General features: G+C 35.9%; 2 protein-coding genes across 2 annotated transcripts; one reads left to right on the top strand and one right to left on the bottom strand.

Moving 5' to 3' along the window:
- Positions 1 to 68,520: 68,520 nt before the first annotated feature.
- LOC131066475 (calcium-dependent lipid-binding protein) lies at positions 68,521 to 223,268 on the bottom strand. Its single transcript, XM_058001244.2, has 11 exons — positions 222,537 to 223,268; positions 173,446 to 173,547; positions 172,697 to 172,747; positions 169,097 to 169,217; positions 163,988 to 164,106; positions 163,778 to 163,876; positions 116,423 to 116,503; positions 116,187 to 116,272; positions 89,996 to 90,221; positions 89,470 to 89,634; positions 68,521 to 69,099 (listed from the first exon to the last, which is right to left on the bottom strand). The coding sequence occupies exons 1-11, from the start codon at positions 222,639 to 222,641 to the stop codon at positions 68,788 to 68,790; spliced, it is 1,467 nt and encodes a 488-aa protein (XP_057857227.1). The 5' UTR covers positions 222,642 to 223,268; the 3' UTR covers positions 68,521 to 68,787.
- On the top strand, positions 194,675 to 198,322 carry LOC131855762 (uncharacterized). Its single transcript, XM_059213828.1, has 6 exons — positions 194,675 to 195,864; positions 195,991 to 196,223; positions 196,324 to 196,476; positions 196,569 to 196,969; positions 197,083 to 197,491; positions 197,591 to 198,322. The coding sequence occupies exons 1-6, from the start codon at positions 195,095 to 195,097 to the stop codon at positions 198,187 to 198,189; spliced, it is 2,565 nt and encodes an 854-aa protein (XP_059069811.1). The 5' UTR covers positions 194,675 to 195,094; the 3' UTR covers positions 198,190 to 198,322.
- Positions 223,269 to 288,358: the final 65,090 nt, after the last annotated feature.

Consider the following 288,358-nt stretch of genomic DNA (forward strand, 5'->3'; position numbering starts at 1 on the left):
TTAGATCAGCTTTTCTAATCCATTGTTTTGAGAATTTTTGCTTAACCTCTTCAACTTTTTCTTTACCTTTCAAGCTAGAAATTTTGTTGTCTGTCGGTGATCCTTTACTTCTACAGAATGTTTCAATATGCCCAACCTTGTTACATGCATAACAAGTCACATTATTCTTCTGAATAGCTTTCCCATAAACTATGCTGACGTGTGTTATGCATTGATTAGATAAATGTCCAAATCTTCCACAAACATAACATCTCACATTCATTCTGCAATTTTCAGAGTTGTGACCAACTTTGTTGCATTTTGAACATTGACCGGTGGGTGTGTTGATATTTTGATAATTTCTAGATCTAAATTCATTTTCTCTATGACCATACTTATTACAGTTAAATCATTTTCCATTGAATTTATAAGCATTAGGTTGCCTTACCGGTTTGTTGTGATCCTGTGTGTTTGTAGTACCAAAGCTTTCACCAACTTCAAAGCCAATTCCAGAAGTGTCACCTTTAGGTTTTTGATTCTTCTGCAAGCTACCAAGTTCCTCTGAGCTTTTCTTGAATTTTTGTTTATGTTGATTTGCAGTTTCTAGTTCTCTGTCTAAGACTTCTTTCTGCCTCATCATTTCATTGGAGTCATTCTGAGTGTGCATCAGATCTGTCTTCAATAAATCATTTCCATAGCTAAGTCTTGTGTTCTCATTTGCTGCATCACTTAGTCTTCTAGTCAATTCTTCTTCATTCTTCTTCCTATCTTCAATTTCTTTACAAAATCTCATAGTCATATCTTGCATCTCATTCTTTGTTCTCATGTTCTCCAGTTTCAGCTTGCTTATCATATTATTAAGTGATTCCTTTTCATCATTCTCATTTTGCATCTTTTCACAAAGTTCTCTTCTCTTATTTCTTGCAATAGTAAGATTCTCTTGAAGTGCTTGAATGATATCCTGAGCTGCTTTTAGATCATCTTCTAGTTTGATATTTTTCAATTTCTCTGTATCATAATCTGAAAGAGCTACTTCAAGTTGCTTCATCAGATTTTCCATCTTTACCGGTGTCAAGATCTTCCTCAAGTTGTTAGGCTTCTAAAAATAGAGGACCAAGCTCTGATACCAATTGTTAGGATTCCCACAAATACTAAGAGGGGGGGTGAATCAGTATCTAACCAGTGATTTGAATTTCTTAACTTAAAACATGTAGAACATATTATAATAGTATACTGGTATGAAAGAAATAATGCAATAAACAGAATTAAGAACATCCACATGAAAAACACACCATGACACAAGGATTCAATGAGGAAACCCAATGTGGGAAAAACCTCAGTGGGATTTGTGACCCACAATATTCACTTACTGGCCAATAAGAGAATATTACTTACAAGAGGGGCCTGCACATGCAAGAAGGCCAATTGCCTAGAGCTCACTGCTCAATGGGAAGTCTCACTAACTTACAATGTGGATTATACAAATCCAATATCTTGTATTGCTTTACAATAGCATCTATAATACCAGATCCAGTACCAGTTTCTGCTCTGTTCTTTACATAAAACCTTTAACCTATATTTTGCATAATAAGTCTGCCTAATATCTTCCTTTTTCTCCTTCTTCGCTTACAAAATGTCTACAATGATCTCTCTTATATATAAGAGTCATTTTACAACTTGCCAAGTCGGCTTACAAAGTTTTAAAATAATAAACAAAATATAATATATCAAAAATCATGTCAGCCTCTATGTCGGTATGCTTCCTTTCTATGTGCCAGTGCTGGTGGTCTGAGTGTCGGTGTAGAGTGTGATCTGTTGATACTGGTGAACTATCTTGCCGATGTAATGCCTTGACGGTGCCATAGGATTGTAAGGTTGCCATCAATGACAAAACCTTCAATCACATACAATGTCTCATTGGAGTGTGCATATGCCAACAATTCCATCTTTCCAGCATATACTTTACAAATTGAAGTTGTTTCATAAACAAGAACATTGATGTCCCAAATGTCAACTTCCCCTTAATCCACCATTTAGAAATCAACTCTTGTAAAGAAGAGTCCCACAACCACATTAATTGAAACTTGAAAGAGGATTTTTTGAGGGTCTAAAGAGGATAGCTAAAAGTTTGATCGACCAATGATTTGAAGCTTTCCAATCAAGAATCTCTTATCTAGTAGTCCACCTATCTCCAACCTAGTAACTAGAGACAAGAAACCTATCAAGCCTCTTAGAGATAGCATCAATACCAATCCATCTATTATTTTAGGTGAACATATCATTAGATAGATTTATATTCACCAAATTCAAATAATCTATATTATCTCTCAAGATTCTTCTCAAGATAGATTAATCTCGCCAAATTCTAAACTTGAAATATCCAAAGACAATAAAGATCTATTAGAAATAAACCATAACAGAACAACCTTGCATGAATCTCAAAGGCAATTCAAACAACTAAAGTTTCTAGAAACCCCAAAGCACTGACATTGGCTTCCATCTCAAATATTAGAGGCCAAGCATAGCGTAAATACCACTAACATCTTAGTTTTTGAGATGAAAATAATACTAGAGAATGAAATCGGATTAAATCTTGAATAGACTTTTATTCTGTGGATTCTGTTCATATCCCTTACATTCCGTGAAAAAATAATTACTTTTGGGATGGGGAGAAATGAGATTCAATGGTTTTTACAAAACTATATTCCATCAAGGTCTCACCAATTAGTTTCACTTTTCCTTGATCCTTCTTCCTTACCACCTTAGGAGTCTTCTCTAGAGCACTCTTTTTTAGAAATTTTTCTTGAAACTCTAATACAAGTGTGACTACTTTGCCTTTACCAATATCTTGAGAATCCTTCTCAAGTTTATTCACTAAACTAGCTACCCCTAGAGCATCTATCACCTTTGTGCATGCACTTGTATCGACCTCACTTGAAGTCAGCAAGGGAACATCCAAGTTTCCTTCCTAGGGGGCAATAGGGAGACTTCTATCATTTTCACTAGATAAATATTTCATACTATGTGGTTCCTATCCCATGGGCATCCCAAAAAGAGCCTCATCAAACCAATCTAACTCCTCTATAACATCAAATATGTTAAAAAATTTATCATTTGGCATATCCTTCAAAATTATCTTTTGCCCTCTTCTCTTATTTTTAGCCTTGACCTGGATAAAACCCTTTATATCTTCCCCCATGGGAGCTTTCCCTTTGTCCTGCTTGGGAGGTTATCAAGTCAATGCTTGACTAGAATATCTTGTAGGATTATATTTGGGACACATCCTCTACAAATAACCATACTCATGACATATTCACCATCGAAAGGGGAGGATTTCATAATCAATTTGTTGAATCCAAAAGATAGATCTTGGCCAAATTTCCACCAAATATGGAAAAGTCTTGCTCAAATAAATTTCAATACAAACACGAGCATAAGTGATTACCTTTTTTTTTCATGGTTTGTTGTGAAAATCCCATTGGCTTGTCATCTTCTGAATTCTAATGGAAACCATGGGAGTCACACTCACACTAGAACTCTATAAGGTAGCTCCTATATAGGGTTGAATCCCACATGCCATGGTGTAATAAAAAGGCCAACATGGTTATACAAATAAGGCTTGCCATCACAAGCCTTATTTCTATTTTAAATGCTCAAAAAGATCACTAAGAAATAGTTGTTCATAGCCAACATCACCTCCATTTCACCCTCTAAGTTACACATGTAGTGAGCCCAAGATTCCAAAAAGGGGAGCGAGAATCCCCATAAACATTCAAATTAGAGCATGATTAGTGAGATGGTTGACATATTCCTCTATGGTGTCTAGTTGAATAACAAGCACGGGCCTATGTTCACTCCTTGCTAAACAATAATTCACCTATGTAGGTCAAAAATCCCCATTCTAAGAGAAATTCCTCAAAGCCTAGTTTGTTCAACCAAAAAGAATAATTTTCATTCATATTTGGAGACAAAAAACCACCCAACATAGCTTGTTTGAGCGGGAATATTTGTCTCAGTGAAGAGCCTTCATGCAAAGTAATGCAAGGCCTCTCAAAATAAAAGTCAAATGCAAACACATCTCTGCACAAACCCTAGCCAGAAAAAAGAACCTATACTTGCATGCACAAGAAAAGTGCTCTTCCAGCAAAGAAGCCTTCTCAAAAAGTTAACACCCAAATAACAAAATTCAATCACTTAACCCCAAGCTATCAAATATCTAAACTAATCTAGATGTTGCAACCACTACATGCAAAAAAGACAACCCCAATCTCTCCAAACAAAATGCACCCCACTATGAACTAGGAAACACTCCCCACACCCCATCCAAGGCATGCTCAGAAATTAAAAAATGTAGCTAAGGTTGTTGGCCTTGCCCTACATTATGCATGCAAACTTTACACCCATACATCCTCCACATGTCCTATTAGTCTCTTCAACAAAAAAAAATTATTTTAGAATCTATTTAATAGTCTTCAATAGTGATAAATATAATTTATATAGAATTCGACAAACAATTGTGATAAATGTAATTCATATGCAATTTGATAGAGTGAAATATGGAAGATTAGGTAGTGTTAAAGAAAAAATATTGAATTCCTTCAAATTACACATGAAAAGAGAAGGGACACCAAGGACATATATGTGGATGAATGTGAAAATATTTCAGTATCCTTCAATTTTTTCTTAACCCCATGCATGAAGTTATTTTTCATACCCCATTCATGATGATGACATGGCTTGTCTAATACTAATGGATCTAGGATGACTAAGAGGAGAACTTCTATTACAATATTATCTCAATCAAACTTCTCATCTCATTTTCTTGTGTTTATAATAATATAATATAATAAAAAATTAACCATAATATATAATAACATAGTAATGTAATATAATATTTAAATAATAGCTAACTCTAATTGAACCTAAGTAAATCACAATCCTTACCAAACCTTAATAGTAATTTTAAACGTCATGCTAATCCTAATCTTCATCAAAGAACAAAACATTAGCCCTATCTCTCTATTATATATAGAGTTGTGTGTAAGTGCACCAATATGAGGGACCAAAAATACGCCACTTTATTTTTTGGCCCCCATTTGAGCATATCATGCTAGCCAAATATGGCATTTGTGATTAGGTTTGGAATTACCAAGCCTTAGGCTTCATCAATTCAAACCAAAATGCCAGCGCGCTTTGAAATAATTGTTACAAAAAAGTGAAAAGTTACCCTCATTTTCTATGTTTTCTCTTGTGGTCTATGTTTTTTTTTCCTTAGACCTACTCTTGCGATCAAAGGATGTCCATTTTTCTCCTATGAACCATGATTGAGAGAGAATATAAGAGAGTGGGGAGGAATAGAGAGATGGGAGTAAGGATAGAGGGAAGAGAGAGAGGGAGAGGGGAAGTAAGGGAGGGAGAGACCTAGATAGGAGAGGGAAGGAGATGAGGAGAGAAAAAAGAACAAAGAGAAAGAGAGAGGTGTAAGAAGGAATGGAGGGAGAGGTAGATATGAAGAAAGTGAGAGGCCTAGGGAAGGATAAAGAGAGGTGAAGGGAGAGAGAGAGAAGAGAATGAGAGAGTTCATGAAGGGAGAGTGGTAAGGGGGGGGGAAGAGAGGTGGAGAGGGAGGGATAAAAATAGAGAGGTGAGAGAGAGAGAGGTGACAGACCTAGATGGGGAGAAAGGGATGAGATAGATAGAGGGGGATAGAGAGAGGCGGGTAATGACACATGGATGGAGAGGTAGAGAGGTGGAGAGGGAGGGAAGAAAAAACCTAGAGGGAAGATGTTGGTATATAGCAACTGATCATGCAAGTATTGTATACTCATAATGTATCCTCACTCAGATTCGAGGTTGGGCTAGGCCTGGAGCGAGGATTTAGGGGTGCAGGCCCAAGGAAAAAAATTTCCCTTTTTTTGTAAAAAACCAAAATTTTAAAAAAAACCTTAAAAAGGTCGACTTTGCATGTTTCCCTAAAAATTGCATGTTATAAGCGGCTAGAATGAAAAGGGAATTGTATTGATTGTTAGTCCCAACCAATGCTGAGAGGGGAGAGGTGAATCAACACTTTATCAAATTTTCACAATTAAACCTTTTAACTCTAATCTGCACTTAATTAATATTCATCAATATACTTAATTACTACAGATAAATATGCATGCATGAAAAGATATACGGTGACACCAAGATTTATCTCGTGGAAACCCAAATGAGAGAAAACCATGGTGTGAGTAGGAACTCACAAAATTTGTACTCTTCTGGAGTATGCCTGGTGAGGAGCCATCCCTGTTAGGAGATTACACAGACATTGTTAGGTGCCACCCAGTTAAGGGATTTTGATTAAGACCTGTTAGTGCCTTTACCCTGTTAAAGGTGGCCTGATTAAAGGACTTAAGAACATTATTTAAGATGTCACCCGGTTAAGGGATTTTACAAAGGGACCTGTTAAAGTCCACCTAGTTAAGGGATTTAAGTTGCAATGGTTAGAAAGCAACAAAAGGATGATCTTTTGAATTATCTACTAATAGCTTGATCAAATCACAATGAGGATCATACTCTATCCACATCGATTGTGTTTTCTCTGCACAACACCAATTTTCTGCTTGGACCTTTGGCTCTGCATTCTGTTGGTCCTCTCTCCCTCAGCTCTGCACTCAATCGATCCTTTGTCCCTAGGATCGGCTCTCAACCGGTCTACCTCATACACTCTTTGCTCTGCTAAATCTTTTTAGAACTTCCTCTCACTCTACTCTTCACTTCAGATCGCCTTCTAAAGGATCTGCTTTTTGCAAGTTGTATGATCAAGGATTTTTGAATGAACTCAAAAAATACTTTATACATTTTTTGTTGTCACCTTCAAGTGTTTCCTTAATCAAAGAAATCACAAATTTCAGAATATTTCAAATTCAAAATATCCTACTCTTTCTCTACGCGCCCTACAACAATTTTGCCAACTGTTCAACTAATTTTGTCACCGCATCCCCCAAAAATAGTGACTTTTGGGTCGAGTTCAGTCATTTAAGTGTGAACCAAAAAATCCGCAAGTAATCATGGCTTGACTGCATGATAACTGAAGTTGACTTCACTAGGCTTTAGTTTGGCATAGATACAAGCTCACCAACTCAACTTTTGCCACCACAACTGAATAATTGATCACCACTCTGAGATTTATGGTGATCACCTATCTTCCTTCTGCCTTACCAATGTACCGGTATACCACTGCACTCTATATTACCAATTCATCCTTTGATTGTTGGTTTGTTGTGCTAGCATCAAGTCTCTTTCCCTATTTTCTAATTAGGTTCTAGTTTTCTTACAACCTCAACTCTTCTTGCCTGAGTCACCTTTTGTGACTTCATCATCATCAAAATGACCAATCTTCTTGAGTGACAAACCGGTTGGCTTAGTTTGTCTTCCCTTGAGCTGATTGAACTTTGGTCATATGTTTCTAATGTTGTTTCCATGTGTTTGCAAGTCATCACTTTTTCTACTAAAATAAACCACTCCATTGATACCACTTCATCGGTCAGTGTTAGACATCAATGAAAAATCTTAGCTCATATATTGGTTTTCTCAATTGATTGGTTTTGTCAATGCCAAAAATATCCCCCTTTAGCATTGATGGCAACACTTCAGAATCTGTCTTATCATTTGCATGTACTTCATTTTTGTATCGGTCATTACTTTTGCTCTGAGTAATTAATATCTCCCCCTAACACTGGTAATTCTCTGTTTCAGCAACTTCAACTCAATCACTACTTACCAATGCTCAAACACTATAATCATATCTCCCCCTTTGACAACAATGCCAAAGATTCATTTCAGTACACTTACAATACTGCTCCCCCTAACCGGAGTAGTCCACACTTATCAATCTAGTCTTAGAAATTTATTTTTTATTTTTTGGGGGGAAATCATACCAGATTGATATAGAGTCCTTTTTGCTTACTTTACTATAGGTAGGGGCATCACCCCAACTTACCTCTGAGATATTCAAAGGTATCCTTTTGTAGTGGCTTGGTGAAGATATCAACCACCTGCTCTTTTGTTGGTATATACTCCAACATTACTTCCTTTTCTTGAACTTGTTCCCTTAGATAGTGATATTTGATAGCTATATTCTTTGTCTTGGAATGCATCACCAGATTCTTGGATATGTCGATGGCTCTGGTGTTGTCACAATTAATCACTACCGGTCCAATCACCTTTTCTTGGATACCTTCCAACAATTGCTTGATCCAAACTATCTATGTGCAGTTGATTGCAGCAGCTATATACTCAGCCTCAGTTGTGGATTGAGATATGCAATTTTTTTCTTGCTTGTCCAAGATACAATCCTATCTCCAAGAAAGAATGCACCTCCACTAGTTCTCTTTTTGTCATCAATGTTACCTATCCAATCTGAATCAGTGAAGACACTCAAGCTGAAGTCTCCCTTGTGTGGATACCAGAGACCATACTCATCAGTCCCCTTGAGGTATCTAAATATTCTCTTGATTGTCACCATGTGAATCTCTTTCAGATTTGAAGAAAATCTGGCAACCAAGCCAATAGCTTGTGTTATATCTGGTCTACTGTGTACTGCATACTACAACTTATTGATCATGGACCGGTAAAGTGTCTCATCCACTTCGAGAGCCTCATCATATTTAGAGAGCTTGCAACCTATAACCATTGGAGTTCCAACAGGTTTGCAATCTTTCATTCCAAAAGTTTTCAGAATATCCCTTATGTACTTGGTATGACTAATGAAGATGTCATTCTTTAGCTATGAGACTTGCAGGCCAATAAAAAAATTTATCTCACCAATCATCAACATCTCAAATTATTGCTTCATTTGTTTTGCAAAACCTCTGCTCATCTCATCATCTCCTCCAAAGATGATGTCATCTACAAAGATCTCAGCAATTAGATGTTTTCTTTCAACTCCAGTCTTTAGATACAAGTTATTATTATCACTGGTTCTTTTGAACCCTATGCTTAGTAGATATGAGTACAACCTCTCATACCAAGCTCTTGGTGCTTGTTTTAGCCCATATAGAGCCTTCTACAACCTTCATATCATATTTCTTCCATCTTCATATGCGAACCCTTCTGGTTGCTCTATGTATATTTCTTCCTCGATCACACCATTTAAGAATGTCGATTTAACATCCATTTGGTAAACTTTGAAATTTTTGTAAGTAGCATACGCCAGCAAAATTTTGACCCCTTCCAGCCTAGCCACCGGTGCGTAGGTTTCTCCATAGTCCAAACCATCTTCCTGAGCATAGCCCTTGCACACTAATCTTGCTTTGTTTCTTATCACTTTACCAATTTCATCCATTTTGTTTCTAAACACCCATTTAGTGCCTATCACATTTTGGTTTTTAGGTCTGGGCACTAGAGTCCACGTTTCATTTATCTCAATCTGCTTGAGTTCTTCTTCCATGGCTTTGATCCAATCATCATCTTTTAGAACCTCCTTTGTTGTTTTGGGCTCAATTATGTAGAGCATACAAGAATTCTCTCTTGCTCTTCTTCTGGTTAGTACTCCTGCATCTTTGTCACCAATGATACTTTCTGCAGAGTGATTGTTTCTGACATACTTTGCTAATACCAGTTCATTTCTTGGAGCTTCTTCTACCAGTTGAGCAGGTTCTATTTCACAAGATTCTTCATTTGCCACTTCAATAGGATCCTCTTTAGCAGGTTCCACTGGTGCAGTGTACTCGAACCCTTTATAGTCCTCTGGTTCACTCTTGCTATCATGTTCATTTTTCTCAGAGTACTCATCTACTCTAACATTTGCACTCTCTACAATCTTGTTGGTCCTTTTGTTCAAACACTGGTATGAGTTACTCTTTGTGGAGTAACCTAAGAAGGTTCCTTCATCACTCTTGGGATCAAATTTTCCAGAGTACTCATTCATCTTGATATAACACCTGCTTCCAAATACTTTGAAATAATAGACATTGGGTGAGTATCCACAGCATAATTCATAGGGATTTTTATTTGTCCCTTTATTTACCTGTATCCGGTTCAAGGTGTACAATAGTTCTCATTGCTTCTCTCTAGAAAATATGTGGAATATCCTTTTGTATCATCAGAGTCCTTGCACAATCAATAAGATTTTTGTTTCTTCTTTCAGCAACCCCTTTCTATTGGTGTATTCTGGGTGCAGACATTTGTCTCATAATCCCATGTTCTTCACAGTAATTTATGAACTCTTGAGAGGTGAACTCTCCTCCTCTATCTAATCTTAGACATTTTATATTCTTACCGGTTCCTCTCTCTACTCAAGCCTTAAAGAATTTAAACATGTGAAAGGCTTCATATTTTTCCTTCAAGAATATAGCCCACGTCATTCTTGAGAAGTCATCCAAAACAACATAAAATATTTGTCACCATAGAAACTCTTGGCTCTCATAGAACCGCACAGATCTGTATGAACTAAGTCCAGCACATTTTCAGATGAAAAAGATTTGTTGTTGAAACTAAACCCGGTCAACTTTCTTAGTTGACACTCTTTACACATAGCATTTTCAAGTTTCACTATATTAGGCATACCTCTAATAGACTTCATTTTACCGACTTTTGCTATGCTATCAAAGTTAACATGACATAGTCATTTGTGCCACAACCAACTATCTTCTACCTTTTCCATTAGACAACTACCTATAGTGGTGTCTAGGTGAAACGGATTGCCTCTAGAATGTTTACCGGTAGCAATCAGACTTCCTGATTTGTCATTTATTTTGCATATTCCTTTATTGAATTCTAATCAGTAACCCTTATTGTTAAGTTGTGCAACACTTACCAAACTATATTTCAGCCCTTCTACCCAATAGACATCTTCACACTTTGTTTATCATTTAGGGCTATAGATCCCTTACCTTTTACTGCATAAGGAGCATCATTTCTAACTCTCACAGTTCCTCCATTGCAATCCTCCATGTTGAGGAATTTGTTTATGTCACCGATCATGTGGTGAGTGCAACCACTATCAATTACCCCGTCTCCACACCTGTTTGAACTATAAATTAGTGTCATATCACCTTCCTCGGTGTTATCTTCCTTAACTACCACAAATACAATTACATCTCCATCAGATCCTTCTGATTCTTCATCAGTGACTCCTTCTTTAGCAAGATATCACTCCTTATTTCTCTTGTCCTTGTAACTTCTGAAATTATCCTTCATGTCTATCATTGTCATGACATCTTGAAGCAATATGACCTATCTTATTATAGGAGAAGCACTTTAAGGGTAATTTACCTTTATACTTTCCTTTTCCTATTAGCAATGTTCTTGCCAATAGAGCTTCAATTTCATCTTGTTCCTATTCTTCAGATAACATATTGTCACTTTCATGAGAATGATCGGTTCTTGTAGTAAACTACTTATGGTTTCTTTTATTCTCCTTGTTGGTGCATGCATCATGGAGGCTTTGAAAGCAGCATCAATCTTTGGTACACTATTGTCATAGTTGCTCATTTCAGAGGCAGTCAATTTACCAATCGGTGAGTCAAGTGATACATTAACTATTCCCAAGGATCTAAGTTCTTGGATAGCAGATACCCTTATGGAATATTGTGGTAGCAAGGTTCTCAGGATTCTTCTAACCACATCATCCTCTTCAACCTTTCCTCCAACACTTTTAATGGAGTTTACTACATCATTTATTATTTTTCTATATTGCTCTATATTTTATCATTCCTGCATCCTCATCTCATCATATTTTCCTCTCAAGTTGTCTACTTTAGCTTTTTGAACATGAGGATCTCCTCCATAAACTGTCTTCAGCTTATTCCATATATGAAAAGTTGTTTTCAAATCTTGAACCTCAGCATATTCATTATCAGAAAGGGTGCTAACCATCAGAACCATAGTAGCAGTATTGTCTTGCCTTTGCTTGATTTGATCTAGAGTAAGAATCCCTGAAGGTTCATTGTACTCTGTGATTACATGATTCCAGTAATTTTCTCCTAGGGATCTTAGATAAACCTTCATTCTTCAACACCATAATGTGTAATTCTCCTTAGAGAACTTAGGACCCTCCTTTCGCATCATCTTTGATATTTCCTTAAGTTGTTTAAGCTTCTTCTGAATCTAAGGACCTGATGCTCTAATACGAATTGTTAGTCCTAACCGGTGCTGAGAGGGGAGGGGTGAATCAGCACTTTATCAAATTTTCACAATTAAACCTTTTAACTCTAATCTGCACTTAGTTAATATTCAGCAATATACTTAATTACCGCAAAAGAATATACATGCATGAAAAGATATACAGTGACACCAAGATTTATCACGTGGAAACCCTAATGGGAGAAAGCACAGTGTGAGTAGGAACTCACAAAATTTATACTCTTCTGGAGTACACCCGATGAGGAGCCATCCATGTTAGGAGATTACATAGACACTGTTAGGTGCCACCCGGTTAAGGGATTTTGATTAAGACCTATTAGTTCCTTTACGATGTTAAAGGTAGCCGGATTAAAGGGCTTAAGAACATCAATTAAGATGTCACTCGGTTAAGGTATTTTACAAAGGAAACTATTAAAGTCCACCCAGTTAAGGGATTTAAGTTGTAATGGTTAGAAAGAAACAAAAGGATGATTTGTTGAATTAGCTAGTGATAGCTTGATCAGATCACAATGAGGATCATACTCTATCCACATCGGTTGTGTCAGCTCTACACAACTCCAATTTTCTGCTTATACCTTCGGCTCTGCACTCTATCGGTCCTATGTCCTTCAAATCTACACTTTGTCAGTCCTATGTCTCTCAACTCTGCACTCAGACAGTCCTATGTCCCTTGGCTTTGCACTCAACTAATCCTTTGTCCCTTGACTTTGCACTCAGCCAGTCTACCTCATACACTCTCTACTCCTCTAAATCTTTTTAGCACTTCCTCTCACTCTACTCTTCACTTTGGATCACCTTCTAAAGGATCTGCTTTTTGCAGATTTTACGATCAGGAATTTTTGAATGAACTCAAAAATACTTTATACTTTTTTTGTCGTCACCTTCAGGTGTTTTCTCAATCAAAGAAATCACATATTTCAGAAGATTTCAAATTCAAAATCTCTCACTCTTTCTTTGCACACCCTGCAATAATTATGCCAACTGTTCAACTAATTCTGCCACTGCATCCCCCCAAAATAGTGACTTCTAGGTTGAGTTCAGTCATTTAAGTGTGAACCAGAAAATTCACAAGTAATCATGGCTTGACTGCATGATAACTGAAGTTGACTTCATCAACTTTTAGTTTTGTATAGACGGAAGCTAACCAACTCACCTCTTGCCACCGCAACTGAATAATTGATCACCACTCCAAGATTTATGGTGATCACCTATCTTGCTTCTACCTTACCAGTGTACCGATATACCACTGCACTCTATATTACCGGTTCATCCTTTGATTGCTAGTTTGTTGTGCTAGCATCAAGTCTCTTTCCCTATTTTCCAATGAGGTTCTGATTTGCATACAACCTCAAGTATTCTTTCCTCAGTCACCTTTTGTGACTTCATCATCATCAGAATGACCGATCTTCTTGAGTGACAGACTGGTTGGCTTAGTTTGTCTTCCCTTGAGTTGATTGACCTTTGTTCATTTGTTTCTAATGTTGTTTCCATGTGTTTGCAAGTCATCACCTTTGCTACTGAAATACACCACTCCACTGATACCACTTCACCGGTCAGTGTTAGACATCAATGGCAAATCTTAGCTCATATACCGGTTCTCTAGATTGACCAGTCTTGTTAATGCCAACATTTATGTTGTACTATTTTATTGGATAAAAATAAAAGATTGGATGGTTGTGTTTTATGGATGTAGCCCATCTTGGGTGAACAACGTTAAATCTTTATGTTGTGTATTTTTCTTCATCTTTGTGTGTTTGAATCTGCATATAATTATTAATTTTTATATGCTGTGAATCTGCCTAAACCCTAATAGGAGAGAGAAAGGGTGGGAGGGAAAGGTGAGGACCTAGACAATAGAGAGAGAGAGAGAGAGAGAGAGATAATAAGAGAGAGTGGGAGAGGGAAAGAGAGAGATAGGGGTAAGGAGGTAAGGGGAGATAGAGAGGGAGATGGGAAGAAAGGGAGGGAGAGACCTAGAGAAGAGAGGGGCGGAGAAGAGGAGAGATAAAAGAACAAAGAGAGAGAGAGAGAGAGAGAGAGAGAGAGAGGAGTAAGAAGTGATAAAGGGATAGATAGACATGGAAGGAGTGAGAGACCTAGGGAAGGAAGAGATAGAGAGGCAAGGGGAGAGGGAGGAAGAGAGGGAGGAAGATAACTATAAAGGGGACATATAGAGAGGTGAGAAACATAGAGGGAGATAGAGAGGTGAGAGACCTAGATGGAGAGAGAGGGGTGAGATAGATAGAGGGGGTAGAGAGATATGGATAATGAGACATAGATGGATAGGTAGATAGGTGGAGAGAAAGGATGGGATCAAAATTTGATGACCTATACAATCGAGAGAGAATAAGAGAGAGTGGGGGAGGGAGAGATAGATAGGGGTAAGGAAGGAGGGGCAGCTAGAGAGGGAGAATGAAAGAAAGGGAAGGAGAGACCTAGAGAGGGGATGGACGAAGAAGAGGAGAGACAAAAGAACAAAGAGAGAGAGAAGTAAGAAAGTATGAAGAGAGAGGTAAACATGGAGGGAGTAAGATATCTAGGGATGGAGATAGAGATCTAAGAGGAGATAGAGAGAGAGAAGAGAATGAGAAAGTTCATAAAGGGAGAGTGGTAATTCAGAAGGGATAGAGAGGTAGAGAGGAAGGGAGAGAACTAGAGAGGGGAAAGATAGAGATGTGAGAGACCTAGCAGGGGAAAGAGAGGTGAGAAACCTAGAGAGAGAGAGAGAGAGAGAGAGAGAGAGAGTGTGTGTGTGTGAGAGAGAGAGAGAGAGAGTGAGTGAGAGAGAGAGAGACAGGGGCAGAGATGTGGGTAAGGAGACATATATGGAGAGGTAGAGAGGTGGAGAGGGATGGAGAAACTTAGAGAGTGTGAGAGGTAAATGTGACAACATAGACAATGGAGAGAGAATAAGAGTGATAGAGAGAGAGAGAGAGAGATTGTGTGCGTGGGAGGGAGAGAGATGGGGTTAAGGAGGGAGGGGGTATAGAGAGGGGGAAGGGAAGAATGGAAGAGATACCTAGAAAGGGGAGGGAGGGAGAAGATATAAGAAAAATAAAAAAGAGAGAGGAGTAAGAAGGGATGCAAAGAGAGATAGACATGGAGGGAGTGAGAGACCTAGGGAAGGAGGAGACAGAGAGGTTACGGGGAAACAGAGTAGAATCAAAGTGTTCATAAATAGAGAGGGGTAAGGGAGAGGGGGAGGGGGAGAGATAGAGAGGGATGGAGAGAACTAGAGAGGGTATAGATAGAGTAGTGAGAGACCAAGAAGGGAGAGAGAAAGGTGATGGACCTAGATGGAGTGAGGTAGAGGTGAGATAGATAGAGGGGGATAGAGAAAGGTGGGTAATGGGACTTGGATGAAGAGGTAGAGAGTTAGAGATAGAGAGAGGGGGTAGAGAGAGGGTGGAAGAGAATGACTAAAACAATGGAGAGAGAGAGAGAGAGAGGAAGATGATAAGAAAGGGAGGGAGAGAGGGAGAGAGGAGAAATAAAATAAGAGAGAGAGAGAGAGACACACACACACACACACACACACACAGAGCCAGAGACAGAGAGGAGTAAAAAGGGATGGAGGCAATGAGAGACCTAGGGAAGGAAGAGATATTGAGCTTAGGGGAGAGAGATAAGTGAATTAGAGAGTTCATAGAAGGAGAGGGGTACTGGGGAGGGAGAGAGAGGTGGAGAGGGAGAGAAAAAATTAGAGAGGGAATAGATAGAGAGGTGAGATACCTAGAGGGGAGATGGATAATGAGACATGGATGGAGATTTAGAGAGGTTGAGAGAGAAGGAAGAGAGAGTGAGAGGTTAGGAGGGATATGTGGTAACCTATATAGTGGAGAGATATAATAAGAGAGATTGGGGATGGAGAGAGAGATGAGGGTAAATAGGGAGGGGGAGATAGAGAGGACAAGACAAATATATGGAGGGAGAGACCTAGAGAGGATATAGAGATGTGAGAGAGAAGAAAAAGAAAGAGAGGGGGAGAGAGGGATGTATCAACATGCGAAATACCCCCAACCTTCTGTATTGCAAAACCTATACCATCAATATTGTACACTAAACTCTAAACCCTATACTCTCAACCTTGTATCCTACACCCTATTTACTAAATCATATACCCTTAAACCTATACCATAAAGTGAAGGGAGAGGTGACGACATAGAGAGGGGAGGAAAGGATAAGAGGAGAGACAAAAGAACAATGAGAAAAATTAACTAGGGTGATAGGTTTCAAACCCCATATAGAGAGCTAATGAGTTAAAACATGTTAATTCATTAGTTGAGGAAGAGCACCAAAAAGCTAAGAACATAAATTAATAAGTCTCCATTTCCTCTGATTTGTATAAGGCACAACCCCCCTCATTAATTTTAGTGGGGAGACCTTCTCTACATACAAATTATCAAACGATCAAATTTGTTCATGATGAACATCAATGAGGAGGACATCCATTGCTCTGAAAATGTCCATAACCCGGTCACATAAGCTCTGACCCAATTCAACCTTATGAGCAGCAATTACAAAAAGCAACTCTATCTTGTCTCGACCATGAAGGAACCTTGTATGAGTCAAGAAAACACAACAAAAAACTAGAAGTTTTTATTAAATCCTTACGTCTCAAAAGAACACTGACCAAAGCTTCACCTTTGTGTAGGTCATAACCTTGGATGGTAGAAATGAAGGCATGACCATGATAAAAATTAGTAGGCACATAATCTATAGCTAATTGCACAAAAAAACCATAATAATGTAACAAATCCATTCCATTAGATTAAAACATGCGAGCAACCTAAGTTGGGTATAGAAGTATTGAAAAGGTATCAATAATTCTAACCCCAACAATGCAATGGATTGCCCTTTCAATTATTGGACATGCTAACATAAAATACTGCAAAGCATGAACTAGGAAAATTCACCATTCTTATGATACTTAGCAAGGGTAATGATGGTATGATGAAAGAATAAGTATCTGGTAGAATACTGAGAGGGGGGGGTGAATCGGTATATTGAAAAACTGATACAAAGTTCCCAAACTCAAATTCAATCACACAAAGTAAACATTTCTCAATCAAGATCGATATTAATAAGAATACTTGACATCAACTAGTTTAACTATTATGACAACTTAACAGTAAACAACTTTAATCTTGTAAACATCAGCAATGCTTAATTATAACTCAACATGTTCATCTCTCAATGCTTCTAGTTATCATGCCTTATTACAAGTTAACCAAATCAACAAATAAGATCATAACAACGAAAATATTCACCATTTGACACAAATGTTTATATGTGGAAAACCCAAATAGGTAAAAACCATGGTGAGATGAGACTCACAAGGATAGCTATTTGAACTCTTTTAAAGTTCACCCTGTTAGGAGGCAAGCTTGTTAAAGCTTTACAATAAGTCCTGTTAAGAACTAATTCCGGTTAGGAATCACCCGATTAAGGGATTTACAAATATGCCTTGATGAAAAGCATAATACCCTATTAGGAGTAACTTCACTAGAGAATTTAAGAATCCAAGCTAATAGACCACCTTGTTAGAGGATTTAATGAGTAACCAAGCTTGTTAGAGCTTACCTAGTTAAGGGATTTCACTTATGCTGTAATTGTTAGAAAACAACAGGTTTTCTTGATCTGTCTGAGTAGCACTTCATTTGCTTGATCAAATCCTTCTAAGCTTCAATCTGCCTTCACTCAAAGTGTAGATCCATTCACTGGTTAGGCAACTACACACTCAATAGGTTTCTATCAATCTTGCCAACAACCTTTACAAACAACTTCATCAACCTTAAATACAAATCAATGGTCGATAACACAACAAAAACCTAATTCTCATCATCGAGATTACAAACAATTCGGTACAATCTTGATCATTAGAAATCATGACAATCTCTTCACATTCTTCAAGAAAATTCCAACTGCTCCATGATCACCGCTTCATCGGACTTTGTAACTCATCACGCATTGTGCATTAGATGCAATCCACTTTGCTCCTTCCCTAGACAAAAACAAATGCACCAAAACAATTTGGACTTATCCTCATACAATGATCACATGTGTCTCCATCATTACTGCTCATCAGATAATAAACCAACAAACTTGATCGGTTAAGGTTTAACAACTGATAGGGTTTACCTGTTACATTGTATAGAAAGGTTTAACCCTTTACACCAGTTTATCGGTTCAACTTACAAACTTTAAATATCGGTTTACAACATCTTCCACAAAGCTCTTCTTACCAGTTACTAGACAATATCAAAAACAACAATATCAGCAATAACACATGAATAACATTACCAGTTCAATTGACATCAATGACAACATATCATTAATGCAATGTCTATGCAAAATGCCAAAAATCTCCCCCTTTGGCATTGATGGCAATACAAATATCAACACCTCTAATTGCTACTCAGATTGGAATAGGAATCCTAGTTTACATTACCAAGTATTCACATTGCTTTGTTTGTCTTCATCCTGTCATTGGTTCACCTAATTAGACACATAATTCTTCTCCTTAATCACATAATTTTTCTCCCCCTTTGACAGCAATGCCAAAGTGAAATTAAAAAAAAATGTAATTTTTCTCTCACTGTGCATCAACATCATTCTGCAACTTGATGCTCCCCCTGTGGAATACATCCACTTCTTCATCAATCCATGCAAAATTCTGCAAGCGGTTCAGGGACTAATGTAATCAGCATCATGCTCAACTAACTTCATGAAGAGGGACAACCCCCAATTGACTTCTAAGATACTAAAAATTGGTCTTAAGCAGAGGTTTGGTAAAGATATCTACAAGCTGCTCCTTGGTAAAAACATGCTCCAAGACAACATCTTTACTTTGAATTGTTTCCCTCTAGAAGTGATATTTCAATTCAATGTGCTTAGTCCTTGTGTGCAAAACGGGATTTTTTTAAATAATTATTGCACTTGTATTATCACACAAAATCTTTATTGATTCTGAGATTTCCATCTTCAAACCTTCCAAAATGTGCCTCATCCACATAGCTTGTGTGCAATTCATATAAGTTGCTACATACTCAACTTCAACTATAGATTGTGAAGTACAACTCTGCTTTTTACTACTCCATGAGACTAGCCTTCCTCCTAGAAAGAATGCTCCACTGGTAGTACTCTTCTGGTCATCAATATTTCCTGCCCAATCAGCATCTGTGTATGCCTTCAAATCAAAATTTCCTCCATATGGATACCATGACCCATAGTCAACAGTACCTTTCAGATATCTAAAAATTCTCTTGGTTGCCATCAGATGAGCCTCTTTTGGATTCTTCTAAAATCTAGCAACAATACCAACTGCATGGGCAATATCTGGTCGACTGTGAATAACATAGTATAATTTTCCAATCATTGACCTATATTCCTTTTCATCTACAGACTTAGATGCATCTTCTTTGGACAATTTACAACCTGTAACCATTGGGGTTCCAACTGGTTTACAATCACTCATATCGAAAGTCTTCAAAACCTCTTTCACATACTTAGATTGAGTAATAAAAATACCATTCTTCATCTACTGTATATGTAAGCCTATGAAAAATTTTATTTCCCCTACTAATGACATCTCAAATTCATTCTTCATTTCATCTGCAAAAAAATTACTCATGTCATTATTACCTCCAAATATAATGTCATCAACAAATACTTCATTGACCAGTATTTCATCTCCTTCATACTTGAGATAAATGTTGTTGTCGTCACTGGTTCTAGCAAATCCTATCTTCATCAGATGAGTATGAAGTTTCTCATACCATGCTATGGGTGCCTGTTTTAATCCATACAAAGCTTTACGCAATTTGCATACCATGTCTTCCTTATTTGTCAATGCATAACCATCAGGCTGCTCTATATAAACCTCTTCTTCTAGTATCCCATTCAAGAATGTAGACTTAACATCCATCTCGTATACCTTGAACTTCTTATGAGCTGAAAATGCAAGTAATGTTCGGACACCTTCCAGTCTTACTATTGGTGCAAAAGTTTCTCCATAATCTTCTCCTTCTTCTTGTGCATAACCTTTGCATACTAATCTTGCCTTGTTGCGAACTACAACACCATCTTCATTTAAATTGTTTCTGAACACCTATTTAGTACCTATAACATTCTTGTTTACCGGTCGGGGTACCAGGGTCCAAGTGTTGTTCTTCTCAATTTGATCCAACTCCTCCTCCATAGCTTTTACCTAATGATCATCACCAAATGCCTCCTTAGCACTTTTGGGTTCAAAGATGGAGATCATGCAAGAGTTATCTCTTATTCTCCTTCTAGTTAGTACATCGGCATCCTTATCTCCAATTATCTGTTCAGGACTGTGATTCAGTCTCACATACCTAGGAATAACATGATCATTCTCTTCAGGTTTAGCTTCTTCATTATCATCTTCTTCTAAATTTATTTGTTCTGGTTGAACAAGTACATCAGGATTTGCTTTACTAGTTTCTGATTTAACAGTTTCGGGTTCCAAAAGCAAAATGCAAGGATCTCCATCCTTCTTCTCGGAACTGATTCCATCTGAAACTTTAGGACATTCATCTACACGAACATCATCACTCTCAACAATTTTCTGTGTCTGGTTGTTGAAGCATTTATAGGCCTTACTCTTGGTGGAATGGCCAAGAAATATGCCTTCATCACTCTTAGCTTCAAACTTGCTTATGTAATCACCTCTTTTAATAAAACATTTGCTTCCAAATATCTTAAAATAGCTAACATTAGGTGATCTCCCATACCAGTATTCATATGGGGTCTTGTTCTTACCTCTTTTCACCAGAACTTAGTTCATTGTGTAGACAAATGTACTTACAGCTTCTTTCCAAAATGTTTTTCTACACCTCCTTGTATCAACATAGTCCTAGCAGCTTCAACCACTGACCGGTTGTTTCTCTTTGCTATACCATTCTATTGTGGTGTCCTTGGTGCAAAAAGTTGACGCTTGATACCATTATCATCACAACACTTAGTGAGTTCCACAGAAGTGAATTCACCTTCTTGATCTATTCTTAGACATTTTATCTTTTTGCCACTCTCTTTCTCAGCTAAGGCTCTCAATGCCTTGAATTTACCAAAAGCTTTGTTCTTATCCTTCAAGAATGTGACCCACATCATCCTTGAACAATCATCAGTGAAGATCATGAAATATTTGTCACCTTGAATGCTTCTTGTTCTTATTGGTCCACATAGATCTGAATGAACCAAATCTAACAAGTGCTTTGTTGAGAAGGACTTGCTCTTGAAAGTTGAAGAAGTCATCTTTCCTATCTGACATTCTTTACAAAGAGCATTAACCAGTTTGTCTAGTTGAGACAGCCCTCTTACTGTCTTAGACTTGCTTACTTTAACAATATTGTCAAAGTTTATATGTCAAAATCTCATTTGCCAAAGCCAGCTATCATCTAATTTTTCAATCAAACAGTTGCTAACTTTAGGATTGAGATGAAATAGATTACCTCTAGTTTGTTTCTCTGTTGCAATCAATTCACCTTTTTTGTCAAAGATTTTGCACATTCCATTTCTAAACTTCAGTGGGTATCCTCTATCATTAAGTTGTGCCACACTTAAAAGATTGTGCTTTAGGCCTTCAACCCAATAGACATCGCCAGCACTGCTCTTTCCATTAAGAGAAATAACTCCCTTACCTTTAACCATACAAGGTGAGTCATTGCCAAATCTAACAGCACCGTCATCAAATTTCTTCAGGGAAAGAAATTTGCTCCGATCACCGGTCATGTAATATGAACAACCACTATCAATGATCCAATCATCAGAGTTATTCATTTTGGATACTAGTGCCTTCTGATCTGATATTTCTTCCTTAATAGCTACAAACACAATATCTTCACTAGCATTATCATCAGATTCTTTATTAGTAATACCATTGTCAATAGCTACAAGACAATCTCTCTTTCCTTTACCCTTATACTTCTTAAATTTGTCTCTCTTGTATTCATTTTCACCATTAGGTCAATTAGCTGCTATATGACCAATCTTGTTGCATGCAAAACATTTGAAAGGTAACTTACCTCTATATTCACCAGTGCCTCTAGGCAGTCATTTTGCCAACAATGCTTCAAGTTCCATTAGGTTGTCTTCAACTTCAGCATCTCTGTTGGATCTAGATTCATAGCTATGGTCAGTATCTCTACTTCTTCTCACATATGGGTTAGAGATAGGAGCTCTAAATGCAGATTATGATTTCTATACACTACCATCATAGCCATTTAGTTCAAAAGTAGTAAGTTTGCCAATAATAGAGTCAAGAATTACCTTTGTCTTGTCAATGTATTTTAGCTCCTGAATAACTTCAACTCGGATAGCATAGATCGGTAGCAGGGTGATTACTGTGGCATCTTACACTTTCCCTCTTGCACTCTTTATCTCACCAACTATCTCTTTAATCCTTTGACCATATTGCTGGATATTCTCACCTTCAGACATTCTCATGTCATCAAACTTTCCTCTTAAACTCTCCTCTTTGGCAATCTTAACATGTTCATCACCGCTATAAATCTTTTCAAGTTTTTGTCACACTTCATGTGCAGTTTCAAGACCATGAACATCTACATATTCAGCATCAAACAGAGAACTGATAATAGCCTCTAATGCTTGGTGATTTTCTTCTTGTTCTTTCTTCTGATCATCAATCAGGATTCCAGTAGGTGTAATATACTTAGTTCCTATATGATCCCAATACTGACTACCAAGACTCTTAATATAAATCTTCATTCTGTCAATCCATATTCTATAGTTATCCTTGTTGAACTTCGGACCTTCTTTCTTCATCATGATCTACAAGATCTTTTCCTCAAGTTGTTAGGCTTTTAGATTAAGAGGACCTGAGATGCTCTGATACCAATTGATGGTATGATAAAAGAATAAGTATACAGTAGAATACTGAGGGGGGGGTGAATCATTATATTGAAAAACTGATACAAAGTTCCCAAACGCAAATTCAATCACACAAAGTAAACATATCTCAATCAAGATCAATATTCATAAGAATACTTGACATCAACCGGTTTAACTGTTATGACAACTTAACAGTAAACAACTTTAATCTTGTAAACATCAGCAATGCTTAATCATAACTCAACATATTCATCTATAAATGCTTCTAGTTACCATGCCTTATCGAAAGTTAACCAAATCAACAAATAAGATCATAACCACAAAAGCATTCACCATTTGACACAAATGTTTATACGTGGAAAACCAAAATAGGTAAAAACCACAGTGAGATGAGACTCACAAGGATAGCTATCTGAACTCTTCTGAAGTTCGCATTGTTAGGAGCCAAGCCTGTTAAAGCTTTACAATAAGTCATGTTAAGAACTAATTCCGGTTAGGAATCACTCGGTTAAGGGATTTACAAATATGCCTTGATGAAAAGCGCAATACCCTGTTAGGAGTAATCTCACTAGAGGATTTAAGAATCCAAGCTAATGGACCACCTTGTTAGAGGATTTAATGAGTAACCAAGCTTGTTAGAGCTTACCCGGTTAAGGGATTTCACTTATGCTGTAATTGTTAGAAAACAACAGGTTTTCTTGATCTGTCTGAGTAGCACTTCATTTGCTTGATCAGATCCTTCTAAGCTTTAATCAGCCTTCACTCAAAGTGTAGATCTATTCACTGGTTAGGCAACTACACACTCAATAGGTTTCTATCAATCTTGCCTACAACCTTTACAAATAACTTCATCGACCTTAAATACAAAACAATTAGGTTGATAACACAACAAAAACCTAATTCTCATCATCAACATTACAAACAAGTCGGTACAATCTTGATCGTTAGAAATCATGACAATCTCTTCACATTCTTCAAGAAAATTCCAACCGCTCCATGATCACCGCTTCATCGAACTTTGTAACTCATCACGCATTGTGCATTAGATGCAATCCACTTTGCTCCTTCCCTAGACAAAAACAAATGCGCCAAAACAATTTGAGCTTGTCCTCATATAATGATCACATGTGTCTCCATCATTACCGCTCATTAGATAATAAACCAACAAACTTGATCGGTTAGGGTTTAACAACTGATAGGGTTTACCGGTTACATTGTATAGAAAGGTTTAACCCTTTACACCGGTTTACTGATTCAACTTACAAACTTTAAATACCGGTTTACAACATCTTCCACAAAGCTCTTCTTATCGGTTACTAGCCAATATCAAAAACAACAATATCAGCAATAACATGAATACCATTACCAGTTCAATTCACATCAATGACAACATATCATTAATGTAGTCTCTATGCAAAAATGCCAACAAGTAATTGGCAGCAAAATGCACTTGTTGATGGTTGAGATATTTGAAGTTGCAAACACGCAGCTCAAGCAACTGGAAACCCTAAAAATACAAATGTGTAATGCAAAGAAAACACCTAAATTCTTACTTTAATAGCAAGAAGGCAAGGGGTCATGAGGTGAAGTCAAAGGACACCAAAAATGGTAAGTATAATAAAAAGATATGCCTAAATCATACAAAAGCACTAATAGCATTGTTAGCAAAGGGAAATATAAAACAATGTGACCTAGTTGCCATAATCACAAGGATGGCAATAGGTAATAATGACAATCTCTGCCAGATCTTTTACATTTCCCATAAAAATAAATGATGCTAAAAGCAATTCTTGGCATATGCAATTTAAACCCTATAAGTTGAATGGGCAAAACAATTGAAACCAAATCGATAAGGGGATTGATAGGTCAACCCATGGTCACAAAGTAGGACAAGCTAGTTTAAATAAAAATTAAAAATTAAAAATTGTTTTACAAATGTTTAATGCTTATCTCATTATAGAGGTAAAAATTATAATAATAAATGATTTACAAATACATAATTTTTATCCATCATAAAAAATAAATAATAATAATAATAATAATAATTGCTATAGTTAAAATAGAATTGTTTGGCAATCCAATCATTATCTTTATAAAAAGTCAATTCATAAGTTAATTATTTAATTGATTTGACTAATAAGAATAATAATTATTAATATCATTATTTCAAAAACAATTATAATTATCAATAAATTATTTGATATTTATATAAGTTGAATAATATTATATAATATGTTAAAATTAATATTTATATTCAATATATTATAATATAATTGCACCTTGGAGTGCAATAGATACGTCAAAGAGGTTTGATAGGTCAATGAAAACAAAATTGGTCTATTTTTTTAAATTTTTTTGCCATACATTTATGTATTACATGAGGTCTATGTTATATTTGAAAGTGGCGAAAGCAAAATGACGAGTAACATGGCAAGAAGCTATAGATAGTATTTTGGTTGGTTGTGTAGATTGGATGGATGTTGTATATGGGGAAGAAGCGAAGGTAGCACGAATGTTACCCACTGTTATGAAGTGTTCGACAATCGAGTGATGAAAGTAGAGACAAGTATATATTTTTCTTGCAAATACAAGCTATTGGTAGCGGAACATCAAGAGCGCGCGAGTGGATTGGTCATTCTTACCAACCAAAAACATTTTGTTTTATAATTTGTTTTCTCAATTTTATTTTGATTTGACAATCTCATGTCTCTCAGCTTTGCAGAGGCTTCGCCATAGCTCTTTAACCTCAGTGCCTAAACCTCTCAAATTTTTGCCTAAGCCATTGGTTTTGGGGTCATGAATTATCCAATTGAATAACTGGATGGCTTAAATCACATACACTAATCTTTGATTTATAAACTTAAAAGTGTTAAACACTCGAAATTGACTGACATGCTCTAAACTTAATATGTTGCTTCTAGTGTGTGATTATTGATAACTTCGATAAACAAATAATCAAGGCCGTCTCTAGTATGGCAAAGAAACCTGCAAAATGTGGTCTCATGGATCTACATCATTTTGGAATATGCACAAAATAAATATATGAAAAATACCTTGACAAGTTTAAGAAATTTACATTGGCAGGTGTAAAACCAAACTCTACAACCTTTATGAATTCTTGGAAGCGGATTTTTATCAGATGTTATAATTGAAACTACGTGAGCAGACGTATACGAAAGGAGGAAGCCTGCAGACAAGACACTCGAACTGTTTGACAGAATTCCTCAAAGAGATGATGTGCTGGATTGATTGTCGGATATGTATTAAATGCAACTTTTGTAAGGGCTTTAACAGATAACTGATGCAAAGCTTAATGTCACAGAGTTTGCCAACCCCCGCACTGTCTATGAGGAAAGCTTTAGAACAAAGGATAATGATGATTGGAAGTCATGGGGACAAGTGATGGTGATGACAACAAACAAGGCCATCTTTAGATCTTCTTCAAATCGATTCAGCTTCCTTTTGAAATGAAGTGAAACATTTTTAAAAATAGAGGAAGTGAGGAGTAACTAAAATGATATATACAATTGAAGAGAAGAGCATTCAGGGAGGGCTTTATAAAATCAATTGGAAAGAAGCATCGACTCTCCATCAGAGAAATCAGAACAAGGTGTGTATTATTACAATGAGGGGGTTGCATAGAAGCAACCCGAGAGAGGCAAAGAGAATTGGAGAGCTCAAATAGAAGGGAATTCGGCTTGTGAATAGACAGAGGGTCTTTGAGAGAAGAGGCATAATCAATAAAGAGACAGCAGCATGAGTGAAGAGGAGGGCATAGCATGAGAAAAAGCAATGTAAGAGGGAAGTGTGACCATTTAGAGAAGAACAAAGAGGAAGAAAGAAAGGCCAATGAAAAGGCTATGGAAAGTTGCAGATCTTAAGATAATAAAATTGTGCTCTTGTTTTCAGTCTGATAGTAGAGTGTCTCTATTTTTCAATGTGTTTTTTTTTGTGTTTGACAGTAGGAGGGATCTTTTTCTCTTGCATCAAGTTGCAATGGAGGTGTTCCTGCGGTCTGGGTTGGGAGAGGAGACGAGTGTCTCATGCGTCCTCTTCAACGAGAGGGGGAGGCATTGCACATATGACAGAAAATAATCAAATTATAGATTAGATAGTACACATCGCACAAAATAGAGGTGATTGACATAGGCCCGAGGCAATATATACGACAAGAAAATTGTCCCCAAGACAGAAAAGCAACGACAAAAAAACGACGAGGAGAAATAGTCTAAAAAATAGGAAAGCGATGATCGCTTAACAACTTCACACTTGATCCGTACAGACAGCCACAAAATGCTTTTAATCATCTTGCATTGGATATTGATTTTTACAAACGGTTTGTGCATCTCAAATAAGGAAACGTCTTCGATATAATTAGATTGTTCTATTTTATGAACATGGGTTGATCTGTCAATCCCCTTGTCGATTTGGTTTCAATTGTTTTGACCGCCAGTGTATAAGGTCTAAAAGCAATTCTTGGCACATGCAATTTAAACACTATAAGGTGACGGAAAAATAATTGAAACCAAATCAGCAAGGGGATTGATAGGTCAACCCATGGTCGCAAAGTAAGACAAGCTAGTGAATTAAAGACATAACCACCCATAACAGCTAGATGGGGGGAGTCGTAATGTCAAGGATCTAGAACAAATATAGTTGCTAGCTATAATTATCAAAGATAGTGGTGGAATAATTTTATCGTTTTTAATGAGCCACATCTATCAAGAGAAAATTTAACAAACAAGGGAACACAAGAAATTTGGAAAATAATCACAACGGTTATCACAAAAAATGATTTAAAGATGAACCATGCCCACCTTTGAAAGAACCGATAGGAATTGTTCTCTGCTAAACAAATATTAAATTCAAATGTGAGATACTCAAAAAAAGTTGTAAAGTGCCAAACCAAGTATTAACCTATATTAGAAAAGGCATGGGAAGGGATGAGAAAAAAACTTACACAGAACACAAAAGGTTAGAAAAAAACCCCTAGCTGAATTGTTGGTCCTTTTTGACAGCATGAACCATCTTATTTGGAAAGTCGGAAGACTTTTTATCAAAATGCCTAATATTCTCCTTCATTTCACATGCAATATTAACTAGTGAATCTACAACAGCATTTACCTTCATATAACAATGTTGAAAACATATTTGAGTAAAGTTGTTAAGAATGTCTCAAGCTTGGTTCAGGATATAAATGATACACCTATTAGTTGTATTTTTGTTCAAACAAGAGTTGATTGTATTTAGTGAATCTCCTTCCATAATTAGATTTTGAAACCCTCATTCTTTCCTAATTTGAGGCCAACCAAAAGTCCACGTGCCTTTGCTACATTAGTAGTACCCTAAGGGATCTTGATGAAAATTCCCTTTAAAACCCCGCCAACACTATTTTGTATCACACCACTAAAAACAAACATCATATGGTTACCTTTACAGGCCCCATCAAAATTTAATTTTATAAATTCCTTCGACGGTAGAATCCAAATGATTTTACTTTTGTCAACTTTTTGTTTAGACAATATAGTGCACCAGTATTAGGAACAAAAAGGTTACACCAACCTTTTAAAGTTGTAGCATTCTAGTTAGAGAAGGAACTCAAAGACTTTATTTTCTTAAAAATGTCTTCCATAACACCTTTGAAGATTGCAGAATCAAGTTTATCCAAGAAGGCATCACTTGATAGGAATCATCTTCTAAATATCCTCCTATTCCTTTCCCACTATAAGTTCCAAAATGTCATCGCACGTGAGATTAGCCAAAGAGAGGAAAAAAGTGAATCCTTATATAAAATTGGCGAACCAAAAAAGTGATCAAATAGTGATTTGTTCAAAGGTGAAGCCCATTTTAGCTTTCACTATAACCACATCCAAACTTCTTAGGGAAACGAACAGTTGAGCAATAGGTGGTGAGTTGGTTCTTCTTCCTGACCATAGTGAACACAATAAAAAGGTTGAGAAATACCTAATCGAGATAACTTGCAACTAGTCAATTTTTCATTCTATAATGCAAGACAAGCAAAATCATCAACTTTTTGGTAAGATTGCATTGTTCCAATAGAGCTTGTAAGGCTAGTTTCCCAAGTTTATTTGTATAGATGATAAAGATAGGTAGCCTAGTTTGATTGAATGTTGCCTAGATTTTGAAGGGACCTAGAAAATAGTCTCCTCAACATTTGTGAAATATACATGTTGTTACAAAAGCAAGTGGTCTAACAGGTATTTTTGATGGCTAGGAAAGTCAAGATGGGAGAAATCTTTCCATTTCAAGTTTTAAACATAATTATTGTCATCCTTAATGACATAATCCTTCACTTTAGATCCTCAGAGATATTTTAGGAAGGCATTAGCTTCCACAAGCTCATCAATGTTTGCAAGAGGGGGATATCCATTCCACGAATCCTCCAAAAAGAGGGCATTTTCTCCATTATTAATATTCCATTATAGAAAAGAGATGATAACGTTTATGTTGTCTATAATAAAATAATGTGTTTTGGAACCCTCTAGAGGATTTGCGATAGTAAAGATTCTCTCTAGGTCATCTAAATCAAGATATTTTACCTTCATGATTTTACTAGAGATTTAGAATTAGGTTTTGCAAAAATGTTCCATGCCAATTTGGCTCCAAGTGCCAAGTTCCTTGCTTCTAAATTATGAATACTTGCACCACCAAAGATATTATCTTAACAAAGTTTATACCATGAGACTAGAAGGATTTTCCTCTAGTTATCTATATTTCCCTTCCAAAGGAAGGATCGGATTGCCTTCACTACTTCATTTTGATTACCTTTGGGATTTTTTAAAACAAAAAGCATATAATTCAAAATAGTAGATAGAACGGATTTTATCATCATGATTCTACTAGCAAAGGATAGCTTTCTACCCTTCCATGAGGCAACTCTATTTTGAATAGATTTGAGAATTTTCAACCAAAATGAGGATCTATGAGAACCCACAAAGAAGGGAATACCTAGATAGGTGTTAGGTAAAGAGTCTAACTTGAATTGCAAAATTGATAAAATTTTGGAACAAGTTGAAGGTTCAACATTCTAAAAGAAAATTATTGACTTACCTTGGTAATAACTTGTCCAGAAATTTCACAATAAGAGTGAATGAAATAACATATGTCCTTTGCCTCATTGACTGAAGGGTTTCTAGATTAAAAAGTATCATAAGCAAAAAAGAGAATGTGTGCAAGTAAATCAGTCCTATTCTATTACATTTATGATTAATATGGTAAAAGCTTATTGCTCTGTTGAGAGCTTCTTCCATCAAGATGAACATAAATGGAGAGAGAGGATCTCCTTGTCTCGCCCCCTGCAAAGAAAAGAAGAAACCAGTAAGAAAGCCATTAATCAAAACTAAGAATTTTGCAAAAGAGATAAAAGGATCCACATGCATTGTTTTACTACAAAGCCCATTTTAATTATAATTTTTTGAAGAAATTTCCTTGATTTACTTTATCATGCGCTTTCATCATGTCTAACTTAATGATCATGGAAATAATTTTATCATATGGATTAAGTGTTTGAATCTCATGAGAAACAATTGATCCTTAAAAAGTTTCTCTTCTCGGAACAAAACCCCCTTGTTCATCTAAAACGAGATTTGGTATAAGCTGGGCCAAACAAAAAGTAATGGATTTAGAGGATCTTATACACAGTGTTGTATAGTGAAATCAAACGAAAATCAGAGAAAGAGGCAGGTTGTTCTTCCTTGGGATGAGGACAATATGTGTAGTAATAAGGTCCCTTAGCTAGTGTTATTTGGCACTAGAGTTATGTCAATACATTTTTATTTGGTGCTAGCATTTTGAAAATGCATTTTCATTTTGTGCATTTTCATTTGGCACTAGAAATTTTATCTACATTGGGAAATTCCAACCCTTTGGGATGGATTTTCCTTTGGCATCCAATGGTGACCATTTCATGCCAAAAATGTGTTTTCTAAAAAGGTAAAAAAAAATCACACATTTTTTGTCGTGCTCTCCATCAAGTTTGCACATGTTTCAATATGAATTTTAAAAAATACTGGACGATGATGTTAATCCATCTCTTATCTATCCAACCATGTAATTTTTTCACGTTTTGAATATGTTAAGGTTTTCATCTTTAATATCTTTTGTTAGTGTGTCTATTTTTTGTCAAAAATGAATGTGGTATTTTGGGATTAGTTTGTTACTCATTCATAGAATTTTGAAACAAATTGCATTTTTAAAAACTAGACTCCATTCTACACATATTAATTTTTTTTATTCAGTTAGTTTTCAAAAAAAATAGGGGGGAGCACGCTCAAATTTCTATTTTTTAGGATGAGAACATTTTGAAAATTAATAAAAAATCATGTGTTCATTAAAAATTTAGTCAAAAACCTCGCATAAACTACATGGTGTTAACTAATTTTTTATCGAAGCAATTTTTAAAATTCTAAAAGAAGTTAAAGGGGGTGCACACCAAACGCTATGTTATGTTAATTTTTAACAATGGAACCTATTTGTGTGCTCCCCTTTTTTGAAACCCATAATCTCCACCATTTAAAAAAAAAACATAATAGTTTAGTAGATTCAAAGCACTCTTGTTCTTGTTGCATCTTCAAATTTTGAGCATAACCATCTTCATTTTCTTGTCGAAGACCAAACTTTTACTTATTTATTAATAAAATATAATAATTATTCATATATTAATAACTAATTGCTAATAAAAATATTTTAGTTAGAGTCAAAAAGTGATTGATATAATATAATATAATTTAATAAATAATGAATAATATATTAGACAAATAAGTTTAATACCAATTCAAAAAATTAAATGAAAGGATAAGATGTTGGGAGCTAGTGAGGCCGCACATGCTAGGGCTTCTTAGCCCTAGTTGTGCAATCTCATGTTGTTTTATACTTTGTGGGAAGGATCTAAGGATTTTTTTCTCATTATGCAAGGCGATTGATGTTGGAGGTAGCTCATGTAGGGGAGTTTTTACTATTTTTGTAAATTTGTGTTGAGTTTGGTGAATTTGGAAATATCTCTATGTTGTATGAGAGGGTGTGTGGACCCACCAATAGATGGGCAATACAAGATCTCTAGTTGGGAATGATTTACACAAATGATGTTTAAAACATAATTGAATATAGTAATTGATATATAAATATATGGATTGAGGGAACTATAGTGAAGCAACCAAAGAAAATAGGCACTTCAACATCAACTCGTGAATAGAACTTCAATACAATATTAAAATATAATATTGCAATAAAGAGTTATTGAGGATCAACATTAATATAGGGGTGTGCCAAATATTAGAACCAACCAATAAGAGATGGTTCAATGACAATATCACAAGACAAAAGACTTGAGAGTATATTAAAAACCATTTGATAAAACATGTGAATAAAGTTATGAGAAATATTAATTCATTAGAATAGGAGTAATTGATAAATAGAGAATGACATATATATCAGTAGCAATTAACAAAATACCCATTATCAAGATATTACATTATAATAAAGGAGATTGGTATCAATATCACGAGCAATATATTTCTTAAGAATAACTAAATAAATGAAGGTAATTGAAGATGATTAAATATTCATTAGTAAATTTGAATGATCATGAGAACATTATATCATAGTAATAACAAAAAATTCAAGAATTTATCTAACACAACAATAGTTATATCAATATTATTCTTATTAACATGTTGTTGAGACTATTGATAAGTGAATCAAGATAATGAAAAACAAAGGGGGGGGGGATGTTGTAACCCATTCTTGTAATATATTTGGACCCCTATGTTGAGTTAAGATAATAATTATAATCTAAAGTATCCATCATTAAATAAATAAAGGTAACCTCTAGATAATTAGTATATATATAAACTATAAACTAAGGTATATATTATTTAATTAAAATAAATAAATAAAATGAATGATGAATTTTTTTAGTATCTAGATATTTACTTTACCTGCATCTTTGTGATTGCTACATTCTTTGAGATACATGAACATTTAGGATTCCATCGTGGATGTAATGGTGAAATTTTCATAGTCATTCTATTTACCATTGTAAATGGTGACAACTTTTAGTAAATATCTTGATAGATGTTTTTTATTATTAAAAGCAGCAAATCAAGGGTGTTGAGCCTATAAACAAATGGCCCATAGGAAACATAAAAGAATAGGAAGCAAAACAAGGGTGTTGACTCTAAACAAACTCAGGTCAGACAAGCCATTAATAGTAGGTCACAAGATTGTTATTAAAATCCAAATAGACCATCAACAACACACTAGTAGAAAGCTAGGATAGCAACTCAAGAGTAGGAAGAATAACCCACAACTCGAGGAAGATTTTGGAGGGGGAGAATAATTACCTTTTCACCTACGATAAACAATAGTCTAGGAAATACTATTGTTAGGAACATCATTACATGTGGGGTCAAGGGGAGAAACTGCTTTAGAGGGTCTATGAGCAACTAGAGCAAACTATAGACCACCCATCAAAGGTTGTTGTAAAATAGGAGAAATAGGAATAGAGACCTCAGGGCAAAAGGATTCCATACTATCAGCAATAGGGGGAGTAGGATCCAAGGGGAATGAGATGTTACAATAATACAAGGCACAACCTCATCCCAAGAGGAGGAGGAGTCCAAATAGTCATCAAAATTAGCAGCATCAACAATCAAATTTTCAGCACTAGCATCTTTCCACCAAGTAGCAGCACCTTTACTATGTGATAGAGAACATTCTAAAGCTAAGTGACCTATTGATAAGCACCTACAATAGAGAAAGGGGAGGCCCTCATAATCAAATGATTGAGTCCATGGCCTATAACTATCCATAAGAACCACATCCCCAGGAATAGGCATAGAGATATCAATGTTGATTAAAATGTGAGCAAAAGTAGAATGACACATGAATGAAACTATATCACCCACCTTCAAGAAGTGGCTAATAGATTTTTCAATGGCCTTGTAACAAGAATGCTCCCGAAAATGAAGAGGAAGATTGGGAAGATGAACCCACAGTAGATTCACATTGAACTGTTCCATAAGAGGGTTAAAAGAAGTTGTCCAGAGTTTGACCAAGAGATAGTTAACTCCCCAAGCCCACAACTTTCCCAACACCAAGTCATGATCATCAGAAGAAGCAAAGGAAGTATTGAAAAAACCCTTAGCACAAGGGAAAAACACAATGTTACTAGCAACCAAAGGCTTCCAGGAATCACTCACCCAATGGTGTAGATCATGGAGAGAAGGCCAAAACCTAACAAATCTACACACCAACCCACAATGTTGGTAGAAAGAAACATTTTCTACCACATCTTGGCCACGAACCACAACAAGGGAGGTATTGGCACAAGGAAGAGGACAATATTTCTCCTTGGGATGATGAGAGATAGCAGATCCAGCCACACAAGCAAAGCTCCACCCACCAGCAATAGAAAAAGGTCCAGGAGGGAGGACCCCAACACATGCAAAATCCCTGACCAAACCACCATCATCAATAATAGGTGCATGAGGAGGATCCGTGGAGCAAGGAAGGCCTATTGAGTAGGCAAGCATTTCCCTATTCAACAGGATAGTCGTTGAGCCAGCAGCAATAAGGGTAGTAGTGACAATAGTGGCAACAACAATTATTGCAATGCCAGAAGCCAAATATCTTGATAGATGTTAACAGTGACAAATATTGCAATTTTTTGAGAAGTTGGGCTCATATATCTATCCTTCCTTCACTTCTATATAGATTTTTTTAATGCTTAGTTCCTATATTAATATCGTATTCACATACCCACATATCACTTTACATTCACTACTACTATTGGATCGTCACACTCATACATGTATTTGTATGCATGGAATCATTATTTTCTTCAATTTTGTTCCTTATTTGTTCTAATATAAGTTTTTGATCATATGGATTTCCTCATGTATTTTCTCTTTATAGAATTCACATGCTTCATTAATATTCAAAACAAAATTTTGAAAGACATCCTTAACTCTAAACAACTATGTGTGTGAGAGAGAGAGATAGAGAGACATGCTCACTTAATTAATATTCAAAACAAACTTTTGAAAGATATCCTTACTTCTAAACAATTTTGTGTGCATGTGTGCACTCTTGATTTACTACTACTATTGGATCATCACACTCATACATGTATTTATATTCTTGCAATCATTATTTTATTTTATTTGGTACATTTGTTCTAATATAAGTTTTTGATCATGTGGATTTCCTCATGTATTTTCTTTTTTTTAGAAGTAACATGTTTACTTCATTAATTTTTAAAACACTTTTAAAACTCATTCATTTTGCATCCTTCAATTATCAATGTTTGTGCGTACATGAGAACTAAAAGTCTTTGTCACCCTTTTTTGTGTGTCCATGAGAACTAAAAGACATCCATTATGCATATTTCAGCTATTTGTGTTTGTGTGTATGTGTACATGAGATGTGTGTGTGTGTGTGTGTGTATGTGTGTGTGTGTGTGCATGTGTGCATGTGGGCATTGTGTGTATGTGTGTGCATGTGTGGTGCATGTGTGTGTGTGTGCCTATGCCTATGTGTGTGTGTGTGTGTGTGGATGTGCATGTGTGTCTGTGTGCATATGCATGTGTGTGAGTGTGCATGTGTGTGTGTGTGAGTGTGCATGTATGTGTGTGTACATGTTTTTGTGTGTGTATGTTTTTGTGTGTGTATGTGCATGTGCATGTGTGTGCGCATGTGCATGTGAGTGTGAATGTGTGTGCGTGTGTGTGTGTGTGTGCACGCGTGTGTCTATGTGTGTGTGTATGTGCATGTGCATGTGCATGTGCATGTGCATGTGCATGTGCATGTGCGTGTGTGTACGTGTGTACCTGTAGAAAGAGAGCAATGTAGAGAAAAAACTAACTACTTGAGGAAAAGGTTTTCAATTCCCCTTATCAACCCCAACCTCTATAGCCCCTAATTATACATATGGGTCATGTGTGCATGTGTGTGTGTGAGAGAGAGTGTGAGTGTGTGCGTGTGCATGTGCGTGTGCGTGTGCATGTGCGTATGCGTGTGCGTGTGTGTGTGCGTGTGCGTGTGCGTGTGCGTGTGTGTGTGCGTGTGTGTGTGTGTGTGCATTTACAAGATACAAGATATCTTAGAAACATCAAAACCAAAACAAAATCGAAACAAAATAAAAACTAAATGGAAATCAAAACCAAAACAAAACCAAAACTAAATGGAAATCAAAACCAAATCCAAACAAAACCGAAACTAAATGGATGTATCAAAACCAAAACCAAAACGAAATATTCATTAAGAATTAGCCATTGACATAGTCAAATTATTATAGATTTGATAACTATTTTCCTATTATTCCATGGCATGACACAATAGGACCAATTATGGACCTATTATGGTATGTCATGGCATAATAGGACATATTATGCCATAGGTATTGGGCCTTTCAATCAATAAACGAAAAAATTTAACCACTTCTAGCAAGCCACCATTCCAATTCCTTAAATTGAACATATGTACCAAAATTATTCTTAATCCTCATTAGGCAATACAAAAGTTACCACTATTAGTATAACCTTAAAAGTAATTAACATTACTCTTCAAATTTTAGAAGTTTAGGCTTAGGTTTATGCCATGTCATGGCATAAAGGTCCTATTATGGTCCTATTATGCCATGTCGTGTTATAAAAGGACCGATTATGGACACATTATGCCATGATGGCATAATATGTTCTATTATGTCATGACATTGCATAATAGGTCCATAGTTGGTCCTATTATATCATATCATGGCATAATAGGACCTATTATGCCATGACGGCATAATAAGTCCTATTATGCCATGATATTGCATAATAGTCCACCTATCATAATAGGACCTATTAAGCCACGACATGACATGATTTTCTCGAATTGCCAACTTCATCATCTAATTCATCTCCAACACTGAAGTGCTAATTTGACATGTTTACTTAGTATGATAGGACAAATTATGGACCTATTATGCCATGTCATGGCATAATAGGGCCTATTATATCATGTCATTGCATAATAGGACCTATTATGCCATGACGGCATAATAAGACCTATTATGCCATGACGGCATAATAAGTCCTATTATGCCATGACATTGCATAATAGGTCCATAGTTGGTCCTATTATATCATGTCATGGCATAATATGACCTATTATGTCATGACGACATAATAGGTCCTATTATGCCATGGCATTGCATAATAGTCCACCTATTATGCCATCATGGCATAACAGGTCCTTAATAGGACCTATTAAGCCATGACATGACATGATTTTCTCGAATTTCCAACTTCATCATCTAATTCATCTCCAACACTGAAGTGCTAATTTGACATGTTTACTTAGTATGATAGGACCAATTATGGACCTATTATGCCATGACGGCATAATAAGTCCTATTATGTCGTGACATTGCATAATAGGTCCATAGTTGGTCCTATTATATCATGTCATGGCATAATAGGACCTATTATGTCATCATGGCATAATAGGCCCTATTATGCCATGACATTGCATAATAGTCCACATAATAGGTCTATAATAGGACCTATTAAGCCATGACATGACATGATTTTCTCAAATTTCCAACTTCGTCATCTAATTCATCTCCAACATTGAAGTACTAATTTGACATGTTTACTTAGTAAATGACAACTTAGAGAGGTTACCATCTAATATATTAGTACTGTTCCAACACAAAGTACTAATCTAACATGTTTACCAGAACTGTGACTTAATTATTTATTATATAGATTACTTTATATATGTTGATCTTATTTTACTTTTTTTACAAGTTCATGTATGAAATATTTTATATTGATCTTAATAGTTGATGCATTTTATAAGAAATGAATGCATTAAATTGAATATATAATAGATTTATGAAGTTTCATTGAAAGTTTTTATTAAGTTTTGTGCGCAAATTTTATATTTATAGATTCAATAGTATGTACATGTATATTTTTTTAAGTCCAATATTATATTATATTTCATGTGTATCTCATTCAATAACGTAGAAATGTTCCTATTTAACATTGCATAATAGTCCATCTATTATGCCATCATGGCATAATTGGTCCATAATAGGACCTATTAAGCCATGACATGACATGATTTTCTTGAATTTCCAACTTCATCATCTAATTCATCTCCAACACTGAAGTACTAATTTGACATGTTTACTTAGTAAATGACAACTTAGAGAGGTTACCATCTAATATATTAGTACTATTCCAACACAAAGTACTAATGTAACATGTTTACCAAAACTGTGACTTAATTATTTATTATATAAATTACTTTATATATGTTGATCTTAATTTACTTTTTTAACAAGTTCATGTATGGGATATTTTATATTGATTTTAATAGTTGATGCATTTTGCAAGAAATAAATGCATTAAATTGAATATTTAATAGATTTATGAAGTTTCATTGAAAGTTTTTATTAAGTTATGTGTGCAAATTTTATATTTAAAGATTCAATAGTATGTACATGTATATTTTTTTTTAGTTCAATATTGTATTATATTCATGTGTATCTCATTCAATAACATAGAAATATTACAATTTATAAATGTTTTTTTAAAAACTAAAATAGATTCTTCTTTGACATAGAGTTGTATATAATTCATGTATATCTTTATATATGCAAGAGCTCTTTGTTATCATGGATGTCTTTGACATAGATGAATTATTAGGTGAAAATCCCCCACCGCAACCCCCTCCTCCTCCACCTCCACCTCCACCTCCACCTCCACCTCCACCTCCACCGCCTAGATTGGATGAAATCCATTTAAGAGAATGAATTAATGAAAATCTACAAGTGATTGAACAAAATATTAATGCTATCCAAAATGAGCCAATCACGCCACCCCATCCTCTAGAATTTGCAAAATCAATGCAAACTGTTGTCGAGTCGGTTAGATCTATTGATTCTCAATTAGATCAATTTCATGGATGACAACAAGAGTTGCGTGACTTTTATGTCGATGGTTTAACTTATAGGCAAATCACTAATCTCAAAATAACCAAAGCTCATTTATGTTCATATTTTACTAACCCAAAAACAAGAGAACCAATGCAACCTAGCCAGAAAAGAATTTCAGTTAGGTGGTGTGAGCAACCAAAAATGGCTAGACACTTTTGAGATAGATGGTGGATGGTTTTTTATTATCCACCACATCGTAATTATGAGGTCCCTTTATATTTTTTGAAGAAATTATACTGTGAGTTTGTAATATACCCAAAACCAAATTATTTTGATATTAAGTCATTCCAGGGTGTTGGTCATGGAATGCCACAACATAGATTAGGGGCACGGAGTAATAATCCCCTACCAGATCCACCCATAGTTCCACTTGTTGGGTACCTGCAAGAAGTTGTGTCCACTTTTTGGCCAAAAAGTGGAAGTTTTTTCCCATTTTTTTCAATTTCATCTTGTTTGACCTAAATATTTAAGGCACTTGAAGAATGAATCTTGGAAAAAATCATTAATGTAAAATGTAGCGCTCGAAGTCTAATTTCCAAATATGTAATTTATTTTAATACCCAAATCTCAAAAATGAAGTTTGAATAGGCATTACTAAAGCCTATAGTTTAAAAGTCACTTTTCAGGACCATACCATGCCCGTGTACGGCAAGCATAATTTGACCTAAATGAAATTGTTTTTATAAATCCATCTGGGAAAAGATCTATAACTCACTCACCTTTGATGAGAATATTTTTTTGTAATTTTTTTCGGCATATTTTATTTTTTGTTAATTTTTTATTGGGCATAATCATTGTTTTGAAAAATTCTTGTGTACGGCAAGCATAATTTGACCAAAACTTGACATTTTTTGGTTTTTTTTTTAAACTGTATATAATTGTCTCTAGTTTGATGCCATATAAAAAAAATTTCAAAAAACATAGAGACAAAAAAGTTATTAGAAAACTAAAAAACCATGTTATTTCGTGTTTATAGACCTCTTTCATTAGTAATTGTTTTAAAAATAAAAATATTGATCCATTTTTTAAAAAAATTACATATTTTGAATCTAGACAGTCTCTACTATAATGGGTTTTCATTGTTTAAAAAAATTCTAAAAATTTGGTGTTCAGATATATTTTTGAAGTCGTTATTTTATATGAAGATTGATTTGGCCTTCAAGTTGTAGGTCAAACCAAGTCCAAGCCAAAGGGTTGACTCTCCAAGCCATTTCCCAAGCCAAAACCGAAGCTACAACCGAACCAAAGTTTGAAATTTTTAGAAACAGGATCTCATTTACGAAACGGGATCTCGTTTCATTTTTTTAAATAATTAGAAACACATTTAGCAAACGCTATCCCGTTTCCCTTTTTTTTAATTTTTTTTAATTTTTTTTTTTTTAAATAAACTATATATACATTTATTTTATTTTTTTTAAAACTATATATACATGAAATATAACATTTAAGTTTAAGTCACATTTCCCTTTGTCATTTTTCTTTCTTATCTTTAAGTTATATTTCATGTATATATTGGCAGGATGTTTGAGAGTGGTTTCAGATCTCTAGGAGTTATAATACAGATTCTAGATTTTAGAAGATCTTAAAAATTGTGATGTAATAGGACCTATAATGTCATAATACAACCTATTATGTCATAATAGGTCCCATTGTGACATAATAGGTCCTAATGTGTCATAATAGGTTCTATTGTGACATAATAGGTCCTATTGTGTCATAATAGGTCTTATTATGACATAATACGACCTATTAAGTCATAATAGGTCCTATTATGTCATAAAACCCCTCAAAAGGACCTATTATGACATTATATCTCTTACTAGGACCTATTATGACTTAAGACCCCTTAGTAGGACCTATTATGACATAATACGATCGATTATCACATAATAGGACCTATTATGTCATAATAGGTCCTATAATGTCATAAGACCCCTTAAGAGGACATGTCATCTCATAATAGGTCCTATTATGTCATAAGACCCCTTAAGAAGACGTATTATGACATTATACCCCTTAGTAGGACCTATTGAAGGCTATTATGTCATAATAGGACTGACTATGACATAATAGGACCTATGATTACATAATAGGTCATATTAATTCATCATAGGTCCTATTATGACATCATAGCTCATATTATGCCATAAAAGCCCTTAAGATGACCTATTATGACTTTATACCCCTTAGTAGGACTTGTTAAGGGGTATTATGTCATAACATGACCTATTGTGACATAACAGGACCTATAATGTCATAATACAACCTATTATGTCATAATAGGTCTCATTGTGACATGTTTTGTGTCATAATAGGTCCTTGTCTATCATAATAGGTCCTATTATGTCATAAGACCCCTTAAAAGGACCTATTATGACATTATACCTCTTACTAGGACCTATTATGGCATAAGACCCCTTAGTATGACCTATTATGACATAATAGGATCGATTATCACATAATAGGACCTATTATGTCATATAGGTCCCATAATGTCATAAGACCCCTTAAGAGAACCTGTCATGTCATAATTGGTCTTATTATGTCATAAGACCCCTTAAGAGGACCTATTATAACATTATGCCTCTTAGTAGGACCTGTTAAAGGGTATTATGTCATAAAAGGACCAATTATGACATAATAGGATCTATGATGATGTAATATGTCCTATTATGTCATTGTTGGTCCTATTATGACATCATAGGTCATATTATGTCATAAAACCCCTTAAGAGGACCTATTATGACTTTATACCCCTTACTAGGACATGTTAAGGGGTATTATGTCATAATAGGACCTATTGCGACATAATAGGACCTATAATGTCATAATATGACCTATTATGTCATAATAGGTCCCATTGTGACATAATAGGTTCTATTATGACATAATACGACTTATTATGTCATAATACGACCTATTATATCATAAGACCCCTTAAGAGGACCTATTATGACATAAGACCCCTTAGTATGACCTATTATGACATATGTAGAGAAAGATAAGCTGGTTGGAAGAGAGAGAGATGGTATGTTTAGAGAGAGTTGAGGGGTATTATGTCATAACAAGACCCTATTGTGACATAATAGGACCTAAAATGTCATAATATGGCCTATTATATAATAATAGGTCCTATTGTGACATAATAGGTCTTGTTATGTCATAATAGGTCCTATTGTGACATAATACGACCTATTATGTCATAATAGGTCCTATTGTGACATAATACGACCTATTATGTCATAATAGGTCCTATTATGTCATAAGACCCCTTAAGAGGACCTATTGTGGCATTATACCTCTTACTAGGACCTATTATGACATAAGACCCCTTAGTAGGACCTATTATGACATAATAGAATCAATTATCACATAATAGGACCTATTATGTCACAATAGGTCCTATTATGTCATAATACCCCTTAAGAGGACCTATTATGATATTATACCTCTTACTAGGACCTATTATGACATAAGACGGGCCTTAGTAGGACCTATTGTGACATAATAGGATTGATTATCACATAATAGGACTTATTATGTCATAATAGGTCCTATAATGTTATAAGACCCCTTAAGAGCACCTGTTGTGTCTTAATAGGTCCTATTATGTCATAAGACCCCTTAAGAGGACCTATCATAACATTATACCCCTTAGTAGGACCTGTTAAAGGGTATTATGTCATAATAGGACTAATAATGACATAATAGGATCTATGATGATGTAATAGGTCCTATTATGTCATCATAGGTCCTATTATGACATCATAGGTCATATTATGTCATAAAACCCCTTAAGAGGACCTATTATGACTTTATACCCCTTAATAGGACTTGTTAAGGGGTATTATGTGATAATAGGACCTATACTGTCATAATATAACCTATTATGTCCTAATAGGTCCCATTGTGACATAATAGGTCCTATTATGACATAATACGACTTGTTATGTCATAACACAACCTATTATGTTATAAGACCCCTTAAGAGGACCTAGTATGACATTATACCTCTTACTAGGACCTATTATGACATAATACCCCTTAGTAGGACCCATTATGACATATGTAGATAAAGATAAGTTGGTTGGGAGAGAGAGATGGTACTTTTAGAGAGAGTTAAGGGGTATTATGTCATAACAGGACCTATAATGTCATAATATGACCTATTATGTCATAACAGGTCACATTGTGACATAATAGGACCTATTGTGACATAATAGGTCCTATTGTGACATAATACGACCTATTATGTCCTATTATGTCATAAAACCCCTTAAGAGGGCCTATTATGACATAAGACCCCTTAGTAGGATCTATTATGACGTAATAATATTGATTATCACATAATAGGACCTATTATGTCATAATAGATCCTATAATGTCATAAGACCCCTTAAGAGGACCTATTATGACATTATACCCCTTAGTAGGACTTGTTAAAGGGTATTATGTCATAATAGGACTAATAATGACATAATAAGATCTATGATGATGTAATAGGTCATATTATGCCATCATAGGTCCTATTATAACATCATAGGCCTCATATTATGTCATAAAACCCCTTTAAGAGGACCTATTATGACTTTATACCCCTTACTAGGACTTTTTAAGGGGTATTATGTCATAATAGGACCTATTGTGACATAATAGGACCTATAATATCATAATGTGACCTATTATGTCATAATAGGTCCCATTGTGACATAATAAGACCTATTATGACATAATAGGACCTATTATGACATAATAGGTCGTATTATGTCATAATAGGACCTATTATGACATAACAATATGACCTATTACGTCATAATAGGTTCTATTATGCCATAAGACCCCTTAAGAGGACCTATTAAGACATTATACCTCTTACTAGGGCCTATTATGGCATAAGACCCCTTAGTAGGACTTATTATGACATATGTAGACAAAGATAAGTTGGTTGGGAGAGAGAGATGGTATTTTAAGAGAGAGGTAGAGATGTATATATAGATAAATATAGATAGGTAGGGGGTAAGGGGAGGTGTATAGAGAGAGTGGAGATAAAGAGTAAAGAGTTAAGGACGTGACAGAGAGGTAGAGACATAGTTTTAGATTTTGGGAGAGAGGGGACAAAGTGAGATAGAAAGGAAAAAAAAGATGAAGAGAAATGTGACTTATATATAAATTTTATATTTCATGTATATATAGCTTGTATTTTTTATTAAAAAAAAAAAATTAAAAAAAAAGAAACGGGATCTCGTTTCTTAGATCTAGGCTCGGGATCCTGTTTCAAATTTTGGCTTGGGATCCCGATGTGAAATGGGATCTTGTTTCGTTTCTCACGTGCTCCGTGAGATTTGTCATTTTTGTCTAAGTGTAAAACTTCCACACTAAGTGGACACAACTTTGTGCACTTACCCTGTTGCTCCATCGATTCCTGTAGATGTGCAAAATACATCATTCATTTAAACATTAGATGCTTTGATTTCCCTCACATGTAACCTGAGTGAGCAAGCTGCTCACATGGCATCCACTCCTCGATGGATGCCACATATGTGTTCAAGCTATCATCAGATGTGTGTAGGTCCTATTGCTGATACGGGATATGCTTCAGTTGTAGCTGAGCATGATGCAACAGATGATAGTATGATGACATCATATATGGATTTTCTTTGCTCTGATGATCATCTTGAGCAGGTATAGATATATGCATGTACATGTCAATCTTTAAATACTTCATTAAATATAGGTATAAATTAAGTGCATGTCTTTTTTTTTATACAATCTACTACTTCATTAAATAAATTTGGTTTATGCAGATAAGGACTACACCAAATGTTAGAGTCAATATTGCATCTACTCCTACACAACTTGGCACACCTTATGGGGTATAGTATCAATTTCTATCTAGACATTGTACTAGCTTTTTAAGTTAATAAGTTATCATCGTATACTATATAAATTTTCATGTTAATACATTGAATGCTTCTTTCTCTAGGCTTCAGGTCATGAGGGACCCTCTACATCACATCAAGAAGAGGGTGTGACAACTGTGACACCATCTATTGTATGTATCTTAGAATTCATAAATTAAATATGAACTCTTACAACATTGTAACTTAACTTGAAATTATTTAATACACATATATATGCTCAATAAATATGATTTCATTAAATGCATGTTTGCAGGTGGACACTACTATCAGGATAGGTTATCCTCATCATTTTTACCAGAGCCAATTTGAATGCACATCGACATCCTTTGAGGTCTTAATATGTAATACTTATTTTGACCTTATTTTGACTCTTAATTTAAGATTTAATTGGACACTTTGAATTTGACCTTGTACAGGACTTAGCTAGCACTACATTTGGCATTGATATTGCACAAGATACTGCTAGAGGAGATGAGCAACCTTATGTACAATATTTTATTATATGATTATTTTAAAATCAAATTATAAATGTTCATTTTTATTTAATAAAAAAATAAACACGTGTATGTGCTCATGTTCATTATATTATGTTTCTTATCTTGTATACAAGATGGCACAACTATCGAGCATATAGTACATGCAGAACAAGTTACTGGAGTTGATGTGCACACACATATGGTAAGTTTGTAACTTAACTTATGAATTTCAACTGTATTTGATAAATTATTATCTTTTAATAGTTAATTTCAAGTATTTTAATATTATTTTTTCCTTGTACAGCATGAGACGGGTGGATTTGGTCCACTTCCCGGGGAGAAGAGACCACGAGATGTTATTGATGATAGCACTTAGATTTTACTGTTTATTTGGCTTTGATATGATGGACATGTACTATTTTATATGATATGTACTTTTTTATGGACTTTACACATTTGTTTACACGTGTAATTATTTTTTAACATTGTATATATTGTCTTGGACGTGCACATACTTTATATATATGGATAGTTGCATAATAGGATTAGATCATATATATTTTGTACATACTCTATATATTTTGTGCACATTAGATATTATGTGGAGTTCATCATGTTACCATATATATATATATATATATATGTGTGTGTGTGTGTGTGTGTGTGTGTGTGTGTGTGTGTGTGTGTGTGTGTGTGTGTGTGTGTGTGTGTGTGTGTGTGTGTGTGTGTGTGTGTGTGTGGATTAGATATTATATGGATTATGTGGACTTGAAATTTTATTTAAATAACTTGTGATTATATAAACTAAAGGTGTACATCATGAACTAACAATGATGATAAGACCAAAGTATCAAAACATATCTTATAATTATAACATATTTTAAACTAAATTAAAAAGTATTAATCATCATAGATACACATAATATATAATTACCATTACAATAATAATGATGATAAGAGAAAAGTTTCAAAACAAATATATTGAATAGAACTTGATCAAAACATAAGTATCTCATTCATAAATTTGACCTATAGTCTCTCGTTTATGTATATTACACAAAGTGTAATCAAGCAGACCTATCTAAAATAAAATAAAAATAGTCTATTTAAATTATAATAATAAGGATTTATATCTCTCAAAATACAACATAAAGTATGTACAAACAATAGTAGTCATTGAGGCCAAGTCTACTCTGAGAAACCTGGAAAAAAAATACATATGATTAGTTTTTATAATGAGGATGCATTGAACTTAAAATACAACATAAAGCATACATCACGACTCTTCAAAGGGATTTGCCTTAAGGGTACAAAATTTTAACTTACTTGTAATTATTCAAAATGAAACATAAAGTATGCACAAATAACTTGGTTTTCATTGATGCCTTCTACTTGTGGTAGACTTGAAACAAAATTACTAGATTAGATTTTATAATTATGATGCATGATTTAAAATGCTATATAAAAAATACATCATGACTTTTAAAATGGAGGTGGATTAAGGGTTCAAATTATAACTTACTTGATATTCATTATGTTATACCATCTGCATCCTCTCTCTTTTTCAAAGCATCTATAATTGTCTCGTGCTCTTCCATGGAGAGATTTCATAATTGTTTATTAGCAGGTCTCCCATGATATCTATCCAATTTTATATTAGTTGCCACTACCAAATGCAAGTAATGTATAATCTTCTTCTCTAATTCATAATCTTCAAATGCGGGAAATCCATTCTTTCTTTTTAGATATTTGTGTAGCTACGAGCCAATGACAACCACAGATCCTGTTGGATAGTCATAACCATCATCATCTACTCGAGGAGTGGTTAGCTTATGTTTTGGCTCTACACATCGAGCCAACCAATACTTTGTCCCCTCTTCATTGTCCTCTGGTGCAACAACAGCATAGACATGTCTTGTGCACAAAACAATTTTATTTTAATATTTAATGAGAAATAAAAACAAAAATATACATTGTAAGATTTCATATATATGTACTATTTAATAAATCAAAACAAATTTCAAAAACAATTTTACCTTGTTGTATAAGATCTGAAATGCGATCATAGTCATTTGATGCAAACATCTGATCCATATCTTCATCGGTTCTTTCATGCGGATCATTTGCATCTATGGGTGTTAATGATCTTTGTTGCCATTGTTCAACCCATTCTTTATTCTCACAAAATTCTCAATCTCTGGAAACACAAAATTGACAAAAGCAAGCAAGCTCCCTTGTGAATGTAATCGATGTGTTTGAATTAGAACTCTTAAACGAATGTCATTTAGCTGATCCAATGATGGTATTACAATCATGTCGAATAGGAATACTATCTTCCTCTACCAACTAAAAGAAACATCAAATTGCAGAGTTCTCAGTTGATCCTTTCAATGACAACTTTGAATTGCACCAATCTACAACTGCACGAGCATCTCTGAATTTCACTGCATCCTCAAATTTCAGTTGTTCTCTAGCAAGAGCTCTTTTTACACAGGCACCAACTCCATCGTGTTCCCCCTTACAATGTCCCACTTCAAAAAAACTCCATAAATGTTGGAAATTGGTTTTCTTTTTGAACTTTGATTAGCCAATAAAACATTCTTGCATTTTTTAATTGTCCAATGTAGTTATCTAACCATATCATATGTTGTTTCATGTAAATTTCTTTTCCTTAAGATTATCATGACATACCTCGAAGCAATGCTAAACAAACTCTGACGAGAGTAATCGATTATCACTAACATAGAAATGATACTTCTTCAAAAAAATTATGTTATCTTTTGTACTGTCATGGTCATGTCTATATATAATGTGCACAAATATGGCCACTTGCACTGAGTTGTAGTATTGTGATTGAGTTTCCTCTTGTGGTTTTAGAGTATAATTTTCTGCAAAATCCACAATTGATACTATTATTCCAACTGGAAATGTGTTCTTGCATATGCAAAATTGTCCATCAAGCCATCGGGCATGTTGGGAATGTTTCACATATTTTGGAGCAATGTGACTTTTAAACTCACTGATAAATGCATTCACACTATTCTATTTTGTAATCAATTCTAAATGTTTCCCCATCTTTCCATCCTTTAGAGGGTATTCTATATTTTAAAATCTCCTAACACCAACCATTTTTTGTCCAAACTCAGATGAAACATGTTCGTGCAAACATTCACCTATCAAAGAATAGTTCCCACATAAATTGCAACTTGGCCATAAATGCATGAACTCGAAAGAAATAATTGCTCATTAGGTGGTTTACAAAATAAACTTGCAATAAAATCTTTTATAATTTCAGGTGGAACATAAACACCACAATCCTGCACAAGATCATTACCATGCAACATACAATGTATATATCGAAAAACATCATAATAGTAACAAAATTGAACATGAGTTTTACAACAAGATATTCTTTGTTTATTGATTTTAACATAACAGAGTTTGTATTTTTCAAATGATCTTTGACTAATTCATAAATTCATTAACACAAATTCATCACTAAATTTTTTAAAGAATTCAGTTTGAGTCATGTCAAGAAGATGTTTTGGATGAGGATCACGAATTTTTGATCCCACCCTTAACTTTAAAACATCTCTAGCATTTGATGAAACTCTAGTATTATCATGCCAAAATTTTACAATTAATTGTTTAGTTTCATCATTTAATTTCATGTCCAACCTTTGAAGTCTACCACTAAAACTCCAACAATGGTTTAGTGGATCAATTTCAATTGTGTCTCTTCTTTTGGCCGCTCTTGACAAGGTTCTACGATATAAGTTTAAATAGCCACTTATATCACTTAACATTTTTTTATTAACAATTGTTTTGTCAACTATAGCAGTTGTTCTAACTCTATGTGCCACATTCTTATCTTTAGATCGACTTGTTTTTCTGATAGAATCGATGGCACTGGCAAAAGCAGATACAAATTGCTTATATGATTCATCTTTTCTTTTTGGTTTTTCATAAATACATATTTTTTTCATGAATTTACGCAATTTTTACATTTTTATTAATTGTAACATTAATTGGCATTAGAATCCTACCTTTTTATTATAGAAAAATTGTTTATATAATCTGTTTGCATGCGTTTTGATTTGTCTCCAAGAAACTAACCCATTAAGATTATCTAGCACATTGCTATCAATAGTAAACAAATTACATTCATTTTCTTTTAGAGAGGGTGGTGTAATATTTTCAATTTTTATTTCTTTTCGTATTGGTGTATGAAATTTATATCCAGCTTCATTTAAATTAGCAATTTGATTGGCATCATAGTCTTGGGGATTTAAAAACATGCCAGGATTCACATCCACATGAACATTTGCATCAACAGTCATACCTGTGTTTGGTTCTACATTTTTTGCATCCATCATGATCTCTTCAATGGTCTCATATACACCGGGCACTAAACTAGATGCTTCAGAAGTGTTATTCAATTGTCGTTGTTGTGATCTTCGATCTTTTTGGCATTTTGCCTCCTCTCTTTGTGCTTGAATTTCGTCCGTTGTCATTGTCTTCCTTTGTTTCTTTTGACGTTGCTTAGAACCCATCTTTACAAACTCCTCTTCAAAAAATAATATTTTTTTACCGAGTTCTTCAGAAATTTGTGTAAAAAATATTTAAAAGTACTGCCAAATGTTGTAAAAAATGTTTGTCAGTACGGATTTCAATGATAGAGTGGTAAATTGATGCAATCTGTCTTTTTTTTACAGTAACGGTTATTTAGGAATGGTCTCCCATTTTGAAAACGGGGAACCATTCTGTGGAATTTGATTCCACAACCCGCCACTTAGCTCAGGATTAGGCCCGAGATAGGCCTGGGATGGGCACACCTAAGACATGGACCTGCAAATTCAAATCTCCATGAATGAAAGCACAAATATGAACTTCTGAAATAGTTTACGTGCCTGTAATTAGAGAATTTTTATACGAAATTAAAACCCATTTCAGATTACACTGTTTAGATTAGAAATATGTAAATTTATTTAATAATTGATTATTTTAACTATTTTTCATTTAATTTATACTAAATCGGGTCCAGAAACTTGAAATATTAACCAATTTTGTTAATTCAATAACTTTTTTATTTTAATGAATTTTGAAAAAAAAATTATGTCATCAATCTACACAAATTTCTTTTCTATTTAAAAATTTAAAAAAATTGTTAAGTTTATGTCAAATTATGTGGGCCGTACATGCCAAATTTTTAAAAAGATAATTACGGTCATTAAAAAATTAATTAAAAAAATATTTAAAAAAAAAATACAGAAAAATATGCTCATCAATATTCAGTGTGTTAAAAACATTTCCCAAAATGGTTTGAGAAAATAATTTTAATTGTGTCAAAAAGTGTGGGTCGTACACATGCATGGTATGGTCCTGAAACAGGCATTTTTAAAACATAGTTTTTAGAACTCCATTCAAAAAGTTATTTTTTATTATGTGGGTATTAAAATAAATTACATATTTGGAAAGTACACTCAGAGGGATATCTTTTATATTCTGACTTTTTCCAAGATTCAATCTCCAAGTGTTTCAAAATTTTAGCTCAAATGAAACAAAATCTGAAAATCAGGGAAAACACTTCCACTTTTTCGCCAAAAAGTGGACTCAACTTCTTGCACTAACCCAGGAATAAGGAGGTTTAATCCACCTCATTTTAATGTAGTCACAAGAAAAGGAGTTCAATCTAACACCTTGCCATGTGTTGCCAAGAAAGGGGTTTGATTAAACTTCCTGTGCTTTTGTGCAAATTTCATTGCACATTTTTGTGTGTAGCCTAAGACTAGGACACAATATCATGATACCACCCTACCATGGTTTCAAGAAGGCTCATTCCTAATAAAATGTATTAGTTTATCGCTATATTTAAAACAAATGATATTTTTTAACCCGATACAACAAATTTAGCAAATGCTCTCATTAGACATACAATGGCTTGCCTTTACTATAAAACTCCAAATCCTTAAAATTGGTTTTGCATGTTGTACCATTATATTTTCTCAAATTCCTTCCCCTTCCTCATTGGATTGACAAGGGCCTTCTAAGCATAAAATATAATTTCTTTTGTAAAAGAACACTCAAAATATACAAATCCCACTCGCAAGCTACCAACTCAAGCATTTAGGAGCACAAGTTACACAAAACTACTAGTACTCAGCTACGATAATTTCCTAGTGACTATAGCAACAAATAGATACAATGAACTAATATGGGAAAATATTCCCTTCATTCTTACCATCAAATCATTTTGGCTCCATGTAGACGTGATCTTTCGAACACCACAAAGCTACATCACATAGTAATGTACCTCTCACTAGGTAATCTTACCTATAATATCAACAATCGTTCATTCACCAAATTTTTAGCAAATAGTTGAGATGGCTACTTACTACTTAGCTCCTTTCGCTGTGAAATTTTCAATAGAAACTACTTTCATAGGGACTTTTTTCTCTCTCAAATTAAAACCTTCTCAACTATAATGATTAGATTATCTCGTAGTTGGACTCCCAACACTTTGTGGCACTTCAAAGATCATCCCATAACCTCTCAACTCAAGCACTCTTGTCCAAGGAATTGTTTTAACAAACAATAGTCCTAACCATCTCATCTAGACATTTTGTAATGCCCGCCAAAATACCCTAGAGAAATATAACCATCTAACATGCAAATAGAATTTTTTCTCTTAAATACTCTAATACATCACACATGAACTCAAATTAACATAAACAATTAATCTAACTTCATTTCATGTTTTTTGGTGTTGTTTGTTCTCAGATGATATTTTTTACTATGTTAAGGGTCAATGCCCTAGTTAACGTTGATTTACTAAGTTAATCAAAAACAAACATATAATCATCTTACAACAAGATCAAGCACATAAGAACATAATTACGCAAGTGTAAATAAACAACATCTCACAAACTATCATTTCCTAGGGTATTCCAACACCATTACTTAACATAACGCAAAGAACGTGAACATGAACATAACTAACATCATAGTATTCCATAACATCTTAATATCTTCATTGATTCTACTTTAATTTCCTAACATTTACTTCTTCCTAAACATAAGAAATCATCCATTTAATTAAACTATCATGTACACATACCAACACAGCCCCAATTACCCTTAATCCTAGAGATTCATTTTAAAAGCGCAAATTCCAAATGTTCCTAACCCCATTCTCTTAACCATTTTATATACCATCATGATTTCTTTACTAATTCATTACCTATAACTTAGCTTGTCCATTTCCCTTAGTAAGATAAATCATACACATCCATCATAATACAAAAGCAAAAACCATTTTAAGAGATGAGAACAATAAGAGAATGATTTCCTTACTAACAAATACCATAATCAATATTATTAAGAGTGATCATCTCATTACATGACATATCCTACAAGAATATCCAATCATCTTCTTACAAGATTACATTATCATTTACATCAAATACATAGTCTTCAATTTACAAATATGACTATCTCAATATACATGATACAATTATGTCTTCTAATCTACTAGTACATAGAATCTGCTCCATGAGTATAACCAAAAGTTGAAGAGATAAAGATTCCACATCCGCACACATGAGAATCCAACAAAGAACATCCCAATGGAAGAAGGCATCAAACCACCCAACCATGTGGAACCAATAAGGAACCACCCCCCGTGCTCTAGAGAATGACACAAGGTCCCACAGACACTCTAAACCTAGGCTGTCACCTGTCAACCAAAGTACATAACATAAAAATAACCACAACAGGAAGACAACTACATAAACCATAATCCATATCACAACACAAGGCTAAGTCAAAGAATAAAACTCGTAGAGGCTATCCAACAAGCAAGGCATAGAGAACAAGGACACGTGTAGTGAAGAGTGTCATCACATGCTATCCTCACATAGAAGGAAGAACTACAGGATCTCCACTTGATTACGGGATCTCCACCCATTACCCTTGATAGTCAAAACCATCTCAACCTATAAGAGAATCAAGGGAGTTTGGTTTACCGTCTCCACGGCCTTCCCAATCTCATCCCAAGTCTCCACTCTAGGGCTATGAGGTGGGGCACCAAAACCAATTTATTATCTTGATTAGTTGAATCCTAATTACCCAACCCATCTAATTAATTATTAAGGTTGTCACTTATTTAATCAAGAAAACCGCTAATGTGTTCCTGGTGATCTAGAATCCAAGCATCCTTACAAGGAACCTCTTGGCAGCATATCTCTTGTGACCCAGGTCATCACATGAAAGCCCACTCCCCCTAACCATGTTCCAAGACCTTGGGGTAAACAACATCGCAAATAACAACAAGGAGGCTCATTCAAATCATATAATAACATCCACATATAAATATTCAAATCTAAAACAATAGACAAAATGCCATAATGTCAAATCACATAATGTAATCAAGAGCCTCATAAGAGATCAATAATCACGAGAAAGGCATGATCCCTCTTTCACAACCATAAAGTAATACAATCATCCACAGCAAGGAAAATCCATCTTGTTGGATCCATAAAAATACTCCAATATCCATCTCAGATCAAATAAGCCATCTCAGGAAATCACAAGGATGCGAAAACAACCTCTAGTACAAAATACAGACTCTGAAAAGGAATGACTCAAATTGTCAAATAGACCATAAAATAGAAATCATGATAGTATACACATTTACAAATTGAGACAGTGCATATACCAAAACCCTCAGCATGTTTACTAATTAGAACAATGCATATGACTAGCAATTTAGTGCATATATACAAAACATTAGTACATATACACACAATTAGCACATCTGCTCAACTTTGCAGTGCATCCACAAATCGGCGCTTTCACTCAGACAAATAGCACAAATGAGTACCATAACAGTGCCTTCACATAACATATTAGTGCATACATATAATCCTATAGTGCATATACTTAGTAACTTAGCGCATATACCCAATCAAGTAGCGCATTTACCACATAGATGGAAAAGACTCAAAAAACGGAAGCAAGATTTACAATCAAGTCCAAAAATACAATAAGTCCATAAGGAAGACACCAAACTCGAAAATACCAAGCACAAATCAAACAGAAAAAAGGTAAAGTTGAACTACATAATGCAATATGAAACACATGAGATAAACAACTTCTTCACGGAGGGCAAATGTACAGATCATTCTAGGGACCTAAACTTCACTTCTGAATAAGCATGATAGAAATACAATCAAGGGAGAAGGTTAAAACAAGAGGAATCCAAAGCAATGGAAACGCCATAATCGCCAAAAGGCAAACACCAATTAATCAATCTAGTATGCCCAACACTGCATAGTCATACAGACTCAAACATTCCTGACAATATATAGAAATAAGGCTCAGGCTCCCAATTAAAAGATAAAACTATTGGAATGCAATAGGCTTAAGATTATCTATTTATATATAAACATTAAACGCACAACAAAACCCAATTTTCCAACCCGACAAGCAAATTTCTACAAACAATCTTTTACAGACAGTCCTTTGGAAAGAAAAATACAAAGGATTGAATCTCTAACCTAGTAAAATAGAACTTATGGACTGAGAAATCCAATGAAGCGCAATCCAAACGCCAAATCCACAATCCAACAACTCCAAGACAAGCTCCAATCTGATTGAAAAAACAAAATCTTCAGACAATGCAAATTTCTCCAACCAGAGAACCCTCGCAAATGCTCAAAAAGCTCTATTTATAAAAATTAAGCCAAAAACTATACAATCTCCCAGCCAATCAAAAATAACCAAAAATATTATTAATCATACCAACCATACCCAAAATTGAGGTAAGAAAAAATAAAATATTAATATCTCCAATCCCAAATCTCACATCCAATAATAAAAGAGGGTAGGTACAACAAATAATAAATCAAATGGGTAAAAGGGAATTAAATAATAAGCATATCCCAATTATTAAATAAACCATGATCTAAATAATATACACCCAATTAAATATAAAGCCATAATAATTAAACAATGAATAAAATCTAATAAATCAAAGGCTCTATAATAATATTGCTCAAATAAACATTAATAATTGATAAGTCTCAATGCTAAAATCATACAATAATAATTATATATCAAAACTATATATTATATCAATTTAATATTAACTAACTATATTAACCAATTAATTATAAATTAATAAATAATCACAACTCCACAAGGCAACCCAACATAGGGTCGAACAACATAACACGTGGCACTAACAAAACAACTCATGCCAAGACACTAAACTGACAAGGTATCAACTTAAGCCTAGAGTGTGTAGAAGGAACTCGTGTCACCTCTGATCAACTTGCCATTGGGATCAAGACACACTCAAACCTGTGAGACCAAGTGGAGTCAATGTCTAGTACCTACAATCTTGTAACCATCAATTTCCATAAGACAACATATACATCACATATATAATAATATAATCAGACAAGCAAAAGAGAATCACAACGTCATATCATGCTCATAGTAAGTGGTATGACACCGTCTCTATCATGAATATAGTAGTAAGACAATCACGACAATCATAACATCAACATATCCAATATAATCATGAAGTGGGGTTAGTACTAACGAGATGACATCATATCATCATAAACAATATAATCCACATGAGAGTAATAAATGTATATTGATTTCCAAATGTAAAGCTATCCATCATAATAGTCTTGGATATAACATCATCCAATAAATCATAATTTATCATGTGTCAATATAAAATGTCTAGCATCAACTATAAGCATCCAAGATATAAGTAAATAAATTCATAAGTACCCATCAAAACATCATCAAGAGTCTAAGCAAGTCTATCGATGCACAAAAAGAAAGATGAATCAGGGAGGGGCACTACAGATTCTCTCCAGAGTGTTTATGCATGATTATCTCTATTTATGAGTCTCTATTAGTTGGATGAAAACTTGGGGGCCTATCCAATAATCAAGGGTTTCCTTTAGGTTCTTCATAATAGCATTCTCCTTATAGATAATCTACAAAAAAAAAAAGTTTTTTTTATTATAGATGTGTGTTCTTCCTCCACATTGATGAAACCTTCCAATGCCTATTCTCAAATTCCCTTTAGCACCTCAAATTTTGGTCACTATGGCTAATGTATTCAAGAGTTATCATTTTGATATGAAGTATTCTAAATGAACCAAGTTCATATGAAAATAACCCAAATCTAGATGCAATTTTGAGAACACACTCTAGTCTAATTACTCCTAGCATAATCTCTTGACATATATATAAAGAACAAAATTGAGGATCTTTAAGGACCATAAAGGTGGTAGTGGTCTATTATTTAAATCCCTCCAAGGTCAACTTTAAGAAAAAAATATCACATCCCTTTGTATAAAGATTGTTTCAAATCTTCTAACCTAATCAATTGTCATTTGACTTAGTGGCCCTTCCCTTTTCACCACAAGGTCAAGTTGTTAAAAATAGATCCACCTAAAATGGGAACCACTCTCTATGGTTTATGCATTGTTTAGATCTCACTTTAATATGAAATTTACCAACTATGTTAGATGACATAAAATTTTACAACACACCAATCATACTAGTCCTAACTTCATCTACTAGTACATTTGTAAACAATGAAATATGAGAATCTTTAAGGACCATATGCTCAATGTTGAACTAATAGTCAAATCCATCCCAAGTCAACTATAAGCACCGAGCCTTACATCCCTCTGCATAAATAAATTTGTGAATCTTCTAATCTAGAGGAAGTGTACTATCAGCCATTATAGATAACTTCGTGCACCCACAAATCATAAATGGTACGTTGGATTTAGATGATTCTTTTTGTTTGTCTCCATATGCAACTTAACTACTTATAGCTATTGTTTGTAGCTCTCAGTAGTAACAACGCACATTTTGAGAAGCAATATGTGCGCAAGGGTCAAAAAGTGGTCATTTCAAAGTGTTGTTTGATACCTACTTAAAGATGCCCCAATAACCGTGCACTACAACCACCTCAAATTTTGCCAATAATTATGTACAAATACCCCAACAATCATGTGCTATTGGTACCAATAAAGCTGCACAACTTCTTGAATTAAAGTCTACAAATTCTATTAGCGGTGCAAATGGGTGGCTATTGGTACATGTGCAATTGATTAATGGACTTTTAGTTATCATTTTTTGGTTTCTTTAATGTTCGTAATTGGGGGGGGTGAGCAAGGAGTGAATGGTAATTGGAACATGGACGATAACTAGTGTTCCTCCCCTATTCAACTTCCACATGAAAGTTGAATGATCCTTCCCTCTTGTAGATTAAACTTCCAAATTACACCCACTACAAAATGGGAACTAATCCATATGCATTTCAAACTTAATTTCAATGGTGCACCCAAAAGGAACCTCAAACAAGAAAAAATATACAATATAATTCTTTGAGATCCTTTAAGAGAGCCAACCCAAATATAAAAACTTATATATAATCAAAAGAAACAAGTATACATAACTCCTGCTTTATATATCGGAATTCAACTTTCAAAGAAACTTTAACACAAGACATTGATAGTAATATTAATAGTGCTACTATTGCCACCAACCCCCCTATTTTTACCATATTGCCACTACTACAAGACCCCTAAGGAGAGACAACTCAACTATATACAAAGTATTTCCATAAAAAAAAACTATACATAGTTTACTCTACATGTTGGAAATCAACTTTCCCAAGGAACACACACCACTTATTGTAATAATACTACTACTAGACCCCTCAAGGGACCCAACTACAAATTATTTATATTAAAAATTATATATCATATTTGACTCTACATGTGGATATTCAACTTTTGAGGCAAATTTGAAGAGAACTCCAACACAAGCCACTCATACTACTTCCACTATTAGAATAACTACCACCACCAATATGGCCACTACCATTGCCATTATTAATATTATTGTTAGTTCTATTATTATTTATTACTAGTATTTTTCCTATTACTATCATTATTGCTACTTTTTCTATCACTACTATTACTATTACTACTGTTATAGTTTTTGTTAGTTTTTTAATATATTCTCTCCTCCTCCCATCATCACCCATTTTTTATGTTTTTCATACCTACATCACATATTTTTCCTACCCCCCATTCCAACCAACCAACCTTCATTGCATTTGCCTATTATTATGTCTTCTTATATCTCCCCCACATCTACTCCACTTAACTCCAAGATAATTCATCACCCCTATCTTACCTCACTTGGCACTTTCTTAACAACCCTTGTCCCACAATTTCATACTCCTCACACATCCAATACTCCTTATGTGGATTTCAAGACATTCACTCATCCCCTCTTCTCCCACATAAGGGGATTACATTTCCTCAAAACATGTTTTATTTCATGAAATTGTCATTAGAAGGTTTAACTACAATGCTATCTCTACACCTAGCTTATTAATATGAACCTCTCACATTTGGATTTGTGAATTGGCTCTTGATCACATGATCAAGGCTCTTGAGTTTTGAGTGGCTACCTATTAGAGAAATTCATAATTTTGAACCCTAACACTATTCTTTAATATATTCTCTCACCTCTTGTCTTCCCAAGGCCTTCTTTTAACATCCTATAAATCTCATTCTCTTGTAATAAATAAATGATCTCCCACATGTGGTAGATATACCATCATTATTTCTTCCTTTAAGTCGCATCTTCCAAATCCTTATCTCAAATCACATATCCAGTCTAGTAAAATGCAAGAACCCCTACTTATTATGTCCTTAATGTTTCAATTTTGGATGTTTGACACTGTGTCAAACACTTTGCAAGAAAGGTTTGATTCCTAATTTCTGAGTTCTTGTTTTTCTTTTTTTTTTTAATCTTGTCTCAATGCAAAATGATGAAGAACATATAGGAATGCAAGTACTAAATATATAAATCATAAAACAAGTTTCTTAATGAAAGATCACTTTATTAGCCTTAGATCAAATCTGATATAGCTTTGATCCAGTTACAAAAACAAACTAATGTCTTCAAATTTCAAGTTTATCACAAATCAAAAGGGTTACACACATACCTAGAAGCAAGGATAGAATGCCAACATCTATTCTCTAAAGATCTTACATAAAGTGTTGACCTTCAAAACCTAACTGAACATTGTCCAACTCTCCCAAAATATGTAAACCCTTGTTCCAAATTTGCCTAAAATATTCCAGCAATGATAAAAATATTATTCCAAATCAAGTTGCCCTAGCTAGAAATGTCATTAGAAATCGTCTTAAACTTCAAAAATGCATAAATCATCAAAATGGGGTTTGAAACACTAGCTTCAACAATCATGAAATTACTTTAGTCCATAAACTCTTCTCAAATCACCCTGAAAATGATGTCAAATGGATGCCATAGATGTACCATGATCAAATCTGCAATTATCTTCAATTCTATCAACACCCAAAATCCTAGTTGATATAGCAATCTTCTTTCAAACCCTAGTTGGTTGAAGCTCCAATAACACCATAAATTTGCAAATATGCTCAATAGTGAATCCTAGATGGATCCACGTCTCAAAGTGGAGTTGGGTTTTCGTCCAATCCACTAATTTCCAAGGGTTTCCATCCTTAGAAATGGTTGTGAACAGTTGAATATGGAGAAATATCAAATATCATAAACCAACACAATAATGCTTGGAGGGGGTAGGGGTCTCTTTATAAAATCTCTCCATGCCACTTTTGGACCCCAAAATCCATTAAATTAATTTTAACTTCTACTTTTTATAATTTCCCCTTCATAAAGTCACTTTATGACTTATTAAAATAAGTCACTTTATTTTTATATTTTATTTTATTCTAAAAAGTGACTAATAATTTATCTCCAAAAAGTGACTATAAAATATTTTATTATTTTATTTAAGTCACTTCATCTAAATTAATTAAAATAAAGTAATCCTTTTGATTTAATTTTTGTGGACAACTTTATAAATAATTAATTATTCTTGTCTGAAAATGGGGACATTATAGTCCTCCCTTCCTGAAGATTGCTTACCCACAAGCAATTGCAAACCTGCATAATGTAAAGTATCATCCAGTGACAAGTATTCTCCAACATGCATATGAAGAATTCCATACAAATCTAAGATTGTGAAGCATGATCACATGTGACCAAACTTTCGTTGCTCCGCTCTAATGTAATCATCACCAAAACAAAGTGTAAAACCACTGACCATTATCCCTATAATGAAGTATACCAATCAAACCAATACTAGGATCCCAAATCATTATACCATCACCCCAACAAAAAATGTAGAGATCAATGTCTATCATCATGCCCTCAATGCAAACTATCCATCTAACTCGAAATGATCTCATAGGGATATAGATTATACCCATCATAGGTGCATAGGAAAATGTATCATCCCATACCAGCCTAGTATTATAAATTAGATCAATATCATACACACTAAAAATCAAACCCAAGATGATGTCAATGGTGTCTCCAAGACCATGTAATGATATAGTATACATCTCATGTTGATTATCAACAATGTAATCATGATCCCACACACTCCAAGACAACCAAGTAGCTAATGCAAGCCATGGCAATTCTGAAGACACTATAACCAGATAATTTGGACAACCACTCATCATTAAAGTATCCATATTATGTGACAAAAGTCCTAACATTAGGTCAGTTGCATACCCATTAAAAGTAGGTGCCTCAATCAAATCTGCATTGTGTGTGTTTTCATCTACACATAAAGACATGTCATTAGTGGTTGATCTACCAAGTGAATGCTCTAGAAAATCATTATTTTCATAATTGGAGTTGTCAACACCAACTGAAATTTCCGAATCATGAAAAGTGGAGTGCTCTTATTTTATTTGATCCATGGAGTTATGTAGATCCTTGAACCTTTGAAGATGAAGTTTGGCTTGGCCAGCCAACCACTTGGCTTTCCTAGCTCTCTCTAACTAATCATCACACATTCTTTGAGACCCCTTTACATCAACTATGCTAAAATATATAAAATCAATCCTTTAACTAGTTGCATCATCAACCAATGTCTCATGACTATCTTCCCAAACTTGCGTTTCCTCTATTGCATCTTCTTCCAAGGTAAGTTTCTCCTCCATAAGTGTTGGTCTATTGAGTGTTTTCTGTTGAAAGTCGCATGTTCTCCTAGTCGCCTTAGCTGTCATAAAACTAATCCATACCTTTACTTCCTTAGTTGTCATGTTCTTTGCTTCCAACCAACTCCATGGTATAATATCCTTGACAAACCAAACATTATCAAATTATAGGATCTTCTTTCTAAGCAATCCCTTAGTCTCTACAATCAACTCTCTAATACAATGAGCCTTATACAATCTTAACAAATGTTCCTCCGATGTCGAAGATCAATCTCACGTCATACCTTTCATGTGGCTGGAAACTATGAACTAACTTTCATGTGCCTTCTCGATGGTTGATCCAAAACATGTAGGCTCAATATTATCTTGTTCCATCATAGTTTGAGTCTTCATTATATTTTCCAGATGACATGCGTTCATCAATTCTATGCCCAAAATTATCATCACAACATGGAATTTTTTATCCATACCTTATTTCGTGTCTACACAATTCTAATTTCTCTCTATGATTGGCTATCACAAGAGACGTATTCATTATATGTTCAGCCTCTATAGTATCTTCCCTTTGTTTTCTTGTACGATCCATGTGGTTGACTTGTTCTTTGATTTTTTGAAGGTGTTGTCTTGCATGGACAGCCAACAACTTAGCCTCCTTAACTCTTCTCATCCACCCATTATACATATCTTGTGTCTTCTTAATATCCTCCACGGTATGTTGTACAAAATCAGAACCTCGATGGCTTGAATCCAAAATATATCCCTCATGTTTAACACACCAAAATTGAGTGCCACCATTGGAAGTCTCCATAACATTATTATTTTCACGTAAGGGTTGCCAACTCATGATTCAGCAAAGGTAAGGCGTTGTTGTTCCAAATCAAAAAATCAGGAGTTGTCTCATACCTTTGTGTTGTGTACTCAACATCTTCGAGTACCTCTTCCTTCCTTGATGCATGTTCTCTATCAAACGTTAGTCCAATATGTCTCCCAATCACATGCCTCAAGGTTAGATTGATTCTTCAAATTATGTCTCTTAATGACATCTTCAACATGCTTTTATTCAATGGTTGGTGCAAAACTTTGTTCACCTGTAGGCTGATTAATGACTCCTTGAAACTCCTCATAAAAACTCTTAGATACTTCACTTATAGTTTCACCAAGTCTTTCATTCTTGTTTTGTAATGTCAAATTGGATTGTCTTCATTGGTGTTGATTAAGCACTCTTTCTATCTGTTGTTGTGTATTCGCAAGGTCTTTTATTATTTTCTCCAAGCTAGGTACATTTTCCCTCGTTGGTGAGACAGAAAGAAAAGTAGGTGACAATCTTCCATCCTTAATTCTAGCCATTGAACTAACATGTAGCTTAAGCAATTGATTTATGCCCTCCAGCTGGCAAGATCAAAGCTCTAATACCACTATAAGAACCCCTGCTTATTCTATCCTTAATGCTTTAGTTTTGGATGTTTGACATTTTGTCTGCAGGCAAGCTCCGATTCCTGATTTCTGAGTTCTTTTGTTTTTCTTTTGAAGTTTGTCTCAATGCCAAATGGTGAAGAACATATAGAAATGCAAGTACTAAAATACATAAATCATAAACAAGTTTCTTAATGAAATCTCACATTATTAACCTCAAATCCGATCTGATATAGATTTGATCCAATTACAATAGCAAACTAATGTCTTCAAATTTGAAGTTTATTTTAAATCAAAATGGTTACACACATACCCAGAAGCAAGGATAGAAGCCCAACTTCTAGGAGAAGGTACGAATGCCTCGAATGGTGACCAAAACAACTGATAACAATAGTAAATGTTCTCTGAAGATTTGATATAAAGCGTTAACCTTCAAACCCTAGTTGAACATTTTCCAACTCTCCCAAATTATCCAAACCCTTGTGCCAAATTCATATAAAATATTCCAGCAATGATAAAAAAATATTATTCCACCAACAATGGCTTCCAAAATTCAGTCCAAATCAAGTTGCCCTAGCTAGAAATGTCATTAGAAATTGTCTTCACCTTCAAAAATACATAAATCATCAAAATGGAGTTTGAAACCCTAGCTTCAACAAGTATTAAATCACTTCAGTCCATAAACTCTTGTCAAAGCACCTTAAAAGTGATGCCATAGATGTGACATCGTCAAATCTACAATTATCTTCAATTTCTATCAACACCCAAAACCCTAGCTGATATAGCAATCTTCTTTCAAACCCTAGTTGAATCTCCAATAACACCATGAATCTGCAAATATGCTCAATGTTGAATCCTAGATTGATCCACCTCTCAAAGTGGAGTTGGGTTTTCATCCAATCCACCAATTTCCAAGGGTTTTCATCCTCAAAAATGGCTGCACAATAATGCTGGGAGGGGGTAGGGGTCTATTTATAAAAACTCTCTGTGCCACTTTTGGACCCCAAAATCCATTAAATTATTTTTAACTTTTGCTTTTTATAATTTCCCCTTCATAAAGTCACTTTATTTTTATATTTTATTTATTCCAAAAAGTGACTTTAATGATTTATCTCCAAAAAAAAAAAGTGACTTTATAATACTTAATTATTTTATTTAAGTTGCTTTTAACTAAATTGATTAAAATAATAAAACCTTTTGTTTAATTTTTGTGGACAATTTAATTAATTTGTTCTTGTCTGAAAAAAGGGGACATTACTCTAAAAATATACAAACAAAAAAAAAAAAAAAGCAAAGCCCAAAGCATGAATTTAAGGAGTTCTTGATTTCAATCCATTTTATGAAAGACCTCTAAAGTGTTGTTGCTTTTGAGAAAAAACTAGTTGTCCAAGTCTATAAAGCATGCAAATCTGATGTCAATTCAATAACAAACAACCTTCAAAGAAGAGCTCAAATGATTGTGATGCTTAATATCCATAGCACAACTTCAACAAGATGGATAAAGATGAAAATACAACATTTCAAAGAGGGCTCTATAAGTACTATATAGTGGTTCAATGATAAACATCAATCGCCATTTTTTGCAAAATATGGTTTTTTGTATTTTTTTTCACTAATCTAGTCATACTTCCAAAATCTATTACCTTGTTGACTTGAGAATCTCCATCGCTTACTCATCTTCCCACCCCTTATCTCCCAACATTCCCTCTTCCGCTCACAATTCATTCGACCTTCCTACCCTCTTTTCAAGCCCCTCTCAAATGCTTTCACCCATCCCCACTCTTATACCTCTTTAGATGTCTTTTGCTATCTTAATTGTTATGGTGATTCCACTACTTCGAAAATTAAGACAATGTTGTCCATCTAAAGGAGATCAATGCTTTGCTATCTTAATTGTTATGGTGATTCCACTACTTCAAAAATTAATACAATGTTGTCCACCTAAAGGAGATCAATGCTTCAAATACCCCTTCCACCCATCCCTAATTTTCTAGGCTCATTACCAATGTTGCTATTAATTTCAATGTTGTTAAACTTGAACTATCCCAATTAGAAGCAAGTCAAAGCCAAACACCATTTGGGACACCACTCTTTCCATGTGAATTAGATAATCCTCCAAACGTAGCATGCCACTTTTCACCTACAACCCTCCCCTAGCAACGTATAGAACTACAACACCTAAAGAATAAGAATATCACAAACACTCATTTAAGAGTTCATCAAACAATCAATTGAAAACAAAATCTCAAAAAATAAATGGTAAACACAAAAAAGGGGTGTCAATTTCTTCTCTTATAAAAATGTGAGTTTTCCCAAACCATAAATCCTTTGTTCCAAGACTTTTTTTGAAAATGGGACAAGTCCCATAGCCATCCCTTGTCCCCATGATTTCCAGGAGCTCCAGGATGCCCTACATCCTAATGACTAGGCCTTTTTTCTCACTTAAACAAAATTCAAAAACAAAAAGAGAAAAAGGAGTGTGTAGGTTCAAAAGGGCCTCGTGCCCACTTATCAAGCACTAAATCTTCCATATACCCAACCCATCCTTCATATGCGCTAACTTTGTTCTGTAACCAAACCAGCAGCTTTTTGAAATTATGTTCTTTTGTCATAATGAAAGCAATAATTTTTGGTTTTGAGTCTCTTTCTATATATTTGGCTCTTGGACTATCGTCCCAAAAAATGCATCCTCTAATCCATGTCTTTAATCTAGAAGTATTCTTCCCGTAGTAACAAAAATCCTTCTCGGAAATAAAATGGCGCACCAAAAGACGAGTATTTTTTTAGTTTTCAGTCTCTTTCTATATATTTGGCTCTTGGACTATCATCCTCTAATCCATATCTTTAATCTAGAAGTATTCTTCCCATAGTAACAAAAATCCTTCTCAGAAATAAAATGGCGCACTAAAAGATGAGCATTTTTCAAAAAAATGGGGCAAGCCACAAAAATTTACATTTAGGGATAAGGTTAGCAGAAAAACCAAAAAAAATTGACACTAAAAATATTGGTCAAATAGAAATTTATCGTGATCTAGACGAGGTGTTGGTCACTTTTTCCAAGTTAGCCTGCAACCCAATTCATGATTACATACATTTTCGCCACTTTATACTTCTATGGTTCATCCTTTAATTTACGTATCATATACACAAATTTGGCGTGAAAATATGGTATTTTTAGAATGAATCAAATCTTTATTTACAAATGGAACATAGTTTTGGAAAAAAATTATGAAAAAAAGCCAATTGGGCACTATAAGCAACTGAAATATTTGCTAGTAGTATCTAAATTTTATAACACTTCACTTTCTTTTCCTTCATGTAAACCTGATGCAGGTTAATTAATGCCCATGGGTTATAGGAACATTCATTTATTCTGTGGATAGTGATAGATGTTGAACTAGAAATACTTAGTTTACAGGCTGCATTTCACTGGATGGATCAAGTAGACTTTACTGTCTCTTATTACACTAAACCATGAAAAAAGATGATCAATTTGCACTTCACGTGCAACAGGATATGAGCAAGGTTACCAGGAGACGGGGTACTTGGAGACTCCAGAGACTAGTATCGGTACTGGTATGACTAATTTTCAAAAGTAGGAGATGGGGTACTTGGAGATGCCAAATTTTTTTTAATATAATTTAAAAAATTTCCAAAACTTATCATGACACAAAAATTTTAAAACAAGAACAGTGGTAAAGTTTAACATTAACTTTAAAATTGAACAAAAATTAAAATTAAATTGTTTAAATTGCTGATACCATAGCCAGTCTAAATTGTTTAGTGAAAGTAAGGTAATATAGATGTTGAGAACACTCAATATTGTCGGCTAAATAGTAAAGGCAATTTCTCTTTAGACTATTACAATGATAAGAAATCATAAGAAATCAGTCCTCCCAAAAAGTCTACACTAGATTTGATCACTATAACTTTGCATGGATTTTTGTCATCCCGGGAAACAATTTCCTTATTACTCATTTCCCTACGACTTTGCTTTGCTGCAAGCTTATCTTGTTTATTTGTTTTATTTTTTTTGCCTTTTTACTGCATTTTGCCCTAAGTTTTCTAGGAAACGTCAATTTTTGGTTGGGAGACTTCGGAGGTGACAGGAGACAGCAGCCAAAAGCACCTTATGCATCAAGAAGTTTCCGGAGATGTCTCCGGTACTGGAGATGCATCTCCAGGGGTAGGTGACGGGTCTCCTGGTAACTATGGATACAAGTCTATGACACTGCACTTTCAAAGCTTGAGAAGATATATGAGATGTCTAAACCATTCAATAATCTCTAGGGCTCAAATCTGTCCCAACTGATTCCTAAACTCTTGTCACAAGTTTTTAGCACCTATCTTCTCATCACTGTTGGAAAAAGAATACAACTTCATATTTGTCTGAGCATTATTTAGAACTTTCCACCCACTGCATCACGTTAGTTCATAACAGTGATGTTCGAGCCTTGAGTTTGATTCTATAACAATCGTATTTCTAAGGCTAGAATTTCCAAAATATGAAGAAGATTTTAAAACCACACTTCAATATTCTATCTAAAACCAGATGCTCAAAAGGCCTTGATCCTGCTGTGTTTTGGTGACTAGTTAGATTTTTGAGACACTTGAGTTTGATTGATCACAAGATAAGTAGAACTCACAGGCCAAAAGGGCCAAAAGAATAACCGATGCCCTTAAAAAAATGTGTTGAAACATAAATGCTTAACTGGAATGCTGTTTATTACCAGTTAACACCTGTATGCATCAAATCAGATAATAATTCAACTGCTACATGAAATTAGACACTAAAAATTTAAAATATTCTTCCTACATATCATTAATCATTTATCCATTCATCACATCACTATTAATAATCAAATAATGATTCTCGATTTGTCTATTTAATAACATAATATCTTATTATTTAATTAATTGTAGACTAAATCCCAATTTCAAATAATTTCTTTTTATCCAATAATTAAATAATATTTTATTATGAGTTAATCATCCACTTATTATTTTTATTGCCATCTCTTTATTTCCATTCAGAAAAATTATTCTTCATTCGCAAATTAACTCTTCTTCATTTCCTTCATTTTAGAAACATAATCTTCTTCCTAAATGAACTCTTCATTTTAGAAACTTCTTCCTTTAGTCAACTCAATCTTCAAACGTAAACTTTATATCCACAATTATCCATCAATTAAATAAAATAATTTGTTATTATCGTTTCATGACTCAAAATGGAAAAATTTTAATTTGTAGTTTACTAAAATCTTTATACAAGTCTATTATATCAAAATCGATCCTCGTTCAAATCAAAGCGTTATGTTCCACAGATCAAACATCACATACTTTCAAAACAAAACATTATTTTTTAGGTTTGCAATGAAATTGGTGAAGTAGGAATTAGCATTTAATTTCCTATATTTGTATCTTTGAGCCTTTTAATTTCTTATTTTCTAATTTCAGTGCTTACATAAACAATCAGCAATATTACTTTAAGCTAAGCTTGAAAGTATTGTTTTAGGCACATTATGCAGACCTCGATATTTCTAATATATCTTATTGGAGAATGAGTGAAAAATTAACACACAGATACAGTTGTTCAAAGGTAAGGCATGATGTACGGAAAATAAGGATGATACAGATTAAAAAATGCTCAATATGATACAGACAAATCTTGTAGCCATTGTCTCAACATAGAAGAAGTAGAATGTTCCAATGGCTGATAAATATTATGCAACTTTCAAAAGATGGGCTAACGAATGCCAACTGGTATATCTGAAGTACTGACACGAGGAATCTTATAAAAACATGTGATGATTGCATAGTTGTTACACTCCATAAGCAACATGATCTGAACCATAAGAAGTCAAAAAGCACTGGATAACCTACATCTTTGTTCCATTTTCCTGTGAAGGCGTACTGTTCTTCTTTGAAGAATTACCAAATTGGGTTGAAACAGTTCTACCCATGAAACGACCAGCCTGAACAATGCCAGTGCCAACAAATCCAACTCCAGATCCAACGAATGAAACTGCTCCCCCAACACCAGTTCCAACTAATGACACTGCTCCATCAATTGCATCTGCTGTGCTGTTAATGAGACCTGCCTCCTTTAGTTTTTTCTTTTGCTCCAATATTAATTTCTCTTCTTCTAATGCTGCCAGCTGCTCCTCTTTGGTATATTCATGATAATGCACCTGCATTATCAAGGAGTCAGAAAAACAATTGACGTGGGTTTGAGAACAAATTTTCAACTGGCTTATATTTGAACCAATGAAAAACCAATTACATCATTACATTCAGAAACAAATGACTTAGCCTTAGATAATTGTGTATAGAGACAATAGTGATTAATAAAACCCATTAGCACGCCATTTTTTAAGACCATAAAGGAATTGAAATTTGAACTCAGAAGTTTAGTATTTTGGAACATTGGTTTGAATTATGAAAGTGAAATCTCAAAAAATATTTTGCGAATTGTCAATGAAACAACAGACAACACAAAGCCGTTCAAATTTAAAGCAGGGATACATACAGAAACATCAATTTAAAAAGCAGATTAAAATTCCAACAACTACAAAACTCCAAAATCCAAACAAAAATGGAACTGATACATAATAATCTATGGAACAACTAAACTCTAGATGTGTACATTCTTTATTTCCAAGTAAGTTAGTAACCATTGTTGCAATTGACACAACTCTTCCCTGCATGTTTCCAAATAAGTAATATGCAGAGGAAGCTGATACAGGTTCCAATTCCCTCATACTCATAAACAAGTAGACACAAGGCTGGTCAGAACCCTATGACTAGGTGAGGTAACTAGGTCCATAAAAATGGTAAGCATAATGATTAGTAAAGCCAATACAAGAGTGAGTTTTAAGAATTGGTGATTATTGTTAAAGATTGGCTGATCCCAAAATTAATTAGAATGATACGCTGCTACATAGCCTATCGGTTCAATCCCTGCCAAAAAGTAGCTATTATACTATATTAGTGATTTCTGTTCACAGAAGCGCATCTCCACTACAAATTAAACTTCACAAATTTTCTGTTCACTGAAGCCTCAAGAAAACTTAGGTACCTATAAGTGCATGAACTCACACACAAGTCATTTAGTAGCCTGTTTGGGAGGGCAATTCATACCGTTCCAAGTTTCCCCACATCAAGTTGTATAAAGACCTCACCATATGATTTCTTACTGGTTAATACTTACCCCTGTCAGGAGACAGACCATTTTTCAAATCCCCATGCTTAGTTTTTTGCAATTTGGAAAGCATATTCACCATATCAATTTTCTTCCATGCCTTGAGTGATTCCTAGCCGTAGCATATAATCAAATTGCTTGAATATGTATGAAAATCACCCAGTACATGGAGATGCCCAAGTGATATCCAAAGCTACAGCTACAAGATCATTAAATTCTGGAAGCAATTAAATTGAAACCGTCGCTAGGATCTAAATCCTGATACATTTGCAATTACACTTCAATGAGATGAGAGAAATTATAAATAAGTCAACAATATAACCACCTTGATTCCCAATCAATCTAAATAAATTCCAAGCTGCAAAATTTTCTCTGAGTAAGATAAATGGAAAAATATTATAATAGAATACTACTTGACACAGTAATATACTAAATGCAATTCCTAATTTCCTATACACAAAAAGAAATCTACGGAAAGCTGTGCTGTTAAACTATACAACAATGAATAGCATACCTGGGCTTTGTTGATGAAAGCACAACAGAACATGGGAAAATCAGACATCGTAACTTATTCAATTTGAGGTTTCCATAAATATTAGAAAATTTTGTTTTATGCAAGTTGTACCACATCCCTCAGCTTAGAAATTTGTTGTACTAAAGAAAAGGTAAACTACTGTGAAGAATGTTGTGATGAGATTTATGAATGAACAAATCAAGCTTCACAGTATGTTTATGCAAACTAGAAACCTCTCATCATGGAGCTCACTACTGATCTTATCACAACACCCTCGATAACATGTCATATTCATTATCCCCTATCTCAACTTGATAATCCAATTTGTTTCCAAAAGTAGACAAGAAATTTTTTAAATTATACTGATAGGACCTTCTGAACCTAAATTGGCACAAAGTTTGATTTGGACCACAGCCCTGCACACCTGCATGGAGTAAAAAGCAAACCTGACATGACATGTACAGAAACTTTTTGTCACCAGAAACCTTTGCCAGTATAAGTTTGCCAAACACGACAGTTTAGTAGAAATTGAGCAGAGGTTTCAATCATAACTTAATAATCATTGAGTACTCACAAGCCAACAAGGATCGGTGAGTCTCGCCAAAAACTTGGTAGGCAAGTATTTGCTAGTTTGATCTCAAGTTTCTTAGAGTAATCACCAGAAACTAGACAATTTACAGGAAAAAAAATTAAATAAACAAATTAATTTCTTTTTCTTTTCTTTTCAATGTGTTTTTATTTGCAGTGGATTTGATGCCATCATGCTAGGAATGCTCTTTGGAGGGATTCCAACAATATGCATCCTGCTTGTTAAGAACACTTTGGTGACTCCTGCTTTCTCTTGCCCAATCTATTTTATAAACATACCATTTTCCCTGGTTCTCATTTTCAGGATGATAGTGATCTGGAGATGTGGATATCCATCACCCATTGTCTCCTCACATGCATCGCTGCTGGGACAATTCTTTTAATAATTTTACCAGCTATGCTTTCAATAAATTCATTTCTCATGTTTTTAAACAGCATTTTGCATACTAGTTAAATTTATACATATTTTTAATTTCCTCATCTTTTGCCTCGTTTTGCATCCCAGAGTCTGAATCAAAATTGTGGTCTGCTAAACCCAGGGTTTGAAACTACAGTTTGGAAGATCTTGAGCATGTGTTTGAAGTGCCTGCAAATCCAGCCATCCTGGAGAGATGCAAGAGGCAAAAATACCTGCTTTCAGAGACTAGAAAGTCTGTTAGGGACAGCCCAAGGCAGATCTTGCACCAATTTGCTTCACATCCAATAGGAATTTGTCAGAAATCTTAATGCTTTTGAAATTCAATTTAACTTTTTTCTGTTAATTACATCATTTTTCTCTTGATATCCTTTTTTTAAGGAAATAGGACAATATTGACTTGAGATCCAATAGTAAGGTATTATTCTGAAAACCAAATATCCTTCTGAAGAATAGCATGTCTGGTTCCTAGCAAGCACAGCTTCCAACCTAAATTTAAAACTTACTGAATGATGACACTTCGATATACCCACTCCAAAGGCCATACTTCAATCCATGCACACAAAAAATAAGCATACTCATTTTTTGGACTAATTAAAATCCATCTCCTTAGATTTAAAAAGGGTTTTGGGAATTTGCCAGCAAACTAAGTATGAGCATTTCATCCAGCATTCCAATTGACTCGTTAGATTTGTCCTTTGCAACAGTAAGCAGAGTCACAAAAGAACCATATGCTGCAGTTAACATGTTTGACATAAGAGATAGTTACAACTTATCTTCAACCATGCAATTAATCATTGCCAACTAGCCAAGTACATAATGTACAACTGGTTTCTGAGATGCAATTTTATCAGAAAGAATTGGGTTTGGAGCTTATATTTAAATGAAAAGCATAGAAATGATAGGTGGATGACATCCTGTTTCACTTGCATTGTATCCTACAAAAAGTAGCTACGAGAACTAACTTAATTGTTGCTTTTTGCACATGAAATTTAATAAGACCTATAGCAGTATTGAATGGAATTCCATCTTGAATACATTAAAATAGTTGGCTTTTGGCTCCTTTTTTCACAAGAATATGGAGAATCTTTTAGAGGCCGTTAAAAGGTTAAGTTTGAAAGGAATTCATGAATCATTAATTTTTGCAAGTACATATTGCAAAAGTTGCCCTTTAGCTCAATATTTGTATCTGATTGGACTAGACACTTTTGTGTTGAAGTAATAGCATCGGTCTGTATTTTACTAAGCCGACTTAGACAACTAAATTGTCTAATTGGCCTAATCGGCCTTAGACAATTTAGTTACACAGATTAGTTTATATTATGCTTGTGATAAAATAATAATTAAAACATCTTGTAAATGAATCAATTAAGATGTGAATCGATTCTATTATAAAACATGTTAACTAATTCATAATTATAAGACGTGTTGATTAAAGCATAACCGATCTGAGGACAGAGGCGTGATGTTTGTTATACCGACCCTTGGATAGATTATTTCCTGAGCAAAGAATACGATCTGCCTTATACGATCTGCTTTAATAAATCAACCCAACGCTGAAGGTGATGGAGTGAATGAATCATATATATCAAACACGTTTTGCCAATCAACACGACTTGTATCATAAGTCGCCTCTTTATTAATCAGCACGTCCTTTTGTTAAGACTTATCATATTTAATTTAACACGACTTTATCATCATTTGTTAACAAGATCGGGTTAATATGAAGTCGGCATATTAGCGGATATAAGCAAATCGGCATAACTAAATTGGCTAAGGCTGATGAAGGCCAATTAAACAATTCAGTCGGTCCTGAAGGATACAGACCAACGCTATTACATTAACACTCCCTCTTAGCTAGGGAGGAATCCTTCTCAATATCTGAGTCACATAGTGACATCCACCATGGCTACTCCCAGAGGGTGAATAAGCACAAGTGCTAAGTCATGAAGCCTTTCACATGACATCCACCATACCTACTCGCAAAGGGTGGATCCACCATACCTACTCGCAGAGGGTGGAACAAGGGCTGATACCTCAAACTTCTCTCATAGAAGAATGCATAACAAGGGCTAATACCTCAAACTTCTCTCACAGAGAAGAATGCTCAACAAAGGCTGATACCTCAAACTTCTCTCACAGAGAAGAATGCATGACAAGGGCTTGCACCTCAAACTTCTCTCACAGAGAATAATGCATTATAACACATATCAAGTAATCACTAATGCTGAGACTCCCTCTCTCGAAAATGCACAAATTTCACTTTCGCAAGAGGCTTGGTGAAAATGTCGGTCGTTTGTTCCTCAATACAAATAAATCTCAACTGAACAGCATTCCTTTGTACCATATCTCTGATATAGTGGTACTGAATCTCTACATGCTTCATTTTGTCATGAAATACTGGATTGACTGAAAGCTTTACATAGATTTGATTATCACAATGTATGATGGTAGGCTCCAATGACTGACCAAACAATCCTGCAAGGAGCTTACGAAGCCACACTGCTTCGCGAGTTGCTACACATGCTGCAATGTATTCTGCCTCTGCAATGCTCAGAGCTACTGAAGACTGCTTCATGCTACACCAGGAAATCATAGCAGATCCCAAGCTGAAGCAACAACCAAAAGTGCTCTTCCGATCAGCAACACTCCCTGCGCAATCAGAATCAGAATATCCTTCAAGAATCAGGTCCATAATGAAAGAGTATTTCAAGCCATATCCAACTGTGCCACACAAGTATCTCAAGATATGCTTGACTGCAACTAGATGTATCTGTCTAGGTTCACTCATGAACTGACTAAGTGCACTCACTGCATAACAAATATCTGGTCTAGTGTTAACTAGATACATCAGGGACCCAATCAATTGCCTATACATAGTAGGGTCCACAAGATTTGAACTAGCTGCAGTTTCCCTTAAATTCTTCAAGTTAGTTTCCATGGGTGTGGACATGGATTTACAATCAATCATTCCAAATCTCTTCAATATGTCGATGGTGTATTTACCTTGACTTAGGATAATCCCATTTGGCCTTTACCACACCTCCAACCCTAGAAAGAAGTGCATAAGTCCTAAGTCCTTCATCTCAAATTCTAAAGTCAACTCCTTCTTACATCTATTAATGAGATGATCTTCTCCGGTAATAAATAGATCATCAACATAAAGTACCAAGATCAACATATCACCATTGAATACTTTGAAGTAAAGGTTTGGATCAGCATCATTTTTGCAGAAAGCCAAACCCACTAAGTATCTATCAATTCTTTCATACCAAGCCCGAGGAGCCTATTTAAGACCATATAGGGCTTTCTTCAATTTACACACATGACTCTTTCCCATGAATCACGAACCCCTCAAGTTGCTCGATGTAGACTTCTTCAATCATGCCATTGAGAAAAGCAGTCTTTACATCCATCTGATGCAACTTCCATCCTTTAGCTGCTGCAATAGCAATGATGGTTCTAATGGAAGTATAGTGAGCAACAGGGGCAAATGTTTCTTCGTAGTCTATTCCTTCTTGTTGAGAGAAACCACGAGCCACAAATCTAGCTTTGTACTTTTCAATGCTGCCATCAGCTGCATGTTTTATTTTGAACAACCACTTGGAAGATACAACAGACTTCCCTTCTGGTCTAGGCACAATATCCCACACATTGTTCTTGAGAATGGATTGATACTCTTCGTCCATTGCATCTTTCCAAACTTGTTGATTTGAAGCTTCTTCTATACTAGACGGTTCAAATTCAATAAGATTACACATTAATGCAACATAACCAGAGAATCTTTGTGGTCTTTTGCTTTCCCTAAATGTGCCTCTAGGAGCAGCAAACTGTTCTGCTTCCTGCATAGTGTTTCGTGCCCAAAGAGGTCTCTTTCGAGACACAACAATATCCCTAGGCCCATCAGTGGGATCCAAGGGTTCAATTGGATCATTGCTTATATCAGATTCTGTAGACTCCCTCTGAACCTCAGGAGTGTGGTCAACATCCATGTCTTGAGGAGTCTCATCATCTATCTCCATGCATGAGCCTTTTGATTTTCTGAATGCAACATCTTCCTCAAATGTGACATCCCTGCTAACCTCTATTTTCTTTTGACCAGGAATGTAAACACGGTAGGCTTTGGAGGTTTCCCTGTAGCCAACAAATATTCCTCTCTTGCCAGAAGGCTCCAACTTGGTTCTCTTGTCCTTGGGAACATGAACATACACAGGACAACCAAATATTCTCAAGTGACTAATATCAGGCTTGATACCTGAGAAGGCTTCTTTAGGAGTCATATTTTGTAATATCCGATGAGGACATCTATTTTGAACATACACTGTTGTTCTAGAGGCTTCTGCCCATAGAAAAATTTGAAGGTCTTGATCATGAATCATAGCTTTTGCAGCTTCAACTATAGATATGTTCTTCCTTTCAGCAACCCCATTTTGTTGAGGGTTGTAAGGAACACAGAACTCCCTCTTGATCCCTACCTCAATACAGAAATCACGAAAGCTATCCGAGGTGTATTCACCTCCATTATCAGACCTTAGAATTTTAATTTTCTTTCCAGTGATATTTTCTACAAGAGCTTTAAACTCTTTGAACCTACCTAGGACTTCATCGAACTCTTTAGACCTTAAGAAATAAATCCAAGTCTTCCTAGAGTAGTCATCTATAAAAGTTACATAATACAAACATCCACTTAGAGATGGAATTGACATTGGACCACATGAATCTGAATGTACAAGATCTAGTATTTCTTTAGACCTACTTTCACTGCTATGGAAAGGACTTTTAATATTTTTACCCATAGCACAACCTTTACAAGTACCATCATTTACATGAATGAGTTTAGGAATACCTTTTACCATCTTCTCCAAAGACGGAAGAGCCTTGAAGTGAAGATGTCCAAGTCTTTTGTGCCAGAGTTCGCTGGAACTTGCAGAATCATGAATAAGTGCTTGAACTGGGAGAGTGGAGAGTTTGTATAAACTCTCATGTCAATTTCCGATCACACGAGCAGTCTTGATGCTGGAGTTCTTAGGCCAAGCAAGAACTCTTCCTTCAGAAAATGCAATTTGATATCCCTTATCCTCCAAGGCTGAAATGGATACTAGGTTCCTCTTGATCCCTGGTACGAACAATACATCACTTAGGTGTAGAGAAACTCCTGATTCAAGTTTTAGAGATGTAGCACCAATTCCTCTTACAGCATAGCGTGCATCATCCCCAATGATGACTTGGAGATGTGACTCTTTCTCCACTAAATCAGAAAGGTACTCCCAATGACCAGTGATATGTCGAGAGGCTCCACTATCAATTAACCATGTATCATTGTCCGTAGGAACATTGCTTGACAATGCTGATATGAAAAGAAAACCATTGGAGTTATCTCCAACCTCCTTCTGAGATGAGACTTCATTGATGTTTTCTCCTTAATGATTAGGTCTTGTTAAACAATCCTTTGCAAAGTGAACAAACTTGTCACATCTAAAACACTGGATGCGAGATAGATCTTTCTTCCTCTTCTTAGAATCAAGTGCAGAATCTGATTTGAAATCTCTATTCCTTTTGAAGTTGCCCTTCTTCCAATACTTTTGTTTCTTAGTAGATTGAGTGGCGAGAACATGTGTATCTTCATTTTTTGAGAACTCTTGACGATTCCTCTGGCAATCAATCTTGATTCTTCTTGAATACAATCTGCACGAAGTCGATCAGCCTTAGGTAATTTTGACCTTCCACTTATGCTTTGAATAAATTGCTCCCATGAATGAGGCAGACCATTCAAGGCTAGAATAACAAGGTCTTTATCTATCACTTGATCCCCAATTGCACATAGTTGATCTCTCAATTCTGAAATTTTCATGAAGTAGGTGATGATTGAATCTCCTTTTGCCATCTTCATCTGGTGGAGTTGTTGTCTCAAGGCAAGAGCCCTACTTACGTTGTTAATCTCATATAAACCCTCCAAGGTCTTGAACATGTCTCTTGCAGTTGTCATCTTGGAGATGAGAGGCACCAAGTGATCCCTTACGGAGTCGATTAATATCTTCTTTGCCTTGATTGCATTCTTCTTGAATTGCAGTTTCTCCTCATGATCTTCTGGTTCGGATAAATCTTTTTCCTCTATGAATTGAAGATCATTCTCTTCAAGTGCAATGAGCACTCTAAACTTCCATGAGGTGAAGTTAGATGCGCCTTCAAGTCTATCTTCGACTTTAAGTTCGTTCACCATTTTCGAGACTTAGAGATACTGCAAAGGAGAGAGAGGAGAGAATACATGGAAGTGATCCCTTACGGAGTCGATTAATATCTTCTTTGCCTTGATTGCATTCTTCTTGAATTGTAGTTTCTCCTCATGATCTTCCGGTTCGGATAAATCTTTTTCCTCTATGAATTGAAGATCACTCTCTTCAAGTGCAATGAGCACTCTAAACTTCCATGAGGTGAAGTTAGATGCGCCTTCAAGTCTATCTTCGACTTTAAGTTCGTTCACCATTTTCGAGACTTAGAGATACTGCACAGGAGAGAGAGGAGAGAATACATGGAAGTTGTTTAGAATCTGATCACGATCTTCTGTCACCGTGGCTCTAATACCATGTTAAATTTAATGATTAGATTAAATAGATAGAAAATTTCACACAAATACACAAAGTATACCCTACGAAAACCTTCCTCTTGAAGGTGAAAAACCCAGCAAAGAAGTTCCTTATTGTTTTATTTATGCACAAGATGTCTTTACAATGAATTTGATTCACCCCTTGAAGCTAGTATCAACTCAGTTCAACATACAATCTGAAGGAAGTAAATTCGATCTGCAATAAGAATAATCTACTTGCAGTCTATGATGTCACTGATGTGTGTCTCAGGGATCTGTGGAAGATAGAGATATCGTAACTCAAAGAAGACCACGATTTGTATGCTGAAGATGATAGATTATTTCCTAAGCAAAGAATATGATCTGCTTTAATAAATCAACCCAACGCTGAAGGTGATGGAGTGAATGAATCATATATATCAAACACGTTTTGCCAATCAACACGACTTGTATCATAAGTCGCCTCTTTATTAATCAGCACGTCCTTTTGTTAAGACTTTATCATATTTAATTTAACACGACTTTATCATCATTTGTTAACAAGATCGGGTTAATATGAAGTCGGCATATTAGCAGATATAAGCAAATCGGCATAACTAAATTGGCTAAGGCTGATAAAGGCCAATTAGACAATTTAGTCGGTCCTAAAGGATACCGACCAACGCTATTACATTAACACTCCCTCTTAGCTAGGGAGGAATCCTTCTCAATATCTGAGTCACATAGTGACATCCACCATGGCTACTCCCAGAGGCTGAATAAGCACAAGTGCTCAATCATGAAGCCTTTCACATGACATCCACCATACCTACTCGCAGAGGGTGGATCCACCATACCTACTCGCAGAGAGAAAACATTGCAACAAGAAGATGCTGCCATGAGGAGTGAATTTTCATCTCATCTATAAATGTGTATCATAGATATAATGTAATCAATAGAATAGAAGACCATGGGCTATGGGATCTAAACAGACAATTGTGTATGACATCAATACATATGTATGGAAATATAGTTCTGAAAAGTTATTTACTTGTAATTATAATACACATCGTGAGAAAATGGATATAGTTTCTATAGATTAGAGATACTTTTATATCATACCATAAACAATTGATTAATCATTAACATTCATTTTGCTAATGATTCAGCCTTCACTCCTGAGCTGATCCAGCAATCAGTATACGAATTCAACGCAAAGCCTTGGTTATTTGTGGGAATTGTATAAAGTGCAAGGTAAATTAGAGAAAAGCAGCAACCAAGAGTTCTTAGTGATCAGTTTGCTTATAATTTGGCCATAATTCCCAAATTTTCTCCGAGCTTCTGGGATTGGGGGGGGTGGTGCCACAGGGACAGCGTTTTATGGACAGAAAAAATGAATTTGGGAACAGCAGTGGGTCAGCTAATAGGATAAAATTAAAAAAATTGATAGTTTAAGTTTAAAAAACAATGCATTTCATAATTATAACAACACGCGTGATAATATGAGTTGTCACTGGATCAGGAAGCTTGTCCAAAGTTTATCAAAGACATAATAAGTTAATAAGCTCAACTCAGAATTATTTGAAGTCGAACTTGTAATGTTCCTATTTTCGATCACTTCAGCATTTTAGTTAACTCTGGAATTCTTGGTGAGCTCCAACCTTGTCAGAAGGAATGTTTGTTGTTGGTAATGAACTCAATTGGTCTTGAGGGCTCCTATGACACTTTCCAAAATAATTTCTGGCTTCTCGTGTGTTCTCCAAGATTCTAGCAGAATGCGTCTATTTATAGTAAGTCACCCGGTCAACCCCGATTTTCATTATTCATCATTGATATCATTCCAGTATGGTCAGATTTCAATTCTAATACTTTTTGGCAGTTTCCGCAACTCGGGTGAATTATTGAGCTTTAATCAGATTCTTTCACTAAGGTTGCTTAATTTTATAAAATATTAAAAAAGTAACATGGTGTAATAACTCGTTGTAAAGGGAATTAAAAGAAATTAATTACTTTTGGGAACAATAAGGTTTATTTAAATTATAAAGTGCTTTTAAATTGTATTTTCTGGAAAGTTCTAGGGAAGGTTCATAAAAGAGGGCTAAGGGGGCTCGTTTAGGTTCATTCAAAAGTTTGATGCTTGTGGGCAAATTTAATCCAATGGCATGCAAACCCCAATGGATACCTGAAGGATGGAAACCTGAGAGACTGAAGCTGAGGACAAAAATCCTCTATCTTCATCAAAGCAGTTCCATATAAGGTATCGACAGTGTGCTGAAGATTTCAAGCGGGGACTAAAACCCTCATTTCGTTGTGCAGATTGAGAGGCAAATCCAGGCAGGGTACACATTAATGCCGAAAATTTGAAGATTTGATATTTGTGTTGATAGATGATGAGTTCTGCAAATTTCTGAGATTATAGTCATTATCAGTCTTAACGCCAGGAGTTTGAGGGTTTTAAGTATGTTTTTGGACTAGGTGAAAGGGAAAACTCAGTGATGGGCAAAAGTTGCAAAATATTGTGTCTTTCTTTGGCCACCATACCCTTGGCAAGCTAGGGGTGACTTAACAAGCAAGCTGTGAATGATTCTACATTTGTTTCAGTACATTTTATTGTATTTGAAGGGTTGCAACAGAGGTGTTTAGCCTTGTAGCAGTCATATGCCTTATCTTAGAACAGTATTGTGATAGTTTCATCTTTTTATTAGCTAGTCGAGTCTCCCAGATGCAGCAAACAGGCATAGGAAGCTAGGGGACTGCCCTGAAAGTGTTCTGAATCTGATCATCATTCAAAATCAGGTTTGTTGTAGATGAAGCGAATCAGGGTTATTTATGAGGACTAAGTTGTTGTTTGTCAATTCTGATCTGTGGTGTTGAGTTGTGGAATGTTTTCTTCAAGCTTGCTGCTATAATGTAACTAATTGTTGAACTTGTTTTCATCAAACTTGTTCAGTCATTAAGCTTACAAATTAAAGGTCGGGGTTTAAACTATTCAATTTTTGTAAGCTGCCTTTTTGAGGAGCAATATATCCATTATCTTTAAGTTTTTCATACAGCAGAATGATATATAAAGTCTGAATGTTATTTGTGAATCAATTCATTGCATCTTTACTGAATGAGAATCAAGCATTGTTAGTATTATATGAAAACTCGCAATCAGCAATACACCAAAGACAAACGAAACTTTATCTTGGCATGCACAAAAACTGTTTGTCATAATGTCCATTGGGAAGAGTGCAAAAAACATTTAGGGGAATCGGAGCAGAACCTACCAACCTGTGGTGTTGAGGGTTTATTGCAGTAGCATGAATCAGATTTTGGTGGTGTTAAGCTTCAAAGAATTGACCTTCATAGTGTTGACTATGGCATCATTAAGAGATGATGAGTTGGTTAAAAAAAAGTTCAATATAGGAGACAAACTAACACCTATCTCAACTAAAGGATTTACTCCTCAGCACTCTAAAGGAAGCAGAGGATTGTTTGAACATGGTGGATCAGTCACCATCTAGGTAATACAAGTAGCCATGATTCCTACAATGATTTCTTAGGGTAAGCAGAGATTGTTGAGAAACAAAGATAATGAGGTGAAATTGGTTTCTACTTCTTGTTTATGCGAAATTTTGAGAATTACAGCTCCTGAAGCTCCATACCAAAATTAGAAAATGAAAGAGATATTTAAACTGTTAGTGGATAGTTTCGAAAGCTTGGATGATGTATCAGGTTCTAATTTTAATAGGAGAGTTACCATACTTGAAACATTGGATACAGAATGGCCCAAGAAACGAAAAATGACATAAAATTCAACCTTTTTTCAACCAAAAAAAACCAAAAAAAAATGCCCCCAGCCTTAACCATACAGCCATACGACTTGACAAGAGGCGTCAGTCACAAAAATAAAAAATTTAAAAAAAATTTAAAAATGTATTCAGTGGCCTTGTCAAATTTACTTGCTGAGAAAATTTTTATTTAAAACTCAAAAAAATTGTATAATATTTAGTGGGGGCCGGTGGGGTCCACAAATCCACCTGTCACTTGTAGGTTTGACCTACGACAACATTTGTCTTCTCGGCCTATGTCAACACGTACGGTGTCAGACTGACCCTAGCCCTATGCCCACTGTGGAATGGTACCATCGTGTCAGTAGATTATTTTTCTAGCATTATGAGGATAGAATACATTATTTGTGCTCATAGAATGTTCACACCATAGTTGAGCCATTGAGAAAATCATTTAATAATGTAAAATGCAGTTATTTTACCGGAATCATGGGTTTGGGTCTCGGTACAGGTTCGGGTTTGGGTTCAGTTCGGGTTCGGCCCTAGGTTTGCCTTGGGTTCAAACCTAATGCCCAAGCCAAATCCTAGACAAAACCAAGTGAACGTGAGCGTTTCCGGCACCGTGGACATCCAAAAAAGGGCCCCACAAGTCAAAAAAAACATTTAACAATTGAAAATGCTCCCCCAACCCTAGTTTTGCCCTACCTTTCCTTCTTTTTGTCATTTCACCTCATTTTTCAATAAAAAACTTGCATTCTCACCATTACTATTCTCCTAGCTGGTTTTGAAGGTTGCTGATTTAGATGCTACAGTTGCACAGCTTGCCCAAGTCTCTATAGATATGTATGTGTGTGTGTATGAAGTTTGAACGTACCCATACCCATACCCAAGGAAAAGAAATTAAGCAGCAAATAAGCAATTGTTTAATAATTGCAGTGGTAATTAATTATTTGCACGAGTAAGTATGTTTGCTCATTTAATATATGTTATAACAGAGAGTTTTGAATGCCTTTATAAACAAGCTTCCTATTCATTATAAGCATGTCATTGAAAAGATTGATCCAGTATTCTGCCATACATTTTCAAGAAGAGAAAAGAGACGAAGGGATGTTTATTCTTATCTGCCCCTTGGACAAGGGAGGTCATGGCTATATATTCAGTTATTAAGATGTTATAATGGAAGCATTTGAGTATCATGCAATATCTTCATGTGTTCTTGTTGTTTGCATTGATATGGTTGTGTGTGTGATCTAAATGATAGGACAAGCATTGGATTTTCAAATCCTTGTGCACTTCAAGTAAGACAGCCCTTAGGGGTTCGCTGCTGTAGGCAGCTGGTATACAAGTTAAGCAATGTGTGACTAGAGAGTTGTAGTGCACAAAGGAAGGAAAGCTAGTAAACAGGTACCATATTCTAAGAGAGATTGTGAAGGGCAAGTGGATATGCAAATCAAGTTCACTTCAAATATCTCTACTACAAGGTACAAGGTTAAACTAATGGCAAAAGAAGTTCTCAAAACAGGGGTATCGCCAAACTAGAGTTTGTCTGAACTGTACTTTCTCTTTTAAAAATAGAGTTTGTGTGAATTATATTTTCTTTTCCAACCATACTATTGAGACTTGGTGAGTCTTGGCAATGACTTGTGGATCCAAGTCTAAGTCAAGCTCAGCAAGTCTGCAGCCTCCATTAACAAATTCCGTGAAGTTTGACAGTAGAAACTAACAAATCTATCAGAACTCACAAGTTTTTGAAACTCGTGAGTCTCATTTATCAAACTTGATCAAATCTTTTAAAAATTAGAAAATCAACTTGCAATTTAAACTAAAAAAACCATTAAAACATTTCTTATATATTTATATATTTTCGATTGCCAAGTTTTGGTGTTAAATCCAAGGCCAAGTCAAAAAATGGCTTGTCAAGTCCAAGTCTCAACACTATGCTTGCAACCAAAATTGGTTGGAAGGTGCAAGAGATGAATATGAAGAGTGCATTTCTCAATGGTGACCTTCTAGAGGATATCTAAATGAAAGAATAACAGGAATTTGTTCATCATAGCGATTTTAAGTTAGTCTCGCTGTTTTGATCGTCATTCTACGGGGTGAAGCAAACTCCCCAAGCATAGTATGAAAGAGATTGATTATCATACAGAGTCAACAAATGCAATCATGATATATATGTTAAGAATGCAAATGTTCCTATCTTGATTGTGGTTCTCTATATTGATTATTTGATCATAGTGGATAGTAATTCTTTGACACAGAATCTTAAATTTAAATTGAAGACATTTGGGATGATGAATCTTGGCTTACTGCACAATTTCCTTGGTATTCAAGATTGCAATTGGATGAGGATAATTTTCATTTCAAAGCCTAAGTATGCACTTGTTTTGTTCAAGAAATTCAACATGGCAATGTACAAATCAGCCTCTACCTCATACCAAAAAAGTATTAAGTCAACAGCTAAATGTTATATACCATGAGTCGATGCTACTTTGTACAGGCAACTTGTGGTAAAGTCTATTATACTTGATTAAATCTTTCCTTTGCAGATAATCTTGCATGCAGATTTATACACAATACTAAGCAGTCATTGGGAGGCAGCCAAGAGGAAATTGAGGTAAATTAAGGGTAATACTCAGATAGGTATCCTGCACTTTATAATTGGTGATAAGTGTTTAGTGGGCAATGCTGATGCACATTAGGTATACTTAATTAGATCTTTCCTTTGCAGATGGTCTCATGCAGATTTAAACAAAAGCACAAAGTAGTCATTGGGAAGAAGCCAAGAAGAGACTGAGGTACATTCAGAGTACTACTCCAGAGTGTGTTAAGTATTTAGTAGGTTATGCTCATTGTCTGCCACTGAGGTAAAAAATAGAGCAGTGAATGCAATACAGGAAGTGGCTTTGGACCATGAATTGTTAGGGAAGCTTAGTATTTCATGCAAATAGTAAGTATTATTTTCTACAAAAATTAGAGCTCTTTTCATGTTGCTCATGATCCAGTTGCGCATTCTATGATGAAGCATATTAAAGTTCATCAGAATTTCAGATTTGTGCAGATTGATGACCAGATTTTAAAAATCTTCACAAAGCTCCTTGTCACGCACATTGTAGGAGCTAATGAATCTTTGGGGAGCTGCTGTGGGGAGGAGGGGTGTTGAGGGAGCCAGAGTCAGAGGGTGGTAAGCCCTTCTTCCTGGAAGGCTTGGTATGTTAATAACACCTTCATTTGGCCCTCTGAGTTGTGTTTTACGAATGTTGTTATAGTGTAAAATCCACTTGAATTACCTATGCATAACTTAAGCATCCATATTCACATTTTGTATTGTGATTCCATTTAGTATATTCTTTTGGTGTCTCTTAAAATCTCGACAAATTTGTGCTCTTTCTCTTGCTTGGGTGTTTATATTTTTTGAACTTTTCCCGTTATGGACCACTATCAGTAATCTCATAAACAAGTGGATTTTTTAATTTTGATTCCAATATGTAAAAGAGAAACAAGTGGATACACAATGAGGCAACCAACTTGTATTTTAAAATATCCTTTTTATATTTTCAATTAGACATACTCAGATAGATAACCAGCTCCAGAAAAATTTGCAATTTCAGAACTTCTCAAATAGATTAACATCTTTAACTCAGAATTACAAATGATATCAATAGTGTTGCAGAAATTTCCATTCAAAGATGCATTTCCAATCTGTTCAGACATTAAAGAAAACTTATTACAAATTGCAAATGACTGTTCACAGACTCAATACATAAGCTAACAGCAATTCCAGATGAATCAATTGAGAATACTTACAGATTCTCGTTCCTATCAAATTGGGTGCTGCCTGCAATCCCACCCCCAGATATCAACTTCACTTCAGAGGTGTTTGATTAGAGACACGGCGCCTTAGAAATGGTGCATCAGCATCTGTATTCAAATTCAGTTTAAACCTATCCATCCATCTCTGTGACAGTTCCGCTTGAGGACCCTTCTCACTGAGTTGCACAGTCCCACAAACTATTCCTTGATGCGCTTAACCTATACTTTCCTACGTCAAGGACAAAAGAACCACGTCCTACTCCAGCTACGGTTTGTCACTTGAATCCAGGTTCGTTCCCCTTATCTCCTTGGGACAGCTCCCGTTCCAATACTCAGGTTTGTGTCTAAGTGATTAATGCTAGGTTATGGCAAAAGGTTCGATAAAGAGTGATCATGCAAGATTGGCGTCCTGCCTGATCCGAACTCCTGTGTTGGCATCCATGGACTCAACTGCATTCGTTTAATGTAAACTGGTGTAAAAATATTCCATGAACTTCCTTGCAACAACACCCGAATATATACAAGTTCCTTCTAATGTCGGTCTAGGGGCATCCTGCCTGATCCGAACTCCTGTGTTGGCATCCATGGACTCAACTGCATTCGTTTAATGTAAACTGGTGTAAAAATATTCCATGAACTTCCTTGCAACAACACCCGAATATATACAAGTTCCTTCTAATGTCGGTCTAGGAATAACCACCCCAATGTCGGCTTGACAGGTAAACGACATAACAAATTATTTAATAATTTTATTTACTTATTTAAAACTTTATTCAATTATTAAAAACAAACACCAGAGAGCAAAAGAGCCGACCCCATTCTTAATCAGGGACATCACAATCCACCCATCCTAGATGTTGCTTGTCCTCGAGCAACTTCAAACTTGGATGTCTATCTTCCACACTTTCCCATGCTGCATCTTCAGTATCCTCATCGAAGATTACCTGTATATAGTGTATTTATCCCTTTCCCAAACACATATGACTAGGTTGCCATGATTCCCTGCATGTCAAAAATAGCTTTTTCCTTCGCAATTCATTCTTAGATACCTCCATTTGGCTTGGCTTAGTAGGTAGTGTGGTCTTCTGGAAAGATTTCTTTGATTGCATAAGAGATTTCTTAGTAGGTAGTGTGCTCTTCTGAAAAGATTTAGTTGATTGATCTCCCTAATAAATTCTTGGGGATTTGTCTCTTCCCTATCACCCATTGCCTTCTTCTTTTCCCTTTGCATGTATCTATGATCCCTGTCATTCATCAATACACAGGCTGGTAGAATGCCAAGCTCTGATACCACCGAAATATCCTCCTTAAATTTTCAATTAGAAATACTGAGATAAATAACCAGTTACGAAAACATTTGCAATTCCAAAACTTCTCAAATAGATTAACATCTTCAACTCAAAATTACAAATGACATTTTTTTGTAGTAATGTTCGCAGGCAGACATTACCATTCAGAGATGTGTTTCCAATCTGTTCAAACTTTAAACAAAACTTATTACAAATTGCAAATGACTGTTCACAGATTTAATACATAAGCTAACAGGAATTCCAGATGAATCAATTGTGAACACTTACAGATTCCCATTCCTATCACATTGGGTGCTGCCTGCAATCCACCCCCAGATATTGACTTTACTTCAGAGGTGTTCAATTATATACACAACGCCTTAGAAATGATGCATCAACATTTGTACTCAAATTCATTCTGAACCTATCTATCAATCTCCATGATAGTTCCACGTGAGGACCCTTCTTGCTGAGTTGGCATAGTCCCATGAACTCTTCCTTGATGCGCTTAACCTATACTACTATGTTGAAGACAAAAGAATTGTGTCCCACTCCAGCTATGGTTTGTCACTTGAAACCAGGTTTGATCTCCTTATCTCCTTATGATGGCTCCAATTCCAATACTTAGGTTTGCATCTAAGTGATTAATGCTAGGTAATGGCAAAAGCTTCGATAAAGATTGATCATGCAAGATTGGCATCCTACCTGATCCGAACTCCTGGGTTGGCATCCAACAACTCAACTGCATTCATTTAATACAAATTGGTGTAAAAATCTTCCATACCCTTCCTTGCAACAACCCCTAAATATATACAAGTTCCCTTGAATGTCGATACAGGAATAACCGCCCCAATGGCAGCTTGATAGGAAAACGACATAACAAATTATTTAATAATTTTATTTATTTGTTTAATACTTTATTGTGATTCATAGTTCCTAGACTCGCCAGGACTCAGCAAGTCCCAAGCCGGGTGACCCTGGGCGAGTCCCAGGGGCCTGGACTTGAAATCGTCCGAGTCTTGGGCGAGTCTTGGTGACTCTAGGAACTCACACTCAGTTCGGACCCAACAAGTCCTTATGTCTGGACTCGGCCAGACTTGAATTTTTTTTTTTAAATCTCAAAAAATGACAAAAAGGGAATTTTTTGATGTTTTGTCCTATAAAAAAAACTCGGGAGCATAGCCCCTAAACCCCCACTTCCGGCCCGTGTGGATCACTGAGGCTATGGATCATGTCTTTAGTGACAACGACCTTGATTGGGTTGACCAAGCAAATAGAGAGGCTAAAGTTGTAGCCATGGCAGAGGAGGAGGTTAGAGCACGAGTAGACACGGGCACAACTAATGTTGGTGAGGGTGCCTTGGAATCATGGGTGGAGACTATGGCTGCCAAATCATCTAGGACCTACCTTAGATGCCTTCGTAGGAGGAATGCAGGCTCCTTTAAGCCATAGACTTGTAGTTATTGCTTTGATATTTGTGTGGAACATTTGATGTCATGGATTTTATATTCCATGAGTTTTGTATACATTTGACAATATTTATATATCTAAGTTTTATATTTGCTACAATTTGCATTTACACTTATGTGATCGATGTATACTTGTGTATGTGATCAAATTAGCTTCTATTTGATGATGTTATTGTGCCTTTAAAGTTTATTAAATAAAAGGGTGCATGAAACAAGTTTTAAATCCTTAAAAATCTCTAAATTTCTTGGGTTTTTCACTTTGTCGAGTCCTGCCGAGTCTTCGCCGAGTTTTTTTGCCAAGTCAAGAGTCCCGAGTTGAGTCACCCTTGCTGAGTCCGTGCCGAGTCCAAGTCTTGTTTCTATGCTTTATTCAATTATTAAAAACAAACACTAGAGAGCAAAAGAGCCGACCCTATTCCTAATCAGGGACATCACATATTTCCTAGGCCTAGAAGTGTTATAACACTCACAAAATATTTCTATATACTTTGAGAATATGTTTCCACAATATTCCAAACAGTAATAAACAAAATCTGTGACAAAAATCATAACTATCCTTTTCTCAATAAACTTTCTTCAATAAATTTTCTATTTGTTTCAAATTCTCTCTTTGTATAGAAAATCCACATGAAGATACCATTGTATCAATCAAGTCCGATATGTATAGAAAACCATCAATCCACTCCTTGGCAAGATCAAAGATAAAGATGTCCCAATGAAATTGCAATCATGGAAAAATGTCACATTTATTAATTTGATAACTTCAAGGTCCTATCTATCAATTCTCCATTCACTAGAAATGGTTTTGGGAAAATACGATAAATATCAACCCTGCTTCAAGCATATGGTACCATCAGATGATTCAGATCCACATTGTCTGCCTATTTATGTCTTTATGCATTAGCAAAAAAAAAAAAAAGAATGGTGCAGCACTGACCTTGATAGTAATTGTTCCTCTATCCTTTTTGTCTTTGATCTTATTAGTGTCAAGAGATGGCAAGAGTTTCAAGTTAACCTCCTTTGACTTCTCAGGTTCCAATTCAAGCAAAGGATATTTAACAATACCTAGGCTCTTATCTTGACCAATATCCTTATCAAGCACCTGCAAAGTCAATTCAAATGTTTCAATAACTGCCTGATGCTTTAACATTATCCTGGATTATTGAAAACAGTTGGCACTCAGTAGTTAAGCTGTCTAGTATCTAACAGATCTAGGTAGCAAGAACTCTAGAGTCTAAGACTTTAAGGCACTGAAAGGCTATAAAACATCACATCTAGCAAATTATTGAGAGAAATTGGCAGTTGTTAGATGTATTCAAGATTCAATAAAACAGTAGAATACAATAATAATGCAATGAAATGATACCGATTTATCAAGTGCAATATCAATTTAGATATATATAGAAAAAATAGAAAAATTGAATGTCTCTATATAACCTGAGAGAGAGAAAGAGAGAGAAAACCTCAAGAATAAGGTATTGAGTCTCTTTGTCTTCAATATCTAGAGCAAAGGTTTCATTCCACTCAGGATTGAGATTGTTATCAATCACTTTTGTCTTCACTTTAAAGAGAATCCGGACATGTAAGATGACATAAGGATCAGATTTTCCAATCATCTCCATGTTTTTCAATGAATTGGCTCTTACTACTGTCACATTAAGCCGGCCTTGTGGTTTAAGCTCAAGTTCACTGCATAATTCCAAAACAAGCCAGACAATCATTTTCAAACTAATAACATTCACAGAAAAAAATTCAACTGCTTTAACTGCAGAAAGTGTTCAAGGACATAACATTAACCACAGTCATTTACAACAAGTGCTAAACCATTATTTTAGTTAAGTGCCCAAAAAAGAAAGTGATGCGAATCACCATATTTTCTAAAACATGGATCTTGGAGCATAAGTTATATTTTAGTAGCAAAGAATTATATTATTTAAAAAGGACATCATGTACATTATTGTATTTCTACTTGCTACATAAAAGCAGTTTGATTCCTACCCTATAGCAGTGTTCCAAGCAAATTTTCAGTTAATTGGGTGCAGTACACAAGTTGCATTGTTAGTTCTATCCTAGTCACTGTGCATGACCATTTTGATTTCCATCCTCACAAAAATATTTTTGAAACTGCTTTCTCCTTGAAACAATTTTCATCCTTTATAGAATGCAACCTGCAATATATATCATTTTAAACTGCTCTAACTGCATTGCCATTTTGACTTTCACTCTTGAAAACTTTCTTAATTTAATCTATCCTTTAAAACTGTAACTGACAAGTTGTGCCATAAATTACCTTCTTTCTTTGTGATTCGGTAGAGGTGTAGATTTACAGTAATGCCTCTGACATGTGGCTAAAAAGTGATTCGAAAATAGAATATCAGATTTCATTCATAAATTGTTCAGTTAGAAACCATAGATGGCTTAGGCATGTCTCCCTACGAAAGAAGCAATTGCAATACAAGTATATGACGGTCTAAAAAGATTGAATCTATCCCTATGCCTAAGGATTGAAAGAAATCTTTTCCACGTCTTTGATGTACAAAGGCAAGTCCTCAGTGTCCATGTCCACATAAAAAAGATAAGGAATACAATATCTTTATTAGCTTTATTAAACAACCATAAAAATTTCTTACGATCTGCAGCTTTAAATAAGCTGGCCATGGAATAACAAACCCACTATTCCTGGAACATATATCAAAACTTGAGAAATAGCAAAACAGATGTAGATGAACAACCTACTTAAATTAGCTTTCATCCAAACAACCAAAGGTAATATATTGTATAATTCATCTAATACCCCCTTAATGACTAAGCCAAAGACAATCCTATGTTATATGTAAATTTCACAGTTTTCTATCTGTAAAGGAGTTTGATTGTCACATCAACAATATGCTCCTTTGTAGGACAATAGTAAAGATGAACATCTTCATTATGAACCAACAGTCAAATGTACCGATAATGAACTTCAATATGCTTTGTTCTCACACGATAAACAAAATCCTTCAGAAACTTGACCACACTTCGAACATTACAAAATAGTGAGGTCAATATTATTTCATTGAGTTGAAGATCAAACAATATCCTCTAAATCCATGATGCCTCACAACCTGTACTGAAAGATGCCTCATATTCTATTTCAATGGAATATAATACAACTATATATTGCAGCTCGCTCTGCAGATAAATTCTTCTGGATCTGATCCAGGTCCTAGAACGGTACCTAATGAAGAGACACACTTGGCAGACCAAGTATGCTATGGTGGAAGTGTAAATATGATTATCATAGGCCAAGAACCATATTAGAGTGTGGATGGCTAGGGATAGAAAAATAACATAAAACGTTAGACACTTAATGAGAATTGTATTGAAAGATTTTATTATGTAATAATAATGTACATGATTGGAGAGGTCGGATATATGGAATGCCCAAGCTGTCTTATTGTCTACACTAAGCTAGCTCAATCACTAACATGTTAGTTCCTTTATTTCTATTTAAAGAATGGTATTATATAGTATTAATTATGAGGAGGGTGAAGCAATGCAAATATTGACTTTATCAATAAGATTCCACTGTGTGGTCTACCGGGAATAGCATTGCCAACATCTATACAAAACAAATGTCAGAATTCAGGATAGACACCATCAAATGTATGTAGTAAGATTTGAGAGGGGTTATTAGAATATTAGACTAATTATATAATAAAAGTGTATGTTTAAACTTGTATGTAACAAGGTTGTTACAAGTCATTAATGACGTTGTTGAACTTCCATTGATGAGGTTGTAAGTTCTAGTTGTTGAGTCTAAAGAATGCGGTACACTCTTTGTGAGAGACGTATTTCTTCTCTCTATTTGCTTTGTTTATACTAACATTGATCTGAAAGCCACTATTTGGCCTTGTGGAGGAAGTTTGGAAGATGTAACGGCCCATTTGCAAAGGTTCAAAAATCTCAAAAATTTAAGTCTCAAAACATGTGGTTGAAAGTCATGAGTTGAAGGTTGTCAGCAAGTCACAAAAGCAGTAGATGATGCAGGAAGGAAGTTGTGGAAAAATCACAAGTTGCATGCTAAAACACTGAATTGTAGTTGTCAATCACTCTCATGGAATTGTCAAACAAAACATGAGCCATAGGTCCCAACTTGCAAAGAAAGATGCAGCTAGGGCACAGGAAAATAGTCAGTTGCGGGGGAAAGGAAAAATTGCAAGCATCTTAAAGAGTCACAAGATCACAAGTACTGTTTGCAGTCACACTCAGGGCATTATGGTAGATGTAAGCATGAATATTTGCAATTGTGGCCTATTTTTATCTAGAACAACTTCAATTTACAGTTTGAACCTTCATTTCCAATTGTGAGTCACAGGCAAGAGGAGGGGCAACACATTGTGTCAAAAATAAGGGTATCCAGATTCCAAACTATCCACATTGTGTGAAAAATAAGGTGTTTGTTTTCTGCTTAAAAACAAGGGCATGCATTCTTCATTGTTTAGTTGGCTCTAATCTGCAACAAAATGTGGTTTTTCAAGGGTCAATTTTAGGACACGCGTTTGCAGTCACCAATATTTGTTCAAATTTTTGTCTTGTAAATTTCTAACATAATCTACAATCTGTGGACAACATCCATTATTGTTTAGCATTCCTTTGTAAAGAACAACAGTTTAAAGTTTTAAACCCAACTTAAGTTTATATGTGTTTGAAAAACATCTACAAAATATTTTGGTTATGTCTGAATCCTAGTGAGTTGAGGTTTTCAAATAATAATTTGAAGGTTTTTGGAGTATGAAAAAATTATAAGGGTTTGTGTTTGCATAGTCTTGGTGTGCAATGCAAAATTTAAGAATCTTATTCTGTCAAAAAAGCAGAAGTTGAATCTTCTTCAAAATCATTGAATATTAGATTCGTACTCAAATTATTTTGGGCACTCAAATTAGGCCTACAACCAACCTAGAAGACTATGACAAATATCCTAGGGAAAACGTGTTATTTCTAAAGTCATTTGTGTCTGATACTTTAATCCCTAAGGTTTGTAATGATACATCTGCAAGTGCATTGTGGAATCCTTTGAAAGATAAGTGCCAAACTTATGAAAAAGACTAGGTCCTATATTAAAAAAATATGTTGTTTTCTTCTAAATTGTATGAGCGTGGATCTTTGTCAAAGCATCTACTAAAACTTAAAGATCTTAGGGGTGGGGCAAATCAATATAACAACAATCTTTTACTTTTCAAAACTTAATTAACCACAATAGCAACACATGCAAGATCTAGCAATTAGAGACACAAGATGACACACGATTTGTGTGGAAATCCTTGAGGAAGAAAACCACGGAAAAATATTTCTTTTCTATTAGAAACCTTTTTTCAATCTTCGTAGGCACCAACCCACAGGAGAGATCAATCCCCTTTAGATGATTTGTAGGCACCAACCCACTAGAGACACCAATCCCCACAACTTAGCACCAACTTATCAAAAGGCACCAATCTCCTTGAATATGAGGCACCAACCTCCAAAAGAATATTGTATTACTTGATCTTCTTTTTGAATCAGGTCTCATTCTCTTTCACAAATCAGCTCAAAACTTCACCAAAATCTGCCTCAAAAACCTCTTTAAAACTGCTCCCATATTAGCAGAAAATGCTCTTGTTATCACAAAAGCTTGCACCCTTGCTAAGCTATCAACTCAGCAACCTTGTGAAACATGGAAACAACCCCGAAGTGTGGGACCTTGCGCGAGGGGGTTGAATCTCCGGAGGAAGCCGGCTTCCTTCTCATTCCGGGTGCAAGTGTTGAACCAACTCAACACTTTGAAACTAAATTCAGCCTATCCTAACAATTTGCAGAGGTAAAGGGAAGAGAGTAATGCTTGAAATAAAGGGAGGTGATGCACCAAGAAGAGATTGTTTCTCTCCCCACCAAAATGACACAAGAAAATCAACTGAAAACACCCAGGAGATGCACAACTTCAGTTGTACGAGTAACCCCAATGCATGTATGAAGGTTAGAATTCACTGAATGCCAAGAGGGGAGAAGGATTCCCACAAGTCACACTCAAAAAAACAGTTAACACAGCATATATGGAGAGAAAAAACCACAAGACATACACCTATGATAGAGGTAAGAAAGTATACACAACATACATAAGTTGAAAGTAGGCAAGAATGGTGATTTCAATTAATCATAAGGCCAATGGCCAAACTTACAGTTGTATAAATACAAGAGAAGTGGGAGAGCATGGAATAGCTCAAGCCACCAGGGAGAAAACCCTTTACAATGAGGCTTAACAGCCTTTATATAGAAAAAATGGTTACAAGGGTGATCATGACCCCTGTATGTCAGTCTAGGAGTACGGGGAAGTGCATGCACTTGACATGTACATGCAAGCAACCTAGCCATACCCACAAAAGGCAAATCTGAGAAGAGTGGATTGACTGACCTTCCAAAGTTAGAGTATGCAGTCATGACACAAGTCACCAAGCATGGCCCCGTACCTCCCTTGATGGAAATCCTGCCAAAAACATTAAATGCACCCTTGTGGCTCCACAAAAGGTGCATAAGTCACCAAAGCTGTCGGAGCATTTAAAGCTTTGAGTGTCGATCACGCCATCCGGAAGTGTTGCAAGTCGAAAGTAGTTTGGAAAACCTCAGAGACCTGGGTCACCATAGTTGGGGAACTTTGGGGACCGGAGTCACCATAGTTGCGGAACTTCGAAGACCGAAGTCACCGTAGTTGGGGAACTTCGAGGACCGGAGTCACCGTAATTGGGGAACTTCGAAGACCGGAGTCACCATAGTTGGGGAACTTTGAAGACCGGAGTCACCGTAGTTGGGTAACTTCGGGGACTGGAGTCACCATAGTTGGGGAACTTCGGGGATCCGGAGTTCCGAGGTTGAAGAACAAGGAACTTGGGAACCTGGGGGTTCCGGAGTTCCGGGGTTGAAGAAAAAGGAACTTGGAAACCTAGGGGTTCCGAAGTTCCAGGCTAGAAGAACAAGGAACTTGGGAACCTGGGGGTTCCGAAGTTCCGGGCTAGAAGGACAAGGAACTTGGGAACCTGGGGGTTCCGGAGTTTCGGGGTAGAAGAACAAGGAACTTGGGAACCTGGGGGTTCCGGAGTTCCGGGGTAGAAGAAGAGAAGACTTAGAAACTTCGGAGACCTAAGTCACCGTAGTTGGGGAAACTTTGAAGACCTGGGTCACCAAAGTTGGGAAGACTTGGGAACCTGGGAACTTCGGGGTTCCGGAGTTCCGAGGCAAGAGAACAAGGGACCAAGGAAGGGAACTTCGGAACCTCAGGGTTCTGTGTTCCGGGAAAGAGAGACGAAGAGAAGGCTTGGGAAAGGAACTTCTGACAAGACAACACTCCATACTTTATGATTCCATCGTCTTCTCCTGGATCAAACTGGGGCAGCGTTGGTCCATGGAACATATCTCTGATCGGTTCTCACTGATGGACCATGGGTGTCATAAAATGACAACAACTCCTTTAGATCTGCTCAAAACACTTCTAGAACTTAGCTCCAAAACATTGTCTATATGGTTGGAGCCTCAAATAAACCATGTCACCCAGCTCAAAACTATGCTCTATACCGAAGATGAAAAACTCTTAATCGGCAATAAATCTTTTGGCCGAAAAAAATTTAAAAATCGGCAATAAATCGGCAAATTTATCAAACATTTGAAAATATATAATCTCTTAAAATATTCTAAAAAAACACACATATATTAAATTTATAGAACATTATAACATATTACTAGTTTCCATCATATATAAATCATAGTTTGAGTCAAATACATACCATATACCAGAAAACAAGTTCAAGTTCTAAATAACTTTGAGTCAAATACATATCGTAGAGTCTAGACCACAAAACAAATACAATGAACAATACAATGTCATAATATGTTCATTATTATAGAGCATATAATGAACAATATTAAGAGGATATATCACAGACTCAATATGCTGATGTCCTTTATGTTGTTGCTGTCAATACGTAAAATATGCACATAATATAATGTATCACAGAGCATATTTTGTATATCCTGTAAGAAATAAAAACCTGACGAAGATCTAATATTCCTTATTTTACATCTAATATACATTTTGTATATTCATAATATGCACGTAATATGGTTCAAGTTCACAACATACAAATGCCATATCTCCTATAGACGGGACTGAATAACCTAAAAATACGAAAAAAAAAATGTGGAAGAAACAAAAACCTGTAAACTACTGAATGGCATCGGGGAGCTCTCAGATGAAGCCGAAATCACGCGTTTTTTTTGCATCGACTTTCGAGGAGCCCTGTCGTGCAGATGAAGCGGAAATTGCACATTCTTTTTTTGCGTGCATTAATCTTTTACCTTTTAGGGTCCGGCCAAAAGTTACCACCATTTTCAAACGCAATGATTTAAATATTAATCGCGATTTTATCGTGATTTATTCTGCTCGGAAGTCACGATTTTGCAAAAAAAATCTTTCGCAATTTTTTTACCAATTAAATCGGCGGGACCTTTGACTCCCGGTAAATCGCAATCAACACGATTTTTCAATGATTTTTTCATCTCTGCTCTATACGACAATAATCGGCATATAGCTTCTGCTGATTATGTGCCTGCTGCAAGTTCTCCTTCATAGATTTCATGATATCTTGACTTTCTTGCAACAATTCTCTTGCCTTAGGCACTCTACTATCCCCAAAGAGAAAATCAATTGAGTTGGGTGCCTAATACCCACACAATGCCATGAATGGTGGCAACCTAATAGACATGTGATAGGTACAATTGTAGCATACTGTCCAAGGTGCAACCATTTTACCCAAGCTCTCTGCTATCTTGAAGCATAATTTTTGAGATACCCTTCTACCCATTTAGATACTATCTCTATCTGTCCATCTGTCTGTGGCTGGTAGCTCATGCTAGGAGTTGTTGATGTGTTTTTTAGGACACCTCGAACACAAAATAAAATACTAAGTATTCTATCCTCTTGAACAAAGAAACCTCATATGCTAATCGATGTGATCAAATGAGACAACTCCAAGGTTTACAATGTGAACAATCGATTTTATGCTTGGATAGACTCAGTATTTTTTATGTGATCTTGCTGGTAATCACAAAGGGACTTACTCTTATGAACACAGATGGAACATGGAACACTTAACTGATTTAGAAAATAGAAGACAAAAGGGAGAAAGGTTGAGGAAATCTAATCTAAACCTAAGGATGTAAGAGATGAATGTTGACTCGATGAAACCAAACCAAGCTTTGCTTCGCCATGAGGAAACAACTACACAAAGATGCTACAATCTCCTAAGGATAAGCGAATGATTTTCATATGACTTATGCACACCAACATCATGAACAATGAGCATAGAGTATTTGAAGTTAAGCTTTTAGATAAGTTTGGTCTAACCACTCACTGCAACTTGCAATCAACAAATTCCTAGTAGTATGAACATTAGGCTTCACCATTCATCAACTATAAAATCTTCCATTCATCTAATACATCTATACTGTGAGAAGTAGACGCCATGCAACATGTAGAAACAACACACATAATCCACCATATCTTCAATGAAAGTAGTATGTTTATTCCATCAAGCCTTGGCAACAATTTCCTTTCCTACTACTCTACTTCTAACTATCAAATGTCTACTACTGCACTATTAACTATTAACTATTAACTATTGATCAACTATTAACCCTTTAAATGAAAGGCAAAGCCTTTTATAGATAAGCCAATTACAATTCAAGGGCCAGGATTGATTACAAATCAGTAGCCAAGATTACATGAAACCCTAATTAGGGTTAGTTACAACTAACTCACTTTGACCAATGAGAAAATTACAATATTGTGGACACATGTCCATTCTTCAAATGCAAACCAACGAAAAATGAGGTTAGGTATGTAGAACAATCTTCGATGCAGTGCAATGTGTCACTTGCTCCTTCACTAGATGAATCAAGTTAATGAACTTGGACAAGTTGACTTGAAGTAACTTGGTTCGTTGGTGATGATTGGATGCCACCTCAACTACTTGCACACTTTGTAGATCATCAAAAAGAAGTCTTCCATCTTGAGCAATATATCTTGATACTCAGCATTTCCAATTGCTCGATTCGATGATGATGGGGCATATTCCCAAATTGTATCACCTTGATCAAGTCACTAGCTTTGATCAACATTTCCAATTGCCTGATTCGATGATGATGGGGCATATTCCCAAATTGTATCACCTTGATCAAGTCACTAGCTTTGATTAAGTCTTCTGAAACTATCTGACTTGATCACACTTGCATTTCCATCTTCTTGACGTTCTGGAATCTACCTCCTTGTGTTGCATTTTAACTTGATCTTTGCTTTGGACTTGAATTGTTTCACTTGATGTAGGGGTATCTCCAATGTTGCAAGGTTCCTCAACCGAGATGACCTCCTTGTACTGACCCTTATTCTTGGATTTCCAAAGGAAATTCAAGATTCTTAGAACATTTCCTCTTTATTAATGTGATATCTTGAACCTTCTCTTTATCATTGCATTGTAAAACAAGCTCACATTGTTGAATCCTTCATGCATTACCAAGTTTGTGTAGTCCCTCTATATTGCAATGTTGATCTCCTCCTTGCATATGTAAGTGTGATCTCTCTTTCACACCTTGAAGCCTCCTCCATGTGATTGAGGTGGTCGTGATCTTTAAGTAAGGCAATGTTGTTTTGTTCATCTTCAATCCCAACCATGTTTGTAGAGCAATCCATGAATGTATGACCTCCGTCTTGAGCTTTGATTTCCCTTGTTATCCCTTGAGACTTCTTGCATCCTCCTTGAATGTCTTGAATTTGATGTTACAAAGCAAACTCACAATGTATTTGTGTGCCTGTTGATGAGCTCTTCCTCTTATCAACCTTCCATCCACCCCAATGTAATCTTGAATGTGCGTCCTTCTTGTGTTGAATATGAAATTTGAATCCTTTGTGTGATTGATCTGCTCCATGCATCCTACCACTGGCCCTAAACCTGAAAAACAAACACACTCAGATTCAAGATACTAAAAAGAAGAAAATGCTTTTCAAATAAATTCCAAATCTGATTTAAATATCTGCCTCCTATCTGCAGGTCTGCTTCTTAAATGTATATGTGTTGATGCTAAAATGAAGACTTGATGCCCTTCTTCGTACATCACTACACAACCCCTCAAATTTGCTTCCAACCCTTTAGGACAGCTGGCATCAATTTCAATTTTTTGGCTTTCAATTTGTTATTTTCTTCTTCAAGTGAGTTGACCTAGGGCTTGCCTACCCCTGAGCGGGTTTAAGGTGGTTAACTGCACAAAGCTCAGCGCATTCAAAGGGTCCCTATGCACAAGCCTTGAGAACTGAATTGAAAATGCCAGTCAGCAAGATATATTTTGATTTGTTTTTCTCCCTTTGTGACCAAGTCGGCTGCCTTAAGATCATTGATTGAGCCCATATAAATTGGAAGCAAGCCTCCACCTTCACCGCTCATACAACACCTGATCACCAATTAAATCTGCTCTGCAAGTGCGAACTAGGGTCTGATTTCCATGTTTCTAGGTCTGACTTTATGATATCCTATTGCCCTGATTTTCTGATTCTAGGCCCTTTTAAGATCTAACTTTAATCTTTCAAAGCCTGCTCCCATCCCTACAGGTTTCATCTTTACATCCTTTAGGTTTGATTTCTGAGTTTTGTCTCTGAAAGGTCTGATCCCTATTGTCTTAGGTCTGATCTTTGATGTTTGCAGGTCTGACCTCTATCCCTAATGCTAATTAGGTCAGATTGTTCATGTCTGAGCTATCTTTGATATGCTTGAAAACTGATTTCCTTATTTAGGTCTGAGCGCATTTGAGATGCTTAAGTGCACAAGATAGGGTGGATCTAAGATACAAGTTTGCAAAAAATAAGTCTTCTCTTGGGTGCAAATTAGCCCTAGGCCTGCACAGCAGGTTTGAGGTGTACCTTTGCACTAACAGCTGAGCACTATGAAGGGTTGCTTTGCACAACATGAGCGGATTTGAGGGTTATGCGTGCACAAAGGAAGTGGGTTTAGAAGCCTCAATAGCACAACTTAACTAGGGTGCATTTAGCTGATGAGAATACGCAAAATACTGAGTACATATTAGAAGTTGATTTGCTCAATAGGATGGGTGCACCTAGGCAGCTTGCATGTACAAGGTTGCATATGGGTGGGTTTAAAGCCTAACCTTGCACAAAACCTTCATGAGCTTGAGTGCATAGGCAACCCTCATTTGCACAAGCGGGTTTAAGTAATGCGGATACACAAACATGAGGAGTGCATTTGAATAGCTAGTGTGCACAAAATGATGAGCACACTTGGAGGGTTACCATGCACAGACAAAGGGGCGCACTTGGATAGGTTTCATGCACAAGCCTAGTGCTAGAGCACATTTGAGAAGTTTGAATGCACAAATCTTCCCTTGGGCAGGATTTGGAGGGTGGTTTGCACAAGTATGTTGATGCTGGAGCACAATTGAAGTGCATCCTTTCACAATGCCAGGCAGGATCCAAGCATGTACATGCACAAGAGCTAGAGTGCATCCAAGAGGGGTGTATGCACAACAAGGTGGAGTGGGCTTGACAAGTATGCATGCACAAAAGAGAAGGATGAGCGGGTTTTAGGAGTTGACATTCACAGTATGAAGTGGTGAGGTGCATAAGTAAGGGCGCACATCAGACCCCCTCTTGCACATATCTTGTGAAGGACCCCTTGTGAGCAGGTTTAAGACCCTATCTTGCACAAATGAGGAGAAAGTTTTTCATAGAGTCCTACACGAAGTAGTGCGAGTAAAAGGGCCCTTGAGTCCACACTTAGCCATTTTTTGAATGATCATCCCAAGGTAGGGTTTGACACTAGTGCACAACTTGCCCCCCTTGACCTTGCACAAATTTATCCATGAAATGAGGGAGTTGACTCTCGACTTATACAAATTTTGAGTTCCCTTGCCTTAACTATCCACCTGGGCCCTGCAAAAGGTGGACTTGAAATTCGTGACCTTAAGATGTTATGCTTACAATTCCTGATGGAATTACAATCAAGCTTACCATTACTCACTTAATATCCATTCCTCACAACATCCTACGCATTGACAACATTGACAACTTTGACATCTTTTGACAACACTTGACAACATTAGCAACTTTTACAACATTGACAACCCTTTTGCAATATGACCTCAATCCTCAATCCTAAACTAACAAAACAAACCCTCTCACAAGCAAAGGTTAGCGACTAGGACTACTTCCAAGCTTGAAGACAACTAAACTAAAACACCTAAGCCAAAAAATAAAAAAGTGGGGGTTCCCATTTGTAATGGGGCGTGTATGTTTGCAACTTAACAGGAATGAGCTCAATCCCACTTAATCTGAAAAGCTCTCGCAAAAGATGCTTAGGAACTTGCTGTCCCTATCACTCACTGTACTCTTGGGCATCCCGTGCAATCTGAAAATCTCCTTGAAGAACAAAGCAGCTACTTGTGTTGCAGTATATGTCGCTGAAAGAGCAAAGAAATGTGCAAATTTGGTCAACCTATCAACCACTACATGTATGCAATCCTTGCCTTTATTACCTTAGGTAGCTTGATGAAGAAGTCCATGGAGATGCATTCCCATTTTTTATTAGGAATGGGTAAGAGATGAAGTAGACCAATTGAATAAGTGGCTCATAATTATTTTGCTGCAAGTGGGACACTGACATTTTTATGTCCTTTCCAAGTGAATCTTTCCCAGATCTGCCTGTAGATCTTGAAGAAACTCGAGTGACCAGCCATGGGTGCATCATGAAACGTCCCCAATATCTTCACCTTAAGCTATGAAGTGAGCACCAAATAAATCCTCTCCTTATAAATGATCAAATCATTACCCACAAAGTACTTGTCATCACGAACTATGTCTTCTATCATTCCCATTGCCAAGTCTTGCTCCTTGGGAAAATGAAGAGTCACTAATTATTTTTCCAAAAATCACTAGCTTAATCCTCCATTTAGGTACCTAAATTGAAAGAATAAAACAAGAATTGAATGCTAAAGGTCACTTGATATATGAACACTTCCCTAGGCATCCATATTAATTTATTTTCAATTTGTTTTCCTTTACAAATTTCCTCTACCATGCCAATGGACTCCTTTAAATTGAGCAATATAATCACGTTAAACAGCCTGTTGCCTTTGATTTTTCAAATGGAAGCCAACTCTTAATAAATGGAGATTTAATCATTAAAACACTTCACAAGATGCTCATGAAGCTCAAACCTACACCAAAAATACAAAACATGAACATACAAAAAGAACATATATTTTTGGTGATGCAAGATTGCTTGTAAGCCTGGATGCTCCTGCATCAAATAAAAATTTATGCAGCCAATAAACAATGAATTTCCCTTTTCAAATAATATGGACAAGGCAGATGGGTATAGCTTATGCTTTCCAAAGAAAACACTAGAATAAGATCAATTAGTCAAATACATAAACCAATCTCTCATTCCCTTCAAAACAATAGATGAATCGTACATCAAACCAAAATCAAATCTTCACAATGACCAAGTTAAATGAAGTGCTATTCTAGCCTACAAAGGAGTATTTATCAACTAATAAAAGTTGTATTCTTCATATGATAGTCCCTTCTCTTTGTTTGGTGTCTCTTACATATCTTTTCCCCTTCAATAGTCATGATTTTTCACATGCCCCTTTACTTTTGATTAAATTAACTTTATATATATATATATATATAAAGCCTATGTCACAAGGTTCAAGTTCCAGTTCATGTTCAACTCCACATATTATGTTTCATTTATTGATGATTATAACTGAAGGACATGGATATATTTCATAAACAGTAAATGTGAAGCTTTTAGTCTATTTAAAGAATTTAAAGCAATGGTTGAGTTGTAGATTGGAAAGAAAATAAAATGTTTGACTACTTATAATGTTGATTATTTGTTTCTCTAATGATTTTGATAGATTCTATAAGATTGTTGCATTCATTGACAAAAAAAAATCCTCCATTTTGTGTATGTATATATATATATATATATATATATATATATATATATATTCTATATTATCATAATCTCATTTCGGAAAGGGGACATTATAGCCAACCTTGCCCAAGATTGTTTGTCCTCAAGCAACTGCAAACTAAGATACTCCCAAAAAACCAAAAAGTCTTCATTTGACTAAGTTTTTCTTGGAGATACCAAAATCCCAAATCACTTTTGGAAATATCATGAATCTCACTAATGATGCAATTTATTGCATTAACGGCCTTTCTATTGCTAAGTCTTGTTGAACAACTTTGCCTTTCTTGTCTTCAAACAATTTTGCTTGATGATTCATATTATTATGAAAATCTTCTTGAGTCATACCCAACTATACAGCATGCTTGGACACTACAACTTCTGACTTTCTCGGAGCCTTTCTTCATAAAAAACCATTAAACTATTCATCTTCTATTGTGCAACTTTAATATCATCACAAGTTGTGGAACTTGAACCAAGTTATGTCTTTGCCTTTATTTCAAAAAGTGGATTATCACAATGGACAAACCTATCTGCATCCATTTCAAAAAGTGGATTATCCGCAACCTAGTAAAAAATTTGAAAATTAGTTCTCTTATCAAATTAGAAATCATTTTCCTGATTACACCATTCATATTGGCCTAACTCTAAACAACTATCTTCTAAATGGTTCATTTTTTGTTCCCAGTTAGTGTCAACATTTCCAAATTGCTTATGATTCATTTTTTATCTAACAATTCCCACATACTCATAACCAATGGTAGTAACTAAACCTTTACTTTAGCATATGGCTCTAATGTGTTTACTTCCTCATATTCCACCTCCTTATTTTCCGATTCTACAACAGATTTCCTCAACTCTTTTTCTAATATCATTGCTTCTGTAATATCCTCAACCAAATATTTATCAATAATTTCAGATCTGAAAATAAACTAACAATATATTCTACAAATAATACTGAAAACTATCTAAACTAGATAGCTAGTCTTGCACTGAAGAGGCCATTTTAAATGAAACCTTAGAGAACGTTATCGAAACTGATTTTTCTGATATGAGCATCATATAATCAGGTCTGAAACTGATTAAAAACATCAGCAACATAAAATCACATCAGCAACATAAAATCTCCCAAACTCCAAAGTATTAAACAAAACCCACAAACTATCACTCCCAAAATTTACCCGAATCACTTAAAACACCACAAATGTCATTGCTTCACTTCCAAATGCAAGATACATAATATATAGTTTGTTACAAACATTATAACAGCAGCATACTGCTGTAATTGCACCCACAAATAACTCACAACAACAACAAACACACAATTATGCTCATTAAACCACTCCAAACAACTCCATTAAGTCCTACAAACTGAAATGAAGAAACTAACAAATCTCCTATCTTCCTTCCGCTCAAATGCAAACTCCGGATGAGAGTGCCCACTGTGAACAAAGGGTTTCCATCCTCTGACCACCTGCTGCTCATGTGTTTTCGTCCACAAGCCTTCTACTCCGACGGGGTTTCATCCATTGAAGAATCTTCCAGCAAATCTGCAAATATGAGAGAAAAAGTGATATCAAGAATCCCTTCAAATGACCAAAATTACAATATATGTATCCTTCCTGCAAGCAATATTTTGGCGCCAAATTCAACTTCCTTCTTGGGAATTCTTGCTAATTTGGTTATGACAATTGCCAAAATTCATCATTGTGTTATCAAAGATTTTCTTGAACTTGTAACAGTGGAAACTTTCTAAAAAGTATCCTGCAACAACTTTCCCAAAATGTCAAAAGTTCCAATTCCCACTCTATGTTTCCAAAAGCTGGCATTGAGTCATCAAAGATTCTCCTCCACTTGTAATGGTGGAAACTTTCTAAAAATTATCCTGTAGTAACTTTCCAAAAATGGCACAAGTTCCAACACTCCAAAGTTTCCAAATATTTAATTTAATATTTGAATGTCCTTTTAATATTGATAAAACATGGACATTCATAAATATTAAATTAATTATTCTCCCAAAGATTGTCCAATTAACACATAAAAGAATAAAATGTGTTAATATTGACCAAGATCTATTTTTAGTAAAAGGGGCCATGACAGCTTCTTTGCTTTGACAATTGTGGCTTGGCACCCAATTCAAGTCCACTCTGAATCCAATCGGCCCAAGGTCCCACACTTTGCCTAAGGGTCCCTCCCAGACAAACCCGAGCGTACCTGCAACAGATTTGGGAAGGAACGATGCCCAGGTGATGTATTTTAACCCTTTTTCAATTTTATTTTTTTTACTTCTAATTTTGACCAAAAAGCATAATTGAACTCTGTTGTGACCTTTTCACACATCGCCCCATTGCTAACGGGGACCCCCTCTTTTCGGGCTTTCTGCATTGTTAGGTTAGGGTTTTGGCTGCTTAGTGGGCAATTTTGTGTTTCCCATGCCCGAGTCTCGGAGTTTTGATCATGCCTAGTGTCGTCTAGGGTTTTGAAGTTATAGGATCAAGTTGCAAACGTTGATATTTTAATGATCATAAATTTTGTCTAAGTGTTGACCTTTTGAGCGTTAACGTGTTTTTAAACACACACATCAGCGATTTTAAAGTGCCAAGGTATTCCCAGACCTTTTGGAGTTGTTTTCTCACTCCTAAGGTATTATTTAAATTAATTTCGCACTTTATCCCGATGATTTCCTAGCATTTCGCTCATTTTTTTTGGAAAATTTGCCTTAAGTCCAGTCTAATTTTGAAGTTTATAAGCAATTTTGAGTGGTTAAAATGCCAAATTCCTAAGGGAAATTCATATTCCAAGGGTATGAAAGTCAAATTTCATGCTAGAGGTGCTTTTCCCTTCATATTCCAAACTACCTACCCTTTTCCCCCACTCAAAATCCACACTACAAATGGGTTTCCCCTGAAATCCATACTAGCTATGATTTTCCACCACTGTTTATCCATGGCTGGATCAATTTTCCCCTAGAAGTGCTAAAATTTGGCTAAGTGTCTAAATTTTTCCAGACTACCATCGATTTTCCACCGGGAGTGCGGACTGGAATGCGGACAATGTTGAGGATGATTCCATGCCTGGATCAATTTTCCACCAGGCTGTTTTGTGACAAGTTAATGCGGATTTTTGTGTAGACTCTCAATCCATACCCAATTCAATTTTCCACTGAGAGCATTTTGATGAGTTTTAAGTCCGGATTTTCATCTAGACTGAGGTCGATTTTCCACCAGGGAGTGGTTTTTGCAAATGAAGTGAATTTGGAGTGTGGATTCCTTGTCTAGACTGCCATCGATTTTCCCTTGGAGTGTTTTATGTGCATTTTGATGAAGTTTTGCATGGATTTTTATCCAAGCTAAGATCGATTTTCCCTTGTGGGGATTATTTTGACATTTTAAATGATTTTTTAATGGGATTTTTTAATCCCAACTAAAGTCGATTTTCCCCTGGAGGCTCAATTTTGACTTAAAATTGAAATATTTAATAAGTGAGCCCCATTTAATTGTTTTTAAATGATGATTAACGATTATTTAAAATTTTAAAAGCAAAATTAAATAACTTGCAATAAGCATTTAATGTTTTGACCTTTTTAGAAGCAAGTTGGTTTTTACCAAACAAGTATATAAGCAAGTGTTTTATCCCACACTGCTTGTGTGGTGAAAGTGAGAGGCAAAAGCAAGTATAAGAGAGGAGTCTCCAGCAATATTTTATTATTAAATCTGCTAGGTGTCTCCATGAAAGGCGATTTTTCAGTGTTCCACGGGGACGCGTCCCCCCCTTTTTTGGGCGCATCCCCCCGTCAAAAACGTGCCGTCGGGACGCGGAGACGTCTCCGCGTCCCCGCATCTCCCAGGGAGACGTGGAGACGTGGAGACGTCTCCTTGGGAGACATCTGGGCGTCTCCCAGAGAGACATGGAGATGCCTCCACGTCTCCTTGGGAGACGTTTGGGCGTCTCCCTGTCCTTTGAGAGACGTGCAGACGTCTCTCCAGGGACGGGGAGACGCCGAGGCGTCTCCTTTCGCCCCCACGTATATGCAATGTTTAAAATTAAATTTTTGTAAAAAGGTGACTTTTTAAGTTTTTTGAGGGTTAAGGGGTAACTCTAATTGGACGTGGGCCAATAGAAAAATAACACCCGATGCCCCTTGACCCCAACTTGGGGGTGCTGCCCCCAAACCCCCATTGAAAAATATAGGGGGAAACCACGCCGATAGAAGTAGGGAAAATCTAAACTCCGAGTCTGATTAGGCTCCATATAACAACACAACTTAGAATTCTTGGTATTTAGATATAGTATTTCAAATTTCCTAGTCAAATTTCTCATACTGTAATACTGTCATACTGTTCATACATCTTTTCAAAACTAGTTTTTCAAGTACTATATGTATATGTATAACTATATCAGCACCACCCCCCCGTCGTCGTCCCCCCGCCGTCCCCAAACTTAGGCCCTTGGTCCCCCCGTCCCGGAGACGCGTCCCCGCGTCCCCCCATCCCCAACGCCCGTGGAACACTGCGATTTTTCTCTCTTATTGGCGAATTTTGCCAAAGTGCTGAAGTGAAGTGTTGGGTTGAGGATTCTTCGCTCCTCCATTTTTTTCCAGCTTGGCAATCCATCCCATTGCTGCCATTGAAGACCATTTCCAGATTTTTCGATTTTCCAAGTTTGGCGATTTTTGGTGTTTGGTGACTTTGGTGATTTTCTCCTCCATTGCTGCTTGCTGTACCAGATCTCCATTGTTAAAAATTCGAGCTACATTGAAGACATTTTCAGAATTTCAAAAATGGCGCCATAGCTGGGAAAGTTCAATTTTTATTTTGCAAGTGTTGGGAGCTTACTTTGGTGAGTTCCATGCATGTTTGATGCCACCTTTGCCTCCCTACTTGTTGTCATTTGCTTCAGATCTGAGTTTGCTTCAGATTTAAACCTCCATTGTTAGCTGTACATTCAATTTTCAGACTCAACTTTTATTGCCCAGCCAGCTGCAACTTTAGCGATTTACATTTGGAGACATTTTGGAGGCATTTTGGAATCATTTTCAGACCATTAGAAGGCTGTCTTAAGGTCTGCAACGTTGTAAATGGTTGTTTGTCCTCAGAAAATTTATCTTTTACCAGCCATAACTATGTTTCCAAAATTAATTATTTTCACCATCAAGACTGATTTTTATCGAGTTTATGCATATTTTGAAGGATTGCAACATGTCTTTTGAAGTTAATTTATTAGTTGCAGGTTGTCTTCAGATTTGTTGACCTCCATTGTTGACTGCGGAAGGTGTCTTTAGACCTACCTTGTGTGAAAACACAACCTTTCACACCTTTCCTTAGTTATCGTTGATCCGATATACTCCCTTGCATTTTAGTTTGCATATTTTCTAAGCATAAGGAGGTATTAATGAATTTTATTGAGGGTTTCCATGCCCTAGTGTTGTCATACTTTGAATCTAATTGTCAAAATCTACCAAGAGTATGGATTATTTTCCTGACTTAATGCTCTAATTAGCTAAAATCTTTAGAAAGTCAGAAATTTTATCAAGAACATTATTTATTTTCCTATGTCTAACTTCAAGCTTCATACAGGTGCGATGTCGAAGTCCGGATTTAAGGAAAGGAAAGAACTACTAAAGATGCTGGAGACTGGAATCTATCCAGAACTCAAGATTTCATCCAGATGGAAGGAGATCACAGATACAAACATGCATTTCCTAGACTTGGACCAGATGCGACAGTGGATGTTCGGAGTCGGAAATCAGGTTCCTTCCCCAACATATGCGAACATTATGAAGTGGTATTTTTCATGCCGCTAGATTTCCACAGTCCATACAGTGCAATGAGCTTATCTTGGAGTGTGCACGATGTTATGATCCGCTCACATGAATGATCAAAATTCCTTCACCACCTCTCAGTGTCTCATCAATCAAAGTGATTGAAGTAACAGAGCAGAACAAGGAGACTCAGCAATGTTCCAACACAGTGATACAACCAAGGAATACTCAGGAGTTACATGCCACAGCGACATCTGCACCTCCAAATGAGAATGATGATCAGTCGGGATCCCCTACTGTCCTTTTGGAAGTTAGTTTGGGAAATGAGGTATACGATTGGACTACGAATAATCCTGATGATGATGATGATGATGATGTTATCTCGGCATTGAGAGGACTTGATCGAGAAATGTGTCTTGATGATGGCATGGAGATGGCCGCTATTCCTAAATGGCTGATGAGAAGTATGGAGAAAAGTAAGAAAATGATAGAGGTACAGCCTATTGACAACATTGATGACTACCTAGCTAGGAGTGCTAAGGAGAAAGAACCCAAGAGAACGGAGATTTTGTCGCACATAGCTAGAGATGAGACAGGAATGTGGATTGTGCAGATTGTTGTTCCTATTGCAGGCGTGACAGCGGACATTGCTACTCCTATGGATTTTCACATCACTTCAGTTGCCCTTGGTCGTACATCCAGAAAGCAAGAATTTCAGAAGGTTGATGAAAACCTCAAGGCAATCGATTCAAGGTTAGACAAAGAGATTGCGGAGAAAGAAAGGTACAGAGAAAAGAATATCAGACTTAGAGAGTATATTGCAGGGATAAGGCGTGAAAATCCCACCCTTATTTCCCCTATTGCGGTTGACCATGGAATACATTCACAGTATGAGGTAGCGAGAGATACACTCTCGGAGGTGGAAAAGTAGATTGAGAATACAAGAAAGCAGGCAGTGAAGAGCACACGATTATACTGAGAGGGGGGGGTGAATCAGTATAATGAAACTTTTCAATTTAATATGATAGAATTAAGTTATCCAAGACAATTATGCACATAAATACAATAATAAAAGAATTTGAGTGGAAACCCAATGAGGGAGAAAACCACTAAAATGAATATTGTATATTGTATATTTCTTTTACAATGTTTGTGAGCACCAACCCACTGGAAGCACCAACTCCCAAATCTGAACTTTGTGAGCACCAACCCACTGGAAGCACCGACTCCCACTTCTGAATTTTGTGAGCACCAACCCACTTCACATATATCTGATTTTCCACCTTTACAATGTTGCTGTACCAACTGATGATGGATTATATTCTTCTCAAATTTCCTTTTTCAAACTGTTACAATGCTGATCATGAATCTGTCACAAAAACTGATTATAAACTCTTATAAATCTAAATGCTTCATAAGTCTGTTAAACTCTGCTTCATAAAGTCTTCACAAATATACTCATAGAATATTCACAAATCTGTACATGGAATCTTCATAAATCTCTTTTATATCTACATATACACATTCGTATATTTTCTTGTGTATGATTGATCTTCACACGCACACTCACACTCATAAAATATATTCTTTTATTTTTATTTCCATACACTCAACACTACTTTCCTTTTCAGATTATTATGTTAGTATTTCTTTATCTCAACATTCACACATACCACATAATATACACATATATTATTCCATTACAAATACTCTCAGTCTGAAAATTATTTCCAGAATTATTTATTCAGCGTACACTTCCACACTTACTGCAGCATACACTCTCCACATAAAGATCTAATTTTATTTTTACATTTCACAATACCCAGCGACACTTGTGTCTGATTATATTTTCTGAATAACACACCTGTACGCAGCACTCTTAACTTACTTTTTATTGCCAAACAAAAGTATTATATATATCTTCATACTTCTATAAAGAAAGATGTCTCCCTTCAAGTAGTTACAACCTTAAATCGCACCACTTCAAAATAGATTACTTTATATAATGGGACATATCTTTTGATCATCAAAGAGACGCGTCTTAAATCAACCCGTGGTGATTAAGAATCAAACCGTTGATGTACTCTTTTCATAAGTCGTGGCATTGACTAATCCACGTATTCTCATAATTACCTTTCCTTTTTCAATCCTAATTGCAGCTTTTTGTCTTTAGAGTAAGACAAATTAAAGTTGCTGACTTGTTTTTTGAATAAGACAAATTTTTTGTCTTATATGTCTTGCCTTTTTCTTTACGAAAGTGACCGCTGGCTATAGTCTTTAAATAAGACAAAAATAATTTTGACTCTTTCTGATTTTTGCCTCTCTCTTTTTTTTTTGTTATATTAATATTACTCCAAGTTTTTGAATAAGACCAATTTTTCCAGCTTTTTGACAAAATTTCTCAGCTTTTTGAATTAGACAAGTTTTGTCTTATGTGCCTTAAATATGGATCGCTGTGCTTTCAACCTTTGATCGCTGTCTTTCAACAATCTAGTATAGGGATTAATTGTCTTCAAAGAACATATACACAGTCATATATATAACCTGGTGTATACTGTCAATTCATTTTGTTCTTATTTACTTTATATTCTCAGTCAATATGCTCTGAACACTGCTGGCTATTTACTATATACATATATTTCTGAGTATCACTATTTTGGCATCAATGACAATATTCCCATCAGGCAGATGATTTGCTTACTAAGTTTGTCATGCATATGATAAGACAATAGGCTCGCATTTAGAATCCAGTATTTGGAGGGAGTTTGGGAAGAGTTTCGGCCTATTGAAGAGAAGACTATTCCATACCTCCAAGCTTTGAAGAAGATTCCTAATTCCACCTTGGTCAATGAGAACATTGTGCACAGTGGAGACAGATACGATTTCCATGGCTGGTATTGTTCATTAGCCGTGAAGAAATCAACTTATGAGAACGCCCAGTGGAGTTGTATGGAGATGGAGGGATTGATTTAGGACATTCAAATGAAGATGATTGAGGAATTACTGGGTGTTGATGTTAGTGATGCTAGTGGTTTACACTTAACCAAATTAAGAGACAAGATGAAGTTTATGTATTTTTGCCAGTTGGACTCTTTGAAGAAGAGTCAGATAGACGACTTGGTCTCTTTGTTGATTCATGTTCATAGTTCGCAGAAGCTCATGCCAAATTGGGAGAACACTTTGGATGCTTGTTCGGATTCACTGGACGTGATTGATTTACAGCAGGATACCTTGCCTAGCATTTCCATGGAGGAGTTAGATTCAGTATTGGCTAGATTCTTGGAGTATGCTAGGAGAGAGAGAGAGATGTAGGGTAGAATCTTCTAGAAGATTCCCTATTTGATGACTAGGTATCTTTTTATTGGGCCATATGTTGGTGGTGCCATTTTTTATGTAAACCCTAATTAGGGCAATTCTAGGGTTTTGTTGGCATGATCTTGGTCATTGATCTTGTATCAATCTTGGCCATCCATTTTGTAAGAGACTCTATATATACCTCCTTGTCTCTCATTTGTAAGGGAGAGTTTTTGTAGAATTGTTGGTATATGCTGCAGCTATTTGGATTATAAATATTTGTTCAATTGTTGGTGATTTTGCTCTTCAAGTGTTGTATTTGCATTCATGGTTCTCAATTCCTCCAAGTTAGATTAGAATTTTAGATTAGAATTTATTTTCATGTATGTTAGATTGAGTGAAAGATTTGTTGAATTCATTTGTGTGGAATCCTTAATCCATACCACTAGCCTCTTGCCGCTGGTAAGTGCGCCTTGTGTGGTCAACTAGAAATTTGAGTAAGCTTAACTTCAACTATTACGCGTCCCTTGACAAGCATCAACTTGGATGGTGTCAACGTTTGATGGTGATAGTCTGAAAATTTTTAAGTATACCTTAGACAATTGCACTAAGCTTGTGTCAATACCTGTTTGTGAGACCTTGCCTAGTTTGATTCCACTAGATCTATTCATCATTTCCTACATTCCTAGGCTTAGAATAGATTTCCTGAACCCTATTCCTTTTGCCCATTTTTTAGTAAGAAGTAAATCCAGAGCCATATTGATAAATCTTAAGTTGTCAGCACACCTACTCTGCATCTTCATGATAATCCAAACATTTGCGTAAGTCCCCAAGTGAACACAGCAATTCACATCGACCATTGAGTTACCCACTCGTCAAGACCTGACATGTAGAAACCTTGGAATCATTTTAGTTGATCTCATTCTTAGCATCTGAGGTGATTTTGTTCAAGAGAGGGTAAATTAACTTGGTATTTTATTCTGAAATGTTATGTGCATAAAAAACACATCAACAAACCCCCAAACCCTAAAATGTGAATTCAAAAGCATTTTAAAGACAAAAGCAAAATAATTTCTATGAAAGCAAAACAAAAATATTCCTCTTATTGTGAATGCAAAATGATGTGCACCATGAATGTCTGTGTGATTTTTGAAAGCCCTTATTTGGGCTTGGTGGCGAGGGGGTGATTTGGGATGCTAGCGGCACATATATATATGCAAAGTCTATACCATTGTAAACACACACACTCAAACGAACTACTTTTGTGATCTGCGAAGCATAATTCAAGGACAGCAAACCATCATTGAGCAGCGAATTATCTTCTATTGCTGGCAAACTGTTCTTAAGGTCAAGCGAACTACCATTGAGGGCAGCGAACCTTACCCTAGGTGCAGCAACTGTTCTTTCTGTCAGCAATCATCATTGGAAGGTCAGAAATCTCCTTATTGAAGACAGCGAACATCATTTGAAGACTGTGAATTATCATTGGTGACAGTGATCTTCATTCTAAGGCTGCAAACTTCATCTCTGAGTCAGCGAACCTACTTGTGACAGCAACCACTCTATTCTCAGAGATAAGTGCATTATTGTGTATGCTGTTCTTCTGTGCATATCTTACTGGTCTTAATTGCTTCAAGTGTTGAAGCATATTGTAATTACCTCTGATTGTTGCATAATAAAGATCTGAGATTAGTTGCTGGGTCTTTCACCTCCAAGAGGGAGGTTTTCCCAGGGTAGTTTGGTGTTCTTTGTGTGCATTGACTTGTCTATCTGTTATTATTATCTAATTTACTAGAGTCTGACCTAAAATTAACAATATGATGTCATGTGTGGTATTTTGAACTTAATTACTGCTGCAAAAAATTTATATGGTTTTGCATGGATAAACCCAAACCACCCCCCCCCCAAAGAAATTGACTAAACCTAACCAAAAGCCCAAACCCATATCTGAACCAGTACCATGACCAGTAACTTAGTTTTCAACAAAACCAAATAACTTAGCCTCGAAGTAGAGCCTTTAAGTTGTTTTAGGTGTTTGGATATCAAGTTGTATTGTAAGATTGTGGAGGCTTCAACAAGATAGTAAGCCTTATAATCAGAAATCTCGAGATAGTGTCATAGGGAATTTATCCCACTCTTCTAGATTTTTCTCACACTAGATTTCTTCAAGTCAATCTTGTTTTGTCCATCAATTTCTTGTCATTTTTGCTCTATACTCTTTATTAGCTTCCATAATGTTGTTTGAATGAAAGAACTTGATTTCTAGCACTCTTAGGACTACCTTATATAAGTTTTACTTTAAAATAGCAAGTTTATCATTCTTTTATTGATTGGAGCAATTAGGGTTTATGTTGATAGATCAAGGTGTGGAATATTCCCCCTAGTTATGAATCAAATAACAAAATCACTAGTCATGTAATGGATATAGTTGGACAGCCTACTTAATATAGCTTTCATTCAAATAACATACTCTATAATTCACCTAATAATCTTAACCAATCATTTGCAGTGAAGTTCATTGTTGGTCAACTTGTTTTATTGATTTTGCAAGTTAGGATGTAAAATATGGTGCAATGTTGCCTCATAAGCATATAATACATATATGTTCTATGAGCATATGATGTCTTATATAGGAAACACGTGTCACATGGTGATAATAACACATATCTAAGTGTTAAAATTGTTTCCCAAGTGATAATATGCAAGGTAAAGCATGCATTATATATATATATGGTTTTTGTGTCTCTTGTATCCCTCAATGATATGTACCCTTCTCAAAAACTTCAGAAACATTACTATACTTATAAAAGGTAATGTCACATGGCATAACATATTTCAGTAGCTATAGAACTTTTTTCATCGTATTTGAGTTGTATTAAAACACATGACATTTGTTAGATCCTCAAAGTCATGTATTCAACAACTTAGGATACCGCATTCAGATTTATTCATTGTTTTTCTCTTTTCCAATAATTTATGATGAACAGACATACATCTTATCCAATTTTACTTGTGGCTTATGCCACATTGGTATTGGAAAGGATTGATCTCTTTCCCCATTTCCATTTATTTACAGTAGAAACTGTCTTCAAAAATTTCAGATTAGGGCATCAAGAATTTGAAATTCACAGTCTATGAACATGTATCGCATAATCATTTAAACTCCAACATTAGATTAAGCTTACTGGACAAATTTTATTAAACCATGGTACCTGAACTGGAATCCCGAATTATTATTTTTTTTTATCTCCCACATTTCGATGTTGTTTTCCAGCTTGAATCTCAATAACATGAAACCAATGTATGTGGACTAAAATAGCCACACTAAAAGTTCAGATTCATTTCCATAAATATATAATTGAAATGGTTTTAGCCTCTAACCAATAAATTATCTTATAGAAAATAAATATGAAGTGTTCTTTTTGTGAAGGAAAATGCATAAAGTGAATCAAAATGCCATTTCGTCTACAATACTTTTCCTTGTTCAGTTACACGAATCGGAAGAAGCACTAAGTTAGCTGACAGGAATTGCAAAACCTGACAAGTAAATCCTACCTTGTATCAACACCTACAACTCCAATTGGAACAACAATTCGGTGAGGCCACTGGAGAGTATCTGAAACAATTGAGTTTACTATGTCCTGTATAGAAAAGCAAATGAATGTTCTTTCAGCTTAAGTCAAAGTATTAAAGTTCTATAGAAACATGATTTGTTTCTTTTGAGTAGACAAAACGGAAAGGGAAACAGATCTATGAAATAACACGATTCAAAGAATTATCAACAAACTTACGTCTATCATGTCTGATAGACCAGGAATAGCTGTTAAGCTCCCTCCAATTGCTTTCAACGTATAGTCAATTTTAGGCTTGGGCTGCAACACAGAAGGAAAATATGCGAATTATAAACTATAATTCTTTAGACAGAAAATAAGCCAAACTGCTTTCAATTTAATTCAGACTATATTATTAATTACATTTATGAATATCAATTTTATCATATGCTTTTAGCCTACAAGGCATTGTGGACTTTTTCACTTCAAGAGAAGTTGAACTCTAAATACGTTGAATCCAGTAGAAGAGATGATCTAGAAAATAAATAAATTTGTTACAAGTAATATATGGTTTCACATAAGAACTCCACCTTTGGCTAATACTTTATTGGAAGATAATAAAGCTTCAAAAAAATTGCCTGGACAAAGGTAAAAATATCATCAATGTCCCAACAAAATATGTACATGGCTACTGTGTACAATTAGCAATTCAGGAATTGCAATTAGTTTGCAAAAAAAAATTTGCAACCAAATCCTTTACCTTGCAAAAGGAATAGGAGTAATGATAGCTTTGCCGAAAGTTGCAATCAGAGACGAATAAGTAAATCTCAATTTTTGAGGAAGGTAATTTTAAAAAAATTGAGCATGTTATCTTAAAGCGTGCATATTGCAATAGATGAAATCTTGAGAGAGTAAACCTTCATCCCGTTCCTCTGAGTAATTGATGACAATGAACCTTGAATAACGTACATTCGAGAGTATGGATAAATTATTAAACCAAGGAAAAGATATAGGAGGTTCTTGAAAATCACATGGACAAATGCAACTGCCTGCCAAACTGTAGAAAATGGGGGGAAATGCAATGCTACTGTTTATAGTATTTAGATGAATCGGCAGAGGTTTACAATTACAAACACATGGACTTTAAGGAAATGTTATTCAATGCAACAAACAGATAAGATAGCCCAAAATTTGAGAGGACTTACAATCTTTTGAAGTAGAATGAAATTCAAATGAACAAAGAAAACACGGATATAGCAGAATTGTGATGCTTCTAGTTCTAATGACAAAAGATATAAGTTTACAATCCGATTAGTGAAGAATAGTTTTACATATCTTGAAAAAGAAAAAAATTGAGGAACCCACATTCCCATTCATTTTAGTAAAAGAAATCAGTGTGTTAAAAGTCAGCAACTCTTTTTGAGTCTCTATAAACGTCTCGTAGACTCAGCTGAGCCTTCCAAAACACGGAAAATCAACTAAAATTTTTTTTTAGAAAGCCAAAAACAATTCTAATGTCATATACTGTTTTCAAATTGTCCATCATAGGCCAACTTTTTTCACCAAGTCCTAGTCTAAATCCCAATGTCATGCCCCTGCCATGACTTCTATATTTCCAGAAAATTGTCTTATCATATAAGACTTCACAATTTTCTGATTGGGCCAAGGCAAAAAGAGAGAATAAACTGACTCCATCCTCTCGATTCAATTCAACCCCAATGCTTAGGATAATATGTGCACAACGATTCCTATACAAGGGCAGATATGATTAATATGTAACTATCTTATTACTGCAGCCAGCGATAGAGTGGTCTTTATAAGATCTGGCGTAGTCATGAGCAGCACTCAAAATAATGTTAATTACAATATGGGTCAGCGATTTCAATGAATCAACAAAGATTATGTTAGTCAAGACAAACCATAGGCAGCACTTCACACTGATAACTAAGGCATGGGTTATTAATGGCCTGATTCATTACAATGAGAAACACAATGACAAGACAAGGGACACAAAGGGAAAAGATACCTCCCTTGTGGAAATTTACACCAGAACAAGAGACACAACCTTTCATGCTATCTTAAGGAATATAAAAGCCAGGTGATTGTGCCAAAAACATTATCAAGGAACAGCATCAAAAGAGATAAGCATTTAATCTGATAAGAGTTTGCAAACTCAGAATAGATATATATTAAACAGCAGCTTACATACTTATAAAATATTGTGGTATGAAGGATGATGCATAGCAATATGATTTGATTTGTTATTGGTCTTTCATTGGATTGAAGTAGGAATGGATGCAGATATTCTGTTGCTTCTAATGTATACACAATTAATCTTAAAGTAGGAATGTATGCACAATTAATGATAATGAAGATTCCTTTAAAGCTTCAGCCAATCTGCCGTCTCATTATGGAGGGGAGATATGTGCATATAAGGAATGCAAGTAGCATAATAGTCCATTCAAGTAGTGGTAACCCCAGGTGAGGCTGGGAGGCTGAATGGCGGGTTTGATTATGTGCTCGTGGGCTTGATGGTAGGCTCAAGGCACCTTGTATGATCTCCCATGGTGCTTCATAATGTGGATAAGTTGTCGGTTAAAGCCTTAAGAGAATCCCACATGAATATCATGAGAGTTATTGTGTTAATTAGACCTCTTTTTAACATTGTTGAATTATATGTTTATTTGTCTGTGATAACTAACCTGGTTGCAGGCTCTAATTCAAGGCATTAATCCATACTTCATTCAGGAATTCTAGGGAAAATTGAGTAAGTCCTAATAGGGGACACTACACCCAACACCACAGAAGAAATTAAATCAACAAGCATAACTTGTATTTCTCCAAAGAACTGGTGTAATTTTTTTATAACATGCCCTTGAGGATAGAAATTTTGAGTTTGGAGGTTTGCTTACAAAAACATCATGAAATATAATTGTGTATTATAATGATTGTGATGTCCATTTATTAGATTTCTATATAAAATATATTGATGATAAGATGCTAGATCGTGTGGGTATTTTTCAATTGACAAAATTATGAGGATGATTTTATATAGTCTTTTTGAATTACACAAGTCCATTAATAGAAGGTGCCATGTCCCCTTTTTATGAAAAGTTAATCAAAGGACCCTTAGCCTACTGTTTTATTCCCCTAAGGGAAACAATTTAATAATTTAATTTAAATTGACCAGAAAATAACTTTTTATTTTCTTCTTAAAAGGTAATTTATGTTTTAGTATTAAAAAGTTGTTTTAAAAAGAGAGGGCCAATAAAGTGTCACCTGGACTAAAGGCCAAAAGTAATGTTATTTAAAATCCCTTTCCGGTCATTTTGAGGAAAAAAATTAAATATTATATTCCTTCAAAGAACCCCTATAAAGGGAGAGGTTTGAGAAAGAAGTATCTATTGTGCTGTAATCGAACCTCCATTTTTAAGATTGAACCCCTCTGTTCATCTTTCTATCTAAAGACAAAAACCCTCTATTTTTCCTTTTGGATTCAACAATGAAAACATTCCTATCCATTCAAGCAATTCTACAAGGATTATCATGTATGTTGAACATTGCAGAAGTATTTCTAGTTCAATCAATTTGCATTGGAGAATATTATTTGCGGCCATTATTTCCAGCCATACCAATCCTGGGCCTACATTACATTTTTAAGGTAAGTTTGGTGTCTTTTGGAGGGACCATATAGTTGCAGCAGCAGTAAGCAGCCATACTTCTTCATAAGGAATCACAGCTTTCTTCAATCTTAAAATGTTATACTCCTTACTGTGAGTCAAACTTACTTAAAATCAGCTTTTCTGAGGATTTACCAGCTTTGTGAGATTTATCAGCTTTTTAGGACAAAATCAACTTTTTTTGGATTCTTTAAATTAGTCGTACATTTCTGAATACTACTGAATAAATTTTTATATTGATGTACTTTTCCAAATCAGCCCATCTTATCCCCTTTCTGCCATAAAGTATAATTTTATCTCCTTGTGGGTCCTGTACCATTGTGGGAGCCTAGGGAATTATTTTTGAAGTCTGAGGTAGCCGTACAACTCCAAGGAAAAGTTAAGAGGCTTTTTTATTAGCTGTACCATTTAGCTGTTTGTGTACTTCAGCAGTTGTACAGTTGCAACTCAGTACTGTGAGTGACTCAGCATTCTTTTTATAAGCAGATTTTGGAGTTAGCTATAGCCTATACTTGCTGCATTATATTATTTTCCTGAGTTTTGCTAGAAATTGAACATTTCTAAATATTCTGTGTGGATGACTGCTAGAAAACAGCGATCTTAGATATAATTTCAGAACTATTGTTAAGAATTCCAACAGTTATAAATCAGAATTTGTGTGCATTTCCGCACTGTCTCATTGTATGGATCTATGCAGTTCTCCAACCAAATAGATATAGATTTGTATTTGTTTTGGAACGTTTGTCACCAAACCCACATTGTGTTTGGATTCTCATCCATCATTAGCTGTGCAGATTGCCACTAGCATGCATATTTAATTTGTATTTCTAGCCACCATATGCTCTCAACCTAGCCATTATGGGATCTCGTTGATTAGAAAGTGTTGGAATTTATGCATTGTTATTGTAAATTTGTCAAGTGTTCCAATATTCTAGTTTAAGACATTATAAAAGCTAGACATTTTCTTCAATCAAAAATAATCCTTCTCTTATTCCCGCACTGATGTGGCTCTAATAAGCCACCTGAATAAGTGCATCACTTGCATTTGATTTCTTGGATCAAGAAGAACTTGATGTGAATGGCAGACATAACTAACACTTATTTGGGAACCCACCCATTACTTAGGGTTACAATGCTTCAAATGAACACGTCATAATCCATTCTATTCATGAAGCATCTAGGTGAGTCTTGGTTTGCATCCTACATTGTTGGTTCATTTGAATATCTATAGTGTATTCCACGTCAACTCATTTGAATTTGAATTTTTGTGAGTTGTGTCCACTTCCACCACAAAATAAAGCACCATCATTATTTTTCCCTTTGAATTATTTGGGACATTTCATCTTTTGAGGCATCAAGAAGAGGGAAGCATAGTCCTTTAAACCCAACAACATAACAAGGGAAAAGGATGTTCAGTTTGGTGTCAATGCATGGAAAGAAAACTTCCGAATGGAACAACTCACTTTTCTCCATCCCAATCGGACAATTTCATTTTTCTTTTTTCCTCTCAGTCCCTTTTGGACTACAACTCCATAAAGGAGAGATTTTTTGTTTCTCAAAGATCACTTGTTTAACAGGTGGAAAAAAATTGTATGCTCCACAATCAAACAACTTCACAATGCTATGTAACATCATCTAATGATGATATGCAGTCAATTATGCATTTGTACTAGTTTGTGTATTTAAATCAATTCTATGCCATTGGTCTAGTTACTTTTATCCTTCTTAGTAGTTGTCAACTTTGATCACAAAGCATTAATATTGACTTATAATAACATAACATGTGGGTTTCTTTCTCTTGCATGCCTGGCAATCTTTGTCACTTTGTTGTCTTTTACATCATCATAACTCACTCATCCATTTTGAAATATTAGGCCTGCCTACCTCAAGATAGGCTATCCAGCATGTCATAATGTTGGCGCTGTCAATTCTGTGATGGGAGAGTGTTCTCAGATAATAATCTGGCCTCTTCCTCCTTGGCATAATTTCTAGCCTATCCAAGCCCTATGTTGACCCTTTTTGACCCCCCTGTGACCCCTATTTTGCAACATAGAGGCATCTGACAATTTCAATAGTGTTTAGCAACTCAGTCATCCAATCAAACAGATATAAAGTATCTCAGGCCTGATATACAGATGGTTTTGCCTGTGTTGTTACTAAACTGAAAAAAAAAGTTCTTAATATTGCTCTAACTACTCCAGGAAGTTCCTTATTCATTGGAAACTGTTTTCCTGACCCTACCTACTCTCTAAGTTTATAAAAACGTCTTGTTTGGGTATTTCTTCCTTTTATGCAGCTGCAGTGAAGCCTTCTCTACATTCCTCTGGATTTGAGCTTTAAATTGAGTGTAGCAAAATTATATTGTTTTATTTGCATTATGATGTGCCTCAAAATTCATCAATGTTTATTCAATGTTGTATAAAAACAGTTAAAAACAAGTCGACAGTGGCCAGCAATTCCATCATCTCTATTGAACAGCATATTTAGTATGTCTTGGTGTTATCTCTACAAATAATTATGATGGATAGAGAGTAACGTTGTTTACTAAGCTAGCAATAGCTTTCAATTCTGCCAGATTGCTGCATCTTGCTACCAAACCTAATAAAGTTTTTATTTTTATACTTAGAATGTCAAGTGAGGGAAAACAAGGCTCTACCCACTATGTAAGTATTGTGGTTGTGTGTAATGTCCCCTTTTGGGATATACCTGATTTTTACCCAAAAATAATAATTCCAATAATATAATTTATTTACAAAGAGTATTCTTTCACTAAATTACATAATAGCAATTGAACTTAAGAAAATAATCAATTAACATCAAACAAATGATCATAACAATTCCTATGCATTTGGATCCATACTACAGCTTTTTCCAACAGCCAATCATCCAAATATTTGATGGGAATGCATGATAGGGTGTCAAGAGATTGTTCTCCACAACTTAAGCCCAAGGGCACGGAACATCCAACTGAGACAATTCAACCCCTTGGCCCACAAGCAAAACAACTTGGGGCTATCTATTTAATTGATGGCATCTCCCTACCATGTTTCCTTGCTAATCCCACATAAGACTGCTTGTAGGAAAATTAATTGATTAAATACTAATTCTAAGATTCTTGATGGATTGGCAATTTTATTAAATAAACAACTTAAAGCTTCCTAACTGATTTAAAAACAAGTAAATAGTAAATACAACCCTGTTGCATATCAATCACTTTTATAAATATTATAGACAGCTGTATTTCCTCTGTATTATATTCAGAATCAGACTTGATGATTCCTCATCCCCTATACTCATATCATATATTTTCACAAATGAACTTACTCATTTCAGGCTGATAATATTAGGTCAGATTCTGCTCTTATTGGGTCAAATGCTTTTTTCCATTCATTTGATGCCCACATTTCTTATTCTTTACTTTCTATATGATCATTCCATAATTCATATCATATATAAACTTACTAATTCAAGGCTGTTAACCATAAGTCAGATTTCTGCCTTTTCTTTTTTATTTTTCTGATCTCCAATCAAATGTCCATTCCATTTGATTTGATCCTTCTTAGATGCCTTCCACAAATGAAGTGTCTCTTATTTTATATCTTTGTTTGTGGGAAAGGTTACATCCTTTCACTATCATCATCTCCTTTTCGAAGGGATGCATCTCGTCCTAACCAATCCCTACCTTTGAGGGCAATTATATAATAGTTGGTGAATATAATTTCCTCAAACTAGTCGATGGCCCTTGCTATAATCCCAGTTGGCCCTTAAAATTATTTAATGCCATTTTAATTTCTTTGGTAGGGGTCAGCCTCTTGCCTTTATATTAGATTGCACTGCCTACGTTTTTAATTTATTTATTAAGGTTGCAATTTAGTTATTCAAGTTGTGATTTCTAGCAGGGGCATGACATCATGTTCCAAGGTCAAAGGGATCAAGTGGAACAGCCACCATCACATGTAAGCCTTGTGAAATGTCATGGCAAGGTACTTACACAAGGGTGAGGGCTCGTTTCCTCCACATACTTGGAAAAGGTGTCAATCATTGTCTAAATGATATAGATCGATATGATGTTGTTAGAGAACAAGAAAGGGCATATGGGAAAGTGTCTAATTCGAGCTCTCACACTTCTATGACAAGGGCAACTATTGCAAATCGAAATCAAAATAGAGAGTTAGATGTGGATGTGTCTGCTAGAGGTGTTCATGTGACAGCAAAAGACATAGTAATAGAATATTCTCCCAAAAGAGACCACACATTGGCAGCTCAAACCCCATTGGAAGATTTTTTGATGTTGCAAGGTCAAGAAGTTGTTGATGTTGGGACTGCATGCTTCTTTTATGCAAATGCAATACATTTAATGTTTCTCCCTCACCTTTCTACGCACGGATGGTACATGCTATCAATAATAGACCAACTAGATATAAATGATCTCAGTATGAAAAGCTTCGCACTACACTAATTGTTAAAGAAAAAAAATTATTAAAGCAACAAATTGCACCAATAAAAAGAGTGTAGTCCATAGAAGGACGTAGTATTGTGATGGATGGGTGGACAGATGCTAGAAATCATCTGCCACTTAATATCATTGAAATGCACACTAGAAATACTGAGAGCGGGGGGGGATCAGTATTTCAGATTTTTTTAACTCTTTAAAAGCACAAAATAACATAAACAAAAATATAGCAATTATCAAGACACAAACACCAAATTTCTCCTGGAAAACCCTTTCGGGTAAAAAACCACGGCAAATCAAATTCTTTCATTAGCTAAATAGGCACCAACCCAGAATACACAAGAGAGCACCAACTCTCCTTGAAACAGAAACTAAAATTTTATATTTTTCAAAACTCTGATCTTTTTTGTGACTTTGTTAATCACCACTATTACAGCACTTCTTTATCACGGCACATCTCAGTCACAGCCTTAGCATAAGTTTTTGTTACTTCAAACCTCAAAATATTCTGCTGAAAAATATCACTCAGCACACCTAACATATGATTTTCCTTTTGTTTTGATCTCAAACCTCTTTATATTTATTAAAAAAAACAGTCGCTGAGTATATTCACTACTTCCCCTTGCTATTTTCTGTAGTGTTAATTCAAGCAATCAGATGTTAATCTAACCAATTAATTATAATCAGACTGTGAATAAACAGTAGTAGTAATAAAACACAAGACACAAGACGCCAATACCCTGGGAAAACCTCCCTCTTGGAGGTGAAAAACCCAGCCTTAAATATGATATGTATTATCTCAATTGTAGGCAATTACAATATAGAAAACTTATCTCAGATTGCTGTCCAAACAGCAAGTTGACAAGGTAATGAAGGATGCAGCCCTAATCAACAGTAGATGACCAAAAAGAGGATCAGCAGCAGATGACAACAATAGGCTGGAGCAGAATTGCAGAAGATCTTGACAACTTGGCCCAACAATATCCTTGACTGAATTCGCACAAGTGAAGAGTTCGCTAAAATATAGGAGAGCAGATTGCATTTGCTAAGAATGTTGTGTAAATGACTTCATCTTCAAGTGGATTATATACCATCCTTTTGGCACTAAACATCCTCAAGTCGACTTGCAAGATAAATAATTAATATTATACATTTTCCCACGTTAGGTATTGGGTCCAGCCCAATAGCCACCACGTTACAATTGAGCCCAGCCCAAAACATAGTTAATTGTTACATTTGGGTCTACCCTATCTACAAGTTACATTCAATATAGGACCACAAGTTACATCGCCCAATTAGGGTCAGACCAAATTGCAAGTTACATTTATAGGGCCTGTCCTATCCACAAGTTACATTATATATAGGTCTTGCCCAAACAAGACATAATTACAAGTTACATGTATTTGGGCCTAGCCCTAAGTTCAATTTACATAATAGATAATACATGTGTATTTTAATTGTTATTGACAACATTAAAATACAATAGATAGGTATCTGAGCTAGCTACTATTTCAACACTCCCTCTTAGCTAGGGAGGATAGCTGCCACTTGTCATGATCCATTCAAGACCTTCACCTTGCATTGCCGGCAACGATGAATGTATAAGCTCCATAGGGTATACTTGCAATAAAACACATAAATATCATTAACTCATTTCATGATGTCCATCTTGCATTGCCCGCAGAGGATAGATCCACCTTGCATTGCCCGCAGAGGGTGGAAGAGGTCTTACACCTCAACCTTCTCCCAGAGAGGGATACACTATCATAATCTTTCATCTTGCACCCAAGCATAGAGTGGAGTTACATAACCATTGTCCTCCATCTTGCACACAAGCATAGAATGAAAACATAGTCCTCCATCTTGCACACTAGCATAGAATGGAATCTAATAAACATAATCCTCCATCTTGCACACAAGCATAGACAAGATCCACCTTACATTGCCCGCAAAGCGTGGAGAGGATCTTTGCTACCATCTTACATTGCCCGCAGAGGATGGTAACAATTACTCTTCTCCCTGAGAAGATTACACTACCACCTTACATTGCCCACAGAGGGTGGTTGATACAACACAATGTATCACTGAGGTTGAGACTCTCTCTCAACCAAGGCGGTGTTCTCCACAGCTCCAAGTCTATCTTTTGAAGTACTCAAGCTTCAAGAAACTTGGTGAGAACATCTGCAACACAGCATTGTCCTGTCATAAAACATTGAATTGTCAAGTATCTCTATACAACCCTGATGATAAATCAAAGCAACATAACAAGAATTTTGAGAAACCACACAGCTTCTCTTGATGCAACACTTGCAACAATGTATTTAGCTTCAACAATACTCAATGCAACTGAGGACTATTCCTATAGATTCAAGAGATCGCAGCGCGTGAACGCTTGAAGTGTTTTCCTTGTCCATAACACTTCTTGACCAATCTGAACCTAAGTAGTCTTTTAATGATGGCAGCTTCAGCCCATAATCAATTGTGTCTTGCAAATATATCAAAATATGGTTAGCTTTGATTAGCTGAAGCACTCACCAATCAACCTGCCTCTATTCAAATGAATTTGCACGATCATAGTTGGTTGCAGACATACTCAACTTCTTCAAGTTAGTTTCCATGTAAGTTTACAATCCATAATTCTATAACAATAGAAAACTTGACTTAGAATAATTTCATTAGATCCTTGCCACACTTCTAACCTAGAAGTAATGCATTTTAGTTTTAGATCTTCCATCTCAATTCTGAGCTAATTCTTTCTTATATCAAATCATGAGACTATCTTTATCAGTCAGAGTTAGATCATCCACATAAGGAATCAGAATTAGCATTTCAAATACTTTAAGGAACAAGTTTTACAAAACCCTAGGCTTATCAAGTACTCTTTCATACCAAGAGTTTTATTGAAGATCATAGGGCTCCCTCTTAATCCTCAATGTCAGACTGATAGCCAAGCATCATAGTATCATAAGTATTCATAAACAAGGATGAGAAATGCCAACTTCACCTTTTATAAATTGGACCCATGGCGCAATAATGATCATGACATATCTTCAAACTTCTTCTAATTGAGTGTGAAGATCCTTATGCCTTATTTTAAAGCTCCCTCTGAAGCCACATCAATCCAAGCTTATGGATTTCTGATGTCAGTATGGCCTTCCCTCGACATGCATCACCTACTATATGAGGTTATATAAAAATGATCTTGGGTGGGGATCACAACATTCATGATAAGTTAGATGCATCCCTTTAACAATATAATCAATGATACATAGAATGTTGAGACAATACTTATGTGACACAAATTAAAGAAGCCAGCGTGTGGCATACAACCTGAAACTTGTACATCACCATACAAGTTATAAAAAAAAACTCAATCAGATCATAGATGAGGGATTACTAATACCTTTTAATAGTGAAGTACCACATGATGGTGACATAGAATGTTTACAAGGAGAGTGAAGTATACTTACCAATGAAGATACTAACCAAGTAATGATAATTAGAGCCTGAAAGAGAACAATACTTCCATGGATCAATAGCAATTAGTAAGCTGCAGTATAATCAAAATAATTCTGATAAAGAATATAAAGGTATTTCAGACCAAACCTCTAGTCATCCAACAACAAACACATCAAAAGAATTAATCTTCTGATCAAGCATAAAACAACAGTCTAATATTATTTTCAGATTTGCCCTTTTTAGCACTCCAAATTCCAACAACTGCTAGTGGTATATGTATATGTGTGTGTGTGTGTGTGTGTGTGTGTGTAATGTCCCCTGATGGGACCCTCTTATATTAAGATATGTGCATAGTGATTACAATATGGGAACACTATTGTCAACTAAGCTTGGTTTGGACTCTGCACAACAGATTAGTCAACATTTCCATTATGCCTTGATAGACTATGTACATATCATAGTTATGTCACAATACAAAGTATCATCTCTATCACTTTTATAACATCTTCTAATCTCGTATCACTTGAGATTCAGAAGCAAAGGTACAACATATATAATGCAAGTTAACTTATAGCATATGCATTATACATACAATGATATAGTATAGTGAAATAATGCACTGTAGTGCCGTATAAATTTTCACAATATGCTGATATACAAAGTAGAATAATCATGCATTTGAATCACTGCAAATCAATAACTCTCAATAGAGTATAATCAAGAATGATATCACTTTCTAATACAACTAAACTCATCTCAAAGAATGCCTACAACAATATGCATATATAATGTTCTTTATTCAAAAACTGTAATAAAACTATCATCCTCTTAAATAAAAGAAGTAATAAAAAATACAAATGCGTCCTTGAATACCTTAACAAATAATACTTCCTTTTCAAATCCGTTTTGAATTTCTTTTAACAAATAAACAATAATAATCATCTTGGAAATTGCTGAACTGAAATAGTGATCATCTTAACAGAATAGAAGAAAACTTGTTACCATAATACAACTTCACCAAAATTGAGCACCAAATCTAAACTAGTGTTATTGAAAAGTAAACATTGATCATATAGCCACAAATCCTTGAATGATCAAACTAAACCATAGGCCGGAGACATCAAACAAGGGTTAAGAATTAAAAAAAAAGTATGCTTTTAAATAACCAGTTGGAACAGGGGTATGCAAAACTATGATAAACATAGATTACAATAATCAAACCCTCAATTCATAATACTGGGGTATACAAAATATAAAAGGGAACTTGAACTAGGGTTTACATGAACAACATTAACCACTATCTATTCCAAACAGTATACTCGAACAAGGGTTTGAATACTAGTCTTAACTTTTAACATAGTAAGTCTTGAGGACAACATACAGGTTTAACTCCATAACAAAGATTATATAACTTTTCTTGCAACAAGCCCTAACAAGGGCTTACAAAAACAAAACTAAATACATTTAACAAAAATTTACTTTAGAGGCGAAAACCAAACTAGGGTTTTACGAACAGTTGCAAATAATCTTTCCTTAATACATAGCTAAACTTGTTTTTCAAAATATAAGTTTAACACAAGCAAAACCACAATAATGCAGAGATAAACAACAACACGCAACTCTACTAACACAATAACCTTTTTCAAGATTATACAAACAACGATAAAGTTTAGGGAAACGAAAACACCTAAAACCACCTCATGTTTCATGTTGTGCTCATACTGTAGGTAACCACCTCCAAACTACCATCATGATGCCACAAGCCCTAGTTGCCCTGCGTGCCCTAGCTCGAGGGCACACAAAGATGAAATAACAAAATGCATGATTAAATCTGATCACTGGTTAGTACGAACCTGGCTCTGATACCATGTTAATTTCTAGCAATCAGATGTTTAACTAACCAATTAATTATAATCAGACTGTGAATAAACAGTAATAGTAATAAAACACAAGACACAAGATGCCAATACCCTGGGAAAACCTCCCTCTTGGAAGTGAAAAACCCAGCCTTAAATATGATATGTATTATCTCAATTGTAGGCAATTACAATATAGCAAACTTATCTCAGATTGTTGTCCAAACAGCAAGTTGACAAGGTAATGAAGGATGCAGCCCTAATCAACAGTAGATGACCAAAAGAGAGGATCAGCAGCAGATGACAACAATAGGCTGGAGCAGAATTGCAAAAGATCTTGACAACTTCGCCCAACAATATCCTTGACTAAATTCGCACAAGTGAAGAGTTCGCTAAAATGTAGGAGAGTAGATTGCATTTGCTAAGAATGACTGTGTAAATGACTTCATCTTCAAGTGGACTATATACCATCCTTTTGGTGCTAAACATCCTCAAGTCGACTTGCAAGATAAATAATTAATATTATACATTTTCCCACGTTAGGTATCGGGTCCAGCCCAATAGCCACCACGTTACAATTGAGCCCAGCCCAAAACATAGTTAATTGTTACATTTGGGTCTACCCTATCTACAAGTTACATTCAGTATAGGACCACAAGTTACATCGCCCAATTAGGGTCAGACCAAATTGCAAGTTACATTTATAGGGCCTGTCCTATCCACAAGTTACATTATATATAGGTCTTGCCCAAACAAGACATAATTACAAGTTACATGTATTTGGGCCCAGCCCTAAGTTCAATTTACATAATAGATAATACATGTGTATTTTAATTGTTATTGACAACATTAAAATACAATAGATAGGTATCCGAGCTAGCTACTACAGTTGGCAGACGTTACAAAAATAAAAGAGACTGTCTTCTGAAGATTACATTGTGCAGCAAATTCCACGACCCTTTTTAAGTTGGACGTTATAAAGACTTATCAAAAAAAAATCGCTAAACCTTTTCAAACTGATTTTCACGTGGCAATAAAGTCTGAAAGAAAACAATTTTGTTGACAAGCAACATAAAATCTGTATGACTCGCGATACCCTTTTTTATTAAATAGTAGCTCAAATACCTGTCGTTATTGACAAGCTGACTATATACTCTTTTCGTTTCCATTAAGGTATCATGCCAACAAGGATATCAATTTTTGACGCATGCCTCTTTAAATTTTTTGAATTACAAACACTATCATCTGCACACATAGCTAGAAATAATAAAACAAACATGGAAATTTGAGAAAGGCATTACCAAGATGCCTCATACACACCCAAAATATGTTCTGAAACTGACGGTCCAAAAATAGGATAAGAATAAATAAATCTGTTCCAACCAAAACCACAAACCATAGAGAAAAAGATAGTAAATGCATATTGAACATGTTACAACCACAACCTTGTATTTACCTCTACAAAAAGATATACGGTACAAAACATTATTTTTATACTTCTCCTTATTTAAAATTGCTGCCATATTCAAAACTAATGCAGCCCATAATAAGAAATTAATTCGATTCCAATGCTAGCATGGCATGAAAATTGACTTGGCATGGGCAATAGATGAAGTAGACAAGTAGGCATCCGACATAGACAAGCAACCAGCTTAAGCTAACAAACAACCAGTTCAACCAGACAGGCAGGTAGCTGAAACACATAGGCAAGCAGCTGAACCTAGCAACCAAGTAACCAGCTAGCTCAACCAAGTAACCAAGCAACTCAACAAACCAACCAACCAACTCAATCTACCACTTTGAGTAATTCTCTAAAATTTATACGACCTTGAATCATCATCCTTTGACATCAATGACAAAATATCCAACAATCTCCCCTTTTGTCATTGATGGCAACTCCAATTGCAACAAGCCTGAAAACAAAACAAAGTTGTGCCCCCTAAATTATTACTCCCCCTTTGACATCAATGACTAATTTCAATCTACAAAACTGAATTGGGGCATAAAATGTGACAATAAACACTTCCCCTGAGTTAAACAATACTTCAATGGTCTAGTGAGATCACTCCCAAATTTTGTCTCAAACATTCAAAAGCATCTCTTGGCAAAGGTTTGGTAAACAAATCGGCAATCTACTCTTTAGTTGAAACATTTTCTAGCTTAACCTCCTAATTAGTAACTTGATCTCTCAAAAAATGATACTAAATAGGACTATGTGTAGTCCTAGAGTCCATAATAAGATTCTTAGAAATATTAATGGCAATTGCGTTATCACAAAAAATAGATATAGTATGATTAAATTCTATCTTAATATCCCTCAGTGTCTGCTTCATCCAAAGAACTTGTGTACAAAAGGACATTGCCGCAAGATATTCCGCTTCAGCTGTAGACAAGGAAGTAGATGCTTGTTTTTTACTCAGCATAGAAAAAAGACAGCCACCTAGCTAGAATGCACCTCCACTTGTTCTCTTCCTATCATCAACTAAACTACCCCAATCAACATCAATATAAGCTGTAAGTGTAAAATGATTACCTTTACGATACCAAAGCCCATAATCCATAGTACCCTTAAGATACTCGAAGATCCTCTTAACTGCAAGAATGTGAACATCCTTAGGAGTAGCCTGAAATCTAGCAACATAGCCAACAGCTTGCATGATGTTAGGTCTAGTGTCTATAACATATAATAAACTCCCTATCATTGACATGTAAAGTGTTTGATCAGCATCTAAAGACTCATCATCTTTACTAAGTTTATATCCTCTCACCATAGGAGTGCTCACTGGATTACAATCCTCCATCTTAAATCTTTTCAACATTTCTCTAATATACTTAGTTTGGGAAATAAAAATACTTTTCTCTAATTGATGAAGTTGTAAGCCAAGGAAGAAAGACAACTCTCCTAACATGGACATTTCAAACTCTTTCTTCATATTGGTAGCAAACACTTTGCACATGTTCTCAAAATCACTTCCAAAAATCAAATCATCAACATAGACTACTACGATCAGCATGTGATTACCTTCTTTCACATATAAGTTGTTGTCCGCTATTCCTCTTCTATATCCTTGTTGTTGTAAATAACGGTCAAGCCCATCATACCAAGCACATGGTGCTTGTTTAAGGCCATAAAGGGCCTTTTTCAGCTTTCAAACATAATTCTAATTTTTTGATAACACAAATCCATCAGGCTGTTCTACATAAACTTCTTTATTCAAATCACCATTCAAAAAGGCAGATTTGACATCCATTTGAAAAACTTTAAAACCTTTAAAAGAAGCAAAGGCTAAGAACATTCTAATTGCTTCTGAATGAGCAACAGGAGCAAAGGTTTCATCAAAATCAATACCTTCTACCTAGGCATAACCTTTACACACAAGCCTTACCTTGGCCATCCTTATTTAACTTGTTTTTGTAGACCCATTTTGCATTTTGTACCAATCACATTCTTATCTTTAGGCCTTGGGACAAGTTCCCAAGTTTCACTCTTTTGAATTTGATCTAGCTCTTCTTTCATAGCAACTACCCAAGACTTGTCTTCTACTGCCTCCTCAAAACTCTTTAATTCAATCATGGACAGCAAAGAGATGCCTTCAACTTCATAATAATTAACATTCCTTCTTGTGGCTCTAGGTCTGTCCTCTTGAAGAATTTGATTGATTGGATGATTCTTTTGAACAAATTTGGAAGAAGTCTTCAGAGAGGTTTTGATTGTTGTCTTGTTTTGATCATGTGATTGAGTGTATCCAGCAGATGTATTTGATGTCCCAAACTGATTATCTGCTGCCTCAACATCGGGATGTGTATCAACTACTTCATTTTGACCAATTTCAATTCATTACTTGCTATCCCAGCTTGCATACAAAAAGAAGGTTGTGGATCGGCACTTTCAGCTTCATCATTCTATAAACTATCATCACAACCTTGCAACTTTTCACAAGTGTAAGAAATCTCATGAACTCTAAAACAATGTTTTCAACAATCTTATGCAATCTCTTGTTTAAACATTTATAAGCTTTTCTTTTGGAAGAATATCCTAAAAAGATACCTTCATTTGCTCTAGGATCAAACTTACCAAGGTTATCTTCATCCCTCTTAATGTAACAAGGGCTACCAAAAACTCTACAATACATAACTGAAGCTGCCTTACCATTCCATGGCTCATATGGTGTCTTGCTATGTTTAGCTCTAATCATCCCTGTGTTTTGAATGTAGACAATTGTATGGACTGCTTCCTTCCAAAAAGAATCACTCACCTTGGACTCATTCATCACACTACATGCCATTTCTTGGACTGATCTATTATTCCTCTCAACGACACCATTTTGTTGAGGTGTTATAGCAGTTGAATACTGTCTTTTAATTCCATGTTTCTCACAAAACTTATGAAGTCGATGGATGTAAATTCTCCTCCATTGTCTAAATGTAGGCATTTGATTTTCAACCAAGGCTTTAAAAGCCTTGAACTTCTCTATAGCCTCTGATTTCTCCTTCAAAAAGGTAACCCAAGTCATACATGAATAATCATCAATCAAGAGCATAAAATATTTCTCACCTTGCATGCTTGTAGTTCTTGTCGAACCACACAAAACAGTGTGTATCAACTCAAGAGGTTTAGTACTTGAATACTCCTTTGATTTGAAGCTTCTTCTTGTTTCTTTGCCTAGTTGGCACTCCTTACACACGGTGTCAAAAGGTTTAGTAAGTTGTGGCATGTCTCTAATAGCTTCCTTTCTGCTGATCTAAATGCGACTATGAAAATTCATGTATCCCAATCTCTTCTGCCATAACCATGTTTCATCAAGCAAACTTAAACAGCATGTTTCACTCTTAACATCATCAAGAACATACAAGTTGTTAGCAGCCCTACTAGCATCAGCAATGTGTACACCACCTTTACTGACTTTACAAAAATCTGAACTGAAAACTAAGCTATGTCCTTGATCACACAACTGACTTACAATCAGAAAATTATGCTTCAGACTTTCTACAAACAAAACATTTTCAACTTTTGTCTTGCCATCATTCAAAATTAATGTACCTTTACCTGCCACCTTTGCTGATGAATTACCTCCAAACCTCACCTTGCCTCCATTAGATTTTTTGAGAGTCAAAAACTTATTCTCATCTCCAGTCATGTATCTGGAGCAATCACTATCAACATACCAAATGTCTTTCTCATTTTGTGCAAGAAGAGCTGTTTGCACAATTAGAGACTCTACTGGAGCTTGTTTCTCCTTCCTCCAAATTTTAAGACTTTGCTTTGCCCATAGAAAAATCTGCCATATCACTTTTGCAATCTTTTGCATTGTGACCAAGGTTATTGCATTTGAAACATACAACATTGTAATTTCTTAATGGAGCAAAATGATTCCTACTTATGACTTTGAAATCGTTTCTTGTAGACACTCTACAGTTTATTGCCTTCTGTCCAAAATAATTACAAGCATAGCAATAACCATAAAAGAAAGAATTGTTAAACCTAATTAGATGTGTTTGCCTTGAGATTGGAGACATCTTGAGAGCATTATGTCTGATTTTGGACATCAAATCTTTTTAACTTCCACCAAAACCTGTCTGTTGTTCCTCTTTTGCAAATTTGGAACATTGACTTTCTTCAAGGCCAACCCCACCTTTATTAGAAGACTGTTTTTGTGAATTTTATGTCATCTAATGACATGGAGCTTTTTTAATTAATACTCTCATGGTTCAGCAATGTAGAAGATTTATCTAACTTTCTGAGAGAAACAATTTCAACTTCAAGTTTCTCACAGCTTTCCTCTTTTAGCTTGATCTTAATTTTTAGTTCTTTTTCAGTCTTCTTTGCTTCATTCTGGATTTTCAAATCAACTAAGAGTTTTTCAGCATCTTCAAGTGCCTAAGATTTCTTTATTTTTTCTTCACTTTCTTCTTGGAGCAGCAGCTTCAAATTCTGATTTTTCTTCTTTAGTTTTTTTATTTCCGCTAAGGCAATTATCAATTCTAGCTCAAAATCAACTCTTTCACCCACGCCCTTAAGAGAGTTCACAACTTCGTCAATTCTCAAAAAGTAAGAAGCCACATTTTCTTCTTTCATCCTCAAACTTTCAAACTGCATTATATGAGTCAGAATTTTAGAATTTTTTACCTTTTCATCTCCTTCATATGCATTTTTGAGTTTATCCCACATGGCTTGAGTAGTGTCCCAATGCATGACCTTCACAAATTATGACTCGGATAAGCCACACAATATTGCATTCATGGCTTTAGCATTGCTCTCAAAAGCTCTCTTTTCATCAGCATTGAATGGAAGATTAGGAGTTGTGTTGTGTAAATAATTATTCATCATGGATATTATTACACCTTACTTTAGTTTACTTAGGATAATGCATTTCATAGTAGTTTGGGTATGAGACACTTGGGTGTTTGTGCCACATTGGGATAGCGTTTGTAGGAGAATTTCCACCTTTTATGGTGTTGATCCTATTACTACTTTATCATATCCACTTATTGTGGAGTGATAATTCCACCTTCGTTGGGTGATCCACCTCATGTGGAATATTTTATTGTTTCTCCTACCTACCACACCTATTTCCTACCTACCCTTGTTTCTTGTTGAGTCACATGTCATGTTTGTGTGCTCACATATCCATATAGCCTTGCCTATATATGCAAGTTCATATTCATTGTATGTAACAACTATTGATCTATTGATCATCTATCTATTGATGAGAATACAGTTTATTCTTGTCCTATATTTTGTCTCTCTATTTTGTACATTTCATTGAGCTCTTGATTTTGGCAAAATCTCACATGGTATCAAAGCCATTAGAGTGTCATTGATTCGTCTTTGAAAGGCATTCTTGCAACGTCAAGAGGCAAATCTGAGGAGCAGCATCTTTTGGAGGCGTCCTAGACCAGATCCAACCTCGCCATTGCGTCCAGGCGGCCATTTCCATAAATTTTGACTATAAAGTCAACCTATTTTGGTGAGAGAAAAAATTTCACCAACTTTGCTATATTTGTACGGATTTCGAAAAAAAAGATTTTAAAAAAAGATTCTTTTTCTGCAAAAAAATATATTTCATTTGACGCAGAAAAAAAATATATATTTAGAAAAAATTCGGATATATTTTTTTTGAAAAAAAAAATTCAAAAAAAAAAATCAAAAAAAAATTATTTTGGGGGGGTCCCGTGACCAACCCCCATCCCGTACTCTGCGAATTTCATTTTCTGCCGTGCTCCCCGTCGTGCTCCCCGTCGTGCTCCCCGCCATCCTCCCGTACTGCTTGTACTGTGCTCCAGCCCGCAAACCCTTGTACCAGCGGCCCTTGTACCACCGCCATAATCTCCGCCTGGCCCGACACCCTCCTCCCGACCCCTCCATCTCAGGCTGCCGTCCATCGTGGAGCTCCCGTTGCGAGTCGTTGCCACTAACTTCACAGAGACGCTACCACTCCCGACCCCCACTGTCCATTGTCGGTCGGCCTCCATGGCTCCTCCCGGCACCGGCACCGCCAACCTCCGTCGCCGACCATCCCGCTCGCCGACCACTGTGCTGGCACCAGGCTCCCTGTCCGCCCCCCGGCCACCGACTGCCGCCATGACTACTTCCGTTCACCGTGGTCCCGCCAACTTTTCTTCCAACGCAGACTTCCAACGACCCCTCCAGTCCTCCCAACCGTGTTCACCTGTCGGGACCCTCTCTGCCACCTCATCCGCCACGTGGACTGCGACAAATCAGCTACACACATCAGCATGCCACCTCAGCTGACATGTCACCATATCGTACGACACCTCTGCAGTTTCGTACTTGCCACGTCATATGTTCGTACAGTACAGACGCCACACAGACGGGGAGGTGACGTTTTTGCGATGGCTAGACAACCGTCAAATTTAGACTCCCAGTTTGTTGACCTCGTCAAATTTTTGGAATTTTTGCAGGCCCCTCTCATTGAGCTTTTTGATTTTGCAATTCAACTTCAAATGGCCATATCTTGCTCATTTTTGCTCCTTTTTTGGTACAATTTTTTTTTAAATGGGCTAGAATTTTGTGTACTTTCTTGTGGTGGAATTGTTTTCTGATTTTGATGGATAGATTTTTCAGAAATCTCAGTTTTTTGGTGACTGTATCTGTCCAATCCTTGTTTCTGCAACTTCCGCAACTCTATTTGGTCTCATATGAACTCCTTTTCAGGTGCCGTTTCTTTTTAAAGTGCATAATTTTTCGTCTACTCTCATAATATACTATCAGTTTGCAGCAATTTTGGGTAGAAATTGTACTTTCAGCATATAGTCTTTTTTGGCCAATTTGGCACTTGTATTGCATAGAGCTATCTTGTTGGTCTTTTGCATTGTAGTTCTCAGCCTATTGGGGCAGTTGTAAAACAAAATCAGAAGTCCACCTTGCCATTGTTTGCAAGTGGCCTATTGTACACGCACTACATATAAAGTGTCAAAACCATCATTTTTGGGGGGGTACTTTCACTGATTGAATTTGGGGGGGTGTCTATTGTGCTTTTGTGCTCTTGTGTTCCTTCCTTCTTGCTGCTATGGGTTCTTCTAAGTTTCCTCTCGACTCCTCATAATTATGCTACTTGGAAAATTGATGCATGGAGTAAACTTATGGAAAAAGTACTAACTCGTTATATTGATGGAACTATTGTTGCTCCCGCTGATCCTAAGGCTGATCATGTTGGTCACTTGGATTGGCTCACTAAAAATATCATGGTAATTGGTACCTTAAGAAAGTATGTATCAAAGGATCTCATTTTTTATATTGAGAAATGTACTCTAATCAAGGATGTTTGGCAAAAGTTTCAAGACTTGTATGGTCAAGTTGATAAGATTAGAGGATATCAGATTGATAGTGATCTCACCATGTTAGATCCTAAGAACTTTGATACTATACAAGATTATGTCACTAAGGCAAAAGAGTTGAGGGCACAACTCAAGGATTGTGGCATTGATAAGAAGGATAATCAATTGATCTTCAATTTGATGGGCAAACTTCCACAAGAATATGCAGCATTTGTTTCCAGTTTCCAAACCCATAGGATGACAATGGGTTCAAGCTACACAATGCCTACATTTCATGCTTTCGCTGACATGTTGATGATGGAACAAACTAAGTTGATAAGCATGGGCATTCTTGAGACTTCTAAGTCTCAAGCATTAGTGGCAAATCAAGGGAACAAAGGAAATCAAGGAAAGGACAACTCAAACAAGAAGAAATGGCAATCAAAGCCTAAAGACAAAGCATCACCTTCTCCACAACAAGGAGATTCATCCTCTTCCAAGAGGGACAATTCACCTAGGAGGGAGAGACCTACTTGTGCCTATTGTAAAAAGTTTGGACATAAGGAGCGTCGTTGCCATTCTAAGAAGATTGATGAGCTCACACACATCTACAAAACGTACAACATTGATTTGCCTAATGCCTACTAGAAGGATGATTCATCAACTTCCACTTCCTCACAATCAAAAGGGAAAGGGCAAGCATTCATGGCTTCTACAAGTGGGAAGACTCACTCTTTTGGGACAACAAAAGGAAAAGCTCTTTGTGCTACTACAAGTCATGATTCAAGGAGATGGCTTCTAGATTCAGGGGCTTCTCATCATATGGCATCTTCGCAGTCTATGTTCTCTACATTTGAGCTTTGTACCATGCCGCAAATTTTGATGGGCAATCATACATACATGGATGTGATTGGGAAAGGAACTATTGCCATTGGGGATAACTCCTTCAATGATGTGTTGTGTGTACCCCATTTGACAAACAATCTCCTTTCCATCTATCAAATCACATATGGGGCAACTAAGAGAATTGTGGAATTCACACCTGAGTCAGTTTTCATTAGAGACTTGCAGACTAAAGCTATCATTGCAACTAGGGTGGTTGATCATGCATCTCGGTTATACTCCTTTTCAAATTTTGTTGATGATAATGATTTCACATATATTGATTCTTCACATGATGATCACAACTTTTGAGAACTTTGGGTACTTGAACTTGGGGATTCTCACATGTGACCCCGTTCTTGAGCCTTGTGTTTCATCTTCTCCTATTGATATCACATCACCTATTGCACCTGATGAAGCGGATAGTGCGACGGTTTTGCCTTCTTGTGATTCAATACAACAGGATATATCTTGTCTTCCAGCTTCAGTTTCATAGGATGAGTACTTGACAGACATTGCAGATTTGTTTGTGGAATCCTACATTGCAGATTTGGGAGACATCATTGATGATATCCATCTTCTCTTTGATGAAGATGATCCTTCTTCGATTGTTGCAAGGGAACACTCTGATCCTCTTGTTCATTCTCTAATATAATCATTCCTTCGAGGTTGATATGATTGTAGATTCTTATGTATATCAGTTGGAAGAGGTCTCTTTATGTTTAGAGGAGACATGTGAGTCTTTGGGACATGTTCTACATTCATCTCCACTAGATCTTGGAGTACCTTTTTCAGCAGTGTGGAGCAGTTTACCACCTTTGGAAGGGGTATCTTTCAGGATCGACATGGGGACACTTGAGCAGTTTTCAGAGACTTCATTCATCATGAGTTTTTTTCATTCATCTTCCCTTCATGAGTGGGGAGACTTTATGGATACACCTTTGGTTTTGTTTCTTCCTAAAGGGAGGAATGTTGTTCGACGTTCGTGGAGCAGTTTCTTCATACATCATCGAGCTTCTATCATTTGTGTTGATTCTACATTGAGGGGGGGCTTCCTAGCTTCTCTTCTTCTCTCATATGGGGGGGGACTTTTTCCTCATATGGGGTTTTGTTCCTCACATGCTTCTATGAGAGTTCTCTTGTATAGATTTCATCTCTCTTTTGTGGGAGGGTTTTTCCCATCGGGTTTTTCTCTCTTTCCCTTCCCCGCTTTATGAGAGATTGCATTGCTTTGCATGCATTTGCATTTGTTCATGGGTACCTAACATGGCCTCGTAGCTAGGACCCATCTTGCATTGCTTAGTTGCATTGTAGACTTAAGTGCATTCCCCTAAGTTGCACTTAACGAGGGGTGTTGGTGTAAATAATTATTCATCGTGGATATTATTACACCTTACTTAAGTTTACTTAGGATAATGCATTCCATAGTAGTTTGGGTATGAGACACTTGGGTGTTTGTGCCACATTGGGATAGTGTGTGTAGGAGAATTTCCACCTTTTATGGTGTTGATCTTATTACTACTTTATCATATCCACTTATTGTGGAGTGATAATTCCACCTTCGGTGGGTGATCCACCTCATGTGGAATATTTTATTGTTTCTCCTACCTACCACACCTATTTCCTACCTACCCTTGTTTCTTATTGAGCCACATGTCATGTTTGTGTGCTCACATATCCATATAGCCTTGCCTATATATGGAAGCTCATATTCATTGTATGTAACAACTATTGATCTTTTGATCATCTATCTATTGATGAGAATACAGTTTATTCTTGTCCTGTATTTTGTCTCTCTATTTTGTACATTTCATTGAGCTCTTGATCTTGGCAAAATCTCACAAGTTGTATAGCCTAACACCACGCTGTTCCAAACATCAAAACCAAGAGACATAAGATAGGCTCGCATTCTAACACACCAAAAAGCATAAGTTAGATCCATCGAATAGGGGAGCTCTGTTTGTAGCAAGTCCTTCAAGAGCATTCATCTTGTGTGCTAACAAGATCAACCTCCAGGCTTTCAACCTCTATTCCTAAAGTAACCTTGCTCTGATACCCATTGAAATGCACACTGGAAATACTAGGCAAGGAGGGGGGTGTGAATCAATATTTTTAATTTTTTAAACTCTTTAAAAGCACAAAATAACATAAACAAAAAGATAGCAATTATCAAGACACAAACACCAAATTTCTTGTGGAAAACCCTTTCGGCTAAAAAATCACAGGACATCAAATTCTTTCATTAACCAAATGGGCACCAACCGAAAATACACAAGTGAGCATCAACTCTCCTTTAAACAAAAACTGTAATTTTATATTTTTCAACACTCTGATCTTTTTCTGACTTTGTTGGTCACCACTATTACAACACTTCTCTACCATGACACATCGCTGTCACAACACATCTCAATCACAGCCTTAGCATAAGTTTTTGTTACTTCAAACCTCAAAATATTCTGCTGAAAAATATTGCTCAACACACCTAACATATGATTTTACTTTTTCTTTTATCTCAACTCTCTCTATTTATTTTTAAAAACCAGTCACTGAGTATATTCACTACTTCCCCTTTCTATTTTCTTTAGTTGGCTGACATTACAAAAATAAAAGAGACTGTCTTTTGAAGATTACATTGTGCAGCAAATTCCACGACCCTTTTTAAGTCAAACATTATAAAGACTTATTAAAAAAAAACATCACTAAGCCTTTTCAAACTGATTTTGACATGGCAATGAAGTCTGAAAGAAAACATTTTTGTTGACTGCCCACATACAATCTGTATGACTCACGATGCCCTTTTTTATCAAACAGCAGCTCAAATACCTGTCGTTTCTGAAAAGTTGACATTATACTCTTTTCGTTTCCATAAGGTATCATGCCAACAAGGATATCATTTTTTATCACATACCTCTTTAAATTTTTTGGATTACAAACACTGACACCCGCACTGTTAATGCATGGTAGCTTATGCAAGATAAGATCTTCCTAACCTTCCTTGTTCTGTTATTTATCTACATGCTTCATGTCTGATTTATATTGCATATGATTATCGGATTGTACAAACATTGCTTATCATTATGCTATCGAGCTAACAACCCGATAGCATATTAATGTCAATTGTTAATTGGCATTAATATGCTATCGGGGTATTAACCCAATAGCATATTAAATGCTATAAGTTATCGGGTTAAACCCGATAGCATATTAATGTCAATTGTTAATTGGCATTAATATGCTATCGGGGTATTAACCCAATAGCATATTAAATGCTATAAGTTATCGAGTTAAATTCGCCGATACATACTTGCTATCGGATGCATAAACATTGGCACCGATTCACATCTGTTATCGGGCTTAATTATATCGAGCATATTTGTTATCGGGTTTAATGAATAGACCGCTTCATTTGGCATTAACATTGGTTAACAAATGCACCGGTTGGATTATATTCATCGTGCACTTTGAATCATCGGTGTTTATATGAACCGATTCATTAAATTGATCAGTCATTATATTATGATATTACAATATGCTATCAGGGGTTTTTGAACCGATAATCAGCATTGTGTTAATGGTATAATTGTAAAGGCACCGATCAATTGGTGTATTGCCTAAAAGGCATGACCGGTCAATACACCAATTGACCGGTTGCCTAAATAATATATATGCCAATTGAATTCATTTGGAGAAGACATAGAAAATAATAAATGATCTCTCTCCTTCAGACCTGCAGATAAAAAAATCAGAATTATTAGACATTGACATAATTCCTCATATCCATATATAGCATTCATAGTTCATAACTTGTTCTTTAATTAAAATTGAAATAACTTTACATGGTATCAGAGCCAAGGTAATCGAACCTAAGGCTATTCAATTTTGATAAAATTCAAGGACTAAGTTACAAACTACATCACATTTCCATAATGGCCAACGCTATCAGATTCGAAGATAGACTCGGAGGTAGCGAAGATTTTTCAGCTTGGAAGTTTAGAATCAAAATGATTTTAAGAGAAAACAAAGTTGATTCATATGGCCAAACTGAAAGTGCACAACCAGAAGATGAAACCGAGAAATCCACATGGATCGAGGGAAATGATAAGGCTATTAAAATAATAGTGGATGGGGTAAAAAATAATATAATGCCCATCATTAGAAAGCAAGAGACGGCTTATAAAATGTTCAAGGCACTTGAAAGGACATTTGAGATATCAAATGCAAGTCGTACTCTGGCATTAAAATGAGAGATCAACCATATCAGTATGAACAAAGGGGAGACAATTAACTCCTACTTCATGAGGATATCAAGCCTAAGAGATGACCTAGCTTCCCTTGGATACGACATCCAAAGCAAAGAGTTAACACTCATTGCTCTAGATGGATTGCCTAGTGGATGGAACACATTCGTCCAAGGCATCTGTGCTAGGTCCAAATATCCTAAGTTTGAAAGACTAAGAGATGACTGTCTACAAGAAGAATCCCGATTGAACAAGGTAGGAATAAAACAGAAGAATATAGATGAAGACTTGCAAGTCCTAGATACAAACATCAATAAAAAGCACAATAAGAAGCAATTCAGGAAAAGAAAAGCTAAACAAGGCAAGAACACTTCTAAGAAAGACCTGTCACATGTTCAATGTTATAGGTGTGACAAATTCGGACACTATGTTACAAACTGTCCGGAGAAAGGGAAGCAAGCCACATTTGCAAAAGTGAGGAAATCTAGAAGAGAAAATGACTCCGAGAACTATGTCCTCTACTCAGCACTTACAAGCCATGCTTCAAACAAATCTAACTCATGGGTGATCGACAGTGGTTCATCCAGACACATCACCGGCTTTAGAGAAATACTAGACTCCATGATAGAGAAAGATGATGAGGAAGTAACCATCGGAGACGATTCTTCACATCCAGTCAGAGGAATTGGAACCTGCACCATCAAACTGAAGACAGGCATGTCATTACGACTTGAAGAAGTACTATATGTTCCAGGCATCAAAAGAAATCTAATCTCCATATCAGCACTAGAAGATCAAGGATACAGAGTGACCTTCATAGAAAACAAGGTGTTGGCTTGGCCAAAGAGATCCTCCATCAAAGACGCTAAGGTCATTGGTCGAAGACAAGGCTATTTGTATGAGCTATGTCCAGAGCCCAATCTAGCATTGATCCATGAAGCAACTAATGCAAATGAAGTATGGCACAGGAGATTAGGTCATCTGAATTATAGAGCTTTGTCAACCATGGGAAACCTTGTCACAGGTCTACCTAAGTTGAAGCAATATCATTCAGAGGCATGCAAAGGGTGTGCCTTAGGTAAAAATACCAAAAATGCATTTCAGAATAGTACTAGGAAAACTAGCAAAGTTTTGGAGTTAATTCATTCTGATGTATGTGGACCTATGTCCGTACCCTCACTAGGGGGATTTTTGTACTATGTAATTTTTGTTGATGACTACTCTAGAAAGACGTGGATCTACTTTCTGAAATGTAAAGAATCAGAAGAGATCCTAAGTAGGTTTAAAGAGTTTAAAACATTAACAGAAAATCTCTCTGAAAACCAAATTAAAACCTTAAGAACTGACAATGGGGGGGAATACACATCAGAACTATTTAAAGACTTTTGTAAAAATTCTGGGATTAAGAGGAAGTTGACAATACCTTATAATCCACAACAAAATGGAGTAGCTGAAAGGAAAAATAGGACCATAGTAGAAGCTGCCAAAGCCATGATACTAGATCAAAATCTAAACTTGAACCTTTGGGCAGAAGCAACTAACACTGCTGTGTACATACAAAATAGATGTCCTCATTCACACCTTGAAGATAAAACTCCTGAGGAAGTCTTTACCAAGACAAAACCAGATATCAGCCATCTTAGGATATTTGGGTGTCCGGTCTATATTCATGTACCTAAAGAGAAAAGACTAAAACTAGAACCCTCTGGAAAAAGGGGAATACTTGTAGGATACAGTGAAACTTCTAAAGCCTACAGAATCTATGTACAAGGGCAGAGAAATATTGAACTCAGTAGGGATGTAATCTTCGAAGAAGATTTAGCCTTCAAAAGGGCCCAAAATACAATAGAACCTGAAATTCATAATCCTACTCCTAACCTAAAAGAAGAACCTACTCCTGAGCTTCAGAGGGAGTATCTTGACGAAACTATAAGTGAAACACAAGACCCACCTATAGATAATCGCAAGAAAAGACCACTATGGGCCACCAAAACTATAGCAGAAGCTCAGAAGTTCGCTGCTCCTTCAGGAACTTTCAGGGAAAACAAGAGGCCTAATAAATTCATCAACTATGTTGCACTTATGAATGATCTCTCTAAAGTTGAACCTAACAATGTTTCAGATGCACTCAAACATCAAGTATGGATAGATGCCATGACTGAAGAATATCAGTCCATTATGAAGAATGATGTTTGGGAGATTGTTCCTAGGCCAACCAGGAAGTCTGTCGTGTCTTCTAAATGGTTGTTTAAAATCAAGCATGTTGCAAATGGCAGTATTGAAAAACACAAGGCCAGATTTGTAGCTAGAGGGTTCTCACAGAAGGAAGGAATAGATTACGAAGAAACATTTGCACCTGTTGCCAGGTACACATCAGTAAGAGCTGTCCTAGCCATTGCAGCAGCAAAGGGGTGGAAGGTACATCAGATGGATGTTAAGACAGCATTCCTAAAAGGCGATATCGTGGAAGAAGTCTACTTAGAGCAACCTGAAGAGTTTGAAATTCATGATGCAAAGTCTCATGTGTGTAGACTCAAGAAAGCTCTTTATGGGCTCAAACAGGCTCCCAGAGTTTGGTATGAAAGAATTGACACCTATCTCTCAAAGCTGGGTTTCTCTAAGAATGATGCAGATCCTAATCTCTACCTCAAAAGAAATAAAGGTGATATGTTAATATTAATTTTATATGTTGATGACTTATTAATTACAGGAGATGATCACCTAATAGATCAATGCAAGAAAGATCTATCCACAGAATTTGATATGAAAGACTTGGGGCTTCTTCATTACTTCCTAGGATTGGAAGTATGGGAGAATTCTGATAATATTGTACTGAACCAAGGGAAGTACACCTTGGACATATTGACAAGATTTGGAATGCTAAACTGCAGACCCATGACCTCTCCTATGGAAACCAACTTCCATAAACTTAAAGAAGCAGCAGCAGAATCAAAACCTACTGACCCCACTCAATACAGGCAGATGATTGGGTCCCTGATGTATCTAGTAAATACAAGGCCAGATATCTGCTATGCTGTTAATGCCTTAAGTCAGTTCATGTGTGAACCTAAGGAGATACACCTGGTTGCAGTAAAGCATATAATGAGATATCTACAAGGTACCCTAAAGCTTGGTCTTAAATATGAAAAGGTTGACATAGATCTACATGGATTTACAGATTCAGATTGGGCTGGCAGTGTGACTGACAGAAAGAGCACTTCAGGGTGCTGCTTCAGTTTAGGGTCAACCATGATATCCTGGATCAGCAGAAAACAATCTTCAGTAGCTCAGAGTTCCACAGAGGCTGAATATATTGCAGCTTCAATGGCTGCCCGAGAAGCAGTATGGCTAAGGAAATTGCTCGTGGGATTATTTGGAGAACCTATGAAACCTACAGTCATTCAGTGTGATAATCAAAGCTGTATAAAACTCTCTGTAAATCCAGTATTTCATGACAGATCCAAACATATTGAGATTCCATATCACTATGTACGAGATATGGTTGACAAGAATGTGATAAAGTTAGAATATGTGTGTAGAGGAGATCAGACTGCGGATATTCTGACCAAACCACTTTCCAGAGTGAAGGTTGATCACTTCAGAAAGGGTTTAGGTATGATAGAAAGGTAATCTGCTTTGTAATCTATACTTACATATATTTAAGATGTTTAAGGTGTAAACTTCTTTTTTGGACTATCTCTTGGCTTCTTACCACCTGTGTTCATATCTAAGAGGTGACGATCTCTCAGATACTGAACACTTGTATGTAGACATCATAAGGTGACGATCTTATGATAGTCAAACCAGTAATCATGTTGGATCACTAGTAAGTCATGGATGTGCCATGACTATGTTGTGATACAACATTTGTACAAATGTTATTGCATTATCACAACTTGGATATGATGAGAACTTAAGCACTTCTCATATGGTTATCCTTGTATTGCGTGTTAGGCAATACTGATATCACGTGTAGGTGATATCTCAACCATTGATCATGTTGGATCTCTGGTAAGTCATGGATGTGCCATGACTATGTTGTGATAAACATTTATAAATGTTATTGCACTTATCACAACTTGGATATGATGAGAAACTAACCTTTCTCATAGACTTATCCTTAAGTATTGCGTGTTAGGCAATACTGATATCATGTGTTAGGTGATATCTTGATGAATCTTACAAATCACATGTTTTGGTGATTTCTCACATGGTCAGGTGATGATTCTCTTACTTTTATCACATGTTAAAATAATACTTTATGTCACATGCTCAAGTGATGTTCTTCTATTTTGTATCATATGTCTTGATGGTACTTCTCATGTATAAATGTTTTTTGCTGAATGACATTATCTTAGTTATGAAAAGGAAATGTGATGCAGGTTGCCTTATCTTCCAAAGCTAAGAGGGAGTGTTAATGCATGGTAGCTTATGCAAGATAAGATCTTCCTAACCTTCCTTGCTCTGTTATTTATCTACATGCTTCATGTTTGATTTATATTGCATATGATTATCGGATTGTACAAACATTGCTTATCATTATGCTATCGAGCTAACAACCCGATAGCATATTAATGTCAATTGTTAATTGGCATTAATATGCTATCGGGGTATTAACCCAATAGCATATTAAATGCTATAAGTTATCGAGTTAAATTCGCCGATACATACTTGCCATCGGATGCATAAACATTGGCACCGATTCACATCTGTTATCGGGCTTAATTATATCGAGCATATTTGTTATCGGGTTTAATGAATAGACCGCTTCATTTGGCATTAACATTGATTAACAAATGCACCGGTTGGATTATATTCATCGTGCACTTTGAATCATCGGTGTTTATATGAACCGATTCATTAAATTGATCAGTCATTATATTATGATATTACAATATGCTATCGGGGGTTTTTGAACCGATAATCAGCATTGTGTTAATGGTATAATTGTAAAGGCACCGATCAATACACCAATTGACCGGTTGCCTAAATAATATATATGCCAATTGAATTCATTTGGAGAAGACATAGAAAATAATAAATGATCTCTCTCCTTCAGACCTGCAGATAAAAAAATCAGAATTATTAGACATTGACATAATTCCTCATATCCATATATAGCATTCATAGTTCATAACTTGTTCTTTAATTAAAATTGAAATAACTTTACACGCACACATAGCCAGAAATTATAAAACGAACATGGAAATTTGAGAAAGGTGTTACCAAGCCACCTCATACACACACAAAATATGTTCTGAAACAGACACTCCAAAAATAGGATAAGAATAAATAAATCTGTTTCAACCAAAACCACAAACTGTCCAAAAAAAGATAGTAAATGCATATTGAACACGTTACAACCGCAGCCTTGTATTTACCTCCACAAAAAGATATACGGCATAAAACTTTATTTTTATACTTCTCCTTATTGAAAATTGCTGCCATATTCAAAACTAATGCAACCCATAATAAGAAATTAATTCGATTCCAATGCTGACATGGCATGTACAGTAGATGAAGTAGACAAGTAGGCAGCTGACATAGACAAGCAACCAGCTTAAGCTAACAGACAACCAGCTCAGCCAGACAGGTAGGTCGTTGAAACACACAAACAAGCAGCTCAAGTAGACAACCAAGCAGCTCAACCAACAAACCAGGCAACTCAACCAAGCACCCAAGCACTTCAACCAGCCAACCAAGCAGCTGAAATACACAACCAACCAGCTCAACCACCTCAAGCAGACAACCAAGCAGCTCAATCTATTACTTAGAGTAATCCTCTAAAATTTATATGACCTTGAATCATCATCCTTTGACATCAATGACAAAATATCGAACAATCATGGTAACATGTAGCAGAGGGCCTTACTTTTTTAAGGCAATAGATTGTTCGAGACAAGAAAAAAATGCAAAGTTCCTTCATAACCAGCTATATGATGGCATTGAGGGGGAGGCATCACATTAGTTCAAGTTGTTAGAAATGTTGTCATTGTTTGTAAAGCAACAGGTATGTTGGTGAAAAAAAACTACATGCATATATTTTGCACACCATATTGTGTGCATTCTTTGAATAATGCACTCAAAGATATTGGCAAGTTCCAACGGATTTCATATCCCATTCTAAAGAGCAGAAAAATACAGATGTTCGTATAAAACCATCACCACACACAAGCATCTATCAGAAAATTGCCAAGGTTTAACTTCTCAAACCTATTGATACATGGTTTGCTTCTTATTTTATTCTTCTTGAGCATCTTTGTGAATTTAAAGGGGCATTGCGTTCCACGGTAGTTAGTGATACACGGGCAGCTTGGAGACAATCCAAATCAAACATTACAGTCGAGGTGAGAGGCATGGTCCTTGATGAACATTTTTGGGCTGATGTTAAATTTGTTGTTAACTTTATTAAGACCATATGTGAGGTAATCGAATTTGTAGATTCAAACAAGCCATGTTTGGAAAAAACTTATGAATAAATAGATTCCATGTGTAAAAGAGTTAAGAAAATAATATATGCAAAAGATCTTTCTCTATATCCTTCGTGTGATGTCCCCTTTTGGGATATACCTGATTTTGCCCAAAAATAACAAATGCAATTTATTTACAAATAGAATTCTATAATATGATTACATCATTGTAATGCCAATTTAGAGAAAATCCTAATTTAGGCCTTATAAACAATATTAATTAGCATCAAAGCATTAATATCAAGAATCTATGGAATCCGATGGAAAAGCTTGATAGGATGCCAAGAGACTATCTTCCTCAACCAAGCCCAAGGGCACGAAATGAACCTCCAATCAATTCAGCACCTTGGCCCACAAGTATGGTAGGACTTCCAGTCTATCCATCTCGGGGTGGCATGCTTGATGAGGGAAGACCGGTACTGCTGCATCTTCCTAAAACACTTCACATCGATTTCAAACATGGTTGCTGATAGAAATTAGATAAATAATTACTTATCCTATATTTCTTGATGTATTGTAATTTAATCATATAAGTAAGACTTAAAAGCTTCCTACCAGATTTATATTGAAATACAATAATTCTAGCATACCAATTATTTCCTTTAAAATTATACCCTGCTGTTGTTAATTTCTAATTCAGGTTTATTTCTGAGATCATCTCCAATTCAAACTCGATTGTTCCATTTTCACTTCCTACCTTGCACAAATAAATTGTCCTCCTTTTTACATCTTCTAGTGGAGGGGATCACATCTCTTCATAAACACTCATTGCCTTTGTAGGAGTTGCACCCTTTCTAAAACAGTGCGAGACACACAATGGATTTCAAAGAATTGATTGATTTATAGAATGAGCAAGACGCTCATAAATAATACAAGAGTATTTACAAGAATAGCAAGTTTCTAATAAGAAACTGCTGAGAAGATCATAGAAGATCTTACTAAAATAGAATATACAATATTGAGCATTACTACTAAAATTAACATTATTTTAATATTCTAATACCCTCCCTTAATGCTCAATCTATTAACTACACCTATAGACCCCCTGAATTTTACAAATTTATCACAACCAAGGGGCTTGGTGAAGATGTCTGCTGGCTGCTCCGAGGTAGGAACATACAACAACTGGATAGATCCGTCTTCAACCAGCTGTCGAATATAGTGACAATAAGTTTCCACATGCTTGGTTCTTTCATGGAAGATTGGATTCTTGGCAAGTTTGAGCACTCCCTGATTATCACAGAACAAGGGAGTTGGACCTGCCTGGGAGACATGCATATCTACAAGCATTCGTCGAAGCCAAACCACCTCACAAGATGCCTTAACTGCTCCCCGATACTCTGCTTCTGTCGAGGAGAGAGCCACCGCCTGCTGCTTCTTACTAGTCCGTGACAGCACCAGATCCCAAACTAAACACATACCCTGTTGTAGATTTACGGTCATCAACCGAACCTGCCCAGTCAGAATCTGTGTAACCACTGAGTGTAGGATCAGAACTCCGAGTGTACAGAAGTCCATAATCAGGAGTGCCACTCACATAACGCAGCACACGCTTCGCTGCTATCCAATGATCAGCCTTGGGAGCTATCATGAAGCGTGAACTGTAGCTCACTGCAAAACTGATGTCAGGTCTAGTGGCAGTAAGATAGATGAGGCTGCCCACTAGTTGCCTGAACAAAGATTCATCCACAACTGGTGAAGATGACTGAGCTGAAAGTTTGAGCCCGGGTTCCATAGGAGTAGAGGCAGGTTTGCAATCCTGCATTCTGAACCTGTCCACAAGACTTCTGGCATACTTGGACTAAGAGAGAAAGATATTGTTCTCAGTCTGCCAGACTTCAACTCCTAAGCAGTAATGTAGAAGTCCCAAATCTGTCATATCAAAGGTGTGGCACAAACCCTGTTTGATCCCAGTGATCAAATGTGTTGAACTACCAATAATGATTAAGTCATCCACATAGACAACCACAAACAGAACATCATTACTAGTATGCTTGATATATAGGTTTGCATCAGATGGACTCCGCTAAAAACCATGATCTGTCAGGTACTTATCAATTTTCATGTACCAAGCCCGAGGAGCTTGTTTCAGACCATAGAGTGCTTTGACTAGTCTACAAACCTTCTGTTCTTGACCAACAACCTTGAATCCTGGGGGTTGCATCATGTAGACTTCTTCCTATAAGTCACCATTCAAAAAAGCACTCTTGACGTCCATCTGATGGACTTTCCAACTGAACTGGGCTGCCAAGGCAAGAACGAGTTGTATGGGTACTCATTTTGGCTGTAGGAGCAAAAGTCTCCTCGTAGTCAATGCCTTCTTTCTGTGAGAACCCACGAGCAACAAGACGAGCCTTATACTTGTCTAGGGTTCCATCAACTTTGTATTTTACTTTGTACACCCATTTGCAGCTAATGGGCTTCTTCCCTGAAGGAAGATTAGAAAGGGCCCAAGTGTGATTCTTCTAAAGACTCTGGAACTCAGCTTCCATAGCCTGTTCCCACTCAGGTATACCTTTAGCCTCTAAATATGTCTGAGGCTCAAAAACACTGTGTATGTTAACCATGAGAGTAAAATTGACTGTATGTTGTTGTTTGCTCTTATTACGGGAGCTTCTACCCTCAATGAGCTCAGTATCCCTGAGATCACCAATGGTCTTGGCCCACCATTTAGGCCGGAGAGTAGAAGTGCTAACATTTGGAGGAGATGGAAGAGGCTCAGGATTAGGAACAGGAGCAGCAGGAGGAGGATTATTCTTCGGAGGGAACTCAAGTAGTGCATCATAGAAAATGGATTTTGCATCATCCCGCCCATCAGGTGAGCCTAATGGAAGAAGAACACTGTGAGACTGATCCTCAGAACACTGCTCAGAAGGAGGGGACTGAAGGAATCGTCTGTCTTCATCAAATACAACATCACGACTGAAGATAAGACGTTCAGTGTCTATATCTATCAGTCTGTAGGCCTTATGGTGATCACTGTATCCTATCATCATGAGTTTCTGACTTTTGGAATCCAACTTGGAGCGCTTAGCATCTGGAATCCAAACATAGGCAACAGAGCCAAAAACCTTCAGGCGGCTGATCTTAGGCTTCTGACCAAACCAAACCTCTTCTGGAGTCTTCCCCTTAACAGCCTGAGTAGGTGAACAGTTAAGGAGGTAGACAGCAATAAACACTGCTTCAGCCCAATACTTATTCGGAACACTCCTGTGTTGTAACATGGAGCGAGCCATCTCAACAATCGTACGATTGCGACGCTCAACAACACTGTTTTGCTGAGTGTAGGGTGTAGTGAACTGGCATTTGATGCCATGGGTATCACAGAAGTTGGAGAATGCAGACGAACAAAATTCCCCCCCGTTATCTGTCCTAAGAGTAACGATGCTACATCCAGACTCTTTTTCAATTAAGAACTTAAACTTCTAAAAGATACTAAATACATCTGATTTGTGTTTAAGAAAGTACACCCACATCTTTCTACTAAAATCATCTACAATAAGCAAAAAGTATTTGCAACTAGTAATAGAAGATGTATTCATAGGACCACAAATATCAGCATGAAGTAATTGAAGTACCTTAGATGCGCGCCAAGACTCTCCATGTGTGAATGAAGTCTGATGTTGTTTGCCAGCTTGACAAGCTCCACATACTCCAAGATGCTGAGTCTGAATATCAAGTAACCCTGAAACAAGTCCCTCCCGAGATAGCTGAGAGAGATACTGAATGTTGAGATCTCCATATCTCTGATGCCACAAAGTGCTTAGAGGGGAAACACAAGCTTCCAGAGCCACTTCAGGAGAATCACCAGTGTCAAGAAGCCTGTATAGGCCATGATCCTCTAGACCAACAGCAACAGTAAGACGAGTCTCCCAATCAATGATGGAACACTTCTGAGCACTGAACACCACATCTAGCTAAGGAGAATTCCTCATAATCTGACTGACAGAGAGCAGATTAAGTTCCATACCAGGAACATAGTACACATTCAGGAAGATGAGATTCCTGCCACTAGACTGTATCTGAACAGTGCCTCTGCCAACAACTGTATACTCCTCACCTCCGCCACATACAACGGAATCACTGAAAGATGAGAAGTTTGTAAACTAGTCATGCCGATGAGAAAAGTGACGTGACGCACCAGAGTCGATGTACCAAGCAGAAGACCTGGCATGATCTGAAGACCTCTTAGCCATAAAGGCATAAAAGGTAGACTCCTTCTGCTCGGAATGTTCAGCAACATGCACCTTCTAGTGTGACCCTCCCTGCTTCTTTTGTTCAGAAGCGAGCCTCTGACGGCAATCTTTCTTCATATGGCCGTACTTGTTACAGTAATTGCACTGCACATTCTTCTTCTTAGCACCATCCTGTGTCTGAGAAGAGCCTTTCTGCTGAAAAGACTGAGAGGACTAAAATTTGCCTTTATCCTTGTGAAAGGATTAGGCTGTAAAGGCATTTTCCGAGGAGACTGACGTAGTACTACTACCAAACTGTTGTTTCCAGCGATCCTGCTGTAGAAGTTTGGTGCACAATTCTGAAAACTTCAGGTCAACATTAGTTGAAGTAATATTGAGGGTCTCAATGAAGTGATCATACGATTTCAGAAGACTTTTCAGAGTGATTACTACCATGTCTTCTTCCTCCATAGTCCGACCAATAGCTTCGAGCTGATTTCGAATGTCCTTAATCCTCGTGAGGTGTTCCTGTAAGGACATGCGTTCGTCCATCATAATGGAGAACAACTGATTCTTCAGAAAGAATGCTCGGCTCTTGTCAGATGTCTCATGCAATTCCTTCAGATGCTTCCAGATGTCGAAAGCTATCTTGCCGGAAGGAATCTGTGGTAATTGATCATCAGTCATAGAGAGTTTGAGAAGCATAACTGCCTCCTGATTGCGTTCATCAAACTTATCTTGATCTGCACCAGGTGTACCAGGACTGAGCTCTTTTCCCAAAACAAGCTAGTCAAGACGCCTATATTCAAAAATGGTCAACATACGCTGTTTCTAGATGTTGTAATTGTTGCCATTAAAGCGTTGACTTCCTTCTGACATTAGATTGGTTAGAGAATCCATTTGCACGTTTCCCAATGCACTGAAAACGAAAAAAAACTGAGAAGAGGCACTGGCACAGAATTCAAAAATTTTGAATCCCACTGCAGAAACAGAGGCAGATGCAGGTACAGACTTCAAAAAATGAAATATGGCTGGCACGAATTTCAAGACAAAATTTCCAACTGACCCAGAAAAATCCGAAGACAACCCAGAAATCCTTGCAAAAAACCCAGAAGGAATCTGCTGTCAGAATCTGGATCTGCTGGCTTGAAAATCAAGGCACAAAAATCGAGGCACCCAAAAATTCTGACGACCCAAATGAGATCTTGAAAAACCCACCAAGAATCTGCAATCAAAAAAAATTCGACTGAATCTGGAGGGTCAAAACCCTAGCCGAAAATGCAGATTTCCATCCAAAAATGGCAGAAAAAAAATCTGCAGGCAGGAAAAAACGCGATCACAAATAAACCCACACGCACAGGCACAGGAAACGAAGTCGCGTGGCCAAGGATGAAAATCGCGATTTTTTACACAGCAAATGCAAGCGCCTGGAAAACGGGCGAACCAAAAATCCGAACACGCTGAAACAAATCCGCGATTTTGTGGAAGAAATTCCCAAAAAAAAATTCGAACAAAAAAAAATCCTTCAATTTTGTTTTTCAAAACAATAGAACAATAAAAAATTCACACTGAATTTTTTGCTTTGAAAAAATTTTGAATTTTTAAGGAACCAAGCTCTGATACCATAAAACAGTGCGAGACACGCAATGGATTTCAAAGAATTGATTGATTTACAGAATGAGCAAAATGCTCATTAATAATACAAGAGTATTTACAAGAATAGCAAGTGTCTAATAAGAAACTGCTGAGAAGGTTGTAGAAGATCTTACTAAAATAGAATATACACTATTGAGCATTAATACTAAAATTAACATTATTTTAATATTCTAATACTTTCAACGTTGAGTGCTGCCCATAATATTTCTTAAATTAATCTTAGTCAACTGTCAACCTCATTCAATTGTTGTTCTCTTAATCTTAGTCAGGCATTATACTAAATTTCTATTTTAACCTAACTTGGATCCTTACATTGAATGGCTATTTAAATCTTGGTTGGACCCTCCACCCAATTGCTAGCACTTCGGTTTATTGTATTGATTAGGGGCTGCTAATCCTAGTTTGGCGGGGGCATGACACTTTGACAGAAGAAAATATAAAGGAAGATGGAATAAAATTAGAACGCCTCTTCATTGTGCTACCTATGCCTTCAATCCTAAATGGTATGATATGCAAGTGACGAATAAGAAGGTTCCATCGGAGGATAAAGAGATAATGAAGGGATTTTGAGCTGCAATAAAAAAGATTTATGGCTGAGGTGAGGATGCTTCAATTATGAGGACTCAATCAAATAATTTTTCACATTGGCATGGTGATTATTCTTCCGTGAAAGCTTTATATGATATGCATGCAAAGAAAGACCCTCTAGAGTGGTGGTGGAACCATGGAAGTGAAACCACTGAATTGCAATCATTTGCAATAAGATTGATCTCACGGGTAGCCAACTTTTCATCTTGTGAGAGAAATTGGAGCACTTATGGTTTTATTCATTCACTAAAGAGGAATTGATTAGGGTATAAAAAAGCAAAGAAACCAATGTACATGCATAGCTCACTTTGCCTTCTCTCTCCTCTAAAGCATGGGTACAAGCAGGGTCCTTTAGCAAAATTGAACCAAATTTCACTTGATGGAGAAGTCGTAGCCTTCATGGATGAAATAGTTGAAGCAGATGGCCTTTAGCAAAATTGAACCAAATGTAACGCCTGCCAAGGAACCCTAGAGGATCTAACCTAACCAACTAAAGAAGAGAATTTTATTTTATTTTTATTAAAACATCTTAATGAGTAATTTAATGCAATGTTCTATCAAAGCTAACATATGAACTTAAATGCACAAGCAAAAAGAAAACTAAATTATCATCTAAGGTTCCTTAACATTGTTACTCAACAACTCAAGAAAGCATGAACCGAAACTATATCTGACATAATTACCAAATTATCCATTCATTAAGAAATGAGCATTAAGGAGCCAGTTAACATATTCTAAAAGATTCATTTCCATTCATTTACAATATGATAAGGTCCCAAATCCTATAATGCATTTGAATAATAAATGACTAACACATATTCTACCCAAACTAAATAATAACATCATTACAACTAACCATCATAATTCCTACAAGATCATTTCACTTAGATTACAACACAATTACATTATTGTTTACATCATCCACCTTATAGGCGTGTCCAAAATTACAAGTACACTTGATATATCTATAACATAATCACACTATAAAGAATGTATGATACTATCTCTGATCCACATAGCAAATTAAATCCAAGAGAAGCATCTTGAATAAGAATCGAAACCAATCCAAGCAACAAACAAGTCCAAAATACCCGATGAAAGAAGGCAACTACCACCCGACCATGTGGGACCCGAAGGCCCAGCCCCCGTGTTAGGAGATAGACATATGGCCCACATTCACAGAAGCAAGGGTTAAAACAGTACATGGTACTACCTACATCCACAGGATAACAACAACAAGCAAGGACTACAAAGATGATCAACAAATAACAAGGACAACTCCAGAGGTCTTACGAACTACAACACAAGGGTAGGACACTAGTGCTCACAAGGGGAGAGTGTCAGCACATAGCTTGATATGGGTTGTCCCAATAGGTCTCCATAGACCCTGTCCCCCATCCTGGGTTATCCTAGTAGTCTCTCCCAACCCTCGACCCCCATACAAGACTCATCTGGAACCAACATACCCTTCGTGAAGACAAAGTAGTTGATCTTGCCATTCCAGGACTTCTCATCCCATCTCGAGCCTAAACAAGCACTCAAGCCATGAGTAGGGCATTATCATTATCTTGATTAATGTGAAATGCTACCCAACCCCTATGTTCATTTATTAAGGTTATCACTTATTAAAACAACTCTCCCAATGGGTTGTCTTGGCCCCCATGGAGAGCCACTCTCCCTTATGACACTATGCCTACTTGTTGTGAGGTATTCACACATCGCCCCATCGCAAATGGGGACCCCCACTTTTTTTTATTTCTAGGGTAGTGTTTGAGTCCTTAGCTATTAGCCTTTGCATCTGAAGAGGTATAGAAGGTCAAAAAGTCAGGAGTCAAGTAAATGGCCTTGTGTGAAATGTGAAGTAAGTTTGTAAAGTCTAGATATCATGAGAGTCAATCATGAGTGAAGAAAGATTGCTAGTTAGGGGGTCACTTCAAGTACTCTTCTTGAGGAGCGAACTCCAATTCATGTGCATCCCTTGTAGAGCGAACTTCTTATACCTCTCCTATAGAGCGAAAATTCATCCTAAGACTACAGCATTGCACGATGTTGAAAGAGAGCAAAGGTGAGTCAAGGCCTTCACTTCAGGAGCATGACCTCAAGAGCATACTTCATTATCATCACTTTTGGAGCGAATTCCATTGAAAAGCCTTAGAGTGATTGAATGAAGATAGTGAGCATGGTTTTGATTTGAGATTACCTCTTCTTGAGAGAAAAGCAAACTTCATGAGCTCCATGAGAGGAGAGAATTTTGCATTCATGAGGAAAATTTGACATGTTTTCATGAATGAAGACCTAAAATACTTAAGGATTGAATTGATATAGCAATGAAGTGATTGAGAGGAAAGTTCGTTTTAGCTTGAAATTCACTTCATGACTTGCACTTTTGGATTGAACTTCACGAATTGACAATTTGGAGCGAACTTTAGGAGTTGGTGATTTGGAGCGAACTTCAGGAGCTGGTGATTTGGAGCGAACTTCATGAGTTTGAAAATTGGAGCGAACTTCATGAGTTTGAAAATTGGAGCGAACTTCATGAGTTTTCAATTTGGAGTAAACTTCATGACTTGACAATTTGGAGCGAACTTCATGACTTGGCAATTTGGAGCGAACTTCCTGAGTTGACAATTTGGAGCGAACTTCATGACTTGGCAATTTGGAGCGAACTTCATGACTTGGCAATTTGGAGTGAACTTCATGAGTTGACAATTTGGAGCGAACTTCATGACTTGCATATTTGGAGCAAAATTCATGATTTGGCAATTTGGAGCGAACTTCATGAGTTGAACATTTGGAGCGAACTTCACCTTCAAGCCTTCACGAGCGAGATTGAAGATAGACGAATGAAAGAAATTTGAGAGCACTTACTTCATATTCAAACACTCAAGAGCAAACTTCATGACTTTTCGATTTGGAGCGAACTTCATGAACAGAACATTTGGAGCGAACTTCATGACTTGAGCATTTGGAGCAAACTTCATGAATGAGCACACACGAGTGAATTTCACTTTCAAGCCTTCATGAGCGAAATTGGGAGTAGAGGAACGAAGAGTACTTGATGGCACTTACCTTGAATGAATTCAATTTGAAATGAACTTCACGAACTTCAATTTGAAATGAGCTTCACGAACAATTTGGAGCAAACCTCATGAGTTGACAAATTGGAGCGAACTTCATGTTTGAGAGATTTGGAGCGAACTTCAAGAGTTTGAAAATTGGAGCGAACTTCATGAGTTGAGAATTGGGAGCGAACTTCATGTTAATGCATAAGGAAACATGAAGTTAATGTAAGTCCCCATCAAACATTGATCACCATTCAAGTTAATGCTTAAGGAAACATGAAGTTAATGCAAGTCTTTGAAATACAATATCTTCCATCAAAGAGCACAATAGGGCTCACTCCCATAAGTAAAACAATGAGATAACACCAAGAGACCGATAAGCCGCCATAGACATCCATAAATCAAGCCCATACAGAAAATCTGAACATGATATCTCTGACAATCAGGACCTACGATCAAAAAACAGTCTCTGGAGCCCCTGAAAGACACTTGGGCCAAAACAACGAAGAGGTGCAAAACCCTGACACCTGTTAGTTTAGATTACTTTTAACATTATTGGTCAAGGGGTTGCTTTTTAAAAAATGACAATAAAGAAACAATTTCAATACCAATTATATTAACATTATAGACTTAATGATTTGGTTTAAATAAAAATATTAAGGGACAATTAAAATAAACATTTTCAAATTATATACATATATATAAAATTATAATTAAAAGAATAATTATTTCTTAGAATTCAAACCCCGAGAAAACAATATACCATTATTACCAAAATCTAATTCCTCAACACCAATTATTATTTCTTAGAATTCAAACCCCGAGAAAACAATATACCATTATTACCAAAATCTAATTCCTCGACACCAATTAAACCTTTTAAAATAAAACTAATAATATTACACACACAAACAGTAAATGATATCAAATACTTAATAGTAGTTTAACTAATATTTAATTATGGATACTGGATCACATAGGTAAACATTAAATAGGTTCTACTCCATAAATTTTCAATCAGACCTACTATTGGTTTAATTCCATTGGGTTAATTTAACACAACTTACAAAACCCTTGATATATAAATAATTATATTTCATTTCTTTAAATTTTCATTCAAGCCATAATAAAGAATTTAACCAAAACACTTTAAATATGAACATAAATAAACTAAATTATTTTATATTAAATCCTCACTCAAAATATAAAAAGGAACTTAGCATAACATCTTATTCACAAATAAATTACTCAAATCCTATTTTCACCCAAGATATATATATATATAGGATTTGAGTAATTCATTTGTCAATAAGATGTTATGCTAATATATATATTCTGGAAATGCTTTCTGGTACTTACACAATTGAATAATGATTCTGTGCATAATCTGGACAATAAGGACATACCACCCAAATATAATTTCCCAGTGAAAATAATAAACAAAAAAAACTAAACCCTAACATCTAATTACAACATCCAGAAACTTTATCATACAGAAATAATAATTGCACAAGATAATCCCTAATATCAATAGCAATAATCAACATTATAATAAAATAACTATGGACGGGAACCCTCATATCCATGCATTCATTTGAGAGAACATTATAATATATTGATATATAACACGGGAACCCTAAAATCTAAATCAACCTCCAGAACTATATGGCATAAAGAAATAATTAGCAGCCAAAGACATTACAAGATAGATATATTTATAACTATTGGGCCGGAAACCCTAAGATCAAAACTTGGCCTCAGAACAATATACCATGACAAAATATTAGCCAAAGCACAGTAATTTATTGGCTGGCGAAATGCTTCACTGCCTGGGTGAGAGGGAGTGTTGGCGGCTGGGCGGGTAGAGGCCTGGTGTGAGGTGTGAGGTGTAGGTGCCTACCATGTAATGTCCCCATTGAGGATTCACCTTGATTTAGTCCTAAAACAATAATTCTAACTTAAAGTGAGAATTGTAATGCATTTATAAATATAATTTCATTAATTTTGAAGACATTTTTCTATAATATTTAATCATAATGCTAAGAATAATTTTGGAAGATAGACTTATCTCGATAACTTCCTCTGATTTGTCCATGGGAGATATACCATGACTGAAACAATGATGTCTGCAGATCTCAAAGTGTTGCTCTTGAATCTGGTTATGATTCCTTACACAAGATGATAGACTTTGATGACTTCGTTCTTTAATTAATATCTCACACAACTTTATTTATTTGCTTCATTGATTCGCATTTATTCTCCTTGAATGGTCTGCCTTTCTATATTTATATCTTCTCCAATGTGCTTAATAAATATGCTAAACTATGCTCCATAAATCTGCTATAATCCTCAACTTATATTTCCTTCACAAATTCTTCTTTTGACATAACTTCTATTATATTTTCTTCCTATTATCTGCCCATGACTTAATAACGCTCTGATCTAACCTGATTGATGGTTCGCTGAGTGCAGATCATATGATAAGTCTGATCTTTTTTTACCGAACTGAAATTGTGTTCTTCTATTGATTGTTGCAGGTCTTAATATTTCTCAAAAAAAGTTCTGAATGCCTCTGGAATGAGTATTGATCCTCCTTCAATACCTTTGGCATGGAGTGGTTGCAACATTTGATTGGAATAGACATATCCCTTCCCTAATCGCACCCTTCCATTACCTATACTAATCAACTTGTTATTTAAATCGCACTCCTTCATAAATATTAGTTATTTGCTGATTATAAGATGAATTGATAACTGTTTGACTAATCAATCAGTATGAAGGATGTGTCTCTTCTCTCCATCACATCCCTTTGAGTGAGTAATTAATCGTTGGTTTTCACTCAAACGATAATCTCCCATTGCCAAGTCATCATGATATTAAGCACTAATAGCACATTATGCTCCTCATCTACGAAATGTCATTGACTTAGTTTGACATCAATCTTTCTTTTTATCTGACCGTAAGAACCTCTAGCATATTAGCACCAAAGGACAAATATGGGTAAAGCCATTGTCCATATTGGAATACTCAATTCCACCTATAGCAATCTCCTTTTTGGTATTCTTCTTTAGTGTGCGGTTAGGCTTGATTTTGAACTTCTCGATACTAGTTGGGTCTCACATAGTAATAAGAGATTATAAGTCTTTCATCTCATTTGTGCGATGCTTGAATACGTATGTATCAAGTCTGAATCATTCTACTATTTCCCATCGACATGTGGCCCTTGCTTTTGGACTTTGACAAATCATCATTTACATGGCTGGTAATATATCTTTATTGCTCTTTGATAATGGTTTATACAAACTTGCCTTGTGTTGAATGGTTCACATAATTCCAAACGGAGGAGCATGCTTGGAAAAGGTCTCGATGAACTCCATTTATATTCGTCAACTTGATTGTCTTTGCTTCAGTAGTCGTTACTAAGTGAATAGACGGTGGATGCTTATAAGTTTCAACTTCAATTAAACTTATTTATTCATATTTAATAATAAATGCTAATAAATATTAATTAAGTAAAAATATTTAATAAAATTCAAATAATTATTATATTAATTAATAATAATTATTTCATTTAGGTTTTATATATATAATGATCAGGAAGGGGACATGACATACTACCTTAGCGTGGAGGCTTCCCCACCCCCACGCAGGTGGGAAGACTCCCCATGTTGTGTGGGAGGAGACCACTATACGTGGTCTCCCCCACGCAGGTAGGAGAGCCCCCACCTTGCATGGGAATGCCCACGCAAAGGTGGAGAGCCCCCACCGGGTGTCAAGATGTAACCGTGGCATAAGTACATAGTGATGTCACATCTAGCCACTACATTTGAATTTTTGAGCAATAATGATGACATATAAATCCCAAATTAGAAGTCCATGGTGTGCCATGCATCTCCTGGACATTAAACTCACTAAGTTTGCATCCATATGTGCCACAATGTCTTTTGGTCCTTAGTAAATTCACTAAGTTTGCATCCATATGTGCTACAACTTCTTGTTGTTCCTAAGTAAACTCACCAATTTTCATCCATATGTGCTACAACTTATTTTAGGTGTTTAAAATACCTCTTCTTCTGATAACTAAAACATCTCATTGAACTTAACTCCCTCTAATATCTCCTTCAATTTACTTCCTTCCTATGCTGTGAGCACAAGTTTGAAATTCTTAAAAGTTCACTAGGTGAAGTTTAATCTACAAATGAAGAAGAGCAAATAATAGACAAGATGAATGAGCATTATCGAGCAAGAAATGAGTGTTCTACAAAGAAGATAAACAATGAATGGTTAAAATGTCAAACCTCAGAAAGAAGAGCAACAACAACAGCAGAAATGCAAGGTATTTCTTCAGCAAGTTGAAAGATCACACGCACTACAGTGAAGACCTGAAGGTCTTTTAACTGCAAATTCAAAAAAGGAACATCACCAATTAAATCAACACATTAAATTTGAATACTAATAACTTTTCATAGTGCTTCAAATTCAAATAAAAACAAAACTAAAATACTTGCCTGTATAGGCAATGAGGCAACAAGTGCCTGAACTCCAAGTATTATACTGGGGTCACCACCCCAACGTAAATCTAAATCCAATATGAGTTGACCTTTCTTCAAGCTTTGGATTCGGATACCTATGTCAATCAGAATTTTAATTTGTTGAATTTAAAGAACAAATAATAAAAAAAATATCAACCAAAAATCTTAACACTAATGGTCACTAGAATTTGTTCAATAAGAAATTGCCAGATAAAAAGTACATTCGTTCTCTCAACATTTTTCATAGCGAGTCCACGATGGGATTCCACAGAATACTAGAATCTAGAAATAACCAGTTTGCAATAATTTTATGATTATTTTTTCCAGAAAAACTAAACATGTTTGTGAAGGCTATTCATATGCACATGCCACTCATTGATGAGTTGCATACAGAACACAAACATAAATTAAAAAATAACAAGTATAATTCTCGTAACTGTAATGAGAATTAACCCTACCAAACAGGAAGAGAAAGCCCAAGATTTTCTATTCAATATTTTGTACTCGAAGATAGGGTACTGAAAATACCAATCAAGGAATCTCCAGCATATAGAACAGAATGAAGCACATTTGTACTACCAATAAGCTAAATTACAGCCTTCTGTGTATATTTAAAAAAGGCAAAACAAATTTGAATGGATACAGAGAAAAAGAAGCTCGGTATGCCAGGCAAGTCCATGCTTGACTTCAAATAAACCTTATCACTTTACATTATTTAAGATGAACACATTTGTGCCAGTTTTAAATGTACTGTACTTCATATTATTTACATACAACCAAGAGGCACCAAGGAGAGATATTGCTTACACACAGAATTAATATAAATTGTGCAGAGAAACAAACAAACACTGCTTTTATGGAGATGTAGAGAATTTGAATGTAAGATGAGAAAAGGAAGTCAGGTACACCTGGAAAGTCCATGCTTGGTTTGACAAAAACCCTAATATTGTCAATTATTTGAGATAAACAAATGTATGCTTATTTCATGTTAAACATAATTTGTATTCTTTACATACAGTTGAGAAACATGGCTTCCCATAGAATTAATAAAGATTATGTGTAGACACAAACAAAACAATACTTTTTATCAGGTGGTGGCAAATGTAACTGATGCTAACCATACTTTCTCGTGGTGTGCTCCTCCAGGTACAGAAAGTCAGCATACCAACAACATAAGTGTAATACAGTTAATATATCAATAGCTGCTCAACATTCTAATCAATAAAATCCTGATTTATTTACTTCTCAAGCTGAAAAAAATCCATATTTGTTACTTCTCAAACTCAAACAAGATAATAAACCCAATTAGCTATCATTCTGAACCTATGCCCAAGAAATAAATGAAAAAGAGTCCACCCCAAATGAGATGCTTAAGTTTCTACCACCATCCATCACAGTGTCTCACTCGTGACTGATATGTACCTATGCTTGCTTGGATCCACACAGAACACTAAGATAGTGGTACAGAACCTACTCAAGAACTGATCTGGTATAGATTGCTGCATATAATATATTATATACCATTTCAGATCCAGTTTATGTGAATTCATGAAATATATTACCTATTGATCGGGACTCTCTGATCCATGAATTCTGATTTGTACCAATGACTCGTTCCAGGAACGAATCAAAAGATAACAGCAATTTACAATTATGAGAAACATTGTTGATGGTGGATAAAGCATCCTTGTTCTTATCATTTATTCAAGATGACTTGCATCAGAAAGAAGATAATTTTATCCTTGTAATTTTTTCTGAAAAGTCATGATTGTTTTCAATTTCATTTTACAATTTTACAATTTTGCAAGTTAACTTATGCAAGCACATTGAAGTAAGCTTCCCACCATTCAACTTTTCTTATCTCCAAAGCTGATTAAATGGCTTTTGAGCTGCATTTATCGTTTTAGGACTAATATTTTTGTTGGTAGAAAACAATAATGATGCACCCAAATTTCATTCCCATCTCAATAACATATATTATTTTGAGGATGAACAAAGCAACGATGAAAATGATCAAGAAGATGCGCAAGAAATTCCAACTTCAATAGCTGTGGAAAAAGAGTATATCATTTGTCCTTTTGGAAGAAAAGTGCCATTAAACAAACCCAAGGGAAGTGCACAATTCATTTTATCCAAGATCCTAAATGGAAAAGGGCCAGAGATTTAAGTGCATGCTATGAAATGATTAAGCCAGTATCACATACTCCTGTGTGAGAGATCATTTTTTCAGTATTAAACCTACTCAGAGCAAGGGAATAAGGCTTTGTCCAAAAATAATTGCAAAAGAATTAACAAAAAAATTAGTTTCAAGTTGCGAAAGCAGAGAGAAACTAATGAGCAACCTATAATTTTGGTTCTAATGGCCAGAAGCAAGGTGCTCTAATTTTCCATTTTTAAATGTCAAACATGTATCCTAAAAGAAAGCACACTTAACACAAAATGATGTTTATCATACTCAATGCACCTAAAGGATACACATGCCCTCGCCATGAAAAGGAAAGACTCATCTCACTAAATAAGGATAGGGAAAAAGGTGCAAGGCCCTTGAACAATTTAAGAACACATGAAAACAATAAGTTATTTGTTGTGTCTAATGAATGGACTTATAAAAAGAGAAAAGCCTTTAATTGATATACTTAACATTTAACATGATTAGAACCAAGTTTGTGGATGACCAGGAATTTTTAGCTATGGAGAAAATTCAGTAGAACATTTTGGCCTTCTATGATTCTTTTAGTGACAAAGGGCATTTCAATATACTACAGAATACAGATGATAATAGAAAATGCAACAAAGGGATTTTGATATGAAGAAAATTCAGTAGAACATTTTGGCCTTCTATGATTCTTTTAGTGACAAAGGACATTTCAATATACTACAGAATACAGATGATAATAGAAAATGCAACAAAGGGATAACAATTCTCTTGTTGTCCATGTCGGTTTCACATTAGACCATAGTTCAAAAACCAGAACTTGGCAACTACTCAGTTGACCCCAAAAACTTCAAAAACTCAGACTCGACAGTAACTCAGGACATTGTTTGAACACTAAAAATTCTTCAAAAACATACATAGTGCTGATATTTGGGAACATATTACTGATTTACTTCATATATAGATCAAAATTAGAGTTCAATACACATCATAGACCAACATTAACTTCAAGCTTCAACAATAAAAAATTACAAATTATGGTTTCAATGTTTATAGTCCTATAAATTCCTTCTAGGACTAAAACTCAAAAAAAAGGTTGGCATTGTCTAAGCGTCCTCAAACTGGATGGTCCTGATGCAGCTTCTTGTTGAGAACAATATCATCCTCAAGAAAAGTGTACTGTGAATGCAATAAACTCCCCACCGATGGCTCACCTTCTTTCACCTCATAGGTTGCCAGTGCCACTTCCGCTTGCCATTTCACTTCTTGCCTCTCCAAATCAGCCATATCATCCTCAATTATCAACAGTCCACATCATCAACACAAAAATTGAAGTGAAGGCACAAACTAAAAAAGTAAAACTGCATTACAATGATAGAGAAGAATTGTAGTTGTTGTGTAAGGATTTATGTTGTTGTGTAACAAGTCTACAGTTGTTGTGCAACAATTCTTAGTCATTGCATAACAAATCTCCAAATGGTGTGGAACGGTTTTCAATTGTCATGTTACAGTTTTTTTGTTGTTCCAAAAGGGTTCTTAGTTGTTCTTCAACAAGTCAGTCACAAAAATGGCTAAAGTTCTCAGTGTGTGGAAGCCATTTGTAGGGATTTCAACAGTGATGGTTTTTGGCTGAAGCTTCTTTTTTTTTCAAAGCGCCCATATTTCAAGGGTTGATGCTCAGACTGTTGTTGATTTTTTTTATTTTTTTTATATATTAGGGAGTGGACACACAATTAACTTCTCAAAAAAACAACAAATAATAAATAAAACACAAACAAAACAGAAATCCATGGCAGCCTAGCACAAAACATTTAGAATGAACGCAAAGGAAAAAAGGCTAGAAATGTGTTACAATTACATACCTTTGAGATGTCACCGAATAAGAACTGAAATGAACACTCAAATGCTACAGTTTTATTATCCACAGCTAGTGTTGGAATTTGGTTAAGGGTTAATGTCTGGGATTGTTCTAGAGCAAAGCTAGAACTTCGAAATCATGGCTTTTTTGCTAGCTCAAAAGCCAACAAAAAATTAACATGCTTGAAATGAATTCAGTCTTGCTGAATAACTACTGAGACTACAAACAGATGGGTCAGCCTTAGCAAGTACAATACAGTATCTGGAAAGATGGCTACCTAATTTTATTAATAGTTTATATTGCTGACTTGTCCAAACCACAAAGCTTATTCCTGAATTGATAACAATGAATATTAGAGATTCAGAAAAAAAATCAGGATTTACAAGGAGCAACAGTAGAGGTCCAACAGAACAAGCATTTGCAGCAAAGGTTTGCCAGAGGGAAGGACATGCTCAAAAGATGTCCCTGGCATCAAGAAATGAAAGGGAGAAAGTAATCAGCTTTTTAGACGATCTTGAATGTAATTTCACTGTACAAAATTTTGTTAGTCCTGAAATCTATGGCTCTTTCAGGGTCTTTGAGTCCTGTTGAAGACCAAGTTTTGTTTTAATTACTATACTCAGTCTAGCTTAGTATGATAAGTGATCCTAATCTATAATACTCCCGTTATTTTATTAGAAACACAAAACGATTCCAAGAGTCCAATAAACATGTGTGCACCTTATGACTTATCTTGCATTCCATCGTTTACATTTTTGTATTATTGTGTATCAAGAAATCAAAATGTAAACTACATTTATATGGAAAGTTGGAACTTAAGACAATTTGAAATATTAATGAGATTAACAAAAAGATACTATTGCAACCGTTTTAATTGCATGCATATGTAACAAGGGTATCCAATATATTGAGTTATTTAATGCTAAAAGGAAGAGGTAATACACAACGTGCTATCGCACACAGATCAGCCATTCATTTGGTGGAGATTCAAATTTTCATCAATGATAATGTACCTACATAAGCAAATATGCATTTTCAGGGAATACCTTTGAAAGTCCTGCTGAAAGCTCACCTTCAATTTTTGGAGCTACATTCCCAAGAAAAAGCTTGTTGAATTTTAATGCTGATATTCCTGGAGGACGATACTGTTCCAAGAGTGGTTCCACAGATTCCCTAATCACCATTTCTGCTGCCTATAATGGAAAAAAATTCAAACAGGAAACCTTTTAAGAGATCAAGCTACATAAGAAAACATAAATGATTTCCATGTGGAAACCTCCTTTATTATAGTTCAAAAGATGATAACATTCATAAATTCTTATATAAACAAAACAGATTAAAATATCAGCAAGATTGCTTGACATGCATAAATTAGCAACCTTACAAGGCTTTTAACAAATGGTTAACAAAGATAACACAATGCTGGGACAAAACTAGAAAACTTGAGAAGACACTCTCATATTGATAACATTATGCTCAATTAATCAAACCTTAATCATCTAACATGTATTGTAAGAGCCACAGGCATATGTGCCCTGTTTGCGATTTACTTTTGATATTATCATTATCATCAATGATGTTTTATATTGTCATTGGATGTTTGATTGAGTATTTTGGATAAATATGACCATATGTATGAACATCTAGCAGTGTTTCAGCTTCCCTGTTTGTACTTTAAAATATTATATGTTAATTATGATTATATTTCTGACTCAGCATTATGGATTATTGATTGCACGTCTTTTATACCTCGACCATGCTAGTTGTAGATGATTTTCAATTAGATGTAATTATCTGATATCAACTTATAGACATAATGATATTATCATGTCGGTTGTTTGTATGTTGTGCTTTGATTATCCTTGCATTATGCAAATACGCCTGACATTTTAACTGAGTGTTCAGGCACAGGGTCCCCAACAGTGATTAATCTGGAGACAATCAGTTTGGATAAATATGTTATGTTTGAATTCCCTATCTCATTCAATTATAAGTTGTGAGATGAGCCCTGTGTAACCTCCTACAAATCCTTGATCCAAATAAAGGTCAATTCTAGACTCCAATTATTTTCAGAAAATCGAGTTTAAACTAGGACTATGGCAAAAAAATCCTGAAATCATTATGTAACTTGCAAAAATTGATATCCTTGTTGTTGTTCTCTAAAGAGTATTGATATCCTTGTTGTTGTGCTCTAAAGAGTATCTTTATATTTTAATATTTGATGAAAAATGGCATTCCCTCATGGTTTATTTGGAAGTGTGTATATTTCTTGAAGTTTTTCGAAAATATGATCTTTGAAATTTAGACCACATTTGTTCATTGTACTTTGGGAGTGAATTGTTCTCCCATGGAATTGAGCTTGTTTGTGACGTAGCAACATGTGTCATTGTTTGTGTCTCATTTTCCATGTCAAGGCCATTTTGTGTATGTTGCACTTTTTGGCTTTTAGGAATGAGATCTAGAGTATTAGTGGAGTGGATTCTCACTACCCACCCAGTTTAAATGGAACCATGGGATGAGGATTGCAAGAGGATAAAACATGGGGACTCAAACATGAATAGGCTGGCAAGAGGATTGTACTAACATGGGGATAATTAGGGTTTAAGCCACATCTAGAACTGAACATCCTATTGAGGGTTTGTGGAACAATCGTGTAGGGTATTATCACGATCCTATCATGGTTGTTGAATGTCATTGAGGATCTTCTATTATATATGAGAGCACACTCATCAACTCCACATGGTCGTAATCTTGTTGTACTAACACCCCACCTTGTAGCCTATTCCTTCTTGTTTCATCCACTCATTCACATCCCATTTATGTTAGTGAATTCCATGTGTGTGCATCTAGTGATGTTTGTAGAGCCTTCATCTATGCTTTAGTTTGTGATCTGCATATGAAATGTGAATGACTTGAGTGATTGTTAACTGTCTTGTTTCGTGCATGTCACTGGACTACCCAGTTAATGGCCTCATAGTTTAGAGGGGTAGGGCTTAAGGTTCCACATGGCTAGGTGGTGTTGATCACCAACGGGATCAGATTCTTGGAGATGTACATTGGAGAGCATGCAAGGCTCTTGTAGCATCTTAATAGTTGTAGCTGTCCATTGTTTGTTTCTTGGAAAAAATTGAAAGCGGAAACTTACGATCCTTGATTTACGTGATAAATTGTATATTATTGAACTTAATTGTATTGACATCAGACCATCCATATTTGGAATGAGATCCATTACATTGTAACAAGTCATCATTGGGATTTACATCTCAGCTTGTGATGATTTATTATGATGCAATAAGTCCTAATTTTAAGATATGTACACATAGTTTGCATTGGAAGTTGAAATGATACTTGTTGCGTATGTCATGTTTTTTATATGATGCAATGATTAAATTAGAATTCGATAGTATGATGTATATTCAGTGCTGTAGATAAAAGTTTCAATTGTTCATGTATGTTTCCTTTCACATTGTTCATAAGGGAACAATTGCTTTTGAATTATAGCATGATTTTGGTTAAAGATGAATTTATGGTTTCCATGGTTTTTAGACATGGCAAATCAAACCATAAGCATATAAGAAATGATTGTTTCAAACTATTTTATAACATTTTTAAAAAAAGAACGCAATGGCATGTTTTCTATTCACCCTTTATGGCTTGCCTTGCCTTAGCAATGCTCCAGTTTTCAGACATTTGTACTCTGTACTTGTTTTATGGTTTGTCACTTAGTTATGTTGTCATTTAAAATAGTCGGCTTGTAGGGGATCCCAACACCTCCTTCAAAGTTGAAAACAGTGTCTCTAGGAGTCCTATCGTCCAAACCAAAGTATTCCAACAATCCAAAATCTCCTATTTGACCAACACCAAGTTCAAGATAGTCAGGGGCGAGTCCATAACTGCCTGGGCAGTTCCAAACTGGCAAAGGGGGCAATTTCATCCAGTAGGGCTGACCCTAAGATATTGGGTAGTTGTCATGAATGTCTATCTTGATTTAATGGTATTTTATGTCCTTTGTCAGTTATTCTTCCTTTTGTGTTGTAAGTCGTGTCTCAAGAGGAAATGGATAGCCTCTTGAAAGACAAGGTCAAGATGATCACTCTCCCTACTGTTTGACTTCCTATTTTTTCATACCTTGTGGTTTGGATGTCATGTCCACATCATTTGTGATCTGTGAATGTGCTTTTGGTTTCTTTTGTGGGATGGAACAATGCTCAAGTTTCCTTGGACTGGTAAATGGAGGTCCATTCTCATTCGTCCTTATCTATTTGTGAGAGATGGGGTTAGTGGTCTTACACCCACTTCACTGTGGTTAGAGGAAAATCTTCCCTCTTGTACAGCCATGCTTCGCTCTCGTATAGTCATCGTTTGTGCATGGACAGCATGCTCTACGAGTGTCATTGTGTTCTGTCATGATATCTCTAGTGTGTAGCTATGCTGCGACACATTTGTTTTATAATGGCATTGCAAAAAAAAATTTGTTCACCCATTTGTTAACTATTAATTTCTACAACAAAAGCTTGGGGAAGTACAAGTTTGCTTAAGCGGAACTAGTAGGAAAAGACATCTGAATGCCTAGAAGTTCTTTGCAATTTACATAAGTTTCTAATCAATCAAAAAATAGCAACTGTGTTGTGATAATTTAGTGGAAAAGAAAAGGTATGCAAGAGAGACTTACATCTGCCACAGAAGGCCACATTTTGCTTAATTGTTTGTTAAGCCACTTTACCTGCAACACCCAATATAAACAATAAAGGTCTTTCTATTGATAGCTAGATAAAAGAAAACATAGGCTAAATAATTAAATCTTGTTCTTGTAGTCAAGTTGAAAAAAAATTATAAATATTTAAATAGGACTATTTATATATAAATGCTAGGCTATTTAACAGCTTAAAGTCAAGATCAGTCGCATTTATCTTCACAAGAGTTGTAAATACAAAGCCATTGTGAAGCACTTCCTAAGATGATGTTTCAAAAAAATCAAATTCATGCAAAATCTTAATAAGGATGAAATAAACAACAGCACAAGTTTTACTCCTGACTGCACAATGATTGCTAGCATGCATAACATGATAAACTCCCTAGAAACACAAATCCAGTATCTAATCAAAAGTTAGATGATGCAATGACCCTCATAAATAAAACACGGCCACTTACATAGAAACTCAAAAACCTATAGATATTGACTTATAAGTTAATCTTGCCAAACAAAATAGAATCTCAACACATATTAGTCACACCAACAGCATAATCAATCAATTTCCAACATGGTAAACTTAAATAAGTCAATCCAGAAGGGAATCAAACTGAAAAGTTTTAGATCATCCAGGCTCCAAATCCAATAAACACTTTCCTGATACACAAACTCAAGGGCATCCAATGCCATTCCTCAAAGTCATGCTAGAACTGCAAGAGTGATAAAGTCACCTGCTCATATAATGGAAATGATATCCACTCTGGATAGTTGTCACCACAAAGTCTTTTCAAATCATCCCTGTTAAGCCCACCAAGAAGTGCAACATCTACAGCCTGTAAAATAATTGAATTAAACTTCTACAAACTAAAATAATTGCATGTAGAAAGGAAAAGAGTAAATACACATTAATCCATTGTTCTAACATAAGCCAATTCCAAAACAGTACTTGCAAAGGTTGCTTAGACATGTTTCATTCACAAGGCACTGCTTAAAAAATCCGTTTTTTAAGGAAATAACATCAACAAATAGTATAAGCTGGTGACTTGAACCATGAAAAACTGTGTTGCTGAATTTGAATCAGCAGAAAGGTTCTCTTAAGTACATTTCTTATTGATTGTAACTTCTTACATTATTGTATTGAAACTAAAATATTAATTGCTGATCATACTCGTCTTGTATTATGTTGTAGATATTCATAACAATTATCCCTACAACATTTTCGTGACAGAAAATAATTCATTGCCAGAAATTTGGACAGTCAAACACTGTTTTAATTTAAAATTTGGTATGTACCATCTAGAACGAAGAGGACAAAACCACCGGCTTGTAAAACCATTCCTATAGAAGGGGAGTGAAAACCAGCATGGAATATGGAATGGAAAAAAAGAGTAGGACAAAATATCATAGTTATAAAATTGGATTTGGCAATTACTTGGCTTAGAGAAAAAGAATAAAACTCAAAACTCCAGAAAATTTTGGCAGATTTATTGAACATTAAAGAAATATACATTTTTTGTAAGATATTCTTCAAAAATACACATTACTGAATTTATGGAGCATGTTACTGATTTCCTGCATGTTACTGATTTCCTTCATATTTAAATCAAAATCAAAGTCCAATACTGTAATGTCCCCTACTAGGAAGCTGCCAATTTCCCTAAATCAACACCCATTACTTAATATTATCATGCCTTAAATTAATTTTAAAACTAGATAATCATATTTATTCATAGTACAATTCACAGTGGCTATATTCAAGCCCCAATTCTTACTTCCTTTCTAATCCTCAACCCTAGATGGGGATTTATTTGTCTAGGGCGCAATGACACCACCTCCATAATTGGGCCCAAGTTTCAGGAACATTTGTCTAGACCACCCTCGGGGCTCACCTAGGACAAGTGTAATGTCCCCATTTTTGCGCCTCCCTAAGCATCATTTATTATCAGAGGTTAGCCTATTATCAGTGGTCCCCGTAGGCTAATGTGGTGATTAGGGGGCCCTTTGAGGGTGATTCAAGATTACTCAGCTGACTCTTTGGGTGTCTATTTCAGTACTCTCCATCTCCATGCATCAGTTTATTTGTATTTTGCCTTCCAGAGGTCTTTCAAGCTCCATTTATAATTTTATACACACTATTTTTAGCAATTCACTTAGACTTTTGGGTCCAAACTTACTATTTATAGTAAGTCACAGGATTAACAGTGGGCATCATGGTTATATCTGGAAAGTTGGTAGAATTGGTTTCATGAATTGGTATTTGGCATTTATCAAGGTGTAATGATTTGATCTAATTTATTAAAGTCTTATCAAGCATCAGCTTTAATAATATTAAATTATATTGACTTTATGTTGTGACGTTATAAGGAGGTCATACTGTTTATTTAAAAAGTCATTTCATAAAATAATGATTCATAAGCCAAAAGTGGGTGCCAACTTTGGAGAATTTAATGACATATCAAAAGTTAATAAATCAAATGATTAAAAAGGCCAGGCGGTGCGTGGGTTTTGGAGAAATATAAAAGCTCATTTGAGAGCTTTATTATTCATTCTTGATTACACATTTTATGAGAAGAGCTGAAACAAGGGTTTGCTGGGTGGTGGAAACCATAGCTTTTTGAGGACAAAACCCCTCAAAGAGAACAGTGTTTGCAGGTGTGAAAGATCACCAAAGAGCAGTCAGTGGATAATCTCATCCAGAGATTATACTTGAGCTTATTGCAGGTATTTGACATTGAGAAGGAGCTGAAAAAGGTATTTTATTTGTAGGCTTACAGCTGCTAGGGTTTGGAGAAACTTGGAAGAGATTTGCAAGCAAAATTTTGATATTTGAGATTTTGTGAGATATTGAAGATTCAACCAAGAGGGTTTCATGACAGAATTATGTCAATCATTTTGATATATTTGATGAGGGATTTGTTGCCGGTTTAAGCTTGCATTGCTGGGGATATTTTGATAATTTGGTGATCAAAACATTTGATAATAATTTTCTGCATAGAGGTGACCAGTTTGAGGAGTTCTTGGAAGCATTTGATGAAGGTTCCAGGTTTATATCAGCTAGGAGATAATTTATTAAGTTATTGGTGATTGGTATTTGTGAAGATTGAAGAGGAAATCAACATTTCAGTCCAAGCGCACCTAGGGTTTGAAGGCATAATCAATATTGAAGATTTGTGAGAGATTTCCCAAATTCTTTCCAATTGTTCATTTGCTGATTTGTAATTATTGGCTATAAGGCTACAGTCGTACCTCTTCCGGCTGAAGCGCACCTTCTACCTTGACAAATTGATCATATGGCATCCTATTGTGTTACTACATCATTCGTATGATCCAGGTAGTTTTTATTTCACTTGGAACCAATATACATTACATTATTGAAGGAAATTTCTTCCTATTGTCATTATATCAGACCTATATCAGATCTGATATCATTGTACCTTCATTGACATTTGAGGAGAAATAAGAAGTTTATTGTATGTTAATTCATTGCTTTGTATTGTATATTTTCTGTTGTTGTTATAGGCACTTGTCTATGCAAACCCAAACTGAAAACAATCATACGACACTCCACACGAGAAAAAAAAATCAGACAAAACAGGGCAGATTTAGTGCAGAACGGGGTGGGATATTTCAACAAGCAATCTCCAAGACGAGAGAGGATTGTAATGTCCTCGGTTTTTAGAAGGTTGACCTACATATTTTAATTAAATAAATTAAATTATATATTAATCATGTGCATGGTTTATTTTTTTATTTTTCTTGGGCCGACTTGAGCAAGGTATGTTTTCTTGGGCCAACCTCTGGGAATTTTATTTGGTGGTGCCTATATATATGAACTATGGGAGACTCTTTTGGATCATCACAAAATTACAAAAAAATGCCTTTGAGCATGTTTTATTTTACCTTGGACGAAATCCTCGGGTGGCTACTTCTAGGTAGGACGATACCCCTACCTATAGCAAGACTATTGATCTGGAGCAGGAGCAATAGAAGTGGAGCAAGGATGGGGTTTGGAGATTCACGCAAGTTATGGACTAAGGCACTAAAGGCATACAACCACGGAGGAGGTTTGGAGCCATTTCAAGGTGCCTAATTGCCGAAATGGTAATTGCTTAATTCAATTATTAAAACGATAGTGTACATATAGGCAATTATAGGACGATGCTTCTAAATGAAACAATCGTAAATAGAAACTAACTAAATGGATTAGACTATCCTAAATGACCATTAAATAATATAATATTACTTTAATACCCTCCCTTAATGGTCATTCTATCAACTACACCAAGTTGCCCCCTAAATTTTATAAACTTGTCTGGGCTCAGAAATTTGGTGAGGATGTCTACAATCTGATCCTCGGAACATACTACAACTAAACAAATCCATCTTCTACAAGTCGTTGAATGAAGTGACAATGAAGCTCAAAATGTTTGGTGCACTTGTGGAAGATTGGATTCTTGGCAAGTTTCAACACCCCTTGATTGTCACTAAATAAGGAAGGACTTGCTTGAGACCTTTGCATGTTAGAAAGCATCCATCGAAGCCAAACTACCTCACGTGTTGCTTTGACAGTTCCCCAATATTCAACTTCAGTCAAGGAAAGAGTTACCGTTGTTGTTTCTCACTAGTCCATGTGACTGCACCAATGCCCAAACTATAGACATACCTAGAAGTAGACTTCCTTTCATCAACAAAACCTACCCAATCTGAGTCCGTAAAACCAATCAGCCAAAGATCTTTGCCTCTGATGTAAAGAATGCCACAGTCATGTGTACCCTTCACATATCTCAATACACGCTTCGTGCAACCCAATGTCCTGCCTGAGGGTTTGTCATGAAGCGAGATATGTAGCCCACAACATAATTAAGATCAGGTCTAGTGGCGGTTAGGTAGATAAGACTGCCAACTAGTTGCCTAAAAGCTAATCTGATTTGGCTGATAGTTTTAGCCCTTTCTCCATAGGTGTAAATGAAAGTTTGCAATCAATCATCCTAATCTTATCCAGCAAACTCCTGGCATACTTGAACTGAGAAATAAAAATACTCCCACTAGTCTACCAAACCTCTAGACCGAGACAGTAAAACAAAAGTCCTAATCTATCATAACAAAAGACTGGCACAAATTCTGTTTGATCTTCTCAATCAAATGTGTCACACTACTAGTAATGATCAGGTCATTAACATAGATGACAGGAAGAAGAATCTCACTAACAATATTTTTGACATTTAAATTGGGATCTGAAGGACTCCTCTGAAAGCTTTGTCCAACCAAATATTGATCAATTTTTATGTACCATGCTCAAGGAGCCTGCTTGAGGCCATAGAGTGCTTTCACCAATCTACATACCTGGTGTTCTTTACTGGCAACCTTGAAGCCTTGAGGTTGTGTCATGTAGACTTCTTACTCTAAATCACCATTGAGGAAGGCACTCTTGATGTCCATTTGATGGACCTTCCAGCGAAACTATGCTACAATGACTAGAACAAGCCGGATGGTGCTCATCTTGGCTATGGGAGAAAATGTCACCTCATAGTCAATGCCCTCTTTCTATGAGAACCCTTTAGCCACCAACCAAGCCTTGTACTTATCAAGAGTTCCATCAGCCTTATACTTGACTTTATAGACCCATTTGCAACCAATGGTTCCCAGGTGGAAGATCTGATAGAACCCATGTTTTATTTTTGAGAAGACTATGATGTTCAGCTTCCATAGCCTTCTTCTCCCATTCAAGATTTCCTTGTGCTTCTAAATAAGTTTGAGGCTCATAAATACTCTGAAGATTTGCCATGAGCGCAAAATTCACTGTGTTCTTTTTGCTCTTCCTCTAGAATATCTCCCCTTAACAAGTTCATCATCACGAACGTAGGAGGATCAGCATGAGCAAGAGTGCCTAGAATAAACTCATCTGGATGCTGATCCAAGTTTTCTTGAGGAAAAGCTGGTTGAACAAGATCCTACCGAGGAGAATGAACAATCTTTGTGTCAAAATCAGTAGAATCACCCCCTTCATGTGGATCTAAGGGAAGTTGAACACCCAAATCATTAGCCTTCAGAGGCTTATTCTTGGAACTGAAAATAGGAGAAGAGAGCCGGATTCCCTCCATCAAATACAACATCTCGAATGAATATGAGAGAATCAGTGTCTACATCAATCAGCCGATAAGCCTTATGATTATCATTGCAGCCCATGAACATCAATTTTTGGCTCTTTGAATCCAATTTTGATCTCTTTGCATCTAGAATCCAAGCATAAGCAGTAGAGCAAAAAAATTTCAAGTGGCTGATTTTGGGCTTCCTCCCAAACAAAGCTTCCTCTAGGGTCATCTTCTTAACACCCTATGTGGGAGACCGGTTCAAAAGGTACACTGCAATATAGACTACTTCACCCCCAAATTTCTTAAGACCATTCCTATGTTCCAGCATAAACGAGGTCATTTCGGTGATTATGTGGTTCCTCCGCTCAACAACACCATTTTGCTGAGGAGTGTAGGGTGTGGTATGCTAGCGCTTAATACTATGTTTTACACAGAAGTTGGAGAAATCAATAGAACATAATTCTCCCCCATTTTGACCTAAGAGTTTTGATGGGACATCTTGACTCTTTTTCAACTAAGGCCTTAAACTTTTGAAATTCAGTACACTTCTGATTTGTTTTTAAGAAAAAACACCCGCATTTTTCTCTTGAAGTCATCAACAAATAACAAAAAATACCTGGAGCCAATGACTGATGTAGTCTTCATCGGTCCACAGACATCTGCATGAAATAGCTGCAAGACCTTGGAGGCTCTCCAAGCATCGCCATCTAAGAAAGGAGTCTGATGTTGTTTTCCTGCCTAGCAAGCTTCACAAACACCATGACTCTAGGACTGAATCTCAAGAAACCCAACAACCAAACCCTCCTGAGCCAACTATGAGAGATAGTGTAGATTCAGGCACCCATACAGCTGATGCCAAAGAGTGTTCATGGATGAACTCTTTGCTGCCATAGCATGACCATGATTCTCAAGGCCAACAACAACTGCAGTGCAAGTCTCAGACAAAGGCGTATAATCTGACTCACTGAGAGAAGATTTAGTTACATGCCTAGAACATGGTATACATTGAGAAATAACAGTTTTCTCCCTCCAAATTGAATCTGAACATTGCCCTTGTTGACAACAATATACTCTTCTCCTCCAAAAATCACAAAATCATTGAAAGCCATGTACTTTGAGAACCAATCCCGTCGATTCGTGAAATGACGAGAAGCTCTAGAGTCAATGTACCAAGCAAATGATCTGACATGACCAACTGGTCTTTTGGCCATAAAAGCATAAGAGGCAGACTCCTTCTACCAAGTATGCTCCGCAACATGGGCCTTCTGCTGAAACCCTCCCTGATTCCATTGCTCAAAAACCAATTGTTTCCTGCAATCCTTCTTCATATGACCAAACTTGTGACAATGATTGCATGTTATATTCTTCTTTGAGTTCTCTGGAGATTTGCCTTGTCCTTTCTACTAGAAGGACTTGCCTTTACCTTAGTCCTTATCCAAGGCTTTGGTAGTGAATGCCTGTTCAATGGAGGATGTGCTAGTGTTGTTGCCAAACTATTGTTTCCATCTATCCTGCTGCAAAAGCTTGTTGTAGAGGGCAAGAAACTTGACATCAACACTAGTGGAACTAATATTGAGTTTCTCAATAAAATACTCGAAGGATCAAGGCAAATTTTTCAGCGTAATCACCACCATGTCTTCTTCCTCCATTTTGCAACCAATAGCTTCCAAGCGATCGCATACATCCTTGATCTTCATAAGATACTTCTGCAAAACGTATTACCATCAATCATTATGGAAAACAGCATGTTCTTCAAAAAGAATGCTCTACTTTTGTCAGACATTTCATGAAGGTCCTTCAAATGTTGCCAGATCTTTGGAGCAGTCCTACTAGATGGGACTTGAGGGAGCTGATCATTAGTGACGGATAATTTTAGGAGGATGACTGCTTCCCGACTGCGCTCATCATATTTATCTTGATCTTTTCAGGGACTAAAGGTCGAGTTGTAGTACCCAAAATGACCTCATCAAGGCACCAATATTCGAAGATACCATGTGTTTGTTTCCATGTGTTATAGTTGCGGCCATTGAACTTCTACCCGCTTTCTAGAATAATGTTCGTCAAAGACACCATCTCGCCAACTATCTAATGCACGAAGAACAAGGTAAAAACTGCAACAACAACAAAAACAGCTGATTTTTGTGGTCAAAATCAATCAAACCCTAGTGCAAACTTCAAGGCATGTCCCAAGGAGCTTGTCAAAGAAAAAAATTTCTACAGAAACGTCAAACCCCATGTGCAAACACCCTAATCGCAGAAAAAAGAACACGAGTTCACTGAAAATTGAGCAAAAAATAAAAACTCGATTCCTGAAACCACACAATTTAAAATTGGCAACCACAATTGCATAGACCACAAACTCTTCACAGCCCGTCACATAGAGAAAGAAGAAGAAACTTCAAGAGCAGAAAGAAAGGTATCCATGTTTGCAATAAAGCGTGACATCCCCTCAAAAAACCAAGATCCATCAAGGTCGAAAACAGACCCAAGGTCAAAGGGAGACCCATCGCAGAGGAAACACTAGATGGAAATCACGTGAAACCTTCCTCGTGTTTTTCAAACACAGAGACCTGCAATCATCTATTGCGAAAAGGCCCGCATAAACCCTTAAATTGTGAACAATTTTTCACAAAAAATCATTCAAAAAAACTAACAAAGCAATCACGCAAAAAAAACACACAAGTTGTGGAAGGAAAAACAAAAACCCTCCATGATTTTGACAAAACAAAAATGCCCACGATTTTCACCACGAAAACCTCCACGATTTTTCGAAATCCTCCTGATTTGAAAAAACGCGATTTTTGTTGTAAAAGATATCAAGAAAAAACTTCCAAAAGAAAATCCTTTCAAGAAAACCACGAATTTATTTTGTAAAGAATTCATCAAAAAAGATTTAGCTAGCTCCGATACCATGAAATGGTAATTGCTTAATTCAATTATAAAAACGATAGTGTACATATAGGCAATTACAGCATGATGTTTCTAAATGAAATAACCGTAAACAGAAACTAAAATAGAAACTAACTAAAAAAACTAAACTATCCTAAATGACCATTAAACAATATAATATTACTTTAATAATTGCCATCTAATCTGCCAGCAGAGCGCCAATCTTTTCTAGATCTGCCAGAAGGGTGCCTAAATGCCAATACAATAACCAGACTTGATCATTTTCATAATCAATATTTGCACAAATCCATTAGTCTGTATCAATTTGCAAGTTTCCTGAGTCAATGTAGATGGAAGATGGAATTTATGTATGTATTTGGTAACTTGTCATTCAGTTCCTTATATGATCTGTGCATATTGTAATGCAAGGACTCTACAATCTTACTGTTTGGCATTGCTGGCATTTAGAGAATCTGTCAGTTATTACAGTTGATCGCTACTTGATTATTTATTTGCATCTGAGAACAAAATGTGCAATCAGTCAATTCCGAGTTGAAAGTCAATAGCAGAATTATATAAAATCAAGATCAGAATTTTCTTGGATTAAGTCCCTTAAGGTGGTAATCCTCATTCAGTTCAGCTTATATTCTGTTGTTAGCTGTGCATATTATTGGTTGTTGATTTACGCACATGAAATATGGGAAATTTGGTTTTGGGTATTTACATCTGGGCATTCTAAATTAGAAATCCTAAGAAGGATATTTCAGGATTACCAATCTACCATGCCTGAAATGACTGGGGAGAGGGAAATGGTATGAAAAGACACATTTATATCAGCCCTCCAAAGTTATATACTTCATCCTCAATAACTGGCCTAACCAAATCCTCATTATCAAAAGGGGAGAAAGCAAATGGGATAACTTCCAGTCCAAGATTAGAAGCATTACAACTAGACAAAAGCACTCAAAAGAAAAGAAGCCTCATTGCAAATCTCAAGATCATCAACAACAATATTCCCATCAACTTTAATAATATTTTATATCCTTAGCCCTTCTGTGTTTGAACAACACGTGAAAAAATTTGTGTTCCTATCGCCCCCCACCAACCATAATATGCTTATTTCTGCCTACAAAGATCTCTTCCTTGGAAACTAAGAAGCGAAAAAAGCCAACAGAGATTTTTCTTTGTAATATCAATATTGATTTATTCCATTGATCTAAACTTCTTTAACTAATTCCCCAAGCTCAACTTTAATAGCATTCTTTCGGAAGAATATATTATTGAATGTCTCCTTATTCAATTTTTTAAGACAAACTTTGACATTTTTTGGCTTTTGAGATTATGAAACATGGCTGACCCTTACACTTCTATCTTCCATCAATCTTTAATCATATTCCTCAATTACAAGTGGAAAAGCCACAGATTCTCGATATACCCCCAGCCTATGATCTGATGCAAGGCGAGGGAGGGGGCCATGATCAGAACCAATGATTGGAAGCGAAGAAAAGCAACTGCTCATGGATAAAACCCAATCTATTGAGACCAAGATTTGTTAAGCTTCACTTGGATGATTAATATTAATAAACATGTTTAATGTGTTATAAACTATATTTGATATTTAATATATTTAAGTTTGATTTTAATTTCAAAATCTATTTAACTTTTATTATTTTAAAATTTAATTAACTTTTAGTATTTTAATTGCAGATTTCTATAATTCAAATTTATTCACACATTTTTTCCTCAATTTCTGGTTGACAAACTTGATCCAAATTTCTTCTTTGCTGAACTCAAACATAAACATGAACCTTGTGACATATACCATAACAAATAACTCAATCAATAGGTTTTTAATCGTCTCAACAATGGATCATTTGGTGTTCATTATCATTTACATCTTTATCAAGTCCTCATATGCTTTTCCAGTAGATCTTTTAGCATCACCAACAATTTTTTCAGTCATATGCATGTATCGCAGTTTTCTGACAAGTTTCCAAGTATTTTTGTTGCAGGGCATCCTTATTTGATTTTCATGTACAATTGTCAAAGGTATATTTTAGCTTTTCCACAATAAAAAGTTGCAAATTTGTCTCATGAAGGGTATGATCGTTGATAAGGTCTAGGATTTAGAACACTAAATTTTACAAGTCTTAAGATTCAAGTCACCAAGGTTCTTTGATGAAGTTGTCAATGGTGGGACATTTGTTTGAAGATTCTTCAAAAGATATATGGTTCAAAGAATTAAGAAGAGTATTTCAATTAGCCATTTTTAGCTAGTCGGAATCCTATATTCGAGGAGGTCCTACTTTTGGGCAAATGTTGGAGAGCCTATTTTTAGGTTGCTTTAGTGAGCTTTTCTCTAAGATTTGTTTAAATTAGTTCTATTGCTTTCAAATAATTTCTTTCTAGCTTTTTCAGTGTTTTTAGTGTTTTTCTTTGAAGATTGATTTTTGGGATAAATCAATGATTATCTTAAAATCTCAAAGATTGGACATGAGATTGGACATTATAAACTTACAAATAAGTGCTTGGAGCACAATATTTCTTAATGACATTTGAACTTGAAATTATGCTTATGCTGCAGAAATTATCATTCAAGCATTGAATCTGAATTTTTATGTATGATTAGCATGTTTAAGATTTTGTTGATTGGATTAGAAATAGAAGTGAAGAGTAGTGTCAGGCTTCTATTAAGTTTTATTGTTTTAACATTGTGAATTGACTTAGAACCTTTGTATGCAGCTATATTATTCAATTTCTTAATATCTTACGTTGTTTGAGTTCGAAGTAACTCATTTATCCTACTCTCATGTGTGTACACTCGTTGGTTTCTGAGTTTAACCAGTGGGAAAGTAATTGTTCTGTTTAAATTCAGTTGTTTCATTTCATTGTAAGTATCAAAACATAAAATCTCACTTGTTAGAGGAGAGTTGTTCAAGTCTCATGCTCATAGCCAAGGCCAAAAAGATAAGGCAGATATTTTTTTGGTTTCTTTCACTCTGCAAAAAAACCAGAAGATTTTGCACATAGTTTTAGTATTTGAAGACTTTGTCTACATTTGTGTGTCTTGTGTTGGCATAATTTTAAGAGAGCTTCTCCCCATAACTTGAAGAGAAGTTTTATATCACATACTGTTCCAATTTGAGATATCTTGCAAAAGACAAACCCAAACACTAACACCTAGGTGGTTGCTTTAATTTTGTTCATCAAGCTTCTAACCTTTAGAGAGGATTCTGGTACCTGTACTTTCAGAACCATACAATAAAAGAAATTGTGGCTTTAATCAAAGCTATTTGTGTATATCTTAGTCCTTTAGGGGTAAATACACACTATTATTGCACATCACCCCTTTTTATATCTGTATTTAATGTATTTTTCTCTTTTCATCCTCTCTTTTTATATCTGTATTTACTGTATTTTTCTCTTTTCATCCTCCCTCTCCCTGAACCGGCCACAAACATTTTAAGTAGTTCTCAAATAGTCACACCAGCCCAATCCAAAGGTTGCTTGAGCTTAAAGGAAATATGCTCAAGCTTCCCATCTACATGCTCTACCTGCAGGTGCAATTTAAATTAGACTAGCAATTGCACCTTGGTGTGCAATGGGTACGCCGAAGATGTGTGGAATCACAGTATAATTGATCGAAAGTGAAAAAATACCATCATGTCTCTATCTAAAGTGTTCCAGGAATAAAAGCAGTCTACCCCAAGAGGGGTTTCTCCATGTAAACATGTGTCTCACATGAATGTAAGTTTTCTTATGTATCTATGAAATGTTCTCAATAATTGCTTTCCAGGAATGAAAGCAGTCTACCCCAATAAGGGTTTTTCCATGTAAATAGGTGTCTCACATGAATATAAGTTTTCCTATATATATCCGTACATAGTTTCTTTTACATGAAAAATTACATAGTTTCTTTTACATGAAAAATTTGACAATCTAGAGAAGTCAAGTACCCTTGTTTTCTTTATTCAGGGAGATCTGTTTTGGTAACTTGTAATTAGTCTTACAACAGCCAATTACAGATTACTTTCACAATTATCTTGACTCTAAACCATATTCAAAAATAGGAATTTTACTTCAATTCTTCAATTTGAATGGGTTTTGTCATAGAAATTTGTGTGTTCCATGGAGACGTGTCCCCCCAAAAAAATCCACATCTCCTGTAAGGGGATGTTTCCAAAACTTGAGGACTTGGGGAAATGTCCCCCCACAACACCACCACCTCTGCCACCTCTGTCAGGGACGCTACTGGGTCGCTTGCTATATGGCATATGCCATTACATACTGATTGCAACCTTTAACTTCATAAAAACTAGTTGACCTTTCATGGGGCACTCACAGAGATGTTATATTGCAGATTTTGCCTTAAAGATTTGAACTGACCTCTATTTTTATTCCAGCACTGCTCCCCCACCAAAGCTCCACTGCTGTCGCCCTAAAAAGGCCCTTGGTCCCCCTGTCCCCGAAACCCGTCTCTACATCCCCCTGTCAGGAAACTCTGTGGAGCATTGAAAATTACTAAATAACAGAAAGCCAAACTGGAAATGAAATTATCCTGTAGAACTCGCGGTTGCAAAGAGAATTATGAGATTTGGAGCAATGGTCTCAGATTCTATCTCTTCACTTTATTGTTAGAATTTTAAGTGATTTTAAAGGGTGAAAACAATAATCAGAATGAATGTCCTGGCTATAAAGAACAGAGTCAAGTGAATACAGGGATATAACTATAAAATATGAGAGATAAAGATTGCTTAATGAAAGCTTTGACAAAGCTGATTGAAGAATGTGGCACAAAGAATTTCGATCTGCCGAAAATAACAGCTAAGTGTGAAATATCCCCAATAATTTTTATTTTATTTTTGCAATAAGATTTACAAAACAAACACAATAACCCGTTAAGGTTAGAGAAATAATCCAAACTCAAAGCAACTGAAGGGAACCCTTCCACCTTTTGTTCACCGAGAGCCCAATCTGGAAGGGTGAAAGCATACGGTGTTCCGGGGATCATTAGCACCAAAACCAACTGAAAATTACAATGCATGGGCGGCAAGCCAGCCCCTTCTGCTTATCCAGCAGGATAGAAACTAAACTTCTTGGCGGTAAACCAGCCAAGGAAAACAACAAGAAACTTAACACATTCACTCCAAACCACACTAAATCACACCAAAATGGAAGTAAATAAAACTAACAACTAAGGCGAACTAACTCAAACCTCAAACAAGCTCAAAGGAAGCCTCAATTGTGATGCACGCAGCCCAATGCACCTCCCTGAATGGTACAGCCTGCTGCAAAATTCGATGTGCCACCAAAAATCCAAAACACCTTGTCCCAATCTGCAATTTGGTGAAGTATATCACCCAGGGGATATGGTGAGAAAGAACCGATATCCAAAATGCAATGCTTGACAGGTAGAGAGATATGAATGAAATGAAGCTTCAGCCACCACGTCCAGCAGCTCTAACAAATCACAGCAGCAAATAACTTCTTCAAATCCACACCAACACAAACCACTGGAACACCAAGCGAACACCAAAAACGAACCACAGCTAGGAGTGATGTCTCAAACTCGAAACTGCAAAGGAAAATCTAGGAGGTTTTCACCCTCAAAGAAGTCTGGAGTCATTCCGACAACATAACATTACAATTTCTCTGGATGATCAATTGAGGAGCCAAGCACCTGTATATATAGATTTCCAGTCTGAAATTCAAATTCAACTCCCTCCAAATTCACCTCTCAAATTTGCATTTCATTTCAAATGGTGGACCCAAGCATGGCGCCCCCTACCTTAGTCAAATATCGCGCCTAGCAAAGAGGACCACGATTTTGGCATAAAATAAACTTGGCCAAATAAAATAAAGTCTTCTCAATATTCATTTTGGCGTCCCCCTTCATCACACCAATAATTCGTCAAGCATAACTTAGGATAAATCAAAATATGCACAATTCCCAATATCATTAATCAATAATAGAATAATTAAATATTAAACCTTAGGATAAGGAAATAATATTTAATTGAATAACTTATAACTCCAATACTGATTACCACAAAATCCAGGATGAAGTTGAGCAATGAAGACCACTGAACTGCACTAGATCAGGACCCTGTCTAAGATTGCCCAAAATAGAAATGCCCAATACTGCCACTTACTATAAATAGTAAGTCATGAAATACTTCTCCAAAACACATGATCTTCGCACCCAGAGAGAGAGATTGGGAAGCTCAGTAAAACTGCATCATCCAAACAGCCAAACCCTAACTTACTAAGAATAGTAAGTTCACATTTCACAAAAGAGTCAATTGCATGTTATGCCACACTGGAGTTCATGGAAAACCCAGAAGGAAACCACAAGCAGGATTGAAGAATTCCCTTCTGACTAACCCTAACAAGCTTGTGCAGAACTCCACAAAAGTTGGAAACCCTAATTCTCCTTTCCACATAGCCTACGGGTCTCCGGAATAGGCCAATGGACCATTGAATGCATCATCACTGAGAAGGCGACATTACAAAATGGCACTAGTTAAAGAATTTGTAACATAAGGAGTTTCAATCAGAACTCGCATGCCCTATACATTTGTATCTTAAGCTTGCAGCATGTCTATCAGTGCAACAAAGACGGAACCACCCTACAATCAGGAGGTATTCTCGTTTAAGTGCAATTCAAAATCATCCCAAACATTGCTTTCTCTCCAAAAGGAAAACTGTTTTTATTCTTCTATTTGCTAGGAATATTTGTCTAAATTCCTCATTGATGTTGCTCTCCCTAAACAAAAGTGACTCTCATTAAAACTCTTTGCTTCCTGTGTAAGAAACTGAAATTCTAAAACACTAAAAAAGTCACTCTATCTTTTTCAGGGGGTCTATAATCCAAGAGATAAAATGTCAAATATAGGGAACTCTTGCATCAGTTGTAAGACACCCTAAAATTGTAAATTTTCTCAATTTCATGTAACTACATTGTTTTGACAAAACAAACCAACTCTGTTGTATTTGTTATAAGGCAATCCGCAGTGCAGAAAAAACAAAATCTGTGAGGTACCAACACATTAGTGACAGAGCACCCTATCATGCACATATGAAGTGGTGCAAGGCACCATCTTGGTCTTTGGATTTCATTTGTTGTTTGAGTGTTGGATAGGTGGTCTTAGACCCTAGGATGATGTGTTGGATCAGTTTGGATCCTTTGGATGTAATAAAGAACCCATTTGTAAGGCCAATTGGCTCTAAGGTCATTTATAAACCTAGAGACCAAATTAGGCCATGGGGTTCATGTAGTGTAGGAGGCATGTTGATAGGTTGTCTTGAGTTGTTTTAGGCCTAGGATAGGTCTACTAGGTCCATTGGGGACTTGTGCACTTCAAAAGTGTCAAAATTGCAAAATTGTCAAAAGTTGCTAAGCAACATTTTCCCACCGATTGGAGAAAAAGGTTCCAACGGCCATAACCACTTGAAAACAATTGTAGTCGTTGGAGGAGGGCCTATTTAGGCTTCTGAGATCATCCATGTTGATGTTGGATGAGGTGTGTAAAGATTTGGTGGTTTGAGTAACAATAAAACTCAGATTTTACCCAATTTTCATTGCTTTTTCATACTGTACGATCTAACAGAGGATTTCATCGCATGGAATTTTGAATTGGTTGGACTGTGGCATGAGTGCAGGTTCAAATGCAAGTGGTCTAACTCCAAGTGGTAGAGTTTGGAGCGAGTTGTGAGCAGTTTACCAAAAATTGTCATTCAAATCCACGTTCATAGGGTTTCACCAAAGATGTGGCCCTAACTTGCAAATCCCATTGAGGAATTCAACGGCCTTTGGGAAATGCAAGTTAGGGGTGTGTACACTGGGATTTCACAAGGGTGGAATCTAGGAATGAGGTTTGGTGTGGTTTCCACCAAAACCTAGGCTAAACAAGACAATGTGTTTAGTCTAGCCTACAAGAAGGAATATGCAGACAGTCACCTAGGGAGTGTTTGGTGACCGGTCTAATGGTGAATTTGGTCTATTAGAGGCCAAGGGAACATGTCCAAGTGGTGAGTTTGGTTCTGCAACCCCATCTTCAAGTAATTGCTTTGGAAAACAAGCCTAATTAGGCCTATTAGGTCGGTAAACTCAGTAGGTGCTTAGGGGTGCTGGAGTAGAGTCAAGCCTCAATCTCTTGGGATTTGGATGTAAAGCCCAAAAGGGTGCTCAAATATGTAATTTGTTCCTAGGGTGTTTTGGGAGAATTTTGAATGATTTGGGAAATACCAGTCTGGCAGGGCTACTAGGATTAGGCCTAGATAGGGGTTCCTTGACCCGGGTGCAAAAAGGAGACTTCCAAACTTGGTTGGAAGGCTAGGGTGAGTGATCTTAGTTGTTAAACAGTCCAAACCCTCCATAGAAAGTGCAGCAGGTGACTGGTCGCATTGGTGTGTGTAGAACCCTAGTTGTGGGGTTGTAATAGGCCTTAAACAAGGCATAGAGGGGTGATTTTGAGTCTTCTTACCTTCTGGTTGCCCACTCTGCATTAGGTGGTATCAGAGCCATAAAGGTTCTTGGGGGTGGAAGAGGAAGATTGACAAGATGTCAGAAGGAGAAGACACCGGTGATGGGAGAAGGATGACCAACGTTGAATTGGCCAAGTTGGTAAGAAAGCAGGCAGTAGCAAACAAAGAGATGAGAAAAGAATTGGATAGGTTTAAGGGTAAGATGGACAAGAAGCAAGGAGACTCTGATGAAGTAGAAGGGAATGATGATTATGCCCTTTTGCAAGCAAGAGAGAGGATACCTGTAGATCAAAGAAGTTTCCTTGAAGCCCTTGAGAGAGTAGGTAGCCGAGATGACAAAGCAAGCCTACCTATGTTCACTGGGAAGATGAACCCAGAGGAAGTCATGGATTGGTTGGAGGCCTTAGAGAACCACTTTGAGTGTGAAGATGTGCCTGAGAACCAAAAGATGAAGATTGCTAAGTCTAAGACGAAGGGATCTGCCCTTAGTTGGTGGAACTTCTTGCAAAATGAGAGAGTAGAAGAAGGGAAAAACCCCATCTCATTATGGAAGAGGATGGTTGCAGAGGTGAAAAAGCAATTTGTACCTGAGGATTATGAAGTGACAATGCACAAGAAGTTGCATAGCCTGAGACAAAAGGATTTTGGATGTGAGTGGATACATAGAGTAGTTTCACAAACTGTCCTTAAGAGCAAAGGTGCCAGACAATGAGAAGCAAAAGTAGGCAAGATACATGAATGGCCTCAAGTATGCCATTCAAGATGAACTAAGTCTCTTCAATCCTAAGCCAGTTCATAAATGCTATCAAATGGCATTAATAATTGAAGAAAATTAAGAAGAAAGGGAGATCAACAAGGTAGAGGAAGAGGAGGAAACTTTAGAGGAAGAGGCAGATTTGGCGGAAGAGAAACATCTCCTAAACCACAAGGAGAGTCAAGTAATCAGGAATCAGAAGGAGAACCAAGTCACAGGGGTAGTTTCAGAGGAAGAAGACCAAATGGTCGAGGTAAATTTGGAGGTAGGGGAGCCAATGTGTTCACCGGAAGGTGTTTTACATGTAATCAAGTCGGCCACCAATCATTCAGATGTCCGGAAAAGAAAGGTTCTGACAGTCAAGGTGGAGAAAGAAGAGTTCATTTGGCACAAGAGAAGGACACCCAAAGTGTGAACTCACCTTCAAGACATGCAGATCCAGAGCAAAGGGAGTGTCTGATGTTCAAAAGGACCCTCTTGAAGGTACCAACCGTCAAGGAGCCACCACAAAGGAAGGCATTGTTTAGAACTACTTGCAAGGTAAGTGGAAAGGTATGCAGAGTCATTGTGGACTCAAGGTCAACTGATAATCTTGCTTCAATGGAGATGGTTAGCAAACTTGGATTGAAGAAACTTCCTCACCCTTGCCCCTACAAAGTCTCCTGGTTGAGCAAAGAGCAGCAAGCCTTGGTAAGTGAACAGGTTTGGGTTGATTTTCAAATAGGTGAATATAGAGACAAGATTTTGTGTGATGATGCAGAGATGGATGTTTGCCATTTACTCCTTGGAAGACCATGGCAATATGATGTAGACTCAAGGCATGATGGGAAGAAAAATGTCTACAAGTTGACCAAAGATGGTGTACAATACACTATGACCCCACTACCGGATGATGGTAAGGGCAATCACGTTGTGACTAGTGTCATGTTAGTAGGTAAGGAGGAGTTTATGCAGACAATCAAAGAGAAGGATACCCCATGATTTGCCATAGTGGTGAAGCCAAGAGAAGAAGTGAGAAAGAAAGCAGAAGACAAGGTTGAAGAAAGGACTGCAGGTCCTAGAGAGGTGAAAGAGTTGTTGGAAAGATACAAGGGTATAGTTGCAGGAAGCAAACCAGAGACCCTGCCACCTTTCAGAGATGTAAGTCATTGTATTGACCTCATACCAGGCTCTACATTGCCCAGCAAAGCAGCATATAAATTGACCCTTGCAAGCCAAGTACATGAGTTGCTAGAGAAAGGGTTCATAAGGAAGAGCATTAGCCCTTGTGCTGTCCCTGCAGTATTGGCCCCAAGGAAGGAAGGTACATGAAGATTATGTACGGATTCAAGAGCCATAAACAAGATTACAATCAGGTATAGGTTCCCTATGCCTCGGATAGAAGACTTGATGGACTGTCTAGCAGGAGCCAAGTACTATTCTAAGGTGGATTTGAAGAGTGGCTACCATCAAATTAGGATAAGAGAGGGAGATGAGTGGAAGACAGTCTTCAAAACAAATGAAGGACTTTATGAATGGTTGGTTATGCCATTTGGCCTCTCAAATGCTCCTAGTAAATTCATGAAACTCATGAATGAAGTCTTGAAACCTTTTATCAATCATTTTGTTGTTGTGTACCTAGATGATATTCTGATTTTTAGCAAGAATAGGGATGAGCATCTAATATATTTGGATTTGGTGTTGAAAAGATTGAATGAAGAGCAGTTGAAGATCAATTTAGAAAAATGTGTCTTCTTGCAAGAGGAGTTAGTATTTCTTGGTTTTGTAATCTCTCAAGAGCAGCCTCAAGATGGATCCATCCAAGGTGGAAGCAATCCTCAATTGGCCTACACCTAGAAATGCAAGTGAGGTAAAGAGTTTTCATGGTCTTGCAAGCTTCTATAGAAAGTTTATTAAGAATTTTAGTGGTGTATGTGCACCTATGATTGACCCTATAAAGGGGGATAGAAAATGTCAATTTGTATGGACTAGTGAAGCTAATAAGTCCTTTGAGTATTTGAAAAGAAAGGTAGCAGAGCAACCTATATTGGTTCTACCTGATTTCCATAAGGTTTTCACCATAGAATGTGATGCAAGTAACAAGGCAGTAGGAGGAGTCTTGAGTCAAGAAGGTAGACCAATAGCCTTCTTTAGTGAAAAATTGAATGAAGCCAAACAAAAGTACTCAACCTATGACTTGGAGACGTATGCAATGGTTCAATCTTTGAGGAAATGGAGGCATTATTTGTTGCCAAAGGAATTTGTAGTCTATACTGACAACCATGCTCTGAGTTTCTTGAATAGGCAGGACAAGTTGAATCACCGGCATATGAAGTGGATGGAATACCTTCAATCATTCACTTTCACCATCAAGCACAAGAAAGGAGTGGCAAATAAGGTAGTTGATGCCCTTAGCAAGAGGAACTTGACAGTGAAGGAGATTCAGTTGGAGAGCATAGGAATCACTTCCATGAAGGATATGTACGAAGGAGATGAGGACTTCAAAGAAGCATACCAAGTGTGTAAGGAAATGGGTGACAAGTACCATAAGGAGTTCTCAGACTTTATTTTGCAGGAAGGTCTACTTTTCAAAGGAAGTCAACTTTGCATTCCTTAAGGCTCCATGAGAGAAAACATTGTGAAACAAAAGCATTGTGTGGGATTGGCAAATCATTTTGGGATTGACAAGACCCTTGAATTGGTTAGAAGATTCTACTTCTGGCCTAGGATGCAGAATGAGATCATAAAGTATGTGGAAGGTTGTATGATTTGTCAGAAGGCCAAGGGTAGCAGTTCAAATGCAGGTTTGTATACTCCTTTGCCCATATCAAACAAGCCATGGGATTCGGTCAGCATGGACTTTGTATTAGGACTCCCAAAGACCAAACATGGTTATAACAGCATCTATGTAGTTGTTGACAGGTTTTCAAAAATTGCTCACTTTCTACCTTGTAAAACCACACATGATGCATCTCACATTGTAGGTATATTCTTCAAGGAGGTTGTAAGGTTACATGGTTTGCCATTGTCAATCATCTCAGATAGAGATTCTAAGTTTATTGGACATTTTTGGCGAACACTTTGGAGAAGACTGGGTACCAATTTGTCATTCACATCAACTTATCATCCCCAATCTAATGGACAGACTGAGGTCATCAATAGGTCACTTGGAAACCTATTAAGGTGTTTAACTAAGGATCAAGGAGCTACATAGGATTCACTACTTCCTCAAGCAGAATTTGCTTATAATGACTCAATGAAAAGGAGCACTGGCCACAGTCCCTTTGAAATAGTGTATGGGTCACACCCTAGAGGTGTATTGGAGTTGAGAGATGTGAAGGATTTGGACAGAAGAAGTGCACAAGCAGAGGACTTTGCAGAAGTGATGAGAGACATACACAAACAAGTAAAGGATAGGTTGGAACAAACCTCGGACAAATACAAGCATGCAGCAGATAGGAAAAGGAGAGATTTGCAGTTTAAGGTTGGAGATATGGTGATGATTCATCTCAAGAAGGAGAGACTCCCTAAGGAGAGATCAGAGAAACGAAAATCGCCTAAAATCGCCAGGACTCGGCGAGTCCGAGTGCGAGTCACCCTCGCCGAGTCCTAGGGACTCGGACTCGGACTCTGCCGAGTCCAGGCGCCAAACTCGCCAGACTCGCCGAGTTTGGCGAGTTTGGCGAGTTTGGCGCCTGGACTCGGCCGGCAGCGATGGGAAAGAAAAGTTAAAAAAAAAAACAATTTAAAATGGTTTTTTTGACTCTTTTTTTTTGTGTTATTTTTGTTTTATACCTAAAAGTGACTTTCATTTCATTCATTTGCAAAAATAGGAGGAGTAAAGTGAGATAAAAAGAATAACAAGGGTGCATTGAAGAAAAACCAGCAAGGAAGATTTCTTCAATTTCTTCAATTTTCTTCAAGAGTTCTAAGAGGTAAGTTGGTAACATTGTTTTTTTGAGATTTTTTTGTTTCTTATATGCAAAAATTCATTTTTCTATTCTTTTTTTTTTGAAAGTTTTACATTTTATTCCAAAATCTTTTCTATGTTACTATGTAGGCCCAGGGTTTGTAATTTTTTTTTTTTTAAAGTAGGGTTTGAGTCTTTGACAAACCCTACAATTTAAAAAAAATAAAATTGCAAACCCTAGTTACCCTACTTTAGCTTTTTTGAAAAAAATGTTCAATGAGAATGAAATTATGAATGCACAACATAGAATGAATGTCTTAATTTATTTTTGCATTTGTAATGTTTTATTGCAGCAACCTTCACATTCTTATTTGCCTCAAGTTTCACAAAACAATCATACAATGTCCTCTTCTAGACCTCCCATTAGAAAGGACCCTGCTTGGAAATATCATGAGGATTTTCCAGGGCAAAGAAAAGGGCAAACAAAGTGTATATTTTGCAAAACAATATTCCATGGAGGCATATATAGATTGAAATACCATATTGCTGGTGTGCGTGGGCATGATGCCGACCCATGCACAAAAGCAGTCATTGAGGCCGTACGTGATTGCTATGTAATGGTTGAAGAAATTGAAAGGAAAAGGAAAGAAAAAGAGGATCTCACAGTCATTGGGAGACATGCACCTTTAGGAACAGGGACACAATTAGGTTGTGTTGGAGGGCCTTCTTCCTTACCTTCATATCGTCCCACTCATTTTGCTACTACTCATGCTTCCGGTTCTGCTTCTATAAGTGCCAGTGCTAGTGCCAGTGCCTCTGCCCCTTCTCATGTTCCTAGCACTGGCAGTGGTAGTGGGAATGTTAGCATTGGACCTAGGATTCGTAAATCTAGGTTGGATACCTTTTTTGCACCTCGCACTACTCCTGGGTCCCAACAGTCACTTGAGAGCATGGGTTGGAACAAGGAGGTCCATGATGCTGCTAAAATGGCAGTTGGCAGATTTTGGATCTATGGCAGTATTCCATTCTTCACAGCCAGGTAAATGTTTTATGTTTGATTGTTTTAATTTTTATAATTTGATTGTTCGTATTAATTTTTGTTGTATATAGTTCATTATACATAGTACATAGTACATACTTATCTCATTAAAATTATTTGTGACAGGTCACCTTATTGGCAAGAAATGGTTGATGCCCTTACCATTTGTGGGGCGGGGTTCAAAGCCCCTTCTGAGTTTGATTTGAGCGGACCCATTTTGACTGAATTGGTGAATGATGTGAAGAAAGAATTGGGTGATCAACGCCAAATATGGAGCACTAAAGGTTGCACCATCATGACTGATGGTTGGACAGACAGGAGAAATAGAACTCTCCTTAATTTTCTTGTTTCTTCCGCAGGTGATTGATTAATTTTAGTTTCATTTAGGCATTAATTTTTTATTTTTCATTTAATGATTTATTGAATGATCATTGATCTTGCTTTATTTTTTTATTTCAGGGGGCACCGTTTTCATCAAGTCTATTGATGCCTCCGCCCATTGCAAGAATGCCACCTACCTATGTGAGCAGATAGAGGAGGTGATTAATGAGGTGGGTGAAGAGAACGTGATACAGGTGGTGACTGACAATGCACCAAATTATGTTGCTGCAGGTAAACTTTTGATTGCAAACTAATTTTGTTTGCAAATTAATTTCTATTTTGTAACCTCATTAATTACAATGCAACAAATTATGTTGTTGCAGGCAGACTATTGATGGAGAGGCACCCATCTATAGTTTGGACTCCATGTGCCGCCCATTGCATTGACCTCATGTTAGAGGATATTGGAAAACTTCCATGGGTCAAGACATGTGTAGAAAAGGCAAGAAATGTGTGCAAATTTGTATATAATCATTCATGGGTGTTGGCTCTTATGAGACAATACACAGAGCATAAGGAGTTAGCTCGTCCAGGAATCACAAGATTTGCCACAAACTTCATCACATTGCAGTCCATGCTTCGTTGTAAGATGGCCTTGAGACGTATGATTGTTGGTGAGGAGTGGTCTTCCTCATCCTATGCTGCCACCCCAGCAGGAAAAGATATGGCAGACTGCATTTTTGATGAGCGAGGCTTTTGGAGCCCTTGTGATGAGATAGTGAAGGTAATTTTTTTATAAATCCTACAATTTTTATTTAACTTTTTGTTTTATAACTTATTCATCATATTCTCTTATTTGCTCATGTTTTAAATTACACAATATTTTCAATTTTACAGTTTGTTAAGCCCTTGGTGGTTTTGTTGCGAGTTGCGGATGGAGAAAAGCCCGCAATGGGCTACATATATGAGGGCATGGATAGGGCGAAAGAGGGCATCAAATCTATCTATGCAGGAGATGAGAGCAAGTATGGTCCCATTTGGCAGATCATTGATAAGAGATGGCATCATCAGCTTCATAGGCCCATCCATGCAGCAGCCTATTATTTGAATCCGGCATTCCATTTTAGCCCTACTTTCAGGGCTGATGCGGAGGTCCTTGATGGGCTATACTCAGTCATGGACAAGATGGCACCTGTTGGTTGTACTCAGACAGATCTTATGCGAGAGCTACAGTTGTTCTCAAATGCACAAGGGGAGACCTTTTCTCGTCCTATCGCCAAAGAAAGTAGGACAACTATGATGCCAGGTAAAAATAAATTGTAAGGCTTAATTTTAGTTTTATTGTATATTGTTAAATGAGTTTATGAGAGACTGATTTTATTTATTTTTCTCATTTCAAACTCAGATAATTGGTGGAACTTTTTTGGCCCAACGACACCAAATCTTCAGAAGTTGGCCATTCGCATCTTGAGCCAACCATGCAGTGCATCTGGTTGTGAGCGCAATTGGAGTATGTTTGAGCACATACACTCCAAGAGGCGCAATAGATTATCCGTGGAGAAGATGAATGATCTTATCTTTGTTCACTATAACCTCCGCCTGAGAATGAGAAAGAATGCATTAGCTGACATCTCTCCTATCATTCTAGATGAGGTTGATCCTGAGGCAGAGTGGGCCATTGAGACAGATCCTATGGCTGTCTTTAGTGATGATGACACTGATTGGATCGACCAGGTAGATATAGAGGCTGAGGCTGTAGCCATGGCAGAGGAGGAGCAGAGAGCACGAGCAGAGAGAGGAGATTCAGAGGCAGATGGTGATAGTGACACAGATGGTGACAGTGACACAGATGTTCCTGATGTTGGTGAGCATGGCGTGGTGTCACGAGGAGCGGCTATGGCTGCCCAATCATCTATGACCTACCTTAGACGCCTTCGTAGGCGGGCGGGGCCTTCATCGGAGCCGACGTCGGGGCCGGAGGGTGCAGACTCCTCTGCGCCATAGGCTTGTAGATGTATTTACCTTTGTTATTTGTATGGAACATTTGATGATGATCATATGATGACATGGATTTTTTATTCCATGAGTTTTGTAATATTGTATACATTTGACAATATTTATATATCTATGTTTGTTATTTCCTTCAGCTACAATTTGCGTTTATGCTTATGTGATAGATCATAGATGTATACTTGTGTATGTATTATGTAATGAAATGAGCCAAGTTTGATGATGTTATTGTGTCTTATTCAATAAAGGGTGCATGAAACAAGTTTTAAATCTTAAAAAATCTCTAAATTTTTTGAGTTTTTCACTTTCCCGAGTCCAGCCGAGTCTGGAGCCGAGTCTGGAGCCGAGTCTAGCGCCGAGTCCCGAGTCCGAGTCCGATTTGGCCTTGCCGAGTCCGAGCCGAGTCCGAGTTTCGTTTCTTTGGGAGAGATACACCAAGTTGATGATGAAGAAGCTAGGTCCTTTCAAAATCATTCAAATACAAGATTGATCTTCCTCCAGATATTGGCCTTTCTAACACTTTCAATGTTTCAGATATATACGCATATAAAGGTCATGTTGCTGATGTGTGTGATGCAAGTCAAGATGATTCCAGCGGGGAAGAGATGTTACAAGACCTACCTTAGCAGCCTAAGCTTGAAGTTGAGCATGTACTTGACAAGAGGGTGAGTAAGAAAACAAGGAGGCATACCTACTATGAGTACTTGGTCCAATGGAAGGACAAACCCTTAGAAGATGCAACCTGGATGACAAAGCAAGCTTTGGAGAAGATTGGATGCAAGGTTCCAGATTTGCCAACTCAAGAGACTTGAGTTTTTTCTAGCCCTGGGAGTATGGTGCAGGGCACCCTCTTGGTCTTTGGATTTCATTTGTTTTTTGAGTGTTGGATATGTTAATTTAAACCCTAGGTATGTGTTGACGTGTATTTTGTACACAATCATACACAGAATAAAATACCCAAGGGTACCTTATCCTCTCTTGAATAAAATCTCTAACTGCTGAAGATATCGCAAGAAGGATCAGTTAGGGTGACTTCAATGTTCTTTTAAGTAGGGTCTCTACGTGTGGATAAGCACCAGTGGCCGTTGTGATTGCTGTTATATCAAGGGGTCTTACGCCAAATCCGAACTGCAGGAACAGGGTTTCCTAATACTAACAAGCTCTCAAAAAAGATCAAAAGAGTAGGGCTTGCAAGAGATAAAATCTAATCTAATCCTAAGAATGACTCAATGTGGACGAGACTTGGCAAGATTCTACCAACTTCAATATTGCCATAAAGTAACAACTCAATTGAAATTGATGCGATCTTCTAAGGTAACAAATGATTTTTCAATTCATCAAGGATCATAAACACTACCACAAAGGCACATGTCCAAGATACAACAATGATTGAAAGTTTAAGTGATTCAAGTTGATCCAGTTGACCACGCAAGGCGTTCCTACAATCAGCAAGAAGCTAGTGGTTTGGAAAGTGAACCTCACCGACGATCAAGTCCAACACTTTGTCCTTCAAATTAAAACACTATTTTGATTGAGAATGATTCAAGAAAACGAACAACCATGAAGATAACCACAAGAATTGCAATAAAACACCATAACTTCAATATTTTATTGATCTCAAAGCCATCATGAACAACAATTGTTTGAAATTCCTTCTTCAAAGCTCAATCTTGCTACAAAATACTTGCTTCTATCAAATTGCTAATCTCTAATCACTAATGCTGATATCTAATCTCTAGTTTCTAGTTACAAAATGAAAAGAAATGAGGGTATATATAGCATCCTCAATTACAATGAACGGTCCAGATCAAAAAGAAGATCAATGGCCAAGATTATGACACCTAAACCCTAATTAGGGTTTGTTACAACCATTACATAACATTTAATGCTTGACCAATGATAAAATTGTATTGCTTGGACACATGTCTTCTCTAGAAAATTCGACCAATAGATAGCCGGGGTCGGTACATCGGAGTTTGTGCCACCTTCTATGAATTAGGTACATTGAACCTGGACATTGTTGAGGTGGACCAATCCGACTGGAGGAGTGATGACTAGGATGCCACCTCGTCTGACACTTGTAGCTTGGTAGATATTCAACTTGATGTTGTTGAGAAGCTAGCTTTAATTAATTCATCTGGAACTATCTGCTTCTTCAACGAACCCTTGTTCTAACTTCTTGTGTCCTTGATGTGCAGGATGATGATGTACCTCGCCTTGGAATGCTGGATTAGAAGAAGTCGCCCTTGATGACGTTAGTCCAAAGAAGGCCGTCCTAGTCGATGCTAGACTGGAGGAGGTCGCCCTTGTCTTTGCTTGATCTTCTTGGAGGAGACCGTCCTTGATTTGGCTTGATTTTCCTTTATGAGAGCCTTCTGACTTGTGGATGCTCCCGCCTTTGGGGTCGCCATTGTAACACCTACACAACATTTCATAATAAGAAATAGATTTTGCAATGTATAAACATAAATTAGATTAGAGATTGAATTTAGGAAACTTCATGATAAGTCCTTGAGTTATCATTTCCTAAATACGATTGAGCTACTGGAAATTCAAAATTTCAAAATTCAAAATTTAGATCAATATTCAAAATTCAAAATTCAAGACAAGGGAAGACTTCGCCATACCTCACTTGAGAGCTAACTCTAAAAATGCAAAATAAGGAAATCGCCTAGGCAAAAAATCGAAATTTGAAGTATCAATGTGATCCTCCTCTAGCAAAGGCGCCTTCCTTGTTAACTTCGCCAACTTGTGGGGTCTTCACGTCTTGATGGCAAATTCGCTCCACTTGAACACAAACCAAGTTCGCACTCCCCTTTGAATGGAAATTTCGCACCTCTCCTTGATGAAATTCGCACCTTGTAATTGTCTTCTCCAAATCGCATGCAAAGGATGATTGAATGATGTTTTAAAATGCCATATCACACCCCCTTTATATAAGCGCTTACCTCCTTAATTACCTCTAGGCCGACTTTTGGAAATAAGGCAAAATAAAAACAAATTTTAAATAAAAATCAAGGCCGACTTTTTTAAAATATGGAAAATAAAACCCAAGCGCCCCAATTTATTTATTTAAAATAATAATTAATTAATTTAATGCCTTCGTATTTAATAGTTTCGATTTAAAAGACAAAATTAATTAATTAAATGTCTTGTGCGCACATATTAAATGCCCATTTTATCGAAATTTAGCATTTGAAATAATTTGAAAATGATGTTAGCGCCAAAACATGGGAGATGTAAGGGGTACAAACCACATCGCTCTGGTCCCTGGGAGAGGGACAGGAGCGATCTAGCATTTTGCTCTTGAATTTCTCGCCTTTTACGTTCAAAATCGCTTCCTCCACGTTGAAACTGGCATCTACATTGGGAATCTCAAGCTTGATCTATTCAATTTTGTAGATGAATGCCTCTTAAGATCATTATCGCTCTGGTCCCTAACTGAGGGACAGGAGCGATCTTGCATTTACTCCTTGGTCTTTGCCTCCTTAATCACTAATTTATATCACAAGGCAAGTAACAACTTTATTCTTTCACTCCACGCATACTTACTTGTCCTTTACAAAGCAAATTTGATATTTGAGTGAATATCGCCCTGGTCCCTTGGTGAGGGACAGGAGCGAACTTGACATTCTAGCTCAAATTTGTCATCTTTTAACCTTAACTCCTTGTTCATCACCTTTCAAATGACATTTTCAACCTTGTGTAACTTTGCTTTGATGTGATCTTTGGAAGAAAATGATTGATTTTATGAATATCGCCCTGGTCCTTGACTGAAGGACAGAAGCGAACTTGCCTCTTTGCTCAAGTTGGTCACCTTTTGATGTTTGGTTCCTTGCTTATCATCTTCTCAAAAACATTTTCGACCTTGTGCGACCTCGCCTTGACGTGGTTTTTGAAAGAAATGACCAGTCTAGTGAATATCGCCCTGGTCCTTGACTGAAGGACAGGAGCGAACTTTAGTCTATGGCGCAAATCCTCCATCATATTGATATCAAATTGTCTTCAAGGCGTAAAATGATGTCCTTTATTCCTTCTTGAATGTATGAAATGGGAGTGACATTCAACATTTAAGCACATTTGACTATTTCGCTCTGGTCCCTTAGTGAGGGACAGGAGCGAACTTGGGTAATTTCATCAATTTCCATGGCCCTTGCAACTTTGTTCTTCTTCGAGGCGTTCCAAACATCATTGCCACCTTGTACCTTGGCTTGGAGTGGTTTAAACTTGGAGGAGAATATTAAATAGCCTTGATTTCGCCCTGGTCCTTGACTGAAGGACAGGAGCGAACTTTCACTTGTAAGCTCATTCGTGCTTTGCCAACGTTTAAAACTATCTTCAACGGATCCGTTATGCTCCCCTTCGTTCACCTTTGACATGGAATTCGTTTCAACTTGGCAAGAAATTTGTCTAAAGAAGAAATCGCTCTGGTCCCTTGGAGAGGGACAGGAGCGCCTAGGACAATATGGGCTTCACTTGGCGTTTTACAATCTTCAAATTATCTTCAATGGGTTCATTACGCCTCCTTTGCTTGCCTCAAACTTAAAACTCACTTGATCTTTGCCCAAAACTTGTTTTATAAGGAAAATCGCTCTAGTCCCTGGGAGAGGGACGGGAGCTATCACTAAAATTCGCCCTTGTCCCTGGCAGAGGACAGGAGCGATTTTGCTTCTAGGGCCAATTTTCCTCATTATGGTACTTTCAAGTTATATTCAACTGATAAGATGTACTTCCTTTGTTCTTCTCAAATCGCGAAATCATTCAAATCTTTCAAGGACAAGGCAATTTTAGATTTCAAGCTCCGGTCCTTCAGTGAGGGACAGGAGCGATTTTTGTTCCTGGCACATTTCCTTGTTTGCAAATTTCTTCAAATTATATTCAATGGACAGAACATGCCCTCCTTTATATCTTCCAATCCAAAAATCGTCTTGATCTTGCAAGGAAAATGAAATTTTGGGAAACAAGCTTCGGTCCTTCAGTGAGGGACAGGAGCGATTTTTGTCCTTGAGGGCAAAAGTTCAACTTCTTATTGCAAACGACTCAATCCTGGCGCTCTATCATGTTGATTTCACCTTCCATTACGTCCTTGACGCTTCAATTTGATCAAAATGAGGTCAAAATGGTCTAGGTAAGTCATTTCGCCTTGGTCCCTGACTGAGGGACAGGAGCGATTTGACTTTAAACTTCAAAAAATTTGCCATTTTGAGTCTCAAAAATCTTTCAAAACCTCCAATTCGTGTTCAACTGCACCTCCTGGCGACCCTGCACAAGACAAATGAAATAAATTAATAACCAAGATGCATAAAATATCATTTTCACCCTGGTTCCTGGCTGAGGGACAGGAGCGAACTTGCTTCCATAGGCCAAAATACCAAGATTTTAAGACTTCAATCACTTCACAAGGCAAAATTAGGCCATTTCCAATGCCTGGGATCAATTATCAAAATTTCCAAAATTTGGCCAAAAAATCACCCGGACAAAATTCACAATTCCATCATCAACACTTAGGCAAAATTTAGACTTGCATCCAAAAAACTGACTGAACCTAGACAAACTCTTTTGACCTCCTGACAGATTCACCTTATTTCAAAATTGCATCCTACGAGAGGAAGCTCAACAATCTCTCAAAATTGGACTGGACTCTGGCTTAAAATCATCGAAACGGAAACCCTAAGGCTTAACCCTGGTCCAGACGACTGACTCACCTACTCAAAACCCTAAAAGCAGAGAGAGAAACAGGCAAAACCAAGCAAAAAGAGGGGGTCCCCATTTTAATGGGGTGATGTGTGAAATGGTCACAACAGTATGATAATCAGATTTATCTTATTCAATTATGCCCTAGTTTGTATTAGATTTGCAGTAGTTTAGTGAATCAACATGCATTAAATTGTGCCCTAGATTGTAATCAGATTTGCAGAACTTAGTAAGACAACATAAATCAGAAATATGATAGAAGACAAACAAGAATACCCTGGGAAAACCTCCAAGGAGGAAAAACCCAGCATGAAAGACCCACAGGTCAAATTGTATATTCTCCTCTAAATAACAGTACAATACTTAGCTCGAATCTGATCTTGACATATCAGATCTGTCCTTGTATGCTTCAATGACTTGCCTCAAGATATGCTATGTCCCCTTGGACAATATTACACCAAACTGAATAATTCGCCCTCTTCCTTAGGTTCGCACAGCAGAGCTAATTTGCATTCTGATTTAATTGAACTTGATGATATTGTCTTGCAAAGTGATCTTTATTTATATGCCTCTTTTCTTTATTTAGGTCGGCCCTTTCTTGAAGTCGGCCTCCTTATATTTTAGGCATTAATGTTGTTTGATGCTAATATTTAATTGTTATGTATTAGCGTGGATTTAGGATAGGGCCACGTTTAGGGTAGGACCCAGTCCTAAAGGAGTTCGGATGTTGCCTTAAGGCAATCCGAACCCCTATACCCTAGTTACAATCAACACTCCCTCTTAACTAGGGAGGAGGAGAATACATAATCTGAACCCTTTTACGTTCCATCTAGCACACAAGCATAGAATGGATCTAGCACACAAGCATGGAATTACATCTTCCACCTAGCACAGAAGCATAGGATGGTTCTAGCACACAAGCATAGAAAGTGTAATACATCAGTGGGTCTTTACATTATTACAACTATCCATCTAGCACACAAGCATAGATTGGATAGAATTCATTCTTGCACACAAGCAAAGAATGATTCAAAGTGCTACCAATAGTCACTGAGATTGAAGCTCCCTCTCAATCAGGGTTCCGTTTTCCATGACACCGAGTCTATCTCTGAAGTACTCGAACTTCACTCTGGATAAGGGTTTGGTGAGGATGTCAGCAATCTGTTCATCTGTGCTAATGTACTTTAGGTGAATGGCGCCTCTCTGCACCATATCCCGAATGTAATGATAGTGTGTTTCCACATGTTTGGATCGATCATGAAATACAGGATTTACTGACATCTTTATACAACTTTGATTATCACAATGAATGGTGGTAGGATCATTGACTTGACCAAATAATCCAACAAGAAGCTTACGAAGCCACACTGCTTCTCTGGATGCAACAGATGCGGCAATGTACTCAGCTTCTGCAATGCTTAATGCTACCGAAGATTGCTTCCTGCATGCCCAAGAGATTACTGCGGAGCCCAAGTTGAAGCAGATGCCTGAAGTGCTTTTCCTGTCCTTGACACTTCCTACCCAATCTAAATCTGAGTAGCCTTTCAGGAGGATTGGGGTATTAAGTGTATACTTCAGCCCATAACCAATCGTGCCACGTAGATATCTTAGAATGAGCTTGGCAGCAACCAGGTGAACATGTTTCGGTGAGCTCATGAACTGACTGAGAGCATTCACAGCATAGCAGATATCTGGCCTAGTATTGACTAGGTACATCAGGGAGCCAATCAACTGTCTGTACTTAGAAGGATCTGCAAAATCTAAGTTAGCAGCAGAAACACTTAACTTCTTTAAGTTAGATTCCATAGGAGTACGCATAGGTTTACAATCTATCATTCTAAATCTTTTCAAAATATCAATAGTGTATTTTCCCTGACTTAGAAAGATTTCATTAGCTCTTTGCCATACTTCTAACCCTAGGAAGTAGTGCATTAGACCTAAATCTTTCATTTCAAATTCTGAGGCTAATTCCTTTTTACATCTTATGATTAATTTATTTTCACCCGTGAGAAATAAATCATCTACATACAAAACTAAAATAAGCATCTCATTATTATAAATTTTCAAGTAAATGTTAGCATCAGCATCATTCTTGGAAAACCCTTAACTTAGTAAGTACTTATCAATTCTTTCATACCAAGCGCGAGGAGCCTGTTTGAGCCCATATAAGGCTTTCTTCAACCTGCAAACATGAGAATCTCTTTTATGAATTACATAACCTTCTGGTTGCTCAATATAGACTTCCTCCTCAATGACTCCATTAAGGAAAGTTGTCTTAACGTCCATTTGATGCAGCTCCCAACCTTTGGCTGCAGCAATAGCTATTATAGACCTAATAGAGGTATATCTAGCAACAGGGGCAAAGGTTTCTTCATAATCTATTCCTTCCTTTTGAGAAAAACCACGAGCTACAAACCTAGCTTTATATTTTTCAATACTACCATCAACATTATGTTTAATTTTAAACAACCATTTAGAGGAAACGACAGACTTACCTTTGGGTATGGGTACAATGTCCCAGACATCATTCTTGATGATAGACCTATACTCTTCATCCATGGCTAATTTCCAAGCATGATGGTACATAGCTTCACCGATATTGTGGGGTTCAGACTCAATTATATTGCACATCACAGAAATGTAGTTGGCGTGATTTTGGACACTCTTGCTGATTCTGAAGGTTCCTCTGGGAGCAGCAAACCCTTCCGCATCTTGAATTGTATTTCTAACCTAGAGTGGTCTCTTCTTGCAGACCACAATATCCTGAGGTATATCGGTAGATTGCATGGGTTCTAATGAGTCATTCTGAACTTCCTGATCTGGGAGATCAGTAGACTCCTCCTATAACTCAGGGTTAGCATCAACAATTGAATCTTGTTTTTCCATCATCATATCATCATTGTTGATTAATGAACCTTTAGATCTTTTGAAAGCAATATCTTCTTCAAAGGTTACATCTCTACTTACCTCAACATACCTTTGACCTGAAATGTAGATCCTGAAAGCTTTGGAAGATTCGTTGTATCCTCCTAGGATGCCTTTCTTTCCAGATGGATCCAACTTGGTTCATTTTTCCTTAGGCACATGAACATACACAGGGCTTCCAAATATCCTTAGGTGACTGATGTCAGGTTTGATTCCTGAAAATGCTTCTTCAGGTGTTACATTCTTTAGGACTTGATGAGGACATCTATTCTGAATATAAACTGCAATTTTGGATGCTTCTGCCCATAGAAAAGGTTGCAAGTCTTGATCATGAATCATGGCTCTTGCAGCTTCAACAATGGTCTTGTTCTTTCTTTCAGCAACTCCATTTTGCTGAGGGTTGTAGGGAACATAGAACTCCCTCTTAATTCCTGCTTTAACACAAAAGTCATAGAAGCTACCTGAGGTGTATTCACCTCCATTGTCAGACCTCAAACATTTAATTCGATTTCCTGTAGTATTTTCAACTAAGGCTTTGAATTCTTTAAATCTGTTTAGGACTTCTTCAGACTCTTTAGATTTAAGAAAATAGATCCATGTTTTCCTAGAGAAATCATCTATGAAGATAACATAATATAAGAACCCGCTAGGAGATGCTACTGACATGGGACCACATAAATCTGAATGAATAAGCTCTAACCTTTCTTTAGCCCTACTATCGCTTTTATGAAAGGGATTCTTTATATTCTTACCCATTGCATAACCTTTACAAGCATCATCATGAGATAAAGTGAGATTAGGCATACCTTTGACCATTTTACCGAGAGTGGGAAGAGCTTGAAAGTGAAGATGACCCAATCTTCTATGCCATAGCTCGCATGATTCAGGGGTCTCATGAATGAGAGCTTGAATTGGATTGGCTGCAAGCTTATATAAACTATCACATCTATGTCCAATAATACGAGCAAATTTGAAGTTAGATTTCTTAGACCAAGCGAGTACTTTCCCTTTAGAAAAAGCTATTTGCAAACCCTTATCTTCTAAAGCCGAAATAGAAATAAGATTTCTTTTAATACCAGGTACAAATAGAATATCACAGAGTTGTAAGGAAATACCAGAATCTAGTTTTAGAGAGGTAGTACCAGAACCTTTTACCGAGTATCGAGCATCATCACCGATTACAACATGAAGATTGGTGTCTTTTTCAATCAGATTTGAGAGATGCTCACGAAATCCTGAGATGTGTCTGGAGGCACCACTGTCAAGTATCCATGAATTGCTATCCATAGGAATATTGCTGGAAAGAGCAAAGATAAGAAGGTAGTCTTCACTTTGTTCGGCAACCTTATTTAAGTTAGCTTCCCTTTCCTTTGGGTCATTTTGACAATCTCTGGCATAGTGACCATACTTATCACATCTGAAGCAACGAATGTGAGAGGAATCTCTTGACTTTTTCCTTGGATCATAGGAGGAGGATCTAAAATCTTTGCTTCTCTTTTCTTTCTTCCAATGACCACCTTTCCTAGATTTAGATAAGAGAACATGATTATCTTTGAGAGAGTTTTAGAGTTTTCCTCTTACCTCAATTCGAGATTCCTCTTCGATGCAATCAAATTGAAGACGCTCAAAGTTGGGACGATTAGCTCTTCCACCAATGCTACGAATGAATGGTTCCCATTCATCTGGTAGACCATTTAATGCAATCATAACAAGGTCTTTATCTGAGATTTGGCAATCAAGAGTGCTTAGCTTGTCCTTTAGTTCATTGATCTTCATGAAGTAGGCTATGATTGAATCTTCTTCTTTCATTTTTATGTGTAGAAGTTGTTGTCTTAGGGCAAGAGCCCTGCTGAGATTGTTGACTTCATAGATCCCTTCCAAGTGTTTGATCATTTCTCTGGCAGATGTAAACTTTGATATGACAGTGACAAGATGATTCTTGACAGACTCAATTATGATCCTTCTAGCCTTGAGGGAATCTTTCTTGAACAGTTTCAGCTCTTCAACATCTTCTGGAGGAGACAGCCTTTCTTCTTCTACAAATTTCAGTAGATCATTTTCTTCAAGGACCAACAGAATACGAACTTTCCAAGCAGCAAAGTCAATGGCTCCCTCAAGCCTATCTTCAGCCTTCAAACCTAACATCTTTAATCTGAACACAAACAACAGCTATATGCAACAATTGATCTGCTAAAATCAGAAGTTAGTAACACCTAGAGCTCTGATACCATGTTAATTTAAACCCTAGGTATGATAATCAGATTTATCTTATTCAATTATGGCCTGGTTTGTATTAGATTTGCAGTAGTTTAGTGAATCAACATGCATTAAATTGTGCCCTAGATTGTAATCAGATTTGCAGAACTTAGTAAGACAACATAAATCAGAAATATGATAGAAGACAAACAAGCATACCCTGGGAAAACCTCCAAGGAGGAAAAACCCAGCATGAAAGACCCACAGGTCAGATTGTATATTCTCCTCTAAATAACAGTACAATACTTAGCTCGAATCTGATCTTGACATATCAGATCTGTCCTTGTATGCTTCAATGACTTGCCTCAAGATATGCTATGTCCCCTTGGACAATATTACACCAAACTGAATAATTCACCCTCTTCCTTAGGTTCGCACAGCAGAGCTAATTTGCATTCTGATTTAATTGAACTTGATGATATTGTCTTGCAAAGTGATCTTTATTTATATGCCTCTTTTCTTTATTTAGGTCGGCCCTTTCTTGAAGTCGGCCTCCTTATATTTTAGGCACTAATGTTGTTTGATGCTAATATTTAATTGTTATGTATTAGCGTGGATTTAGGATAGGGCCACGTTTAGGGTAGGACCCAGTCCTAAAGGAGTTCGGATGTTGCCTTAAGGCAATCCGAACCCCTATACCCTAGTTACAATCAACAGGATAGGTGGTCTTTAGACCCTAGGATGATGTGTTAGATCAGTTTGGATCCTTTGGATGTAATAAAGAACCCGTTTGTAAGGCAAATTGGCTCTAAGGTCATTTATAAACCTAGAGACCAAATTAGGCCATGGGGTTCATGTAGTGTAGGAGGCATGTTGATAGGTTGTCTTGAGTTGTTTTAGGCCTAGGATAGGTCTACTAGGTCCATTGGGGACTTGTGCACTTCAAAAGTGTCAAAATTGCAAAATTTGTCAAAAGTTGCTAAGCAACATTTTCCCACCGATTGGAGAAAAAGGTTCCAACAGCCATAACCACTTGAAAACAATTGTAGCCGTTGGGGGAAGGCCTATTTAGGCTTTTGAGATCATCCATGTTGATGTTGGATGAGGTGTGTAAAGATTTGGTGGTTTGAGCAACAATAAAACTCAGATTTTACCCAATTTTCATTACTTTTTCGTATTGTACGATCTGATAGAGGATTTGATTGCATGGAATTTTGAATTGGTTGGATTGTGGCATGAGTACAGGTTCGAATGCAAGTGGTCTGACTCCAATTGGTAGAGTTTGGAGCGAGTTGTGAGCAGTTTACCAAAAACTGTCATTCAAAACCCTGGTTCATAGGGTTTCACCAAAGATGTGGCCCTAACTTGCAAATCCCATTGAGGAATTCAACGGCCTTTTGGGAAATGCAAGTTAGGGGTGTGTACACTGGGATTTCAAAAGGGTGGAATCTGGGAGTGAGGTTTGGTTTGGTTTCCACCAAAACCTAGGCTAAACAAGACGGTGTGTTTAGTCTAGCCTACAAGAAGGAATATGCAGACAATCACCTAGGGAGTATTTGGTGACCGGTCTAATGGTGGATTTGGTCTATTAGAGGCCAAGGGAACATGTCCAAGTGGTGAGTTTGGTTCCGCAACCCCATCTTCAAGTAGTTGCTTTGGAAAACAAGCCTAATTAGGCCTATTAGGTTGGTAAACTCAGTAAGTGCTTAGGGGTGCTCGAGTAGAGTCAAGCCTCAATCCATTGGGATTGGATGTAAAGCCCAAAAGGGTACTCAAATATGTAATTTGTTCCTAGGGTGTTTTGGGAGAATTTTGAATGATTTGGGAAATACCGATCTGGCAGGGCTACTAGGATTAGGCCTAGATAGGGGTTCCTTGACCCAGGTACAAAAAGGAGACTTCCAAACTTGGTTGGAAGGCTAGGGTGAGTGATCTTAGTTGTTAAACAGTCTAAACCCTCCTTAGAAAGTGCAGTAGGTGACTGGTTGCATTGGTGTGTGTAGAACCCTAGTTGTGGGGTTGTAATAGGCCTTAAACAAGGCATAGAGGGGTGATTTTGGGTCTTCTTACCTTCTAGTTGCCCACTCTGCATCATGAAGTCCTAAGTTTGAATCTCATCTGGTCTATGCTTTTCAGCAGTATCCAAATTCAGATAAAAACTAGAAGCCTCACACCTTTATAGTTACATAATTTCATCAAAATCCACATGCACAATTTTAATTCAATTGTACTTCATGATGCTTGAGATGTAAAGAAAGACAAGAAAATGCCCTTTGAAAAATACAAATGATGGGGCAATTCTTCAGATACATAAAAGGTGCATACAATGTCTCAAAGGTGATCTATAATTCAACAGCATTGGAGTATTCACTACCCTGCTGACTAATTATTTATCTCTTTAGACTTTTTCCTTTTTTTTATTTTCACTATTGTGGGTCACAAAAGTAGCTAAACTATTTCCAAGGCCCCAAAGGGTGCATAGAATGTCTCAAATGTGATCTATAATTCAACAGCATTGGAGCATTGATTACCCTGCTGTCTAATTATTTTTCTCTTTAGACTTCTTCCATTTTTTCTTTTCACTATTGTGGGTCACAAAAGTAGCTAAACTACTTCCCAGGCCCCAACTGTTTGCTAAAGATGTGATATCAGGAATCCTGTTCAGTAAAGTTACAAAGGATTTGTAACTCATGTAAATTACGATTTTCTACAAGAAAAGAGTATTTAATTGGAAGACAAGTCACATCCCAATACCACAAAGGAGCCAGTAGCTTCAGATATAGAGCACTCCAAGTTGCTGAGCAAACTTATGGGAATGTCCTGGGTTCAAGTTGTAGCTGCTCATTAAAATTATCGCCATTAAATACCACAGCCAAGCCATATTCAAACTGTTTACTTGAAAATTACCAGTGACATAACAGATTATCATCACTAAAATATCACAGTCAAGCCATATTCAAACTGTTTACTTGGAAATTGCCATTCACATAAAAAATTATAACATCCTTTAAGAAAACATACCATGGCTGGGCTGTATTTAAGCCGTTTACTTGCAATCGCCACTACCATTAGGAATTTTAACATTCTATAAGAAAACATGGTTTGTACTATGTAGAACCTTCCACGATTCATAATGTTAAGTAAATGATACTTTTGGATAGGGTGCGAACAAAACAAAACTTGGTGACCCATCATCAAAATTAACAATTAAGAGACAGACAATAACTCATCCTTCAAATAGCTCAAGATTACAATGACATGTAGGGATCACCAGTATTGACATTTTCATCACAATATAATATGGTCATCTACATAGAGAATCTACATCTGCTTTAGAATCATTTAACTTGATGATAGACAACAAATAGTAGTTCTAAATGTTGAGTTTACAATTCTTGTTGGCAATTTATCAAAACTTTTGTTAGTTTAGAGTTTTGTTTTAAAAATTTCCCCAAGCTTTGTTTGGTTGTCTTGATTTAAAACTGTGTATTAGGGTATGATTAGAAGTACCTATCTAATTGTGCCTTATATCACTATACAAAATATGTTTAATTGTGGCTAACATCATTATAAATATCCCTGTTAAAGGGTTAAGAGGTTTGGATTCAAAAAGAAACAAAAATCTTCCTGTCCTTTAGGTACCAAAAGACATGGTGACACAAAAAAGGAGATTGGCACCCCTCCACCAAGTTACAATAAGCTCATTTTTTATGGTGCCGGCTGTCTTTTTATAGATTCAATAAATCATAGTTGAAGAGGACTCATTCAAATTGATCAATGCATTCATGCCCTAATTGGAAACTTTGGAGATTTTTAAAGGCTCGGAAGATAAGCTGACAATTTTAGGAAATTATCTTCCCTCATTGTTCAAGAGCTTCCCATATGGCAGTACATTTTCTAGCTAACTATGCAATGGACCAAGAAACCCTTACAGCTCTTTAGGGGAAGGGGCCCAATTACTGCCCATGTTCCAATAACCGTTCACTGGAACATGCTAATTATAGCCACCCACTTGTATACCCAATAGTTGAGAAAAAAGTTATAAATTAGAGGAATTGTGCAATTTTATTGGTGCCCATAGTGCAAAATTACAGGGCCATTTGGATCAGTTGTGTGTGGTGGTCAAAGTGAACGGTTAGCGGGGTGATAAAGAATAAGTATCAATGTCACTCTAAAAATATCACTTTTTGACCCTTGCACACATAATGAATCCTCCCACATTCTTTGTAACTACCAAGAAGACGATACAATATCTATAAGCTCTTAAGTTGCATACAAAAGAAAACAAAAAGAAAATCGTCAAAATCTAATGTACTGTTTAGGAGCTTGGGGTGCATGAAGTTGGCTATAATGGCTACCGGTACCCTTCCCCAATAGCTAGAAAAAAAGTAAGTTTCAATCTCCCTTGAAAAAGGGTTCTTCCCAAAAACCAGCATGTGAACTTTAATGCTCATTATTGCCAAAAGTGTGAAGAGAAGGCTGTTAATGCCTTTTGTGCAATTTGTGTTAAGTGCCTCCATTATGATGGATAACACATGGGAGAAGCAAATATTAGAGTCACATGGGTGGAATGCTTTATTTTGTGAGATTACATATTGTTTTATTTTGTTTGGCTTTGGGTAAGACTAAATATTAATTGGAGGACAACAAGTCACATAGCAAATGATGAACTAGTGGTTACCTATTGTTTGGCTTTGGGTGGCTAGGTTTGGTTTTAAGGTGTTGTCTTGGTGTGTGCATGATCTCAAAATAACACAACACATGTAGTCTCACAAGGTTTGTGAACCTTTCTAGAGAGGCAGAGTCTCAATGCAAATTTTAACTACCAAGAGATGGTCACTTTAGGGCTTGTAAATGCACTACTAAGTGAGAACAATGTGAGTCTAGTTGGTACCCCTCATCCAAAAGCTACCACCCAAGAGGATTTTGTTTCAAAATTGGAGGATGCGATTCCAAGTGCAGATCAAAGAACATGGCTCTTACGCTAGTTGGGTCAACTTAGGGATATGGAAGTGTTGAGTGCTAGACAAGAATCTTTTGTGAAAGAAGATAATGTACATTTGCTAGGATTTGGAGATTCCACATATTGGAAGAATTGTAGGTGTTGAAGGTGTTGAAAATAATAGCTAGCTCAGACACCTGATTATTGCATTCTAAATACAAATGTATTATCTCTCATGTAATTCAAATTATTTTGGTCTGGACCCAAACATGTAACGTGGAGGCAAATAAATATAACCTTGGGCTGGACCCAAACATGTAACGTAGAAGCAATTAAATGTAACTTTGGGCTGGACCCAAACATGTAATGTGAAGGCAATAAATGTAAATAAATCAATTAACTAAATGCAAGCCAACTTGAGGGTTTGACGCCAAAGGTTGGATATAAATCTAACAGCAAATGAAGTCATTACAAATCATTACATTGTGCAAATATTATCTGCTCTCCAAACAGCGATCTCTCCTCCACCTATGCGAACTTGTCCAAGCCTATTGTTCGAATTTATCAAGGTTGATTGCGTGGCGAAGTTGTCAAGATCTCCATGCAAACTTGATAAGGACTTCTCTTGTGCGAATCTGATCTTAGACATCTGCTACTGATCCTCCTAGTCATCTGTTGTTGATAAGGGCTGCAATCTTTATTGATATATTGGACAGCAATCTGAGATAAGTTTATTGCCTTGTAATTGCCTACATTTGAGATAATACATATTGTATTTTGAGGCTGGGTTTTTCACCTCCAAGAGGGAGGTTTTCCCAAGGTATTGGTGTCTCTTGTCTTGTGTTTTCATTGCTGTTACTGTTCATTCACAGTCTGTTATAATCTGATTGCTTAACATCTGATTGCTTAAAATTAACATGGTATCAGAGCTTTAGGTTCATTCTAAATAATCAGATTATTAGTTGCCCTTCACTTTCAGTTTGCTGTTTTAGTTTTGCAAGATGGTTACAGGTCTGAAAGTAGAGGACAGACTTGAAGGTGCCCTCAATTTTACATCATGGAAGGTTCATGTCCTCCTTGCTCTTGAAGAATTAGAGCTATTACAGTTTGTGGAAGACAAGGATCTGACAGAACCTTCGGATCCGGAAGAGCTAAAGCAATTCAAGAAGAATGCTCTCAAGGCAAAGAAGTTCCTTATTGATTCTGTGAAGGATCATCTTGTTCCAGTTATCTCCAAATTGAAGACAGCCCGAGAGATGTTTAAACATCTAGAAGGGATATATGAGATCAACAACATCAGCCGGACACTTACATTGAGGCAGCAACTTCTTCAAGTCAAAATGAGCAAAAGAGATTCAGTCATGTCCTTCTTCATGAAAATTTCAGAATTGAAGGGCCAACTCAGCGCCATTGGAAGCGAAGTTGTGGACAAAGATATTGTCATGATTGCTTTGAATGGTCTTCATGACTTTTGGGATCCATTCATTCAAAGCATAAGTGGAAGAGCTGAATTCCCTTCCTTCGATCGCCTCCGGTCAGATTGCATTCAAGAAGAGTCACACCTTGCCGCCAGAGGAATGCATAAAGGCACTCATGGAGGAGATCAACATGTGCTTGCATCTCAACATGTTAAAAGGAAGGGAGGCTATTGGAAGAAGAACAACTTCAAAAGAGATAGAGACTTCAGACCTCCTGCTTACGATTCGAGGAAGAAGCCAAGGGATCTTTCACGTGTCCGTTGCTTCAAATGTGACAAGTTTGGACATTATGCTAAAGAATGTTAGAACCCGCCCATGCAAGGAGAGGCCAACCTAAATGAAGTTGCAAACTCAAAGGATAATGAAGACTACCTCTTCATTTCTGCCTTGTCCAGCAATGTGCCAACCGATAGTAACACTTGGCTGATAGCCTGTGGTGCATCTAGACACATCACGGGATATCAAGAGCATCTCTCATACTTGATGGAGAAAGAGTCCAACCTTCATGTGGTAATTGGTGATGATGCTTAGTATTCGGTAAGAGGTTTTGGTAGCACTTCTTTAAATTTAGAATCTGGCATGTCCTTGCATCTTAGTGATATTTTATTTGTTCCTGGAATTAAGAGGAATTTAATTTCTATTTCTGCCCTAGAAGATAAAGGTTATCAAATAGCATTTTCTGAGGGTAAAGTACTTGCATGGCCTAAGAAATCTAGTATTAAATCTACTCGTGTTATGGGAAATAGATATGATAGTTTGTATAAGCTTTCAGCTAACCCCATTCGAGCACTCATTCATGAAGCTTCTGAATCTAGCGAACTATGGCATAGAAGGCTCAGCCATCTTCACTATCAAGCACTTCCTTCACTTGAAAGGATGGTCAAAGGTATGCCTCAACTTAATCAATTTCATAATGATACTTGCAAAGGTTGTGCATTAGGTAAGAACACTAGAAGTCCATTTCATAAAAGTGAAAGTAGAGCTAAGGAAAAATTAGCACTTATTCATTGTGATCTATGTGGACCCATGTTTGTTCCTTCACCTAGCGGATTTCTATACTGTGTTACATTCATAGATGATTTTTCTAGAAAGACTTGGATTTACTTTCTAAAAACTAAAGAATCTGATGAAGTGTTAAGTAGGTTTAAAGAATTTAAAGCCCTAGCTGAAAAAAATGTCTGGTAAAAGGATTAAAGTGTTAAGATCTAACAATGAAGGTGAATACACCTCAAGTGGCTTCAATGACTTTTGTGTAGAAACAGAAATTAAGAGGGAGTTCTGCATCCCCTACAATCCTCAGCAAAATGGTGTAGTTGAACGAAAGAATAGAGCCATTGTTGAAGCAACCAAAGTTGTGATTCACGATCAGGACCTGCAGACCTTCTTATGGGCTGAAACGTCCAAGACTGCAATGTACATTCAGAATAGATGCCCTCACCGTGTCCTGGAGAACATAACTCCCGAGGAAGCTTTCACTGGAGTCAAACCAGATATCAGCCACCTAAGGATCTTTGGAAGTCTTGTCTATGTTCATGTGCCAAAGGAAAAGAGGACTAAGTTAGAGCCTTCCGGGAAGAAGGGTATCCTTGTTGGATATAGTGAATCTTCCAAGGCATTTCGCATCTACATTCCTGGTCAAAGGTATATTGAGGTAAGTAGGGATGTCACCTTTGAAGAAAATATTGCTTTCAAGAAATCTAAAGGTTCTCTTATTGATAATGATAAAGAAGTTAATGATAATCAAAATATGGATATTGATACTAACCTCGAGATTCAAAGGGAGTCTATTGAGCCTCCCGAACCTATTGAGCATGATGATTCTCCTGAGCCTCTAGTTCCAACTAATGGACCTAGAGATATTGCAGTTAGCAAGAAAAGACCACTTTGGGTTAGAAGCACAATTCAAGATGCAGAAAAGTTTGCAGCTCTTAGTGGCACTTTCAGAGAAAGTAAGAGACCTCAGAAGCTCTCTGTTGCAATGAGGCTGAACCATCCAACATAGAAGAAGCTATGATCATACCAGCAAGCATGGAAATTAGCTATGGACGAAGAGTATCAATCCATCATCAAGAATGATGTCTGGGATATTGTGCCTAGACCTAAAGGTAAGTCTGTTGTTTCCTCCAAATGGTTGTTTAAAATTAAACATGTTGTTGATGGTAGTATAGAGAAATATAAAGCTAGATTTGTAGCTCGTGGTTTTTCTCAAAAGGAAGGCATAGATTATGAAAAAAGATTTGCTCCTATTGCTAGATATACTTCCATTAGAACTATTATAGCTATTGCTGCATCAGATGGGTGTAAAGACTGCTTTCCTTAAGGGTGTTATTGAGGAAGAAGTCTATATTGAACAACTTGAAGGTTATGAGATTCATAATAGAGAAACTCATGTGTGCAGACTGAAGAAAGCTCTCTACGGCCTCAAGCAAGCTCCTCGAGCTTGGTATGAAAGAATTGATAAGTACTTGGTGAGTTTAGGGTTTTATAAGAATGATGTTGATCCTAACATTTACTTTAAAGTATTTAATGGTGAAATGCTAATTATGGTTTTATATGTGGATGATTTATTTCTAACTGGTGAAGATAGTCTCATCATTAGGTGTAAGAAAGAATTAGCTACTGAATTTGAAATGAAGGATCTAGGTCTAATGCATTACTTTCTAAGGTTAGAAGTGTGGCAAAGACCTAATGAAATTATTCTAAGTCAAGGACAATATACTATTGATATATTGAAAAGATTTGGTATGATGGATTGTAAACCTATGTCTACTCCTATGGAAACTAACTTAAAGAAGTTGAGTATTTCTGCAGCTAATTCTGATTTTGCAGATCCTTCAGAGTATAGGCAGTTGATTGGATCCTTGATGTATCTAGTCAACACTAGACCAAGACATTTGCTATGCACCGAGTGCACTTAGCCAATTCATGAACCAGCCAAAGCATGTTCACTTGATGGCAGCCAAGCACATCCTGAGGTATTTGCGTGGAACGGTTGGCTATGGGCTGAAGTATCCAATCAACACAGTAATCAATTTGGAAGGCTACTCTGATTCTGATTGGGATAGAAGCGTTACTAACAGGAAAAGCACTTCAGGAATCTGTTTCAACTTGGGTTCCGCTATGATCTCTTGGGCCAGTAGGAAATAGTCCTCAGTTGCATTAAGTACTGCAGAAGCTTAATACATTGCTTCAAGTGTGGCAACTAGAGAAGCAGTTTGGCTTTGCAAGCTTCTTGTTGGGTTGTTTGAACAACCTTGGGAATCCACTGTTATTTATTGTGATAATCAGAGTTGTATTAAAATGTCTAATAATCCCGTGTTTCATGACAGGTCAAAACATGTGGAAACTCATTATCACTATGTTCGTGATATGGCACAAAGAGGTGCCATCCAGCTGAAATATATCAGCACTGATGAACAGATTTCAGATGTTCTCACCAAGCCTCTAGCTCAAGTAAAGTTTGAGTACTTCAGAGAGAAGCTTGGAATTGTGGAGAACACAGCATTGATTGAGAGGGAGTCTCAATCTTAGTGATGCAATTTCGTTTGCATCTTCCACCCTCTGCGGGCAATGCAAGGTGGAATCACCCTTTGCGGGTAATGCAAGGTGATATCGTATCCTTCTTTGGGAGAAGGCTGAGGTGTAAGACCTCTTCCACCCTCTACGAGCAATGCAAGGTGGTTCCATCCTTTGCGGGCAATGCAAGATGGACATCATGAAATGAGTTCATGATATTTATGTGTTTTATTGCAAGTATACTCTATAGAGCTTATACATTCATCCTTGCAAGCAATGCAAGATGAAAGTCATGAATGGATCATGACAAGTGGCAGATCCTCCCTAGCTAAGAGGGAGTGTTGAAAATAATAGCTAGCTCGGATACCTAATTATTGCATTCTAAATACAAATGTATTATCTCTCATGTAATTTGAATTTTTTTGGGCTAGACCCAAACATGTAACATGGAGGCAAATAAAAATAACCTTGGGCTGGACCCAAACATGTAACGTAGAAGCAATTAAATGTAACTTTGGGCTGGACCCAAACATGTAACGTGAAGGCAATAAATGTAAATAAATCAATTAACTAAATGCAAGCCGACTTGAGGGTTTGATGCCAAAGGTTGGATATAAATCTAACAGCAAATGAAGTCATTACAAATCATTACATTATGCAAATATTATCTGCTCTCCAAACAGCGAGAGCTCCTCCACCTATGTGAACTTGTCCAAGCCTATTGTGCGAATTCATCAATGTTGATTGTGTGGCGAAGTTGTCAAGATCTCCATGCGAACTTGATAAGGACTTCTCTTGTGCGAATCTGATCTTAGACATCTGCTGCTGATCCTCCTAGTCATCTGCTGTTGATAAGGGCTGCAATCTTCATTGATATATTGGACAGCAATCTGAGATAAGTTTATTGCCTTGTAATTGCCTACATTTGAGATAATACATATTGTATTTTGAGGCTGGGTTTTTCACCTCCAAGAGGGAGGTTTTCCCAGGGTATTGGTGTCTCTTGTCTTGTGTTTTCATTGATGTTACTGTTCATTCACAGTCTGTTATAATCTGATTGCTTAAAATTAACAGAAGGACTATAAAAAGAAAATGGGAAAAGTTACTGACATTCTCATGGTGACTCCTTGAGGTTTCAAGTGCCTTTTACAAACCTACTTTCAAGAAGGCAAGTTGCTCTAAGTGCAAAGATATCAAGTGTTATTACATGGCATTAATATCCCATCCTTGGACATGACTCTATAAGGTGCCTCATCTTCTATGGATCAATTTCAAAGTAGTAGCAATACAAGACCTTGTTGGTCGAGGTGTAGTAGAAGGCGAAGGGCTCAAATGCTAGAGTATCCTCTAGGTTTCTGTCTCTTTTTGTTGGTCTTGTCACGCCTGGTTTTTTGTTTGTAGGGCGGTGCTCCTTTCTGGTCCAACTCTTTAAAAGTTGGTTTGCAAGTTGTTATAGGAGATTTGGTCAGGTTTTTGGTTTGGGCTTCAACTCTCGACCATTCTAGTCATTTCTTTATACTTTGAAATTATGTATACATTATATTCTCAATTGGGGGGCCAACAAAACTCTTCACTAATTAATCTTAAAAAAAATGTCATTCGACATAATTTTGTGTATTAGGTGATAATCACAAATGTATATGTACTTGCACCTGATATTATCAGATAAAATATGTCAGATTATGCACAATGTCATTACATACAACTTCGTGTATTAGGTGATAATCACAAATATTTGTGTCATTGATATAAAATACATGTACAGTTATGCATTATGTTGTTACATGCAACTTCATGTATTAGGTTATAATTACAAATATTTGTGTAGCGTGCCTAATATCACTATATGAAATGTTTGTATAATCATGCACAATGTCATTGCATACAACTTCATGTATTAGAATGTATTATATTATAATCATGATTATCTACGTAATTGTGTCTGATATTGTAATATTAAACATGTCTCTAATTGTGCAAAAATTTGTTACATAGAACTTCATAAATTAGGCTACAATAACTAATATCTTTATAATCGTGCCTAATATTATTAGATAAAATGTGTGTAATTGTGCATAACATCATTACATAAAACTTTGTGTTAGGTTATAATTACAATATCAGTGTAATGTGCCCAATATCACTATTAAAATTGTAATGGTGAAATTTGAATACCAATGTTATTTCCCATTGACTTTTGTGCCTACTATGACGAAATGTCTTGATACATGTGCATATCGACAATTGGTGCAATCTTCTATAAAGTTGAGCTCGTCCCCTTGGCCTTTACCAATCCATACAAACACACATACTAGATGCATTTGCCATATCCATGCATTTATTACACTTATTCATACACCTACTTCCTTACAGCTGTTATTCACCTAGATCCAACTAATTGCCCACACTAGTACACTTCCATGGTCACGGGGTCACATCACGGTTGCTTACTGTCCCTTTCCTTTTAAAAATTCAAATTCAAATCTTAACAAACTGGCTCCCTTTATTTTCCTACCATGAGCTTACCAAGTACACATACACAATTTGATGCTATGTGTTGGTATTTAAACACATTCAATAAATTAATTCTAACATCCATCATGAGTTCACAAGCATTCTCTCATTCTGAGGCATTAAAAAGAGCAATCAACAAGTAAAAAATCTCCATGCATCATTCTAGGGCCCTTGCCTATTGTCTTCGAACTTTGTACACACTTCCAGGGGTTGACCTAGGAGAACTTGTCTCCTTGTGACATGACAGTGACCCTTCCAGGGTATTCTTAAATGCTGCCAGCCCTTGGATGTCAGAAAGGAGAAGGGCTACTGAAGATCATTCAGAGAAACACAAGACCAAGAGCAGACATTGTTAAGGACAAGTCTGGAGTCAAAGGATGAAACCACGATCACAGACTTGACCTAGGCCTGCAAACTTGACCCCTAACAGAGCATAGGTTCAACACAAGTCCTGAGGCATTTAGTTGAGAAAGAGGCCCTTTTCCAAACTAGATAACACCCAGATTCCTAAATCTTCATCAAAACTCCACATTCTTCAGTCATAGAGCTAAATACTTTACCTGTCGCATTTACGTGCCTAGAAGGGCAAGAGCAATTGTCTAATTTACCAGTCCCGGCTGTCATTAGGTGCTTAATTGATTGTGTCTACTTAATTAGCCTAGGTTAACCAAAGAAAAAAGTTTATGTTCTTTAAAATAATATGTGTCAATTGGGCATAATGTCATTACATACAACTTCAACAATTAGGTTGTAGTCACAAATTTCTTTACAATTATGCTCAATATTATAAGATACATGTGTAATTGTGATAACATAATTCATACAACTTAGCGTCTCAAGTGATAAACAGAAATATCTGTATACTTGTGCCTAATATCCTTACATAAGATACAAATGTAATTGAGCTTAATGTGCTTACAAACAACAGGGCGTCTTGGGGTGCAATAACAAATATCTATGTAATTTTGTCTGATATAATTACATAGTCAGACCAGGCCGTAATTAAACTGTTCAACTGAAATTGCAGTTTGAAAAAGAAAAGGCAGCCAGGCATAAGAAAAAATAATTGCAAGTACCTTAGAAATACGTTTGAGACTGCGCCACGCCATGGCTTTTTTCATTCCCGCCATCACTGATATTCCGACAATTATGCCGAATACAATCCCTGAAATCAGCCCCATTTTTCACTCGCTTCACTTCCCTAACCCCCACCTTACCGCTCGATGCAAATGCAGCAGCGATCCGTTTCAAAAACAACTAATTATTTCTGTAACCCTACAAAATTTTAAGCCTAGAAAACAATGTTTCTGTCCGATCATCCATACCCGGACAAAATTGATACTGTTAAGTCCCCAAAAGGCTTAGTATGCATTCCGTAGATATCTAGGGCCCGAGAGGGTTGAACCAATTAAAAACAATGCCAGGTCAGCCTATTCAGTGTCCCTTGGTTTGTCTTGACATAGCAGTGAAGAAGTTTTCCTGTATAATTTAGTCCGTCTATGCTCAAAGGCCAGCTACTTTATGCAGGCGCAAAGAAAATCACTTCCAACACCTTCTTTCCTCATTCTCATCATTGTTGTTTACCATGTCTGTAGTCAGCGTCGCACCTGCTTACGCCAGATCATCCATTGCCCCGTTAAATTTATCGGATTTACCCCAACTGGCAACTTCCTGAAGCCTTGATGAAGACGTGCAGCGGGGTAGATGGCTTAGCTGGACTCCTTTTACAGGTTCTCTTGGTCTGTTATCCTCTGGCCCACTCAAATCGTATTATATTCATTTCAATAGGAAAAACAGCTTTTTATACACGGAAATCTTATCTCAGGCACGTTTCCTCTTGAATGTTGTATTTTCAATCCACCTTACGTTAATAAAAACATTAAATTTGAAATTTAGATATTTTTGTACTTCAGAAAGGAGGGCGAGCAGTTGAGCGGGGTTTAATTGTCAGGAAGGTCGTTATGCATCGATATTAGTCTTGAAATAATTAATATTATATCTTAATGATAATGATTCTTTTATATGTAAATAAATTTATAGGACCTTTGAATAAACATTTTAATAAAGAATGTATGATTAAATGTATAATAAATTTATGGGACCTTTGAATAAACATTTTAATAAAGAATGTATGATTAAATGTATAATAAATTTATGGGACCTTTGAATAAAAATGTATGATTAAATGTAATGAATTTTTATTTGTTTTATGTAATATATTATAAAGGTTAGTTATGTGTGTTTTAATTATAAAGTAAAATTGATTGTCTTAGTATTCAAAACTATATGAGAAGAACATATATGTGATCATTCTTATGTATATAAATATGTTTATAAATATGTTTGTATAATTTATGGTCATGAATATGTTTGTCAACATTTCACTTTCAATTGAAGTATTTATTTTATATGCTTGTCGTATGACAAAAGTAATATGTAAAAATAATTAAATATTGATATACATATATGAATGCAACATCTTAGTCTCACTTCTAAATTCAAATGACCCATAATTAATGGATGTATTTTTTTACCCATTCATTTTCTATGGTACATTCAAGATATACACAATATGTACAAGCAAAACATTAAGAAATTTTCTCAAACTCTTCATAAATTCAAATCAAATACACAAAATTAAATTTCATTAATTGAAATATTTAATAAACATGACTCAATCCATGCCAACAAAAACAACCATTGGGATAGTACAACCTAAGTTGGCCTAGTGGTGGAAAACTTGTGCTCTTGAAAAAGAGATCACAAGTTCAAATCCCATAAGGGGGTAGGGTATGTACACCTTATCGGCTTCGGCCTATTACCAATCAAAAAAAAAAAACATTGGGATACAAGTACACAAACCAAGTAATGTGACAAAACTTCAAGGGTATAAATATATTGTTGGAAGAAATCATTTTCACACTAAATTTGTTTAATGTTTAAACTATTTATCATAGTTTATATGTTGTTGTTGTAATACCACTTACACAAAAGTTTTAAGTTTGCTAACTTGTCTAATTAACAATGAATCCATCACTATATTTGGTATTATTTAAAAGAAGAATAAAACACTATATATTTTGTTAATATTGAAGGCCAACATCCTTCGATTCTACCATTTCAAAGGTCAAAGTAAACTAAGAATTAGATTACAAGTTGTAAGCCAAGATATGTATGTTAGCCCAACCTCATGTATGGATAGCCAAGGTATTATTCCTTAATTAGTTAAACCACTTTGCAAGATATATATCTAATGGATTTTAACCTACTAAGAAATATTTACTCATATTTGTTAGTCATGGTGACCATATGAAACTTTCCATTGTTTAGGACGTAAGAATTTTGGGAATCAATTTAGCTATCTTATAAAAGCAACACCACAAGCTCTGTTTTTTAGATGTAAACATATTTTGTCAGTTCAAAAAATATTTCAAAAGTGAGAGGTTGGAGTGAATGAAAATAACATCGAGATAAGATTTAAAAGAATTGATATTTGACCATTGAACATAAAAGCACTTGCTAATTAAATGAATCAAATTAAATCATTTGATGTTGGTGAAGAGGATGAAGTGGTTGCAATTGAAAATATCCTATGATTAGTAGGAATAAACAAGTTTAAAATTCAACAAAGTCTAGAAAAAAATTAGCTATAAAATATTGCTATTATTGAAATGGAATGAACATGATTATGCTATAAATGAATAAATACAACATGAAACTATTGTTAAAAAGGAGCATGTCATCAGCATGCTTCATGGTGTTCAAGGTATAGTGGTAGTTGTAAGCTTCTTAAACTCTTGAGTTTATCTTATGAGTTAAGGGGATGAGTAGTTTGGGAGAAGAGTTAAGGTCTCCATCCAAAACAAAAAAGAAGATTTAAGGTAGTTCAAGTTCTTTCATTGATCCCTTCATCTTTCCCAAATAATATACCACGTATTAATTATGGAACAAATAGAGAGTGGTTTGTAAAAAATGAAAGGATTACATTAGGAGAAAAAGAAGGCAAAGCAAAAGTACATTGTAAATTCATATTATTGCCAACCAAAAGACAACCAAGCACATACCTATTTATCATATTTTTTTAAATTATCAAATGCAAAGGTGAATGAGAAATATTTTCATGAGTGGCACTACAATTAGGTTGAATTGAAAATTACAAATACTCACTAGAGACGAGTATTGGTATTACGTGGATCAACAAGTATAAAAAAAAGTGAGCGATATAAAGGCAAGGAAAAAACAGCCACAAATGAGAAAAAATAAATAGAGCTATTATGAAAGAGTTGAAAGAAAAAAAATTGAAAATGCAATTAAAGATTCTAAGAAAAGAATAATTTATATAAAAACAATAATAAGTTATAAATATAATCAATTTGTTTGTGTCTTTAAAATTGAAAAGGGAAAAAATGAATATTGAAAAAAAAATAGATTAATAATTAAAAATTTAATAAACAGAATATTTTTATAATAAATAAAATCTTGTAAAAAAGCATAATCTTTAAAAAAAATTAACATAAATTTAATAAAATATATAAATAAACAAATAATACATATTAGCAATCACTTAATAAATTTAGAAGAATAAAAAGATTCATAAGTGTGAAGTGTGGGCAAGAAGCTTTACTCTCTTCACGCACCAAGCATTAATTCATTTGTAATTTGCATTTTTTCAATTAAATAAAAAAGACAAGAAATGCTTTTAAATCTTGATTTTAATCAAGACTTAAATTTAATAATGCTAATAATAATGAGTTTTAAAATGATATGAAAAAGAAACGGAAAACTTACAAAACAAAATATATAATTTATAGATATTAAAGAAAAATGAACTTGTAATAAATTAAATATATAATTTATACACGGATGTTAAAAGAAAGATAATTTTAGTAGTAAAAATAAATATTTAATATAATTTTAACAACTACAGAAATAATACCAATCAAAATATATATATGTACAGAAAAGATTTTAAAAATATGTAAAAGTGCATATTTATTTAATAAAGATATAAAATTAATTACAATTAGTTATTTTTATATTTGTTATCAAACTTATGGAGCTCAAGATTGGCCTATATCATTTTCTATGCTAGTTTAGAATTTGATACATTCATCAAATTGAGGCAAAATATATTCCAACTGTTATCAAACACACTTGAGAAAGTAATATATTAACTATATTTTCAACTAACACCGTGGAAATACTTCAAGGTCATGGGTTGCTTGTAAATTCGAGTGAATCTCCAAATAGGTTTGGTTCTCACAATACATCACCTAAACTAACCTATCCTACTATAGTTCACAAAGAAAGGGTAGAAAATAACACAAAAATAAACTCAAAGAGTATAAAAAGGGGGTGATGCGCTAGATGTTTCATGAATTCTACTTGTCTAAAGAGTACACAATATGATCAATAAGTTAAATACAACATACAAAACTCAGAAATTTATTTGTTCATGCATAAGTATTTCATAAAAAGGTTTAAAATATAGGATAACTTTGAGGAATCGGAAATGTCTCTTAAAGGTATAGATTGTAACTTCTCACAAGTAAATCCTTTGACGACTAGGTAAGCACAAATTATAACCTACAAAACACATGTATTTATTCACAGAGCTAATAAAAAATGGGACTAGAGATATAGGTTTAAATAATGTTATCACAAGACCACATCTACCACTTTTAGAATTTCACACAATATACAGCTCTTGAGAAAGTAAAACAAATTATTTTATTGATTTAAAGGTACAAAACTTGAGTACAAATTTGAGAATAATAATATTTCTTCTTGAATCAAGTTTTCACAATCTCATTCTCCTAAAAAAATTGAATTAAAATACTTAGCAAAAACTAAAAGAACTCCCTACTAACTATCCTATATGTCTCCCATGAAGGATCCTAAATCATTATCATCTTTTCTTATTCACTTATTTAGTAGGAAATCCCTACTAAGAGTTTATACTAGGAGTAGGAAAAATGAAGACTATGGTTCAAATTTGAAAGCATAGGGAAGGTACAAAACTAAAGCCTCTAGGGAGAGAGACAATACGAGGGAGATTGTAGACGAAGTGCACAAGACAATAATGGATATGTGCTCCAATATCTCACCTCCCCCTAAATAATTAAGATCTTATCGTGAAATACCAGGGGGCTCAATAATTCTCACAAGCATGACCTCATGTCTAGCCTAATTTGGGAAGACAAACCAAATATCTTATCAAATTAGGAAACCAAGATGCAAAATGAAAAATTGAAAAATCTCAAGAATAAATTATTTAAGCAATATGGCTTCCATGGCTTTCGTGCAAATGAAGCTTTGGGTGGGGTGGCTAGTCTTTGGAACCCTAGATTTTTTTAGGGGGGATCTCTATGGGTAGATCCTCATGATATTACTACTAAGTTCACCCATCTAGGGGATAAATCATTGTGGATGATTTCCAACATCTACACTCTCAATACAAAAAATTGTAGGAAAAAATTATCACGTAGTTTGAGATCATTCAAATCAATCTATTATGATTGCAAGTGGCTAATGATGGGCGATTTCAATACCCTCTTGAGAAAAAATTTAAAAATGGGAGGTTATCAACCTACTATAGATGGTAAGATGGATTTGATAGATTTTATATATGATCATGCCTTAGTTGATATGGATCTTTGGGGAGAAAACTTGAGGTGGTCCAGTAGGAGAAGTGGGAACTCCCTCGTTCAGGTAAGACTCGACAAGACTCTCATTTCTCTTGATTGCAAGTGTCTTTTTATTTAAGTTCATTATTTTCCCTCACAAAGATTAGGCTGGACCACTTCCCCATTGCTATCTACACCAAGAGATTGGGACAAAAGAAAAAAATTCCCCTTTCATTTTGAAAAAATGTGGACCCACCACCTTAAAGTGGAAAGGAAGATTCAAGAATGTTGGAATATTGAACTGGAATGATCAAGAATGTACATTAGCTAATAAGCTCTCCTTTGTTAAGGCTAAAATTCAATACTAGAATGAAATGTCTTTTAAGCATATTTTCAAAAGGAAAGAGTTATTCAAGAGTGAATTGGACTTTATTCGAAAAGTGATTCAATCTTTTGGTTTGGTTGAAGACTTGCTCAACCAATAAAATACCCTACTCTTTGTAGAGCTCCACATTATCACTTCCAAAGAAGAAGAATTCTATTATAAACAAAGATCCAATATCATATAGTTGGAAAATGTAGATTGTAACTCTAAATTCTTCCATTTGTCTAACGTAAAGCATAGATATGGTAATAAAATCAACTCTATCCAAGTTGATGTTTTGAAAGTCATTGAGGACTTAGATATTTGGAAAGTAGTTAATGAGTTCTTTAAAAGCCTCCTTTCAAAGGATGTGATAGCAGATCCTTTAGCTAAGTATGATGCCTTGAGTGCAATTCCTAAAAATCTTATGTGTGAGGATAATAAATCCATTTCAAAAATCCTTTTAGTTGAAGAAATTAGAGTTGCTACTTTCTCCTATGAAGGCTCCAAAGCTCTTGGTCCAAATGACGTTTCTCGGTTCTTCTTTCAAAACTACCTAAATAGTTTTGCTAGACACTTGATTCTTGATTGAACTGCAAACAAAGAGTTTTATTGGTAGTGGAATATTGTCGAAGGAGAGAAATGCTAGCTTTCTAGTTCTTGTTCCCAAAAATTCAACCATTGTCTCTTTTGTAGACTTCAAACCTATTGGCCTTTGTAATTTGATGTATATTTAGATCTTCTCTAATGTGATTGATAATATATTGCAAAATTTCCTTCCTAAATTCATTGGACCCAACAAAGTGATTTCTCCCTGGAAGTCAAATTTTGGACTCATTAATTTCTATTCATGAGGTGTTCCACTCATTGTCCATTAGAAAAAAGGGTTTCTTCTCAATCTTGATCACATGAAAGTATATGAGAGGGTGGATTAGGGCTTCCTATGGAATGTGATGATGAGGATTGGGTTTAAGGCCAAGATATTAGATATCATTTTCCAAATGATGTAATCTCTAAAAATAATTGTGCTTGCTAATGACTCTCCTATGGTTTTTTCCAAAAATTGCAAGGGGCTCCATCGAGGGGATTCTATTACCACTTTCCTATTTGTTATTATGGTTGAAGCTTTGGGCAAATTCATGCTTAGAGTTGTGTGTGAGTTTGAGGGGGGTTTCCCTTCCTCGACTATCCCCCTAGCTCTCACCAATAGTATGTGGATGAAACAATGATTCTAGGAGAAGCATCAATCAACGAGGCTAAGTCTTTTAGTCCCATTCTATTCATATATTAAATGGCATTTTGGATGACATGATGATTATAGAAGAAGCATTGATCAGTGAGGCTAAATCTTTGAGCTCCATTTTGTTAATATATAAAAGAATCAATTATACCAAGATCTCAATCTTCTTTTTGAACACATCCATCACTCATCAACAAAGGATTACTTGTAACCTGTTAATGGGTCCCTAAGGGCTAATCCCACTTTAGAGAAAGAGGAGTTTAAATGGGAGTCACCTAGCAAGGAATGGATAAAAATAAATTTTGATGGGGCATCTAGAGGAAACTCGAGAACCTCAGGTGTGGGGGTAGTTGCGAGAAATGACAAAGGATCTATCCTCTTCAAAGGAGCACATCGATTGCAAGATGGAACAAACAATGAAGCAGAGGTTCAGGCGACACTTATGGCAACTGAATTAGCCTTAAACATGAAAGTCCAAAGGCTGCATTTGGAAGGAGATTCCCAGGTGGTCATCAATGAAATTGCTAAGGGCAATACTCCATCATGGAAATGATCTCATTGGGTGGCGATCATCCGAGAGAAACTCAACCTCTTTGAGGAATTTTGGGTATCCCCCGTCAAGCGAGGTGCCAATGCAGTGGCAGACCTACTCTCCAACATTGGATGCGACATGACTAGCCAAATGGCCAAGTGGTGGAAGGGAAATGGCAGAGTGTGGAAGTGGTCTTAAATGCAGTCCTAGAAGAACGAAGTAAACAACATGCACACAAGGAAGCCCGAAATGACAAGTACATCCTTTTGAAGACGTTGAAATTAATGAGGTAGTTGCCTAGTGCAAAGTACCTATTAGAGATGATGGCGGAGTGCAGCAAATCTGCTGTGAAATCCTATTCCTTTTATGATATTGCTTTTGCATTTATGTCCTGTCTCAAACGATGGCGGAGGAACTTAATTCCTTTGGTTTGTGAGCGGAGTATTGAGTCTATATTTATTTTTATTGATAAATGGTTTCATGGCATTTGCATTGTAGAGGCTGGGGTTAATAATTTGTGTAGGTCCAATGGAAGCAAATTTCACTTTGCGAACTGAGAAGAAATTGGTCCCATTCTTGGGGATTGTATCGAAGAAAAGAATGCAGGGGCTTTTCAGGTACAAAGAGGATAAATTATGGAGTGTGGCGCATCTGATGCTAGGAGAGGAGGTGTCGCACATCCATTTTCACTATCGGACGAACATGGAGGTGTATTCCCTAATTATGGCATGGGCATGCGAGTTCGAGCCGGAGGTAGCAAAAATCAAGCTCACTTTGACAAAACTGATAGATGGGGAATATCTAATCAACCTCGACTCCATTTTGGAGTGGGTTGTGCCTCAGACTGGCATCCATATTAGGGAGGGAGACGTGGAGGAGGAGCTACTGTCGTTTGTTAGAGGGCCGAAAAACCACATTAAGGAACAATGTCGTGAGCGAGCTTGCATTGGTTGGGAAGCCATGAAGCTCTGTGTTAAGCTAATCAGGACAAATGAAGTTTTGAAGGCTCTAAAGGTGGTGGTGTGAACAGAGGTTGGGAGATATTTGCGAGATAGATTCGAGGAAGGGTGGGCGGTCCAATTGCTAGCAAGTTTGGAAGGTGACCCCAATTTTGGATGCTTGGAATGCATCCCGAAGATGAAGAGTGAAGCTGCAAAGGGTAAAGCACTGGCAGATATCACAAACGAGGAGAAGGCGAACCAAAGCGATAGCAAGTGAGCGGCCATGGGGCCATTGTGTTTTTTACATTTTCTTCCACTTCTATTTTGAAAAGACTTTTTAGGCATGTCTGTAATATTTTGGTGCAGAGATGCACAAAACTGGTTTTATTACCTTGTTTTTGCTTCGAATGTTTTTCAGAGTACGTCAGGATTGTGAATTTTTGGGTCGATGTTTATATCTCTAGCGTGGCCTTGGATGGTTGTATATCTTTTTTCTGAATCAATATACTACAAAATTACCGATTAAAAAAAAAAAAAAAAAGGATTACTTGTATACTTTGATGCCATATTGGGGATCTTACTTCAAATTATCTTGGCTTCACCCCATTCAAAAAAGTGTTAGACACTTTTTGGGTGAATTTAATGGACATATTTCATACCAAAGGTTGCTATTTAGAAGAAGGTTATACTAAGCTAGGGTGGAAAAGTCCAATCAATGAATCTTCTCTACAAAATCTCCCCATCTACACCATGAGCCTTTCAAAATTCTTGGAAGATTTCTAAATTAATTAGAATAAATTCAAAAGAGATTTTTATCTAGTTGGCTCAAAGGAAAGAAAAAGAATCTCATTTATCAATTGGGATAAAGGGTGCTTACCCATGAGATTGGGAGGCCTTGGTATATAAAAATAAATCAACATTGTCATGTTGGCTAAGCTTACCTAGAGATTCATGAAGGAGAAGAATCATGGATTGAGATTTGTTGGAGAAAATACCTAAATCACAATAGATAAATGGAGGATTTCCTTTGCAATTTTGATCTCCCTATTGGATCAAATATTTGGAAGACATCTCAGATTAAATAAAAACTTCATCTATAAGGAGGTGATATGGAAATTGGTAAATGGTCTTTCCATAATTTTTTGGAATGATAGGTGCCTTTTGAAATAGCCCCTCTTAGCTATGGAATGGGATAGATCTTTGAAAAAATCCTATGCGAGGATGAAGGTATGTCATAAGTACCTTAATTCGAAGGTGGACCTTTGTTCAAAGGTTGAAAACCTTTGAATGAAGGTAATTTCAAAAAAAGGAAAAATGGACCTTTGTTTAAAGGTTGAAAACCTTTGAACAAAGGTTACTTCCAAACATGGAAAAAGGGATCTTCAATCGAAGGTCCCTTTTTATTCCTTTTATGAATAATGTCAAAAATGGAAAAAAGGGACTTTCATTCGAAGGTCTTTTTTTATTCCTTTTATGAATACTACCCAAAATGGAAAAATGGACCTTCATTCAAAGGTCCTTGTTTATTCCTTTTTTGGAAACTATCATAAAAGGAATAAATATGGACCTTTGAATGATGGTTCCATTTTTTAAAATTTTGAAAATTACGTCCATTTGAAGTTTTTTTTTTGTTTGGCATGAAATACCTTTGAAAGAAGGTCCTTGAATACCTTTGAACGAAGGTGCTTGGCTAACCACTTTTACTCTCTGCCGCCTATTTTTCTCAAAAATGTTAGTTTCAACCCTCGGGTTGGACCTAGAAATGGAATAAACTTGACAAGACATTTAGGATTGTATCCCTCAAAATGAATGTTACAACAAATATAATTATTTTTTTGATCCATAAACTGCAACCAAAGTTACAAAGATCAATATTTTTAGCCCAACTTGAGTCCTACAAAAATTGCAAGGGGGACCTCCTGCCCATTCAACACAATCAACTAATAAGCCACTTAATCAGCTTATAAGCCACACAAAGCCAAAAAGGAACATAAATATCACTTTGGAGGATTCGAAGATGGGTCTCCAACATGAGAACCCAATGGCCTTGCCATGTGAACACAACCCTATTGACCCAATGAATATAATTTTTTATATACTTTGATTTTATTATATATTTATTTCCTATGTTTTACTAAACATAGATTTTTCACCGAACGTCAAGTTCTCTTTTATACACATGAGGAAAAATAGTAAAAAAAATTCTAAAAAATATCTTTGTTTCAACAAAAAAAGAAAAATTAAATTTTGATACATACAAAACAACTTATCCTTTATAGCATACACTTATATCAAAATTATAATTACTTTGAATTCAAAATTTTATTTTAAAAATAATATCTTACTAAAAATTTTAAAAAAAAATCTATATGCTAGTTATTGGTGTTACAAATCTATATTTTAAAAACTACAATTTTAGCCTTTCTATTAAAAAAGTTGTGTTATGTCATAAAAGGTCACTTTTAAAAATGTTTACTATAAAAAATAAGTTATTAAAATTTATGTACAAAAATCATAATTTATTTTTAAATTTAAAAAATATATTTAAAATCTACACATAAAATCTCACAAATCACTAGTTCGTATCATCTTCAAATTCTTAATGGTTTAGCTGCTATAAGTGTTAAAAAGTGAATATTTAGTTAAAATGTTATTTTCCAATGTCCCAGTGTGACCAAAAATTGGGACTCATTATTGTAGGATTGTCCATGAGGTATTTTGGAGATATGGTATTGAACTATATTGTGTGTAGCTCTTGGAAGTGTGTTTCTAATACTAATCCACCAAAGTTATTATTGTTTAGACTTCACTCTTTGTTGTGACATTTCCATATTCCCCCATCCCTACCATGTGATTACTTGATTATTTATAATAATCTTTTGGGATCATTCTCTATTGCTTTAGGGTAATCTTATGTTGCTTTGGGGCACCCTTATGTTGCTTCATCTATTAGCAACCCCCCTTTCTAAGCTTTGGTGTGGTGCCTTCAGTTTAGTCCCAATTTTCTTTTGGCTCATGAACCAAAATACGATTCTCTCTTATGACAACCTACACAAAAGGGGCTTCACTTTTCCCAATAGGTGTGCTCTTTGCTAGTGTGAGTGTAGATATTTTCCATTTATTTTTTAATTATTTCTTCTCCAGATCAGTCTAGGTTCTTTTGCTTAACTTGTGGAATGTTTGTTGTATTTTCATGTCTTCTATCAAAGAGGTATTCTTCCAATGGTGTTGCCCATCCTCTAGCCATTACACAATACTTTTTTGGACTCTCTTGCTCCCCTACATTATTTGGGGACCCTACAAGAAGAAATAATTATATCTCCAAAGAACAAGGTGGAAAAGTTGACAATGTTGCTAATAGTATTATTTTTTCTATCATTGAGATACTCATAATTCAAATTCCTAATAAAATATTCAAGATCTTATCTAACACATACCTAGAAATCGAAAAAAATAAGATAAAAATTCACATTAGTCTAGGAGTTATGCTAGAAACAAAATTCTGGGCCCAAATCATAGCTCTAATACCACTAAAATTAAGGTACTAACTATAATTAATGTTAAGGTTAAGGATGCCACAAATGCTCAACATATTATATTATATTTAAGAATATATAGTATATACTTAGGATTATACGATATTAAGCTCATACCATTAAGGACCTAACATAGCATATTTCCTTACATCTCTTCCATATCTAGAAACAATAACTCTTTCTAGTAAACTCTTTCTTGGTCCTTGAGGACCACATTATTCCTTGCAAATCCTTATTAAGGGTGTAAGAAATATACTATTTTTCTTGGATTTGATTCTCTATGATTTTAGGCATTGAATTTTACAACCCAATTTGGGTGCCACATTTGTGGGTGGTATATGCTCATGGTTTTCTATTTCCATTTAATGTTTTAATATAATATTTATATTCTATAAATTGGTGCTTCTGAAGAGTTTTAGTGTATTATATTGTGATAGACGTAATTTGCAACCTAGAATTCTATCAAAATTACACTAAAATTAATTGTTGATTACATTCCTATAAAAGATTGTTCTCCATGTGCATTATAACCTATTTTGTTGTTGAATGATACATTGGGCAACTTGGAGTGTGGGGTTCTTTATTGAAAGTTTTTCTCCATATAAATTATTGTGCAATGGTTGTTATTATTTATGTTTCTATATATGCATGTTTCAGCATTTTTTGTAATTATTGAAATTAGTTTTAATTTTTTTGCACATCACTCCTCTCAAAGGTTTAGTGCATGAAATTGATTTCACCGCCTTTGGATACTCATATGCAACTATGCTAACATTTTATTAAGCATGTAGAAATAGGTTTTAGCCCTAAAAATAGTCATTTGGAGATGAATTACTTTGGGTAAACATTGCACATATATCCCTCATATCACTCAATTGAGTTGTAGGATATGACCGATTTCTAGATACATTTGTTGTATCTAAATCAATAATGTGCATGTGTGTACTCTTGTTACATGTTTTTATTTTATCATTTAATTTGCATCTATATTTTATCAATTTATATATTACTAGGGCTTCGGCCCTAGCTCGCCCGGTCGTGGATCGCAACTTAAGGCGTGGGTATGCTCCCCATGGTCTTGAGTTTGAGTCCCTGGCTGTGTTAACTATGTGTGTGTTGCTACCTTGTGAGCGGGTCGTACACACTAGGGGATTAGTCTCGCTTCGGCGAGGACACCTCCAGATTCCATGATAGTGAATATAAAAAAATTTATATGTTACTTGTTGTGATGTATTTGCAAATGATCTTCATACTTTGAATGAGAAGTCGATTTAATTTAATTACCTTCATATAATGGTCATAATCAATTTAATATTATGATATTTTGAAAGTGAATTGTGAATTAAAAGATTGTTTATGTTGTAAGTCGTAGTCAAATCAATTTAATTTATGTGTTGATTTTCCTATTGTGTGTATGTTTATATGAAAAAGATATTTTAGCAGAAATATCCTAATTGAAAATATCTAGTTTGTAATATCCACTTGCACAAATATTTTGTAAAAGATGAATAAGACAAAAGAAAAAAAAGTGAGGGATAAAAGAAAAAAGAAAACACGTTTTTCCTTACTTTTTTTTTTCTTTTTGCTCAAAAACCCTCTTCCTCCTCTTTTTTGAAATAAATATTTGAAATGGGAAAGCTTGTATTCGGAATATATTCGAAGAAAATATAACTTTGGGGTTGGATTGCTTGTGAGCAGGCCTGGAATTTGACAGGTAAAATGGCCATTTTTTCACTTTTGAACCGTATTTGACAGCTTAAAAAATTAGTAGAACGTATGCATTGACATGCTATTTTTTTCTAAAACCGTATAGATCACACTTCAAATTATAAATAAACCGTAAAAAAATATAGTAGGTAATATATATATTAGTTTAGAATGTTTAATATAAAAATACAAATTTATTTAGAATATTTTGAAATGGAAGGATTTAGAATATGGAAGGATGTAGTTGTTTCTAATTTTATAATATTTTAATATGATTTTTTAGAATAGTTTTATTTTTTCATATGAATTTAGAAACTTGTCATAATTCAAATGATAGAATATAATTGATAAAATATTTTAATATGAATTTTTATAATATATTCTATTTTTTTATATATGAATTTACAAACTTATTCAATTTAATTTTTTAAATATATTTAATAAGATTGTTATAGAAACTTGTCTTAATATATATAATTTTAAAATTTAAATGCTTATTATTACTAAATTAGTAATTATTAATTGATTATCATTTAATGTTAATATATAATATATATTAGTGTATTAATTTATAAACTTATTTCGTAAATTTAAGATTTTTACATATATTACTAATTTATCATTATTTTCTCATTAAGATAATGATTTTCATTTCTTCCCAAGAAAGATGTGCATTGATTTTCATTTCATTGCTTCAATCTTCTACTTTTATATTTTTTGACAGTTAAATTTTTTCTTAAAAGGTTAAATGAAAGACATTGAAATGACTAAACCGTCATCAAAAATTCATATGACAGGTAGGGGTGACCGTCAAATTCCAGGCCTGCTTGTGAGTAATCACAATTGTTATAGCTTTATGCATCAAGGAAACTCTCTCCTCCATTAAATATAGTAACTTACCATGTTACTTATTAAATTGACCTCTATTTCCTTCTAAACAGATTATATGTAGTTTATTTAAAGCCCTTGAAATCTACATCCCCTATATTTTCATTTATGATAAATGCTACCTTCAAGCGTGCCATTTTTTTTATATTTTTTTTCTTTTCTAAATGCTCCTTATTTAAAATTATAAAGGCCCTAATGGTAAGGTTATTCAAGATATTTATTTTCCATGTAGAATGATGATGTGAAAATACACACAAATAAATATTTATATGCCTTATTTTCTCATAAACATTACAAGCAAGAGACCTATCAATTTGAGAAGGGCATAAAAAAAAATAAGATCCCTTCACAATCCCATTGGTGTGTTTAGAATTCTTCATTTCCGCTAGCCATGACACTAGTATGAATTATTCCATCCACATACTTCTTGCATCATTTTAGCTTCAATGACAATGAATAATCTTCTGCTCAAACCATATAGGGGAAGAGCGCCACTAGTTGAGCATGTACCAATTGTTGTGAGGGTTGTTGATACCTTTTGTTCCAAAAATTGAACAAATAAAACCTATTGTTTGAAACAAAAAATATCAATTTTTGTTAGGAAATGTACCAACAGTTGTTAGGAAATGTACCAACAGTTGTTAGGAAATGTACTCTATTGTAAAAAGTAACCACACAGGTGATGCCATATCAGCTACACAACTATTGGGGTCTCTTTTGCATGCCTATTGGTCTCACTTTTTTTTTTGGTTGTTTTGGACACCTTGGCAAAAAGCATGTCGATGTGGCACCATACTTGATGATGTGGTGCTGAAAGCTTAGTTATAAGTAGGGAACTTGCCAAGTAAGCTACTGTAAAAAATTGGGAGTGATTTGAAATTTCCAAGTAGGATTTTGAGAAGCGTGAAGTTAAGGTGCTCAACTACTGGTGCTCTTCCCCTAATTTATGAATTTGTAATAGCTACTATTTTTTTTACAAGAAGACAAGTCTTATCGACATCTCATAGTTAGTTGGCTTATATATTGAGCTACATTCTACTAATATTATGTAATATATTTTTGTAATGTGATATTACTTGAAGCATCAATTAAAGAACTACACATTATTTTTCAAAAAATATATATTTTGGATAAGTTAAATTATTTAATGATAACAATTAGCTCATATATTACAATGGAGGAAAACTAGGTACTTCAAAGAAGCTTAAAATTAGAAGGGTTGAAATTATTTTTGGAACTCGAAATTTGAAATTGTCTTATCACCAAGTACAACTCACCCTCATGCACTATAATTTAGCTTAAAGACTGGATAACCGTTCTTGCACTTTTAGTCTATACAATGAAAACAAAAAATTGAAAGCAAATTATTTTTGGAATTTGAAATTGTCTACTTAATCACCCTTTGAAGATCTGTCAGCAACAGATTATCACGAAAGCAAATAATTATTTATTATTATTTATTAATGAAGAGACAATTTGGATTCCTTGTGCCGACATTTATGTCTGTGTCACTCTGGCCGCAAAAACTTTCCGGTGTGACGAGAACGCAGACCTTTTATTTCCAGCTGCCGACATAAAATATCTAAATGACGTTTGCCCGGTTGCCCCGATACACACGGGAACTAAAAGTAAAATTTGAAATCATGGTGGGACCCACCATGTCTTCAATTAAGTGGCAGTGCCACCGAGAGCTCGCTGTCAACCGTGTGGAAAGGTCTCAATTTCAATTATGTATTAAATACAGTCATGTGGTGGATATTATAGATAATGCGGCGAAAAGTTCTGTCTGCTCTTCAAAGCCGAGTCAAACGGTCGGTTAATTTTTTCCCGTTGGATGGCGTAAAGTCCGTTTTGCAATTTTTAGTATGTTTCACGCTATGTTTGAAAAGTCCGCCAGCTACAATTTAAAATTTTGCTCCAGCTGTAAATTATGATTTGCCCTATGAAAACATGGCATTTTATAATTTTTAATGAATCATAAATTCTTTTTTATATAATACTTGTTATGTGGGTTAATTTTGTATGGAAGGGGTTAATATTAGCAATTGCATCTCGGTGTGTAATGGGTATGTCAAAGAGGTGTAGAAGGTTAATTTGGAAAAAAATGGTCTATTTATGACATAAATTTGTGTAGTACACGAGTTCAATTAATAGATTATTTAAAAAATGTGGTTTGTGTAAAAAGGTCTTATTAGAGAATGAATTGCTTCAAATCAACTATGCATCCACTTACAAGGATCCAATCATAACAAAAAAAGAAAAAAAAACTTTAAATTAGGAAATAATCAAGTTCCAATACCAACGAGCTCAATGTTATGTTTGAAATAGGGTGAGAGGAGAGGTAGAGATATTGATAGAAAGGGGGAGAGTTAGAGGGGGAAAGAGCGAGAGAGGGGGGTAAAGAGATAGAGATAGAGAAGAAGGTAGAGATGGAGATAGAGAAAGAGCAAAAGAAGAGAGAGAGAGAGAGAGAGAGAGAGAGAGAGAGAGAGAGAGAGAGAGAGAGAGAGAGAGAGAGAGAGAGAGAGAGAGAGGGGAATATATGGAGTGTAATGTCCCCACTTTGAAATATAATTTAATAATAAATAATAATAATAAAATTAAAATACAAAAGAATAAAAATTAATTTTTTGTTAAAATATAATTCAATAATTAATTAAGCAATATTAATTGATTAATTAAACAATATAATATTAATGTATTTATCTTCCATAATATTAATTGATTAAGCAATGTATTTATCTAATATTAATTAGAGAATTTCATTTAAGTTTGGGAAGACGTGACTCAAGAGTAAGTCACGTCTCTCCCAATGGGGATGACTTTTCCTTCATAATAAAAGTAAGCCTACGTGGAGTAAAGATGGGTGGGGAACAAGAAAAAGGTTATGGGAGAAATAAATTAGGAGGAGAATACTATCTTAAGAAACATCGGGTCCAACAAATACAAAGAGTCTGACTTTATCTCTCCATGAACTTGTAAGAGAATTACTTTCTAGCTTTAATAATATTCACACAAGGTAACTTTTTGCCCATAAGGAAAGCAACATGTATGAATCTGTATCTCTGCATATTCACGGTAATATAATACTTAATTATATTTTTTGTACCACTGTCTATTTACTGCAATATAATAATACTTAATTAAATTCACTGTACTTTTGTATATTCACAAGCATTATAAATTTGTAATGATAATTTAAATCATATTCACTAGTAACAATACAAATTAATATAGGTACATCATTCATGGGTTTGAGCATAATCTAAACATAGAAACAGGGCTATAAGAACATTAGCAAAGATTAGTTATAATTTAGTAAAATGTCAATCATAAGTAATGAATCTATGCATTCTCAATCTCACCACCCAATTATGGAGGGGGAATACAAGGAATCAAGAGCACTAGCCTCAGCGAGTTGACATTAGTGTTCTTCTATTGTTCTCTCTATTAACTAAAATTGTGATTCTATTATAAGAGGGTTGGCTTAGGGGACATTACATAGAGATGAGAGAGCTTTAAATAAATAGAGGGGGAGAGAGAAAAATAAAGATAGAGATAGCAAGTGATAGAGAGAGATGGAAAGATAGAGAGAGAACTAGATATAGATAGAGGGATAGACGAAAAAGGAAATATGGAGAGATAGATATAGAGAGGAAAAGTGATATAGATATCAAGGTCTAAAAGGAGGGAGAGGGAGAGAGAGGGAGAGAGATGGATGGATAGAGAGAAACATGTCTAGAGATAGAGGGAGAGAGGAAGATAGAGGTAGAGGTAAAGATAGAGCAAGAGAGGAAGAGAGAAAACATAAATAGAAAGATGGAGAGACATGGAGAGAAAGATAAGTATATAAATATAAAGGGATAGAGAGAGATATATACTATGAGATAGAAAGATATAGATGATGAGATAGAGATATAAGGACACACATAAAAGGGGGGAGGGAGAGAGATAAATAGATAAGCGAACATAGAGAACTAGAGATAGAAAAAATAGAGATGAGAGAGAGAGAGAGAGAGAGAGAGAGAGAGAGAGAGAGAGAGAGAGAGAGAGAGAGAGAGAGAGAGAGAGAGAGAGAGAGTGCGTGTGTATGAGTTAGAGAGAGGAGGAGTAAAAAGATAAATAGAGGGAGTGATGGGGAGAGATAGGAAGAATGACAAATAGGGATATAAAGGGTGGGGGAGAGGGAGATATGGAGAGAGAGAGAGAGAAAGAGGTAGAAATAGGGATATAAAGAAGAGAGAGAGTAGATATAACTTGTAAAATATAAAAGGGGAGAGAGAGAGAGGACAAGATCAAAGGAGTTAGAAAGAGAGGGAGAAATAAAGGTGGAGAGAGGGGGACAATGAGAGAGGGGGAGATAGAGAGATATAAAGATAAGAAATAGGAAGTGATATGTAAACAGAGGTAGAGAGGGATACATGTAGAGAGAGTACGAGAGATGAAGGCATAGGAGTATATAAGAGATAGAGAGAAAGCTTGAGATAATGATAGAGGTAGGGATGAAAAAATAAGGAGTGTGTGTATATGTGAGTGAGAGAGATACAGATAGGGAGGGAGAAAAAGGGAGCGTCTGTTTGTGTGAGTTAGAGAGATGTAGAGATAGAGATAGAGAGAGGGAAACAATGAATGTATTTATGAGTGAGAAAAATATGGAGATAGATATAGAGAGGGAGAAAGATATATATATAAATAGATAAAGAGGGGGAGAGAGGGAGAGAAATAGAGAAAGGATAGAGAAGAAGTAAAGGATATAAAGGAGGGAACGATAAGAGAGAGGGAGAGAGAGAGGGAGAGAGAGGGGGAGAGATAAAGAGATAGATATAGTAGGAAGGATGGAGGGGGAGAAAGATATATATAAGGAGAGGTAAGGATATATAAATAAGGTAGAGAGATAGAGATGGAGATAATATGACATGCTACTCTAGGTAAGCATAACTCCCCAAGGACACATGTTAAGTTTAAATTGTTGGCATGGAATGAGTAATCAAAAGTTAGTTTCTCTCTCTCTTGCTCGATCGCTCTAAACTTTCAATTCAGGTTTTAAGATGAAATTTATTGTATTATAATATAAGTTAAAAAAAATTAATATAATTTTCTACAATAATAAAATTTTAATAAGACAAAAAAATATAAATTAAAATGAATTCTACTATCTTTTAATTATTATTTGTATTTCTATTAAAAGACATAAATTATTAACTTAATAAAAATTAATCTTTAAAAGAAGAGGAGGAGGTGGAAGAAGAATTAGAATAAATAAAAAAATAAAATAGAATATCTTAATAAAAGAAGATAACATTAAAATATATTCTTATGAAAAGAAGAAAATAATAGAAGTTAGTTTTCTAATTCAAAACATATTTATTCTACATTTATTAAAATTCTCATAAGAAATACTTATAAATTAAATTAATTTTATTATTATTTGTATTTTTTTAAATCAGTAATATGATTTATATTTATTACTAATTTGAAAAATTTACATCATCCGCGTTTGACGAAAGACATTAACATAGTCTGGGCACTGCAAGAGAAAAAGCCAGTGCCATATACACCTATCAACCTATTCCAGGCATAGACATTAACATATTCAGGACACTGCAAGAGAAAAAATTAGTGCCATATACACCTATCAACCCATTCCACCCGACACCCCAAACATCCTCGAAAACCCTAGACATGGCTAACCATTACATTTTTGGCAAGGTGCCACCCTTGACGTCTGAAAACTAGATATCTGAAAACCCAAAAGAGAGTTGTTTACAAAAAAATGGGGAGACCCAAAAAATGCTACCCCCGTAACCAAAAGGACAAAAAACTAGACATGGCCAAGAAACAAAAATGTGACACAAAGAGAAAAAATTGACTCTATGTCAATTTTCAGAACTATCACCTGAGCCGCCTGCCAACCTCTTCCTTTTCCCCACCCAGTCGCACCTTTGTCCTCACATACCCTTGTCACCAGCCGTGTCGCCCAAAGCCATCACTGCACCACCCTCCATGGTCTCCCTTTGTCAAAGAAGGGATTTCAATGAATCCTAAGTGATAAGAGCCTCTGCTCGACACTTGTGCCAGTTATACCTTGTCGATCACCTCATAAACAAGACCAATTCATGAATTTCAGCAATCACAAGGTCCTCAAAGCCTTCACTCATGTCAAAGATAGCCCATGGATTTCCCATTCCAACACCAAATTTAGCCCCACCAATCGCTCATCATCCAGAAATCAATCGAACAACCCACATAACATTTTTAATAGAATCTCCCAACTCTAGACCCTAAGCAACCACCATTGTCACTATATCCATATTTGTCCAATAATAGTACTTCGCCTGCAAGAAAAATTCACCCAACAACATTTCCATCAGGTGAATTAATTCATCATCACCCAGCTTGAAAAGACACTTCATTCTCCTCATCAAGACTAAACCAAATAAGGCAGCTTGGGGTTGAGAGGTGATAAGAGGGAAATTCACCTCCATGATGTTATATCCCACCCAAGAATTCTGCAGAGTAAATTGTGAAAAGCACAACCAACAACTACCTCTCCTAATATATTGCCACCACATCTACTCATGTTCCATCAATAAAATCCCCATCCTCCAAATAAATGTTGTTATCATTTCACTGCACGCCAAGAAATTCAATCAATAAATGAAAGGGTGCAAAAATCCTCAAATCGTACATCCCCAACATAATTAAACTTTGTTGCCCATTTAGAAACGAAATCAGTCATCGGATTTGTCATACGTCTCACATGCCCAATTCAGAAAGCCCAGACAGTTCCCAATTCATTTCAGATAGCCACAATGTACTTCCTCAAGTGCCACACTTGAATCTCCCTTGAGATAATGGCATTAATAATTAATCAATCACCTTCCAAGTGTAAGTTTGTGACACCAATTTTCTTTCGAAACTTAATTGCATTTAGAGTTGCCAATGCTTTGGTCATATTGTTTCTTCCATCGTCAATTCTCTGAGCCCCCATCACAAGAATATTCTTTGTCCAATCTCGTGCCACAAATCTAATTCCTGAAGGTCCAGGATTTCCTTTTGATGCCTTGTCAAAATTAATTTTTAACCACCCTCATCTAGAAATCTCCACACATCTTTAATGGACTTAGTAGGATTCAGATTAACTTGATTAAGCCCATGCACGAGCCTAAATTGAATACCTGACCACTTTTTTTGGATTAATTTATCTTCAGAATTTAAGAACATTAGGTTTCAACCTCTATGAAGCAACAACCCCAACAATTTCTTCAATCGAATGGTTTATATAGTATAAAAGCCTCTCCAACAATTCTCTCATATATCAAAAGATTCTCCTATTTATCTCCTTCCATATTTCCCAAATAACTGAGGAGGGACAAATGTTCCAAACACTTAAGAGAAGTGACTTTTTTTTGCCCCCTCGGCCAGCCATTGAATAACTATCTCAATGTTTCAGAAAGTGGCCCATGCCATTCCAGATTCTACTAAGTCATCATCAAACATTTAGAGGCCACATCACAGTGAAGTAAAAGATGATCTACACTCTCTCCATTTTTTCCAACCATTACACACATTGAAGGTCCCAAAAAACCCATTTTTTTCCTCCTTTCTCCCGTTAAAATTCCCCCTCTAATTGCCACCCATGCAAAATCTCCTGGTTTCAAAAGACGATCCTTTCCCCAACACAATCGAGAAGGCCATTTCTCATCTCCATCTCTTCTATCCAAAAGTTGGTATCCTATTTTAACTGAATACTCGCCATTGGAAGCCCCACACCATACCACCCTATCCTTCTCCGTGTTAAAAAATACCTTCTGATTGCGAAACATCTCAACCATTCTTGCTTTCTACTTTGTAGTAAGGTGTTCCATTTTTAAAGATTTCTAGCCCCATTCATCACCAAAAGCCCCTTGTCTTACCTCTAAATAATCCTTGATCTTGCTACCCCATCTTTGACAGAATTAAAGTTTCAACAAGCAAATCTCCATTTTCACTCAAAGCAGACTTTCCCTTCCATGAGTCATCCCAAAATTTCTATTTAGACACATCACCAATTAGCCATGTTATATGATCTATAATAACTTGCCTACAAAATAGTATAAAGTTCCATATCGTAGAGCCTCTTGGAAGGTTACAAATTGTGAATATTCTATGTTCCAAATCTGAATCCATATATTTTTCTTTTAAAATTTTCACCCAAAGCTAGCTCAGATTGTGGTAAATACTCCACACCAACTTCGTTCCCATGGCCTCATTCATTAACTGTCAGTCTCTCAATCCTGAGCTTCCAACCTTCTTCAATCTACATAGTTTCTACCAAGCTAACAATGGGATTTTGTATTGCTCACGAGCACCATTCCAAAAGAGTTTTCTCAATCTTTGTCCAACAATCTCCACCACCTTCTGCGGGATCTTTAAACACGTCATCAAAAAAATTGGAATTGTAGAAATGACAGATTTCGACATTAAGATTCTATCCACTGAAGAGAGTCATTAACTCTTCCAACCATCCATCCTATGCAAATAGGTATCCACTAGATCTTTCCATAAACTAGATCTACAAGCTCCCCCAAATAACAGAGTCCCCAAGTTATTACTTGGTAAAGAACCAGTCTTCGTGCCCATTATTCTACAAATTTCTCATTGATTTTGAATGATCATATTGAAAAAGAATATTTCCTCCAGTTAATGCATTGCCCAAAAGCCCTACTATATAGGTCAATAGTACCTTTCATCACCCTGCCTTCTTGAAATGTTGATTCCCCCATCAATAAATTATAATTAGCAAATTGTAGGTGGGAAATTGGATCCAACCCTTGTGCAACCTTTATCCCCCTCCAAACACCATCTCTTTTTTTCTTGGTTATCAACCTCCCTGACGCCTCTGCCATAATAACAAAAAGAAATGGGGACAAAATATCTCCTTATCTAATACCTTTATGTGATTCAAAAAATCCTTGCAAACTACCATTCACCAAAACTGAAAACCTTGGAGAATTTATGCAACCACCAACCCATACAACCCATTTTTTGCAAAAACCAAATTGGGCCAAAACATTTAACAAAAAATCTCTGTTACCTCATCATATGCCTTTCTAATGTCTAATTTGACCATCATTCGATCATTTTTTGCACATCTAACCAAATGGATAGTTTCATGGGCGACAATGATGCCTTCCACAATTAATCTCTGGGGGGGAAAACTAGTTTGTTCCTCCGAGATAACTGAGCTTAAAATCCTCTTCAACCTATTAGCCATAACCTTTGAAATAACCTTGTAGATGGTGTTACAAAGATTGGTCTGAAATCATCAAAGGATCTAATTTCTTCTCTTTTTGGAATAAGAGCAATAAAGGTGGTGATCAAATCCTTCAAAATAAATCCAAAATTCCTTGATTCTTCCACCACCTCCCATATGTCCCTAGCAAAAATATCCCACAACTTCTAAAAGAAGATGGTTAGAAAATCATCCAGTCTCGAAGTCTTTCCCCCCCATAGATAAAAGAGCAATATTGACCTCCTCCAAAGAAATAGGTTCTATTAACATTTAATTTTGATCTTTTGAAACATAAGTCAAGATCACCCCCCAAATTTCATTATCCATCTTTATATCTTGATTATTCCCATTAAGCATCAATGAAAAGTATCTAATCGCTTCATTGTTTATCTCTATGGGCTCATTCAAACTATGACCATCTGTGTTTTAATAGAAAATATTCTATTATAAGACCTCCTTGACTCTACCAAATTGTGGAAGAATTTGGTATTTCTATCACCCTCCCGAAGCCACGTTTCACACGATTTCTGCCTCCAAAAAAATTCTTCTCTGGCCATAATTTCATAATATTGTTGATTTAAAATTTGGTCTCTTCTGAAGTCACTTTCAACGATCCCTTCATCAATGATTTTTTCATGCAATTCCTCCAATTCTTCTTCCAACCTAAACTTCTCAGAGAAAATGTTCTTGAACGATCCCCTATTCCAACGCTTAAGACATTCTTTTAAATGCTAAAGCTTTTTGAAGAAAATGAAAGCCTTTTTTTTTTTTTAATAAGTAAATAGCTGCAGAGGGGTAGCACCCTTGTATTAATCAAAATAGGAGAATACAAGGCCTGGTTCAATGAGAGCGGTAGGGGGAAAGAACCAAGAAGAAAACCCCTTACCCTAGCTCTATTCCACATACAAGAAGAAACCAACAATGGAGGTTGGACAAGTACAAAACACCAGTTGACAAACACTGGAAGTAGATAATAGAACTGGCCAAAGGCCTTCAAACAAAAAACAATAACCAGAAAACAGAGAAACATGAGAAAGGTGACACAATTGGAATCATTGGGAGTCTTCAGAGTCATCATCCACAGGAGCACGAGCCGCATCCATGATTATTGGGCATTCAGTGCCACAGGTCGAGTGAGCCACCGATTCAGCCTTCTCCCTAAGGAATCAGTAGTCATTTGGGAACCACTCCTCACCAAGCCCAAACCCCCAGACATTGCCATCAACCAAATCTCCATTCTCTAGAATGCCAAATCCTTCTGCATCCGCTAACCCTTCATCTCAAAGATATTTTTCCCTCCATTCCGACATGAATCCATTTTGAATGCCTATCGTCCTAAACATAAATTCAATATTCCTAGTGATGGTAGGCCAGGTTTCTTGAAGAGCATCATAGTCCAGAGAGATCACAATAACAAACTTTCTCACCTCCACCCCGTTAACCAAGGACATATAGTAATTTTGGGGAAGCGGTATTCTCAGGTTGCCAACAATGTTGTCCAACGCGGACTCAATTTCCCCCAACAGGCGGTGTTTAAACACCATTTGAGTTAAAAGCTTCGCTCTCTGCTTGCTAGTCCCCATGTATATCACCATTGCAAGGAAAACGGCTGGGATATCGACATTGGTTATGTACCTGTGATAATCCAAAAGGAATTCCTTCCCCAGTATCATTTTAAGGTTGTGAAGTATAAGAGGGTGTCGAGAGTAGAGGACCTCCTGCAAACGTTTGTGAGTGATTTTGCCCAGGAAGGCCATCTGTCGACAAGTAGCTTCAAGGAGAATTGGGGATTCCATTGCAAGTCACTGAGCGAAGAATGCAATTGTTTGATGGGGAGATAAGGGAATTCCTTTGTGAAAATGAAAGCCTTTTTACCTAACCATATGGGAGCCAATTTCCACCACTCATCAACCAACTCCTTGAATCCATGAGCCTGCAACCACATTTTTTCAAATTTAAACAAACATTGCACTGGGGTAGAATCCTCCTGAATGACTAAGCTGCTCAGATAGTGATCCAATCTCAAAAAAGGAATAGGAATTATCTCTACCTCATATACCCAATTATTAGTTGACTAGTCACCATCTAGGAAAAACCTGTCCTACTTTTATGCAATATTCAAGAACCCACTCCACCTGTTTGTCCAAGTAAATTCACCTTTTTAAAAAACTACTTCCATTAGACCATTGTCAACAACAAAATCATTAAAATCTTGTTGAGTTTGACTAGCCCAACCCAACCCCCCCTTCTTATCCGATCGACAAAGAATCGCATTGAAATCCCCCCCAAGTAGAAAAAAAGCCTCACCATTAGCATTTAAGATTGTAGAAAGGTCTTGCCATATAGTTATTTTTCTAGCAGTACTATTTGGGCCATACACATTTATTAGGAAAAACACAAAATTCAAAGGCTTAGAAAAAACCTTACAACACAACCAATTTTTATCCTGATTTATCAATTGGATACTCACCATCACATCATTCCACATAATTCCCAAACCCTCTGAATCCCCTAGGGCTTCAACCAAGTGACATCTCCATTGAGGAAAGCATCTATAAAAAGAATCAAAATCCTCTTGATTTAATTTTGTTTCTTGCAACAAAAATAGATCTAGTCTCAATTGATCAAGGCAACGCTTGATCAACTGAACTTTGTCAAGGGCATTGCAGCCCCTAACACTCCACAAAAGGAACTTCATTTCTCTTGCGAAAAGGCATAGAATTTTCCCAATCTAAGTTTTCTTTGGCCTTTGGCACTCCCTATGATCTCCAGCTGAATCCTTGCTGATTTAGGACCCTTTCTTTTTCTCTCCCCATTCTTTACTTTAGATAGTCTTGAGGTGGATTGACGAAGACTCCTTTTTTCCATTATGCCAATATCTGCCTTTAGACCCAAAAGTCCTCCTCCAAATTCTCTTTCAAACCATAATATTCATCCTCCAAATCCTTAGAATTGTCTCCATTGTCCTTAGCCTCTTCCATGGCACTTTCCAACTTTCTAATGCGATAAATTTGAATGTCTTTTTATTGAATCTCATCTATCTCCTCATTGATTCCATCCAAACTATTATATTGTCCTGCAGCATGGGTTTCTCCATCCTTAATCTCCCAACATGACAAGCTATCTCTGCTTGTTACATCAGCCTTACCCTGGTCAATCGGAGAGTGAGAATCCTCCACTTGAATTTTTTCTTCTCTTGACCCAATTACCTCTTAATGATCTGTAATCGGATTTCTCTATCTTGCCCTCAAACTCATATCTACATTTATCACCTCAACCTTCTTTGTAGGATGGAGGATATTCTCAAACTCATCCAGATAGTTCAATATGCACCTCTCCTTGTTAAGCTCAACTAGGGGCCTCGTAGTATTATCCTGATAGGCTAAGAAGTGTTCCAAACATTCATTACCCAAAACTTCCAAGCGTTTCGCTTTCTCCACCATCACCTCTCTAGGTTCCAAAGTCTCATTTTGTATTACCCCAACCTCTCTATCAAAAATAGAGTCTAAAGTATTCAGTCATTCCTGATGCCCACCTACAATCATAGTATCTTCAAAACTAGATTCATCTAGCTCTTCCATCATCTTTTGCAACTTTTCTATAACCCTGTTCTCTTCAAATTCCTTCCCTTTGGCACCCATTAAACAATCCTCTATTGTATGTTTCAAACTTCTACATTTTTTGCAATTCTCGACCATCTCTTCAATCTCTTTTTTTTTCCAAATGCCTTTGGGGGATATAATTTCTATTGAACTGCAGGGACCAGAGGGAGGGGTCTCCAATACACACAAATCCTAGAATATAGATTAAAATCATTTTTTTCAACCACATCATCTGAATAAATAAATCTCCCAATCTTATTACCTATTAGCTTTAGGGTTTCTAGGTGCTTGTATTCACTTGGTAGATTATGGAACCTAAACCAAATTGGTATTTCGTCCATTGATATTGCAAGAAAATCAAAATTTGGAGACCAATCCTTGATATAAAAAATCCATGCCCCCCATCAAATAAGGCCCACCATTTAAAATCTTTTGTTTTTCAGAGGGATTTTGACATATAACCAAATAAAAGCCATTTGGAAGGGTATTTATAGTGAAATCTTTACTCCAATGGTCATTACACTATTTATGTACTCTAATACAAGCCGACCATTCCCCTGACCACTTCATAAAGAACACCATCTCCCTCATTGCAGATCTTTCCATTCCTCATTTTCAATATGTAATGATAATGAGCAAGATTGGGAAGTGTCGAAGCTTGCCTTTCTACTAGCATTTTGTTCTTTAACTCACCAATTTTTTTTTTTTTAATTTCTTTGAAGGGTTTTGGTTTTTGGCCCTTTGCTTCTCGCAACTGCATGTGTAGGGAAGGGGCCCTTGCCCCATTTAGGCCTTTAGAGAACTTTTCCAGAGTCCGCTTAAAATATCTAAGGGAAAATCTTCCCAAACCATAACCGGAGGATGACATGCTCTATTATGAAACAACCGACCATTGCGTTGTTGCTACAACCCTCTACTCGATGGTTTTCACTAAAACCTTAGCTAGCCATCTCCTGGAGTTGTCTCTCGACCTCAGATGTCAACAATATTTTTAATATCATTTATTGTTTCAAAAACCTTTTGCTGTAATGTTAAATTTGGAAGAGCTTGCACACTCAACCCTCTTGATGATCTATCTAGCAGAACCTAATGCATTATTATTAGCAATTTTATTAAAAGACAAATAAGTAAAATAAATTTTAAACTTAATGAAAAATCAACCCTTAAAAGAAGAAGAAGAAAAATTAAAAATTAAAGTTAATTATTTCTTTTCTAATATTTTTCTCTTTTTCCTTTTGAAACTTTATAAAAGAGAGAATAATCTAAGAAGGAAGATAATATTAAATTACATTCTTATCAAAAGAAGATAAATATGAGCATACAATTGAGAAAAAAATTATCGTCTTGCATCATTCTCCTCAATTTCGAACCATTGATTTGAAAAAGTGGGTTGTCCACATGATATAGAAATGCCTTCTGTGTGGGGGAAAAAGTGACACTAAGCAAACATGCCCTAATCTCACTTTCAATCACACACTTGTGGAATACGAAAGAGCCTAGAGGTATCGCACAATTGGCTACTTCTTTTTGTGGAAGAGAGAGCCACGAGCTACCTATTAGGATTTCTATTCCTTTGTTGTAATTTAAAGATAAAATGATGCAAGTTCAACTACTAGCCCCAGAGTGCAAGTATGAACTAATAACAAGATTGCAGAATTGAACTTAAACAATGGAAAGCTGTAAACACAAGGACAAGACACGAATGTAAATGCGTACCTGGTGTTAAAATCTGAGTGAAAATGTTCGGGACGGGGGCGCGGGCGCCACTGTCCTGATTCTGCCCTTGAAACTGCTGTTCTGCAACCTGAAAAGCTGTCTAAAACTTGCTGTCTGACAGAAGGACCAGGGCGCCCAGCGCCCCTGTCCCAGGGACCAGGGCGCTCATCGCCCCTGTCCTGGCAGGACTAGGGCGCCCCACGCCCCTGTCCTGGTCTTTTTCTCTGCAATTTGGTGTGAAGTTCAGTCTCCGTCTGCTTCCGTCGGATCTGCAACTTGCGGCATCGTCCGAATCCCGAAACCTGCACTTATATTTGAAAAGGTATGGTGGGCGGCTATATAGGGTTTTGCCTTAGTCAAACCCCCGCTTTGGTGATTTCCACCTCCACGAATAGCCAATTTGTATTGTAAAAGTAGTGTGTGTGCAGACCTTGTGTGTGTGCAAGATTCTAAAATGCAAGTAAGCAAACTAGAGCAACCTAGAAAGTAAACCCTAATTGCTTGTAAATGATAATGTAAATGCTCCAAATCAATATGTAAAGAGATCTAAAGCATGAATACAAGTGATATAATGAGGCTTATGCAAAGACATGAAAACAACATGAAATCATACCCAACCCCAAGGGAGGGGTACAAGCCAATCTTCAGTCAGTGATCCCCTATTGCTCTTCAATGTCTTCAAAGCCCTAAATGGATGAATGAAATTGATGAATGCTTGATGGATGGATGTTGAATGTTGTTGAAGTCTTCAAAGATCTGCTCTTTCACTGCATAGAAGGCCCTTGAAACCAAAAATCTGGATCCTTTCAAATGAAGAAAGAGAGCTCTTATATATGAAACCCTAGGTCTTAATTTCAACTTTTGGCCGACCTAGAGATTGAATCTCCCGCCAATATCTTGGGGTTAAGCTTTATTTTATGATTGGATCGTGCTCCTAAAATTTCGGGAAAAATGTCCGGGACCATGTGCACTCCGGGCGCCATGGTCCCGACAACTTTTCACCAAATTTTTAGGGCCGTCGGATATGATGATTTTAGAGAGAATCCCGAAGTTACAGCTGATTTCGAGATGTTTTGACCCCTGAAATCAAGCCCCCAAGTTCAAAATAGGACCTAATTAGGGTTTTTGATTAAATGATGTATTGGAGGAATAAAATGAAAGGGGCACACTTTAATGAAAGGGCCCGACTTTATGATGTGGAGGACGATGAAATAGGACCTTAGACCTAATTAATTTGATTAATTAAGTGCTAAAGGAGAAATGCAATGCAAAATGCAAACTGCGCCAAGGCGGGTGCTAAACTAGGTGTGAAATTGTACTGCGTACAATTTACGACGCTACATTTAGCCCCCACTTTAGCGGTCATATGAGTACTACGTGCATATGCAAGCTAAAGTACAGAAAAGTAAACATTATTTGAAAAAGGATATATCCATAAGTCGTTGGACGAAGCCCCCAGCGGTATCTGCAGTACTCAGTTAGGAACCGCACCCTACAAAACATACGTTAGATCACAAAATCACCTAATGCTTACTAAGGAAGGTGATGAAAATTCGAGGGTACCTATATGCCCCCCCCTGTTTCGGCTTGCTAATTTTAGTGAGTTGAAACAGGGTATCATGTTTACCACTTCGAATTGTTAAAGAATATTGATGACAAATGCTCACAAGAAGATTTGATATGAGATCAAAAACTAATGGAGAATAATTTGGTAAGAAAGAGGACTAAATCTCAATTCCAACACAACAAAGAGCGTGAGGATTTGAGAGTTCTCTAACACAAGATGAAGGATGTAAATGGAAACAAAATGCAAAGAGAAGAAAAGAAAGGAAAAAAGCATGAATACACACATTGGTGATCCATGAGAAGAATAGTGAGAGAGAAAACATGGACTTCTCGCCCCTAGATCTTGTCTAGGTGATCCATGGGAAAAAGGACATGGAAAACTAGCCCCTAGAGTCTGTCTAGGTGATCCATGTAAGGGAGGAGAGTGAGAAAGTCTAGCCTTATGCCGCTAGTTCCACTCAACCTCGTGCATGTGTGTGTAAGTGAGGTTAGAAGCACCTCACAGGAGTCTATGCCCGAGTATGCTACAACCTGTATATGTATAGTACAAAAGCGTGACATCTCGCTCTAAGAGTCTGTGCTCTGGTTCCGAGAATAATCACCTTGCGTAAAAGAAAAATGGAGACATCTCACTCTAAGAGTTTGTGCTCTGGTTCCGAGAATGACCCATTGCTCAAAAAGTGTAATGTTTATGTCATAAGCAAAGTAGAACAAGGATACCTACCTTCATCACAAAAGAAGATACCCCAAAAATGCAACAATGTCATAGATCCAAGCAAGAGAGTTTTAAGCAAGGATAAGATGGTTGAAAAGGGATATCTTGTAATATGTGTAAAGGAGATCCTTAGAGGAGAAGAGATCTTTGTACAAAAGACACCTATCCCCGAGAGGAATTGTCTTAGACAAATATAACATCTTCTAGAACAAGACAAAGAAGAGAATAAGAATGCAATACTTCCTTCTTTTGCGAGGTGAAAGTGATTCTTAATGAAGGATGACGCTCTTTTTAACCCAATTGGGAGAGAATTCATTGTGGATGTATTTTACCAAGTGCAAAAGAGGTTGTAGTCAAGGACTTACACCTCTTGTAAGAGAGAATCCTTGAACAAACAACAACAAATGCATACAAGGAACAACATCAAGTAATAAAGTTCACACCATCCACAAAATAGGAAAAAGTGGATCCTTAGATAAAAATAAGAAAAGATCATTGCCTCCCAAGGATAAGGTCAATGAGAAGGACTTACACAATCTTCTAGGGAGAGATTTAGACATAAGCAAAATGTACTACATACTCACATGAGTTCATGCAAGCAAGACATTAGTGTATGTAAAATGCTTCTCTCAAGAAGTGGGTAGGATAAGAAAGAGAATACACATCTTCTCCCATATCTAGAAAAAGAGGATTCTAAAGAAAAGATTTTCAATATTTCCATACTATTACCTCATAGGAACAAGAGATAACATAGAAAAATTAGGCTATTATGTTGCTTCAAAAATATGATTGCACTTGAAATTGTACCATCATGAATGACAATGAGCCCCCAGTAAATGAGCTATCAATGTCACATAATGATGAGCAACATAATAGCCATTAATGTTATTTAAAGACATGATAGATTGAATAAGGTATTTGAATATGAAATGCTAAATGCTCAACTATAAGTGAGATCAAAAACATGTATAAAATGATAAAAATTGAAGAAGAAAAGTCACAAGAAATCTTAGAAGAGGAATGAGTGTAATTTATTAGAGCCTTATCCCTGGAAGAAAGGACTTTATGATGAATAGGAGATAAAGATTCATAAGTGGATTTAGAAATTTGAGGGGAGTCATAAAGAGATTTGTTCATCGCCAAGATTTCCTTATGAGGGGAATGAGAGTTGATAGAAGTAGAAGATGATTTAGTTGAAGTGAGATCATCATCACTACTAAATATAGCATTCACATTGAGAGATGGTCTTTTAGATGCTTTGGTGGGCTTATAAAGATTATATCCAAGTCCAAATGAATATTCATGCATGTTATGTTCTAAAGGAACTTTAATTCCTTGTTCATTTGCGCCACAACCATTTCCACTATAGCCACTCTTAGCCAAAATGTGAAAACCACGACCATAACGATTGGCCATTTCAGAGAGAAAAGGTGGTTTTTCATAAGACAAAGAAACAAATTCTTCAAAATTAGAGGTGTGAGGAGAAGAAGTTTGAGAAGCGGCCACAAAATTATTGCTCATAGGTTCAGGTAAGACTAATTGATCTCTAGTTTCTTCCTTCTTTTTAACTTTAAGTTCTCTAGGAGGAACCCTATACTCACCTACAAAGGTGGGATTAAAATCAAGAGATCCCCAATCATCTTCTGCGAGAACCTTCTCAGGATCAAAAGCCTTTTCATGTGTAGATTCAAGTTGAGAAGAATCTTCTTCAGGAACTTCAGACTCATCCAAAGAATTTTGATTATCAGAGGGTAATGATTCATCCATAGGTATCTTGTTTAACGAGTCATCACTAGAAGAGGAAGGCTTAGAAGAACTCCCTTTGGAAGTAGATGTTTGCAAACAAGCTTGAAAATTAGTATCACCTATCAAGGTATATGTCTTATTATTATAAATAAATTTAACTTGTCTATGCAATGTAGAGGGGACAACTTGCATACTGTGAATCCAAGGTCTCCCTAATAACAAGTTGTATGTTAGATTTCCCGACATAACATGGATAGGAGTAGGCAAAGTAACAGGTCCCACTATGATGGGTAAGGTGATAATACCTAATGAAGACTTAGCCACATTATCAAAGCCTCGAATGGGATGAGAGTCAGGCTCAATAAGGGATGTATCCACATTCATCTTATGCAATAGATTAATGCTACACACATTAAGGCCAGAACCATTATCTACCAGTGTTCGTCTTATAGCAATGTCATTTATGATAACCACAATCATCAAGGGATCATATTGATGTTGAATTTCACTAGTAGGCAACTCATCTTGAGTAAACACAATTTGAGCTTTAGGATTCATCACAGAGTTAACCAAAGACACTATATTACTAGATGTATTAGGTGGAGGAACATTCAAATCTTTCAAGGCATCTTGTAACATTCCATGATGAGTGGAAGAAGTTTGGATCAAATCCCAGAGGGATATCTTAGCAGGGGTAGCTTTAAGTTGTTCTATGAGATCATATTCCTTACCAAGAACTTGTGAAATACGAGGAGCTTGCGGAAGAATTGGTTGGGAAGGAGGAAGTGAATTTGGGATAACTGGAGGAGGATTAGGTTGCCTATTGTTTCTTGTATTATAGGTATGAGCAACTGCATTATAACTCTCTCTAGTCAGTTGCTTAGCATACTCATAAGGGCTCTTAGTAGAATAACCTCCTTGCACAGTAATAATAGGTTTGTTAGGAGTGCAAAAAGAATTATTAGCATAACCACCTTGAACCACTAAGATAGGCTTATTTAAAGGTTGAGAATCTTGAGAAGGACAAGCACCTTGGACAGTGAAGAGAGGTTTGTTAGGTGTTTCATTCACATGTATCAAATTGATTGAGGATGGTTTAGAGGAATGAACAAAAGTGTTGGAAGAATTATTGATAGTCTTCTCTTGCACTAAAATCTCATCACGGATTGAATCAATTTTAGGAGAGAGACAAGGGGTAGGCATTGATGTTCTAGTAGGAAGAGTAATACTGGGAAAGGTCATATCATCCTCTATCATCAAAGGATCTATATGGGGAATAAACTCTCTAGGAGAAGGATCAACATTACTCTCTAAAGTCTCACTTTTGAGAGGGAGATCTTTGAAAGAGATGTTAACCATCTTGCTTTGAACTAGGGTATCCTTATGAGTAGAACCAAGTTGAGGAGAGGGAGATGCTTTATTTTTAGAGGGAGAATAATTGAGATTCAAGGAAGGTGAGAAACTATCAAGGGAGTTTTCAATCTTGATTTCATCCCCTTTGGCTAGGGTTCTCTCATGGGGAAGAGAATAATCTACACCTTCTTCTAATGGTTCATCCCAAATAGTGAGGTTGTTGAAAGGAATGTTTGAAGTATTGTCAATTTCAGGAGAGGAGATAACATTGTTTATTAATTCCTCATCCTTAAGAGAGAGAGCATCAATAGATGTGTTAAACTCATCCTCTTTCCTCAAAATATGTTCAATATGATCTTTAAGGGAGAGAGAATTAAGGAAATTGCTTATTATTTCATCTTCTTTCTCTAAGGGATGCTTATGGGTAAGGCAAACTTTAGGAGAAGGGTAAGCATTTATCATTAATTCATCATCTCTAGTGGGAATTTTTTTGGAAAAGGAAATGCCATCACTAGGAAATGTAGGGATCATGTCATCTTCTTGCACAAAAGGATCCTCATGAAGGGAGTGTTTTTTAGGAGGAACATGAACATATTTCTCCAAAGATTCATGCTTAGGAAGGAGATCTTTGAAAGAAGTGTTCATAACCTCTTGTTGCACTAACATGCCCCCATTGGAAGGACCAACTTTAGGAGAAAATAAGTCAATGTCCATCAATACCTTTTCACTTAGAGAGGCATCATGTAGGGAAGGTGAAGTAACATTAAGAAAGGTGTTTATGATATCATTCTCTTCCTCTAGGATAGCTAAATAGGAAGGGCACATTTTAGGAGAATTGTCAAGATCACTCTTAAAGTCTTCATCCTTAGAGCATGGGAGAGTCTCAAAGGGATTGGTAGCAACTCTTTTAGGCACTAAAATGTTGTTATAGATGGGGGGAGGTTCTTTAGGAGAAATAAAAATTGAAACAAGGGAAGCTAACCCATTATCACATCTATGAAATGAATGCATCATGACAACAATTTTCCTTTTTCAAATGATAACACATGCAAAATAGAAGGAAATGTTTAATTTTAACCAATGCAAGCACTTAGAATGTAGATTTAGAAAATGAAATTTATGATTCAAATGAGTTCCTAAATCAGATTTGAAATTAATTAAGCTATCCACAAGTTCAACTTTGAATTTTAGCAAAAATTTCCTCTAAATTTTTGAATTTTGCAAGAAATTAAAACTTGTAAATACAAATTTGAATTTGAAATAGCATAAACACTCAAATTTGAAAACATAAATCAGAACTAGAGAAGATTGGAGTTCACGTCGGGTTCACCAAAAATGTGTGGGGGAAAAAGTGACACTAAGCAAACATGCCCTTATCTCACTTTCAATCACACACTTGTGGAATACGAAAGAGCCTAGAGGTATCGCACAATTGGCTACTTCTTTTTGTTGAAGAGAGAGCCACGGGCTACCTATTAGGATTTCTATTCCTTTGTTGTAATTTAAAGATAAAATGATGCAAGTTCAACTACTAGCCCTAGAGTGCAAGTATGAACTAATAACAAGATTGCAGAATTGAACTTAAACAATGGAAAGTTGTAAACACAAGGACAAGACAGGAATGTAAATGCGTACCTGGTGTTAAAATCTGAGTGAAAATGTTCGGGACGGGGGCGCGGGCGCCACTGTCCTAATTCTGCCCCTGAAACTGCTCCTGAAACTGCTGTTCTGCAACCTGAAAAGCTGTCTGAAACTTGCTGTCTGACAGAAGGACCAGGGCGCCCAGCGCCCCTGTCCTGGCAGGACTAGGGCACCCCACGCCCCTGTCCTGGTCTTTTTCTCTGCAATTTGGTGTGAAGTTCAGTCTCCGTCTGCTTCCGTTAGATCTACAACTTGCGGCGTCGTCCGAATCCCGAAACCTGCACTTATATCTGAAAAGGTATGGTGGGCGGCTATATAGGGTTTTGCTTTAGTCAAACCCTCGCTTTGGTGATTTCCACCTCCACGAATAGCCAATTTGTATTGTAAAAGTAGTGTGTGTGTAGACCTTGTGTGTGTGCAAGATCCTAAAATGCAAGTAAGCAAACTAGAGCAACCTAGAAAGTAAACCCTAATTACTTGCAAATGATAATGTAAATGCTCCAAATCAAGATGTAAAGAGATCTAAAGCATGAATACAAGTGATATAATGAGGCTTATGCAAAGACAGGAAAACAACATGAAATCATACCCAACCCCAAGGGAGGGGTACAAGCCAATCTTCAGTCGGTGATCCCCTATTGCTCTTCAATGTCTTCAAAGCCCTAAATGGATGAATGAAATTGATGAATGCTTGATGGATGGATGTTGAATGTTGTTGAAGTCTTCAAAGATCTACTCTTTCACTGCATAGAAGGCCCTTGAAACCAAAAATCTGGATCCTTTCAAATGAAGAAAGAGAGCTCTTATATATGCAACCCTAGGTCTTAATTTCAACTTTTGGCCGACCTAGAGATTGAATCTCTCGCCAATATCTTGGGGTTAAGCTTTATTTTATGATTGGATCGTGCTCCTAAAATTTCAGGAAAAATGTCCGGGACCATGTGCACTCCGGGCGCCATGGTCCCAACAACTTTTCACCAAATTTTCAGGGCCGTCGGATTTGATGATTTTAGAGAGAATCCCGAAGTTACAGCTGATTTCGAGATGTTTTGACCCTCGAAATCAAGCCCCCAAATTCAAAATAGGACCTAATTAGGGTTTTTGATTAAATGATGTATTGGAGGAATAAAATGAAAGGGGCACACTTTAATGAAAGGGCCCGACTTTATGATGTGGAGGATGATGAAATAGGACCTTAGACCTAATTAATTTGATTAATTAAGTGCTAAAGGAGAAATGCAATGCAAAATGCAAACTGCGCCAAGGCGGGTGCTAAACTAGGTGTGAAATTGTACTGCGTACAATTTACGACGCTACACCTTCAAAATAAAGATATAAGATATTTAGCATGTTTTTTAAAGTATTTTATAAGTTTGTTAGTGTTTTTTTTTGGCGAAATGCTACCAGAGGGGGTAGCTCCCTAAATTACTAGAAAGATAGAGTTTTGTTAGTATATTTCTAATTTACAATAATTTTATTTATTTATTTTTAATATGTTGTGATTTACATTTATTAGTATAGTAATTAGACTAATGAATATAATTAATTAATTAAATTTCAATAGACTAAGCAAAATATATCATTTTTGTATATATTCTAAAGTTTTGATAGTTTACATAATTATCTTTTAATATTACCAAAATATCAATTTTCTTCAAATATTGGTATTATAAAATCTGTTCCCACCTCTACATAGCCATTATGATGAGAAATTTCAAGGTTTGCAATCACCCTTTCAACATCTCCACAAAAGGCTCTCAAAGCTCACATTGTAGAGTAGAACTCTTCTAAATCTCTTTACTTCTCCACCAATGCCTCTAAAGAATGTATAGAATCAACTCCCCGCAAACCTTCCCCACATTCCCAAATGAATTTGTAAGACCATCTAATTCTTTTACCATCTTCATGGTGCTAAATTGATCATAAGAAAAAAAATAGCAAATAAACCTCAAGGTCTATATCTAGTATATACACTGTATGATTGGTGATGAAGTCCCTTTCAAGGGTAGCTTTTGACCTAGTTCCTTCATCAATTTCATCGGTTCCTATTTATGTAACACACAAACCATATTACTACCCTGAAATTAGAGTAAAAAGTGTGTCAAATCTTGTGCTCCAACAAAGCTCCTCTATGGTTTCTACCTGGCTTTTTCTAGATCGCTTTTTTCTTTTCATTCTTCAAAAAACATAAATAGACCTCCCCCTACAACTAGAAATTCCCAACGACACAAACAAAAAACGCCACATACTAACTCCTTCTACTTCAAAATATTTCATAAGAAACACACCACATTTGCTACACATGCTTCAATAACCACACATGAAGGAACACGACGTACCAAAATTCTACAATTGCTGAGAAAGGCAATAATCCACTATGAATGATAATATCTATTGATAGATACATATCACTCCATAGTAAATGCAATCATACATAGATCCAAATAAGATAAAAATAAAATTAACACATCATCTTTCCTAGTCTTAAAATTATTATATTGAAGGCATGTGCTTCATCCTTAGAAGCACAAAATATTTTGGACATTGACATCATAAAACTTAAATGATCAATAAGATCCTCCCAGAGCATGGTATTATGACTATATACAACGTGTAAGGCGGTGAAATAGGTTTCACTAGTTTTTGCAAATCTAATGGATTATTTGAGTGGCTCTATATATTTTTCCAAAATAGATTTGAAAAGTGGTTACCATCAAATTAGGATTAGATCTGGAGATGAGTGGAAGGTAGCATTTAAGAGTAATGATGGTCTTTATGAGTGGTTGGTCATGCCATTTGGACTCTCTAATGCACCTAGTACCTTTATGAGACTGATGAATGGGGTATTGAGACCATTCCTTGGGAAGTTTGTGATTGTACATTTGGATGATATTTTGGTGTTGAGTAGATCAAAGGAGGAACATTTGGAGCATTTGGGGATGGTAATGAGGAGATTGCATGAGGAGAAATTGAAGAGCAACATCAAGAAATGTGTATTTTTGCAGATCGAACTAATCTACTTGGGTTTTAAGGTATCCAAAGATGGCTTAAAGATGGATGAAGAAAAGGTCTTGGCCATTCTTAATTGCCCTACACCTAGAAGTACAATGGAGGTAAGAATTTTTCATGGTCTTGCTAGTTTTTATCGTAAGTTTATAAGGAATTTCCGTCATGTTGTTGCTCCAAGTCTTGAAACTATTAAGGGAAGTAAAATATCATTTGAATGGACTAATAGGGCTAATGAAAGTTTTAGACTTCTTAAACAAAAGGTTAGTAAGAAGCCTATACTTGTTTTTCCTGATTTTAATAAAGCATTTCAAGTTGAGTGTGATGCTAGTGGTTTAGCTATTGGGGTTGTTCTTAGTCAAAAAGGGAAACTAGTGGTTTACTTTAGTGAAAAGTTGAATGAGGCTAAGAAGAAGTACTCATCTTATGATCTTGAGTTTTATTCCTTGGTACAATCATTGAAGAAATGGAGACATTACTTGCTACCCAAAGAATTTGTGGTGTATAATGATAATCATTATTTATAATTCATAAATAGTTAGCATAAGTTAAATCAAAGGCATGCTAAAGGGATAGAATATCTTCAAAGTTTTAACTTTGTATTGAAGCATAAAATTTGGCAAATGAACATGGTTTCTGATGCATTAAGTAGGAAGAATTTATTGTTGCAAGAAATACAAACTAACATTGTTGGTTTTGAAAGCTTGAAGGAGTTGTATGCCGATGATATGGATTTTAAGGAAGCCTTCGAACCTTTCAACCATCCTATAAACAAAGATAGAGGACCATGAATGGACTATATGCTACAAGAGGGCTTGCTATTCAAGGGAAACAAGTTGTGCATACCCATAGGGTTTATGAGAGACAATTTGTTGAAGGAGAAGCATTGTGGTAGTCTTGCTAGTCATTTTGGATAGGATAAGACATATTTACAACTTAACACTCATTATTATTAACCTAAGATGCATATTGATGTTAAGAAATTTATGGAAAGGTGTAGAGTTTGTCAGCTTTTTAAGGGAAGAAGTTAGAATATGGGTTTGTATCAACCACTATCAATGTTATCTAGGCCTTGGGATTCAGTGAGTATGGATTTTGTTTTGGGCTTGCCTCAAACTCAAAGGGGTAGTGATTCAATATTTGTAGTCATGAATAGATTTTAAAAAATGGTTAATTTCATACCTTGCAAGAAACCAGCGATGCTACCAATATTGCTAATTTGTTCTTTAAAGAGGTGGCTAGGTTGCGTGGCATTTCACGAAGTATAGTATCTGATTGTGATTCAAAGTTTGTGGGACATTTCTAGAGGACACTTTGGAAGACATTGGGCACTAATTTGAGTTTTAGAGTTCTGCTTATCATCCACAAATGGATGGTCAAACCGAGGTTGTGAATAGGAGTCTTGGTAATATGTTAAGGTGTCTTGTTGGGAAAACACTTGGTAGTTGGGATCTAGCATTAACACAAGCAAATTTTGCTTATAATGATTCTCCCAATAGAAGTACAATGTTCAGTCTATTTTATATTGTATACGGAAGGCATCCATGAGGTGTGTTTGAACTTATAGATCTTAGTGATATGGAGAAAAGTTGTGCGGATGGTGAAGATTTTGCTATAACCAACCATGACCTATAGGAAGAAATGAAGATGAACATTGAATCAAGCAATCAGTAGTATAAACAACATGATGACAATAAACGAAGGGAACTTCATTTTCAGGTTGGAGACCTTATCTTAGCTCATCTTCGCAAGGAGAGGTTTCCTATTGGGATGTACAAACAACTTCACATGAAGCAAATTGGTCCTTGTAGAATAATCAGAAAATTTTCTTCCAATGCTTATGAGATAGCTTTGCCTTCAGATTTAGGCATCTCTCCCATCTTCAATATAACATATTTATATCCTTATAAAGAGGGTGCAGATGAAGGTACAAAAGATGCAGACATCTTTGTCACTGAGTAACTACAAATAACTTATTTCCTCTACAAAGTATAGACTGTATGTTGGATAAGCAATTGTTAAAGAAGACCCACAAGCATGAATACTTTCGGTACTTGGTCAAATGGAAAGATCATCCTCTCGAGGATGCCTCTTAGCTGACTGAGTTTGACATCCTTAAGTTGGGTCATTCTGTGGAAGACTTCATGAGCAGGAGCTCATGATTTTCTTTCTGCCTGGGGAGTCTGATGCGGGGCATCTCCCTTCCTCTATAACCGACTCTCTTCTCCTTCAAAGGGCGGCCTCTTAGACGGGAATGGGGGTTGGTCAATTTACACGAAAGAAGAGAAATATTGTTGGTTGATGGTGAATGTAGAGACAGGTCACGAGGCTTGCAGCGAAATAATTTGAAGTGTAACAAGTATACTGCAGACTGATTCCTATATGGAATCGAAGACCTATGTAATGTGATGAGAGATCATTGCGAATTTTAAAGTTTGCATTGATTTTGTGTATTGCTTTACCTAATTTGTATGATGCTCATGTTCTATTGCTATCATAATTAGCGTAGATGGTTCAAGTGTTGGATTACTGATTATTTCCTGAACTTCCTATCATTATTTCTTGGTTAAATTTTGTGTGTGAGTTTTTGTCAATTCTGAGCTAGCAAGGTTGCCATCATACCTTCATATAAAGACTTTGGTTACCTTCATTGCGCTTTGTAGCTTTCTTCAATTGATGGTATGTAGCTCTCAAAGTTGTATGTGACACTATTTTTCGTGTGATTGCACAAAAGCTCAAAGACTACGGTCAGAGATGTATAGTTAAAGTTAAATCTTGATTCCGAATATAGTTTGGAGTTAGAATGGGAAATCAATGACTATTGTTTCAGCTATTACACATATTTAATGACTGTTATCATTATTATTTTCATATATTTTAATAATGATTATTAATTTCAAGGAGATCAAGAGCATTTGAGGGAAAGAGTTTTAGTCTCCTCCATATGACCTATATTCAACAAGCCAAACATAAGCAACTTAGCGGTGAAATGTAGATAGTTTTTTCTCCAAAAAATGTAAAAGAGGTCATTGTAAATTAAGCAATGATTATGAGAAAGATCTCACTAGGCATGCTAGAGATGTGTACCCCCTATCTAAGTTGCAAAAATTGAATGAAACAATGAACAAAAAATATTAAATAACAAGTCACACTCAAATAGATCAATAATAGAAACAAATCACAAATAAAATAAAGTGAAAGCTCCATTGCGATAACATAGATGTGTTGTGTAATGTTAAAAATGTAGGTACTCGAATTGACGTGCACTATTAAATGGATAATTTTTGTATATGAAAATGAAAATGGATGAGTTGATTTATAAGATTTTGGATTGGAATGTGAATGTTGGTGATTCAATCTCCATGGATGGCTAATATTGAATGAGGGGAGGGAGGAATCCTAATTGACTAAGAATAGTTAGGGGAATTAACGATAGTGAGAATGATTATCTATATTTTATTCATTTTGGATAAATGAGTGTGCATGGGATAAAAGTAGAGGAAGAACAATGAGGGTTTACAATAGAATATTTAAATTTAATTTATTTATTGCAAATGGATAATGCATATTACTATTTAAAAATGGATGGTTGTAAAATGAAATATATGTTAATCATTTATTTTGGAAATGAATTACTTAATTTATTAATGATGGAAAATGAAAGAAGTAATTTAGAATAAGACTAGGAAATTAGAGTAGGTTGCAACTAGGATATGGCATGGTGCTATAATATAATGTCAAGTGATGTTTACATTATGAATGCAACCAATTGGAGTAGGAATATATTAACAATAGTATTTTTCAAGGTTGAGATTTTAAATAGTGATTTGTGTTAGATATAAATTTACCACTTTACATAGACAATTCTTTAATGCATGCACATATTGAGTGGAGATCTATAACATTACCAATTCATATAGATCCACATTATATTACTATATCATGCTAGGCATTTTTAAATCACTTTTTGAACAAGAAAAAAATCCTATTTCTTCTCCTTTTTCTCTTATTCTCATTTTCATTGACAATCGAAGCAACTTATAATTCAATTGATTATTTATTTCTATAGAAGAAGCCACCCATTGCATGGCTTTTTCTATTTTGCATATTTCGATTCAACAATTATATCAAGGAGAATAAAAGAACAATCTATTGCTTTATGTGGATTAGTATGCTTTTGTGTTTAAATATTTTCTTTTTATTGGTTGAGAATGTCCATACATTTTAAAATGCAAACTTATGTTAGAATAACATGCATCTCAAAGTGGGACAAAATATAATGGTCAAATTCACATGCTTGTATGGTTCCTCATTTAGAATTGTGCCCATTTTAATGGGAACATCTTAATACAATTACATGTCAACCAATGACACACTCTTATGCTATGTTTGGCTCATGACTCAACTTGTCTCCGTCTTTGATGTTCACACTTATTCCTACATATCCATCATTTCACTCCCGATTGTTTCACTTTCATTCAAACTTACCTCCATGCATTTGCTCTGTGCCTTAAGATTACTAGTTACATTGATGGTTCATTTTCACATTGCTTAAGATTGATTCTAAGGTGCATACCCAAGAATTCAAACTCTAATTTTTCTGTCCTATTTGTGCTAATCATTATGAGTCAACTTGGTAGGTGTTTGTGTGATACTTTGTTATATCTTGGTACTTAAGGACATTCAATAAGCAATGAAATCAATATGAAACACTTCCATTTTTAAAGGGGTAAAGAATCACATTTGCATTGTAAACTATCTGCATGTTGGTGAATTCTTTTTTGATAGTCATCATCATCATCAATTCCACTTGCCAAGGGGCCTGACTAGGGAGAACACAATCTCCTCGTTGATGTTCATAGACATTACCTTGACACATTCCATTATTAGGAAAGAAAAGGTGGACAAGTTCTATGAAGCACATTATATCATATTATTTCTATACAACACAATTCAATCCTATATATTAGATCAAGTTTGTATAATTCAATATTGACCTCATAGTACTCAAGATCAAACCATAAGAAATTCTAAGACTACATAGACACATTCATTAGAGACCAATAACATTATTTTTTAGATAATGTCAAATAGATTTAATATGATATTAATAATATTTTTGCATCGCTAATTCCAAAACAAACATCTTAATTCGTTATATATCTTTTTTAAATATTTATTACAATCTTCATTATAAATATAATTAGAATATTCACCCACTAATTACATATAGCATTACTAATATAATACACTTATATTAGTTACAAAACCCGTTTTGGATCCTGAAACCTACTTTTGGCCCTCGAATGAATCCAAGCCCTTGTTAAATATAACACTACTATTACAATGCAATTATCTTTATTACAAATACAAACCAAACTTCAACAATTAAAAAAACATTACGTTCTATTAATTCACTCCCAATTTTTTACAACAACTTACTTGCCAAGTCCCTTGCTTATAACTAAGGTTTCAGGTCCACATCAGCATGCTTTTTGCCAAGGTGTCCAAAATAGCCCCCCGAAAAGGTGAGACCAATAGTTGTGCATAAGGGGCCCCCATACTTGTGTAGCTAATGCGACATCACATGATTGGTTGCTTTTTACAACTAAGGGTACATTTCATTCAATTATGGATATTAAAGTCACAAGTATTGGTGCAACACTGCAATGTTGTCAAATAAATTGGACATTAAATCAACAAGTACGAGTATTAAATTAGCAACTACTATCACAACAATTGAAAACGCTCAATTACTGAATCCTCTCCCCTAATAATAATTCATTAATGAAAACTGAGTGCATCTACATGCATAAGGATTACGAAAAATACGAAATGACTGAAATGATTAAGAAATCCGTAGTGACTATACGAACAAATAAAACTCACTTTATACAAAAGACACATATCCTAGGGGAAGAGCACCAATAGTTGTCATAGCTAACTTCGCGCACCCACAAATTCTGAACAATACATCGGATTTTTATTTTGATTTTTTTAGTTGTCTTTGTATGCAACTTAAATGCTTATAGCTATTGATTTGGCTTCTGGATAGTAACGATGCACGCTGTGGAATCGGTTATGCGCACAAAGGTAAAAAAGTACACATTTCAAAGTGTCGCCTGATACCTAACTGAAGATGTTCCAGTAACCATCAACTCAAAATCGCTAGTGCTTGTTGACAAATGTCCCAATAGTGGTGCAGAAATGTTCCAATAGTGGTACACAAATGGGACAAATGTTCCAATACTTGTGTACAAATGGGCCAATTAATTACAAAAAATAATCAGCTATTCGTACAAAACAAATTTATTAATGATGTTTTCACCATGACGACTATTGAAGGATCAACATGACAATAAAATGACAGTTATTGAAACTATATTATCTATTGGTACTCTTCCCCTAATGTATCTTTTTACTCTCATATTATCTGATCCACAACCACTTCCCTCCCTAAGAAATCCTTCAACGGTGCTTACGTGAGAATAGTTTAAAACTCATTGTGTGGATGAGGTGCAAAGCAATAACTGATATTCTGTACGGCTCAAAAGATTCATTGAATTTGCTAAGCATTGTGTTGCATCACCATGAATTAGATATGATGATAAAAAGCAAATCTGTAACAGGTAATTGTGCTAGGAATTAATGGGAGCCACAATTCAGGGAAATTTTTAATGGGACCCAATAAAAATCTGTAACAGTGTCCATTAAAAGAGGTTCATTGAATAGGAAGCTTTTCACTATCTCCCCCAACTGTCTACATTCATTCATATTTCAGTTATGACGTCATTTGAGGTGATAGATTTACCACTACATATCCCCACACTTTGATGGTCAGTAAGTATCTACACAGACAGACCCAGGACCCACAAGCAATTATCTTTCAATAAAAGCTCTGTGAATCTAATACAGTAAGAATATTAGTTTTTGGGAGCATTCAAATATCCTTTTTTAAACACTCTGATTCTTGGCTTAATGGAAACTTAAAGGTTTATCAGGTTTATTATAGATTTTTTTGTTGAGTGGATGTAAATGATTCCCAAATTTTTAAACATTCTATCAAGTCATGAGAATTCATTCTTAATATTTTGTAATTATATTATTTGATCTAATAATTAAATATTTATATAAAAGAAAAGCGATAAATAGTATTACAGTTAATTCTTTTTCAATAAAAATGAGGGCTTTGTTTAAGGACTTATTCTTTAAAAAGACAGAGAAAAGTTTGGAATGTTTATATTTCATTGTTTCAGTATAATTATTTAATTTAATGAACATAGTTGTATGGAGTTTGAAGAAATTCAAAGAGACAATTTATGGAAGTGGAATTTTTGAATTGAGGATTAAGGAAATATTTTAAGTATAAGGATACATATGTAATGTGTGTTAATTGGTGAAAGTTTTATTACGTAAAAATGTATATTTGTAATGGTGAAATTAATAGTCACGGAATATTTAATTTAGTGTTGTGTTTATTTTGATGAGAATGTCTCAATGTAATAACATATTGGTAAGTGATATACTATTGTGTGTCAATCTATTTTTATTTACTTTCAACTATATAAATTCTCATGTGTTTATTGTTTACTCATTATTATTGTATCTCAATTGTACTTCCACACAACTTGAAATTATTACATTGGCCCTAAAATTTATTTCCTTGAAATTATTATACTAGCCCGACATTTATTTTTAGACAACTCAAGATTGATTTAGTTCAATCTTGAGGCACAAGAGAATGAACTTAAAATTAAAAAAAAAAAATCTCTAGCCCCATCTATTTGTCATTACGAGCTTATGCAACATACATTGTGTAATGTGTTGCTATGTCAATGTATTTAACAATTCTACACATAATTTCGTATAGAAATATATGCAGAAAAAAGAGAAAATCATTAGGATACACTTCAATTTTTTAGTGGCAAAAAATTATAGAATCTACATATAGGCTATTTGTATGTTGGTGAATGTTGAATTTGATATAAATCTAATCACCATTAGTCTAAGCTAACAAGGGGTTTGGTTGAGGAGAGTATGATCACTTATCAAGGTGCAAACACTACTCAAATATATTTGCAAACACCACCTTGATATATTTAGGCCTATAATAAACAAAGGTGAACATATTTTCGGTGTACTTTTTGTTCGATAAATCTTGCATGTCCATGTCATTCCCATATACAAATATTAGTCTTAAAGGGAGTGAATTTGGCCCAACTAAATTCTAAGAGCAACCCAAATCAAATTTAATTAGTCTACTTCGAGTACATATAAGAATTTTTTATTCTGTTACAATTAAAAAAATATGATAAAAAAATGAACTATTTATTAGTCATGAAATCAACTAACCACTTTCATTTAGAGTACTTTCAATTTTCAAATTTTTGCTACATGATCTATCACAACTCCAATTTATGTGTGAAGTGCTTGTCCTCTTATGAAACCTAATTTTAAAAAAGGAACCCACTTATTTTCTTACATTTTTTTGGTGAACTTGACTTATCTATCAATTTAGTAAACTATGTGTACGTACATACATACATACATACATACATACATACATACATACATACATACATGGTGAAGGAAAACATATTTATGCATGTTGTTTGTTATAATTCAAATGTCACTAGTATACTTCCAATGTGGTTTTGAGTTAATTAAAAATCTATGATAAAAAGTGGACAACTACCTATTGATCATTAAAATCAATTAACTACTTTTTTTTTATATTAGTTTCAAATTTCAAAATCAAAGCATATGATTTTCCCAATTCTAAATTAGAGTAAATGCTTTTCATATTCATTAAACATAATTCTAATCAAGAAATCTATTTTTTTTAATTCTTTTTTACTAGCATGACTTATCTTGCACCTTATAAGGTTTGGATCTAAGGTTTTACCTTCCAAATCAGAGTTTCTAGATCTATTTTTATGAGTGGTATATCTCATATTTATATAATCTTAAGGCATGATTTTCCTTTCTTGTTTGTGCTCCATAGCTTAATCTTATTTTATGATTAGTTATGTAACTTTACTTTTGATTACTCTACCACTATTTCCCTTGGTGTTTGTACTTAGTTAATTGTTTTATATTTGATCTTTATTGATTTCCTTAATTTTATATTAGATTTTCCTTATTCTTTGTATTCTTTAACCTTTATCCTTTCATAGCCTTATATATAGTTTTTCCCACCAACTCATTCTTAGAGTGTGTTAGTGTTTATTATCGATCCTTATAGATTATTTTTTGTTGCTAATCTATATGCTTGCATTTCTAATTTTGACATGTTTCTATTTTTTGTGGTTTTTTATCATATCATCTGATTATGATATGGGTAAGGATGCATTTTTGATGTATATTCTATTTCATTGTGTATTTTCTTATCTCTCCATAGATTTGGTTAGTGCTCATTCTTTTCTCCTCGATCTCCTTATTTAATTTATCCACATGCTTCATATTGATATTATTTCACCTATAATTTGTAACAGTTTTGAGCTTACACCTAGCATTATTTTACCTTTCAATATACCTAGCATGATTGATATTGATAAAGTGGTACATCCTTTTCATGATATTTTTGCACCTTATATTCATATGCATTATATATTTTATGATGTTTGATGTCTACCCTCCAAATTTACCCTCTTTTATACATGATTGTTTCTTTCATTATGCTCATTTTTTACATTAAATATGAGTCATATAGATACTCATGATATTATTTCGTCAATGGATACCTCCCATGATGATGTCATACATTATAATGATATTTCTTTATCCCTTTATGAGGTGAGAAATTTTTTATTGGTTATATCTTGTTATTCGACTATATATATATATATATATATATATATATATATAGCGCATATAATTTTTTTGCCTATAATATTATTATTACTATTTTTTGGTAGGTAATAGGTCGAAGCCGCAGTACTTTGAATTATTATTATTATTATTATGTTTGATTAGATTGACCCTAGACCTTCCCCATTTTTATGGAAGGCCAAGAGTCACAACTTAGAATTCATTTTAGATGTCCTTATTGGGAATTGAACTTGGGTCTCCACAGTGAGAACCCAGTGTTTTAACCAATTAAGCTCAACCCCTTGGACTGCCTATAATATTTTTATTTTGTCAAAGGCTATATTATATTTTTTAAACTTATCCCATTTCACTATCTTTGTTTAAAATTGAGATATTGGTAGAAAATTTAAATATTGAAATGTACCACAAAAATTTATTATAATAGAATAATTTAGTCATTGAATTACTTTAAAAGTGGTATAAGGAAAAAATATCTCCAACTACTCTAATTTTTTATATTTCCAATTTTAAAGTGACTTAGGATATTTTTGTATAGTAGATTAGGTAGTGTTTCTATAAAAATTTAAAAGGCTATCCTTAAAGTATATCTTATCGTGTGGATATCAGAGATTACTTTAGTGGTCAATATTCGCCAATGGCAAATTTTTCATGTTGGCGACTTGGGAAATGACGAATATTTTGTACCGACTAGGGGTGGCCATGTTGCCAGAACATTATCAATTTCCGTCAAATTCATGGCCCGATCCCCATATGTTTTATGTAATTAAATGTTTCTATGCGAGGATTTCGCCAATGCAATATACAGTGGACACACGGTAAATTTAATTTTTTTGGCTACACTCTCTGAGGTTGCCTTAATAGACGAGCATAATTTGCCTATAGGCATATGGAGACTTGTTAGCCACGAGGACCCAATTCACTTGACATTTTGCCGACGCATGTCTCCATTCACCCCAACTTTCACCAACTATATTGTATTTGCCAATTATTTGGACGACCCATAATCGCCTCGAAAATTACATAAGTCGTGTTATAGTTACGCGAGATTCGCCAAATATTTGTATACCATATAAAATTCTCGTGGAATTCACCATATAAGGATTGGTATAAATACATTCAAAGATCAGATCTATCTCTACACTATCTGGTGGGTTCTAGGCTTTGAATTCTGATCAATAGCGAAGTTTTAGACCAAGAAAAATCATTGTTGTTGACTGCATTGGCAACTGCTAGTGACCTAAAGGTGAGCGATCATATTTTTGAAGTGTTATAATATTATTCTGAATTTATCTACATTTGTTTGCACTGTTGAGTTCATTCTTATTCAGTGGGGACCTGTCAGTGCTAAGTGGTCAGCCGAGAGATTCAGACCTCGAACATCTAGATTGTAGGTCATAGGGCAAATGAAACATATATTATACTTTATAGTCTATTATTGCTTCTTCAACAAATTGATATTTTTTTGGCAGCCTTTATTTCGTTGGAGATGTCGAACAGGAAGAAGGGTAGGAAACCTGAATGTGAGGAAGGCCATGAGAGGCCAACAAAAAGAAGAACGTTGTCTTCGTACTTTGGCTTTGGAAAAGATTGTGGTGAAAATCAAGAAGGTACATCATCACAAGTAAAAGTACAAAATTCGCAACCTACATCGCATGTTGAAGACTGCGGCGAACCTGATATCTCATATCAGGATGATCTTGAAGAAGATTATCTGGTAGATGCCCAAGTTAGCCAGAATGATATAATCGACTTGGGTGATAATGTCATTGATGATAATGCACAAAAGGGGAAAAGAAAAGCTAGATTAAAAAAGGATCAACCACAATCAAAAAAGGATTGGGAGTGGGATATGCCAGTGAGGAATTTTCAAATTAATTGGGCATAAAATTATTCATTCATTGAACCAGTGGAGAATCCAATTGAAGGAGAGCCTCCAATAGAATGTAGGTGTAAGATTTGCACTTGGAAACATAACAAGGAAATGAGGTTGTAGCTAAAATTTGACACCATAGAAAAGCATATGGGTAAAGTTTATGAAAAATAAATGATAGACAGAGTTGAAAAATCAGTGATAAGATGGAAAATGAAGGAGGAATGTAAGCATGTGAGGAATGCTGAAGAGTATTATTTTCATGATAAAATACAGATGAAGCCTACTGAAGTTAAAGGTTCTATTGAAGCTATTTTTGGAAAAACAATGCAAATAGAACAATTGGGAAAATGTTTAGTTAAGCGTTGTTTTTTATATTTTGAGCAGAGGGTGTGCTATGACAGATTTCCCATCAATTAGTGGTTTATTACACCTTTTGAAAGTTCCTAATTATCCTAATAGACATTGGTCAGTAAACATTGGATGGGAATGGGCAAGTTGTCTTGCTGAGGTTGAAAAAGAAGATGTAAAGGAAAAAATAAGAGAGTCATTTACTTTATTGCATTTTCTTTAGACGAAGTTACAACAGTAGACAATACTTCATGGGTATGCATGCATGTTTATACTGTATAGAATCATGCCCACCAACCTCATCTACTATTTGTTGCTAAAATGAAGGAGAGTGTGACAATGGAAAATCTATTTCAACTAGTAAAGAGAAGTTTAATGAATATGGAGGTATGGATGACATGATGGTTGCCAAAAAAATGGTGTGTGTTGGGGCAGATGGAGCTTTAGTAATGCAAGGTCATAAGAACGGTCATTATACACAGATTGAAACTTCATTTGCACCATGTGTGTGTGAAAAGTGGACCTAGATCTGTATCTGCAATACACAACACTTCAATTAAGTCATTAGATGCATGGTTAGTAAATCAATAATCAATGAATAATAAACCATTACAAAGTGACCCATTGCCTTCTAGTAGATGCGAGTTTAGATTGCTCTTAGATTGCTAAGCTATCTAGTGACTAGACAACACCTAAATGAAAGATTTTTAAATCTATATGAGTATGATATTAAGCTAGATGGATGCAAGATTAATCTAACAATATTTAAGCAATAAATGAGATAAATGATTAAATGATTTAACTAATATGCAATATATCAATGCAAATTATCAATGAACCTAGAGCAAAAACAACATAATAATAATACATTCTCTAGGATCTTTTTGAATGAGAGATGAGAGCCAGAATTTATAGAAAATTCAGAAAGAAACCAAAGGCTGAGATCAAATTATGATGAGTGGTCAAGATTTTCCAAGAGGAAGCACAATCCAGGTGAATTGATGTGATTGGATGCTTTTCTCATTTTTAAAGGAAATTGAACTAAAATTAAGATAAAATCAAGAAAAAACTGATTTATTCTCTATTTCATTCAATTTTAATATTTAATTGTTTTAATTACTTTCTTTGAGATTATTTATCAATTTTTAATTTGTTTTTTTCAAGATTATCTCCAATTGATTTCTTTTCTCAAATTTTTAATTCTTTTTTGGTCAATTAATTCCTTTTTTGATTTATTTCCATTTTTGAAGATTTGTGCTCATAATTTCCAATTCCTCTTTCTTGATTTGTTTCCTTTTTTGAAGATTTGTGGCAAATTGATTTATTTAATTAAATATGCAAAAGATATTTAATTAAAATAAATAAGATAATTGTTTAAAATGATTTACTTGGAATGATTTAATTAATTAAATAAATATTTAATTAATATTGAGTGATTAATTTGCCATGTGACATTTCATGACTTTAGAAATTAATTGTGTGCTCAAGATTTATTTGATTGCCTTTGGTTAAGACCTTGGTGATGTTGTCGAGATTAGGGGCTCATGGTTTAGATGACTATTTTTAGGGTATTACACACTGTATATTACCGCAATTCACTGCATGGCTCACAGAATGAATCTATATTTTAGAATTATGAGCAAGTATGCTTCGGTAAAAAAAATGAAATTTTAATCAGAGATCTCTACTCACACTTCTGTCGAAGTCCCAAGCGATTTATGGAATTTCAACACTTTGCTGATGGAATAACTGATGGGAACAAGCTTCTCAAGGATAATGATACCAGATGGATCTCTTTGGATGGTCCAACGCATCAAGTTTTTTTAGAATATCCATCCTTGATTGGACTATTTCACACAACTCGCGATGAATTATAGCAACGGAAATTTCCTGACCTTCTTCGGAGGTTAAGTAATCTAGAGACACTCTTAACTTTAGCAGCTCTTCTGCCCATGCTAGAGGAAAGGAGGAATTTTATGAAGGCTGCCCAAAAACGAGCTCTGTGTATTGCAGAATATGCTACGCTGCATAAGATGATATGCATGACCATCGACAATCTTTATCAAAATTAACCAACACTATCTGATGAAAAATTTGTTAAGTGGCAGACACTCACCGATTTGAACAATCCTGACAACTTTTTACAAATCGGTACAAATGGGGAGGTATGTGCCAATGTACGGGGAGTTGAGATACCAATGCACTTCTATGCCACGGTCGACCTCGAGGAACCAGGAAAGCGCCCCAGGAAGAAACTAGCAAGAGTTACAAGGGAAGATTTCGACAAGATTGTTGAGTCTGTAACTACTTCTGTGAAGAAAATTGCCTATGATCTTTCCTCACAAATTAGAAACAAATTTCCTCCTGACAACCTACTCGAAGCCATGTCTATTGTGTTTCTTCAATATTGGAGCCTCAACAGTGCAGCTGATTTTTGAAGTAAGCTACTGACTTTGATAAAACAATTTTGCATATCCAGAGAATTGAATGGAGTAACTATACATGGAATATTAGATGAAATTCATCTTAAAGAGCAATCATCTCATTTTGCATACACTATGAGGGAACAATATGGCACAATGGAGAACCCCCGCGAAGAGGGATCAATAACAAGGATTTGGAAATATATAGCTGAGAACGCAACGTTGTGTGATTCAATCCCAGAATATTTAAAGCTTGCTGATTTATGTCTTACCATGATATTGGGTTCGATGGAAGATGAGAGAGTTTTCAGTGCTTTGGGGTTCCTAAAATCAAAGCTAAGAAACAAACTAGACAAAAATTTGGAAAATTGCTTGAAGCTCTATACATCTAGGTATGATGTCCACACTTTTCCTTATGATAGGGCACTGCAAATCTGGAGGTCCATATGTGAAAGAAGAAGTTTGGGCAACACTCCAAACCAAAGTGCTAGTGAGACTATTGATTCATGTACTAGACCTACTGGTAGCATTGAGATGCAATTCAATGAAGGTATGCAAACTCAGAGTGAAGAAAACACAAACAAGAATCAAGAAAGCTCTGAATTTGATGAGGATGAATGACAACTATAAGAGATTGGTATTTATTAATCTCATTACTATATCTCATCATTCATATTACAAAAGCATATTATTATGGTTGATAACTTGATGATATTTTACGAGTCTATCAACTTTTTGTAATTATAATTTAATATTGATTTGTAAATGTATTTTTCAGCTTTCTATTTCCATATTTAAAATAGCATAATAAAAGACCATAATGTGTTTATTGATACAAAGATGTTTATTTAGACATGTTGAGAACCTAGATTTTCATTAATTCTTTCAAAATATAGCCATATGATACAATTCATTCAATACACCACTCTGTGTGATTCTCCATGCAAAAGTCAATACAAAGTTTCAGAACCCTTTGCAAATGACCCTGAATTCTCTTTTATAGAAACAAGGGAGCAACAATAGCTTCAAGTTGATTTGCAACATGTGAAGACTCAACATCAAAATCACAAACTCAACACAAATTTACATGGCCATCACAGGCCAGATTAGCAATTTAACAACTGCTACATGTATGATGTCTCTTGTTCAAAAAATAGAGTTCAAAATTAAATATTAATTCAAGCCATGACAAATTAAATATAGATAATAGCTGTGCCCAAAACCTAGTAATCAGAAATAGAGAAATGTAGAAATGTTAAAACTTGGGAGAATTTGAGAATACAAATTTACAGGTTGAAGGTTTGCACTATGCATCATGGATTCATAGGCTGGATTAGCAATAGCGAGTGCTGGTTTTCTCCTGTTCATAAAACATAGTTATTTCAAGCAATGCCAAATTCCAAACAGAAAAACATAAAACCTTGCAATTAAGAGTAAAAGCAGAAAACTGTGCAATACATACAATGATTCTTAAGATTTATGTGCCAGTTTTTGTAGGGTGCTCCACTCTTCGTCTGATGGAAGGTCAATATTCTTTAAACTATGGAAAGTCAACTGCAACTTCACCAATAATCCATATTTAGAAGAGTGACTTGACATCATTGTTTCACCCAATACTGCATTCATAGTTGTAAATGGTTGGATGAAATCCAGAAAGCTTTGGGGAGTTGTGTTCTTAGGAAGCAAGTCTAAATCAAACTTCATTTTTATCTCCATGTTTTTTTTGTAAGCTTCTTTTCCAATGAATTTATTTGATGGGTCAACGGTCTTAGGCAAACCAAGTTTAATCAAAGTAGTTGTCTTTTCTTGCAGCTTCAATATCTTTTTGCCACATTTATCCATAACTTATGATGTTTCCCTTAGTTTCTGGCATTTTTGAAGGATAGATGATGTCTTAACTATGGCATCAATGTGGCTCTTAATTCCCTTGAATGCCAAATAGCTGTCACTGGTATTGTAGACTACTTGCAAAATCTGTTTTGCCATATCCTCTTTTGAATAAACATGTATGCTCTTCTCAATATGCCCTTTGATTTTCATATAAATCAATCTCAGACTTTCATTCAATTCAAACCATTCACACAACTTGTCACTCCTCTACATTATTTGCCCCCAAATGTTTTCTTGTATATACTTCATTTTATTTTTCATATTATCTTTCAATCTATCCTCCAAAGTTTTAATTTTATCATTTGTATTGTGCAGGTCTTCTTTCATTTGTGCACATTTTTTTCTTTCTTCCTCTACTTCCTCTTCCAAATGTTTTGTTTTTTCCTTCTCATGATCCAATAGGTCTTGTATTTTTCTTATTTTGGCAGCAACAGACTCATAAATTTTGTATAATTTTTGAAAACTACTTTTTAGCGAGTTTTTCTCTCAGGTCCTTCAATTCTGCATCCATCTTTTCCTGTTCTGCAATTTCTACTGCAGAGCCCGAATTTTTTATCCTTTTCAGTAAATCATTGCACTTGTTATCTGCTACTTTCCTCTTTGATTTTTTTGTTTGCCAGGTCTGCGTGTAACTTTTCTATTTGTTTCTCCAGTTTATTTTTTTCTCTCTCCACCTTTAGTAGTGAAGTGTAAACCACTTCATTAGTCCTTTTTGACACACTAATTTTGTCCACATTATGTACTTTGGAAAAATCCATTTGGAGGGTACTAACTTGAAATTCAGAGGGATTTATTTGACTATGTGGTGGATTTTTATCTTTAGTTGGGGGCATAACAACCATGAACTCCATCATATCTTTGTGTGGGTCATATGTTGGAAATACCCCATTCCTTGCAGGTTGTTCGTATAAAACTTCAGTCAGGGCAACCCTATGAAATGCTCTATTTTTTCTTTATTGGCATTTGCTGTGTGTTCAAATTTTTCATAGTAATCACGAAATTGAAAATATGGGCTTGCTGAAGCAATTGAATGTTTGAAAGGTGAAATAGGAATAATAGAGGCTCCAGTTCCACCTATGCCTATGGTTTTAGCTAATGCATTACGAGGATTACCAACAACCATTCTTGATCTTGTCCCACTGTCACTTTCATGTGTAGTTTTTATATTCTTTTGAGGGGTCTGATCTAAAGCTGCAAATGATAGATTTATAGTATCAGTGGCACTTGATATAGGATTCTGAATAGTATGAGTATCTACCACTAGTTGCCTCTTGCAAGAGATATTTTGTTGTTTCCCTTGTCCAACACCAAGACAACTAGTATCAATAGTATTACCCATGCCAACCCCAACAATCGCAGTGGCACTTGATTGAACACTAATAGGAATAGTATCCCCAGATTCCCCACCAGTGGTAGTGGCACTTGATTCACCACCAATGGGAATACCATGATGTGGTGGTGGTTGTGGATTTGAACCTGAAACAAATGCGGGTGCACCCTAAGGGTAATGAGTAGTACCTTTCTGTGATGAATCTGAAGAATCAAGTCCAACGACTGGTTTAACAGGAGCTTTTGATTTTGAATTTGATGGAAGTTGTACCTCAAGTGGATACCAAATGTCTTCTCCTCTGGGACCTAGACCACCACCTTCAAAACCTATTTTTTCCATAATTTTTGCCCCTTTGCTATATTTTTCTTTCATGGACTCATTGACTCCACCTAATATTTTAGGGACTGTAGTAGTTGTTGGAGTGGGCTCAACCTCATACTCATTTCCATCTTCACTCTGTCATATGCTGTTGTGGGATGCTACATATTCCACAATTTGTTAAACTCTTCATCCTCGTCGATGGACTCAAATTTTGCACTGGTCTTTGGTTCACCGAGATTCTTCCTCATAGTCCAAACATCATTTATTTTGGTTTGAGTCTAATAACTATCTTTACATTCTTTTAGAATTGTTTTGGGAATAGATTTGTTAGATAGATTAGCATATTTTTGGTAGAAATTGTAGGACCTCCTATTTTGGATGCCCTGACCCTCCTCTGTTGTCCTTTGTGTGTGCAATGCCCTAATTTGTGATGACATTTCTTTTGTTGAAATGTTATTGTCAGCGACAATTTTCTCCATCTCTGTTTTTACCTCATCCCATGAGTCCACGTTTCTAAGCTTTTCTAGCAATGGTTTACTTTCATGTTGACATAACATTGAAGAGTTCCCATTTTTCTTAAGCCTTGCTTGAACTACACTGATTGGATCATACTACCAGAGACCCTCATCACCAAAGCTAAAAAATGTCAAAAAATCATGTGCCACATTGAATGCTTTTCTCTCAAATGTGAACCCTCCACATGAGAAAGGCAAGGAAGGAAATATGCTCTTCTTTTGCTGACCATGGAAGTGCCTATCTGTCCTCTCCAACTGCTGTACATATTCCAATGCAAATACTCTCTCTGTCACATGTATTGGAAGTCTGTAGGGTTTTACTGCTGATCCGTAAAACCTTAACACAGTGTATTCTTCCATGAAGAACCAGTCAGCCAATTGTATTTGACTTCTGAGTTGAATGCAATCTCTACAAGACATAGGCAATCTAGGCATTGGAGTGCTTGTAATTTCATTATACAGCGGTGCCAAAAAGAAGTCTACAAAATGGTTGCAGTTCTTTCTATTATCATGCATCCTTATCTTTGGTGTCCATTCATATATTGGACACTTTGTTGTGTTCCGAGTATTCTCATCAATCTTATAGTTCACAATTTGAAGATTGTTGGTCTATAATATTGCACGATACTTGGATAGAAGGAGATAACACAAGTAGGATGATAACCTAAATGTCTTACAAGAACCTTTTTTGATCATTAGTAATTGTTTTTGCATGGATTGAACAACATGCTCAACAAAATTATATCTTATTGGCTGAGTTACACAATGGATATTAAAAATCATTTCAAGAAAGCTAGCACCCACTTCCCTATCATTTTCCAATCCCAGGCAAAATGTTAGCAATGATTAGTATCCCGAACCCATGGAACAAAAATGTTAGAATCATAAGGAGGCTTATGATTCGGATCCAATGGAGTACCATGGATTATTAGAGCTCTGATAAATGAATCTCTATGACCTGGATTGAGACTCTCATAATTATCTGCTAGCTTTCCTAGGTCAATGTGGATGTTTAAGTTTTGTGCTTCAAACCCTAGGTTCAACAAACGAGCAAATTCTCCCACGTTTATGGATAAAATTTCCTCTTTTGTATTTTTATTGAAAATTGCTTTTTTATCTTCATCATAATTTTCAGCGTAGACCATGAAAAAATTAGGGCAAGGGAATACTTCAGGTAACACCATGCTTCCCAATCTAGCATCCCACGATGCGATTTTATTTGTTCTTTGTTTTAACATTGTTTTGAAAACAATAATTTTTTCCTTGCTTGGATCTACCGCCTTATTAGACAATGCATATCTAATATCTATAATACACTTTTACCATGGATAGCAAGGTCATAAATATCATGGTATTCATCAGTGAAACCTGGTGTTTTAACCGGTTTGGTTAGGTACATTTTTTTTTTCACTTGGCTTCCTCTTGAACTACTGCTTCCCGTTTTCCCCATCACTATTATTGTTAATAATTTAAAATAATGCTAGATACAAGCCTGAAAATGCTAACCCTCAAATTGAACCACGAGATTAAAAAAAGTAAAAAACGTGGGATGTAGGTGTTCTAGATTTTACCCGAAATTTCTATTTCACTAGATTGGCCTAGACAGACTCTGTTGCAACTTGCATTCCTCAATCTAGTAGTCGTTTCTGAATCTCCCTCGATTTACTGGTTTGTCCATGAAATGAAATACGATTATGATTTATGAGTCACATTTTTTGAAAACACTGAAAAGTACAAAAGTAATACCTAAAGGGCAAAATATCTAGAATCCTGTTGTAATTTTATTAATTATTATTATATCTATTCGTCACCGAAGGACAAAACATTCACTACTTCTGTCTAAATTCTGAGGGCAGTGAACATGTCACTAGACTTGAGTGACGAGTCACTTTTCCGGACTGTTTTTGAAGTCTTTTTAATTCTTTTCAATTTCCACCCGAAATAGTGCTTAATTATAGATAATTAAATGTAAAACGTTCAATTTCGGGTCAAGTTCTCAAAAATATGTTTACTTCCCACATTCAGGCCGAAATCCACCCTAAATCGTTGATATGTGATCATCCAATGGACGATGGTATCTATTGTCAGTTGTCGTGGGTCCCATGACTTTTGCCATTTTTCAGGCACGTCACCACACACGAGTCACTTTTTCAGACTATTTTTTTAAGTCTTTTTAATCTTTCAACTTCTGCTTGAAATATAGCTTTATAGACTTAATTATATTTAATTAAATGTAAAACATTCAATTCTGGGCGAAGTTCTCACAAATGTGTTTACTTCCCACATTCGGGCCAAAATCCACCCTAAGCCATTGATCTCTGCTCATCCAATAGACGATGGTATCCGTTGTCAGTTGTTGTGGGTCCCATGAGTTTTGCCATTTTTCGGGCACGTCACCACACTCGAGTCACTTTTTTGGACTTTTTGTAAAGTCTTTTTAATCCTTCAACTTTTGCCTGAAATAGAGCTTTATAGACTTAATTATATTTAATTAAATGTAAAACATTCAATTCCGAGCGAAGTTCTCACAAATGTGTTTACTTCCCACATTCGGGCCAAAATCCACCCTAAGCCATTGATCTGTGCTCATCCAACAGACAATGGTATCTATTGTCAGTTGTCGTGGGTCCCATGACTTTTGCCATTTTTCAAGCACGTCACCACACTCAAGTCACTTTTCCGGACTATTTTTGAAGTCTTTTTAATCCTTTTCAACTTCCGCCCAAAATAGAGCTTTATAGACTTAATTATAGTTAATTAAATGTAAAATGTTCAATTCCAAGCGAAGTTCTCACAAATGTGTTTATTTCCCACATTCGGGCCGAAATCCACCCTAAGCTGTTGATCTAATTGAGTCTAATCCTGTTCTCTAATTGAGTCTGAGAATCTTGAATTTTCTTCTAATGACCTTGGCCTTGAGTCTAATAATGTGGTGAATCTTATTGATAAACCTGCACCTCCTAAGGACCTATGCAATATGCATTACCTTTGATCCTAGTGAGACTATTGAAACACCCGATGGCCTATATATCACTGCAAAGATCAAAGACATACTCTCACAAGGGGTTATCATTGATCCAACATGTATGGTGAATGTAATAACTTAAGAATATCTTTATACTTTACAATTGCATGAAGTAACATATGATAAATTTGATTTAGTGGTTAAGATCTTTGATGGTTTCTCTTGTCCTACTATAGGTTCTATTAATCTTCTCGTTAAGGTTGGTACTAAGTGCTTGGATGTCATTTTTTCTATCATTCCTACATTAGATCAATTTTATGTGAAGTTTGGACATCCTTGGTATGTTGACATGATGATATTATGTTGTCATTGATGTCAATATGTTGAAGAGTGAACCAGTAATATGCTGAAGAGTGAACTGGTAATATGTTGAAGAGTGAACCGGTTTATTAAAGTTAAGCAACTGGCAAAGTGAACCAGTATAATGTTGTGAACCGGTATATGTGCAAAAGGTGAAGCGATACGTTGAAATGTGAACCAATATGTTGAAATGTGAACCGACATATGGAATGTTTTCTATCAAGGTTTAATATGGTATGACTACCGGTTGGTAGTCTCAGCCTCACGGTTTCCGGTTGAAGTGTTTCGAGCCTGTGTGATTTAACCGATGACATTGTGTGATGAGTTAGCATTGTAATAGAGATCAGATCATGTTGCCACGTCAACCTCATGCGCGTGAAGGATCTTGCATGAAGGAGATTGATCCCATCTACCTTGGGAATGTGCGTAGTCTCTGTAAATGGTGGAGAATGCGTGATGGGTTATCACCTCCATGAAGCGGTGAAGAACGAATGATGGAGAATATCTTGAGATCTGTTCAAGACCGTTGTATTCATATGAAAAGTGTTCAATGGTCAGGATTGAACCGACTGAATTGCTCAACCTAAATGTTTAGGGTTTAGGGTTTATGCTATCGACCTATCGGTTTCCTATAAGGTCGATGTTGTGTTTCATGTTGAAGTTGTTGGAAAATGTTGTGTGTGTATCTAAGTGCAGAGATACATGATTCTTGCCAGACTAGATAAGAGAATTGATACCTACAGAGTATGTGTGTAGAAGGAAGAAACTAAAGAGGATATGCATTGGCATTGAGTGCTATTATCAGATCATTGTAAAACCTGTTGATCTCTAACCACTTCAACAGTTGGAAAATCCCTTAACAGGGTAGCTTTAACCAGCTTGCTATAAATCCTTTAACAGGGTGACTAAAAGCCATTGAGTTCATAAAATCCTCTAACAAGGTAACCTTTAACAGGGTTTAACCGTTAACTGGGTATTCTAGCCATCCCCTAACCGGGTGATCCCTAACAGGATCGGTTCCTAATAGAACCTATTGTAACAGTCTTTAACCGAACTAGGCTCCTAACAAAGTGGACTTCTAAAGAGTTCAAAAACAACTTGTGGGTATTCATCCCCACCGTGGTTTTTCCCAGTTGGGTTTCCACATGAAAAATATATGTGTCATATTTGATGCCTCTTTCATGGGATGTTTCATTATTTCATGTTTAGTGGTGAATCATGTTGTTCTAGTAAATTATTGTATCTTTGATGATAGATTATCTATTTATGTATAAGGAAAAGTAGAAATGAGGGAGTAGATTATTTGGAAAGCTAAGTGTTGCTGGTTTATGTCTTTCACAGTCTCATAATGTTTAACCTGTAGTAATCTGGTTTAGATCGGTATTAGTGTTTGTCTGTCAAGTGCACTATTTGCAGTCAAACCGGTTCAGGAGAAGAAGTTGTGTCTGTACTGATTCAACCCCCCCCTCTCAGTACCGGTTTGGTACTCATTGTTCATCATTGAGTTATCACTTGGTTCCCGTCCATGAAAACGTTCCCATCTACCGGTCATAAATGTCTCAATTTTTTTCATAATGACACAATTGTAACTATAAATCATAGCATGTACCAACCCACACATGCACTAGTTCAAAACTTCAACAAGAAGTAAGTTGGACTTTTAATTCACTTGTTTTTCACGAGATAAACATCTTTTTTTTTTTATATTTATAAAATTATAATCAACCATAATTAATGGAACGAACTGGATTTTTTTTATATATTAAATATAGAGGAAGAAGCATTACATAAAAAAGATCACAGTATTAATATTTCCATTGTTTAACAAAATATTGAAATAGCGTAGCTCATTGACAAAAAGCATTTGCAAAATTATCATTAATAAAATGAAATAGAAAGCATTTTTATATCCATAAGAGGCAAACTGAAACGAATTGGAATTTGCAAAATTATCATTAATATTTATGTTTCATAAATTTATAATTTTTACATGTCTGAGACTTGAGTCCCTTAAAAACTTTAGAGCCAAAATGAGTGAGCCACTGAGCCTGTGAGGTTACAAGGACATAGCAAAAAAAAGAAAAACTACTAGGGGGTTGGGGCTAGGGTATAGGTAGTGGACACATTCATGGTTTACCCTAAGAATCTTGCCCTCCCTACATGTAGAATTCTTCAGATATTATAAGCTGAGAGAATTCTTCAAGCCAACTGTAGTTTGGAAAGTCATCCAGGAGGAACCATTTCCGGAGAAATTCCCTACCAATCCGCACCCATTTCCTATGACATGTCAACTGCTCCGCATTCAGGTTAAAAAGAAATGGTTGCTTGGCTACTGGCACTGTTTGGTCAGAGAGGAGAAGCTTGGTTAATTCACTCGCCCAAGGGATCCCCACCCCTACTTCTGCAAGGATGACAATAGTAACGTTGTCTCTAAGGAATTCTTCTTTAAACACCTTCCTTAACAACATCAACATATCCACCTTGTCTCCTTCGAGGTCCAAAAGAGACGCCAAGAACAGGATTTAACATTCATGTTAACACGGTATCTATTTTTCGTTACACAGAAAGTCTTTTCCCAGCACCATCCTCGCAGCCTCATTAGTGAACATCCCAACCTCCTTGCAGACTGATTGGAGGGTTGGGTCTCTAACGAAGTCCAAAAAGGCCCTCTGGTCCTCCGCATAAATGTTTCTCAAGCGGATAGGCGTGTCCATCTTGAGAAATCAGATTATCAAATTAAACTGCCTGAGCCTATAGACCTAAACCAGAGGCATAATTTAAATACCATGAGCTCCGACGATTTATCTACCAAAGGCTAATTGAAGATGAAAGAAGCAGAGATCATATATAAATAGCTGAAGCTCTTGATTGTAATAATACCTTCTCTAACCGTATTAATTGCTTTAAATTTTTTTAAATCTTTCGTATAACTCTGCAAATATTTCCAATAAATGCACGAGTACCAAATTGGAAACAACTATAAACCAGTACCAAATTGGAAATAGCTATAATTTATAAACTAGTACCAAGTGCCACATTGGAAGTCGTGGGGACAGAGTGGATTGCAGTTAGTGACTAGACATATATTAAATGACTGACATTATCGACTGGGACATTTGATATGTGTCTATTGAATCCAATTCCATTTCGGTTACTTTCTCCTGAACTACGTTCTCTTCGGAAATTTGGGCCAAAATAAAACTTCAGCCATTGATCTACGATTATCGAACAGTTTAAAATCATTGATGGATTTTAGGTACGTGTCACCCTTCATGTGTCAAAGAGGCTGCACTTATCGATACGTCGTGCAAAGTCTAGACTCAATGTGATGTACTGATGTGATGTGATGTATCCCGTGCCTTGTCTATTAATGGCAATGAATTCATGAAATCACCAATAAAATATATATTTTTCCATAAATAGCAAAACATTAGCCAAACAAATTAAATAATTTTCAAGCGATGGATAAAAATCGCCAATACACTTAAATAATTTTTCCTTCGGATTAAATTTTTTCGCCCATACAATTATATATTTGTTCCTTTAAACTAAAAATATTCACCTCCTACAATATATATTTTACCCACAGAACAAGGTATTATTCACCAAAATTTTATGTAATTTTCGTACCCTAGGAAAAAATTGCCAATAAAAAATATTTTTTGTCGTACTTTGAAAAAAAATTCGTCATCAATATGAAAGTTTCCCCCCAAAAATAATGTCTAATTCGCCAGGATTTTACACTTTTACCCGGGGGGTGGTTTCTTAAAGTTATCCCCAGTGGATATTGGTGATACTTTCTTACCTCCTTGTTCATTACATGATGACACTGTTACTCTTAGTGGGGATTCTTTAAATGATGAATATGATTGTTCTATCGACACAACTTGATATATTAAATATTTGCTTCATTTATGGGTTCATAACATTCTTTTATTTCTCAAATTATTGTCCTAGTTTTTGAGAGTATAGAGTGGAATTAATTGAGATTTTCACAATCTATTGTTTGATTCTTATTCACCCCTTTCCTCATGAAATCACATCTTAGGAATGCACCTATTTATCATGCTAATAATCTCTCAAAATAATATCATACACTCCCACATACACCTCATAAACTAACTAGAGGCCAAGATGTTCAATTGACACATTTTTTACTACCTAAAATAATTGATCTTCACCCTACACCCACCTTACATCTAAGACACCCAAGGAGTGTGAAATTATTCAACAACTTAAAAAATATAGATTTCAAAATCTCCTTTTTATTGAGTGTAATGCCCGCCAAAATACCTTAGAGAAATAAACCAAAATCTACTAACAAATGGAGATAATTTTTTTAAAAAATCACCATTAACATTCTATAGAATGAATCAACGCATAATATGAATTCACAATAACTTAAAGCACAACTATAATCATAACACAAATGGAAGCAACAATTACCATCTTAACATTTACATCTAACATTCCATGCATCTAGTTAATTCATCACTAGCATTATAACATCAATATGCATTTATGAAACATAACCATAGTTCTATACTACGCAAGCGTAATAGCCATATGATCAATAACACATCTTTATG

This window comes from Cryptomeria japonica, chromosome 11 (assembly GCF_030272615.1).
Source record: "Cryptomeria japonica chromosome 11, Sugi_1.0, whole genome shotgun sequence".
NCBI classification, from domain to species: Eukaryota; Viridiplantae; Streptophyta; class Pinopsida; order Cupressales; family Cupressaceae; genus Cryptomeria; species Cryptomeria japonica.

What these genes read in the sequence shown, in the direction of transcription:
- LOC131855762 (XM_059213828.1), top strand. Translation starts at nt 195,095, where the DNA reads ATGTTCAATGAGAATGAAATTATGAATGCACAACATAGAATGAATGTC. An exon ending in ATTCCATTCTTCACAGCCAG is followed by an intron (nt 195,865 to 195,990) that starts GTAAATGTTTTA and finishes TATTTGTGACAG; the next exon opens with GTCACCTTATTGGCAAGAAA. An exon ending in ACCAAATTATGTTGCTGCAG is followed by an intron (nt 196,477 to 196,568) that starts GTAAACTTTTGA and finishes ATGTTGTTGCAG; the next exon opens with GCAGACTATTGATGGAGAGG.
- LOC131066475 (XM_058001244.2), bottom strand. Translation starts at nt 222,641, where the DNA reads ATGGGGCTGATTTCAGGGATTGTATTCGGCATAATTGTCGGAATATCA. An exon ending in CATTTCCATTATATGAGCAG is followed by an intron (nt 172,748 to 173,445) that starts GTGACTTTATCA and finishes TGGGTGTTGCAG; the next exon opens with GTAAAGTGGCTTAACAAACA. An exon ending in GTTGTAGGTGTTGATACAAG is followed by an intron (nt 90,222 to 116,186) that starts GTAGGATTTACT and finishes GGAATTATGCAG; the next exon opens with TGAACTTGAGCTTAAACCAC.